General features: G+C 48.6%; 1 protein-coding gene across 2 annotated transcripts; it reads left to right on the plus strand.

Moving 5' to 3' along the window:
• The first annotated feature begins 44082 nt into the window (after positions 1–44082).
• LOC126531486 (uncharacterized) lies at positions 44083–197069 on the plus strand. 2 transcript variants are annotated; one of them, XM_055071195.1, is made up of 9 exons: positions 44083–44657; positions 108117–108166; positions 174301–174416; positions 182738–182989; positions 185683–185766; positions 185896–186072; positions 186711–186983; positions 187499–187622; positions 187904–197069. In XM_055071195.1, exons 2-9 carry the CDS (start codon positions 108124–108126, stop codon positions 188533–188535), a joined length of 1701 nt encoding a protein of 566 aa, XP_054927170.1. In that variant the 5' UTR covers positions 44083–44657; positions 108117–108123; the 3' UTR covers positions 188536–197069. The 2 variants fall into 2 exon arrangements, with proteins under 2 accessions (XP_054927170.1, XP_050034977.1); XM_050179020.2 differs by lacking the exon at positions 44083–44657 and having other exon boundaries at positions 107956–108166.
• Positions 197070–233247: the final 36178 nt, after the last annotated feature.

Consider the following 233247-nt stretch of genomic DNA (forward strand, 5'->3'; position numbering starts at 1 on the left):
ATGACTTGCTGCCCATGGTCTCAGTAATTTTTGTTCTGAGGATATATAAACCAATGCTTTGTTTCCCTATGCACCCCCCCCCCCCCCCAAACCCCTACCCTTCACACACAAACCCGCCTCTCCTCTGCTCCCTTATAGATTTCAGTATGTGCGTCGGATGACCATAATTTTATTTCTCTACAAAATGTTGAGCCTGCATTTCACGTATCACCGCCTTGATGTTTTGGAGGCGTCCCGATAGGACACGATTTGTCATTCTGTGTGGAGTTCAATATATAGTTTCCGTCGTCTTTACACAATCATTAGCGCATAAGATGGCGCGCTATTCCGACCTCATGTTCATAGCGCCTGCGCTACTTGGATTATTGCGCCTTGCCACTCGGTTCGCGCATTTCCTCTATGTTGTACAAATGCAGATAGCAGTTCCTTGGACCAAGCGATCGTATACGTCGTCACAAGGGGGTGCGTCGTGTCTGCCTAACCTTAGCGTGAGCAGCGCTGCGTTTTGAGTGGCGGGGAAAATCGCCCGCCTCTACCGAAACATCGACTGCGTCGCGCGCGTTCCGTTGTTTGTGTTTCGTCCGGACCTGCGCTCAGCTTCACATGGTCCCCCGTTAACCTCGCCTTCCTGTCCGCTTGGACAAATAACAGAGGGCCGAATGAAATATGGCGCGCGGCACGCGATTGGCGGTCGGTCCGCCGTCAGCACGTGTGTGCGCGCTTGTGCACGCTCGGCGGCTGTCAAGGGACCCCCCCCCCCCCCCCCTCCCGCACTCCCTCCCATCTTGTTTCTCTCTGCGTCCGCTGTTGCTGCGCTTTCGGCGTTTCCCGCGCCCTTGCTTCTTCCTGCAGCACGCGTGTGTGTTACCTGCTGCGTGCACCTTTGGCTTGCGAAGCATCGGGCCTGCGCGGCTTCGGTAAACGACGTCCGACCAGCGGTCCAGTGAAGTCAGGAGAGCGCGCCACCGCCTCTGCAACGATCGCCGCCTCCCTCTCGTATACGCCGCTGAAAAGCCCCCTCTATGCACAGACAGCGACGCAGTAGCGTTACTGTGCATCTCTCTCTCCGCGAACGATGTGCTCATTATCGGTTGTCTTCCCAGAATGACATGCGACTACGCGGAAAAGCTAAATTTGATTCTTCGTTCAGGCATATTCGGATTCGTCACGATGCTTGAGTAGAGCAGAGCGCGAAGCTTTTCTGTGACTGAAACTAGGAAACACGGTACGAATTCGCAATGCTTTTCGCTCGTGTAATTGTTCTTGGTCGTTCCTTGGTCGCCTTCGCTAACAATGTTATAAGCATCAAGATTGGCTGAAGTGTTTTTCTTACGAAAGATTTAACGTAAGAGCATTTTTGTGAATATGGGTTCGAGAACCGAATTCTGAAATGTCTTCGTTCTTTAGTGCTGCTTGCATCTGGTCCGGTGACTTCGCTCATAGTAATTTTCGCGTCAGGATTGTGTATAGCAACAACTCTAGCGTGTGAACTATAGAAATAGAAATGGAACTGGTAAGGAGAAAGGCAGGGAGATTAACCCGGATAAGGCCGGCTGGCTACCCTGCACTCTGTAATGGTGCAATGGGACTGAAAGATGAAACGGAGAGAAGTTCAAATTACGTATACGTGCACACACTTCGGCATGCATTTAACTGTCACCAAAGTAGACAACGAGAACAATTGTGGATATATGACATTCTTTATGGAGTGAAATATTCGTTGCAAGTCCTTGTCTACGACTGAGGCATGTGTCTTGATTGCTGCCGCCTGTATCGTTGGATGTAAGGAGCAGTTCTACGACGCTCTATCTCTAAAGTCGCGCGTATGACTGCGCACGTGCAATAGCCCTATTGCTCACAACGTGATTGTTAGGACTAGAACATACACCATTGTTGATAGTGGTCGAAACAAAAATAGCTGTAAAGGCGGAAGGGGCTGTGAGACTTGCGCCGCCTCGGGCGAGTGCACCGCGAATAGACCGGTCAAAGCGCGCGCACGGAGCATGGGAAAGCGCCCACTTGTCGTTGCGGGCCGCGGATACAAAGCGCGCAGCTGATTGGTGCTTGCCGGACGGCGTCCGAGGGACCGCAGTGCGTGTACGTGGACGTATCTTAATGGTCGCGAATTTGCGTTGCGTGATTCGCGGTCGAGCGGCGCGTTATAGGCTCTCGCGTCGTGCATGTCTCCTTTTCATTTGCCTGCCCCGTTTTCTGCCGCGGGGCCCTCGATCGCGCTCGCTTTGTGGGTCCTCTACGCCAGCCTGTGCGCTACACACACGTGCGCGCCTCTTGTTCAAACGCAGTCATCGGGCGGAACGGTTGCGTGGCACGCGCGTCCTTCCAGGCCTCCCGCCGAGGCACCCACCCGCGTGTACGTCACGTGACTTTGACGCGACTTACGTGGGCAGGCCGAAAGTTCGTGCGCGTAGGAGCAGCTCGCTCGCTAACGCCGTCTTTCGGCTTCCTTCTCAAGCCATCTTCCCATGCTCTTCCAGTGTCAACGAGCAGAGTTTGCGTTCTGCTACCGCGCCGTGTTTAAATACCTGTATACGCGTTCGGCCAGTCATGCCGACCCGTTTGTGTCTTTGTGTCGCTCGCGTAATATTGCTCACCCAGGCATGGCTACTCGGCACTGTTTGCGAGTGCTGCCTGTGCAGTGATGGCATGGTATTATGCAACCATGCGCCGCGGCTCTTTTGAGTCGTTGGTCTACTGTAAGAGACGGCCCTTGCGAAATTACTTCGAGGAAGAGGGTAGAAGTGAAGGGGGGAGGGGAGATGTGTGTACTCTTTTTCGCTATGTACATACCGAGTGGCGATAAAGGGTGTAGGGATGTTGACACCACGTCGGATGCCTGACTACTAGCTGCAGAGGCTGCGTGCTTGCACTTTGCCAATGTTACTGCACCACCTGTCTCTCATAGCTTTTTAACAATATCCGTGGAGACTCGGTTGACCTCTGAGTGAAGGTTACAGTACATTTTTTTTTTATCAAGACGATCTTACTGCAAAAAAAGAAGGAAGTCAAAGAAGCGATAATGGAAGCCCTGCGCCTAACGAAAGGAAAAAAAAAAAGAATAAGCTTTCTTTTCCTGAACTCCGGTTTTTTGCCTTAACCTGCGTGGGTGCGGTCACGAATATTCTCTTTGGTGTTGGTACCGTATATTTCTTTAGTTTGTCCGGTCAATTCTTATCTGCTCCCGAACATTTTGCATCTCTTCGTGCTTTGTATGTTGAGCATAAGAACAGACAAAACATTCGAGTACGTTCTTTTAAAAAAAAACTTTCTCTCATTCAATTTTTTTACCTTCTTTTTTTTTTTCGCTTTCTGTAGTGCCTTCACAGAACATATCTGTGTTTCCGCCGAACTGCCCGTCCGCATAAATTCGCACTTAGCGCCTATAGTTTGGAACTTTGCTGGGCGGCGGAGGTGTTTAAAAATCGTCCGAGGTCCCCTTCTTGTGCTGCGAGCGAGTAACGAAAAGTTCAGCATGCATAAAGCGGGTCCCTCCCAGCAGCATACATTTGTGGTCAACTTTTATCGATTTAGACTTCACCTCAGAGAACGGTTGGTGAAGTTTTCTTGTTTATGGCGAAAAAAAGAAGTGGGGGGGGGGGGGGGGGCAGGAACGACATGTCAAGAGCTTTATAGAATTTAGATTCCCCATAACAGGTCAGTACTTCCACGTTCTTGATACTGGCTTCCTCCCACGTTTTTCATCCTCAAACTGAGATTTGCATCTTGAAGCGTAGGCTTTGGCATTTTCGCAGTAGTAGAAGTGTGCTTTCTCTTTACTGATGTGGATAAAACGTATATATGTACATGCCAGGTCGCGTTAAATATTTTTTCGGGTAAAGAAAGAATTATTCAGGTGCTCACTTATGCAAGCGACGAGCGCTGGACGGCTTTTTACTTATTCTCTGCTTTTATTTTTTATTTTTTTGCTGTTCAGCTGACTTCACTGAACTCTTACTCAGCAGCGAGAAGACATGCTGCGCACCTTCGTAGTTTCGTGAGTGTTTCTCTGAATGCATTTTACTTGTGGTTTTCGCTGGTGAGGACTTCCGAATTTGCTCCGGCGATCCAGCCAGCCTTCTTTTTTAGTTCACAGGCGCATTTCACCCGTCATACTCGCATCAGACTTACGTGTCCGTTCTCCCTGTCTGTTTATTTATTTACTTTTTTTGCGCTTTCTCAAGCTGCCGCTGGCTGCTGTTCGATAAAGGCTTCATTCACGCATGTTTCGTTATTATGCAGTCGGTATGTTGACTCCTGGCATACGCATTAACAAATTTCACAAGGTGATACGTCCATTGGAAACTTAGCCTAAAGTTAATGTAGTGATATCGCGAAGAACTGGTATTTTTTTTGTTTATTGTTGTCGCAGTGCGAGAGTCGTGCTCTCCATGCGAGTCTCACTCGGTTGTGTTATGCTTGCAAGCAACGCTCGCATTGTACCTGTCGCCATTATGCTAATGTTGTGCACTTAGTTACTTAAGTGTGGAGGCGCCGCGTGCGTTTGTAAGGTTTAATGATATGTATACGCCTAAAACACGCAGAAGTTTCTTATTTCTTGAAATATGAATGTGCTGCTTTCTCCGAAGCAAATAGGAAATGTTCGCCGAGGAGTAATTTGTCTGCTGTGAGTCTGCTGTGTTATCTGCAAAACAGTAGTGATTGCAGGGTTGGCTTGCCGGGAAAGCCCTGCGTAAGAATTTGCCATGAAGACCTGGATGTTCTCAATTTTCTAGGCCGAAAAATTGCGCCGAGTGTGAAATTTTATGAGCACATTCCATCTGATTAATTTCTATAAGTTCATCTGACTATATTATGCGCCGTGGCGTTGAACAATAAAACGTTCATCTTTACGTTGTTCAGTTCAAGGTTCAGTTCCTACCAAAGCTGGCTTTCCTGCTGACCTAACCGTGATGCGGCGAAGCTTGCCTCTGAGGATACAGGGCAAGGAAGTAGCAGGGTGGTGCTTCCTCGGGTATGGTACAATTCCTTAAAAATACGTGAGCAGTGTGACACTTTGGAAATTGAAATGAGTGCTCAAGACGGAAAAGGAAATTAATTACTTTCCACTATATCAGAGATAGCATGGAGTATTACCGAAATAGCGGAAGTAATTTATCACGTCTAGTGTTGCTGTTTTTTGTTCGGAAACTTATGTCGTCGTGACGCTGAACGAGTAGTAGAAATAGCAGTCTTTCCGTCTGCTTCTAATACGGATGAAATGGCATGTCTACTTGCGATAAATGAGCAATATTTCTCTTTTACATTTTGTCGGGACCGCCTTCTATTTACTTGCTTACTTGGCCAACTGGCTTCGTTGGGTCTTCGGTCGATGGCTGAGCTGTTCGCCCCCTACCCACAGCTAAGTTCTACGCTTAGCCACACACTTTTAAGGGAGGCGCGCTTGTGCGCTTGGCAGCGCTAGTGGACAAAGTTGAAACGGAAGGAAGTACTTAAGAGAGGGAAAAGTAACAAGAAGAAAAATTGTAGAAAAGCAACCGCTCTTTTGCCGGGGCTCAGTTACTTTCCATTATTTTTTTCTTGTTATTTTTTTTTTTCTGCAGCGCGAGCCGGGCCGACCTCCTAGCGTGCAGCCTCCGTGTCGCGCATTTAATCATCCGCCATTTGTTTAAGCTCGCCGAGAGCGTTGCTTCAGATCTCTGTGACGTATGCGCGCGTGGGGCAGCTGCGCGCGACGAGATGTATATGCGCGTCCATTTTTGATCGTCCACCACGGGGGCAATGCTGGCTGCGAGGCGGCACGTGAAGGTCGGGGGGAGGGGGTGGTCGGGAGGAGGTGGGGCGAGGGAGGGAAAGGAGGGGGAAGGAGCAGATGCAGTGGTATTCAACCTCCGCAGGCCGCAGAAAGGAAATAAAAGCCGGGAAATAACCAAATGCAAAATTATTATCGAGTGGGAGCGAAAGACTGCCTCATTTCGACACGGAGATGGACCACACGATTCGGGCATAAATCAAAACCGTAAACTGCCGCGTGGGTCCGCACTGTATACGGCCCGCACGCGCGCGCGCTGGCGCGCGTTTGGGAGTAATATCTAATTAAAGTACCCCAGCGAAAAATGTTCGAGGAAAAAACAAGCAGAAGCGAGTAGCGGGGCGATCGAACTGTGAAGGAGAGAGCGGGCGACGGCTTCAGGCCGTGGGAGGCAGGAAACGAATGCTGCAGGACATTCGGGCAGCGGGCTCGGAATGAAATAAAGAAAGGAAAACGGGAGAAGACAGGACTGTCAGAAACGAGATGCGAGGCTATAGCGCCATGCACGCACACATAAAAGTGTGCCGAAGACGTATCACTCACTCAAAGTGCCGCCCGTGCGCGCATGTGCGCGGCTCCGTGTGCGCCTGCGTTTGCGTCTGGACCGGTCCGCGCGAAACTCTGTTATTGAACGTTTCCTTTATTCTCCTTCTTCCTTTCTCTCCATTTTTTTTAATTTCGTCGTATGCTGTATGGGTTTTATTTCCTGCATCTGAAAAACGTCTCTGAACTGTCGAATAGTTTGGTTTCTTTGTTTTATTTCCTTTAGTATATTCTTTGATATCTTTTTTTCGCCTCGGTTATTGTTATCGCCGGTTCCGTACCGCGAGCGGTCATTATTAGATTTGCAACGCGAGAGCAGTGCGGGGGCGCTTGTGGGCGCTGTCGTGCTCGCCGCCTCTGGTCGTGAAGGTCTTTTTATCGCTTTGGCGCCCGGGACATCTGAATCTCTCGGATGTGTGTGTTCGATGCCTCGATCTATCGTTTTCTTTATATTTTTTTTGTGCGTTATTTGCCCGCACGTTTCTGTGCCCGAGGCTCTGCCGGCCGACTGGCGCGTTCGTGCGCTCTTTCTCGTCCCTATATACCATATCCACCAAATCATGTCAGCTTGAACGTCGTCGGGACGCGTTTAATCTCCGCTTTTCATACTGAGACCCACTTTTGGATTTTTTGGGAAGTTCTACATATCTTCCGGTAATAAGTAGCTAGGAGACTCGTGCTTGCGCTCTGGGTGCGTCGCAAACAGTGTCTATACTCCGCCTAAGTTTCCTTTCTTTTTTTTTTTTATGCTTGCTGAATGACAGCATCATGGACCGCATTACGAGACTCGAGAAAACACGCTCACCTTCGATAACTGATGTCATTGAGCGAGTGCTCCTGAGTATCCATGTTTATCGAAAGTTTCAAAGAATACTCATTTGACCGAAGGGATCGCGCAACGTTAGAAGATGACATGTTGAGAAGAAGAGGCAGGTATAAGGTGCATGCTAATCTACGACCTGAAACTAAAGTAAACTCAAGGATTGTGCCGCGTACACTGATTGTATTTAGTTTGATCCACTCTGTAGGCCCGCGCAATGGCGCGGCTCTCGATCAGTACAAATATCAGGTGGTCGTTGCTTCGAGGTGGCACGGCAAATTGCGTGTTGGGATAGAGGCTTAAGCAATGCCCAAGTGTGATCCGATTCGCTAACGTGGTCACTGTAACTCGTTACGGCGTTAAACATGTTCTGTGCAGTTTAGCGATCATAGACAAGCTGTGTTGGGCAGGCTGATTATAGATGAGAGTGGCGCGGTTTCCTGGGTTGGCGTTTTCGTCGGCTTTAATGCTGCGGTCCTCCTATACCGCGAATAGTTCGCCGTAAATAAGAGAAAAAGAGTAAGAGTAACACTGTCACTACCATTGCTTTTATCTTTGCCCATCTATGTAGTTTTGTTGCGGTGCGTTAATGCTGTGCGATGTGCTCCATTCTCGTTTTCATGACCTGGTCAATCAATGCGTTTCATTATATACGCATTCTTGACCTAGTGACGTTGCATGCATCTTAGGTATGTTAAGCTTTCAGTTCAATTTATTTCCTTAAATTATAAAGCCCTCCCCTCCCCCCATTTCAGGGGGCGTTACATAAGAGAGGGCGGTTGCATTATGAATAAGAAAAACAAACAGCGAAGATTATTTAACATTGAAGATGATCAGTTACGCGTTCTTGAAAAGCAGATGATGTTGCGATGGAGACGATGTCATAGGGTAGGCCGTTCCAGTCTGTAGCTGCTCCAGAAAATAACGAAGCAGAAAGCGCATTAGTGTGCGATGGCGGACGGGTAACTTGAAATGGATGACTGGTGCGGTTGGATATGCGTGCTGCAACTGTAATATACGGTGCTTAATTTAAAGAAGAATTAAAAAAAAAACTTGAAAAGGGGCAAGGCTAGAAATGCGGCGATAATAGGAGAGGGGCGGTAGTCTGGATTGGGGGGGGGAGGGGGTGCTTTTAAAGACAAAATACTGACGTCGTGTGAATATGAGGAATGAATGAATCGGGCGGCACGATTTTGAACGGCTTCCGGTGCTGTGATTCGATACGCTTGATACGGGCTCCAGGTGGCAGATTTTCTATTTGCGGTCTTACAAGGGATTTATACGCAAGCAATTTAACGTGTGGTGGGGCAAGGCGCAGGTGGGGCTTAAGAAAACCTAGTGTGTTGTCTAATATGAGCGCGCCATGATAAATAGGAAGAGAGGGTGACTCCTAGATATCTATATGATTCTACTAGCTTAGTCAACGTGTCAGGAATTCAATATTCAAAGCGAGAGAGATTGTGACGACGAGAGAAAGACATGAGTTTACATTTGGTAGGATTGAGGGACATTAGCCAATCATTGCACCAATGCTGTACGCTGTTAAGCTCTGTCTGAGTAATACGTTGGTCATGACAATTAGTAATTGTGCGGTAAATGACACAATCATCAGAAAACATTCAAATACTACAGGAAACATGCAGGGGTAAGTCGTTAATATATATTAAGTATATGAGGGGACCCAGGAAAGACCCTTGTGGAACGCCTGAGGTAACTGGGAGGGGTTTGGACAGGTGGCCGTTGAGATAGACCGACTGAGAATGATTAGTTGGGAATTCTTCAATACATTTAAGAACACTGGGATGTAGGTTCAGCTTAGAAAGCTTTAATATCAGACGGCGGTGAGGAACTTTGTCAAAAGCTTTCGCAAAATCAAGAAAGATGGATTGCATGTTACAGTCAAGATTAGTGCTCAAGTCATGAAGGAATAGTGTTAGTTGGGCTTCGCAGGAGTAGCCGTTACGAAACCCGTGCTGTGAAGAATGAAAAATTCGTTGGAGTTCAAGAACTTAATAATTTATGAGTAGATGACGTGTTCCATGATTTTACAAGGCGAACTAGTTCATTAAATGGGGCGGTAATTCAAGGGTAAGTCTCTGTTACCGGATTTGTAGACTGGAACGACCTTGTCCGTCTTCCAATCAACTGGCATAATTCCTGAGGAGAGGGACTGTGAAAAAATGAGACATAAATATGCTGTACAAATCGATTCTGCTTTTCCAGGAATTGCGAATTAATAAGGTCCATACCAGCTGACGATGAAAGCTTCATATTGTGAGTTGTGGATGAAATGTCTTCTTCGAAGAAGCTGACGGCCGGCATGGAAGTTGCTAAGTTAATGGAGGGTCAGTATGACTTCGTCAGTATGTGCGCTACTCTCTGTAGCAGAAAAGTACCACAAACTGTAATAGTCAATACATCATCCCTCTTTGTGCGCACAACCTCTCCCTTTGTCTTCGGAGAGGGCCGTCTCTACGCAGAGCTTTGAAGTGGCACTAACGCTGTTGTAAATTCTACTCGTCAAATAGACCGCGGAGTGACTTGCGCTTACGTGGCATCTCTCGCTTGCTAGAAACCTGTGAGCATCGCTTGTCGCTCAACAGCGCGCTTGCGCTCTTGCCTGCAGTGGAGTGCAGCGCCGTGGGCTGAGACTCTTGCTCCTGTGGATTCTGGGGCGGATCTTTCTTTGCATAGGGACGATGGCATCGGAGAGCTTGCACTGCATGCGAAAAGGCTGTGCCATGGACGGTGTAGATGCAGAATCGGCATTGCGGCCAGGTTATGGACAATGGAAGGAACGCGGGGATTGCTCAGGGGAAGCTGCGAAAGGAGAAGAGGGAGGCAAGATGGCCGAAACGGTACACTCCGAACGCGCTGCGGGCGAGTCGATGTTTTCCATCTGCCACTTGTGTATGCACCGTTAATGGACCAGAGGGGGAAAGCCGACCGGCCGCTCGGCGGCCTCGGTGGGGGACCACGGGCACGGCGAGAGGCCAGCGCTCGAGCTGACCGGGCTGCTGGACCCCGGCGGTTCTCTTCGCGCCGTCCCTTCCGACTCCCCCCTCCCCTCCCCCCCCCTTAATCCTCCGGGCTGAGTCATCGCCCAGAGATTTGTCTTCGGGGGTAGCTGGGCGGCGGGAGGCCTTCGCGTCTATGCGTGCAATGTGGACGCCGAATACGAGAGACGCGCCGCGTACGGCTGTGCTTGGACAGCCGTGCGGATCTCCAGGTTACTGGTGTTTTTGTCCAGGCTAGCACGCTGTTATCGGCGAGAGCGTAGAGGTACAGAATATACTGCCTGCCTGGTGGGTGTTCAGTATTCGGCAGATTGTATGTCAAGGAAACACAACCGGGAAATGGTTAATACGCGCGAATATATTACGGTTGCGTTAATACAGCAAATGCGAGGCGAACTGCTGAGAACGAAGTACGTGCTTCTTTTTTTTTTTTTTTACCTTGTTATAATTTTTTGGCATGTCGTTGCTGTTATTCCATGGTGCTCCTTTATTGCTGCTTAACTTGACTGCTCTGATGTGTGTACTCGGTACTGAAGTAACGACACCTGGAAGCGTTTCAACACCACAGAATGGTGGAAATTTGTGTAGAAGTATTGTATAGTGTTGATCTTTGGCTCATCTACCAGGTGAACATTTTTGCTGTCAGCTCTAATGCATCGGTCAACAGTGAACAGGGCAATTATCCTCAAAACGTTCTTGCCGTAGATTTGCTGATAAGATAACATTCCAACCAATTCCAGTGCTTGGCGTATTATTAGTGAAGGTGGCCGGCCAATGGCAAAGACCGATTTGTGATTGCGGCCTAAGAAGCGAGCGCAAATGTCTGGTGCGTTATCATTGTTTAGCTCCAAATGGCATCCACATGTGGGAAGACCGTTCGAAAGCTCGCGCGACGACAAACAGCTTTGGCGCGGCTTATAGCTCTCGGCAGTAAAATTCCAGACGCTAAGTCATTCTCATAGAATTCGTCGTCGTTAATTTGCCTCCAAGTGTGCAGGATCTTTCTTTTTTCTCAACGCATGGCATAGATGGTGATGATGATGAGCATCCCCTTTGAATCGGGGTGGTGACACATGCCACCAGGTTAGTTACTTAAATCTTTCTGTTTCGGCATCTTACAACACGTCGCGCGCATCGAAAACGTGACACGGAATGCGCATTTCGAGAAGAATGCAATTAGTATAGTATTCGTGCTAACGCATCTCAATCGCTCTCCGCCGCTTGTCAAAGCCGCTTTTGGCTCTCTTGGCGGTAGAACCGTTCGGCAGCAAGCCATTGTCGGAAGGCAGCCAGTGGTGACGTCACGGGGGCGCGGTCCCCATCTAAAAAGACGACGTGTAAATGTATATTTTAAAAAAATTTACAAAAGCGTGGCATTGCACAGAGGGTAAAGGTAGGGGAACTCCCCTCTTCTTCTGCCGGCGGCGTCAGGTTTGCATTCGAAGTGCCTGCTGCAGATTTCCTTGATGCATGGATGCCCTGCACGGGACTTGGTCGCCTCGGGCCCCGGATTATACTGCGCACGCCGCGGGCAACGCTCGGGCCGGCGCGACCTATGCTCGAGGTTCTGTCGCTTCGGCGAAACTCTGCAAGCTTCCCTTCGTGTTCGACGAGCCCGGTTCAGAACGCGTTATTTACGTCCCTCTACATGCGAAGTATTAGGAGTGTCTTATTTCATTTCCGAATTTGCCTCGTATAGTTCCGCATTGGCATGTTGTTGAGTAAACAAACCTGTCTAGTTTATGAGATGTAACATTGAAGATGGGCTCCGTCAAGATGTCATCTGTGCCAGCCGTTTCTGTCGTCCCTCCCGCACCATGTGACGTGCTACTTGATGAGATCAAAGTTCAAAGGTGACTCGGTTTAATCTGGAAGGTGCTCCTAAAACAGCGTTAGCTTGTCCGACGACTATACTGTACAAGACGGTGGGGTCCCTCGAACTACCCGCGTGCCATCTTCGCGTCGGTTTCACGTTTTGCTGCGGCGTCAGCTGAGAGCTCGAAACTGCGTCTGCTGTGACGGTCTTTTCTGTTACGACGGCCGTCGTCGTCAAGTCGCTAATGTTACCGTGTCCTTGTCGTCGTCGTCAGAGCTCATCCTCATTTTATCTTTGCTGTGTGGCAAAAATATATCTTTTTTCGCCACCACCGCCGCTAGAATTCGAACTTCGGCATTGTGCATCTAGGAGAGAGAGAGAGAGAGAGAGCTTAACCAAACGCACCTTCGGTTTGCTACCCTTCTCTGGTGGAAGGGGATATAGGGATGGGTAAGTAAACGATAACCAGTGCACTTCATATATTGCAGCATTAGTGGTTAATAATTTTTGCAAGCTTTTAGTTTTCATCGCTCACATGCGCTTAGAACGGTGATGCTTGTAAACACGTATTGCGGAAGACACGACGGGCGCTATATGCTAACAAATGAGGACGACGTTGTGCGCATCGCAATGAGGAAGCTGTCATTGAGAAGATTGAGCTGTCTGCATATATGACAGTTCGCTGCTGTCGAAGCAAATGATATAAAAGCCGGAGAAATCGCGAAAGCCTTATTTATTTATTTATTTATCGGTGCATCAAGACATGAGGCCAATAAAGATGGTAGGCATCACCTTTGAATTTCGTTAGTCAGTTAACTTTCCTCTTTTGTTTTCCATGACGCGTTGACGTACTCCTCTGAGCAAAATTATGGGTGTCAGGGATTACTCACTCAAACCGATTTTCTTCTCCGTCTATTCGTGTAACTTGCAGTTGATGACTGCAGCCCAAACTTGCTGAGTTTCCTTATTCACGTGCCGATTTCAGTTTGTGTGCCTGAATCACGTATCAATGCAATTTGTTCGTCGAGCCTGTGGTCCGTACACTTTTCCTCACGGGTATGCACATGCGAATTTCTGAAAGGTCGCATATGTCTTTAACTCAGAAAAGACCGACACGTAGGAGAGACTGCGCATTCGACTTGCTTCTTGCGATCTGTGGGGACAGCGACGTTGCGAGAACGGGCCGAGCGAGTTAACGTCGGCGGTGGCGCCTCGTATGTATAGCGCGCTTACGGGAGGCCTCACCGGTTGTAACATGCAGAGCGCCGCCGTCGTCCGCGGGACGCGCAGCACGGAGGGGGGGTCGCCGCAGGCGACCGAGACCGTGGTGGTCATCCGTCTTCCTCGTGTGGCGCCAGGACGCGCGCGTGGGCTCGTGATGGACGCCGGCGCCGATTTATCAGGCAGCGAGCGAGGCTGGCCGGCCGTCCGGGACACCACGCTGGCGGCCGGCCGCGTGCAGTCCCCATCTTACCCCGTTGCTGCCTCGGGTTTATTCAGCAGCCCAGTCGGCTCGCTGGGGCATGCAGCGGTCGTTTTCATAATTAAACCGGGCCCGCGCGGAAGCGTATTCCGCGCCGACCATTGCTGCGCCCGTGCGGTGATGGATGCGCCGGTTGCGCAGATATGCGCGACCGTGCCGGTGCCGACGTGCACTGCTGTTAGCGCGCCTGCGTGGGCGCGCGTCAGTGCGTGGTAGGGTGTCGGGGAGGTTGGCTCGTATGCGTGCGTTCGTGATAAGCTGCACTATTATAGTCGGGTCCTGAGGTGTCTTCGCTTTGTGCAGTGCAGTGTAGGACTCGCCGCTTGCCCCGGACAGACTCTCTGTGCGAAGCGTTGGGTATACAAAGCGAGGCCCCGCGTATTTTCTTTACTGCGCGACACCACATACCGTCGTCGGAGAGTATACATATACCATTTGATTCGTGCACATCTGCTTATAGTGAATACCTGTGTATAAGGGCGAGAAAAACCGAAGTATGGGTCAGATAGTATATCGTATAGCTAGTATAGCTAGATAGTATCGTATACCACGCATCGTGGGCACAGTAAATGCGTCATTTCGATTTTTTTTTTCTGCAGTGAACTGTAGAGCTCAAGTTGTTTGCTGAATGCTTTCACGTTGTGGCCAGCCGCTATAGACTTGACATAAACTGCACCAGCGTGGTTGTGCTAGCGCGGTGCATTTTTTTTCCCCCTTAGTCGCTCCTTTATGCTTTGGTGTTGGCGCATACGCATCTAGAACGGAGCTGCAACTGGAAATTGCGGAGTGCCCCGAAGGAAAGGTTGGTTTCCATTTGTGCGGGCCCTTCGCCCTCTCCGCTGGCGGCGCCTCGCTTTCGTCGGGGTGCCCCAACCCCCCTCTCCTGACCCCGAGCGACCGATTACCGCGCGGCTGCCGCCGAGGAGCTGTATACGAATGCGCCGGGCACCGAACCGGGCGCGCGCGCTCGCGTTCGCCCGCCCGTTCGCGTGTTTTTTGTGTCCCTGTATCCGCGTTTCGCGGCGGCGCCCGCAGTATTTCTGAATCGCAAAAGGCGCGCCGCCACGCTAGCGCTCCCGTTCTGCAGCTTCGCCGACACAACCGGGCCGCTTGGCTTTCTTGCCCCGCCAGCAGCAACACAGTAGCGCGCCAACAACAGCGCCTGCCGTGTGCCGTATTTGCCGCCGTACAACGGGCGACGATGGCCCCGTTGCTGTCGGACTTGGGATTTCGGTTCCAGAATGTATTTGTATCGTAGTGCTGCCATCTATCGCTTTGGTGCGCGTGCCGCGTCTGCCAGCGTACAGCTTCTTATTATAGCTGCCATTGATTGCGAGCTGCGCATGAATCGGAAACTATGAACATGGCGAGGGAAAACAGTTTTGGAGGAGTTTTTTTTTTTTTTTTCACCGCATAGAAGGCGCATATGCAGACCACGGTTATCAGTCCGCAGGCAGTGGTGGGTCTTCGGTTGTGCTCTCTTGTCTCGTTTGGTGCGTCCGTGGTTCTTTAAGAAAAGGTTTCCATCGTCATCGCAGTCGACCATCTTAGAACCCTTTGGGTGACATTCTGAATAACACGCTGATATTTTGCTCCAGGCATCTAAACGTGTCTTTATTTTCAAAAATAGTTAAAAAAGTTACTCAAAAGTTACTCGTTGCTTAAACCGATTGAGTAGTCTGCGAATTTCTCGCCCCTGTGCTGTGTATATGGGGTTGACGCACTGAAAGTAATAGCTAGTTACAGTTATCGCATTTGAGCTCACAGCGATCGCGGCATCGTCCGCATGCCGAGGCTGTCTTCGGCGCACAGATATGCAACGTGGCCTTTTCCACACACTTGTGTGCCTGACATGGAGGCACCGTCACTAAATAGTGCTCCGTTTGCCCAGTAATTCCCGCGAGTGTTACTCACGCGAGACTGCGGCAGCACCTGAGCCGCGGGGCGCGAGAGGAATTTACACCTCGGCACGAAGAAAGGCAAAAATATCGGCTGCGCCAACGAGCCGTAACGTTTTTGGCGGAGCTCTCCGAGATTTGACTGCCTCAGCGCGGTATACGCGCCAGGCGTCAAATTCAAGCCGGCGCATTTTTTCGCCCGTCTAGCCCCGAGGTGCGGATGTTAAGAGTGGCTGGATGGGAACGCGGGTGGCGTTTCCTAGCGCTGTACTTGTTGTGTTACTTGTTTGCTTGTTTGTTTTCTCCCCGTTGCTTCAGTAATCTCGATAGCGCGGGCGCCGGCTGTCTGCTCGCCCGGAGGCTGTCTTGAGAGTAACATGTTTTGCGGTCTCCTCGGGCTGGCGTTGTCTGCGGCGCGGCTACGACTTGCCTGAAAAACCGCGCATTCTGCTTCTACACGCATGCGCGCGTGCTCGTATACGTGTCTGGATGTTGTGCGTGGAAGCTTGGATGCTTCTCGAAAACCATCTAGTCGGCATGACAACAAGGCCTTATTTATGTTTGTTTCTTGTAGTGCGCGGGGCCCGTTCTGAATGCACACGGGAAACTGGTTCCTGCATCGAATTTAGTCAGCAGAAACCAGTAAAATCGTTCTATATGCGTGCCCGTAACCTACGCGAGAAAAGATACCTAGCGCGATTCTGGAAAACAATCTCGGCAATGATTCACGAAATCGTTCGTGCAGCGACTCGTACATACTGACTCCAACCATTTGTGAGAAGGGGTGGAATAAAAAACGATCTTTCGGGACCACCGCAATGCAGTTCATACGAACGAAAAGTACTCTGTGGCCGAATTCGCAAAGGTTTTAGTTCGCAAGGGCTGTTTTCAATTGGCCGGCCGCATTTGCTAATATTTGCAACATTACGGTTGACCGGGTCTGCTTTTACGAACCACTCTAGCGTGAGAACTCTAGTTTTCTAATGAATACGAACCCTGAATTCTGTCATAGCTTCCAAATGTGAATCGTCTCTACTTAATCCCGCGCGAGGCTTCTCGGTAGATCATTATAACAGACAGCTCGAGTGAGAGAGGAAGTTCTTTAATGCAGTGCTGAGGCAGAAGGGCCGTGCGGTGTTTCTGGTGGTTAGCCTAGATTAAGTATGTTCTTTTACCCCTTAGCAGGTGTATGACATTCAGCTGTTGTAGGTAGCTTTTCGGCGGGCAGAAGTCCCTCTCGGGAAGTCCCAGGTCGAATCGTGGCGGGTGCGAGCTCCGGCTGATGCAATAACCTATAGCCACTGGCGCTTCGCTTCAGAGCCACGATGCTAGTGGCTGCAAGAGCCGACCAACCCTCTCCGCCCGCGCGCCTTCATCGCCTGCGGCGGCGGCGGCGGCTATGGCGTGTGCGCGCAAGAGCTCGCCTCATTTGCATCCGCGCCGGGTCTGAGCTCAATGGGTTCGCGTGGCGGCCTCGCCATTAGCATACGCGGGCGGCACGTCGCGCGCCGAATGGAGCGGCGCCGGCGCAACCCCTTCGGGGCGCCGCTGCGTGCTGCGCCATTCTGCAAACGCCGAAGCCTCGCTCGTGCTCGCTGTTCGCGCAGCTCGAAAAAGGCACCGCCTTTTCACACTTCCGCGCAGCCGCCGTTGCTGATGGCGTTTACGGTTACAACCCTTGCCTTGGGCTCTCTCCGCCTTCCCCTTTCTCTCTTTCCTCGCTTTAGTGCACGTGTGTTTTTTTTTTTTTTTCGAACCTCGCTCTACTTGCACGGCAGTGCTTGGCCGCAAGATGGTCGCGGACAAAAACAAGCGAAAGTTACGAACGAAATGTTTTGTGAACTGAGCCCCCTGCTTGGCCCGTATTTATTAAAGTTTCTCACATACGTTAATAAATACGGGCCAAGCAGGGGGCTCAGTTCACAAAACATTTCGTTCGTAACTTTTGCTTGTTTTTGTCACATACGTTTGCTGGAACACCGCCCCCATCGCCCGTCGGCCCATAAAGCGGTGAAGGCGCTTTTGTGTTTCTTAAGGACGACGGGTTTGTGCGACCACCTGTGACTATTAAGGCAATTACTGTAAAACCACACGCGTCAGCGAACTTGCCCCAATTTCCTTCTTTCCTTCCCTCCTCTCTCTCCCTGTGATCTTTGCTTTCCCCTTTCCCATTCCCCCGGTGTAGGGTAGCCAACCGAACGTTATTCTGGTTAACCTCCCTGCCTTCTTCTTTTCTCTTTCCTCCTCCCTTCCTCCTCCACATACGTTTGTTACACACATTTTATTTGCTTGACATAAGCTGAATGATATACTTTCTCGTGCATTGCTAATGCTCTTTCGCCGTGCTGAAGCATCGATGATGGCTCCGGCCTTCGCTATTCTAAGCACGCTTTTGTGTAAGGCAAAGTGGTGTTAATGTCACGCCAAGCGCTTGTGCAGTGTATGTAAATTGATTGTGCTAAAACGGTTGCAATCACTCTATTGCAGTGGTGGCAGACAGTTATATCAACCGTTTGCAATTACCTGTGTGCTCAGCGAGCGTTTCTGTTCTTTCTTTTTTCCCAATTTTGTTATGCTGCGCATTTTGTCGTTAGTGTAGTTGAGTCTATAGCAGCAATGCCAACATCATGTTCTAGCATGTTGCAACAAACGCAAGTCACATTATTTTTTTTTACGCGAAAGCCTGGACGTCCATGTTGGCAGTGCCCTCGGCGTAAGTGCGCCGTGACGAGAAATGGCCGACGCCGCAAAGAATAAGACCGCGTCAAAAAATGCTCGGATGAACGTCACATTTCTCAGATAGGTTCCTGTAAACAAAGTAAACTAGTGGCTTTAAAAAGTAAATTCGGTGCACTTCGGTCTGGATGGGAATCGAGCCCTGGCCTCCGGGTTGCCAGGCGAGCACGCTTCCCTGAAGCCACGGCTGCTCCGCGGTTCTGGCTCACTAAAGGTGCGCCTAGTTCGTGCCTGATTGCACACGTCACGTTGCAGCCTACTCGCTGAGCAGTGCGTGCGTCATTGGTGTGGCGCGCGTGACGGCCCGGAGGAGGTGGCGCCACGTCATGAGTATATGAAATGAGCGCGTCGATGACGTCCGGAGGTCTACAAATGGCGTAATGCATTCGCGTTCCCACACCTAAGCGGTCTTCAGTGCCTTCCGAGCTTTAAATTTAGTAATTCATGTCGCGCCAAGTGTTGTTGCGCAGAAAAGCGGCCGCGCACGCTCTGCGCATTGACGTCACAGTCGGAGCGGCGCCGGTTGTCGGTGGCTCGCGAGGCGGCCGCGCAAGTACGCCACCGTGGAAGAAACACGAGCCGCTGCGCCCTATAGTGAGGTCGCCGTGGTGCCTCACGTGTACTTACCATTGAGGCTCGTTATGTCTTCCAAGAAGTCTAGCCCCGATTGTATAACCTAATGAATTACCGGTATGTCGTACAAAGAAGTCTAAGCCCGATTGTGTAACTTCATGTATTACCATATGCGCGGCAGGCTTTCGCCTTCTTGTATTACAGGGGTGTAAAACATGCCGATCTTTTATAAGCTGTGTTTCATTCATTCACATATATATACCCTCCAAGCCCACGGGGCGTTACACATGGGGTTAGTTACAGAGCATTGTAAAGGTAAACAACATATGAAGGACAAAAAACAACTACAATTGCAGCTACTTCAGCAAGTGGTCAGTGATTACATACTTGAACGCGTGCTTGAGTACCCGTCTGTTGCAGCAATGGAGGCTGGAAGGTGATTCTACTCTCAACTTGTCTTCGAAAGAGAGAGAGAGAGAGAGAGAGAGCAAATTACTTCTGGCTAGTTTATTGAGGTGGTCACCATAAAATGAAAAGTAAGTAGGGTTCGCCTCAGCGCCCGTCCTGTCCTATGTGTTCCTGTCGTCTTCGTCTTTAGCGCGTCCTATGAACGCTGGCATTAAACTCCTTACGAGGTGTTTGATTACGAAAAAAATATATATATTATGAAAGAGTAAAAGACGCGAAATTCTTCTTCTTACCGAGTGTGGGGATCAATAGCCGATTTCATCAATTTGTCTCTAGCATTGCGAGCATAGGTATCAGTGATAAAAACGAACTGATAATTTATGAACGTATGCTCAAATACTAGTTGACGTAGTTTGAGCCGTGCCATATGGCAGAAGCAGCCGGCCCGTGTAGGCGTCGCTGGCTGCCGCTATTCTCGGACACATTAATTATGCACAAGAATGCTGCGAATGCTCAGAGCGAAACAGTCGGTGAAATTATTCATGTTAACATATTCAACCAGTTCCGCGCCAAAGGTCGCTAAATACAATATGTCACTGAAAGAAACAGCGAGAGAGTCAGACCTTTAATCGTGAGGTGGAGATATTAGGAAAAGCTATACTTGCGTTGTTGAAAGTTCCCGAGGTCAATGGGCCCACACAACAGACTTTGATAACGCTGTCTATTACCGTTGCTACCGCATGATTGCGTTCGCTATTTATTTCATTTGTTATCCTCTCTCTTCCTCATTCAGTCCCCTTACACCCTCTCCCAATTTAGGTTAGCCAAACCGAACAACATCTGGTTACTATCCCTGCCTTTCGGTGCATCCTTTTATTCACCCCGTATGCTTCTACGTGTGCTGGGCGTTAATTGTGGCAAGTAAGGCGACCACATTACCTAACCAGCACACACGCTCACAGATGCACTGCATATGCAAACACTTGGTAGCGGCGACGTCACGAGCATACCACTGCGAACGCGGAAATATCTTCAAGAGTGCCGTGCCATGTACATATAGGTAACGTATGCGCATAAACAAATAATACATTGAATATGCTCTGTTGGCCCACCAAACATGAGATCATATACGCTCTGTTGGCCCACCAATGCAGCAGAAAACCACCGTGTTTGGGAAAGGGAATTTTTTCCCCACTTTTTCTTTGCTTAATATGAATTGCAATACTGTCAAGCGAACGTCACGGAAAACCGACCCGTTCAAATTCCGCCTCCGTTGTCGCTTCAACGGTATAGCGTGAGCCTTTCCATGGAAAAAGCTTGCGCCAGAAAATACGTGTTGCTTTAATCGAATCACCCAGTTGCAAACACAGCTGTAGTTAACACTCACTTCATAATAACCCGAAGCTGTTTTTGTCACTAGAATTAGCATTCATAACCGTTATAATGAGGAGCCTCCGTTGCGTGTGAAACGCCGACAATCGCGAGCGATAAGTCCCTCGCGCCTAAATATCGGCACTTACGCCGCAAATTTCGTTTTGGAACTTTTCGAAATGTCGCACATAACGTGGATGTCAAAAAGGAAGCTTCAGTTCGGGACCAAATACGATGCCGCCCTTTTCAAGTATATGTAAACAACGAAAATGCTTTCCTTAGAAAACTGCTGACCGATTTGGATAAAGTTTGTTACAGTTGCAAAAGAAAGTTACATTCTAGCAACTACGAATTAGAACTTTTATGTAGGATATGGGAATTTCTTACCAATATTGGCGGGAATTGATGAATATAAGAATATACGCGTAAAAGCACGGAGTTTATTATAAGTACGCGACTCTGCACGACATTTCTCTGCGCAACATTTATATATATAGAGAGAGAGAATAAACATTTTTATTGGGTGAATGAAGCTTTGGAGAGGCGTCCTCATTCCAGAATGCCTTGAGCTCGGGCCGCGTCCTGGGCCCTCGCAATCAGCCGTTGCTGATCCTCGAGGTCGGAGCTGGCCAAGGCTCTCTCCCAAAGCTCGTTAGTGGGGTAAGGGTTCGGAGGATTTAATGGTGCCGCTCTGCAACCCCCTACATCTATAGCATGTCTGTAAGCTGCATCTTTTATAGTACATAATGGTGACGCATGTGACGTATGAGTTTACAGCATGTATGACATTGTTTGAATGTCAGCGAGGTTTTTGCAAGAGTCTTCCTCACAAATTAGATGTATATTCTAGAGGGAAGTATAACGCATCAATTTTGTCCGCTTTACGTTTATTATTAGGTGTTGTTTACGTGATTGGGATATCGTTTTTCTTACTGTTGAATTTCAGAGTTGTAAACTTGATGCATGATTTATTTTTAATTTTTCAATCATTAAAAGCTCGTCTAAACATATTGAAGGCATAATTCAAAATCCACTAGCTACAGTTACTCGATTTTGACTTCCTTTGGATGCAAAAGAAATCATCAAGACTGCTGCAGTGGTACGTTGCCGAGAAAAAAAAAGAATTATCCCTTCCCATGTATGTGAGCTCGATCCCGAGCTAAAGCTTCCTCTTGAGCCTTTGTATCCCCCTACTGAATCCCCCCGTGCAGGGTAGCCAACCGGAACTCCCTCGGCTTAACCTTCCTGCCTTACTATGCATCCTTTTCTCTCTCCTGAGCCTTCTTTCCGTTACGCTAACCCACTCCTTGGTAAAAAACTGGAATGGTATAGGAAAACGCTGAATAAACTAAATTATAACAAATTAACCACCACTGACGTAATCACTAAAGGCACGACGTGTACGCGCAGCTCCAGCTGCTAAGTCGTTCAACTCGCCGGAAGATCCGAGGAGTATCGCAGAATTGTTATCTTTTCATTTTAATTTATTTATATTCTTCTTGCGAATATGCGTATACGGGTGTCGATTTTCGCGTTTCTTAATACCACTTTGCATCGAGCTCTAGCTTGCTGGCATTTCTATGCCGCCCACACGTATCGCAATTCGGGGGCTTTTGTATAATCTCACATTTAGCGTCCATACTAGCCCAATAAGTTCGATGATAAGTAACAAAGAAAACGAACTGACCTGTCAGCCGAGCGGTGCTCATTGCCTGTCGTAAGAAGTGGCATTTAAACGCGGAATTTCCCCCCCCTCTTTCTTTAAGTGGTCAGCTCATAACTGTCAGCGAGAATAAGAACGTTAAGATGCAGACTTGTATTTAGCGACCAAACACCGAGCGCTGGCCGAATTTGGCGTCAGATTGTTTGTTGCGCTTCCGCAAACGCCCCGGCCATTGACGTATACAGTGTCCTGTCCTGCATGTTTTTTTTTTTTTCGTCTACTTTTCTTGTGTTCCATTTTTCTTTCGTCATTGGTTTATTATCGTTGCCAGAATCTGTATTCGCTAAACTTTCTTGCGCTAGGGTTGTTCGTACAATAAAATTATAGCAAACCCTAACGCTAGACATATCATCACCGAAGGCGGACGACTAACGACAAAATAGCACTTACAAACGAAACGTTTTGCGAATGCGGGCCCTGAAGTTTTGAAGCCATGCAGTTTTCTTACGTTATCATCTTTTTAATGTACAGAAGTAGCCGGAACACATGACATTCTTCTAATTGTTATAAAAAGTGTGATACTTCCTTAAAATTTTCTAAGCCGTGTTCTTTAATTTGTAAAATGATAATGCCTCTTTTTCTAATATTTTACTTGCGGTGTGCTGTTTATGCATTTATTCTCAGGGTAACAGGGCTAGCCATTCTTCTGCCGCTCCCCAATCTCGCGCCATTTTGTCTTTCTTCAATACGCAACACGGCTAGAACTGTCCTCCTACTCAAGAATTGCGTTTCTAGATGTTTGCAATCCACAGAGACATTATCGTGTCGGCATCATCAGCGTAAGTTCAAACACCAACAGGAAATTACACGGAACTACATGAAAGTGCGACTTGTTGAGAGAGGTGACGTCACTGCGTTTTCAATCTTCTTCTAACTACCGTAACAGCACCGTAGTAATCTCTTGCACAAGACTGAGTAAGTGAAGAAGACGGATAACAATGCTCAGGACGGCTACTTTAACGAATCCTCTTGTGTCACATCAATCAAATTTAACTCGAGGATAATGAATGTCCGATCACGTTCTTCATTCGCTACATGCGTGAAGCCTGCATTGACGGCTGTAGTCTTAGTGTGAATACTAGTTGCGCGAAACAAAGGTACAGACGAAGATGAGCGCTGACTTCCAACTGAGGTTTATTGTGGCAAAACACGAGGGTAAATATAAGCATATTCTTGCAAAACAAAAGTAAGCTAACTTGTTAGGTTAAAAAAACAAGCTATATACCAGTAGCTATCGCCTTATGCGGGCACCTGTACTTCCCAGGAAGTTCATTTCCTTGTCTGATAAGGTCAGTGACGAAACACTATAGCGCATAAGCCGTTCTCATGTGTCATCTGCGCATTGTTATGATTGGGGGTTCAATCCCATCGCTCGTGATCCGTTGTCAAGATTGGAGTCGGGCATGAATTAGAAGGTAGCTGGCTCATGCCGTCGTCCAACTTATCCACGCTGATGACGTTGATGAAGGGAAGGACGGCTTCTCATCGAGAACGAGGAATATGGGTTTATTTACAGTATTTATATCAGTCTAACATGACTGTTTGAGAAAGTACATCAGTCTAACATGACTGCTTGAGAGAGAGTGACCTGAGCAGCCGCACAACAGCGGTTTTTATACACTCGGTCCTCTCCCGATACAAGGTGACGTGAACGTTCGTTCAGTCATTTTAAACAGGCCGCCTCTCTCCGGGACGGGTTACACACACACACGCACACACGCATACACACAGGTGCGATGGTCCGGAGCCGACGTCATAGGGGCTTCGTAGAACTCGGAGCCGTTCCGGGTAGCGCGTTGTCTTGCGTCTTGGTCGGTTCGCGGGAAGGAGCCTGCGTCGGCGTTCCCGCGTCAACTCCCCCACCCGTAGTAGATCAGGTCGGCGTTGTGCTGTTGCGCACAAAGCCTGCTTCGTCGAACTCCTTCAGTCACAACGGCGACGAGGCTAGAGCGTAACGGTGACGGTTTCAGCACAAAGCCTGCCTCGTCGAACGCATCCTAGCTGAAGCGACGGAGAGTGGAGGATGCGCGTATTGTTCATGACAGTCGACTTAGTCACGCCGTGGCTAGAGGTTGGCGGCGACGCTCCCGGAATGTTGCCTCCACAGTCGCAACTGGGTGGCAAAACTTGCACTGCAGTTGGCTGTTCTTAACAGCATGCAACTTCTACGATAATGCGGGTACAGATTCCTTCGCGCTATCAGTCTCTACTGTCAACTGACGCACCAACTAGCCCAATCCGCTACGATGTTTTCTTTCTTCTTTTTCTTTTTTTAAGCTGTCACGAGGTTTCTCACTGTTACTTAAGGTAATCTCCAAATCGCAGCACCACTTGGGGCTTGACGTTGCGGGCGTAGACATTGTTCGACTGATTACGGCAATCCTCCGTTCTCGTACGCCATCAAATGATTGCGTTCTAGCGAATCTAGCTTATTTTCTTGACTGCTTTACTTCTGCTGTCAATGACATTTCTCAGGAAGGCTAAAGCTACCCGCATTCCGTCTAATCTTGGGTACAACGCCGTAAATCGCGCTGCTGTGAAATTTGCAGCGCTTGTGTGCAAGTAAACATCATCCCGATGTGTACATATATGACCTGAAGGCGCGATTTGACTGTGACGCAGGACGTTCCTAATTTGTCGAAACGAGTGCGTAGCCGAACGCATCAGAACTTATAGTGTGACGTTGGTTCCAGTGTGCCGTTCAGTTACAGACCTGAACCACCTCGTGTTTTTTTTTTTCTTTTTTTTTTCTTTTTTTTGCCGCTGACATGGTAGAGACGGGCAAGCGAGTGCGTCATATTTTGCCCCCCCTCCCGTGTACGTGTCTCGGTTCCGTTATGCGGCGTCTCCGCTTCTCTCATGGTCGACGACGCGTTTGTCTCCGCGTCTCTGGACTGGGCGGCGTATATGGGATTTCGTTATGCAGCGCCAAACCACTTGCGCTGCATCGTCGTTCGGCAAGCGTAAAAAAAAAAAATAATACCACTATAACGCGAAACTCCATAGCGCGCATAAACGGCCACGCTTCCTCCTTTTCGAGGCCTTTATCTTCTTGACCGCGGCGGCCACTTTCGAATTTGCAGCTAGCCGTCGCGCGCCGCGGGGCCCTCGGAGTCCGGCGCTTTTCTCTTGTATTTCTTATTGCGGCCGGTTTGCCGCATACACTTGCGAGCTCGATGAATACGTTAAGAAGAGGCGCGCATCGCGGCCGACCGACGCAGACTTTTAAATATGGGCGCCGCGCGCTTTGTTTCGCGTTTGCTTTCGGGATGCGCGCCGTGGCATTTCGCTCCTGCTTTCCGATGCCGCTCCGCGTGTACAAAGAAAACCCATCATTCCTCTCTCTCTTATCCCTCCCCTGCACCCGGGCATTTCATTTTCGTTATCATATTCAGCGTTCGCGCTCGCACGAGGCCGCGGTCTGGAATAGATATATCGGCCGCTCTTTGTCCGTGGCAGCCGCGGCCCAGACGGCCATCTCTTCCACGTTCTTTATTTTTTTGTGCCGGCGCCGCAAAAATTGCGTGCGCGCTGGGCGCGGGCTGCTGGTGCGGCCAGCCACGATGCATCTCCGAGTGGCCGATGCGACGCAGCGCAGCCGCCGCGGAATTGACGATTCCGCGCGATGTATATGCGCTATCGTGGCCGTGGTGTTTACGCAGATGACTCTATATGCGCGTGACTGGCCGGCTGGCCCGACGCAGCCGGCGGTTTCCCTCGCGTCCGTCCTTTCCTTATGGCATGCCGTTTGTGCCTCTGTTCGTATTCCGATATGCTGATGGCGAGCCGGGGCCACAATTGACGCAAGGAACAATAGAGATTGAGGTCCACTCACTCCCTTCTGGCTTTTCTCTCGATGTCTTCATATACGGAGCGTTTCTCATCTTTTCGTATTTACACGCGGGTATCCTTTTCCTTCCTTCTTGCCAGTTTTGTTTTAGTACTTGTTTTCTCCTGCCTTTGGTGTATAGTTTTTTATAGCGGCGAAAAAGCCCGCACCGAGGGGCCCCGTTCTCATCCACGTTCCGGCGCGAATATTCGGCGTTCAGCTGTCTAGAATGCCTGCTTATAAGAAGCAACTTGCGCTTCCTTTTCTTCTGCGTTTTCGATCCTGTTCTCCTTTCCACCCGGCTCTCACCGTACCCAAGTGTCCCGCACAAATAGGCCACTTTGTCTCCCCATTTTTTTTGTTTGCTTGTTTTCTTGTTTTTGATCGATGTCTATGTTATACTTCGTTTGCTCTGAGGAAAAGGCGCACGGTCGCGCTTGCAGGCTTCTGTTGCATCGAGCCTATTCCCTGCGCTCATCATGCATCGCATTCCGTACCAGTAAAAGGCGAAACAGCTGCGCCTCATAGCATCGTTCATTGCATCGAAAGAGCGCGAGGCGCTCGGTGCTTGTGCGTTCTGCTGTGTGCGCGGAGTGAGGGTGCCTGTACTATATTGCGTTAACCGGGAGGTACGTGCATTCGCATCTCGTTTCCCTCTTATCATACTCTGTTAAGGATTATCCCAATATGTACTGTTTATTTCCGTCGATGTATGCGTGCGTAAGCGGGAGAGAGAGAGAGAGAGAGAGAGAGAGACTGTGTGCCTGCTTACGTGCCTGCGTGCGTGTGCGCGTGCATCACCCGAGCCCAATTTATCTGAATTTGAAAGCACCTGAGATTTCGGGACTCTTCTAGAAGCTAGTGCAAGTGTCACCTGTAACCGTGCGATAAACCGTGTTACAGGCCATACTGCAACCTCTAAATATTCAGACAAGCGTGGAAATTCTAGACCTCCTTATGAAACGCTTGAACTGGATATATAACAAATTGCTGCAGAACTCATGTTCGGACGATTGTCGACGGTAATGCGATTAGTATTCGAGCAATACAGCCAGACATCGTATTCCTGAATTCGTTTTATTTAACATCTGCAGTGGTCATTGTGCAGTGGTAATGACGAAGTTAAAACGACGACGATGGAACGGGCACGACGGCTTCACGACGAGTGTCCGACAACGACTTAGTGACGACGATGGGATAACAACGTTATGAGGACAATGCGATGACGACGCCTGGATCACGAAGTCTGTATGACAGCAATGTAACGACGATGCCGTGAAGAGAGTCGGACGACGAAAGTGAACTGACGCCGATGGCACGAGCACCACGGCGCATGACGCGGACGGTATGACAACAGATGCATGATAGCGACTGTCTGACGGCGACGCAATGACTACGACGGCATGAGTGCGGTGGCTTATTAATATTAGAAGGACGATGAAGGATTGACATCGGTGGAAAGACGAGGACGGCATGACGACAATGGTATGACGACGACTGTGTGACGACGACAGCATGGCGAGAGGTGGAGGATGAAGTTAGAGTCATGGCAATGGAGCGACCGTATAACGGTATCACGACGACTGTATGACAACAAATGCGGGACGACGACGCAGTGATGAAGATGACATGACAACGGTTTGAGGACAATGGGATGAACACGATTGCTTGACAACACTGGCGTGACGACGACCGCATGACGACAGTCGGTTGACGAAGCTGAACACGAAGCTCGGATGAAGAGCTGAAGACGAGAGAACGACTAAGACTTCATCACGACGGTGGTGTGACGACAACAGCGGGACGAGAGTCGAATGACAAAGCTGGAATGACGACGATACAGCGGCCACTACGGCATCACGAGCACATACGTAGTGGCCCAAGCTATAAGAGAACTTCGGCCACTAGGTCGACGTAAGATGCGTGACGACGACAGCATGGCGAGATTCAGATTGCGAAGCTAGATTGTCGACGACGGAATGACCTCGAAGGCATCACGACCGCGTGTACATACATATTGGCCCAAGCTGGTAGACAACTTGGGCCACCGGGTCGGTACAGACAGACAGGCAGACACAGACAGACGGACCGACACTAACTATAATAAGGTCCGTATACTGAAAGCCTTCTTCTGGTTAACCTCCCTGCCTTTCCTGTGCTTGCTCTCTCACTCACACGTAGAAGCGTATCAGCTGGGACCTGTGTTCGTTCGTGCACGGCACAGTCGCGGATGTCATATAAGAAAATTTTGGGAATACTGGCCTTGGCGAGCAATACTTCAAAAAATATGGGCAGGTTCCAGACCAGTGTTTACAAAAATTCCCATGCACGAGAGACGTTCCTGATTGGATTGCATTTGGGTGCCCGCCACGGAGGATAGCGATCGGCGTGGTAACAAGCTACTGCACGATCGCTGCGACAATGGCAAATTGCAGATGGCGCTTACACGTAAGAGAAGTTTTGTGAATGCAGTAGCAATAGTTTGAATTGATAAATCAACTACTTAGCGGTAGCAGCTGCGTTCCTAATGTTTATTGCTCGTTTTTTCGTGTGTGTGTGTGTGTGTGTGTGTGTGTGTGTGTGTGTGTGTGTGTGTGTGTGTGTGTGTGTGTGTGTGTGTGTGTGTGTGTGTGTGTGTGTGTGTGTGCGCGTGTGTGTGTGAGAGAGAGAGAGAGAGAGAATTTCGGGTGTCGTAAATGCAAGTGCCTAGCCAGCGTGCGCTTAAAGGACTGTTGAGCCCACGGGAACATCCATTGCAGGATACAACTTATTAATACGATGTGGCGGCTGGCTGAGCGAACGTATATTGTCTGTTGCTGGCATTCCAGCAGTCGCGAAGGGTCGCTAAATAACAAAATAGACGGCCGAGCGCTGTTCTTGCCTAGGCAAAAATTTTGTTTTCGCAATGTGCTTTGCGTTTCTTTGCATTTCTTCTGCGCCGTCACCTTTCACATCTGTTGCAACTTGCAAACATAGACATATGAGCGCCCGCGTCAGCGTCGTTTATCAGTTCTATATGTCGCCTGCCCGTTCGCGCGTGCGTGCAGCTGCATGTTCGTGATCAGCGCTTCTATCTCCTTCGCTCGAATGACAGAATGGCTGACGTGCTTGCTTGAGGCGGGTGCTGACCGATATTCATTGTCCCTTTGTACGTTATGCACGCGTTTCTTACGTTTTCACAAGACTCTTGCTTATGCTGTGAGGCCTGTCTCTCCATTCCGCGCACACGTTTTGCCATTCACCCGTGTATATATAGGACATCACTGATACATTTGCTTGTCTTTCTCTCGTGCAGGTAAGCGTCACAGGCCGTTGCGTCTGCGCGCTAGGACAGAAAGGGCCGGGAAATGACGTTAAAGAGCCTGGGCGGCTGCCGTCGCTTGAGCGTTGCTGTCAACGACGACTTTGCCGAGCGGAGGTTCTACAAAGGTAAACGGCGGTTAACAGGCGTCTGCCGCCTTATGTTTATCCCGTCGCGTACGGCGATTTGGCATTGTCGACCCCCTACTGCCTCTTTTGTCGGTAGCTCCATCACGTGATCTTCATTAGAGCAACAAATGTGCGGCTCTCCGTCAGCGGCACGTTGACTTCCGGAGTATTTGCGATATCGGTTTGTACAAGCGTATAGAACTGCTGGTGTAGGTGCCCGCTGACTTTTGGTGTTCGCCTTCTGCAGCGAGGTTGGACGACAGGCGGACTTTCAGTCGTGATGGAAAATGAATCTGATTCCAATGAAATAATCCTACTACTAGCTTTCTTAACTGTCTATTATTTTGCTATGTTCCCGAGCCGAAGCTGCTTCCGTGCTCGCTTCGCGTTAAACCTGTAAACGCAGCGCGTACAGAAAGCGCGGATACCGAAGCCGTCGACCTACGTCAGCGAACGGGAAATTGCCCTCGCCTTCGGCTGGGCTTAGCATCGCGCGCGCCGTGACGACATCGTTTGTTCGCGCGGCGCACCGCGGGGGGTGCTTCTCTCCTCCGCGGAGGCGGCGCGCGCGCGCTGCGTCGACGTGTGCCCCCCTCTCCCCCGCGCTTCTGCGCCGCCGGCGCTTCCGCGGCGTCGAGCGGCGGCGTCAGGAGCGCGTGCGCGCTCCCGCCCTCATTTGCATATCAGGCAGTGGCGGCGTCGGCGCCGAGATGTTGTCCTGCGCGCGGGCAAATATTCTCAAAGGCACCGCCCCGCGCGCCGGCTCGATGGAGCGCCCCTGGCGCGACTGCATTTGCATATGAATCAGCGCCCGCGCGCGCCGAGCACCGGAAAATTCTCCCGGTGCACCGGTGCACTTCTCCCCGTACCGGGTGCTTGCTTCTCGCTCCCTCCCTCTTTATTCATTTGACGCCGTGCGTCTTCGCTGGCGAGGCCACTCTCTCTCTTTCCTTCCGTTCATTTATTTCGTTCCCTCTGGAACGGGATCTTAGCCTTTGCAGCGGTTGTCTGTCAACAGCCTGTCCGCGTTCGCTGCCATCATCCTCTCGATTGCGTGTATACTCGTATGTGCGCGTGTTCTTCCCGTACAGACGGCGGGGAAGGGAAGGAGGGAGTACGTTCATCTCGAGGAATCGCGAGCCAAGTGCGCTCGCAGCAGGCGGCGACCCTTCCATGAATGGGGATGGAAGCGGCTCCCCTTTCTTGAATGGTGGCTGCACGATTCCTCTTTTCATCACCTTGCTTGGTGATACGGCGGAATGCTTCTCGCCTTCTTCATTTTTGTTTGATGGCTTGTTTTTCTGTGTCTTTCCTTTTTTTTGTTCTCTTCGTTTTTTGCATTAGGTAGGCGAGTGGCACATGTATACAAGTTAAGCCGCTTGCATGCGACTTTTTATTGTTGGGATGGAAATTTGTTTGTTGGGAAGGCTGGTCTACTTTAGTCTCTCGAGGCAACATTCGCCCAAACGGAGCAGCTTGAATCCTCTTTTGTTTATTTTTATTTTTTATATTATTTTTTATTTACAGGTACTGTTGGCCGATTGGGCCGTTACAGGGGTGGGGTACAAATCTGGCACAAAACCCATCATTGCTTACATAAAGCAGCAATGTATAGCCGAAAAATGCATCACGGTGCTACATTCTAGAACTTACGTCATATATGCTACATCACATACATCACAACATTATACATCATAGTACTACATTCTACAACTTACACGAGATATGTTAGATCATGAGGATTCACTTGGAAAATATTTTGTAACGTTGGTTTCAAAATGTTCTACAGTTCGAGAATCACATATAGCATGCAGTAAATCATTCCAGTCTTTTATGGTTTTAGGGAAAAGGAGTATGCATATGCGTTCACACGAGATAGAGAGACTAGAAAGCTTCTGCGGTGGTCACTTCGTAGGCTCCGGACTTGTCGCGGAATTAGGTACTGCGCTGCATCAAAGTTAAATATATTTCGAGAAAGCAAAAACAAGAATTTTAGTCTGGCTATGCGACAGCGTTCCAAAAAGGGAGGGGGGGGGGGGGTAAATTTAGTTCTTGCCGCATCTCTCTTACAGAATCAGTGCGGGAGTACCTTGAGAGAATAAACCTACCCGCCCTTCTTTGCACCCGCTCAATTTTATTAATTAATTTTTTTCCGTAAGGGTCCCCCATATCATGCCTGCACATTCCATTGGTGGCTGTCCTCAGGCCGTAGTCTGAAGAAATATTAGTTTGCTCGTAGCCGTTTATGTCCGTTTATTAAATAGGCTGTTAACTTTACGAGGGCTGGAGCGAGTTTCAATTTACGACATAACAACCACAACTGCTTTACGGCAGTAGAGCAAATATTAGTGATATGTTGAGTCCGGTTGAGGTCTTCAGATATCGTTACTTCAATATCGTTACGGTGTAGGGTAGCCAACCGGACGTGATTCTAGTTAACCTCCCTGCCTTCTGCTTTTCTCTTTCCCTCCTCCTCCGTTAATCCTAAGTATTTAGATTTGTTAACTGTAGGTAGTACAGTGGAACTTAGCTGATAATCAAAATTTAATACGTGCTTAACCTTGTTTGCAACACGTAAAACAACAGTTCTTTTTTCTTTATTTACTCTATTTACACCATTTTCTCAATAGGCGCCAGTGCATCGCTGAGCATGTTTTGGTCATTGTGTTTACATATTTCTCGATAATTTAAAAAGTCGTCGGCGAACAGTCGTACAGTAAGGTTTTCATTAATATCTGAACAAATATCGTTAATATAAACCAGGAATAATGCCGGCCCAAGGACAGACCCTAGAGAGAGGCCTAAAGTTACAAATAAACGATCGGACTCGTAGCCGTTTATGTCCACGTACTCCGTTATACGTGATATACATATGACCTGATCCATTCCACTATATTGTTATTTAGTCCAAGCTGTTTCAATTTCATAATTAATTCGTTATGAAGAACCCTATAAAAAGCTTTTGAGAAATCAAGGCATAGTGCATCAACCTGTTTTTCGTTATCTATTGCTTTTGAAAAGTCGTGGATGGTTTCGGCGAGCTGCGTGACAGTTGGCAGTTCTTGCCGGAAGCCACGTTGGTTCGAATTTATTGCCTTCTTATTTTCTGTAGACTTATATATTGCTTTCGATATTATATGTTCGAGGAGTTTGCAGCAGGCGCAGGTTAAAGAAATTGGTCGATAATTTTCAATTTCCTGCTTGTCTCCGGTTTTGTGTATCGGTATAACTTTTGCAACAGGCCACTCGTCTGGGACCCTTTTTCGTTGCAAGGATGCATTAAATATAATTTCTAAGTATCGATTTTCGTTATCGCGATCTTCATTCTTTCCTTTTCTTGTCCGCTGAAGATATTGCTTATCTACGTAACGCCTCTTTATTTATAATTTTGTGGCACAGTGCTTTTGTCTCTTTCGTGCTTTTTTTATTTTTGTTATTTTTTATTGTTGTAGCAGGAAAGCAAGTTTTTCCCTCGTAAGGGTAAGAGGCCGTAATGGTAGGGAATCACAGGTCAGTCAAGTCCGCAATTTCTTGTGCAGACAGAGATAATAATATATTTTAACTATGGCTCGACGCCTATTTGCAAGCGTAAGAAACCTGTTACCAGCGCAAGACAAGCTTCGCTCCGGGGCTGCATGTCACTTCCGGCAGGTATAGAGCGTACGTGCTTAAGGGGGCGTTAACGCGAAGCATTCTTCTTCGAGTGGAGCTACTTTTTTTCGGGGCCGAACGCGCTGGGTATCTCGCCGTTTTGACATGCCGATCCCGGTGATAGAGCAACCTGTCTGGCCGTTTTGATGAGCCAATCCTGGTGGAAGTGCAGTCTAAAATTATGTGCCTCCGAGAGGACTGTGTATGTGCATGTGGGGCCCACTGGGTGTGTGTCACTGCATATTAGTTTGCTTTCAATCTTATATCTTGCCATTACAAACATTCTTTCTTAGTTATCATAAATATAAATACTACTGCATATGCTCTCTACATAACCGTTCGCTACGCAGCAGTTACATTAGTTATATATATCTAACCGTTCTCTGCAAATCACGAGCGCTTTGAATTACGTAGATGTCAGCTACAGTTAAGTCCGTCGTCTTTTTTTTTTAAAGGATACTTCCGGACTATGTGCCCATCTCTAGAGTGCGTCATTTGTTAATCGTAGAACACTGCCTTCCTACCTTTGGTTTTCATCAGTTCCCAAATGCGACAATAAATACAGATGTTCTATAGTAGCAAATCGGAGAGGTTGCGCCATAACATCCTACACTGTGCACAATAAGTCTTATGATTTTATTATGGACAACGTTGGTGAGAGCGAAATCTCGTAAGCATCTATTTTAGTACAATTCAGCGACGACGAGCGTACAGTACGATTATTTCCCCTCAAATCTTCGTGGATCGTAACTGCTTGCCCCTAAATATTAATAATGTTGCAAGTAGTGCGCTTCTTTGCAGTTTGAGCTTTTATTGTTGATTTGCGTCCAGTTCTGAATTGCCTGTCGTCAGGCCGTAGTCTGAAGAAATAAAAAAAAAGACAGTGAGGGTAGCAAACCAAGTGCAGCTTGGTTTGCTACCCTTCATTGAGGAAGGGAATGGCGGGCAGAAAAGGAAAGGAAGAACAAGTGATGCGCGCGGGCACACCTAACAGCACCCACTATACGCAATCAGGGCATCGTAGAGTTCAGTCGTCTTCAAAAAGTGCAGCGGCCTCAATATTTGCTTTTTTCCGCTCTGAAGACTCCGTCGTCCATTAGGCTTGCAGCGGCACGCAATGTCTGTCTTTCCCAATCGCAAACGCTGCACAAGTCGTTGCCAACATCATGCCGGTGCGGAAACAATATGCGTTCGTAAAGGCGACGCTGAACCCCAAGCGACGCTAAAGTTGTGTCGCATCGAGATGGACCAGGTGGTAGTCGAAACTGCAATAAAAAGGTCAAGAGAGCGCAGTCGTTAGTTGACACATCCCGGTGGAGTCCTATGTCCCAGAGTACTGCGACTAGCAAGTAGACGAAGTTGCCACGCGACATCGGGTCTTGACAATGGCACGGTCGCACGCTGGACTTGTTCGTTGTCGGAACGCGCTGCTACGTCGATTCGTTCCTTGCTGATGATGTCGTGATGACCTGGTGGCCATCTGAATTTGATTAAGCGTCCCCTTTCGACAGATCAGTGATGAGATTCTCTGATCTCGAATACCAGGCAGATGTTCATGTTTGTTTAAACCGAAGGTTTCTTTGCGTACCACTCCCACACTCTCCTGACCGTGGCTTCTATCATACCTACCCACGAAGTAGCTCAAATGAACCTTGCATGCTGACCACGTATGTTTAGCTCTGTTCTGCGTCACGAAAAAAATATGAAATAAAAAGGACTCGTGTATGTCAACCTGGTTCAATGAAAATACAAAGGGATCGAATTTTTGCGAAGTGGACCCTCAACTAAAATACCGGCTGGATGTAGAACTTTCGGAAAGTGCCGAGACAGTAATTCATCTACTGCGCCTTGGGAGAGCATATACCAAACATATTCTATATGGGATAAACTGGCTTATTCCCCGGCTTAATCATGTTGCGACGACGATGAGGATGTTCGCCATCTCCTCCTCGAATGCTCCAGACACGCCACGCGAAGACGGCAGCTTGAACAAGCGCTACACTCCATTCATCCTCACCGACCTTTCTTACTCGCAAAATTGCTGGGCCCATGGCCATCAAAATTTATAACACAACGAAAAGCATTGAACGCACTCGAGCATTTTTACGAAGATACAGGCATCCTTAACAGGTACTAGATATCGCGCATTGCAACCACAACTTGCTTTCATTATTTGTAATTATTGGCGCTTGTATATTAAGTGTGATACTCTTACGTATTCTGTGCTGAAACCCACTCTTGACTGTCATATTCTGTGCCTGACTGGACCCCACGCTACGGCTACAACTACCATCTAGCCTTTCCCGCGGCGAAACAACCTTGCTGTGCCGCTTGTAGCTGGGAGTGGCGTTCACGAACGCATACTCCTACCGTATGGGAATGGCCGAGGGCCCGATGTGCGACTCCTGTGGGTGCGAGGAGACCATCGAGCACCTATTGTGTACCTGCCCTCGCTACGATGTCCAACGCCTCTCTCTTAGGGCAACTTTAGACCGACTAGACTCGAGACCGTTCACCGAGTCAAAGATACTCGGACCGTGGCCACACCCGTCACTGGCTCAAAAAGCGATTCGTGCACTAGTGCAGTACTTGAAGTGCACCGGTTTAAGAGACCGTTTATAGTGTCCTTGTGTATGGTGTCCCTCCTACACCGTACTCAGTGCTTACTCTCTCAGTTTCTTCCTCTTTCTATTCCCCTTTCCCCCACCCCCAGTGCAGGGTAGCAAACCGGATGCTGTTCTGGTTGACCTCCCTCCCTTCTTTTATTTTCATTTCAGTGAAGAATAAAAAAATAAGTAAAATAAAACTTCCTGCATAAAACCTGCACATAGACTGTCATCTATCAGGCATCTCCTAAGGCGCGCCGATCTGTTAATGGAATGGCAAAAATTTTATTTACTTTGCGTGATTTGGCTTATATAGCGATTCGGTATGTGCCGCAGGGGATGTGCACGCGTTCTTCGCCAATCCTCTAGGATGATTATGTCCCGCTATGACATAAGATGTGTACAGGGTTGCTAAATGTTGGTTGATACCTGTCGTACCTTTCTATCCGTACGTCTGTCATCACCAAATTGTTCGCATCGCTAAGGGTCTAATTAACCGCTTTACTTAAGCTTCCGCTTCCCATAGATTCCAGTATGTGGGTTGAGATATGCATTAGCTTTTCTTTTTAATTTTGTTATAGATCGACTCTGTTTGATTATTTCCTTCATTGTTGTCTGTTCTTGTATAAAACGCACACGCATCTTGCTTTCTATACGGTTGCATTTATTATAAATGTGACAATGACCGTTTGACATTTGTTTTTTGTTTTTTTTTTTTTTTTTCGAGTAAATTTGCACTGGAAGTGCGCTTCTAAATCCTCAAGCGACCTCAGCGCGAAATTCTCGGAGCATCGGATCTGCCGCCAGAAGATATTCGTGCGGGCCACCTTTCATCGAGGTTGTCACGTATGGTGTGCTAGATTAGATCGAGAAGGGAGAAACAGTAGTCGAAAACGTGCTTTATTGGACACAGAAGGGCGAGAACAAATACTGGGGCGATTGCGGAAGTCGTTCCCATTGTGGCGAAACGCCCTTCCAAGTCGCGTAGTAGGCTGTACTTTAAAGATCGCTGATCAAAGCTTTATTTACAGTGTGAGCTGTCCAGAGCTTATCCACGATTTGCCGCATCCGCATCCGTCGTGTTCAGTCAGGGGATAATAACCGTCGGTGGCCTCCTTTTTTTTTTTTTTTTACGTCACCGATAGTTACGTTTGTAAATGCATTTACAAATGCATGCAAAAGTACAGAAAGTTGGGCGAGTTAATGCGGTAACATATTTTTAGTTTATAACGCGAAGGGACACAAAGATTAGAAGCAGACAGGACGAGAGTTAGCACTCGTCCTGCTTGCAAAGAATCCTTGCATGCTGGGCGGTACAGTTATCATGGGCGAACTTTTCAAGTAGGGTGCACACCCGCTGGTATAGCTGCGAGCGAGACCCTTAGGGGTACACTAAAGAGAAACGCCAGTGAGTCTAAACTAGTAGTGTTTCCAAACCACATTTTCTTTTTGTTAATTTCGTGAAATAGATCCATAATCGCAAAATATAATTGGTCAAAGTTTGATTTCCTGGACTTCGCATCGAAAGTGGTATGCTGGTGCATCAGTGTGACCTCATAGATTTAAAAGTTTTTATCGTTTTTATTTGGGTCCTCATGGTTCAGTAAATGCAATGTAGTCCATCTATATTGTTAAACAGTCCACTAGTTCTAAGCAGGCGCCCTCAGTAAAGCCTCCTCTCGCGGTAAGAGCGGCTTTATTTAGTCTTGTATATGCATAATCTGGCAACAGTGCTCGACTTAATTGTACTTGTAGGGCTCCTTTGATGACTGTTTCAGAAAACTTTAAAGCTCATAACTAAAGTTGCTACGAAACTTGGCAAAGCGGGCGGACGGCTAGGCACTCCAGTAACCTCAATGTTTCCAGCATTCTTTAGGTAAATGTCTGCAGACTACAGTTATTCGTATCTTCGATGACTCCGCTTATGAGGCGGAGATTTCGTAGGAAATTCTTGGCACGCTACACGAGTTTTGTTGTGCTTAGATGCTTAGTGCTTAGATGATCACCCTGTCTTTATTTTAACATTCGAGTTTGAGTGGTTACGCTGACGGTTACAATTTCAACGACTGTCTGAGTAGGGGCGACCCAAAACAGAGGACTGTCCGCATAGAGTTATAGTCTAGGAAGGAAATAAAGAAATTTGATCATTGTTGTGGAAGATGCTGAGATTAAATAAGCTGGAGGCGTTAGCCTTGCTGACAGACTCGGTCGCTTGTTCCTCGCAGTGTCCGGAAATATTTATAGAATATATTTTTCTGCAACTTCTGCCACATCCGCTGGTGGCTGTCGAATGATGAGCTTGCTCGCCGACGTGCCTCCGCGCTAGCTTGTCTTCGCTCCAAGGTGCCCCTCATCGGCTGCCGAGTGCGAATCATCCCGCGCAAGCGCTTTTATTGGACCTCTTCCAAAGGCAAAGAGGGTTTGCCTGCATCAAGAGAGTGCAGCTGTGCTTTTCGGCTGCTCTTCACCGGGATGTGGACTACTCGTTGACGCGATTGTGCCATTCCTCACTCACATTCGCTGTTTGTGTCGCTATATCCGGGAATTCGTGTAGTGTTTTGAAAATGGGCAGTTGGGGTAGCGCTGGCGAAAAAAAAAAAAAGAAGAAAAAAAGAAATCGGCCCTCTACTTTGGTTCACAAGATCGCCGTAGGCGACGGCGGTTTTATTTAGGAGCGTAGACATCGTTGGCCTTCAGCATATAGTCCGTATGTCCTTCCCCGCGTACAGTTTATCAGGCGACATATATATCCGGTCTGCGTGCTGGCATGTAATTATTAGTAGAGTTTGATCATCTGAACCAGCACTGACCATGTGTGAGCGGCGATGTCGACGTGAGTTGAGCTAGAAATGACAAATGGCGATACTCGATTACTCTTTGCAATAAATATCGGCGTCCGTACGTAGTGTGATTGTCCCCGACATCCATCCTTCGTGGCCTCCGCCACGGGCCAAAGACAAGAGTGCAGCTCTCTAACGTCCAGTAATTGACCTTAGGAAGTGGCTGTACATGGCAAATTTTGTTCTACCAAGTGCCGGAACAACAAGAAAACGAGCTCAAGGAAATGAATTGGTGGTTACTACATATGATGCCATCGGCCGCCAATGGGGGCACCTTGGAGCGAAGCCAAACCAGCGTGCAAGCACGTCGGCGAGAAAACTCTCAATTGAATCGCCATGAAAAACGCGGCGGTGGGTCAGTGGATGGGGCAGAAATTGCAGCAAATACAGTCTGTAGATATTACTTAAGACTGCGAGGAACAAGCAACTGAGTGTGTCAGTCAGGCTAGCGTAGCCTGACTGACGAACTGACTGACTTACTGACGTATTGCAGTGCATATTGCACTGCAATACGTCTGCCGTGTGCTTGTTGTAAATTGTCGCAAGCTGGAGAACCGACAAAAGGGTGCAACATCGGGCGCATGACCGTAGCCAGCAGCAAGTATGTTTTTTTCGCACGTGTCACGTCAAGCATTCGTTTTCTGGGTGTTCGCACGCTGCGTCCATGCGCATAACCAGAGGCGTGGCCTGAGCGTGTCCCAAAGAAAGGCGACGTCTGCACCGTATATTTTCTCGTGTGATGCCAGAGCCCTCACACTCATGAGCCAGTAGCCGCCAGCGCCAGGAGGGTTTGAGCGGGCTCCCGCGCTCGGCCGCTGCTGCCACTGACCCCTTGGCTGTGACCTGCGGAGGCAGCGTTGCATGGCTGTTGCCACGATAAACGGTTTAGTTGCTGGGCGACCTCCCTCCGCCCGGCATCTCCTGCGCCCAAACCTCCTAATTCCGCGATAATTAATCGCAGAGGATTATCTCCGCCTCCGTAATCCCGCTTCTCTCCCCTCGGCCCGAGTCTGATTTGTGGAGCCAGAGAGACGAGCTGTTTTCCTTCGCGTTCTCGCGCCTTTCTCCTCACCCTGCGCGGATCCCCGCATTCGGCTCGTTCGTTCTCCTCTCCCCTTTCGATTCTCTCTCTTCCGTGGTTGTTTGTGGGCCCCGCTTCTTTCGGTGCTTTGCTCGTTGCTCCTTCACGATCTCAGGTCGGGCGACCGGTCGTCGTGTACGTATACGTGTTTACGGCGATCGGCGAAATGTGTCAGCCAAACGTGGCCGCTTACGCGTCGAGCCTGTACCCCGTAGGGGCGACAAAAACAACCGGATTACTCTGGCTGGCCACGCTGTGCACCCAAGCACGCGCGGCCGTTGCCCCTGGCTCTCGGTCTGGCATGGTGCGTGTGCATGCACGTGCGCCTTTGTACTTTTCTTCACTGAGGGCGCCGTTGTCCTGAACAGGAAAAGAGTCGCTTGCTGTCAATATGTGGGTGTTGACGCTGCGGTTTCCTGTGGTAAATTTCCTTACGGAGGCCTCAGGTTTGCATGCATGCACTGGACTGAAGAAGCTGACGATTGTTTGCATTGCTCAACATAGGAAAGTGTGCCCAATGATAGTTTCTCGTCGTTGTCGCGGCGAGGACATACGTATTCCTGTACGTTTGTTTGTTTGTTTGTTTGTTTGTTTGTTTGTTTGTTTGTTTGTAGCGCACCATGCCTCCGCTAAGGGTTCGACAGCAGTGTGCTGTTCCCCCTGAGTGTCTTTACATGCAGGCGAAAGGGAGCCTTTTTCCTAGATCACTCCTCATTCCTTGAAATGTACACATGTGATAGAGCCGACATAGAAGAGCATTCCCCTGCTAAACAATGCGAAGCTGTCGGCATTCGCCGACCAAGTGAATACTGTATTGCTCCTAGCAAAGCGGCCGTTTCTGCTCTGTCGTATATCTTCCAAACATTCCTTTTCATCGACTCGGGAAAGCGAGCCATCAAAGCGAGTATTTGGTATCTGGCTTCGTGGTAGCATGCCTTTCTATAACCGCGTATCATGTGTGGGTTCTTCTAAACGAAACAAACCGAATTCGCGTTGCCTATGCCTGCCTTGTAACTGCAGCGTGTATGTGTTCTCGCCTACTCTAGCTCGGCTTTCACTGCTTTACTTGCGGTTTCAATGGTTTTCCTCGGCTGGAAATCGCGGAGAGAGGCTGCGTCATTTCCCTCTCTGAAATCGCTGCGCCTCCGCTGCAAACGTTATGACAGGCGTGTGTATGGGTGTGGTATACGTATATAGGCTTGTAAAAGTACTCGAATACGTTCGTGCACGCGCACACACTCACGCACTGCGCGTGCACACCGATGTACGATCTTGTTACATACCCCCGAACTCGCGTATACCCCGACATAGGTATACGAACTCGTGCGGGCACAGGTCGCTGCTTCACGCTTGGTCGCCGCGGTCAGAAAAGGCTCGATACCGCGTGCGAGTTTGTGCCTTTTGTTCGCCTCTCAACAGTGGTGCTCGTCTCGAATTGAATCCTCCCCCAGTGCCCTATTCAGTTCGCTGGCAAACGTCGCTTCGCCGCTGCGCAGCTTTGTGTCGTTGTAGGCGTTCCTTTCTTTTTTTCTGTCTTGTTTTTCTTGCGGTTCGCGCCCGCTATTCGTCGGCGTTCGAAGCTCTCAGCGCACGTGCCGTTCGTGCGTTCGTTCGGTTTAGGCCTCTCAGTTTGGCCTCATTGTGTGTCTCCCTCGCAGTGAGGACTTTCTTTACCGTCGCGCCACCGACACGTGCCGCGACCTTTGCTGTTGCGAATGAAACGGAAGCCACGCTGTCCGCCTGTGATCCGGTCGAACTGCCTGAAAGAGCTATGTCTCGGCGCGTCGCCTTGCTGTTGAGCGGAGCGAGGTTGAGCACGCAGCTAGAAAAGGAATAAGAATAATTACTACGAGAGTGTGACTGGCCTATCTCTACGGTCTCCGTGCAAAATATGCCGCGTTATAGTTCTGCAGCTTTTGAGCTAAACACCGAATGTTGTGAAGCACGCGGCCGCATGTATCGGTAAGAGAAACGAACTAATTTTGGCTCCTCTATGAGTAACTCGAGAATATTTGCCCGATTTCTGACAAAACATAGCCCCCTTCCTTCTCTCTTTTCTTTTCTTTTTTTTTTTTCTCCCTCTGTCTCATCCCCCCCCCCCTCGTGTTTTCGAATCACCGTATACTAACGGAATTCAGGAGAGAAGGTGGATAACGACTCTCGTATCGCACAATTACTAGCTGTTCTCTTGAATTTTCTTCCATGTTCTTTTTTTTCTTTTTTATTGTCTGCGACTTTCCTCTATCTAGATATTGACGTTTGACTCCATATTAACAGCTGTGGTTTTGCATGAATAGATTCGTGCACTGATCTCCTTAATTGTGAGCGCTGTTGCATTGCGCGGGTTGTCCCATCGCGAACCGAAGTCAGTGGTATAACGACATATTCGGTTTATGTAGTCCCCTCCGCCTCACATCGCGCTTCGCGCAAATCATTGCCCTCAGCACCAGCTTCTTAATCTTACGCGCTTACGCAAACTTTTGGCTATGGTGTTAGGCTGCTGAGCACGAGGTCGGGGGATCGAATCCCGGCCACGGCGGCCGCATTTCGATGGGGGCAAAATGCGAAAACACCCGTGTACTTAGATATAGGTGCACGTTAAAGAAACCCAGGTGGTCGAAATTTCCGGAGTCCTCCACTACGGCGTGCCTCATAATCAGAAAGTGGTTTTGGCACGTATAAAACCCCATAATTTTTTTACGCAAACTTTGCGCCGTAAGCTACATCCATCATGGTCTACTCTCTAGCAAAACAACGTATTGTTAGTATTTCGTTAAACGTGATATATGGCATGAATGCCTGCAGGCAGCTTCCTTTTTTTTTCTACAGCGATGTCTGACCTAACGCAGGTCTGAACAACGTCCAATATTTTTTGTTTTTTCAGAAGAAGTGTTACAATTATGATCACAGCTCCTAAAGTGTTCCCTTTGGCCGCACTGGGCCATAGTGTACACGCGGGCAAGGAAAACACACGACGCGCACCTTAGAGCTAACGATGGACCAAAAAATTCTGAGGCCAAGTCACACCATTGTGCGATGTTTCGAAGTGCGCGCGTCGCCTCTTGGCAGCGCACAGGTCGGCGAGTTTGCCCTCGTGCTTCCGAGCGCAGTTGCTGCAGATCCGGCAGCTGAGCGGCGGCGCGCGCGCTCGCACCGGGGTCTCGTCGAGCAGCCGAGGTTGGGGAGAAGCGGGCCCGCTGCTTTCCCTGCCCACTGCTATATTGGGACCAGCCTGGGAGAAAGCGTGCCAGCCGCCCTTTGTCCCCCGCTCCTAGCCCGGAGCCAAATTTGTGGAACAAAGGCACCGCCGACTGCAGAGGCGTATGCAGACGCGAGAAGCGGCTGAATCGACAGGCTTCGCTGGTTCCCGCCCCGCCTGCTTTTCCATTCTTCGCCTGGGCGGTATTTCTACCCCCCACCCCCGCTCGACCGATATCCGCGCATCGAGAAGCAGAATGCACCGCGAGTTCCGGACGTCTCGTTTGTTCGCGGTGTCGTCTCCGTTCTTCGCTGCCATGGTGGTGGTGCGGTTTGCCCTCAGAGATTGCCTGTGGAGATGCTGGTCTGATTTCGCGAAGTAGCTGCGTTTACGCGTGCATCAGTGTCGTGTGCACCGAATTCGAACATCTTTCGGCGACACGGTTTAAATTAGAGTGTTTTACGCTAGGGGACGCGAGCCGCACTGAAACGTTGGGAGACGCAAACCGTCGTGCGTACAACAGAACCTGAAGTGGGCACAAAAGAGCGCGAAGGGCACACTATAGAGTTTACATCCCCCAGCACTTGGGTGCGGCTTCCGTCCGCTAATCTAAAACTCTCTATTAACTTTCCATTTCGTCGTTGGAGATATTTGTGGGTGTCGCGTTATAGACACTGCCACGTGGTAGCAGTTCTCCATTGTTGTCATGCTAATACGTAATCTGGAATCTTATCTAAGTTTGAGGATTCAAACTTTCTTTTTATGTAATGCGCTGTTCGAAATATATGCATCTATTTATCTTTTTTTTTTCTTTTTTTTTCGAGCTTCACAAAAGTTCGTGCGGCCAGGACGCGGATTATTGTTCCGTTGCTATAATTCCCTTGGTCTGCGGCATATATGTTAACTTTTCTCGTACTATGAAACGAAAAAAAAAAAGTTGCTCATAATATAGCGCGTCGTGTCGTCCTTAATGAACTGTATCCCTAATTATAGAAATAGCAGCCGTTCGGCGTACTCCAGCGTAACGTGCGAGTGCAGAACTTTGGGGGCACACGCGCGCGCGCCTTTTTACCTGCAAAGCCACGAAGCGCGCACCCTGGCGCTTCGGTGGGCGACGTGGAGCGGATGCGGAGCGACGACGCACCTCTCCCTCCACGCCGCGGCGTCGTTGTGGTGGCGCGGACGCCAGCATCTTCCGACAAGGTCGCTCTCCATCCTCCGTCTCCCCCCCTACCTTGACGACGAGGGAGAGGCGTATGGAAAGAGCGCGCCCTTCCCCGGGCGGCGGGGGGTGCGCTATTTTGCGCGTCGCGATTTGCGTGGTGGGCGCCCGGCGCGTGCGCACTATGCGCTCGCGGCGTCCTCCTCCTCGCCCGCGCCTCCTGTGCGCGTGCGTGGTGGGCAGCGCGAGGGCGCATGCTAGCGCCGGCCGCCGGCAGCGCGCGCGCGCCACGGGATTGAAGCGAGAGCGGGCTGCTCGTGCGCGCGCCCCCCAGAGCCGAGCGGCAGCGCGAGAAGGAAGGCGCGACTCGCCAGAGGGCGGCCGAGCACCGAGCGCCAGAGCCAGCAGCCGAGAACCCCCCCTTGGAACCGATGGGCCACGCGGCCGGCGGCGCGCCTCGCGGGCTGCGTCGTCCCGTTGCCGACCGGCGTGAGTGTACTGTGCTGTGAGCTGTGTCCGGTGGCGTCGAAGAAGAAGCGGGAACGGCGGCGGGCGCCGACGCCGGCCTGGACGCGCGGCCCGTGGACCTGCGCGCCTTGCGGCGCCAACGCGTCCCGGGCCCCCCGGGGGAACGCCGGGCCGCCGCACCACCACCCATGCTGCGCCTGCAGCTCTTCCGGCCAGGTACTTGCCAGCTGCTACCCTAACGCAACCACCCTCCCCCACCACGCTCGTGTTCCCTCTCGCCCTCGTCATTGCGTGGCCGGCGGCGGCGTTGATTGGCGTCGCGTCCACATGGCTTTCTTTGCAGCTGAGAAAGTTGCGCGCGAAGCAGAGCACGCTGACGCTGCTGTCGAGCGCGAGTTTTCCCAGCTGGGACTTATACCGGCGGTGAACCCGAAGAAATCGCTTCTGCCAGTTTATCGTAAAGTGTTGCACGCGCACGAGTGTTTCATCTTTCTGCGCAACGGTGTTTGTCGCATCGTTTCGGAGACACAAAGCCGGTACATCCGTTTGAATCGGTAACTGTGATTTTCTTTGGGAAGAACTTTGGTTCGTTCGTCACTTTCAGGTGTTAGCGAAGTGATGAATTCACAGTCGTGTATGTCCAACTTTCCAATGAGCTGGCTCCGTTCTGTCATTTAGTACGCTGGCTCTAGCGAAAAATTAAGGACGCAAGAACACTTGCATCTTGCCGGGGTAACTGAAAAATTTCGATGGCCTTTGTAGAGGGTATTTTATACATTTCTGATTATACTGTATCCAATATTTGTGATGGTTCTGCTCAAAAGGTTATCGCGCATTTGCACACTTTAGCTTATTATCCCTTGTGCCAACGCCTAAAGAGTGAACTGCATCTTTAAAAAAAAAGAAGGCAAATAAATAAGCAGCTTGACAGTAAATGTTCTCGTTTCCAACGGTGTCATTGTAGTCTTTTCATGAGGCAGCACTCCTTTCTCGATAGTCGTAGGAATGGGTAGCGATGGCAACTTTCATCAACATTCAGCAACTTTCAGGCGGTGTAAAACAATGACGGCCGCGTCCTTACACAAGCACATTATGCAGAATGGCGACACAAAGACAGATGCCTGCCGCTTGCATTCTATTTGTCGTTGACAGAAAGGCTCTTGTTCCTGACTTCTATGGACGCGCTTATGCTGTAATCGCATCGTCAACCAAAACGTGTAGAAACGCACTTGCAGATGCGGTTTATTTGTCTTGTTGCGCGCTTTTGCTTTCCCGTTATGGCCTAGAATCTTCCAGAACAAGAATGTAATGCGTTTATTATAATGCCAGGACAACGTATTTTGTAAACAGCATCAACCTTTCAAAGTGCTCGTGCTATATGGGGTGACGTGGTGCGTTTATATAGCGCCGAGTTTCTACTCTCCCAGGATAATCTGGCACGTTCGTCAAGCGAAGCTGACTGCACTTATCCGGAAGCTAACTTACCGTGCTGCACCTAGCGCGTATAGTTTCTGGAACTGCATTTTTTTTTTTTTTTAGTCGCGCTTCCGTTTCGTAACGGTGGTAGATCAGTCGTCTCCAGTGCTGTACGCACGACCTCAAAACGCGAGCGCAACTAAACAGCGGCCGATTCCCGCGAGCACAGTTTCTTTCTCGTCCACCGTCGACGCACACGCTGCACGAGCGGTCCACGACGCGAGCGTTTCCGTCGCGCACGCCACGCGAGACCCTCGGCCTTTCGGGCCTCCGGCGGCGTCCGGCACGGATCGCGGCGCGCGGTCGTCTGGCCGCCGGCGTGGTAGCGCGTGGTGCGCGCGGCGTGTAGCGCGGAGGCCAGCGTCGCCTCGCGGGAGCCGCCGGGGTCGTCGCTCGGGGGGTCGCGCGCGTGCGGTCCGGACCGGCAGTGCAAGCGGTGACGCCGCGAGACTCGGTCGATGGAGGCGCGCGCTGTCCGCCGGCGCGAGCTGCCCTGCCCGGAGGACGGCCCCGCTGCGCCATGCAGCAACACCAGGTGCGCGCCGCCGGCGCGACAACGCCGTACCGCCGGTGTGACCCGCTGCCGCTCGACCTCAGCCTACTGGTGGCCCAGCTCAGCCCCCCCGAAACGCCAGGTACGGTGGCCTGTAGTGCGTCGGCTTTGTCCTCCGCATGGTCGGCGACGGCTGGCGCACTCCCGCGCGTGCTGGGTGCCGTAGTTTTCGCGCACCTCTGTGCTGCCCGGGTGCAGACCGAACCGCGTGCGAGGTGTACTTTTCGCGTGGGCTGTTCTTTTTCGGTCGGGCAAATGACCTCGCTCGCCTGCAGTACATTTTTCTTTCTTTTCTTTTCTTTCTTTTCTGCTGCGTAGACAAGCAACAGCGTGACAGTATATGCGCCGGTGATCTTAGTTGTTCTTGCTGCCCCCGTCGTCCGAGCTTCTGTGGTCTTGTTGCCAGCGCTGTTTTTTTCGGCATGTCGATTCTTTGCAAGTATTCCGTGATGAGAAGTCAACAGGAATGGACATTGCCGTGCACGATGGGCCAAAGTAGCCCTTCGTATATTTTGGGGCTGTTTCCCTCACAAGTTTAATTTCTAGCTTTGTCGCCGGTATAGGCTTTCGTAGATCCGTCTCCAATAGGCGCTTGGCGATGCGTTGGCGCGATGCCTGAGGCAGTCTCTCTTACCGGTCGGTACCGGCAACCGCGCATTTGGTGCTGAGCTTCACTCGGGAAAAAAAAAATTAACGACAATATTTTTGAGAGCCTTGTTTACACGCAGCCACCATAGCTTTCACAGCAAACATTCCTTAGACTGAATAGTAAAATAACTCGAGAGTGAGTGCTTGCTGTCAGCGAATGGTGGAACTGCGTATTAAGTTATTTCTTGCGTCACTGCAGTTTTCCTGTCTTACAGCGTGAGTGACGATATGTGTATTAACGCCTTCTCGGCTCTTACGTCCGTTTGGTGCTTAAACAGCCAGGTTTCCGCGTTTACAGCTTTTGAACTCCATAATTTGTGCCGTCTCTTTGTCAGAAGCACGATACTGTACAACCGTGCTTCACCAAATTGTGTGAACTTTCCTTTTGCACCGATGCATAATTGCTTCCTGCTTAATAAATCGTACTTTGAGAGATGGAACTTCAATCCCCATGTCTTTAGCGATGATAGCACCAAGGCTTGTTGAAGAAAGCAGGGCCTGTAGCCACAAAGGCTATTGAGCCAGAATTGTAGCAGGCGCTAGCGAATCATTACGCTGAACAATAGCACTAGCAAAGGCTGTGCGTCACTGGTAGGCAGCATTTACGAACGATGGCCCGTATTCACCGAAACGTTCTTACGCTAGAAATGTACGTAAAAACAAACGCTACCCAATCTTAATGTCGGATTAGCGAAAGTGACCGGCAAATGGAAAAGTCCACTTACGAAAAAAAAAACAATATTGTGTATATCGGCTCCGTATCACCGAAGGGGCACAGGTCTTCTAGAAAGCCACTTGCTGTAGGGTTATTTCATTAGAAGATCGTGCCATCAGAAAAGTTGTCTTAGAAAACTTGAAAGGCTCCGAGAGCTTAGTTTCTCTCAATGGCCCCATCGCCCGATCTCATCACATGGATTCTGGTCACGTTATTGTAGCTGCGGGTGCATTGCGTGTTTAACTGCTAATCACAGTTGCGCTTTATTCGTGTAATTTTCGGTGGGACGACGGCGCTGTCCTTTACTACGATGTCAACTGGCGCTTTACAGCCCACTTCTTCTTACACTTTCGCTTCAGTTTATCAGGAACTAGATGCTCAAATACGACTTGCGAAGCATTGAGTTGAAATTACATGAGAACGAGTTAGAATGCTTGCAGTGCGAATTTGCTTTGGAAAGCGTTTCCTGCGCAACGTCCCTGGTAATTTATTTTATGCGTTTCATTCGCCCGCACCATTCCGAGATAAAATAGTTGTTCTTCGAAGCTTAAACTGTTATAATACGTTTGCTGAGATTTCGCTGCTTTCTTTTGAACGGCATCGCTGTGGTACAACCTCGGTCAAGTTCTTGAAGCAACTCGCCGATTCATGAGAACTTACTTTCTTCTCTATATTATGTTTATTTCGTTTTTATTCTATTTGTGTGTCTCGTTGATATGTATACGAGTGATAAGAAACGAGGTATCCGCACATGTAGCTTTCAGATACATGGCTTTACGGGTCATCAGAAAAAGAATATTCCTGAATATAACGAGGAAGAGCATGTCCGCGCTGTCCTGGAATTTGGTTACGCTGCCGCACACGGAGCCTGCCGACCTCGACGGCAGCCACGTAATGAAGGCTGATCTGCTGCACAAAGGGCAGCAGATCGTTTGGGTGCAGATCGTTTCGTTTGGGTGCAGGTCGAAGCTTCAGGGAGACAGGCAGTTGGGAGTTGCAGCTCGCGTATGCGGTCGTATTTTTTCCTCCGCAGATGCTGAACGATGTCTTTGATGCGTGCGGGAAGCATGAACTCCTGCAGATGCGTGTTAGTTCCTGTAATGTGATTTTCATCGCGACGGTCGCGTTTCGCCATGAGCAGGCACTCGTGTGCTCTATTTCTTCATAGGGGCACGTTCATTGACAAATTCCGTTCTCTGTTCCTGCCCTCTTAATGGCACAGAAAGATGCATTTCCAGGCTTATAAACATCACAGTTGAGAAGTGTCTTTTTATCCCTCAGGTTTTTGTTTGGAAACGACATTCAGATCAGCGATGTCGTCAGGATCAACGCATGTGGTTTCGCTGACCTATGGTGCTCCGTTTCATGCTATTGTGGCAGCTGAGTGCGTGTTATGGAGGCGTGCGCAGCAGGCCAAGGCGTCGTCATTTGTTAACTATATATCTGAAGCGAAGGAACTCGCCGCGATGGGACTATAGTGCATTGGTAGGATCTCGCTCCTCATTGGCTGACGCAGCTGCAGCTTAACCTAGTGTCACGTTTTTGTGAAAGCCACTGTAGTTGATGACGCTGCGTTCCCGTGGCGAGATTTGGGGATTATAATTTAACTGACAGCGGTAAATTAAAGCACGCTTTACTTCTGTTATCTGCAAGATACGTTATATTTCAACCACATTCACGAGCACACGGCGCACAAACCGATCTTATTTCACCCGATATACAAGCAGAGCATGGTAGTTTTTTAGCTGTCCTTGAAAGCGAGTTCGCATTATTCCAGACTCGCATTTGCGCTTTGTTTATCCGTGTGTGCGTTTGAAGGAGGTACTCGAACTCACATCCACTGTGCATTAATGTCTCACTCTGTGGAAGACCGGCCAGCTCCCGATCCCAGCTCGCGTGCGCGATCACGCGCGATGATCTTGCCTGCGAAAGTCCCATATAGGCCTGCAGGCTTCTTCGTCGTCCTCTCGCAGCTTCGCATCCGCCGCAAATTCCGGCAATTGACAGCGTCGTTCCGCGTCGCTCCACGCGTCCATCTCCTCTTGCCGTCCTGACCGCACACCGCGCTCATCTTTATTTTCTTTGGGCGCCTTTCCTTGCACCCACATTCCTGCATAGGCCATTTCTTTATTCTTCTTCTTTGTGTGTGCCATTCTGGGAAAGTCGAATCATCGCAAGATTGCCGCGATTATGGAAATGCGCGAATATGGGCGCGGGCAGACAGGCGTGTCGCGCACGTATACGCGGTGCGTACGCAAGCCGTGAGAATGCGAGAGGGAGGCGAGGGAGAGGGAGATGGCGTTTCGGGCGGCGCGCACGAGCTTCGCATTTCCAAGTGATATTCCCCGCGTGCTTTGTATGGATATGCGCGCCCGGGCCATAACGCGGATGCGTTCGCCCTTGAAAGCCGTCAAAGGAATACGTCAAGGCGATCGCTTTGCCCCGCAACTGGCGCCGTTGCTGGCGTCCCGCCGGTGCTGCAGCCGCGGCTGTGGCCACGGGAGGATGCCTTTCTCCCGAATGCGCTATACCGTTCATCTTGTTATTTTTCGTTTCTCGCGGACGTTCCTGTGTCCGAGACGTTCACTCCTTGCGACGTGTTTGCGCAGCCTCCTCCCGCTCCGGCGGCGGCCCTCCTCAATCGCTCGGCGCAGTCGCTCGTGCTTGCGCGCGCGTGCGCGATCGAGAATGCTTATTTGAAGCCCTGCCACGTCTCTATTCGGCGAGGGTCTCGGAGTTGGTGACGTTGCCGAGACCGACAGCTTCTCTGCAAAACCAGCCCCCTGCCGCGGATGGCTTTTTATCGCTCTCGAGGTCGTGCGTTTGTTTGAGCCGAGATCGCTTGCGCAAAGACTTTGGTCGGTACGACGCAGTGCGCAGATGGGCTATAGGGTCTCGGCTCCTCTGTTGCCCATCAGCTAGGCTGGGTGCCACCAGCGTTCTATTTTATATTTGTTTCGCGGAAAGTCGAACATTCTTCCTCAACGCTATGGCAGCAAAGCAGATCCTTTCGTCGCCATTGTGCATTGGCTACGGCGTTTTAATACTCGAAAAAAAGGTTGTGTGGTGGACCACTGGCTGTGACGCTTTGGTGCTAAACACAGTTTCGTGGGTGCCATTCCAATCGGGGTAGAATGCAAGTTCGGCATGTACTTGATGCGTCTGTAGGCGAACATTTGATGACATAAAGAGCGGATCGTTTTTTCTTGCAGTAGTTCGAATCATTTCGCTAGTCCAAGCTTATGAAAATTCCTACAATGTTCTTATACTCTGACGTGCAATTTGTTTGACGTGCAATTGAATATTCGATGTCCTTAATGCGAATCGAGTAGTTATTTAATTCATAATCCAAGGAAGAATGTCATATTGATATAATAATTTATTCCGAATACTATGCGACAACTAAAATTACCTGAAATACCATGGAGAAACTCCCTGTGAAAGGCGTGGCTATTATATTGGTCGCTCCGAATAGCCTCTGCTATGAGGCGGAACTCGAATAATTTTGCTACAGGAAGCATTCTTGCTACGAGGGGGCACTGCTTACAAAGAAAGTTCTTCGAAGCAACTAAGCTTGCACATTAACATCATGTCATCTAGTTGATTGCACCTCAAGTAAAGAACAAAAACACGCTTTGTAGGGTTCCCGCACACACTAGTAGCAGTTCAAGTTTATAATCGAAAGATAGGCGCGCCTCTGCCTTAATTTTCTTTTTTTTTTGTCTATTGTTCAGCGTGGTTTGATACCTTGGCTTGCTTTATCTGCTTTCTGTCTTTTTGAGTTGATAGCATCTCTGAACAATTTGCTTGTATGCATTTTGTGGCTTTGAGCACTCTTATGAATGCATACAACGCTTAATTACTTTAATTCGGTACGCTGTGTGCGCGAACATTCCACTCCACATTTCTCTTTGCTATGCATAGCCATAACTAGCCCGAATCACGAGGTCTAATGAGGTTTCTCTCTCTCTTCCTCTCATGTAGTTTCTCAACGGCCTGGAGATATCCTATGTATTTCAAAGCTGGCTTTTTTTTTTCTTGGTGCATCTCGATGCCTCTTTATTGAGACGCTTGGCATCTCTGGTACCAAAGTTAGCACATTATTAGCGCGAGTCATTCGAAGACTTGAAACAGAAAATAAAGAAACAAACTTTCTATGCCCATATTTTGTTGTGCATAGCTCCTTTGTTTCGGTATTCTCATTGTCGTAGACACAATGGTTTATATAGAAGAAGAAGAAGAAAAAGAAAGTTTATTAAATAATTGTCCAACATTTTTTTTTTTACCCTACGGCTGTCCGTAAGGCTTGGTGCCAGCCAATCCTGATTTTGTATATATTATTAGCGAAGGCTGCCAGTTAGTGGCAGATGGCTCTTATAATTGAAAAGCTTTGTAAATTCAACCACAGATGTGGTTGCCTTGCTCTTGCTTCCGCTTTATGAACTGCCAATTTTTTCGGTGGTGGGCGCACAAGTATTGAAAACCACCATACATATGCACTCGATTGCGTTTGAAAAATTCTGTATTAGACCACTTCCTTTTGAGCTGATTAATCGGCCTTGAATGCTTGGCTGTTCGACACATCGCCTGCCGAGTTCTGGCACTGTTAAAGCTTTACCAAGTTCAAGCTTTGCCGAATCAAAAAGGGCCACGGTTGCATGGCGGCCGTTCACGTTATGCCTGGATATACGACTCACTAATTTTCGAGCCACGCGGAGTAGAGCCGGCTTTGGCAGTGAAGGAAAGTGCTTCAGCTGCGTACATTTCAATCTCTTCGCGGTGTGTCGCGCCGATCGTGCGTGGCCGGAGACGCTGTTTGCATTTGGGCTGTGGGAAAATTCCTTCTGCAAGCTTTATTGGCGACTCCAGCCCGTGGTGGGTCCAGAAGAGGTGTCGAACTGCGGTAACACCTGACGGTGGTTCTGATGAATACATCCATTCATACCAGACTAGTACTGATCAGTTCGAATGTGGGGTCGTGTTCTCGGACGATCAGTTTCGGCGATACTGTCGCGTTCGCGTGACGTAGCGCTTCAACCGGCGAATCACCTAATCCGGTTTGGCTCAACCGGCGAATCAGCGCGCGCCTGATAGCCGAGGCGATAGTATCGCCGTAAGTGGTCGTCCCAGGATACGTCCCTTAGTGAGCATCGTTGTCCTAGCCTCGACTGCGAACCACGCGCCCACCGACTTTCCTCTTCGTCCCTGCGCTGCACTGTGATTTCCAACAGGGCGCTTTGTGTGGAACGTTGTTGTAATTGGCGTGTTCAAGGAGCAGCGCGTGAAGAACATACACCGTAATCAATTGTGGCTTAGGTACATGGCCACCCGGTTCCCAGTAAATAATTGACAGCGTATTCTTGAAGTGCATTGCTTCAGAATGCCTGTTTATTTTTTCTATCGGAGCACATGGCTCCATTAGTGCGCTTTAGAATTTTCCGAAGTCATCATTTACGGCGCTGCTTAATTCTTGAAGCAACAGCTGTTAAAAGCACTTCTGCAGTATTCAGGGCTTTTTACTTGCGGATTTTTCCCACTCTAAATGCCACTCGATAATTGTCTGGCTTGAGATATCACTCGATATCAAACCCTACATATACGAGGTCTCTGAATGAAGCGGGTATTTGAGACATAATATGCAATATTAGTGGCGAAGGGATGCTGAAACGAAAAAAGAATTCTCGTTTAGTCTTCGGAAGTCAGGCTTCACGCGTGTGAATCCTAGCCCCTCGTACGGGGCTTCGCGTCGTTCGTGCCTGACTTTCGTTTGCGGCTGACGGTCGCTGAAGGGCCGGCCTTCTGGCAGCGTTGGTCGTAAGTGAAGACACATGATGTTTGTATTTGTTTGGCCAGATATTAGCATTGTGGTTCGTGTTGTCTTTCACGTCGATCCTGCTCCCGGCTCAGTGACGTACTTTATATCGCTCTGGCATGGGTAGCATAAGTATCGGTATTCTTGTATGCGAGACATTTATATTGAGTCCCATACGGTAAGTTGTACTCTCAGGACGAGTCTGATCGCATATTCAGTCCCTAAAAACGTGGCATGGCAGAGTTGCAACGAATAGCGTCGCCAACGTGTTGACTGCGACATCTTTGTGTGTGGCACGATTCAGGGCACTGAGCCACCACGTTATACTCGGCGGCGGAAAACAGTTCGTCGCATGAATCGAGCCTTAGCATTGACTTGTGGAAACAAATGATAGATGGTGGGTCTGTCTATCGTAGGCGGTGCTTCCTCATATTAAAAAAAGATATTATCAAAACGCGTTCATTAAGTTGCCCGCAGATAGACTAAGGTAGGGAGCAGAACAAATGGTTTTGCGCGAAAATAGGGAACTGTGATGAACGTGTGTTTAGTTTGTTTAGTTGGTTATGTCGCTAGGTGTCAACGGCACATAAAGGGGCGTAAGGAGAAGCGTCATTAACAACAAGCGCGTGCGTGCTGGGTAAGAAAGCCTGGCTGCTTATATGCTCGTTGTTTTGTGCTGCGCTGGCATCGACGATGACCACTTTCCGAGTGTGCTTTATGCCGATAGTTTTTGTTTGTTGTGCAGTCCGCCGTCTGTTGCACAGAGAGAGAGAGAGAGAGAGAGAGAGAAGAGACATTAGGGAAGGGGGAAAGGCAAGCAAGTTGAGCTTAAGTCTTAGGGCGGGAAATTGCAGGTAGAGGTAGAAAAAAGAGAGAGAGAGAATGGAGTCAGTGAGCATACGTCACTTAATGTTAGTGCATGCCTGACGTCTGCGGAAGTCGGCAGAACATATCGTTCTGGGAATACGGGGAGTAAGTACCCTGCGTGCCGAGTCCATCGCGAGAACGTTCACGACGCGCGTGCCTGCAGCTGGCGGACGTCTCATCGTCATCAAAGAAGGGAGTCAAAGGAGCACGCCCTTCCCTCATCATCGGGACCCCGTGGCAGGCATCCTCCGTCTGTCCGTCTCGCAAGGTCCCGCGGCTGCAGGCCGGTCCGTACTCCGCATTTACCGCGCACCACCGAGGCCGCTCGTTTGCTTATTACTGTGCTGCCGCGTCGGCGGCACAAACAGAGCCGCTCTCTCTTTAATGAAGGCCGTCGCGCGGACGTGCTCGCGAGGCGTCACGTGCGCGCGCGAGCAGCGAGAGCCGCTTGTTTCCGAGCCGCGCGCTTTTTTTCCAGCCCCGGCCGCCCGCGCCTCGCGTCCCGGCGCGTTCGTGGCCGCGTGCGTGCGTTTGTATGCTAATGCCCGGCGTCGAGTGCGTGCATTCATCGCGCAAATGGACTCCGCGTCGCGCCGCCGGCTCAGCCTTAATTACGGTGGCCGACCGTGTCCGGCGCCGGAGCATCGGTCGTCGCTCTTCGCTTCTCTCGTCTCGGTTACGCGAACCCCTCGCTTCGCCCCCCCCCCTTTTTTTTTTTTTTTAATTCTTACTCTTTTACTTCGTCTTTCCTCGGTGCATAGAAACGGCTGGGCATGCACGCGCGGGCACGTACGCACGCGCAAAAAGAAAACGTAAACAACGGCGTTTCCACAAACGGCCAGAAAAGCCCTGTCGTGCTCCTTTTTCTTTCTTTTTTTTTCCTAGCAGTTTTGAACTGCTGTTTTTAGCTCGGGTCGGTCGTGTTCGGTCGCGCGTTGTTTGTAGCCGCAACGAAAGGGCAGGAGTGAGGCAGGCCTATACGTCGCGCCGGTACACGAATTATTCGCCCGAACCGTTGGCTTCACACGGCGGGTGGTTCACAAGCGTGCGGTCAATTTCGTCTGTTTCGTTAATGTTTATATCAGCTGATGGCGTGCGTTTTACTTTTGTACGTTAATTCTAACCGCTTAGCTGCCTGTGTCCGCTTAGACATCGGTTCGAAGCTTTTCCACGAGTGGCACCTTCCTAAATTTGGCAGTGTTCTTTCCGTCTGCCTTAACACTGCCGCTGTGAGTGACTGAGTAGGTGATACGCCTTGTTACCGTGTGCGTACGTAAGCGCTTGCGCGTGTGTGTTCAGGACGAAAACGGCGTTCCGTAAACGTGTGAGCACTAATGCGCATCACCGCAGCGCAGAGTGTGCTGAATTCACGCGTTCGCACCTCTGCTCTACTATGTATTGTCAAGCTATGCATTATGAGCGTTCGTGCTCAAACACATCAATGGCGCGTTTGCAACATATAATATGTACCGCTGAATAGTAACTTCCGTGATATAACCCATATTCATTGTTGACCGGAACGGGGCGTTTCGTTCTATACGGTAGCTTTTAGGACATTTCGTGACTGTGCGCCTCTCTCGAACCTGTACTCTCTATGGGTGCTTTCACATCAACCGTGTATTTTCTTCATGCTTATGTATCACTTACATTGTGCAATTAGCTGCACATTCGTTTCCTTCCAACCTGTCGCAGCTAAAGAACCCGCTTATAGGAAATGTACCGCGAGTGACTTTCAGTTTTGGGGCGTTAAGTTCGTGTTGGTGAAGCGCGGGTGTTGTATTGTGACGCATGTGGCTTGAAACCGTTTTTTTCGGGCCTGATCCTGGTCGGTACAGACAAACGAAGCGGCTGCTTTCAGCAAGATTTTTCGAAATCTTTTGAGGTGGAGTGGAAATCCGTCACTCCCCTAGAAAGTGTATCTCTGTGTACATAGCGCCAATCAGGAAACGCGTACAATGACGTACGTGTTGGCGACATATTCTGTTTATAAGTTTTGTTTAATGAATTTGGGCTCGCCCGCTGTTTGCAACGGATTTTTCGATATCGAACTTAACAAGCAGCTGCATCTAGATTTCTACATCATTTTTATATGTAATTTCATAGCCACGCGCTTTTCCTTCTGTATGGCACACCTATATAGGAGACTTCTGAGACTATCAGTGACATGGGTATTTGCAAGGCAAATGTAAAACAAACAAAAAGAAAGAAATTATGAGGTTTTACGTGCCAAAACCACTTTCTGATTATGAGGCACGCCGTAATGGAAGACTCCGGAAATTTCGACCACCTGGGGTTCCTTAACGTGCACCTAAATCTACGTACACAGGTGTTTTCGCATTTCGCCCCCATCGAAATGCGGCCGCCGTGGCCGGGATTCGATCCCGCGACCTTGTGCTCAGCAGCCTAACACCATAGCCACTGAGCAACCACGGCGGGTAAACAAAAAGAAAGAGAACCTGTGGGGGACTGGCATGAAACGCACTTGCACACATACATACACGCACAAAAAGTAGGACCGAGCACGATGGAAATGACGCTCTATGCAGACCACGTGGAGGGATCGCTCGCATTTACTCAGCTTCGCGGCAGCATCGTATTCACGACATATTTTCAGAGGCACGAGAGAAAGGGCGACTAGCTAACGACCTGCAGTCAGGCTCGGGTGACAGCGCCGGCCCACTGGCCACGCCAGTGTGTGCGGTACGTGCTCTGTTGGCGCAGCTGCGGCTGTGCGGATGAATGCCTGCCGAAATGTTGAGAGGGCGCTGTTAAAAGGGAACGCAATGAATGGCTGAGGAGCGTTATGAAGCAGCGCATTCTTCTTGAGTGCGGTGTTTACCGGAGGCATCGCGTACACGTCCTATTCTACACTAAATATCGGCGCTGGTCGACCATCGCGAACTGTTCCTGGCGGCCTGCTTGCGGCCATTTAGAACCAGTACACCTTTGCGTGACGGGTATACGCTAGTGCGTTTTGTGTCGAACATGCTGCGTTTCGGTTGTACGCGGCTATACTAAATAAATTGAGCGGTGAATGGAGCAAAGATAACCGCGTGGCGGCACTTAGTTCTTCTCGTTCTTTAACTGCTATTTAATGGCACCGACGCAAGGCACCCGTCTGTCGCTTCCTGAAGTCAACAATTCTTTCAACGAACTACGATGGCGAACACTGTTCATTACGCGCGGCGCTCGTCTCCGCGTGACGCCCTCAAAAGTACGTTTAAAGTGACACCTTTATTTGAAGTTGATTACGCTATGCGTTTCATATCGTATAATCGTAGAGGTGAACATAAAAGATAAATCACTGCTTCAGTATGCAGTGATTATAATCTTGGGGTTGTCACGTTGGGACAATACGAAACTATAAGAGCGCCTGAATAACACCCTCGCCAACATGTTAGCTATGTACATGGGATGCCAACCTTCCCTACGTAACCTTCGCTTACAACACGGCGATGCAAGAAACAACGCAGATCACGCCGTTCAAGCTGGTTTACGGAAGGAATCCGACGACGACTCTTGAAGCCATGCGGTTGCACGTTACCGACGAATAGAATCTCTACGTCGCCGCCTACCTGCAGAAGAAGCAGGACAACTTGCCCACTTGCATGCGCACCAAGAGCCGGCAAAGAACGGACCGCCGACAGTACAGTCTTCGACAATGCTACGTGGAATACCAACCCGGGGACCGTGTTTGGGTCTGCATGGTCCCCGACACGCCCACGAAGACTTAGGAAATTTTGCCACGCTATTTTGGACCCTACAAAATCATGCGACGTATTGACGCTCTGGACTATATGAGGTCCTGCGAGACGGCATTTGCTAATCACAGCGGCACGGTGCACGACCTGAAATCGTCCACGTGGAGAGTCTTATTTAAGCCTTTCTTTGCCCGCTGACGAACTTCTGGACTTCGTTTCTTTGTTGCTGTGTCGTTGTTTTTTTCTTTACTACAGTTACTTTTGTTTTTCGCTCTTGCGTTTGCAGCATCATGACGATGCCCTTTAAGAGGGGGCCATTGACGCGTGTACTTGTTTTTCTTTCTGCGGTGACCGCTTTTCACCGGATAACAAATGTTGAACGTTATCGCTCGGCGCAGGACGCGCCTGTATGTATCGGAAGTTTCTCGAATGTTTTCGATGACTGCATCCGTTGTCTGTTGTTACCGAACTTGGTGTAACCTGGGGACGTATTCTGCGACGATCACTTTTCGGTGATAGTAACGCTTCAGCGTATTGGCTCGTTGAGCACTATACGTCACGCGAAGGCGATAGTATCGCCGAAGTGATCGTTGCAGAATAAGTCCCCTGATTGTATGCACGGCGCGAATTGTGTGGTAGAAAAACGTTTATTCACAAAAGAGAAAATAAATACCGAGAAGGATGTAAAGCGAGTGGAGTCTTCATTTCAGAAACCCAGTGACTTTGGCTGCTGCTCTCGCCTGGATTACCAATCAGCGCTGGGTCGCTAGGTCTGGGCGGGACAGGGTGGTACTTTCTTAATGGAACGCGGGCACTTGCGATTATGCTGGAACCTACGACAAGCCATGTATATAACAGCCGACGTGCTTGACTCGCTGGTCAGATTTTCAACAATCGCGACTTAGCTCGCCGCTCTCGTTGTGCTTCGAACGAGTGACTTGTTTTTGTATGCTCACGTTCGCCCAGCAAAAAGCTAGTTTCGGCATTCACAGTTTTTTCTACTTTGTTCTTTCACCGTCACTACAACGTGACAGTATGCAGAAATTACTGGGCAATATCCTGATCGCTGCAAAGGGAAAAACAGCCACCGTGTTGTTTTTCTTACTTTGTTTCTCTCACGTGGTTATGTGTGTGATTTCGTCGGCAAGGGCAAAGTGCATATGCACTAAATATAGGTGATATACATTCTCATAATCAGCGGCAATTACACCACCAAAGACAGTTTTGTTGTCTGTTGGACGCAACGAAAATTATTAATTCGTGAGTCCTAATATTTGCCGCATTCACGGAAAGTGTGGAGGCTCCTGTGGGCACATATGTAGCCAGATGATTCGATGACAGATCGCTCAGTTAAATCACGCTGGGTACTTAGTGCGACAATATGAAAGGGAACACCAAATATTGTTTAAAGGCGACAGCTTTTCATGTTCCTGCGCTGAAATATAAAAAAAATAGAAGAAGGAAGCATACGTGCCGTCAGTGGTGTTCTTCGAAACGAGAACAAGATAACGAATAGCGCAGCATCAGGTTCTCGTCTAGGCGTTTCCTCCAATCGCTGTTTGAAGCACGGATTAAGGGTTTCTTTTGGTGGTACCACTGTATATGTTCGTACATGTGTGCGCGTTCACGTTCTCTTTAAGTATATAAAGTTGCATGACATGGTTGGAAGGGAGTGTCTTACAGTCTCTACTTTTTTATCTATCATGCAATTTGCCTGTACTCGATGATGCTAACCTGGTTACACCGGGTTACTACCCTATACACTGGGATAGGGGAATGAAAAGGAAGAAGTGATGCGCGCGCGGTAACAGTAGCATGCTATAGCATTCACCGCGCATTCGAAAACAGTTGAGCACCCCGGCGTGTTAAAGTGCAGCAGGATTCCGCATCCATTCGTAGCGTTATTTACCTGCTGAAAAGTTAACGCCTCTGTAGACGTAATTGAAATTGACACCTCGGTCTTGCTTCGCTATTGCTCCATTTACTTGCTCGTCATTTATTCGCGGCAAAGTTGCAGGTGCTGTGAACCAGCCCGGGAATATGCAGTCCGTTGCATTCCTACTAGGTCTTACGATTATATCGTAAGGTGGCCGATTTTCTGCACATTTTTACGAGTGCCGTATATACACCTAAATTTTTACAATTTTCCATGTTCTGTGTTCAAAACTCACTGCTGCATCTCGCCTATGCGCGGTGCTATGTTGGCAACACTGAATTTGTTGGCTTGTATCCAATTCCAAAGCGAACGATCGTTTCCGAAAGCTTAGGTGCTCGCCTTTGCTGGCCTTGTCGTTCCTGTAACCCGTGCGTTTTGCCGCCAGAGCTGTGGCACACATGACCCCGTGCAAGCAGCTTAAGCGATGTCTGGGGGAAGAACTTTCAAGAATTTATCCTGTGCTATTCGGCCGACTTTCCAGACATCAAAAATCGCACAAAGGCTGAAGGTAGGCATTCTGTAGTTTGTGCGGCTCCAATGTCAACGCCGGGACATTCTGTTGCGTCTGCATAGGTGCGAAAAAACACAAGGTCTCGGCGAAAATAGTGGACTCAAACGAGAAGCTTCGAGGGTTCTGCTGCCGATCAGCGGATCTCGATATTACTCGAGCTAAATACGTTTTGCAGCTAGCTTGAGCCAAGCATTATAACCCCTGTCTTCGAAGTTCCCCCTCCTTTCTGTGTGTTCAGCGAAACAAAGGTGCGGGAGTGAGTGTGTAAACCCTCGCCCTCAAAACGGGTCCTTCGACGACTTTGGACGCTCCGATTGGACGAAGGTTGGATGGCAGTTTCCCTGGCCTAGGCAGGACAGAGTGGTTTTAAGCAGCCGTTTTCGGTTCCTCGGTGTGCTTCATTTCAGTCATGCTAGACTGATGAGATGTAACGTTCTCCACTTTTCATGTAGATCTCGTAAATAAACGCAGTGCTTCTCGTTCTCGATGAGAACATGTTCCTCCCTTCGACAGCGTCCTTAGCGTGGATGAGTCGGACGATGGCATGGGCCAGCTGCCCCCTTCGACAAGCTCTACCCCAACTCTTGCACCGTTTACGGCTGCTGATCGCGCCGGAGAACTCTTTCAGAAAAGCTGCCCTGACTATTGGGACCTGTTCTTTGTGCATTTCACCTAAGCAAAAGCTTCCGGGCAGGAAAACTGTATTTTAGTTTTTTCTTTAGGCAATTGTAGTATTTTCTGGCATCTCGTGTAGTATCTTAAGCGGTGCGGGGTTGGTAGGCATGCTGTTGTATGTGAGCTTATTGCCTCCTCTCTTCGATAGCCAGTCCGGCCTTCGAATTTCCGGCTTCTCTTTCCTAAAGATAATCCTTACTGTCCAGTACATTATTTTCATTCACACCATTAATCAGTGGAGAGCGCCTGTAGGTGGTTCTGCCGACCTGATTGAGCCCCCCCGGTGGAAGCGAGACCACGTCCCTATACAGCGACGAGATAAAGACAACCCCGGCTCTCGCTTAAATATCTGAGCAGCCTCGTTCCCACTCCCCTTCGCTTTCTTTGCACCCTTGAGTCGCGTGACGCAATCCCATGCTCATCGCTCGTTGTCGCCGACGCGCTTGCCCCCCCTACCCCCCTCGTTTTCCCGGCGGGCCTGCTCCAGTGTTTCCGCAAATATTACCGTCACTCCAGTCGGTGTATTCCTCGAGGAACGACCCGTGCCAGGATGAAACGAGGGGGCCGCGGCTCCTCGTAGATCTCGTGCCGAGTCTTCCGAGCCGGCTTTCCTCTCCGGCCCCTTGCCGCGTCGCCCCGGGCCCGAGAGGGGGAACGCGTCTCGCGAGGAAAGGAAAGCGAGGGGTGGCCGCGACGGGCGGCGCCGCCCGCCCGCTCGCTCGCATATGCGCGCATCGCCGCCGCCGCGTCCTTCTGCCGTGCTGCTCGGCAGGCACGCGAAGGCGCGTGCATGATAATGCCGCCGCTTCGCTATTCGGCCCGACGTCGCCGCTCCACCCTCGCGTATCGACCGGCCACCGCGGCGAGCAATCAAAGCGGCCGTATGCAAAGGAGCGCGTGCCGACGCCACCGCCGCCACCACCGCCGGCGGCCTTGTTCTCCGCTCGCCGCCTTGCGCCGGCCTCGCTTCGGTCCCAGGCGTTGCGCTGCGCGAAGCTCGCGACAGCGGACGCCCCCTTTCCTCTCTTTCCCCCGCTGCTCTGTTCCCCCGCTGCGCCCCTTCTTACGGACTTGTTTGGTTTCTTCAAACTTTTGCCAGTCTGTCGTCTTGTCGAACGGAAGAAAGCGCGTGCGTGCACTCGAGTTTGCTTGCATGGTCGGTAAGGCGGGCGCTCTCGAATCGCGTTCCTCCTTTGTTTGGTTTTATATTCTGTATTTTATTTTTTCGGAATCTCTCTGGCGCTGGCTCTTTCGCCTTTCTGCAAATCTCCGGCAGCTTGCCTTAGCGCCAGTGCCCTGCCGCCTCTCTTTATATGTATATATATGTTTTCATTTCATCTTCTTCCACCCACGCAGATGTAATCTTATCGATCTCGGCTTCCTGCGTGCGTTCCTCGTGCGTGCGTCGCTGCGTATTGGAAGAACCAGGGCGCGGCATACGCAGCAGCAGAGCGGACTCGCTCGCACGCGCGCGCGCGCTCCCGCCGCGAGGGCCGCTTTGTATATTCTTGCTGCTCCTTTGCATCTGCTCCCGGCTCTCTGGCGGCGGCGTGCCGTTTCAATATCGGCTCCACTCGACCCCCCGCCTCCGTCCCTCCCTCCAGGCCCACTTCACCTTTCCTTCTCGCGTTTCCTTGGGGCTGCCTTTTGTTGGTCAGCGTTTCGTGCTTTCCTTCGGCTTGGATTAGACCTTGCTCTGGTGCTTTGTACCAGGCCGCTGTTCGATACCAAACTACGTTTCTTCCCTTTTTGCCTTTTAAAACTGCCTTTGCCCCCCTCCCACTTCCCGCCTTCATGTCTGTCTTTTCGTCATTCTTTGTACTAGTGACTTTCGTATCGTATGTAGCACGCCGCCGCTTGTTTTTGATGTCGACTTCAGCTATTCCAGCTCCCTTTTTGCTGGTCGAAATTTCTTTTTCTCTCTCTCTCGTTCATCGCGTTGCGCTGCTTTTTCGAGTGGGCCGGACTGCCGAGGCATGCAAGAACGTCCGGGATGCCGAATAGAGAAAGAATGGATGCCAGAATGACAAATACTACGAAATATAAAGAAAAGGAGTAACAAAGAAAAGCATTCTGCGAGCGGGAAAACAGCGGAGCTGAAAGACTGAGAACGAGAACGTGCTTGCCGAGGCATATCAGGGCGAGCAACAAGGGGAGAGGAGGCGAGATCGCCAGTAAACGTGGAGGGAGCCAAAATCATGAAAACACATCCGCACATTGTGCGCTGGGGAAATAGTATGGGAACTTCAACGAAACGCCTCTCGCCGCGCTGTATGCAGGAAAGGGTTGCGCGGAGGAAAAGAGACAAGAAAAATAATAAATAGGAAGGCGACAAAAGCGGCACCAGGTTGTGAAAAATATAGGCAGGTAGAACGAGCGGCGTCTAGAGAAGCAGCTCCTGGCAAGCTCGTTCTTGGCCCCTCTAGACCGGGAGGGAAGGCGGCTCTGGGATGACCGAGGTTGAGGAGGGTCCTGTGGCGAGGGAAGCGCGCAGGACGACGTGCTCGCGAGACGGTTAGGGAGATGGGAGGGGAGAGGAGGAGGCTGGAGGTCTAGGGAAGCTGATGCTGCGAGAGGAAAGAGAAAGAGTGTGAGTGAAAGGGAGAGACAAATCAGAATGGCCGCTAGGCAGCGCGGCCCAAACGCGCGCGTGATAGAAAATGTAAACGCGCGCCCGAGTTTGGCAACGGGAGGAAACAGGCCGGACAAATAGGCAAAAGACGAAGAGGCGGGCATCGGAGGAACGGGCAGAAGAGGGGCGAATACGAAAAGGAAATCTCGGAATTTCGCCGAGGAGAAATAAGACGAGAGAAAAAATAAAGAAATGACAGAACTGAAGAAAATATAGGCGCGCGCGGCACGCGCGCGCGCGTTCGCATTGGTATTGAGTTTCCGTCTCCTCCATTCTTTATAAGTTCCCCTCCGGCTGCGGGCGGCAGCATTGCCCGCCCGGCCGCCTGCTGCCACCCCCCTCCCCCCTTTTCGTGTTTCGAGAGCGGCGCTGCTGCTGGTCTTGCGTGGCAACGGCGCGGCCCGTGCTCTGCATCCGAGGACGAGACTCGCGCTGCGTCCGACTCGGCCATGGCGGCCTCGGCTCGTTTTCTCGCTCACGACTCGGCTGCCCGCGGGCATCGAGTTGTTCGGCAGGCATCCGCGTATGTACGGGCGCGTTCGTGTGCGTTGCCGCACGCACCCGCATAGGTTGTGCTTTTGTCGTCGCTTCTCTAGGCTCCGCACCTTGTCGTGTACCACGGCGGATCATTGATAACGTTTATGTGAACCCGAATACACGAACCGAATATGGTCCATCTTGCTTATCAGTGGCAGAGCTAGCGTGTAGTCATCTGGCCTGTGATTGTTAGGTTGACTCAACCACACTCTCTTAGCAAGGAGCATAAAAGCGGATGGGTCGGTTCTATTTTTCGCAACCAGTGATGAAGAAACAGTCGTCGTGTTCTCATGCTAAGTTCGTTAAGCCTCGACGCAAGCTTCCTCTGAACTTTCAGCCAGTGGGAATCTTGTTTGTGCAAACGCTGTTGGGACGGGCTGTCTCAACTCAACATAGGAATCGAGCAAGTATACATTTCATGTAAAAAAGTTCACTGAGGCGCACACGCATGCAAGCCAGTTTGCAGCGGTCGTCGCTGTTGAATGCGAGTTAGCGGACGTCGTTATGCAGAAGCTTACGGACCGATGAGCTTACGTGTGCCATGTTCGCGCGTGCATATATACTGTTCCCCTTAATTGTTCCTGTGAACCCTTTTCACGGCCATCTCCTGGGCGCCGCCATGTTTGGTCACTTGGTGGTGCGCCCATTGCTTGCCTCATTTACCTGACGTCAGTTCGGCTCGAAAACGCTCTGTTCCGACGTGTGTCGTAGACGGTCACTGGGTGGACGACACGAAGCTTTGGTCACAGCTTCAAAGGACATGTAAGCGCTTTCGGAGCTCATTGCGCCTTGTCCAAACGGCGCAAACAGAGCATACAGTACTTGTGCTAAAAGAGGGGCTACATATGTATTCCAAGCTGTCTAAGCTTTCCGCTTCTTAATTAAATCAGGATTAGTGCTTTTTTTTTCGCCTTCGTTCTTTATTTGGGCAAGCGCTTTGAAGCAACGGTTTGTGATTTTTCTTACTCGGTAAAGTTCCTCGGGGCGGTCACTATCTGTTGTCTGCTTTCTGCCTAATCGCTCGCGGGTGCATTAAGTTGCGATATATTTGTTCTTGCTGCGCGCAAGGCTTAGACGTAGATGTTCTGTACTTTGTAATAGTTTGTAGCAAAGACGTATATTATCGCTAGTCACTCGCTTACTGTGGCAACCATCACGCAACGTTCAGCTTCGAACATTAGTGTGCTGTCGGTGCAGTCGCCGCCACCATGCTTTGGCGCATTGATTCAAGTGTGGACCCATTACTTGTGATACGTAGATGATACAACAGGCGTTAGTTTGCGTGTGAGTTGTGGTGGATGTGTGTAGATAACGTAGGAGACACTTACTATGCCAGGAAGCGGCACTACTTTCTTTTTCACTGTAACGAGCGGTACTCACTCTTGCCGACGTTCCCTCCTCTCTCTTCCTGTGATCTTTGTTTTCCCCTTTCCCATTCCCCCGGTGTAGGGTAGCCAACCGGACGTTATTCTGGTTAACCTCCCTGCCTTCTACTTTTCTCTTTCCTCCTTCCTTCCAAGTATGGAAGTCCTTCCTTCGGAGGTTATGTATACGATGCTGGCGGACGAGTGAATTTTTTTATCCTCGAGAAAAGTCGTGTATGAGGAAGGATGGCCGGCAATTAACCAGGCAAACCTTATGTATAGCAGCGGTCCATGAACTTGGTCACACGTGTTCATACCATTCTTTAAATATGCCAGTCAGTATTTTTTCAGCCAATTAATGCACACGTCTTCCCTCTTCCGCTCAACATTTTGAAGACTCAGTAAAGCACAGTACATTGGTGAACACCCAGTGGCATTCGCGACACCTGATCGAACATTAGCAAGGCAGAAATGGTAAAGGTTCGTATTCGTTCGCTTTATCTGAGGCAGCGCCCCGCCGAGAGCGCCATCTTATTTCTCTATAGAGCAAAAAGCTCCGTTAACATGGTCAATAGATCCTGCGCCACCTCGCATTGACGTCGTCATAGGCTGCATATAATTAGCCACTGAAGTAAAAAACATAATAAGAGGCCAGTTCAAGTACAGCACCAAAGTGGCCTCATGGTTAGAAAGTACAAAGCATAAATAGGGTCGGCTGTGAAAAGAACACATTTTAAGCGGGATAAAGAGATCGAGCGAGGACGAGGCGATAGAACAGACCAGACGCCCGTGGCGCCTACGGCGAAATGGAAAGCGCACGCAAGCCGGGCAAGCATCTCGAGCGACGGCGTCATCAGGGGGCTAGCCGCAGGGGCGAGGCCAGACTTTTCCTGGAAGAGCCCCGGGTTTATGCATAGGACCGCAGCGCGGGCCTGGTGGTGGTGCAGGCAGGCCCGTTTCTGCCGTCCCCTCCTCCGGGCCTCCTCGCTTCTCGCGATGACCCCTCGTCTCCGCCGGAAGAGGAAAGCCCCCGGGGCACTGGACAAGGGAGCCGCCGTCCAAATCCCACGGCTCCCTCCTCGTCCGCCTTCTATTTTCCCTCTGCTCCGGCTGCCGCCGCCACGCGGCCCTGTACGTAGCGCGGGGAGGACGCTGTAAAGAATAATAACCTTCCTCCTCACCGCCCTGTCCTCTTCACAACCTGCGGCTCCCTTACGCTTAGTTGGCCGCTGCCACGTAAGAGCGGCCACCGAGTGAAATAGGGAGCCAAGTTGCCGGGAGTTTGGGGAGTTCTGATGAAAACACAGAACAGGGCCATATAGGTGGACAGGGATGGAGGAAGGAGAGGAGGCAGAATGTTCCTGTGCGCCAAGCAAAATAAAAAAAGGTGAAGCCACTCCAGCAATCGATAGCCTGTCGGAGTAGGGAAACAGTTTTGAGTCTCTGTTCCTGCGAAAATATATGTGGACCTTCGCGAAGCGAATATACACGCGTCCAGCAGGGATCGCCGTCAGCTATGTGCGCGTGCGTTTATACATATTCCTGCTTTATCGCTGACGTGTCTCTCTGGCTGTCCCTTTTTCCTTCTGCGTTCCTTTCTTTTTCTGTTCTTCCGGCGCAGATTTTTGCGTCGGCCTCTCTGCTTTGCAGCTCGGCTTTGCAGACCTCTCGTGACAGACCGTGCTTCTCGGGCAGCAAGGCGGCGGCTCCTCCGTGCCGAGCAGCAGGCCGATGCTTATGGAGGACGTAGATATATATACGCGCGTGTCGGAGAGCCGGCACGTCTCTGCAGGCTGCAATCTTGGGAGACGTGCGTGACAGGTTCGGCCCGAAGAGGGATGGCGTAGCTTAGCATAGTATGACGTAGGTGTCGCGGTGTAGGAGCCGCCTTCTGGGGCCGGCGTGCGCGACTCGCGTGCGTATGCCCTCCCGTTAGGTTATATATCGGCGCGGTTGCTCGGACGCCTTTAACGTGCGCCGCGGGATATTCAATTTCGCGTATCAACACCCCCACCGCCCCAACATTTTTCTTTTTTTTTTTTTCACTCCGCCTCAAGACACTTGCGGACGGCGGTTATTGACGGCAATGTTCAATATATGTTGCGTTGTCCAGGTAAGCAGGCTTACACGATGCTGGTACAGCTTGAAGGCGTTGATGACTGTATGGTGCGTGAGATTGGTCACTCAACTACGGCCACTGCAGTATACTGACATTGTCGTGTTACCGTGCTTGGCATTGCAGAGGCGTCTCGCTTAATAATATTTACGTAGCGCGGTCTGGAGTAGCGGGCTACTCCAAAACTCGGGTGCTCCAAAATGAGCTCGCCTTCTCATCCGGCCCTGTACCCGCTGATTTAGCAGGCTCCTGGCTGTCCCGCGGTTATTTCTGGCGGTCTTTTTATTAGTTCATTTCGTTAAGGCAGCAATAATGTGCAAATAGTGAGAATTTATGCCTCGATGAGGCGACGGATGATCCAAGGAACCTCCGAAAGGGCGTGGCGTTGTCTCTTGGCTCGCCAACAAACGATGCCTAAGGTCTCTCGCCGGTTCTGCCTTTCTCGCCGACTTTGCACGCCGTCAGGCTGTCTCGCTTCGCTGGCTGGTATAAATCCGCCGCCTTTTCTTTTTTCACTTCCGGAGGAAGCCAGGAAGTTTAGCGGGGCAGAGACAGGCAGCGGGCGCACGCCCATGCAGGGAACGGCCGAGTGTAGAGCAGTGCGCGCTCCACGCCGCTCTTTGTGGTGTAACGCGCCTCCCGTATGACCATCGATTTAGCAATCCATCTTCCAGGCCGGGCCTATCGGGCCGGCCCAGGTATCCTTCGAACGGCGCCGTCGCTTCTTCGGCTCGCGTGGGCTCGCGCACGCGTGCACCGCGCGCGTTGCAGGATTCCTGCTCGCCCTTCCCGCAGGCCTCGCACGCGTGCGTACATGCGCGCGTGTGTGTATGTGTATACCTGTGCTCGGCCGGAATGCGTCGTCGCGGTTCCGTTGGCTCGCCGCCAGTATATAGCGATCGCACTGTGCGCCGCGTAACGGCCCGCTTGTCTCGCTCCCCGCTGCCGTGTTGGGACGAGCGCCTCGTAACGCGCTTGACGGATGCCCCGCCGGCAACGGCTTCTGCATGCTACGCCCCCCCCCCCCCCTCTCTATCTCTCTCTCTCTCTCTCTTCTTTCCATACTTTTTGGCTCCTTCCTTCACTGCGGTGTTGTTTTCCCAGAGATGGCGACAACCCTTGAAGCGTTTGAAAGCAGAGGCGCCTGTTGTTTCGCTTGACGAGGTATATTGCTGCGAGTAGTATTTGGGGTACACTTCCCACTCCAGTTCTTGCGAGCATGTCCGGTTGGGTCAGGCGTGCCTCAGGGCGCGGTTCCGGGTTCCTTACGTTTTCTCAATTGTATAAATTGTCTTCCCAATAGTATGTCTTCTAACATTCGTCTATTCGCCGGCGACTGTGTCATTTACCGCAGTATCAATGACATCCTTGACTCTGGCAAACTCCAAAATGATCTTCGCATCGAAAAATGGTGCGACATGTGGTTGGTGTCCCCCAACACAAACAAAACTGCACTAATTTCCATCCACCGTCGGTCATAGTGTTCCACAGCATGTTACACAATTAACGGTTCTCAAATGTCTTCCTTACACTGATATAAATATCTTGGTGTCTGCCTATCTCGCAATCTTATATGGTCGTCTCACATAAGTAACATCACGAATGATGCTAACCGCAGCCTCGCTTATTTACGTCGTAACTTGCATCACACCCCGTCCTCTGTAAAAATACTTCCTTACCAAACACTGGTACGACCGAAAATCGAGTACGCCAGCACCATTTGGGACCTCGGCCGGGCCCATCAGATTAAGCTTTCAATCATGTTGGAATCACTCCAAAATCTTACTGCAAGGTTCATTTATTAAGAACGCTCTTATCTAACAAGCGTTACAGCGCTAAAATCCCGAGCTAACCTTCTCAGCCTTGAATGCCGCCGCAAAATTTCGAGCTTTCCACTTTTCACAAATTTTATCACTCGTTGATCATTCATTGAGCGTCACTCCCGCTCACCGACTACCGCTTCGCACAAGTAACCAAAAAGCCGTTCATTCGTCACATGCCCACACTTCCGCGCATATGACTTGATTTCGTCCAGACGACAAAAGATTGGAACAAGTTACCCGTAGATGTTGTAAACAACACCGACCCTCATAAAGCTAAAGTGACTCTGGCCGACATTATTAAATATTTTTATGTATACATCAAGTGAACTAAGCTTTTTTCTATGCGCTAAATATTATACATGTCCATATTTATTTATTGTACTGCTATATGCGTTGTATTTGCTGCTGTATATTTGTTATTCATAGTTATTTTGCATTCTTGTTATTAGCGTTTCTTTCCTGTTGTTGAATCGTTTCTATGTACGCTTAACCATTCCGCGTGTAAAACCCCGGAACAAGGGTATATTGAGGTGCTTAAATAAAATGAATAAATAACAACCGGTCCAAGGCTCTCAAAACCTCTAAAACACTCTCTGAATTCAAGGGCCGTGTTTTGTAAATATTTTCTTCTGATTCTATTCACTTGTTATCATCTGTTCCGCCGATTAGCCGAAACCGCCAATAGGACGGTCTTGGTTTCGTGCTGTAAGATTAATAATAATAATAATATAATACGGTATTTTCTTTCGGGCTGCGATCGCAATTATGATCATGAAAATGCTCGTATACAGCCTAAGAAGTGGTATTTGAAAGCATGCAAAATTTGTTTTCGTACAGGAAACAATATAGGATATGCATTAATTGTAAATATTAATACGCGTTTTTATAGCTCGATCAACAAGCTGTCGAAGTAAATTGCCTCGAGTGCTTTGCACGATGTTAGGCTTTGCAGTCACTGTAGTCCTGTGTCACTCATAGCTTTCAGCAGCCAGTCGGCAAGCGTGTGCGGTTGCAGCCGTTGTTTCCTGCATTCCACATTTATTTCGCTGAGGTCACTCTTCAAAGTTGAATTCCCTTATGGCATGCGAATGGAAATAGTGGCGAGGGAAAGGGGTCCCAACGTGTACTATGGGAACTGCAGAAACTTTTTGAACTCTTGTTTAAGGAGGACACTTCATATATCGAGTAACTAATGTGAAGCAAGGTACCATTTGAAGGTTACGTTAATAAGTTCTTTTGTCGCATTAAAGATGATAAACGGCATGTTTGCGGCATCTGGTGCACCAATAGCTATATTGGAAATACTAAGAAATGTTTGATTTCTTAGTATTCTTAAGCGCTGGGGATCCTGTCAATCTTTCACCGTAACACTGGATTATTGCAAACAAGTTCCGAGCGGAGCGTGACCCGTCGGTCTTTGACCATGGATGTACTCGGTTGGTGAAAGCACAACAGAGGGACCTGCTTCGAGCAAGCTCACTTAGTCAAGTTCCTGAAGCAGGCCAAATCGGCTACAGCAAATTCGCTGAACAAGTTAGTGGCGTCCAAAAGCAATGAGCCGCTCGTCAGTGTCTGCGATTCCAAGATTGCTGCTGCATATGGGCAGCATCTCGTCTAAATCATTGTTAATGAAGTGCGTATGTGTCCCATAAAAGGTGTGCGCTTAAGGCAAATGTTTCTTTGTTTTTTTAAAGCCTGGAATCTCCGCCTGCATTCAAACTTGACCTAAACTTTGATTCACGGTGCTTAGATGAAGTGTTCTTCACATTATTGTAAAAGTCAAAGACCACGCATATTGGATGGGTTTAGAACAAATGGCGGTCTAATAAACGCTTATGACGAAGTTGATTATCGTTTTTGTGAAGAAAGGGATGAAGTGTTAAAGTAGTTACCTAATGCTATGGCTTCTGCAAATTAATTTCATTCAAATAAATAACGAAAGATGTCATATTTGTCGGAGGAAGTGTCAGGTTTTGTAGAGAATGAGAAAATTTCTGACGAACTGTACTAGAAGTGCACCTCGCTTCCAGCGCGATCGCCAGTGTTAGAACCTCGCTTGCCGTTTGCCCCGCTTAATTCCTGCAGCGGTTTCTCTTCTCTTCAGCGGTATACGTGCCTACATGCTCGACCTGCTTGTAGCACTACGGCCTTACAAGGGCGGCTGGGCAAGGTACGCGGGTCTAGCCGCCGTGATTCTCACCGTTTTCGCCTCTCTCTCTGTCTTTTTTTTTTTTCCGTTCTTCTTTTCCTGTCCTTCCCCACCAAGCACGTGTTCTCTCCGCTGCCTTTAGGTGACCGTGCTTCGCCGATTCGCCGGGAGAAACAGCTCCCGGTGTGATAAACACCGCTGCAAACACCGTGCTGCCAGACTCGACTCGCCGTATACCGCGTTCTCCCGTGTACTTCTGGCGCGGGCTTGGTTGGTGGTGGTGCACTGATGATGATTCCTCAGAGTATTGCGAGAGATTGTGTGAAAACAGGCGAAAGTAAGTCTCCTAGAGAGGAGCATGACGTTGTTAGAAAGGATGTTAGAAAATATTGAATGAATGAATTGGTGAACGAATTAATGGAGAGGGTGGGACAAGATGTAAACCAGAGTGCTGCATCATGTAGGCGAAAAGGGGGGGGGGGGGGGGTATAACCCAATAGTGATCAAAAAGTGTAAGATGGGCTTTACTGGTTGTGCGTTAGCATATTCGGATATGTCACATTAACGTGACCATAACTTGTCGAACACTGCCCAATCCCGAATCCAGAGTTTCAAATCAATATATATTTATCGTCTATATTTCGTTATATAGTGGATTGTGCTGGTTATTCTAATTCGGGCCCTTGTCTGTCGTCGGCAGCCTCCGCGATATCAAGTTTCATGTCAAGTTCGATCATCGCCACATCGTTGGTTGCCCATGAGGGAGGGATGCAGTCTCGTCTGGTGGATTCGTGGTCGAATTGTGTTTCTTTCATACTTTCATTTATTTTGCCTTTGGTCTATTGGCAAACCCACAACGTATAGAAAATATTACACACTTGCGCATCTTCCCTTCACACAAGCTTGGAAGCATCGTAGAACCACACGATTTGGTTTCTTTCGCGAGTTTTGTGGCTTGAACTATCATGCTAGCCCGTAGGGGATGAGTCCTTCTTTCGAGACGGTGAATTTGTGTTACTGCGACTTATATTACGTCGCGGCTGGAGCTGTCTGCCTCGGTCTGAAAAACGCCCCGCGCACGCGAGCTGTACCCCGCTATGCTATGCCCTTGGCATCGCTTCACGTAGTATTGGGAATCGAATAACAAAGAAATAATCGAGCAATACCTTCAAACGCAAAACTCGCAAGGGCAGAGAAAGCTGCGTGAGCTCTCCTCACACGCCGCCGGCTTCTGTCGCCATTGGTGAGCCCTCCGAGAAGGTGTATTCCCCCGAGTACTGAAACTTGGGTGTTCGTCGCCGGAGGCCTTTTTGCGCACGCATCGCTTCTCCGAGAACCCTGCGACGAGCGATAGCTGTAGGTATACGCGCACTTTCGAGGCGCGCGGCCAGCACTGAGACGCCAGCGCACGCTCTGCGAAAAACCGAGAAGCGCAGAACAGCAGCAGCAGCAAACAAGGGAGAAAAGCGGCAGCGCGGCAAGTGACATCGCACAAAACTTGAAGGCCAGGGAGATTTGGCTGAACAGGAGGAGAAGAGGGCAGAAGGAAACTGTGGGTGCGCGTTGCGCGCGCAGTACGAGGAGGCGGGTATAGCGGAAAGGGAGAGCTGGCAGGGGACAGAGACCGCGCCGCCACTGTGGAAGCACAAAATGCAAAACACCTATAGGGAAGGAATGGATGCGTGAGCTCGCTCGCTCGCGCCGTAAGCGTGCTGCTGCTCTGCACTCGATAACTACAGGAAGCGAAGAAATAATAAAAAGGTGCCGGCTCAATTTCGCCAGGGAAGACCCCTCGTCTCGGCCGGCTTCAGAGCGTCGAGACCAGCGAGAGAAAAAAAAAAGTTCGGGGGGAGAGGTGGGACGGGGGACGCGGAACGATGTGCCTTGTGTTTGGCGTTGTGTCGCCGGTGCTTTGCCCGGTGCTCCTGCTGTTGCTGCTTGCGCGCCCGGCGCCTTTTTTGTCTTCGGCGTCTTTTGTTTCTGCGTTGTCCGGATGCCGGGGCGCATCGCGAGGGGGCAGACCTCTCAGGGCTGCCCCTTCGAGATTCTAACAAGCGTTCCCTACGCAAGCGCGAGCGCACTTGACGCATTAGCATTTTTACGCGAAAAATGGTGGGGAGCTGGCCGGAAAGGTCTTGTGGCACGGTGCAGTGAAAAATTGAAAGCTTGTCCGTGAAGTGGGAGGGGGGAGGACGGTTGTCCAGGGAGGCTTTAAACAAGGACGGGGGGTTGGGGGGCAGTTTGAGGCATTTGTGAGACGCTGACTGCCGTCTGCATCCCTGTGCGTTTTCTTCGGGTTTGTATCGTTAGCTTGTTTCGGCATATTTACCTTTCTCTATTGCTTGGGAAACGTAACCTTTTTTCTGCGCCTTTCTTTATTCTGTCGCTTGCTTAGTAGAGGTGAAACCTCCGATTCACTGACATCATATTTGCTGTAAACTTAAGATCGTTGTTTCTGGAGCACGCGACAACCGCTCGTGCTATAACTTATAAGTGATGTCACCTTAAACAAAATGTCTAGGATTTTATTTTCTCGCCTCTTTGAAACGAACGAGTTAAATTTGTTGATGAAGCAACTCATCCGAAAGTGTAAGGATGTGTACTTAATCCAGTGTACACGACGACGGCGGACTCCGTCTGTTGTAGTAAAAAGGAATGTTTTTCTTTTTTCACGCTATAGAAACTGTGCCAAATATTTTTTTTTTCGCCTGTCGTAAGACATTTGATGAGACAAGGTTGTTCCCGTGAAACAGAATTGGCTCATTCCTGACAGAACGTAGCGCACAATATGGCGACGCGTCACACGAACAGCAGGGAACTCTAGCAGCAGAGGTAAGGGGGGAGGCAACACTCGTTGCAGCGGTCCCCACCCCGGCTGCAGTGACGGCGTGGCCGGTGTTCGATTAACCTGTTTTCCCCCGCGGCGCCTCGAGGGACACCGAAATCCTTTGGCGGCTGCGGGCCACGGCGAGGCAGCTCTGACGCGGCCGCCGCCACTTGAGCTGCGCCGGCCTTTCGGCGACCGCAGCTCGTGCCGCCCGCTGTGGCCGCTGCTGCGAAGAGTGGCGGGGAGCGCTCGACTCGGCGGAACGCGGCAGCGTAGCACCGCCTGTTCCGTTCAGCGTTGCCGAAGCTGAATTCCTGACTGCACCGTCCCCGCACGGCGTTCCAATCCGGGCGTTCAGGCCACTGCGCCGCCGGCAGTGGCCTTCGAAAGCGCGTCTTCCCGTACCAATGCGTACGGTCAACGTGAATCGGCATGCGAACAGGAGAGGACTGATCAGAACACCTGCTACGCGTAATGAGACAAGTACAATAGCTCTGTAGCATGTTCCTAAGCGTGCAGTATAGTCCCAAGTGAACGTTTCGGAATCTGAATTTAGATACCGTTACAAATGCAGGTCAACCTGGAAACGCCACAACGCACTGGATTATTTTTCACATTTGAATTTACGTTGTTAGTATATGGGAAAAGGTTAGGCGGCCATCCGCTCACAGAAAACCTGGGTGTTGCTTGCCATGGTCCCAGCATTCAGCTTTTACCGCGTCTGCTTGCGCTGTGCGGAACTAGTGAGTGGAATGCGCTGTTTAGGCGTGTGCGCCAGACATGCCCTTTGTCCCTCTTCTTTGTTCTCCACTGCCGCCACCCTTTCCCACACCTAGGCACCCCCTTGCCCACTTGTTTCCCTTTTTTTCCCCTAGGGTTGGCGTGTGGATTTGACGACCTCTGGGGACGCAAAATAGGCAAACACTTTAGGAAGGGGAAGATTTGCGTGTTAGAGGCGGGGATCGTGACCCATTTTTCGCTAAGTGCTGCGGCTGTGCGGTGCCTACGGGGGGAAAAAAAAGAAAAAGAAAATTGCTGGGATCGCGAAGAGCATGCACGAGCTCGCTTGAAGTGTGTCCCCTTGTCGATTACGCGGAACCTTCGGTGGAAGCGGTGAAAGGATGCGATGATTAACAGCATATGTTTCCAGTACTTCTATTTCTTATGTCAGAACGGCAAAGGAATTTCTCTGCGCAACGGTATTCTAGAGTTCTGAATTCAAGAAGCCCGTTTCACTCTATTCGTGTAGCGAGCAAAAGCGGGTACACGAATCAGTGTCGTATAGCGCCATAAAAATGCGGCATGAAGGAGGCGCGCTAGCTGCACGATTTTCAAATAGTTACTGTCACTACCGTAGTGGTGCTTGAACCATAAGCTGACACTGCGGTAAACACGAGGCATTGTTGTGCACGAAGCCCACAGGTCTAACAATTTCTCGTGGGTAACGCGCTTTCCTGTGAGTATAAGGTTGAATGCGGCACGCGTCTGGCACCTACGTCGGAGCGAAGTACAGGCCGGCTTTTCTTTTGATTCGATAAGCAAGCGTTCTTTGCTAATCATGTTAATAGCGAAGGCGACTGATGCCATTGTCTCGTTCTCTTTTATTGTATAACTTTTATAGAATTATCCGGAATAGGTAATAGCTACGCGCTACGTTCCTTTCTGCTGTGTGTTTCCTTGAGCAGAAACAAAAATTATTTATTTATTTATTTATTTATTTATTTATTTATTTATTTATTTATTTATTTATTTATTTTGCAAGGACACACAGTGAATAAAGCAAATTTGCTGCGCTAAAGAATTGACAGTATAGTGCGCGAGAACTCGATGTGACTGCCAACCTTTTTCATACGGCGTCACTTGTGCGATGTACCGTTATACTTTCGTTTCATATTTTGCCTCGGTTTGTGTGTGTGTGTGCGCGCTTCGTTCTTCGACGCTTGTTTCTAATCAGTCATCAGGGCAGCGTGCGTTGCGCTTGTTTCGCAGCTGATGACCTCTCGGCTCGAGATGACAAGATACGCGCAGTCAGCGGTGGCCCATGCAGGCTGTCCCCCGCCTATCCTGCTTCATTGCGCTAAAAACCGGTCGCCTCGACGCGGTGTGAAAAGGCCAAAGTGAGCGTGAGACGCGGCGGCAGCCGCTGATGCGATCCATCAGCCGTGTCAGCTGGCAGAATGGATGGGCGAGACTTGTCGCCCTCGCCGCACGTGCGTCTTCTTAGAGGCACACGCGCTTCGCTCCGCATCCTTTATTTTTTTCTCCACTCTTTTCTCTGTTGTCCGACCTTGCTCTTTGTCGCTTTGTCGCACAGCCTCCGCTGCCAAGAGCAGAACTTCGCACTCGAAGGCCTCTCCTCTTGATTGCGGAGAGCTTGCTTTTTTTTTTTTTTTTCTGCGCGAGAACACCTCATTCGTCCGCGCCGTCTTAATTTTGGGAACTCGTGGCGACTTGAGGTCACCTGACTCTGCTTCTCACCCATCGACATACGGACCAGAACCCCGACTGCTTGTTGCTTTTTCTCGTTTTTCTCTTTTGCAAGATTGCGTTACGGCCTCATAAATGTCTTCTCTTTTTCTTTTTAGACGTGATTAGAGTGTCGCACTATCCATTTTCGTGCTGCAAATCTCTGGACGTCTGTCGCTGGTACAAGATCAAACATGTAGGGGAATGTCCTTGGCCTGTAGAAGGCGGCGTGCGCGCGCACGCACGCACGCACACATGACGAACCTGATTAGCTGATGAAGGTTTTCAGGTATGGACACGTCATGTCAGGTGGAGAATGGCTTCTGTATACTGCAGAGGAGCGTCGGGAGTCGCTCGCGAGGAGCGGGAGCGATTGGTCTATACTGCTGTTGCCGAAGTTGCTCGGCCGCAAACCTGCTTCCTTTGCATGCGCTCGGCCGGTCCCGCATGGTGGCGCAGGCACCGAGCCATGTCTCCCGCTTGTTTGCGGCGGGCGCTCCTGCATAGAGACGCCCGCACAACAGCGAGTGGGCGGCATTCCTAATTCTCATTGCGGGCTGAGCAAGGCAGCAGAGTTCCCGCGTTCCTTTGCCGCGAGAGCCAAAAGGGACGGAGGGGCTGCTGCAGAAGGAAGACGCACACGTGGATACCGTGTAGCTGAATGGAGGGAGCGCTCATTGCTCCCGGGTTCCGTTCTCTTGCTTGCCTCTTTCTGTCCTTACTTCTCTTTCCCGGCATTCGTCCAATCTTGCCCGGCAACGCGGTGCGGTGCATGCACTGACCCTGGCTACCTAATGAGGAGCGCTCCCGTCCCAATTCATCCTGGACTTTCCCTCCTTCTCTCCTCCTTCGGACGTTCGGCGCACCCTCCCCCCTCTGCTCCCCACAGCCGCACAGCCGAGCTGTGGGAAAACTCTGAAACCGGGGTGCAGAGAAAAACAAGGCATCGGGGAACCTCGGGCACTTTCCCCTGCCTGCTTCTCTACTCTGTAAGGCTAGTGGCCGAGGGCATGCGCGCGAGCTGCTGGCTCGGAGCGTGCGCTAGGCTATTGAAAATGCACGTTTTATACCAATCGATATTGATTACCGATCGCGCCGAGGCGAAACCCGCCGTTGACGAGGAGGGGTGTGCCTGCCAGAGGAGGTTGAGGGGATGGCCAAGAGAGAACTGAGTGTGAGGGAGGGAGGAAGTGTGTGTGTGTGGGGGGGGGGGGGGGGGCTCGTTGGTTTTCTTGCCTGCGCGACAGGCAGTGTCGGTCCTGTCGCACTGCTGTCCCCTTCGTGGAGCCGGATGGTTCACGCGGAGCTCGCAAATGCGAGGGGGGCGCGGGAGCGACATGCACAGCTGTAATAGCGACCGCGCTGGCAGGAAGCCGCCGTCGCGCCCGTAGACGATCTGTTTTTGCATCCCCGCTCCCCTGCCCTCCCCCCCCCCTTGCTGGTTCAGGGAGAAACCGAGGGAGGGTGGAGGTGCTACCTCTGTTGTGTGCGAAGACAGAGAGAAAGAATAGAATATCCAAGATGACTGGACAGGCCGCACATAAGCGGCACGCGTCCCTGACGCTCTGGAGAGGCGTACGCAAGCATTCCTAGTCCTGCTACTGGTGAGGAATGTGCTTCTAGCATTGAGAGCCTGTGCCTGCGTCGGTGAAACGATCAAAGCTTAGCCTTTCCCCTCGCAGCCGCCTATTGTTGCCAGTCGTTGCAGAACACTCCCGCCCCTCTATCTATATTATTTTTATTTTCATTCTGCCTCATTTCAACTCACTGTGACTGGCGTTCCACTCGTGAAGCTGCCCTTCGGTATATGTTGCTTCCGAATTGTTTTCAAGGGGACCATCAGACATACAAACAGGGTGGGCTGCCTGCTGACAGCGGTTCGAAATTTTGATGTATACACCCGGCCTGAACTGTCGGCTTCGGCTGTTGCGAGAGATGCTCGGAGACGTGTATTAGCGGGAAAACGACGGCATTATTCACGCGTTCTCGGAATCGGCACTCTCCGGGCGGACTCGAATGGTTCGCGCGTGGTGAGGCTGCCTATTTACTGGGGAGAGATGAAGCGTCGTTTTCGACAAACGCGTTCGCTTCTTTTCTTTTGGTAATTTGGTGATTTCGCGTACTTGGTAGTTCCTCCTTGTGCACTGCCTTTTTGTTAGATGCCTGCATATGCGTCTGCGTTTTATTCGTTTTGTGTCGGTTCCCTCTGTACTGTGGGGTGCGCTTGTCGCAACGTCATCCTTGGCAGCTGCAACGTCTCGATGACCGTCTTTATGATGCTTTCCATTCTAGCTTGAGCTGAGTATTTGGGAACGATCGTTTTAACATTTTGTCTCATTTAAATGGCGACAAATTACGAAATGCTGCATGCAGCGAGCTGCGTTCCTACGTACGGGATCCTTACTGGCAAATGGTGCGCGTCATTCGGTGCTACGAGGTCCTTTAAAAATTATTATTCTTGAGAGCGCGTGACATAAGTTAGCTATATCACAAAAACTAAAGCTGGTGTGCAATCGCCTCCTACGTGGCTGTGCGTAATAAATTTCGTTCTTTTTTTTATTATTGCTGCTCGAAACTTTGGCTCAAGAATAGCTTCCAATTATTCAACAATTTTTCTTTTTCTTTCTGCTATCTTTGCAGCACCGCCTTCAAACAACATTTCTGCCCCCTTCAGCCAAGCGCCGGACACAATTCTCTGCCGTGTTCCCATCAATTCCCAAGCTTGTGCTATTGCGCTTACACAAAATTTGACCTTGCCTGCGGCGAGTGTGCTTCGCTTCTCTTCACTGCTTGCGTTGCCGCAGCCCAGCCCCGCCCGCTCGTTAAACTTGAAAATCTCCGGGGTGGTCACGTCGACGGCTGCGGCCGCCCTGCATGGCCAAAAGCGTTATTCACCGCTGCTGCGCATGGGTTCGTCGCCGGCTTGAGTAATCCGGTGAAGCCGGACGCCGCATAGGTCGCTTTGTGTACGCCGCGGTCCCCTCCGCCGACTAAACCTGAATGGCGGGGCGCAACTTTTCCCCGTAACGACGTCTCCCCTTCGCGATGGAGCGCGATTGTGTGGCGCACGTTCCGGTGCCTCGTCCTCCCGGTGTATCGTCTGCCCTCTGCTGAGCTGTCTGGCTCGCTCTCCCTGCCGCAATCGCGCGCACTTGGATGCGCGGAGGCCGCGGCTTCTGCCGTTCCAGAGCCCTGTCGAGAGATCGCTGACTTGCGGCGTTTTTTTCCTTCTGCGTAGAGCAAGTCGTCCACTATGTCTCTCCCCTCTTTGGCGCATGGTTCGCTGGCTTCCCGTATTTCCCGTGAGCGCGCGTATTTAGAATCCAACTTTGTGTAAGAGTAAGAACATGATGTGTGTCTTGCAAAGCTACAGCTAAACGGGGCTGTCAGGAGAGGCTTTATACAGGCACCCGCGCCTACTAATGGTCTCCACTGTTAGAGAATGCTGCTGCTGCAGCAAATGATTTAAAGGCAGGCGGAAATCTAAAGACATAAGTTAGGGAGATATTGGGAATAGGTATATTCGTTACCTGCGCCGCAGCAGTGCGCTGAGCAAATTATTAACGTCTCCGGAGGGGGGGACTTCTTTCCTTGCAGTTCCATTCAGGGCTTAAATACTGAGCTTTATCAGAAACCGAAATATTGTTTTCTATTTTCCCTCTTTGTTGCGTACAGTGTCTTCCTTTTTTTTTCGCTTTTGTCTTATGACAAAATTTGTAAACGTCTCATCGTATCTCGAAGTCTGTAGCCAGATGTACAACAAAAGGCGCTCAAAGAGAACTGTGTTGAGCGCCAACGCAGAAATTAGCGGCTTTATTTAATATCATCTTTGACTGGGCAGCTGCTGCAGTGCACCTGTCAAGCAGCCGCGCTTTTCAGCGTCAAGCGGTTGCGTTGTCGGGAATACGCTCATAGATACTCACTAAGCTAATTGGTTGACTTACATGCGGTTGTGATAGCTGTTTCGTTTAAGGGCGAATTACATTGCTTTCTTTTCTTTCTGATATCTGTCGTCCTGTTCCGTAACATCATTTTGCTACCTCTTGAAAAATAATGCGTTCCAACCGCTGTAGCCGTCTCCTTTTTTAGCACCTGTAAAGCGTGCTTCACGCACTACACTTCTGCTACAGGAGAAGCAGCCTTAGTGACCGAAGCAAAGTAATAGTTTACGTCATTCGTGCGCTGAAATGCCGGTCGTTCCTACCACTACTAATTTTAATTAAATTTGTTGAATTACCTAATATATCTAATTGAAAAATATCTATATAGTGTGCCGTCTTTGGCATTCCTATAATATTTACAAATTCTGTAGAAGTTGGCCGGGGTGTCTCAGCATCGAGCATTATTATTTATCAGTATCATAGCGAAATATCTTGGTGGCCCTGACAGTTTTATGTCATTCTTGTTGTTACGTGCTGCTTATCAGCGAACCAAATTATTTCGCGTATTTTACTTTGTACATTGTGGTTTACGCTTGTCAGCGTCTTCCTTTGAATTGCCCACTTCTATAAGAGTGCTTTGAAGGCTCTCTGTCGGATGGGTACTATGCAGCCGTGTTATGGACCTGTCACGGCGGGATTGTTTGCGCGCTGAGTGCGCGTGGATGGCCTCTTGTCCGAGGCGACGGGTGCTTTTCACCAAGGTCCGAGGCCCCTCTTAAAAGCTCTCCTCTAGTTGAAGAGCTCCGTTGGTGCTTGCGTACACACGCAAACTTGATATATCTGCGTGTGTAGCCCAGCTCTGGGAGCATGCCCATTTTAACACTATGCCCCATGGGTTGTCAGCGTCTCCACATGGACCGTGCTGGAAAGAAATGAACGCTAGCTGATAACTGCGAAGGCGACGCACTCAGCACAATCGTTATTTCTTATTTCTGCCCTGTTTCATTTATGTTCGATCCTTTTTTTCTTCTTTTTCTTGCTGTTTTGCTTTTGCATGGGAATCTTCAAGCTTCGTTTCGTCCAACGTCCCCGTCGCTAGATCGTTTTGGATGACGGAGTTGGTTTCGAATGACGCGCAGACGGGTGCGCCGCTGTTTTCTCTCCGACGGAAATGATTCAGGCACGTTGTGTAATTTTTGCCTGCCAAACTTACAAGGACAGCAGAAGTTACTTCGAGGCGGTCCCACTGTTTTCCCCGTTTCGGTTGCCGTACTAGGGTGTCGCCCTTGTTCGGAACGTATCTCTCGCTTTCTTGGAGTTAGTAGGAACCTCTTTTGTGGCAATTCACTTTTGTACTGCGTTGGACGCATTTCGATACTTTGTGACAGTTTCATCTCTTTCCGAACATACGTGGACAAACCGTAGTGCTCAGCAAAGGCTCTCGCTATATCACCTTTCCTGTAATGCACTCTAAAAAGGAGAATGTCTTGACACACGGGAGAACTGTGCTTAATGTTACATCTGCCACGCTGCGTGAAGCACCTAAGCACATGGAGTTGAAGGGGCAAAATAGATCGTAAAATACAAACGACATTCGAAATTGCACGAAACACAGCAACAGTGGCAGGCTTCGCTTAAACTTGCAGCACACGCACTGTCTGTCGAGCCGTTGAGAAGCTTCTGCTGGTCGGTGGACTAAAGAGCTTCCACGCGATATCCTGGCTGCTTGTATTCACACAGACACACACGTACACACACGCGGTGCGTTCGCTGAGCGTCTTTAGCCAGCGTTGTTGGCGGCGGCGGTGGTGGTGGTGGTCGATCGACAGCAACTGCGCTCGGAATTCTCTCCGGGCTCGGGCCATTGTTTTGGGCTCTTGTCTCTTTAAGAAAGACGAATAGACCCTGCCGTGTTCCTCTGATACGTGTCCCGCTTCCAACACGTGTTCTCCGTGCCGCTTAGAGAACGAAAAAAAAAAAAGCGAAAAAAAGCCATGGGCAGAAAGAAGGAGGGGGGGGGGGGGGGGGAGGGGGCCCTCACGTCCTTGTTTGCCACCAGCGCTCGCTGTCTGCTTTGCCCTCGAACGGCGCAAGAATACCGCGTTCCTCCTTCTCCCAAGTAGGCAAAACACGGCCGCCGACGCCGTCGTCTCCTTGCGAGCAGGCTTAAAACGGTCATTTATTTCGGGCCCGACAGGACCGAGAGGCTTTGAGCGCGCGTGCGGAGGAGGAAGGAGTGTCCCGGGTAGCTCAAGCATTCTTAGAGAGCAGACTCTCCCGTCCTCGCTGCTCCTGTTTGCTCAATGCCTCCGACGAGACTGGCGGCGGCGGCGGCGGGCGCGCGCGCGAGCACCCCTTGCGTATGCCCGGTGTGCGTGTGTGTACAATGCGGGATGGCAAGAGCTGGCTGCTTGGTGCCGAGGATTTACGCGCCTGTCGTCGCCGCCCGCTCGCTCGGCTCCTCTCGAGGGCCGCCGCCGCTTCTGCGCTGAGGGAAGGGGGTGCGCGGACGCTCTCTTGCTTTCGCGCCCGATTCTTGCATCCTGCAAATCCAGGCGAGATTTGCTCGGCGCGCAGCGACAGTTTCGCGTGGTCGTGTGCGCCAGGATGCTTGCTGCTGCGTGAGCCCCCCCCCCCCCCCCCCCCCCCCGAATATACCGCGGCGACCGAGAGCAGCATCGTCTGCCTTCGGAGATTTCGTAGGCGGGACGCGTCTTTCGTGCAGAGTTCTCGGTGCGGCTTGACTGTGGAATATCCAGCGTGCCCTGTGTGGCTATTGTGGGGTTACGAGTGTCCCTCTCATGCTTCTCCCGTCCTCTTCCCGTCGTGGCAATTAGGGTTTCTTGGTAGGGCATTAGTAAGAAGATGTTCGTAGCACATGTAGGAGGGGGGGGGGGGGAAGAAGAAAGAATAGTCGAGACAGAGCGCTAACTCACAACGATGCGTGCATTGCAACACGTGCACGTAGTCATAAACCGTCTTTCAAATTTCAGTGCACGTACGACTATTCTTTATTGTTCTCCATGTACTTGCGCTACGAACATATTCTTAGCAAGCTCTTCCCGTGATTTCGAATAAAACGTTTAGTTCACGCTCTTGTGCGTAGCTTTACCAAACTGTGCAGCTCACGGAAGACTACATACCTCTGCCGCTGTGCAGCCTTCTTATGTAAAAAAATATTTTATATTCTGAAAGTGATTGGCCGTATTAGTGTAAATCGATTCGTTCCATCTTCGCTTTTGTTTTGGAAATAGCTCTCTCCCGCCCTATATTCGAAAGCAAACCGCGCGGTTATCAGCAAGTGATTGCCTCTCTGGTAGGCCCGTTCTTTTAGCGAACTGGTGTTCCATCTCTGAATACCCGAAACCAATCTCTGCCGGATAGGTTTGTTTTCTTATGTGTGTTTCGTTTTGTGTGACTATATAGATACGCTGGAGTCCTACACTGAAGCGGTTTCCCGGACCGGTAAGGTGGGCACAGCATCTTCCTGCACACCACACCGTTTGCACGAGTGCAAGGCTCTAGCCCGCCCGCTTCCTTCGGTCGTCGCTTAGCTTGCCTTTAGCGTATACCCTCCGTGACAAATTCGACGCCGCGTCGCAGGTGGGTCGACGCCTGCTCAGTCTCTGTTAAATTAATAGGACGCGGCCCGGCCAGCCGAGAGGTGAGCGAGTGGCCGTTGCTGTCCACCTTTGGTCATTCCTCCGTGTATATAATACACTCGGAGAGGCCCCGGCTCCGCGCCTCCTTTTTCTCTCTCCGGCCGAATCAGGCCTGTAGGTGCGCTTGTCATCTGTGTGTATGCTTCGCCGCACCTGATCTCGGCGGTGTACGGTTTCGGAGCCAGCGAGCAAGCACGGCGCTCTGTCTGCCCGCTGAATAGAAGAAAGATCTCAGCCATCCAGAATGGCTATACACGGGCAGCAGACACAAACTGGCCTTCGCGACAACAGCCGCGGTGTGTTCGCGGGAGCTATGGCCTTCTTTTCTTTTTTTTTCTCCTATCTTTTTTTCTTTCTCCCCGTCACTTCCTCGCTTCCTTCCTCGCCTGGGGCAGCGATGACCAGGGCCGGTCGATGCGCCCGCTCGCTGCCTCCTCCCGGCGTCTTCTTGGTAACCCCGGGGGTCAGGGCAGCGGGGCCAGACGCGCGCGCTCTCGGCGAGAGAGGGACATTAGGGATGTAAGTGCGGCCCCAATTTATACATGTATGGATCCGACGCTGCTCGTGTGTCCGCGCCGCGTGTCCAGCGGAGTGGCCGTCGGGCGCATGCCGCCAGCCCTTGTTGATACTGTGCCGATCGACTGCACGGACCCCGCGCAGATGCTGCTGCTTCTGTTTCTTCTTCGCACCACGGCTGCTGTATCTGCAGCCTCTCTTGTGGGCCTCTTTTGTCTTCATTTTCTCTGCTCACGATGTTCTTGTACCGGTGGCTGCGGTCTGGCCCTTCGTTTTGGAAGATTATATATATATATATATATATATATATATATATATATATATATATATATATATATATATATATATATATATATATATATATATATATATATATATATATATATATATATATATATATTTACGCGTTCTGGTGCGGCTTTAAGTGGTCGCTGCTTCCTCGCAAGCTTTGGTGTTTGTTGGTCGAACGGCAATTGGGAGTAGCTGTGGTGGGTTTAGCAAGCTTCTGATACGCTCGTTGCGAGTTAAGTGGAAAGGTTAGTTTAGTTGCACTTGTACAAAAACTGTTAATGTAGGTTAGGCGTGTGATGTTATTACTGCGTAGACGCGAATTACGTGTCTGAACCAATGTGCGTTTCTCTCGCGTGGTTTATTGTTTTAGCCAGAGACGTGCTGGAAGCGCTCGCGCAAGCCGATAACTGGCTGGCATCGTTGATTAGATGCGCTCGTGGTTTCTCGCTTTTATTGTTCCATTAAGTACCGAAAATGAGCCTCGCTTTCACTAGAAAAAGCTTGGGATGGCATCGTACTGCGGCCCTGGCCGCATCCCTCTTTCTACATTTTTTAAATTTCCTTTGTGTTTATATTTCGTTTGCTCTATCCTTTATTTATTTGTTTATTGGCATGACTTGATCACATGAAGAGTTCCCCGCATTTTTTTTTCTGCAGTTCACTTTAACGACGGAGGTATGAGGGAAAGAAGGAAACTGGGCGAGTGAGCGTAATTATCGTCGGGAGAAAAAAAAAAAAAGTGCCTACATCTTCCACACAGGATATATGGCACTTGGACATCGATTTTATTTCTATCCTGACCCGGCCTATATCCTTATTTTTCGATTAGTTAGACGCTTTTGCTAAATATGCGAAGGGAGACATGTGCACTATCGTCCTGTTGTGAGCTCGCTTTTTTCACGGCTGTCTATATTTTAGCAAAAAGAAATAAAAGAAGTCTTTTTTTTCTATTTTACATCAGCACGATAAGTGTTCCCTACGTACGTGGTTGTTCTAATGTGCACACACTACATCTGAGCATGTATTTACTCTAAATCATATCTATGTTCAAAAGAGGTCTTGGTCCCCCAATTTTCATCAAGATGTTGTATATTGGCTTTCACTCTCTGTGTCTCCCTCTCGTTAGAGACAGAACAATTAAATGTAATAAGACAGCGTGTGCCATTCGGTGGTGTCTCACTTAGGAAGTTCCAGCATCAGTAACGTTGATCAGAGCAGTTTCCAACCAAACAAAATACAGCAAAGAATATGCGAAACTTTGCCAACATTGCCGTTATATATATATATATATATATATATATATATATATATATATATATATTAGAGAGAGAGAGAGAGAGAGAGAGAGAGAGCCTTTATTGATGCCAGCAATCAACAGGGCGGACGCAGCCTCCCTCCGCATAACAGACGGCCGAGATCCCCTGTGTCTCAGCGGCTGCTTGTGCTAGTTGTGCTAGCTGGATGGTCTCGCGCTGGTCTTAGCTGAGCAGCAGGGTCTCCCGCTGCTGCCGCTTTTTAATTTGGCGTCCTTCGAAAGGAGCCACCTTCGAGCATGTCCATAGAATATGTCGCAGATCTGCCCTACCCATACATAATTTACATTGTTCATTGTATTGCCCCGGATAGAATCTGCTGCAGGCCACTGGGTTAGGATGCATGTCTGTTTGCAGGAGGCGCTAGTTTCTTGGTTAGCTCGGGATGAGCTTGTGGGTACCGGGCCCTTCCCAGTCGATAGTAATCGGTGATTTCTTTGTCGCTGACCATGCGGCCTCCTCTCGTTCCCGGCTGGACGGGCTCACTTGTTCGGCGAGTAAGTCCTCGAGCTACGTTGTCAGCGGCCTCGTTGCCGGGAAGAGAGGAGTGCGCGGGCGTCCAAATAATTTGGATCGTCCTGCGATGATGGTCGCTGTTAATATTTACAATTTGCGAATTTAAGAGATGCGTCTTTTTGCGAATTTGTTAACTGTGATCTTTGAGTCGCTTATGGTAATTCTAGTAAATAGCAATAGCGATGGCCTCCACAAAGTTAGTTATCACTACTTCTTTAACGTTCTTAGGATGAAAGGTTACGTGCAAGCAGTTTGATTGTTTATGTCTGGGCACTATCCCTCTCTAAGTATGTGGCTGCGATGTTAGCATTATATATCGGCTACTCATTTTAACTGTGCGATACAGGCAGTTTTCTCCTTCTATAAGCGTCTCCTCGAAACGTCGCCTTGACCCTTCTGATGGGAAAGCGGGAGGAGATTCTGTGCGGCCGTGAGGAAGGCACCTTGGAGCGTCCGCCCGCTCACTTTGCGGCCCGTATACTCGAGTGCATCCCTCGGATGCGCCCATCGGTCAGGTGCCGCGTCACTGGCGCCCCCTATACACCGCGCTACTCTCCAGCCTCCGGCGCGCAGGAACGGGCTCGCGTTTTGCGAAACCTTCGCGGCGTCCCCCCCCTCCCCCCCCCCCCCCCCCAGCCGAGCTACTTGACTGAGACGCGCGAACGGGGCGCGTCTCAATTTGTCTGGTAATGATGGAGCACCCGCGTTGGCCGCGACGCGTCCCAGAGCCCATTCGGGCCCCGGGTGCTCATTTTCGAGCCCGCCTGAATGCCGCGACGTGTATAATGCGGGCGAGAGATGGAGCGTGCGCGCGCGTGCGCGTGCGTTTCGCAAACGCCGCTTGCGCAGTGCTTTCTCCTCGTTCCGCAGACGCCGGTGATCCTGAGGATCTCTCTCTCTCTCTCTCTCTCTCTCTCTCTCTCTCGTTTCTTCCTCGGCGCATCCGTCGCTTTCCGAGGCTGATGTGGGCGTCCCGGAGGTGTTGTCTTCTTCACTCCTCCGCGCGAACGCATTTCCTTTCTGCCGCGAGCGCTCCCTAGTGGCGGAGATGGAGAGCTCAGTGTGCTCATATATGCGGAATACATGTGCAAATATGTTTTTCTCCCCTTCGTCTCCCGGCCGCTGCTGCATGATCGCGAGTCCTGCGTTGGCGCCTCCCTCCTCGACGAACGGAGAGATCGCCCTGTTTGCGAAGCGCGGAGGCCGCCTTTATTCCTGCCATGTCGGCGGGCTGCACCTACCGGAGATGCCGCCACTTCATCCGTCTATGCTCCGCTTTGAGCTAGCTAGCCGAGGAGTTTATTCTGTTCGCCTAAGTCTCGCTGCCGTGCCTGCCAGTAAGACTTCTATACTTTCAAATTTTTTTGTACAACGGCTTGTACGGATACACGACAGGATGCCGTGTATCCATTTCGTCGATCAGGGAATAACGTGCTGCGGAACGTCGTGCGGTCGTGCAAATTTCGGCGGTCGTGCGAATTTCAATTTCGCTAGATTAAATGAAAAGGAACCTGGTAACGTCTGCATAAGGGTGTCTCTCATCGGAGTTTCGATTTACTTTCTTCCTTCGCTAGGCCATGATTAGTAGGCCTTCCTTGCCTTCCTTGAGTGGGGGCTGCTACCCAAACTATATATATATATATATATATATATATATATATATATATATATATATATCCCCAGCACGCTTTACTTCTCAGGAGACATGTGTCTGTTTCTCGGCAGGTCGATAAGCCATCGGACGTGAAATTAAGAAAACTGCTCATTAATGGCAGTGCCTGCAGTGGAGCGCGCGCCTCTCTGTGGTATCATGGGATCACCATGCGCTGATAATACGGCTCTTGTCACAGTATAGAAGTCACAAAGACGTATACTATCCAGATGCACCTTAACGCCTCTGTTTAAACTGGTTACAAAAGCATGTGTTCGTTTAAAGACGCATTCTGTTTTGTTGCCGATTTATGCTTGTTCAAACTCTCAGCGGGTTGCTCAGGGAGTTTAATTAGCATTCGGGGCGATGACCGTATGTGTTTGCATATTCAAACCGGACAACAGTCTTGCCATAGAAAAGGCGAATTGTCGAAGACAGGCCTATTTTCGACATCCCGCCCGCGGCCATCATTATCTGGCAGAGCCCTCGAACCGCGTCTTTACCGGTCCCCACTCGGAGACCGCGTAAAAGATCGTGCTCGGGGAATGACGCGGCTCGTGCAGAGTGCGGAAGTCGTCCTCCCCGCCTTCCGCCTGTCTCCTCGCGTCCGAAATCCCCCACGGACCCATAGCGTGCTTATCCAGTGAAGGCCCAACGTCCCGTAACGCCCCGCGTATAACCGCCCGTAGGTCGCTTCCGCTCGCGGAGAGCAAAAGCGCCGTTGCGGCGGCCGGAGAGAGGAGATGGGGCGAGCACCCGCCAAACCACCACCACCACCGCCAGCAGCAGCAGCGAAGGCGTGCGCCCCACCAGCGCTCGTCGTCGGGTCTTTTAGCCGACGGAAGGAGGCTGTGAGGATATGCGTCCTCTCGCGTCGATAAATAATAATAACGCGGACAATAAAGCTCGCACGTGTAGCCGTTATACGAGGTCCAGCCGCCGCCGCCGCCGCTCGCATACAAGAGAGAGCTACAGGGAGCTGTGGGCGCTTCGCTGCCGGCTGTGTCGCTCGCACTACTTGGGCCTCGCCCTATAGCCTAATCCCCTCTCCTTCATTCTCCCGCATGTGCCTTCCCCGTTCGTGGCCTTTCCTACCCGCCGCCGGCTGCTTCTCTGCGAGCCCTCGTCGTCGGCCCCTGATGCGTTTACGACTCCCATGAGGTGTTCCAGTATGGCTCGTGTTAGATAACGGGCCGCCGCTTCTTTCCCGGTGCCCTCCAAGCGGCAGCCGCCGCCGCGCGCTCGCCTCTGGCGTGAATATCGCGACGCCCTATCTGCCGCGAGACCCCGGTGACGGCGGGGCAACCCCCCTCCTGACATCCCCTCTCCAGTCGGCTCTCCTCGGCGCCGCTTTCTAGTGCGTGGCAGCGCCAACGCGAGAGTAGCGCGAGCATGAACACAAGGTGGGCGCTTTTCCCGCTCAGTATGCACGCAACGTGGAGCCGTGTACGATCGTGCTTCGACCGGCTGGCCGTCCGGCCCCGTACGCTGCAGTGTGTAACATCTCCACGTCTGGCTCGTTTCTTGTTTCTACGGTCGTTCGTTGTGTCCACAGCCCGCGTTCCCCTTCCGGCCAATGATGTCCAAGCCCGACTTGTCTTTGCCCCTCGGAGAAAGAAAAGCAGAGGGGCTTGTCATGTAACGGGGAAAAACGAGGACCATAAAGATGCTCCGGTGAGATGCGAGTGGGGGATGTCGGCGCTCGCGAACCTCAGATACGGGGGGAGGGGGGGGGGGAAGCTTGCCAATACCGAGGTGGGAGCAACGGACGGGCGCTGCTAGTGTCCAAGCAATTGACCGATGACGACTGGAACGGGGTCGAGTGCCCTTCCTCAACGCCGGCTTTGCCCGGCAGGGGTCATGGCGCTGTTGTTTTACGTCGGATCCTTGCCCATCACTGATGTGGTCTTCGTATATGCACGTTATAGCTCGTCACACGCTGTGCCGTGTCGCCTACCTGCATTCACGTATGAAGCAAACGGAACATATATATCACTGTGCTTTTGCTGCTGGTTCTGCCATAACTATCCAGCTTGTCCTTGGTTTACCTTAGATATAGGTGCTAAAGCTGTCGCTTTTCGATTCTCTGACTGGCACCTTTATTTTTGTACTTTCTGTGCGCATACCCTCCGCCGGACTTGTTTACTGCATTGCTTCGTTTTGTTTTGTTTGCTTCCTTTTTGTTAACTTATGCTCCATAACTTGCGGCGATTGGGTGTAAATATCGTCTAGGTGAAGTAGAGCAGGACTACCAGACTAGACACGAGACGACAATGTTGCGTGCATTGCTGCTAGTGGCTTTGGGTGCCGTGTTTTAACGTGTCACTCTCAGCCTTTAGAACTGTTCGTGCTGCACGCATTCGTGAAAATTTGCGCCTGATTCCGCTTCGAAACAATATCCACATATTTAGGGCCGTTATCGCCCTTCGTGTGCCATGATCGAGATAGAAGAAGATGAAAAACATAGCCAAAAACTTCAAACTATACAAAAAAACTATTAAAAAATGTGCGCTTTTAGTGCAGACATGTTCGTCGGCGTCCTTTTGTGTAGAGCAAACTCGCAGTGATTGCAGTGCGGTCTAGCACTGCAACCGCTAGTTTTGTTTCCCGAACCATTAGCAACTGCTTTGAATTACTCTCGAGATTTCATAACTGTCTTTCTACTCCTTCCGAAGTTGCACGATTCAAAGAATTGATCGCATTAACTGTAAATTGCGCGTACAGCTCTAGGTTGGTTCTCCTGACGTTTGTGCTCCGTTACATTCGTACTATTAGTTTGCCTTGTTTGACTGGAGTTACCTTTTTATGTATTTATTTTTTATTCAGACAAGTGTGGAAAAATACACTTGTCGACGGGAGTGTCAAGAGTCGTTGCTTCAATTTCGGTAGAAGGCGTAATTTAGCGAGATGGCGTAAGACTTCTATCGTATGCGCGCATTCGAACGATTAAGTTGTGCATCCGCCTTTACCAAACGACGAAGAAGCCCCAAGGAGGTACTCGCGCTCCTCTTTCGTTTATTTCGTATTCAAGCGCAATTTTACCGTGGTCAATGTAATTACGCTATGTCTCGATACTTTAACATTGCGTTTCTTTGTGTCCCGCCTAATAGCACGGGAGTAGAGCGCACTCTCGTTTCGAGGCAAGTACAAGGGGCCCAACCGTGCGTCCTATAAACGTAAACGTCCATCAGGGCGCGTTCCCGTCGCACTACAGGCGCGGCAGCCCAACGACATCAGTGATGCAGTGCCTCTGTCAGGCCATCACATTTTGCGCTAGGAGAACTCCCTGTGGCGCTTGCTGAGTGTGGCGCTGCTTGGGTGAAAATGAAGAGGACAGGCTTGGCAGCCGCGCGACGGTGCCGATGCAAGGCCCGGGGATGGAAAGAGACACTGTTTTTTGAATCGAACGCCAGAGAACAGGAGCCTGCGGAGAGGCCGCTCGAAAGAGGCAGCTGTTTCGAATGCCGTTCAGCGCTTAGGTTTCCAGAGAGAGGGAGAGGGGAACTGAGAAAGGGAAATGAAGAGCTTCGGTATACCGAGGCTAGCTCCGTCCGTGCTCTTCGGACGTGAGCGCTACAGCGTCGCCCAGGAATAGCAGCATTAGCGTGCGAGACCTTGTTAGCTGGGCGGAGGGGAGGTGGTGAGAAGGAAAAAGTAAAGTAAGAAGAACAGGGAAACAGGAATCCCTGTCGCTGACCTTCCCTCGGTGGACCCCCCTCCCTCCCCCTCTTTCTCGCGAGTCGCACGCTCCCGCGCTTCCAAAATAACGGACCGTTAAAATCCCCTCTCCCGCAGCGAACGCTGGCTGCGCGGGAGCAGTGCGTGAAAGAGGGAGGTGCCGGTGAGAGGGAGGAGGAGGTGGAAACGGCGGCCGCTGCGACCGACTGGACGCGTGACTCATCATCTGGCAACAATGATTAGGCTTGTCCACGTCAACGTTTGTACAGACCTGAGTGGCAGGGAGGAGGGCAGTCTGAAATATTAAGTAACGCGAAGAAAAAGGAAGCCGCCGAGAGGAAAGAGGCGTGTGCGCGACGCGCTCTCTTTAGTGGCCGTATTTCCCTTCGCTTTTGCTCTTTACTACGAAGCGACGTGGCAGCTTCTCCCCTCGCTCTGCAGGGCTATGGGCTCGAGTGTATACTTTTATTACCGCTTGCGAATGGTATATTGAAATCTTTTTTTGTATATAGCTTGTCTTATGGCGCCTTGCTGCCGTGCGCCTCAGTTGTCTTGTTCGCTTTCTTATATTTTTTTCTCTCTGGAATTCTTTTCTTGATGGCCTTCTAGCTGCGCCGTAACATCCGAACTCCGTCATTCGCGCTCCAATTTTTCGAACGTTGACCCTCTTAGCTTATATTGCTTTCTTAATTGCAGCCACTGTGCAAGACGTGACAGGTTATGACCCAAAGTACATTTGTTCATCAACAACATAAGCTTACAGTACAGCTTGCTCTTTGTCTATGGTGTATTTGGTTGGTGTTAATGGCGAACGTGTCGAAAATGCGAAGGATGTGTCGTCTTCTTGTCAAAGTTGTCATTTCTCTTTTCGCGCTGCAGGACGTTCTCCAACAGGCTTACACATCTGACGTATGTTGTAAGAACCATGTTTTCCCTCGATTTTATTCATTCCTTATCATCCGTAGAGCCGAGCTTGCTGTTCATGCTTTCTTTTTTTAGACTGTAGTCGTCGTGCAATATACTTTGGTTGCTTGCTCTGACTGTCGAGCACTGTGTCGACATTTTAACTTCGCTGCACCGACTTCACACACGGCCTTACGTTACATAAGTGTAATTCTCCGTGTAGCCACGGCTGATAATGTGGACCTTGCAAACGGTATGGCGCGTATAAGAAGCAGATGTGCACTGGAGTTCTTTCTTGTTAGTTTGCATCAATTTATGTTCATAATCAGAAAGTGGTTTTGGCACGTAAAACCCCATAATTAATGCATCAATTTATGTGTAACAGCCGTTTAGTGGCTAAAACTACCAAAAGAAGCTGTCTGGTGGCTAATAAAGAGCTGCTTGTATGAATAGATAGTTTACGCATTTAACTCTCTTTGTCACTCAGGTTGGTTTTGTCATGCTGCAACCTGCGTTGCTCGTTTATTTGCCGATGTCTCCTCTCGCGCGGTACAGCTCCTTCCGGAAATGCCTCCTGCTCGCTCCTTTCCGCGCCATACGATAACTGGGCGCGATTTTCTCGCAACCAGCGAACGGTTTGACAATGTGTCAAAGAGGGCCTGCACAACAAGCCGATCGCGTGTACGCGGCGTGGTCCGCGTCCTTCTTGATAGCTCGCCCCGTGTTCGCTCGTCGGCGACGCCTCGAGCGGAAGACCGTCTCTGTTCGTAGTGCCACACTTGCACGCGCTGGCCATGCGGCCACCGCGCAGTGGCTCGTAAAAGCGGAAGATCCTCGCGGCCGTTTAGCGGGCCACTGCTCCATTGCGGTCTCTCGGAGCGATCGTAAAGAAAACGGGAGAGGCGGCAAGAAGGGAGACTTCCGCCACCTCCCTCCGGCGCGTCCTCCTTTCCCGCCCAGTGTTCCCGACGTCATCGCGGCCGCCGCTGGCGGGCGTCTTCCTCTCCCGCCAGGAAGGACCTGATGAAGAGGCTGCGGAGAGGGCCGAGGATTCCCATTGTTGAAAAGTGCGAGGCCCGTGTTCTTCCTTTGACGGGTTCCGATCTTAGTTCTTGTTGCTTACATTCGCGCGTTTAATATTTTTTTGTTTCGCCTTGCTGTTGCGGAAGATGGTACTTAAATGTGCAAGCCCTGCGACAGAGAAAAAGAAATGGCTGAAGAAAGAAAGATACGGAAAGGCGATAGTCGTAGGCCAGAGCACGGTCGCCACTTAACGGCCAGTCAAGTTGGTGGCACTAAAGTGAGCCTGTCCCTTTTGTCCGACAGAGGATAAAGAGGGTGGAACGCGATGGCTCTCGCTCAAGGGTTTCTTTCTTCGTTATTTTACGAACGAGTTTCTTCCATGGAGCGCAGGGGCGTTTTTCACTTTTGTGCGCGAAGCGTAGAAAACAGAATCGAGAAGGTTGTTTCACCGTCCTCATTGCGTAAAATGCTGCACCCACATGAAGCACTGCACTTGGGTGGATTTTACGTTTAAGGACACTTCGTATTTAGAGTATGTAAATAATATCATATGCTTGCTCAAAGCAAACCTTTCTTATAGGTATGGAGCATGAGGACACATGATAGTAACTGCGTCCTCCTGGCGTTCCTCCATTTTTCCTTATCCTAATGCGATCTATGCCGAGGTCAGGCGACCGAACTTCTTATCTATCGTTGTATTTCTTTGCTTATATTTTCTTTCTCCTGGGAAACAACATGGCACGCGCCCTTTGGGAACGAAAAGGGAGCGAGTGAATTGTTTCCCATTTGGCAGAGAGAAGTGGAAGGAGTGAAGGAATTGGCTGCAGCGTCAGGCGAGGCTGTCTGAAAGCGCGGCGGAGCCTGCTCCGGACCGCGCGCCTCGTTCGTTTCGGCGCACCCGGCTTGATTAACAGCGTCTGGACACCTCACTCCCACGCCTCCATTCATTCCGGCCCCCCAAGTTGGCGTCCCTTTCTCCTCTGCCGGTTCCCCGAGCGAACTACACCGCTGTCCATCGCGCGTGGCCCGCATTGCGCTGCCCCTGTAGGCGTCCGCGTGCTTGCGTGTCTATAGCCAGACCCCGGACGGGCATTCGAGAGCGCAGAACGGGGAGCAGCGGCGACACGGTGGGCCGTTGCCGTCACTCTCTCCCTGTCGGCTTGCGCGATAGAGGAGGAGGGAGAGAGCCTCAACAGTGGCCGGTCATTCCATGACTCACGGCGAGCGTGTCTCCCAGCGGCCGCCCGTGTCTCTGGAGCGAACACGACAATGGCGCTGATGGCTGATGCTGCTGCTGCTGGCGCCCCCTTTTGCATGCGCGATGCGAATAGAACGCGCCGTTGAACGCGTGTCAGCCGCCCGGCTCTCTCCGCTCCCGCCCTCCTCGTCTCTGTGGAGTAGTGGTCGTCTTGCTCGGATGGCTCTGGTCCGGCTCTCGAGAACGATTTCTCTCGATGTTTCTCGTTTTCCGCGTGTTGTGACCAAGTGCGATTTGTATTTCGCTAAATTCACCTTTTTGCGTAAAGGACGGGTCCCACACATTTTTTGCAAGAAACTGCATTGTTAAGGGTAGCTGCGCGGTCAATGACCACTATTTTCACCTCTCTCACAAAACTAGGCACTCACGGTGCTGGTCGTACACAAGATGAGTATCGCAGTACCAGCTGTCTTCTTTTTCGCATCCTCCCTCAGTCGCCACTCCGGCAACGAACGACCAAGTTTTTCATGAACCTAACTACTACATTGACTCGTCCAGAACAGGCACTATCCCAGTCATTTGGACTGCGGGCATTCAGTGCGGCAGAAAGCCTCCTTGAACCTGATAGCAGAACGCAAGAACATTCAGCACGGTCGTACCGCAATGTTCGCACCATAAACTGGAAGTGTAAGCGCACCGCTGCCATGCCTCTTTGTGCACCCACTGCACGAAATTAGCGGCGTGATAACTCAATTCTTCGCTTCCACTCGGCGTCAGCAAACATGGAAGCCACAAGAGTAAGTGGGTGCCGCTCTTGACCTGCAAATTCTCGTCTGCTCCTTAGCAGACGCGCTTACGGCATTTCATTTGGGTTTTCTTTTGTTTACCAAATGGCTGCGGCGTGGTTCCTTGCACAACGCACCTGCTGCGCACGTAAGGGGGTGGGAGATAAGGAGAAGAGGGAGGTGTATGTGTATCGCTATGCTTTGCAGCCTTGTGTTTATTTATCATTATTTCGTCATTTGTTTCGCTCACTGTCCCTCGGCAGGCTTTTCAGCCCATTCTTTGGTTTCGCTGCTCTGTATTGCCGTGGTTGGTCGTGACTGTAGGGGATGGATGGGGCGACAGTTTTCCCGCGGATACTGCGAAGTTTCCAACAGCAGCAGGCACGGAGACCGGGGGACGTTGTGGAGTAAGGTGGATGGCGAGCAGAGAGCTGCCGTCTCATGCATCCCGCTTGTGAGGATGCGGCGGGACGAAATAAAAGCGGGGATAGAAAGCAACGACGACAAAAAGAAGACGGTGGGAGTTTCGAGACGCAAGAGTAATGCGCGGGGTGAGGAACCCGTAGTATACCGGAGGAAAGGGCGAATTGCGGGGAGAGGGGGGGGGTTGACACGGTGCGCCGCTCTGGCGGGCAGGGCGACGCAAATTGGTGAAAAATTGATGGCTCGCATGGCTCGCGGATGACACGGCGAGCAGTAAATAGCGCTAGTGGCGCAGCTCTCCGCCTGGTCGCGGGTGCCGACCCTGTTTCACTCCCCGTGCTCCTTAAAGTGCAAGGCCCGAAAGGGAAGCCGCCGGTAGTCCGTGCGGGCAAGCTCCCCCGAAGGTCGCGTAGTCGCTATCATCGGCCGGGGCCGTGTTCGTGTAGCCGCGAAGCGCCGAGTGAGGTAACAACTCTTGGAGTCCCGCTGTCCTCCCTTTTTTGATTACGTCTTAGTACTGTGTGTTCTTTTTTCGCTTTTTTAAATGTACTTTTCTCGCTTAAGGAAAAAAATTGCTCTTGGCGAGGGGCTTTCCCGCCCGACAGGACTGCGCTGCCGTAAAGCAAACGCTCAGCGCGTGCTGCCGGCAGTATGCATGCATCCCGGCCGGCTGAGTAGCACCCGCAGTGCTATTGCGCATGAAGCGTATATATCTCCAGTTTTCTGAACACTTCCTCGTCGCTCTCCGAGGCTTGGTCTCCGGTTCTTCTTCGTCTCCTAGTTTTCTTTTCTCTCTTTCTTTATTTTTTCCCTTCTGACCCACCCCCATCACTTTAATCGGGAGATATCTCCCGCTCGTTGCGAGGACTCACTCACATATGCGAGAGAAGATGCTTCGAATATGCGTCTAACGCTGCGCGGACCCTCCGTATGCGCGTGTGCCACGCGACCGTCAAAGCCTGCTGCTGAAGCTGCGCTGCTGCGAGCCTGTACTTTCCTTCTTCCCCCCAACCCACCCTTTTTTCTGCCCAGCTCCGCTTGCTTCTTGCTTGTTGTCAAGCTTCTCCCTTTTTCGCTTCGTTTATATCGGCGCCGGGTTGTTTGTTGCACTCCCGTATACCGTCGTCATTCCCCTAGCGGCCCCTGGGCAGCGGTAGCATCCACGGTCGTTTGCCTACTTGTGCGTGTTATGCATATGCGCGTCCTTATTTTCTTCTCTTTTTGGTATTTTTCGTCCGTTTGTATGTATTCACCTTTGCCACTCGCTGGGAAAGCTCCTGCGCAGAGGCACAGCGCGCTCGCGTGCAGACCGATGTGTTCGTGTTGCATTCTTTTCGCTCCTTTTTTTTATGGAGGTCTCCACTCCCCAGAGCAACGCGTGCCCAAAGGAGCGCGTCGTCTTGGTCCCTCGCCGCCTTCTCCTTTTTACGGCGGTCTCTCCCTTTGATTCCGGGGACGCCTATATATGCGGGGATGGGAGGGGGGGGGGGGAGGGGCACATGCCGCTAGCTGTCTTTCTTTTTGTTTCTCTCTCTGTTTCCATCCTGCGCTCGGCTGCCGGTGATAAAGCAGCCGGATTACGCCGTCCTAAAGCGCTCGTTTTTTATTCATCCAAGGGCCGTTATTTACGTGCGCGTCCGCCGCCGCGCTGTTTGCATGCGGGCGCGTGTGCCTGCTGTACACGCGTGCACAAACACGGGGCCAAGTGCGCGCGCGCTTCGGAGACCGCGAGATATACGAGCGCGGCTTCGGTGCGCGGTGTTTCTTTCCCGCCGGACGGACCGAGCGCGGGGCAACAGATTGCGTGAAGCACGGCGACCCATCTATACGAGACTCCGTGTGCAACGAGTTCGGATGCATACTTGCATGTGGTGGCAGCGACTCCGCTCGATCATGCACTCTATGAATAACTCAAGCCGGTATCTCCGCGTAACGCCCTTCTTTCGGTAATATCTTGGTTTTCTCGTTTTTTTTTTTTTTGCATATACGAGAATTGGCACGTGGCAGGATGAGTGACGTGATGTGTGGGCTTCCGGCGGCCGACCTGCAGGCGATGGTTGATCGCACGCTTCAATGTTTGAGAACGCACCTACATACTTGGAGAACAAGTTGCGTTCTCGGACCTGCCGCCTGTTCGGATTTTCTGTCGCCATCGCCAACTTCCTTAGGAGAGGGTTGTTTTCGCAGTCTTCGATGAATGTTGCCGCAGCGCGCGTGAGCGAGCTGTATGCATTTTTTAGACCTTCTGCGCAGTGTTCGTTTCGGCGCTCACCGAAATTGAAACGAATGCTTGCACATTTCCGAATACATCGTGTATATAGCTAATGAAACAGAACGAGCAAGCTTTGTCACGTGTATGTGGCGGCTAAATCAATCAAAAGGTGCAATACTGTCATGCTTATTTTTTTTTTCTCTCAGAACGCAGACCTTGAGGTAGGGACGCTGCCTTGGAAAAAGCGAACCTTGACAAAATTTGTACTAAGAGTTGTCATACTCGCCGTGAAGCTAATAATACATAGGTGCGTGTACAGTATTGGCATGCTTGTTCAGATAGCTCAATGGAGTTGCTTAGGATAGTAAAATTTAGTCATCGTTGCTTTTCCACACGGCGTTGAAGGTCCACGAAACGGTTTTCGTGTTCCTAACACTCGCACGCAGAATTGCCCGTACATAGGTGGAGGCCTCCACATGTGCGTACGTGTATTCAGTAGCGACCCCTGTGCGCTCGCGCCGCGGCTACGCCCTTTTCATTCACCATAGGCTTACTACGCGCTGAATAGCTTATTACACGATGCATCGGCCGGTAATTGATGCGTGCGCCCGTGTACGCAACGACATTGCGTCATGCGTACAGCAAGTTCTCTCGTTTCAGTTCTTCCCAAACGAAGTCCTTCGATGTTAGCTGCAATTTACACATGTCAAAACGGACCCGTTACATATATTAGAGAGTGCTGTTTTATTCTTTTAAAGTTTTTTTTTTCTTTACCGATAGGACATTAATGCGGCGCAGTAACGAGTTCTTGTAGCCGGTGACCGTGGACTGATTTTGCAAACATTTTAGTTTGAAAGAGCTGCCTCTCGTTGCCTTTCTCTAACATGCTCGCTGGTACGATTCGCCGGTACTTGTTCGCGCTGACTGCAGCATCGTACGAACTGCCTTGCAAATACGGATTCAGGCTTTGAATTATGATCCTTATAGCGGGCTGCCCTCAGCGACATTATGATGAGCGTTTTCAACCTGCAGTGCGCTCATTACGAGCGCATGACGTCTCTAGCGCCAAAGGGTCACGTAATCTCGTGTGTTCTGTGAGGCTTTTGCTCTGCAGTACGTGCAAGTCTCTCCACTGCACGTTTCGCACGGCGACTTTCCCTCTCACCTGTTCAGAAAGACTTCATTTTCGGCCCTCTAATTAGAGAGTATGGATCAAGCATTCGGCTCATCAGTTGAAGGGCACGGTCTGGGCCAGGGCGCGTGTACGAGGGGACCCTTTTCGCTCCTAATTATGACAAATTGCAATCGCCGGTTTGCAGCGCTCCGGGCGGCGCTAAACGTTTCCGAATGCGGTTGTCCCGTTTCGGCGCGCACGTACGGCGACACTCTTCAGTCGCGTCGGAACTCAATTACAGCTGACCGCCACCGTGGAGAAAAGGGAAACGAGACCCGTCTGCCGAGAGTATTCACGAAAAGAGGAGAGAAAACGGCGCCGCCAGAAATACCAATCGCTCACCGCGCTGCACGTTGCAGCTCCCGTACGATCACGAACGGCTCTCCCGTACCACCACCTATCAGAGTAGCTGGCGCTACACGTCGCAGCTGTCGCCCCTCTCGTGTGTTCTCTCTCCCCCTCAGTGTCGGCGGCGTGTCGAACGTGAGCGCGCCCGTGCCCGGTTGGTGCCGTTCTAATTCCATCATGCCCCCTTTCTGCCCCGCGCCGAATGTTAAGCAGGAGGCGCCTCACCTGGTTCGCGCTGCGCATGTATTCATGTCCGCGCGCCGCCGCTTTGGACCGGCGGACATGCGTCGGCCACCGAATCGCGCCTCGTCTTCCCTAATGCCCGCCGCCTGCTGCCTGCAAAGCCTCGTGCTTGCGACGTCCATTAATATTTATGGCGGCGGAGCGTCGCAATTTGTGTTGCCCGATATCGGAACATGAAAGGCCGCTTGCTGCCTGCGAATTGAGCGCTCACGCGCCGCCGCTGCGTGTATGGAGAGCGGCGGCGTGCTTCGCAACTGGCGCCTCGCGCCCGCCCCCCCTCCTCGCTGTTAACCGGGGATCGTATTTGTCCGCCCTGCCCCCCCTTGTTTCCTGCGGGCCTGTTTTCATTTCTGTCGCGAGTCTAGAAACAAGCGCGGCTCTATTACGTGATTACCGCCGCCGTACACAGCAGCTCTCTCTCGAGGCGTGCGCGTGGTGGGAGCGATGCCTCTGCTGCCGCTCGCGCCGAAGAGAGGAGGAGTGCGGCGACGGCGGGAAGCGCGGCGTTAACAACCCCGGCGGATGCCGGTCCCTTGCCCGCGCACTGGTAGCGGCGGCGGCGGCGCTCTTTTCGCGATGAATTTACCAGCTCGTGTTCTCCTCCATTTCTCTCACGCCGCCACCTCGCCTGCGAGCCCCATCGCGCTGATATCGCTGTGAGCTGTGTGCACCCTCATCGCCTCTTCGTTCTTTTTGTCCCGTTTTGCGCGACGATGCATTTATCCCTTTTATTTCGCGGCACGTGTTATACGATCAGTGCCTCTTCTTGGCTGCTCGAGACCGCATTCGGGCACTCACCGGAAACTGCCGTCATGATTATGACTTATTCCGCTCGGAACTGCGCCCTTAAATTCGTTGCTCTCCAACTGAAGCAGTGCTGTATTCCTGTCACTGAATAACTGTCCTTCTTTGTATCTCTTTGTGGCTCTCGCGAGGGGAGTGCTTGCGGCGGGAACGAACTCTGGCCGTCTTGTTCGCTTTCCAAGCGGCATATTAGCTCGATTTTAGTCGGCTATTTGTTCGGCAGACGCCGGTGGTTATGACGTGCCGGATATTGAACTACCATTCTTTATTCTCTCTATGAACGTTTACGCGTTAAGTACGTAATCCAAACGACGAAACGATTGTGCCCTGTCTTAAAGAGCTTCCCTTTGATACTTTTTAGTGAAAGTCTCCTTTTTTTTCATAATCCTTGTCATATAATGAGTACAATATCAGTCACGTAATCTATAATTCATGATGTATCGTCTCTGGCGGTCCTCGCTAGCTCCTGCCTTCGCTGGGCCGCAGTTTAGATGGCTTGCGTTGACGCACTTGTATCCGCCATCTTGGGGTGCTAGCATGTGGAGAAGCTGCGTAAACAAGAAGCGCGGCAATATGACATGCACCGAGCCACGTATCAATAAGTGATAATCCGGTGAAAAACTGTCACCGTCAAAAAAGCAACACTAGGTGCGCGTGATAATATGGTGCATCGATGTCGTCGCACGGAACTATCACGGCGACAAGCTGCGTCCGTGACGTCACGCGAAAACAATCTACGTGTAGCTTCGGTGAGCCAGCTGTCTAAAATTGAGCCTCCTTGCGCAGGACCGCGTACTATCCTGACCGTGAATAACAAGGAGAGAAAGACGTCGTATGCACCTCTTTGGACTCCTTGTGTTTCCTTCCGAACGTTCCCAAGCGTTGTCTGACGCCAGCGCTTGAGTCGAGACAGGCCGTCCGTGCACGTTACGGCGCCAAATGGCCGTGGTGGTTTGGTCGCACTTGCATGAGTTGCCTTCCGCAACCGTGGAGGGCCTCGCCGCAGTGCGCTTCGGGCATAGGCGCTCAGAAATGGAAACAGACAAGTGAGGCGTGTCCCTTGCGACGATGGCTTGTCGAGGCTGTTGTTGTTTACCCGCTGGCGGGTGCGCAAGTAACGGCCGGTCCGCGGGGCCAGCGTGACGGATTTACGCGCGGGAGGCAGTCCAACTTCGGCATGGAAAATCTGGGCGGGACCTACGCTCTCTCTGCTGGCTGGCGACTGTCGCTGGGCTGACTCGGCGCCAGTCTTGGCAGCGCGGGCTGCCAGTATTTATACACATTGTGTCGGTTCTCTCAGCGCTCGCTCCGCCAACGGTTGCCGAGTTGGCAGAGGAAACGAGAAAGCCTTTGCATGCCTCTATCTTCATCCGTCCCGCCGTGTGGAGGCGCGCGACATACGTGTTTGCGCTGATCGTGTAAGTTGATTTCGCGGCAATTTCGCGCTCATATATTGTTGTGTCTTACAGCTGCGGTCGAAGACAGTGGAAAACAACGAAACGAGCAACAATGAGAAACTCATCGCCCTTCGGGTGAAAACAGAGTTGGCACATTCACTCTTCAATGATGCTCTGACTGAATGATAATGACTGGTCTTTATCGCGCCATGATCTCGTTTCCAGTTTTATCGCGTTGTGGCAGTATCTGTGTGTCGGGCTAGCTTGCTGCAGACATGCACTAGACCGTGGCGTAAGCTTTGGAAGTGGCGCTTTCCGTGTTAATGACGGTTAGGTTCTATTGGCTCATTAAGGGGCCTTCGCTTCATTGCTGCTCTATAGTCATTTGTTGCTTGTTAGAGAAAGAAGGAGAAATCAATGCTTATCGCCTACATTCAGGTAGCAGTTATCCAGGTCATTATTAATTTTTGTTAGTGCCGTTTGTTTTGTATATGAGCTTTTGTTGTCATGTGATCTACTTTATGATTTCACTATTCCCCTGGGTCTCGCGTTCACTCTCGAAGGAATGTGCCCTTGAGTAAGGCTCACGAACTACCCTCGAGCGACATACGCAGACATACGCAAGTTATATATACAAATGTATAGACAGGCGTGGTATTGTCGGCTTAGGCTATTTTGGCTAAGTTTCGCGGATTGTGCTGCACAAGACACAATGGTCGGCTCTGGACATACGCTCAACGAACCTCACCATTTCTCGACTCCCTGTTGGTGGCGGCGGCGCGTGTTTCCCACTCTCTCGCCAGGCAAACAGGCAGCAGCGGCACGCTTTCCTTCATTAGGCCCCGGGCATAGCTGCTCCTGCTGTTCGCATATGCACCAGCGCCAGCCAGAGGCATGGGGGTTGGGGTGGGAGGGGGGGGGGGAATTCCTCGTGAACCTTTAAAAATAGCACGTGCCTGAAGCGCCCGCACGCGCCCGCTGGTCCTGGTAGTGCCCGTCTGGCTGTCCTCCCCTCAAGTCCTTTCCCGCTCTTCTCCGCTCAGTCCCCGTGCGTCGAGCTCAGCCAGCAGATCTCGCTGTCTCCCCTCGCTCCTTCTACCGGCTGTCGCGGTGCTTCGCGAATTCTCCTGCTTCCCCCGGTGAACGCTGCATATATATTCGGCGGGATTCCAAACGGCGGGATCCGCGTCTCGCATCATTCTCGGCTGAAAGCCAAGCCCACGAGGGTCCCCTGTCCCTGCCAGCGTGTCTCCTTTAGCAAACCGCTGCTACGATGTCACAGCGCTGTGCGAGAAGCCGTAATGCATGCTGCTCGTCGCAACGCAAAATCTACTGCGTCTGCTTTGGTATGGTGCCGTTAGGTTCAATGGAGCAGACAACAATTCCGGTTTCTCTGTACGAACTGCTACTCCGAGAGTCTGAGCACCTTTTGTTGCTAATATAAGGGCAATTGAGAAGCAAATAGCAAATGTAACCGCTGCGGCCGCTTTGTTATGGTGGCAAAGACGATAACTTTTGGGGAAGGCTAGACAACGCCAGTTTGGCGTATTCATTACAAAATTTGACCCTGGATCGTAGTTTGAGCATCTTTCAATTCTAATTCAATCGCGAATGAAGCGAGCCTCCAAATAAAACGCTGGTGTTAGGGTGCTGGAAGGGAAAGATAGTTCGGAGGCCTTGGCGTGCTTTGCACGTGAAGTGCGATTGTCGACGTGCTTATATATTCCTAGCTATACTTCCAACAGTTACTTGTTAGATTTTAGTCCGGTATAGGCTAAATTATCGAAATTAGCTCGTGCCGTATACTGATCAGGAAGCTTTCCTTTTTCGCGTTCATCTGCGTGCTTCTCAGATACATCGCAGTCTTTTCCGCAAGCGATAATGGTTCTTCGTGCCTTTCATCTGCGCAAGTTTGCACGCGATCGTGGACGTGGCTCAGAAACGGCTAGGGCATTTTGCCATCAAATGCCTCGAAATTGCCTTGATGTCTCCTTGCTTCTCCTTCGTGTTCTGTGGTGCTGTTTGCAAGCCATGACAAACGGTAACCGACTAGCCCTACAATACGTTTTCGGGAGTCATCAAATATTTATTTATTTATTTATTTATTTATTTATTTATTTATTTATTTATTTTTTATTTATTTATTTATTGTGTCCATAAACAGCCAGTTGCCTAAAGAAAGTTGTACATATATCTAAAAAAAGGCTAACAAAGGAATACATAAAGAAAGAGCAAGACAATGTCGTAGCACACTTAAAGGAGAAATTATGTCAGCCAGGTGCGCCACGTGTATATACATAACTACTGAACAGGAAGAAACCGAGTCCTGCTAAAGGGGAAGCAATTATGTAAGATATGTCGAGCAAATCGGCATATTATTCGAAAGCTGAAGAAAAGACGGAGGCGTGCGTGCTCGTGCGCTGAGCCGAGTATCGCCAGCGGCTCGCTCATTGTTTTCCCGTCCGGAGAGTGGCGGCTGGGGTTCTCTATGCAAAGCGAGGAGCTGCGCTGAGCGCCGAGCGGCCAGCCTGCCTGCTCGTGGAAACGATGGCAGGCAAGCCGTGACGATTGGGGAAAAATGAAGATTAAGGGTCTGCTCCAGGAGCTCCATCCGGCGCCGGCCGACTTGGCACCATCGATCGACGAAGACCGAACGGGGACCACTGAGGATCAGGCGGGGTCACGACAGGACTGGTGCCGCGAGCACGCGGTGTAGCTGCCATAGGAGCGCGCTTCGCGTGAAACGACGGTGGGGTCTGCACGCGGCGCCGTGGAGACAATGGCTGCCACCTTTTCTGAACGCGGGGGTTAAATGTTTAGAACTGAAGTGAAACAGCGCGAAAAAGACGAGCGCTTGTCTGTGGTATTTGTTTCCTTATGTGCTCGTCTTTTTCGCGCTGTTTCACCTCAGTTCTAAGCATGAATCAACTAGCCCTCATCAAGATCTTACTAATGCAAATTTCTTCTACAATGAGCTCCTTCCTCTCATCACCGGCCTTGCAAGAGCCAGCATACGTATGTGTCAACCTCATCGCCATAACTACTTGCCAGTCACCTCGTCTTTTTCGCGCTGTTTCACCTCAGTTCTAAGTATGAACCAACTAGCCCTCATCAATATCTTACTGAAGTTAAATGTTGTGCATGTATTTTATTGACGGCAGAAGACTTTGCGAAGGAACGCGAGACCAGTCGTTGTAGATGATAGCGGTAAGTTTAGGGAACTGGCTGGCTAGGAAAGATGCGAGGTCACAATTACTGTCTGCGCCCCATATATCCAGGGCAACCGCGTCCGCCAGTCTACCTGAGTCGTGGCAGAGAAATGCAGCTGGTGGGGTTCTCCAAACCTTCGCACCTGCGAGTTAATCAATCTTACGTGATTTAGGGCCGATAACTCCTGTAGTTTTGAATAACCCGGGATGTTCTGACTATACCGAAAGTGTTGCGAGATTGTCTCCCTGCGGCGCACAGAACAGGTCTAGTTGGACACCCTCTCCACCTTCCTCCAGCCAGCCCCCTCATCAGACCTTTAATGAGCCAACTCCATCTTTCTTACCTTATATGCGCGCTTTGAATTTGTGAGTAGGGTTGGAGGGGCATAGGAACCAGGATGTGGTGCATTTCACTTTTTCCTCTCGTCGTCATTTGTTTCGTGCATCCTAATAGGCTGTCGTGTGCAGCGCATTATCTGTGTACCCTCTTGATCGAACTGACAGCACGCTCACGGGTATTTGCTGCAGCTCTCCAAATTGGCTGCGCTACTCGCAAGTCCACCTCCGGCTACTGTTTCCTTGCTCCCTTTACGCATGGCTGCTTCAGTGTGCGTTTTCGCCGCTCGCATTGCTTTATCGAACGCTACTACTGAGTTCCGATGCCGGTCCTGTTTCGCGCCCACCTTCCCCGAGCATAGGCAGCGTGTTCGGAGCACCAAGGAAGGCCGCAACGAACGGGTCCATGCGGTATGCTCTCGGACCGAAGCGGGCCCCGATGCACTCTGCGTGTGTCGGCGGAGATATCGGTGTGCTTATATGTGTGTTTGTGTGCGCGGACGGCCAGCAACCGGGGTGCGACGGCAGGCAGGAGAAAGCGGCGGCACCCAGGTCTGCGACCAGAGGGGGGGCGTGCCTTTATGACGGCATCTGTCAGGGGCGAACACGCGTCGTCCGTCGCTGCGCGACCTGCGAAAATGATGAGGCGCCCGTGTCCTCCCTTTCACTTGCCCCTCCGGCTGCGCAAGTTCCGGACCTCTCTCTCTCTCTCTGCTACCCTTCCTCCACCTTTCATACTCTCTCACTCTCTTCGTGTGTCGGGGCTACCGAGAGCCGTTTGTTTTCCATACGGGGGAGGCCGACGCCGGCCGCTGTTGTGGCGGTAGCATCGGCGACGACGCGGCCTGTTCGCGTTGACAGCGCGGCGTTTGTCGCGCGGCTTTTCCGTGCCGCTCTCCGTTGAAAGGGAGGTGAAAACTTTCGTCTCAAGGCGCCGCCAAGTGTTTTTCCCGTCTTGTCGTTCTCTTCCATTCCCTCTGGAGTTCTCTCACTGCGTTTCGCTGTCCAAAAAGGAGAGCACGGTTGTCAGCGGATATCTACAGATAACACGTCGGCATAATTCAGAGCGCTGTAACAATTCAGGAAAAGGTGGCGTGACAGAAAGACGCGATTGGCGATTGTGGATAGCAAGAACAATGAGAGGCACTGATTACGTGAACAAGCGTCGATACGCGCCGTGTTGTCGCCGTAATGTGCATAGGTGTGATCTCACGTGCAGACGTGGAATGATTTGTCGCGAAGCAGTGTTCTGTGCATTTAGGGTGCGTTGTTAATTAACGATAACTTTTTTCTTGCTCTTGCAGGTAAGCCATGAATGGTTCCTGGATGATGTTTGACCGGCTTCACGCAAGTAGTACGGCTTCCTTTTTTTCTCAACAAAAAAGAAAGAAAAGGGAAAAAAAGACGCAGCTGTGTCATACATTGCCTGCTGAGAAATATACTATTCTTTTTTTCCTGTGCTCTGCACTTGACTCAGCAGCTCACTCAAAAGAGATCGCAGTTATGTTTACTGCAGCTAAAGCAGAATCTCGTGGTAGTTGTGGCGAAAGTTCGTCAGACAATTTGCTCAAATGGCGTACGAGTTGCCGTGAAACCACTTACGGCGTCCTCCAAGTGTTTCTGGAACAAACCACGCTTAGAAGAAGCGGCAGCCTGTTATTTCTGGCAGAAAGCAAGCAAACAAACAAACAAAAAATAAATAAATAAACTGCCGTGTTAATACTTGAAACATCACCGCATACAAGTGCTTCGCGCTGTAGAAATCCAATCATGCAAGTAGAACAGCAAGTAGAAACGAAGCTACTGTAAGCGTGAGTGTGGAGATTAGCCTTGTTCTCGTTGTGTGGCGCCGTGGTGGAGATTCCGTCGCAAGAATGATCCCAGAGCATAAGAGTTCGCCTTCTTTACAATGCTATCGAGCACTGCTGGCGCAGATGCACACCAACTAGGCGGGGCGTGTAAATGCGGGCGTGCGCTCAACAGCTATTTCTTTTTTTTTTTTTTGCTTTCTTGTCAAAGCCAATAGACGTTAGAAACCCCCTTATTCTGCAAGCACAGGTTGTGTCTGTGCTGAACATGAGCGTCCAAACCGCTGTCCACCTCAAAGCCGTCCTTTTAAAGCGCAATGACATCCCAGGGCTACGCACCGCAACCTTTCCTCGTGGCTGTGTGCAAAGCTTTCTAGGAACACCTTATGCACTGCCAGAAGAGAACTCGGCGGACTTCAGCGAATCCCCCGGCTTCCCTGAAATAATTTAGTGGTACAGCAGCTACTTCCCCGATGCTTCTACAACGGTTGTAACTTTGCGCCAAAATCGTGCAACCCTGCGAAGTAAGTGGAACCGGTTTTATTGGCACAAAGGTGACGTTGGCTATGCAGCGCCGACCACTAGTCTTGTTACAACATCAGCAGTAAAAGCAGACTAGAGTATTTCCTTGTTCTAAAACTTGTTCAAACATCCGATTTCGTGTAAAAGCTTCAGGACTTCAGTCATGGGCACGAGCGAATTATCTCGTAAAACTAAAGTGGAGCGCAAATGTACGTGCAATTTGTATAACTCGCGGAAGTATTTTTCTGTGCGAGTTGCAATACGTGGACATGTGAATAAAATGTGTGGTAACCGGTGAATATACTCGCCAAATTATGCGCAGCGATTACAAAGAAGACAACAGCACGCTAACGACGACACGCCACGACGTGAAGTGACGGACGGGGGAAGCCGGAGCAAACTCTGTAACGACCTCTTAACAGCTGCTGTCGCACTGTTTAGAAAAAAAAAAAGAAAGAAAGAAAGGAAAAGGAAATAATGAAAGTGCAGCGTGGGAATAACGATTGCCATCGGAAGGGGTGGTTTCTAACGCGGCTACACACACTCTCTATTTAAGCGGCCGGCATTTAGCGGTGCGGCGGGTGCGCTGTTCAGAAGTCGCAGCGGTTCAGTCCATTATATTATAAACGGTGGCAAAATAAAAGACGATCGCCTTGTCGCCCCTCGCTTTTCTTTCATCAAACCCCGCTCCACTTTAGCCGATTACGTATTCACCCCGGCGCCCTGAAGAGCTCAGTGCGCCCGATTCAACCCACTCGACACGCAAGGCGAGGGGCCAAGCGGCGACTCTCCACAGGAGCCCGACCACTCACAACACCGAGAACAAGGAACTGGGGGAAGAGAGGGGTGGTGACAAAAAAAAAAAAAAAAAATAAACACGCGTGTTGAACTGCAACGCGACCCCTCGACCCCTGCCTCTATAGCGGGGCCAACCGCTTTAACCCCTTCGGTCGCACGTCACGCTATAGCGACCGCAGTCTTGCGTGTTCGAACACTTGTAGAAGGCTTGCCTGCCGCTCGATCCTCTGTTCCCTGCTCGTTCCCCTTTCCCCCTCCGCTCTGTATACCGGGGCCGAACTGCGAGCTCGTAGTCTATCGTGTCGAGAGCGCTTAAAAAAGAGGCAAACCGGAAAGTGCGAGAAAGAAGAAAAACGAATGAACGGCGCGACCACAGACCGGGCGAACCGCCGCCTGCATGCTTGCTTTCCTGTCGCCTGCGCGCCGTGCGTGTGACGACCTCCCCGCACCGCGCGCCACCCACGACCGACGTAGCTCGGTGAGGAGTTATTCAATCTGTAGCGCGACTCCTTTGACGGTTCTCGCGTGTTAAATGGCGAACACGGAACCTCTTTGCTTCCCCGCGTTATCGATCCTTCCCTCATTCTGCTGCCTTTTCTTTTATTATTTCTTTCTTTATGCCGCTCTCCGCGGAGGATTTAAATCTTTACCGTATTCTGGCGGCTCCCGCTCTCCTGTCTATTTTTGATTGTTCATGTTTTTCGCGCGTCTCCCCTTTCGTGGTGCGTACCCCTAACCAAGCATCGAAGGAATCTGAAGTGCTATTTAAAACTTATTCCCGTCCTTGCTCCGATGGCACATTTCAGCCATGTCTGCGTTTTCTTTTTGTTTGAATTTATTTACAATACGGCCTTGGTGGGGGCCTTTGTTTGGGTTACTTTGACTACAAATCGCGCGTCGGTCGCGTCTGTCGTGTACTGGGGGTTTTATCTGCGTTGTTCTCTCGTCTCTAGTTCCTTTATCTCTTATTTGTATCCTTTTCTTTGGTAAATATTCAGCTAAAAGTTAATTTTGTCCACTATTCCCTTTCACTGGTACAGCTTTCTTAAAACATAGTTTCATGTCTAATTACTAATAGGGAATAGCGGTTATAGTAATATTATATATATTTACAAGATTTGATTTTTCATTATATTATAGGGTTGATTTTTTATGCTAAGGCGTTTTTGCCTTAGACCAGGCGCGCTATGTGTCCGACGGCTGAGTCGCCCAGCAGGAAAGCCCTGCGATCTGCCCATTATGCCATATAGACGCATGCATACTTCGCTCCTGCCAACGCCAACAAGCATTTTGAGGCGATTGGCGCGCACGACACAGACTCAGCAATGGAACTCGCAACAACTTGTCAACATTACGGCTGTCGTTCGTGTGAGTCACTTTGCAGGGCAACTGTTTATGAAAACGGGGGCGCGCCCGCATATTGTACGACCTTCGGGATCCGCCCACGTCGTAACGTAGCAGGTTGTAGCGTTCCTTCGCCGCAATACAATAGACCAGCGCTCATGCCGTCGCTGTGATACTGTCGCAGTCGACTAGCTGCTATCGTCACACGTACGCTCGCATCGCAGACACACAATGGCACGTCTTGCGCAAACTCGTTGGTCCATATCTGGCAACGCTTTACAGAAACCAAAGCGATGCTGGATAGCCAGCTATCAGCAAAATTCCTCGCATGACGTCGATTGTCAAAGCATGTGGCATCTGCGTTTCTCTCTCTCTCTCTCTTTCTCTCTCTCTCTCTCTCTCTCTCTCTCTCTCTGTGCGTGTGGGTGTGTGTGTGTTTAACTTATTCTATATTTATCCTTCATAAGCTTTCAGTCCCTGTTGCCGTGAACATTGCAATCGTTGCGGCGGGGGTAACAGTCGGGCGCGCGCATTTTCCGTGTCCGAGTCTACTCGTCCTGCAGGTTACATATATAGAGTCACGATGTAAAGGAAGAACTCGGAAGGAAACAACCGGTCCGCCGCTGCAGCGACCACATTTGCCTTGCGCACTGCGTGTCTCGATTTTCCCTCTGCAGGAGCGGGCCAGCGAGCAAGCGCTAATTGGCTAGCCGGGGCGCCTCGGCTAATGAATTGGGCCGTTCGGTCGGCCCGCAGACGCTTGTTACGCAAGTGCTCTTCTGGGAAACATATTCCCTTTCCCCCTCCGCGGCGGAATCGCTCACTTTCTTTCTCTCTGTCTCTCTCGACCAGCCCTTTCCGATGGTCTTTCTTGCGCTGGTTTCGACTTTCCCTCGCAGCACGCGGATGTTGCGGAGAAGCTCCTCGCCGTTTGTTTGTCTCTCACTGTTGCGCTCGCTCCCTGCGCGCCAATTTCCGCGTTAATTCCCCGGGGCTCGTCTGCGCGCATCGAAGGTTCGCATGTGTCGGACGCGCTCGGTCACCCTCGATCAGCTTCACTGTGCGGGCGTTTGCTCGCGTGTCGCGCTTGTGCAACACGGAATCTGTGGCTTACGCCGTCGTACATATGGATGTGTTTGTCCGATTTAGAGAAGTCGATAGGCATTTTGTCCGCGTACTTGTTTCCGATTACAAGCTCGTATGTATTTTCCAGCAGCGTTACTTGAAGAACACAAAGAAAGCGTAGGTTGGGTGCTTCGTGATGTAAGCTTCTTTGTGATGTCTGTAATGTCACTGGTTCTGCAAAAAGCGATGTTGAGAGTCGGTATCGGAGGTTGTATAAAGATGCAAAGTTTGGATGGTTCGAGTTGATACTTATTTGGTGTTCTGGCGTTAAATCACTCCATGCTTGCGAGTATTATACTAGGTCTTGACGTGCATCCGCTCGTGCCTTGATAGAAGTTGCAGGCATGTTTTACTTAAACAACAGCCTACAGACGCAGATACCAAGAAGCACTGAGGCCGCCTACGCGGATATCGCGATCGCATGGCCCTGCTGAAAGCTTCTTCCGACAACATCAGATTCAATGATCTCGCTTCTCTGGCAGCTGCTACGCATTTATAACTTAACGAGTTCGTCAGAACTTCAACAAGTAACAGGTACGCGAAGGTGTGTAGTAGTTAGGGGATCATGTTCATTATCGATGGTAGTAGTAGTAGTAGTAGTAGTAGTAGTAGTAGTAGTAATAACAACAACAACAACACGAAGAGAAAGAAGAAGATATCCACAAGGCAGTCAAAAGAATGACTGGGTCCCTCTCACGACAATAACGCCGTAACGGCTGACGCTCATTCGACCCCCAAAAGGCGAGCCCCGCGATTGTAGCAAGTCGGGACGATTCACGATAGGGAGGCCAACGGAAAGCAAGAGACAGCGCTCGCACGTGACGACAACTCCCTACAGCGCGTCGGGGCCGCAAACCCAAGTGGGTGCGCGCGCCTCGCACCCACAGTAAACAGACAAACGCGAGCTGGCGCTGCAGCGAGTTGTGCGACGCGGCAGAAAACAGCGTGAAGAGATGCCGCGGTCCGCTCCGGTCTTGGCTCACAGCTCGCACAACAGCGTCAGCGGAGACGTCGGGCACTGCACCACCGAGCGTTTCCTCGAGTCACTCGAACACCCGCACACGCGCTCTCGGTGGCGCGCATGCACAAAGGCCTCCCAGCCGTGCAGCCCAGCATTGGCACGAATTTCCGCACTTAAGAGGGGCAAATCAGCAATTACGCGTCAACCACGGCCGGGGCTGGGGCCGGCCGGGGAGCGCGGGGCTGCGGGTCTTTGTCGAGCGCGCGCATGACGCGCCCGCTCCCGCGGCGCCTCTGTCGTCGGCTGTCCTGACAAGGGAGGAGGGCTTGAGAAGAGAGGAAGTTGCGCTGATGCTGATGCCTTCCTCTCGTGTTTGGCGGCGTGCGACTGTTATTGTTGTCGTCGTCGGCTTGCTGAGAGCCAGCCGCTCTCTTCCCCCTCGCTGCCCGAGTTCGGTCAATTGGTCGCCACAGGACGTCGTCAGCGCTGCTGCATAGAAGGCGGCGGCTCTCGATGCTGATGCTGTCCGCGCACTTGCTCGCCCCCCCCCCCCCCCCCCGTTTCACGCCGCGCGATGACTCGTTGTTGGTGGCGACTTGACGAGCGAGCACGAGCAAACGAGCAGGGGAAACGCGCTTCCCGCCACTGGCCGGATGTTTCGGCTGCGATGGTAATGGGACGACGCCTCGGCACGCGTGAGCTTTAATTACGCTCCTCTAGCCGCGAGCGGGCGCGCATGACGGCTGGTGGTCGCTGACCTTGCATTCTGTGGTGCGCTGCCGCCCCAGTTCCTATCTTTTTTCGAGTGTGGTTGGTGTACGCGTATGACGGCGGCGAGGCTCTGCTTACCTGGCACAGCTGTCGAGCGCCTTTCGGTCCATACTGCTCATTCTTTTCTGTTTTCTTTCTTCGCTTTCTGTTCGTGAATAATTTATGTAGTACATTTGCCCGCAATCATTTTTCGATACTACCCCCCTCGACCCTCCCCCGACGCTTTCTGCCTGAGTGAGCGCGTTAAATGAATCGAAACGCACGGAGAACTGCCGTCACGTGGAAGTTAACGAATTTTGTGCTTGGTTTGCGAATATTCGAAAAACAAGATGGGTGGAGATAGAAAATACGTCTGGTGTGGTAATAGCTTTGCCTAATGCTTACATCCTAGTGCTAAACACCTCATATATACCCAAGCAGGCGTTCCCTACGTACATGCAGTGCTTTACTGCTCGTTCACTATGGCCTGTTTCGTTTAATGCCATAAGCATTGCAGTACTTGTTATCGCGTTCTTTAGATTACTGCAGCCGCGGGTACGCTTCCTTTATCAGTGGGGCACGACGAAACAGCAAGGCAAAGTCTCTGACATGGCTTTTCTTATTTCGTTCGTCTTTCTATTTATCCGTTTCTATCGCTTTCATTTTCCTGGCTATTCAGATCACGCAGACGGCCGTTTAGGAGAAGGTCACTAAGGTGCAGATTCTGGCATCAGGACCGAAAAGGGGGTCACCCTAACTCGGGGTTTCCCCGGCCAGCTCGGCTTCTCAAGTGGACCTCCGCCTGAGCCAATCAGGTCGGCAGGTTATGGCCAGTGTCAAGATCGCCAGCGGCGCTGACGGCCCAAAATGAAGTGATGGATGGCACCGAGAGAGGAGCAGGCGCCCGCCGCCGTTCGCTCCATGGGCCTCGGGTGGAGATCGGAGGAGAGAGAGGGGCGGAACAGGGAGCGAGGCCCTGCGAGCAGAGCTTTCGCTGCGAGGAGTCTTGGGGCTTCGGGGGAGGAGGGGACGGCTCTGCTGCTGGCGTGGAATTCCCTGGGTTGCGCGCGGCGGCTGACCGCGAGCAGCGGTTCTTCTGTTTGTCTCGGAATGCACGTTGATCCATCATGCGATCAGCGCAGCCGCGTATTGCCGCGATCAGTGCATGGCAGATTACGAGATGGATGTCCCTTTTTTTCACCCTGGACCTCTCTTCTTGACTCTATATTGCTGTTCGAGTAGTTGAATGTATTGCCGCACTTGGCTTTCTCTCTCTCTTTTCTCGTACGCCGCTCCTTTTGCGTGCGTGTGCATGCGTATGCGTGTTTGTGTGTGTAACTGTTAAGTGCAAAACAACCAAGCGTGTTGTTTGTGTCCCCGTTTCATTTAAGTGTCTGTGATGGTCGCAGCTAACATTGAGACATGCTGACTGTTGTTGTTCCTCCTGACTGGCATTCGCGAGGCGCAGTGTAGGCAATATTGATTACGGCAATGAGAAGCAGGTGATATCCTGTATTTGGTGATGCATTCATTAGCCTTGAATTGTGTAAAGAGCAAGACATCTGCCACTATCATCATATGCCACGCAACGGGCACTTGTCTCCTGAACACCACAATGTAGGCCGTTTTGAACGGTGCCTAATGCTCGGCGTACGCGAGTGGTACACGTTGTCATCAACAGTTGTCGAACAAGGTATGTCCCTGGAGCCGATGTGTTAACAAGGGGCCGAAGACCCTTGTCCAAACATTCCGTCGTCCTGCGTACCTCTGCCTTGTTTGGACTTTAATGAAAAATATTTCAACGAGACTTCAGTACACTCTTTTATGTGGTGAAAAATGTGTTCATCTTGGTCGTATGCTCTACACCTGCAAATGATCGCCAAAACAAAAAATAGCGTTCATCGCAAACACCAATGGAAGCTTTGCTTAAACCGATTCCTACAGCGCGTGAAACCTGCAATTCTTTTTTTCTCCTGCCTTTCTTGTTCCGTTGAACATTCTTGAACTTGTTGACATAGCCCGTAATTTACGCACTTGATTTCCTATCTCGTCTTCATTTAGGAAGCAGCATCAACTGCCTCGTAATGCGGTTGACCGTGTTGACTCGTAAAACTGTCCGGGGCTCACCCGTCGCATGTGGCGACGCCGTCCCAGCTTGCAACGTGGTGCGCAGGGTTTTGAGCGAGTCGAGGTGAAAGCGGATTCAGAAAGAAATGCCGAAAAGTGCAAAGATTCGCACTGGGGCATAAAGGAAAATACCCTGAAAAATTGGCACGAAGGGTGGCGCTGCGCAGAAATGCGGCGCGTCGGCAACAGCGCGCGTGTATCGCCGGCAGCCGTCGGTGCTTGCCGCGCACGAGGTTGTTTAGGGGCACGCGCGTGAAAGGGATTTTGAATACGGGTTCTTTTCGGGTCGGCTTGGTGCGAGGATTGGCACCCCTCTCGGCGATGCGGTCCGGGTTGCGTCCGTAATCATATATCTGGATCTGGATCCGGTTTCAATGTGCTCGACGCGTCAGCATTCGCCCCCCTATCGGCGGCATAATAATCGAATGAAAGGGGGCCGCGGTATACGACGGGCGGTGGGAGCCACTCGCTCTCTTCCGCCCGCCGTCTCTCTTCGACGCGGGAAGCGCTTCGGCGTTGCCGTACCGCCGCGCTGTTGAGCCTTTCGTGCGCGCGAGCCTGATACACTGCTGCGAGACGGGCACGCGCACGCGTGCCCCGTACACCTCTCTGGCAATTTATTTTGCGAAGCCGGCAATTTTCCCTTTCGAGTTTTACGTTGCGCAGCGTGGTGTGGCCCACTTTGGGTGTATGAGTGAAAGGGGATTAGATGGCATCGCCGGAACTTCTCAGTTGACTTTCCTTAGGAATGCGACGGCTGGACGTGAATGGTCTGTGCTGTTGAGCCCGCGCGCCCGTAGAGATATCCTCGTATAGACAGAATCGTAGGTGGGTGTTTCTTTCATAAAGCGCGTGCGCATTCTCGAAGGTGCCAAACAATGGAAGGATGAGCGTGCAACCGTAACAGCGAGAGATCTGCACTTGAGGACAATCGGAAGTGGGCCTCTGTTCTCAATCACCGAATAGTATAAGTACAAAAGAAATATAACAGTAACCAAACATTGAATTCATGCTCGGGAGGTGATGCTCGAACAAGCAAGGACAGCGGTGATACGAGTCGCTGCCAATTGTGTGTGTGTGTGTGTTTTCCCCAATGAATCTAAACAACAAATATTGCCGGAGTGAAAGGGGTTGGTGAAGAAATACTCTTGTAAACAAGTGCAACAACGCAGTGCGGGTAACCATGAGCGAGTTTTCGACGCCTTACGTTTATGTTTGATGTTTCTTTTTTTAGAGTAGCAGGTTGTGTGCTACACGAGGAAACGCAGCAATGTCAAAAAAAAAAAAAAAAAAAAAAGACGCCTACCGTTTCTATCGCACCTGTGAATCGTTTCTGGAATACTGGTGACTATATTCGCTTTATTCACCCCGTTTCATTGTTTTATCCAAATACATCTTTCTGCAGCGCCCTGCCCACGTGGTTTCTTGTTCGACCCTCTGGGATAGGGTGCTGCACTAAAGCCTTCGACACGTGTCACGCACGCGCAGGCAGGAAGCGAAGGGAAATGTTCGGCGCGGAAGGCGTTAACTAGGTCACAGTACGAGCCCGAACGGAATAGCGGGCTTACGTGGTTCTTTTTCACAATTTCTTATTTATTCACTTATTTTGAAGCGCGCCGTCAAGGCGGGGGAGCTGGAGGGTTTGGGTGCATGCAGCTAGATAGATATATAGAGAGAGCTGTCAGCGTTCAGATCGGGGTCGCCCTGCGGCGCGGGTTTCCGTCATCGCTTGCTTGGCTGTAAGCAACCCGCTCAAGTTCGACGCGACGGCGGCGACACCGGGAGGGGGTGGCGGCATGCTGATGGCTGGGCGCTCGAGCTAAAGGCGTGCGCGCTCGCGCGAGCTATATGAAGTATCGCTCGTGCTTGTGTACAGCAGTGCATTGAATTTGCCTCAACGGCGGGCCCTTCTGCAACCCCCTCTGCCATCCCCCCATCCCAGTACCGCACTCCCCCTTTCCTGCTGCCAGTGTGGCACTCCAGGCCCTTTGCCGCCGCCGCGGTTCAGAGAGGTGGCGACGGGGACCGCATGATTTATCGCGCTTCATCATTTCGCTCGAAAATGCGCGTAAAAATGCCGGCTCTCCGTTGAAGTGCGTCCTTTTACTTTATTTGGTTTAATATGTTGCGCGTGCTTTCTTTTTTCTTTCGGCTTTCTCTTCCTGCACGTCGTGGTTTACTTGTCCGCGCATTTCTGTTGGCGCAGTTATTTTTGTTGTCGGCTGGTTCTGTATTTCGAACTTTTGAACGTTGTGGGGGTTGTCGGTCCTCTGTGCCTACGCAGCCGTCGGGCATTTTCTAGGCCGTGTCGTTTCTTTTTGCCTTTCTTCCTTCCTTTAATTATTGCTATTTATTTTCCCGGCTCTGTTCATTTTGCCTTTGAAGTAGCGCCCGTGTTCAAGTACATCGGGGACTTGACTCGCCTTACAAGGGGTCTCTGCAGTGATATATTTCTCTTTTTTAAGCTTTTTCAGAAGGACGCATACATATGGCCTCGCGCGCGCATAAAATACAGAAAGAAAGAAAGTAACAAAGTGTATTATACACACAACGCGCACCCCGTTCACCGCGGCTGAAGAAAAGACAACAAGCGAATCACCATGCAAACCAAACGCTCCCTTTGCTTTCCCCCTGTTGCCCCCCCCCCCCCCCCCCCCCCCCTGCCTTCAAGACAGGCAGTCAATAGTGTGTGTTTGAACGGGGTGTACTCGAGCGGGAGTGCGGCGCGCGCCATACATTTTTTGCGTTGTTCGCGCGCTCGCTCTGTTAGCGTTCCTTGCGTGGGCTGTCGGGAACGGATCGGACTTGCAAGCGCGTGATTGAGCTCTTTTCCTTGTCGCATGTAATCTCTATGGATGCCGGTATCGCGTTGCCGACAGTGCTGCGCTTGCATTTTTTTTTCTTCTTTCTTTTCTGGGTTTTCTACATGGGCTTGAAGTGGATCGGGTCGAGTGGGTTGCGGAACTAGGGAAAGAGGTGGAAAGGAGGGGAGGGGAGGTCTATAAGCCGGCGACCCCCAATGAACCGCGCTGTGGAGAGCGCCCGTGGAACTGAAATCGCGCGCATTCTCCCCGTTCGGAATGCATGTGTGCACGCAAGCATGCGGCATACACTATGCGCTGCCCTTTCTCTGCCTCTTCGTGCACAGATGTACTACACCGCTTGGCGAACACTTGTGTGGCCGGCGCGCGCGCGGGGCTCGGAGGCGCTGCCGCCTTTTCGGCCGTCGTCGTTCGCAAACGGCAGCGTGTCATGCATTGACAAATGCGGCGTAATTGTGACGTATCGTTTCGCTCCCCGCGACGCCGGATATGCGGCCCTTCGGAGAACTCATGTTTCCCGGTTTTTGTTTGTTTTTTTTGACGTTTGCCCCGTCGGAAACTTGCTGCCTTTGAGCCCTCTCGGCCACATTTTCTCTGTGGTTTTTTTAATTCACTCGCGACCATGTCGGGCCCGTCGTTCTGGTGGCTGCGAGCTTTCTTTCCGATCGGGTCTCGGCGGTTGATGCGGCGTTTCTTTTGAGCGAACAGATCCTGTGGAACAGAGCGCATGAAAGCGAAGGCTTTCCCTAACTGCCCTATAGCTGATCTGGAGTGACGTTTTCCGAACGCCTGTGCCGACCTTTTCGTATAGCTATATAGCTGCTGTCTGGAGCTTGTTTTGCATCTGGATGCGCCTTTTCCTCAAAAGCTTGATTTATGAAGCCCGAGTGGTGCTGTAAAACGTCTGAGGCAAAATTTCATACGGGTGCATTTAATATCAAATTATGCGCAGTAAATCACCCGGCACAATTCATGCTCGCGATGTCGTCAAATGACTCTGTGGGTTTAACTGGGCTGTGTTCGTGTTGGGATGTGCAGTTTGTTGTTTAGTCTACCCGGCGGGTTTTGCTCTTAGAAGAAGACGATATTTCGCTTTCATGCCGAATTTCGTTTTCGATCTGTGTGCCCATTCTTTTCTTGTTACACGTCGATATGTAGCAGAAGAGTCCAAGATGCGCGGAAAAAAAAAATTTCTTCCCTGCTCTGCGCGTGGTCTCCTATAAGTACGGAGAGAAGGCTGCTTCTCACAGAAGCCGTTACCTGATACCCTTTCTGCAGGCGGGCTTGTGCAATGCTCTCCACCGAGCACCACACACATACACACACGTACGCGGCCTGTCGTGAGGAGTCGGCATTCCCCGATATCCCACTGCTTGTTACCCTCATTTCCTACGGCCGGACTTTTGTTAGCGCCGGCGCATCTTCTTCGCGAGGGTCCCTGAGCTGCGGTAATAGCAGCGTCTCGGAGCTGGACGTCGCGGCTTGCTGGTCCCCTTCCCTTACGCGTAAGTCCCCCCCGGGAGATTTCCAAGAGGACCTTGTCTCCTCCAGCGGGCTCTGCCATTATGACGAGCCACCACCACCCAATGGCCGTGGCGGCGGCGGCGGCGAACTCCACATAACGCGTCCGAGGACACCCTCCCAGCTTAGGCGTTCCGCGGGTATCTCAGTTAGGCCCCGGCGAGTTGGCCGCCGCCGCTCGCTCAAAGGACAGTTCCCGTGATTAACCTGAAAAGACCTGCCTCGGAGCGCTTCGGCGAGAGGCTTCCGCTCTAATCTCTGCGAATGAGAAGACGCGTTCGAAAAGTCGCCTTCGCGTAAAGCTTCCGGTGCGTGTACGGCCTAACGGGAACGACGCCGCTCTTTTCTTTGTGGAGGCTCCGCGCGCGCGGAGCGAACGGCTCGCCTCTCCGAAAGGCCCCATTTTCGGAGGCTCGAATAGAAAGAGCATAGCTCGAACTCGCGCGGGTGTCTCGCACGTAGGTGTTGTTATCTTTACGCGGAGAGCGGCTGGCGGCCTTGCATCGACATTTTTCTTTTTTTTCGTCTCTCCATCTTATTGCTCTTCTATGGGGGCTTAGCGAGCTCCTCTTTCGCCGTCCTTGCGGCGATCGGCCGTGGAAGGCTTAATGGGAGCGCGAGTTTTGCCGAGGCGTTCTTCTTTCGCCCTGCTCGTTTTTATCGCGTCCCTGCTATAGTGCGCGGCCGAATCGCGCCCACCCGTCGCGCTCTTTGCCCAGTATATCGCCCGTGCGAATACTGGGCAAATACTTTGCCCGTGCGAATATCGGTACGCGCTTGTTTAGTGCTTCTCTATTTGTTACGGGCGATGCTGTGTTGGTTACTGCCGCCTCACCCCGCGTATAACCCTATTGCAGGCCAACTGCACAATTCGGTCGGGTTTTCCATATGGGGAGCAACTACCGAATTTGGTGCCGGTGGCGCATATAAAGGACATATAGTGTTGCTGCTATATGTGGCTGCTGCCGAGTACTTTACCCCACTGTAAACAGTTCTCGGCAGAAACAGCAGCGCCCCCCCCCCCCTTTTTTTTTTTGTATTAGTGAATATTGGCTTCCTTGAACTGGTGAAACAAGTGTCAAAAGCGTGACATACATTTTTCGGGATTGCGCTGTCCGCCTTTTCTGGGAGGCATGGGAAATAGGACGGGTATATACTTTTCTGCAATCGACGCTACAGTGGAAGGCGAATGCCTAGAGAAAGGAAATACACGGAGATTGACCAGGCGCACGTCCGGTTTCCTGTTCTGCGCCGGGATTCAGGGGCTAAACGGGCGAGTATCGAAGCGTTCAGTTATTATCAGGTGAGCACATGTTAATAGCATTATTCAAATATATTTCGTTTTTCTTGTTTTGTCCTGCCGTCCAGAAAAACCGTAAGCCCATCCCGAATAGAGATTTCCATTTGTGTTCTCTCTCTCTCTCTCTCTCTCACTGCTCTGTTATTCTGCTGGGTTTATTTGGTTTTTGAATTATTTCGTTTACTGACAAAATGTGTTAGCGTTTAGAAACATAAGCCATAGAAGAGCAGTAGATAAGGAGCAAAATAAATAAACACAGAGCCGAAATCACGAAACTTCTTGTTCTCAAGGGCTTTTTTGTCATTGGCCAACAGCGCCTGCGTTAAAACATATCAACCATCAGGATTCGCTGGAATTTGCCCTTACAAAGAACAATTCTAGCCTAAAGGTTTTGTTGTTGTTTGTTTTGTAAATGTGGGTCATGAAGTGGTCAGACACGAATGTGTCACAATTAACCGGTTATGGAGCAACGCAAAGCGGGACGCTGATTCTTCTGTGCTTCGCTTCAGCGCGCTGAGCAGGAAGGACTTAAGCAACGTTTTATTTCCTAAACCGCGCGCTGTCTGTACTGCGTGTGTGCGTGCGGAGCAGCACGCGGCGCGGACCGTTTTGCGTATATACCACGCGCAGCGCCCGGTATACAGTGAACCGACGCCACCTCCTGCATCTCGTCCGGGCGGTTTGACACCGCCTCCGAGAGCGAGAGAGCGCATTCGCTCGTCTTGTGTGCGCAAGAATCAGGGTCGGCTGGCCGTATTCATAGCGAATAAGCCAAGGCGGACGTCGCCCTGCGGTCTTCAGCCACGAACGCCTCGCCATCTTCCATCATGGGCTCAGATTGAGACGGATCACCCGCCTGGCAAGTTCTGTGGGAGCGCGGTCGAGGCTCGCCCACTGCTGGACATGGACCATATAGCACGCCTTACCCTCCTCCCCACTTCTTTGCCTACGTAGTTTTCTTTAATTCTTTTTTTTTTTCGCCTCCGTGTGCAGCTCAGACAAAACCAGCTTAGAGGTGGGTCTAGCAAGGCGTTGCCTCATAGAAACTGCAGAATAATGCGATGTATATTGAGAAAGCGATAAAAGGCAGACAATACAGGGCTGTTCGAACTCCACGTAGCACGTGATGTTAACGGGCCCATATTTGGTCAATTATGCTTGATGTCTGCTTTCTTTTTTTTTCTTCTTCTTACTGTCAGCGCATGAAGAGACTGTCAGTAAATCGGTCGTCGTCATTGTTGTCGTTGTTCATTAACTGATAACACATTCATTGAACATGTGTGCGCGTGCGTTGCGTATGATAAGGTTGAGAAGACTTGCTTCTGTCGAAAGTGTGCGCTAATGTTGTACCGAAAGTGCACGCAGAAGGGCTTCGGCATACTAGCGCACGGTGTGTGCATGCCACCGTGTTTTTGCACCAGGGTGCTCTGCTGAGACGAATAGACGTAGTTATACAACAAGGGACAGTCGTCGCGTAAACATTATTCCAGACAACGTTCGCCCTTCGGGTAAAGCGATTTGCTTCGGTTAGCAGCAGTCGAGTCCAACTGTCTTCATCGTTCGTCCACATGGCCGGCGACGTCAAACATTCATGGAACAGCGGCAACATCTCGCAGTTAACATGTTTCGTTTGCGAGGCTCACTTTTTACCCGCGTGTTTTCTTTGAACAAGAGAAAGTTTCGGGGTTGTACTTCCTTTCTGTTGTTTACCCTGTTGTAGAAGGTGCACATTGTCGAAACGAAAATTCACCAACACGTACACGGTAGCCGGGGCCTAGACGGACCTTGTCGGCAGCCTAAATACAACTCCTGCGCCGCTCGTCGCGCGCCTCTTTTCTAACGAGTCGTTGCGGACTTTCGGGGAGAGAAGCCATTAAGCGAGATATGAAAGGGACCGCAACGGTGCGCAGTCAGTCAGGTCTTTCTGAATAAACGATCCCGAGTCGAGCGAGCGCAGTACCCGCGTGTACTGCAAATAATCTTTCAGCCTTCAGCGCTGTTTCGAATTTTTTTGCCGAAACGAGTTGCGTTTCTCCGCTAATGACTGCAGGGCACGAACGTTTGCCTTTCGCGACGCTGTGTCTTTCGCGATATTTACAAGTTTAATTGCGGCCGCACTTACTTTTATGCCTGCTTATTTTGAATCTCGTACGAGTTGCCCTCTGTGAGCGTGCGCGCTAGTAACGTGTAGGCACTGGGACGCGGCCTTGCCGTTGGAGCTCCTGACGAATCTTGCGTCGTTGACTCCCCTGTTGGAAACAGCAGGTTCCGCATTTTATCGCGTGTAGCTTGATTGGGGTTTCTATACCACGTAGAGAAGGCAATTTGCTAGTGACAGATTCGATAGCCTTTCAGGGTATCGGATCCATGCGTGAGAGCGTCGATAGGCCAGAGACGGTTTATTGCGAGCAGATTGTTATTAACTAGGCACTATAGTAAGACTGTAATCATAATAAATCTTACCACCAGTAATCCTAACCAAAATCAACACTACTAGAGAGGCCGAAGTGAGGTGAGGGCCTCAGAGTTTCGCAAATATCTTCGCGCTCTCTAACTGTTAGGCCAATTGGTCTTACATGTTTACCGGAAAACTGAGCGCAAATGGATTAGGCAAGGACACGTAGAACTGACTAGGACAAGCGCTTGTCCTCGTCATTTCCATGCGTCTTTGTCTGGTTTATTCGCGCTCCGTTTTCCAGTTCACGTTCCCTGCTAGTACAATGCAAAACCAGGTGCATGTCGCCTGTTCTCAAAGAGCGCTGACTCTCAAAAGGAGAGGGAATTCTAGAAAGGAACAAATGTGGCTTACAGCGGAGCAAAGACGGGTGCCGCGACAAATCCCACTCAATATTCTGGACGTAATGACGGGAGCTCTGGCAACCGAGACCTTTAAGAGATGCGCATCAGAACGAGCCAACTATATGAATTCCTCATCTGATGATGCAATTGGCTACACCGCAGCGCCCGCTTTGACTGATTTTGATTAGGCAGATTAGGAACGGGTCGTTTTCCCCGCGAATAGCCTTATGCTTATGCGCCCTAGAGTCGGGCTTACCGTTTCCTCGTGTTGCGTTACTTTCCATCTGATCGTTGCATTCTCCGAGAACAGGTTCGTGGGAACGAGCCCAGACGTGTTCGACGTTGCCGCTGTAGCCGTGACGTTGCCTTTTCTCCGTGCCGAGTGGCGCCCCCCGTCTGTAGACCGCTCACCGAGATAGCATATTCGTTTCGCATTTGCGTGCAGTCGGACACTCCGGAGCCTGCGTAGTTGCTTGCAAATTCTTACGAGCACGGCATGCCCGCTGCTTCTTATTGTATATCATACCGATATCATCATATCCACGCGCGTTAATCGCTGTGCTGCTCTGTTACGCCTTTTGACCGTGTGTGCGTACTGCTGCGTTCGGCTTGATCGGCATTAGCGCTTGCGTGCACCTCCGCGTGTCCTTTAACGTCGAGGTTGTTGGCATTGATACCGGAGAAGTTGCCTGATCGATTTCACTTCTCTTCTAAGCGGCACATTTGACCCATGTGACATCTGAAAGAAAGAAAGAAAGAAGGAAAGTGCTTGACCATTCGAGAGGAGGCTGGCCCTAGCTTCGTCGAATATTGTAAACAACTTTGGACCCGCCGTTCCTCGGTTGTCAGCATATCTTTTGAAGTGAAATAGACACTAAACAATAGGAAACGGCACAATAATTACTTTTTTGGCGGGAAACTTTGTTCATACTGGATTCTGTAGTGTACTACGTGAAATATACACTTTTTTGCACTTTGCGGTGTATGTTTCTCTCAGCACACTCTACAGAATTCATGAAGCAATAATATAATTTCCCGACACTGTACAATGTTGACTTGCATAAATGTTGCGGTTGTGTACGTTGTTAATGCTGGGCTACAGCCGCCGATACGCGCGCGCGCTGCAGCCGTTATTCTCATGCACCATTTCTGAGGCAACGCCTCCCAGTATTATTTTGAGAGGATATGCCTTTTGCTTAAAAGTTGTGTCGTATGATCCCTTTCCTGCGCATGCCATGTAATTACCACGTTCGCGTCCTATAATGCACGTACCGTGGCTGGTATTTATCTGGACGCCGTGGTATTGTTAAATTAAGCCAGTCTTGAAGAAAATCATGGTTTGCGATTTTTGGAACGGAAAAACAGAATTCACTATGCCTGCCAGAAAGCTTTATGGCTGGCATCGGGCGAGCTATTCACAGACGTTTTGACGAGAGCGAATGTCGCTAAGGGTGAAACGTGATGTTTTTATGGTAAGGTTGTCGGGTATATATATTCCGTACAAAGCTGAATTAGACTGGACGTGATTATGGTAAGAATAATTGTGATGACGTTAGAGATTTCAGAGTTTAAATTTCGCTACTGCGCTGTGTTATGTCGCCAGTGCATGTGACACTTCTTTTGCAACGTTGTGGCGCAATCCCGAAAAACTTGTGTCATACTGTATTGAAGACACTTTAAGGGAAGGCGTGTGACAGGTCAACCAAACTGTAACCGCAAACAAGTGGATCTGTTATGATTGTTAGCAAAAATTAGAAGAAAGGAGAAGCTAACGTAAGCCATGACACCAATTGAAATATCGCCTACGACCTCAATTAATAAATAAAGACGTTTAAGGAAGGCGGGGGGGGGGGGGGGGGGAGGCTTCTCATAAGCGAAAGGTACGCGTAAAAAAAAAAGCTTGCGCAGTGACTGAGTAGCCAAAAAGAGAGGGAATATTACAGCTGCGATAGCGACGAGTTGAGTACGTGGAGTATGGAGGGCGCCACTTGCTCGATGCTCGCCGCGTTGCTGGTATCTTTATGAACGGTACAGGGATATACGCTTCCAATAACGGATCTGCTCTTCCGGTGTACAGAACCAGTGCTCTGGCTGCTATCTTTGCACGTGGCGTTCACTGCACTGCCGACGTTCTGTTTCTTACACTGGAGCAGTGTGCTTCACACTGACATCAATGGCGCAGTTTCCTTATCGTGTCGTTTTGTTCACTCCCTCCTCTGTCACTGTCGCAAGAAAAACACTTTCAGTGGCGATGCTGCATTACACCTTCTCGTTGGCGGCTCTTGCCCCCTTTTATTCTGCATACGATGGTGCATGGCTGCCTAAGCTTGTAGAGAGAGAAGGGAAGAAGGAAAGGTGGGGAGGTTAACCAGACTGAGTCCAGTTTGCTACCCTACACGTGGGGAGGGGAATGGGGAGTGAAAGAGAGAGAAAACACGAGTCTATACCGCACTTTCACATGCACTAAGTTAGGTGCAGGATGTCTATAGTCGGGCACTCAAGTCTGTTGCCTTAGTTCAGGTAGTGAAGAAGCGCTCGAACTGCCTTCTGGGCTAATGAACTGAGGCCAGGCTCCCAAGATCCTTGCTTCCCAAAGCTTGTAGTTCGCACCGCAACTATATTACATCATGCCGCATCAACCGAAGCGTTCAGCCCTAAACGGCAGCGCGCAAGTCACTCATATGCGGCCAAGTGTAGATTTAGAACACTTTCCGATTTCTTAGAGAGTAGCACAAAATTCGAATGAACTTCGTGTCGAATGCAACGGGGAAAGGATTTGGTCTTCTGTGTAAATTTCTGCTCGTAGTCATCGCATACATTAATAGCCGCTCATCCATGCCGACAGTTCACATGCAATCCTTCGCGTCGCCGTTCGAGCTGTTGCTATGCAAGAATTCATAAAAAAATTCGAAGAATTTTATCTGAATCCAGTCGAGCTTGCTTATACGATGTTGTGATTATGTCTTCGCCACGAAATCATTCTGAAGAACGTCAGTTTATATATTTAAGAACAAGGGAGGCTCTTACGTTTGCGCGAATCTTTTATTTCTTTCTCTCTTTTTTCTTTTTTTTTTCTTTATTTATTGCTCCACAGTCGTGCGAGGTGCTTAGATCTGAGAAAACATGTGATTTCCTCGCTCGCAGCTCAAGATAACTGGCTCCTTTTCTCATTAATAGCACTTCACCGCTTTGTGCCACGTCTGACGTACCACAGTATACTTTTCCTTGTATTGCCAAACGTTTTTCGGTGGTCCCAGTTGCGCGATTTCATTTAGTGTCTTATCTGCGTCCATGGCTCCCTGTCGCCGAGAGATGGGTGGTGTGTACCGCGCTTTGTGCAGTGCCCAGCGTAAAAAAGTCCAAACTGGCAATGTGAACCCGTGTCTTCGTCAGATGCGATGGTCGCATGCAGCTGTTCGACCCCGGGGGTCTTTTGACTATACGAAATATTATGCTGGTTCATATCCGATCGCGCCGCGCCTTTGTGCTCGTTATGCGTTGCTCCATCGCCACGGGCCCTGGAACGGCGATGATGAGGAATTGCCGCACACTTGGCAGGTTTGTCATTTCGGTATGAAATTGCCAAATGGAACATCTGTGCTCCCCGTTACCTGCCATGTGGTGCACAGCTGTGCGCTGTGCGGGTATACGTTTTGCGGAGCGCATATGTACACTTGCCTCCCCACGGCACTCGTTCGCATGCATTCATGAGCTCGTGCACGCTGTGGGGTTCCTATAGAACCGATCGTGTTCTTCATGTATAGCGCCTCCTTCGTTTACAACCGACTAGTGCATATGACTAGTTAACCAGTTCGCGACAACATTCAGGGTGTGATTCAGCGCCCAAAATATCGCCTTACGCATGTGCTTAACGTTATTTTAAGCGCGAGTATATTAACCAGTAGTGTTGTTCTTGAAGTTTTTTTTTATGCCTTTTTATCTATACAATACAGAATTTCGCAGGAAGATGGCGTCTTGAAGCGATTAACAGTGGTCGAACAACAAATATTTCGAGCAAGAGCCAGCGTTTGGACAAGGCGTCTTGCCATGACCACGTCCCCTTGTCGAAACATTGGCTCAAGCCTGAGACATTCACTCGCAGTGGTGGCTTAGAGGCTATGGTGTTACGCTTGTTGGAGTCTCGGTGCTGGCGCCCGTTATTGCGAATGGGTCGCAAGCCCCAAGGGTAGCGTTGGCCTGGCGGCCTGGGGCACTGGAAGCATCCGAAGGTCCCGGCAAAGCAAGAGAAGACTGGTAACAGAACAACTTGTTTATTCTAACATAGCAAAAGAGCGGCCGGTCAGGTCGACCGAAGTGGAGAGACGGGAGAGCACGTAACTCAACAGTACAAATCGGAGCCTCTCTCCTGGCGTCCGGGGGCAGCTGCTCTTATACTCTCGGCGTCGCGGGCCAGAAGGAAGGTCACGGGATGAGCCCACGACACGGCGGAGCATGAGCCCACGACGGCGCGCACGGTCGAGCCGAGAGATCTGCTGAACCGAGTGTAGTGACGCATCGCCAACCCGCCGACGGACAGACCTGCTGGCTCCTCACTTGGGGAGCTCCGCTCCCCGGCTGCCGCGCTTTGACAAGCGTGGGCACACACACACACACGCACGCAGACACGTGGCACTGAAACACGCCTGGACACGCTTGGCGGGGAGGCGTTGCGGCGGCGTCGAACGGCCCAAAATGTCCGCCGCTTTGAACGAAGCCCCGGCGTTCGTTGCATCCGCGCCGGCATTACCGCGCGTTGTAGGCGAAACGTAACAGACCGCCCCGCCGGGGGAAGGAGATCCCGATGGTCAGGGGACTGCATCCGCTGTCCGGAGGGATGTCGCTCGATGATGCTCATAACCGAAGTCGGGCGTCCTTTGGCGTTTCTTGAGCGCAGCGCACAGAGAAGCCCTCGTTCTCACGTTCAGGTGCACACAGGACACTGCAAAGTGACTTCGGGAGAGTTGACATTTTTGTTCTCGTTTCCGGCAAGCGTTAGAACTACGCCGAAAGTCAACCGCTCAGTCAGCAAGCACGGCACAACCCTCACTAAGCCCTGCCAGGCTCTTTCCCCTTTTATACTGCTGCCTAGTTCCTTACAGTAGTTTAGCAGCACTCAGAACGCGTCCACAAATCGGAAAATTGCACTAGAAAGCACATCATCACTTTGAAACACTACACAAAAGCAATAGGTTAAAAATCCTGCCTCAGGAAGAAAAACATCAGTAACAAGCAATTTTGAGGCTGATTCCCACGTTAGGGGCTTCGACTTAAGCCATCGGCGTTACCGTTGAGACTCCCCTTTTTGTAACGCACCTCAAAGGAATATTGTTGCAAAGCGAGGCTCCAGCGCAGGAGGCGGCCATTTTTGGGAGAGATGGTCTGCAGCCATTGGAGAGGGCAGTGATCCGTTTCAATGATAAACCTCGAGCCGGCTAGGTAACATGACAATTTCTGAACGGCCCACACGATACACGCACACTCTTTCTCGGTGGCGCTATACGCCTGCTCACGACTCGTCAGCTTACGACTAGCATACAGGACGGGGTGTTCTACTTCTCCATTTTCCCGTTGGCACAGTACAACGCCCATGCCTCGCTCACTAGCATCACACTGAACAACGAACCCTTTTGTGTAGTCGGGCGATCGTAGCACAGGCTGGCTTGTTAGGGCGCTCTTTAGGGCGCTAAAAGCTCTTTCCTTTGTCTCATCCCAGACGACTGTTTGCGGCTCTGTCTTTCTTAGAGCATCCGTCAAGGGAGCCGCGATATCAGAGTACCTGGGGATGTACCTCTGATAGTAGCCGGCGACACCTAAGAACGACCGAATATCGGTCTTCGTGCGCGGTTGCGGAAAGTCTCGCACAGCGGCCACCTTTATTTCAGAGGGGCGGCGACGACCCCGACCAATCACGTGTCCGAGGTAGACAACCTCGGCCTGTGCTAACTGGCACTTGGGAGCCTTGACTGTCAAGCCCGCATCGCGCAGGCGGGTTAGCACAGCCCGCAAGTGCGCCATATGCTCAGGCCAGGATGCGGAGAATATCGCTACGTCGTCTAGATACGGTAAAGCGAAGTCTTGCTGTCCCCGCAACACTTTATCCATGAGGCTTGAAAAGCAGTATGGCGCGTTCTTCAAACCAAAACTCAAAACTTTAGGACGGAATGTCCCCATTGGTGAAATGAACGCCGCATACCTACTAGCCTCTTCTGTAAGTGGAACCTGCCAATAACCCCTGACAAGATCTAGGGTGGAAATAAACTGAGCGCTACTCACTCTCTCAAGGCGCTCCTCGATGTTAGGGATCGGATAAATTTGATCCTTAGTGATGGAATTAAGCCTGCGGTAGTCGACGCAAGGACGAGGTTCCTTGCCCGGTACCTCAACTAAAATCAAAGGGGAGGTATAATCACTCTCACCCGCTTCAATAACACCGAGCTGTAGCATTTTCGTTACCTCAGCCTCCATAATATCGCTCTGGCGGGGTGACACCCGGTACGCCTTGGATCGTACTGGCTCTGGGGAGGTAAGTTCTATGTCATGAGTAAGGACAGAAGTCCTACCAGGCCTCTCAGAGAACAGACCTTGAAACTCTTGTAAGAGCTGGTGTAGTTCGGTTTTCTGCTCAGGCGACAGCGATGCTTTACTTATTAAGTCACTAATGACTTGATCGGTGTCTTTCCTGTTCGTCACTGAGCCTAGTCCCGGAAGCTCGACCGGAAGCTCTTCGGGAACGTTTACCATCATGCACACCACTGCTTCCCGTTGCTTATAGGGTTTGAGCAGATTACAGTGGTAAACTTGCTGTGCTTTCCGCTTTCCTGGCAGACTCACCACGTAGTTAACGTCCGACAGTTTTTGAACAATCCGTGCTGGGCCCTCCCACTGCACGTCGAGTTTGTTCTTTAGCGATGTGCGCAATATCATGACCTCATCGCCCACCTCAAAACGACGGGCCCTGGCTGTCCGATCATAATAAACCTTAGCCCTCTGCTGGGCCTTTGCCATTGCTTCACCTGACAACTCCTGTGCCCTTCTTAAGCGTTCGAGGAGCTTAAGCACGTACTCTACCACGACTGGGTCGTCGCCCCTGCCTTCCCATGATTCTCGAAGCATGCGAAGCGGAGATCGCAGCGAGCGACCGTACACCAGCTCAGCTGGCGAAAACCCCGTAGCCGCATGCGGCGCGGTCCTTAATGCAAACATCACTCCCGGCAGACACAGCTCCCAGTCAGTTTGATGTTCAAAACACAATGCTCTCAACACGCGCTTCATGACGGAGTGGAGCTTCTCAACGGAATTCGACTGGGGGTGGTGCACTGAGCTGTGTAACAGCCTTACCCCGCACCTTTCGAGAAAGGCTGTCGTCAAAGCGCTAGTAAACACTGTGCCCTGATCTGACTGGATTTCTGCAGGAAAACCAACTCGCGCAAATATGGACAGTAGTGCATTGACTATCTCAACTGAGCTGAGTTCTTTAAGCGGCACTGCTTCAGGGAACTTTGTCGCTGGGCAGATCACAGTCAAAATGTGTCGGTACCCCGTGGCTTTTACCGGCAGAGGTCCCACTGTATCAATAACGAGCCGTCTAAAAGGCTCCGTAATGATAGGTACCAACTTCAACGGCGCCCTCGATTTGTCCCCTGGCTTGCCCACCCGCTGACAGGTGTCGCATGTCTTCACAAAGTGGTCTGCGTCCCGAAAACACCCTGGCCAATAGTACTCTTGCAAGAGACGGTCCTTAGTTTTCTTAACTCCTAGGTGTCCGGACCACGAACCCCCATGCGACAAGCGCAACAGATCCTGACGATAGCATTGAGGCACGATCAGCTGATCGAACTCCACTCCCCTGCGGTCTAGATACTTCCGGTACAGGACCCCACCTCTTTCCACAAAGCGAGCATTTTTCTTGGCGATACCTTCCTTGATAATGCAGCGTATGTTTTCTAGGCTGCCATCCTTCTTTTGCTCGGTTATCAAAGCCGACCGGCTGACTTTTAGCAACCTGTTTAGTCCGTCTGACGTAGGCGCGATGAGCAAATCTGGAGACAGCTCTTCTAACTTTCCCGTGTCGGGATTTTCCTCTCCAGTATCTGGTGCCTTTAACGCTACAGGCTCAATTTTATTCAGTTCGGGCGTGCTCTGAATACCAGCTTGCTGCGCCTCTGACCCTTTTTCATCGTTCAACAACGTCGGCCCCGCAACTACCGCCTTTGCAGCGAGCTCCCGAACCTTCGATCTGGTTAAGGCCTGAACGCTAGCCTCACCAAACAAAAGCCCCTTCTCGCGCAGGAGGTGATCGGACCTGTTCGAAAATAAGTACGGATACTGGGGGGGCAGCATAGATGACACTGCGGCCTCCGTCTCAAGTGCTCCGAAAGGTCCTTCAATAAGCACTTTTGCTACCGGCAGACACACGCTATGAGCTTCCACTGCTTGCTTGATCCATGCGCACTCGCCCGTGAACATATCGGGTTCTACGTAAGAGGGGTGAACTACATCCATTGTAGCTGCGGAATCGCGAAGCACTCGGCACTCTTTCCCGTTCACGAGGAGGTCTCGCATGTAAGGCTCGAGAAGCTTCATGTTCTCGTCAGTGCTGCATAAAGACAAAAACACGACTTTTGTTTTTGTTTCTGGACACTGCGCCGAAAAGTGACCCGGCTTCTGGCACGTATAACAAACGCGCGCTTGCCTCGTCTCGAACCGCTTTCTGCGTTCGGCTTCGGTTGCCGCCGTCTCCGTACGTTCGGTCGGACTGCTTTCACTCGCATCCGCACTACGTGTATCCCCCTTTGCTCTCATGGGTGTGAACTTCGGCCTCTCAAACTTGGAGCCAAATTCACCCTTTTGACCGTCCTTAGCTCCGCGAGCCCGACGCGTCACAAACTCCTCGGCTAGCTCAGCGGCTCGAGCCACCGTACTAACGTCTGGCCTATCCAAGACCCAGTACCGCACGTTCTCAGGTAACCGACTATAAAACTGTTCTAGCCCGAAACACTGCAGAACTTTCTCGTGGTCACCAAACGCTTTCTCTTCTTTGAGCCACTCCTGCATGTTTGACATAAGCCTGTACGCAAACTCTGTATATGACTCACTTTTGCCTTTCTCATTTTCCCGAAACTTCCGACGGAACGCCTCCGCTGACAGCCGGTACTTTTTTAGCAGACTCGATTTCACTTTGTCGAAATCCTCTGCCTCCTCTCTCTCCAAGCGAGCGACTACGTCGGCCGCCTCGCCGGGTAGCAAAGTGAGCAAGCGCTGAGGCCACGTTTCCCGAGAGAACCCCTGCTTCTCGCACGTTCGCTCAAAGTTAACCAGGAACAAACCAATGTCCTCTCCAAGCTTAAACGGCCGCATCAGGTCAGTCATTTTGAACAATACTCGTTCTCCTGCACCGTGTGCCTGACTTCCATTACGAGCGCGTTCCATCTCTAACTCGAGACGCTTCATTTCCAAAGCGTGTTGACGGTCGCGCTCTTCTTTTTCTTTCTCTTTTTGTTCTTTAAGTTCGCGCTCCTGTCTTTTTGCCCGCTCCTCAATGGTCTCAAGGCAATCCGACAGCTCGTCATCCTCAGCTTCTAACTCAAGAATAGCCCTTAGCAGTTCTGGTTTTCTGAGTTTGTCTGAGACATCCAGACCCAACTCTCTTGCAAGCTCCAGCAATATCGGTTTGCGCAACGACTTCAAATCCATGGCTGCTCTGAATGCTGCTTTCTCTACTGTCTACTATTGTCTTGCCGCAAACTAACCCGGCAGCAACGACAACCACAATTACCAGCTCTGTTTCTGACACTAACAAAAGCCTGGCAAAACTCAGAAGAAGAAAGTCCCGCACTCACCAAACCTCGCAGCCAAGAATTCCGCGCAGTCGTTCCGCTGCAGGCAACCAGTCATCACACAGGGCTCGTTGCACTGCTCCCGGATGGTCGTTGAGCTGCTCAGCATACAGTCAACCGCATCTCTTCGCTGCTGGCCTCCGTTGTCGCGATCTCACCGCTGGCAACCAGTTGTTGGAGTCTCGGTGCTGGCGCCCGTTATTGCGAATGGGTCGCAAGCCCCAAGGGTAGCGTTGGCCTGGCGGCCTGGGGCACTGGAAGCATCCGAAGGTCCCGGCAAAGCAAGAGAAGACTGGTAACAGAACAACTTGTTTATTCTAACATAGCAAAAGAGCGGCCGGTCAGGTCGACCGAAGTGGAGAGACGGGAGAGCACGTAACTCAACAGTACAAATCGGAGCCTCTCTCCTGGCGTCCGGGGGCAGCTGCTCTTATACTCTCGGCGTCGCGGGCCAGAAGGAAGGTCACGGGATGAGCCCACGACACGGCGGAGCATGAGCCCACGACGGCGCGCACGGTCGAGCCGAGAGACCTGCTGAACCGAGTGTAGTGACGCATCGCCAACCCGCCGACGGACAGACCTGCTGGCTCCTCACTTGGGGAGCTCCGCTCCCCGGCTGCCGCGCTTTGACAAGCGTGGGCACACACACACACACGCACGCAGACACGTGGCACTGAAACACGCCTGGACACGCTTGGCGGGGAGGCGTTGCGGCGGCGTCGAACGGCCCAAAATGTCCGCCGCTTTGAACGAAGCCCCGGCGTTCGTTGCATCCGCGCCGGCATTACCGCGCGTTGTAGGCGAAACGTAACACGCTGCTGAGCACGAGGTCGCGGGACCGAATCCCTGCCGCAGCTGGATGGGGCCGAAACTTAAAAACGCCCGTGTCCTGTTCATTGGGGGCACGTTAAAGATCCCTTGTTGGTCAAAATTAATTCGGAGTCCCCCACTCCGGCGTGCGTCATGATCAAATCGTGGTTTTGGCACATAAAACTCCAGAATTAATTCAAAGCCCGAGACAATAAGTGTGCGACCATTTTTTTTTTTTCAATTCTGATAAACAAACCTTGGCGGCATTCTCTACGCAGAGAAAATAAATGTAAAATCTGAACAAAACGATGTATGGCATATGCCACATCTGTTTGTGTGTGTAAGCAGCATCGCCCGCACCGTTAAACCCGTCTCGTTTCATTGCTTGCAGTCTGGTTGCGCATTTACAAGTCTTCCGTGGTCAAATTCGCTGTGCTTTTCGTTCTTAAAACCTGTCTTACAAAATACTGCAGGCCGTGTACTTGGCCCTAGCAGGAGGGGCACCTAACACTTTTGAACAGCGAATATAAAGTATACATAGTAAAACCAAGCCGGAAAACAACAAACTTAGTTCGAGAACAATTGAGGATTGCGAAATGTTAACCAATAAAGTACAACAAGTCATTGTCAATTAGACATTCGCCAATAGAAAAAGAAACGTTTGGACAATTGTAGTGCGAAAAAGAAAAAGGAAAGTGATTCACCGACGATTACGATACTCCCTGATGCGAATTTTAAGTGCAGATGTTTAGGTGTATTTAATTTACGATGTAGTGTGGCAAATAATCTGATTCCGAATTTCAGGGTTCTCTTGCCGACGGCGCTGAGCCTCTTCTCGGGCAGCTCCTTTAGCAACAGCGGTAGACGAAGCATTTACACCCGTTGCGTCGCTCACTGTTCAGAAAGAAAGAGTGAACACGGGAACGCGTGGCTCGCGCGCATGCGCAGTGAGTCTGAAGCCCACGCCAGCGCTTTATATGGTATCGGTGGAGTCGCTAGCCGCATGCTTGGTCCCCGCCGTGAAGCACGTCTCGTCCGCTTTGCTCCTCACCCTTCATCGATAACCTCTTCCTGCGCGTTCCTCCTCGCTATCTTTGATGTCGCCGTCTTTCATGCCCCGCTCCGCTCCACATTCGCTCTTTCATCTTTCGCTGCGCTCATTCGCTCGGTTACGCCGAAGGACGACGCTCTACGCAGGAACGGGCGCCTGAGAGCTGTGCTCTGAAAGAAAGAAACGATTCGGAAGATAAGATAACATAATTCGAGGACAAGGGCTAACCAACGACAGAGTGCAACACAACATTGTCAATTCCGGTTATTCAAATGAGCACAGGCATGCCCCAAACTAATCGGCTTTCTTCAAGGGTCAATTGACCTGGGGAAGAAGCCCGTGCCGTGCAAATCCCGTCGAACCCGGTGATATACATATGTCAAGAGAGTATCTAAGGTGCTCCTAAATATCTAAATCGGTGCATTAACGGGCCTATGTGTAGCACAGGACGCGTCCTATGCCTGAGTTCACGTTCTGCATTCTCGTTTTACGTTCCTTCCTGTCCCATTTCCTTGAACTCCGTCGAAGCAAAAGACAGTACTGATCGACAAGAACTTGCCATACCGTATTCACGGGAAGTGTTTGGTCCTACCTTGAACTTTGTCCTGTGCCCCCTTCGGGATCGTTATGAACTGAACTTTTACCGCCGACACCCATACCCACTGAAAATGCATTTATGTTCTTCGAACTGCAGGAAATATTGGTCACGTTTCACAAATCGTTGATTCTGAGTACTGCACTGAATTGTTATACGTAAAAATTGCGTTGTCCTTGCAGAAATTAAGCGTTGTGAAAAAGTAGCCACGTTAATGGCCGTTCACTCAACTTTGCACTCGTGGGGCTTGTCGACCCTTCAGCACCGCAGCGTTTCTGACCACCCACCGGCTTTCCGCTCGTTCAACTCCGTACGGGTGACTAGATGAAGTGTGGTTCACGTGCACACTTTTCACGCTATAGTCCGTCAGCTTCGTGCCTCTAAAAGCGATAACATCACTATTGAAGACACGGATCGTTTTTTACTCGCCTACATGTCGGAAATAAATACGCCACTGGCGTGCCTGAAGCCGGCACTAACGAATTACAGCCACCTAATGCGCTATGCGGTCGCTTCAGCGCGCGTATCCATCACGACGCGGAAAAGAGGGAAAAAACGCATCGTAAAGTGTATACTTTTGCTCTGGCGTCTACGTACGGCGCAGTCTTCCGCAGGCGACCCCTTCCTACGCGTTCCCGGTCGTTCCATTTCAAGCAGTCCGGGAACAAAACAACGCATCTACAGAAAAGAAAAAGAAATAGAAGGAATAAAAGAAGGGACGCAACGTGAGAAGAGGACCGGACAGGGCGGGCGGCAGGGTCGGGCGGCGCCTGTCGCCGGCCTGTATGCCGTAATAAAGGAAGTAGCGGATGCGCATTGACGCCGCTGTCAGCGCAGCGTCTATTTGTTTACGTCGCACCGCATTCACGTCCGCGCGGATAGGGACACAAGTACACGCGTCCCCGATCTCTGCCTTTTTCTTATATTTTGGGGGGGAAGCGCGGGAAAAGGGGAGGCGAAAGTGGCGGTGGTCTGGCGGGTAAGCGGGAGCTATGGGGAGGAGGAGGGGGGGGGGGGGGGGGGAAGGGTGCGCCTCTCGGAGCCTGCCGACTGCACTTCCCGAGGGGCTCCTGACCGATTCGACGACTGTCCGTAGCGCACGGCCCAGGCGAGACAAGCTCGCTGCACGCTACAAGGTGACCGATGAAAAATGGTCTTCTCAGTCCTCAGAACGGTCGCTCGCGCTTGCATGCGCCATGGTGGCGACGTCGTCTCGATCGGCCGATGCTGGCTCGCGCCCTCCTTGTTTCGGCGCCGTCCCTTCGGTCCTTATGATTCTTTCCCGGTTCGGGCACGTGCGGGATTACGCGCCTTTTGTCTCCGTCCCGCGAGGGAAACGGGCTCCTGCATGTAGGCGGGCCTCTGCAGGAAGGATGAGGCATATCTGGCCTGTGCTGAGCGGATACGGGAAGCTCGTTTCCATAACCATGTAAAGTGTCGATAATTGTTTGCAATGCACGGGCGAGCTGCTTTCTGTAACGTTTAGGTAGAGCGCTTGCTTTGTTTCTGTTTTCTTTTTCTGGTTTTGGTGTTTATTGTTTGCTGCAGGGTTTCCCGCAACTCCGCTGTCCGCCAATTCCCAAGTTTCTGTCCTTCGTGATAAATCTTGAATATATGCACATTTGCTTCACTGTGTACGCAGGCGCATCGTTGAATGTTAATGGTGTACTTTGCCGAGAAAACAGAGCCAAGAAGATGTCCAGAAAGGCACAGCACGCTATTTCAGTTTCAAATTTCTTTTTTTCATTTGAGGTTTGGTTGTTTTAAAATTTACGACGCTTGGAAGTTTCGCACCATTAACAGCAACAACATGACTGTCCAAGTTTGTAGGATTTTGCAGTTGACTGTTAAAAAAAGAAAAATGAAGAAGAAAAGAGAGAGAGAGCTAATTTTGTCTGCCGATGCAGTACGAACTGTAAACCGTCTTCATATCTGTATTTCTTTTGTTACGCGTCTCCGAGTAGTTTCGTAAGTGCGGAATCTTATTGCGAGCACGACCGTGGAACGTCCCGACGAAGTTCGAATATTTCACCTCAGGCGAGGCAACTCAACTTTCTATAGCGAATGGACGGCGAAGGCTTTTCTCAGTTTTCGGGGAGTTGTCTTTCTACTAGTTAGGAAACCGACAAGGAAACAGACGGCAAACGATACTGCACTGGTTTTTGAACCGTTTTCTTTTTGTGGTTGCTACTTTAAGAACAGATACAGCAGTCACCACCCAGACGCCTAACGGTCGTAGCCTTTGGAAACAATTTCGCACTTTCCCAAGCCGAGCCGCGGCTGCTGCTTTGAGCATAGCATTTTATTAATTTTTTTCAAGAGTGTTTCTTTATTTCCTTTTCTTTTTTTTTCGCTCATGCACGTAACAATTCGCGTCCTTTGTATCGAAGAGGGCGTTGCAGACGGTTTTCGATATCGCGACGTGGGCGCCCGTCAGAGCGAGTGTGTCCGTTCCAGATTGCCCACCTCGTCTTGGTAACCCGGCTGTCGAGATGGCCACGGCTTCTGCATGCACCATAGACGCTGTATATATGCGTGCGTCCAGGTGGTCCGCATTTTGATGACTCTGTCTGCTCGCCCGTCTGTATGGTTTTCCATTCCGTTTTCATTTCAGGGGAAGCTTTGGCGCCTACCTGCGGTGTCTTCTCTCGTAACCGTGGCGTAGCGGGAGGCGAGGTGTGCGGCGTGCGTGTGTGTGCAACGTGCGTGTGTGTGCGGCGTGCGTGTGTGTGCGGCGTGCGTGTGTGTGCGGCGTGTGTGTGTGTGTGTGTGTGTGTGTGTGTGTGTGTGTGTGAGAGAGAGAGAGAGAGAGAGAGAGAGAGAGAGAGAGAGAAATGGGGGATCAGTTTTGGAGACGCGCGAGGGTGCGAATGCTCCACTTGCAGCACTCATCGCAGAGACCTTCAGCGATGCGCCAGGGTATTTAGGCTGTGTTGACTGCTGCGTGCAGTACCGTCGCCCCCATATATACAAAATGCAAAGGGCGGTGCACAACACGCCGCACTTATATATGCTGTTTGTGTGCCATTTGTCTTAGGCGGCACAACAGCTGTCTAGCAGAAACATGACACCTGACGCAAGGTATAACAAAGTTTTGATACAAAGTGTTTTGCGCCGTGAATGACCTGTCATTCCGCCGACTTAGCCTATCGAACGGGTAGGGTCTTCAGTCCTCGAATCAAGCACATTTACAGAATACGCAGTGTAGTGATTGTGGTAACTTCAGTTGTTTCAAGTTAGTTTGCTATCCAGCAAACCGTCTGGCTTCGCTTATTAACCTCTGATGATGATGATGATGATGATGATGATTTCACATTCCTCTGACATAATTTGCAGACTACTGACCGTGGTCCGCTAATGTATTTGTGTACTCGATCGTGTAAGTATACCTAACGCTGCCCTTTCGCGCTAGTATTTTGAGTAACACAATAATAAATGTTTCTGTCAAGCGAGACTACAAAAGTTCTCTTGCTTCACACTTATATATCTTTGCGCCTGCATTCAAAAGCTTTCTGTTCATACGCGCTATTTGCGATTCGCTGACACGTATATGCGGCTACGAAAAGTACTAGAATATTTACTGTTTTCTGTGGATACCGACCCTGTGTAGTAATGATAACAGCGTATAGGTAGCTCATACGTTTGTGAGGGCAGTCTCATAAAATACTGCGCGAACCTGAGTTTTGCGGAGCTTGCAGCAGTTAGGTGCGTTCAAAGTAAGAAACAGTGGGCTCTAAGAAAAAAGAAAAGATGAAGTAGGAATAATCTCATTCGTTTCTTAGCTATTTCGCTCTATGTGCACTATGTGTTTGCGTATAAGGCTAATGCTTAATTGGCTTGGTTTACGCTTACCAACAGCATGCGCATCACGCGAGCATATTGCCTACGGTTGCCGTCGTGCGATTTAATTAGGCGCTGAATTGATTGAAATTTTTTGTGCGCCACGCTGTCGATCACTCTTTTTTTTTTTTTTCCTGTCCACCTTTCCTTATCCTGCTTAATAGCTGCGAAACGGATGCACGAAAGTTCGGTGACTGCAGTAATAAAGCGTACACTCTGTTTCAAATTTGTGATCGCCTCATAACCTGCAAGCTTCAAAACAGGATGGCAACGGGATGCATTGAGTTAAATATCACCTTTGCCTCTTTATCGTTACTTTTTTTTTTCTCGCTACGCATGCTTTGACTTTCCCGTTATTCACGTATATGGAGTTCTCATTTTGCCAGAGCATATTGGTTAATGTACTCTTCTCTCTGAGCGGCTGTCCCCCTCCCCTCCCTCTTCCTCTCTCTCTCGCTCACTCACTCGCCCACTCACTTTAGGGGTTTTAATCTTTCAGTTCTTTTTCTGTATTCCAGCCGCACTGCGATCTGGGAATTTACGATCGACTCGCACAAAGCCGCTCAACCCCGCGTGCGAGCGCAGCTGCCGTTCTCCTGTCGGAGCAGATCTGCCTATAGCGCGCCGGCGCGAGCTAACGCACACGCTCGGCTCTCTGCATCGCTTCTGGCACCGGACGCAATGTTTCAGCGCGGCTCATCGTCGCGCCGCGTCGTGCCGCGCTAAGGGCGCGTGCTTGCGGTTCGGCGTTGGCTAATACATGGACGCCCTGTACACTCGACCTGCTGCGGCCGTGGTCGCGCGTTCTGGCCTGACTGTGCCGTTACCGCTGTGTGAGTGTCGTGACGACGCGTGCGGCGCCGACGAAATGCGCCGCAAGCCGGAAGGAGGTAAGCGGAGTGCAGTATTTGGTCGCGACTTTCGAAGTCGCTATTTGCATAGCCCTGTGAAGTTTACGTTGCTCCAAGGATGTCTCGAACTCGCGCCATTCGTCGAGCCGCACACTCTGAACCCGTTTTGGTGCACGCAGAGACATGTCCACGCTTGGTCCGCGTGTCTGGTGAACGTGCCGCCTAAGGTGTAGGTAACGTGAGGAATGTGTAGTTGAACGCTCTGGAATGCCATGCGGGACACGCATACGTTGTCTCCGCTTCTCACGTGAATAAGCTGCCTGAAGTGGACAGCTCCTTTCACTGCACGGTGATTCGAAGCGCGTGTCGTGGTATAAGAGCCTCGAAACTTTTCACAAGAAGTGTCCGTTCACATGATCTCCTACGCGGGTCGTCCGCTCTGTTCTATGCCCAGATTTCGTGACGTCTCCGCGAAGTGAACATCTCGGACGACACGCCTTTGTATTGGTCCGAAATTCAGAAGAATATACTTATGCTAGAGTTCTTCGAGATGCCAGCCAATTGTTATGGTGTATACATACTGTTAGCGAAAGCGGCCGGCCAATGGCAAACCACTTACGAACGAAAAGCCTTCTGAATTGAGGCCCTGAACATCATGTAGAACGTTTTTCACAAAACGTTTCTTGCGCAAAAGCGTTTCCTTATTGGCCGGCATTTAGGCGCCCGCCATTTACGCCACTGATCAGCATGGTAACGAGACGGTGACCGTATCGACCGCTGGCCAGTCGTCGACGGCAGTTACGAAAGAGGACCCATATTCGCGAAAATGTTCTGATGCTGTTGGTAAGAATTAGCAATGCCAGCCAGTCGGGATATCGAGCTTCTTTATTAGCTCTAGGTGACACGAACGAAAAGCTTCGTGAATTCGGCCCTGGAAGTTGTGCGAACACGCAAACGCCCTCGTCACCCTTCCTCCTCTCTCTCTGCTTGTGCCGGTCTCTCTGCCATTTTCTCTCCTTGTCCTGTGTTTATCATAAGGTCTAACAATTCCTCGGTGTAACCCGGTTAGCCTTACTTACTTCCTTCTTTCCTCGCTCACCGCACCACGCTGCCTCCCCTATCACCTCCCACCCCCTTCCGATCAATCAAGTCCTTGTCGACGCCCTGGTTGAATCAAGCGTCGAATTCGCAAAGCTTTCCTTTTTGCCGCTTTTCATCATTGCCCGGTCACCTTCGCAAATCTCGTTAGCTTTGTCACGGTATAGCGAACGTCTGTTCTTACGAACCACTCTAATGAAATATTCTTTGCGTATATTGGCCCTTGGGTCGAATCCACACAGGGTCTGTATAACGCAAGGATTCCTTTTGCTTGATTCTATTCCGGTCTTGTCATCCATTGTTAACGACCAGCCGATCCAGGTGATATAGCGTCTGCAGGGCGCCGCTCGGTCTGCAGCGACGAAACGGAAAAAGTATGAGAGAATTTGAATGGCGTCCTTGCGTTATCCCGGCCGATGCACTTATTCGTACGAGCTGTTTTGCGATTGGTCGTTATCGCCATCGACCTGCGCTTGTTCTTACGAACGGCTATGACATGCGTACGAATGCCAGCGTCCCTTCCTCGCTGCTACATTCCATCGACGGGGGGAGGGCGGGGGCAAGCGTGACGCTCTCCGAAGCGCTGCGCGGCGCATTGCGGGCGCCCGCACACACTCTGGCTGACTGTATCGAAGCCTCCATCGGCACTCACTCGCGCCAGCTGCGTCGATGCGTAGCTGGGGGGTCACGTGAGTGGATTGGCCGTGACCCTGAATACTTCACAGTGGGACGCGCGCAGAGCGAGACTGTTTAATTAACAGCGCTGTACAGTCGCGACAGCCTATAGTGGCCGCGATCGGCTATTACCCCCTCCAACGACCGGTAACTTGGTTAATGGCTTGACCACCAACATTCGGCTATTAGCGACCCACACCTCTCAGGCGAAGCACGCCTGGAGCGATATTGGCGCTTGGTTGCATGCACGTCGCTCTGATTAGCCAATACCCATGCGCGTGCTCCTGGAGTGACACGGTAAACCGGGAGCGAACGCTAGCTCTTCGGTAATCAATATTACCTTGCGAAACCGTCTGACCTGACGTAATTGTGGTTATGTTCTGGGGGTGCTCTTCGCACGTCGCAGCCAATAAGCTCCTGTGTATTTGGGGCACGTTAAAGATCCCCTGGTAGTAAAAAATAAATAAATAAATTTGGAGTCCCCCCAGTACGGCGTGCTTCATTATGAAATCGTGGTTTTGGCACGCAAGACCCTAGAATTAATTCATTCATTCAGTGAAAAAGCGGCACATTTGTTTTGCGCTTCATTTCGCGTACATAATAGTGTTCAGTATGAACGACAGAAAAAAACAAAAGATCGTCACACATGATACAATCATCGGACTGAAGGTGCGTTAATGGCTGTCACCTCTTGAAAAGCGTGAGCCATTGGAAACTTGAGTAAAGGAAAAGTACTGTCAACTGTTGGGGCTGCTGGATGGCGCTACAGATTTGTTAGAACCTGATTTTTCAGACCCGCTCGATCACTCGGACCTACCGGAAGCGGCGCCATAACTAAGTGAATTGGTGTAAACGGCAGCTGAAATATGGTCTGCCGATATATGAATATTTTACAATTAACATTTATATGAACATCTCAATTTTTCGGTGATATGGTTGGCGCATTGGAGAGCGCGAATTGGAGATCGGAGGAAGAGGCTTTCGTCCTGCAGTGGACACAAATAGGTTGATGATGATTATGATGATGATGATGATGATGACGACGACGACGACATATGATTCTGTCTTCAATAAATGAGTGTGCATTTTGACAGCGCCTCGGACAGAACCAGGTCGGCGAATTTTTTTATAAGAAATAGGCAACGTGTCTTGAGAAATAAAACAATTTTTAGCATTTCTAACCAAATTATAGTTATTTCTTTTTTCCTGCGGTAGTATTTTTCGCATTTAAACGTTAACACGTCTGCGTATGTAGCTCATCAACGATGCTTTAGGATAGGACCCTCCCGTGCGTCACGCCTCCCGTTTTTCATCATTATTATTATTATTACTATTATTATTATTATTATTATTATTATTATAATTATTATTATTATTATTATTATTATTATTCCTATTACCACGTGTTCGCACTGCACGAGCGGCCCCGAAGGCACACGCAATAAGCACGTGTCTGCGCGATGCCAGATGCGCGAAACGGAATTCGCTCTTACATCGAACTTGCACAAGGAACATATAGGCTTGCGTTAGCACTACGTCATCGGCATCGCTCTAAATATATATATATCTAAAGCGGCGGCGCATCTATCTACATGCATCAGGAAGTGCTCGCCAGATATATATATATATATATATATATATAGCCTGTGGGATTACGGAGCACGTACATGAGCTACCTTTGCCCTATGCCTCTCCTCACGTGTATACTTACTTCTTGTTTCCCAGAGTAGGGCTGTATTATAAATCTCTATATCGGTTTAATGTTCAGCTATACGAAAACTTCAGCCACTTTCCCGCCGCTCCCTTCGTCGCATTAGCGTTATTTTCCCGTATAAATTGCGACCATATTTCTGCCGTCAAAACCCGTATATACGCAAGCCGACATATGTTCTGCGTCGAGCTGAACTAATGCGCGCAGCGAAAAGTAAAATCAAACGTTGCGTTGCCGCAAAACGAAAGGAAACGCCGATGGCGGCAGCGGTGGCTCACGAAGCGAGAAGGACGGAACTGACGTCGGGGGCCGCGAGAAGCTCTGTTTGAGCGATTGCATCTGGAGGGGACGACGGGTGGCGACATACTTGAATTTCGTGCGTCGTCCCAGCCGCTGTATATCAGGGGCTCCGAGATAACGATGGGGGTACGTGTCGCGGGTATACGCTAATTTATACGTGCATATCTGCACGAATTCATGTGTATGCAGCAGGATGGAGTTACTTATTCTTACTCTCTCCCTCTCTGTCGGGAAGTGCATCTTTTCTTTTTTATCTCTCCTTACCACATGTAGTAATACTACTTGCGTTGCGTCGCTAGATAGGGCGGCTCGCTATCGTTGCAGCGTGCTTGCGTACTTGTGCATACCTGATCGGCTCGAGATAACATGCTCAACCAGATGGGAAGACTGAACTCTGCCCCTCTGTGGTCTTACCAGCCGTAAATAGAGGGGGGGAGGGGGCGCACTTACTGGACTCGCGTAGTCTTACAGCGACAAAGGTTTCGTGTGAACAAGTTGATCGATGATTACTATACATAGCGCACAGCCCGAAATTTACTTACAGCACTCGAAGAAAGCAACATACACGACTGACACAGCATCACGACAGCCGTGCATGTCGTACTGCCTCCTTCGTGCATCCCGTTTTCTGGAAGGTGTTCGCTGCGGTAATCTTCTTGCAGTTTCTCTTGCCACAATACTGACTCACGTTTACTTTTTTTTTAATCGTAATTTTGACCTTCCTGGGAAGAACGTGCCGTCCGCGTGAGTGGCCGCAGTGTACGACGTTCCCAAGAGCAGTGCATAAATGAACGAATTTTGGGTCACTACACAGCCTCCTGAAAGCTTCATGCGACTGCTGTCGGCAATGATGTATACGCTATATGTACGGTGCGCTGATGTTTATGGCCCGTTTGTGTAGTGTGTTCGTAAACTTTACATGGAGGATCAGCAGTGCATGTATCTCCGCAGTTCTCATTGCAACGAGTAACTGAAGATTCACGAGGTACCTTCGGCAAGCAATGTGGACATGCGCCGTGACACCTAGTAGTGCTATAGCAAAAAGTAGGCTTTACTTTTCCGTACGCGTCCGAAGTTTCAGACCGCAACGAGTAAAATTTTGTGGCTTCCCCATTAAGGCTGCTAGGCTGCAGTTGCAAATAATAATAATAATAATAATAATAATAATAATAATATCTTTATTGTCATAACAGGCGTGCAGAGTTATCATTAGGCCTGTCTAAGCCAACAAGGGCTTGTGGGATATGGCCCTGCAGATATGGCGAGGCAATACATTAAAATAGGAAAAAATTCAGATGTCGACGAAAAAAAAAAAACGCTCTTAAGTAAAGTGCACGCGACAATACATTTGGCTGCGCAAATTTATTATAACAGTACACGAGGTCCAAGCCTGTACCAAAGCCTAAAATGAACAAACAGACACACAAATGCAAGATTCAAATCTTTGAAACGATTGCCACATAAATGTTACATTAAATAAGAAGACAGCTAACGTGAACATGGAACAGGTTTAACCTACAGGGCGCGGATCATCTTGTTTAGTAATCTTGTAGAAGTTGCTGAGAAAATATCCTCTGGCAGATTGTTAAACAGGTCGGGAACGTACACACATCGTCGCGCCTCACCGTATCTTGTTGAGGAACGTGGCACACTAAACGCACACGAGAACGGAGCATGCGCGCAGGTTTATACTCAACTTTGAAATACGAGTCACGAAACTGACGTATAACACCATTGTTTGAACAAACAATGAGCGGAATGAAGGAAAACCTACGACGGCAAATATATTTCGAGATGAAAGTAGAGGCGAGTTATACGCTACACTTTGGAGCATGTTTTTTTTTTTGAAAGAGCGTCAACCCGGCTCTCCCAACGCGCAGAACAGAAAGCGAAAATCGGAATACCGTATACCTTAATATTCCATACGCTACGCAATTGCTTTTTTGACCGAAAAGGGAACTATACTTTTACAGTGATAAATTCTCCGGGCAACACTTCGGAGTTTAGTATATACATACGCTAGATGTGTTTCCCACGACAGGTTTGAGTAAAAAAATACACCCACGTACTTTATTGACTGCACATGCTCCACTAGAGTACGCCTACATGGCGAACAAATCTTATTGTGCAAGTAGTTATGTTCATTTATCGACGTCATCTTCAAGGCATGACGTAATAATAATAATAATAATAATAATAATAATAATAATAATAATGTAGAGGAACGGCCGCTATCGAAACAACGGTAGACCCGACGATCGCGATGACGCTTACAACACCGAAGACATGACGGCTCGCATGTCACGGACCCGCGACTGAACTATATGTAATTCAAGTTGCTATTCCGTCAAATTTGAATATATTCAAAACAATGCATATGAGCAGTTACATACATATGCATATGTATTGAAAGGGGTTTCGTGAGTGGGGAAAGTTTACTGGATGCTGCCGAGGAAGTTGTTGATGATGACGATGAAGACGGTACTGCTGCCCACAAAACACCTCGAAAATTGCCCGAAACACTCATAACAACTATCTTTGTCAAGTAGTTTTAAAAAAGAGATAGAGAAACATTTTTGATAAGCCTTCAACGCAAAATGTGCTGCATGGTGACATGCGAGGAGTAAATTTTCGGCGGCGGTAACCTCATCACTCTCGAGCGTGAACTTACTCTCTGTGTGCACGAGGCAGGATCGGCCCGTAATGTTGAGACATACCGGATTAATAAACCACCAGCCATGTCGCCCGCAATTTCCTTCCCACGCCTCCGGCAAGGATTCCCTCCGGCAAAAGCAAACTAGGCAAAGCAAGCGCAGCCAACCGAGCGGACAGCGTGCCCGCTCGCTTTTCTTTTGATTTTTTTTTATCCTTTCGTCGGCTTGTCATCGCGCGCGGGAGCCCGTCTATTGCATAGCGATCCCCATACGGCTGACCGTTCGGCGGGCGGCACCGCGACGCCTGGCCATTTCATATGGACGTTGCCGCGCTGACTGCGAGTCTCTCGCGCTGCCCAGCCGCGGCCGCTTTTATATTCCTGCGTCTCGGAATTCCTTCGCGTTCATATGCGAAGGACGATGAGGAGGAGGGAGCAGGGATCCGGAACTGCGGCTTGTCTCTTCTGCTGCCACCGCTTCGCCTCTATGACCTCGGTCTAGGAATAGCGGAGGGATTGCAGGAAGAGGGGGCGCCGTTGGGATTTTCTGGCAAGAATTGGAAGAAAGGAGTGCGAGGGCTGAGCAAGAAGAGCGTGAGGGGAAAGCAAGGGAGAAAGTTTTCAGAAAACAAAGAAAATTATGCCAAGTGTTGTTCGCAGTGCGAAAGCGGCGACGAGAGGGGGAGGTGGGGTGTACGAGGGAAAGGAGGACAAGGTTTTGACGGCCGGACATTCCGGCCGGTTGCGCCCATCTCTGGCGCGGAGCGTTCGAGTCAGTATAGTCTCCATCCCGGTGGACGACGAGCCCAGCATATAGCGGATGAAGTGGATGAGGGGGAGGGAAGGCCCGTCATACAAGCTGCATTGGCCTCCCTCCGTGCATGTCTTCTTCCCAGTGGCCGGGCGAATCGCCTCGCGTAGGACTGGGCCTCTGGAATAGCGCGGAACGTCGCACGCGCCGTTCTCGACTCTGCCGGGGACTTTATTGAAGTTTTGCTGCGTTTTGTTCCGCGCTGCTTATATTCCCGACTCGTCCGCTCCTGCGCTCCCTTCTTCTCCTTCTCTGGCTTTCCCGCGTTTTGCTGCTTCTGCCTGCACTTCATTTTTTTGTCCTTAGCGTACGCGACTTCTTTTCGTCCACGTCCAACGGGCCGTTTTTCTGAGGTCTCTCTCTCTCTCTCGTTCTCTAACGTCCACTTGACGATTTTCTTTATGCGGCGGCCGCGATGATCGAGCCAGAAAAGCGTCTCTTTTTCTCCCTTCGTGACGGCCGAGCGCTCCTGCGGACTTTCGGGCGGTTTCTGCGTAAGCCCCCCCCCCCCCCCCCCACGCCGCTGTGCATCTCGTATTCCTTTGCTTTTTTGCATCCCTCGCTTATTATTCTTCCTATTCCTCTTTGCTCTTTCAAGCTGGGATGACGGGCGCCGTGCTGCGGTTTTATGATGGAGCGCGCGGCCGGTGGGCGATCTCTCGAAAAGGGCACGTTGGCATAGAGGGTTTTCGAGGAGCGTCGCGGCATCCGCTCGCGCTCGCGCGTTCTCTCCTTCTCTCTTCCTCGAGTCTGCCTGTGTTTGGCGGCTGTTTTACTGCTGCGTTTGTGTGCTTATACACGTGTGCATTGGCGTCGATGTCTACCGCCTCAAGCTTTCTGCCCTCCACTTTGCGCCCAGAATGACCTGCGCGGTCGTCAAAGCGCGTATTCTGCCACCGCCCAGCATGTGTTGTGCACTGTTCCACCGTGAAAGGCACGAGGGGGGGGGGGGGGGGGGGGGGAGAAAAAGAAATATGTATGGGCATGAATGCGGGGCTTCTGCCGGCGCTGCTGTACGTCGCTGGCACAGCAGTCAATGCTCGCTTGTCCAGCCCGTTTTCTGTGGCCGCAAGGTACGGGAAATAAGGCAGCGCCTTTGGCTGCCTGTCTTCTGGCTGCGTGCCGCATTCCCAGCTCCGCCGTTCGCTCGTATTGAGAGAGAGGCGCGTCCGCGGCGCCACCGATTTGCTCTGCTGCTTTTCACCGGCCGCGCCGCTCCTGTGAGAACGCCGAAACCGTCGGTCGTTCTGCGCCGCGTTTGGCATCTCGTTTCCTCGCTGTGAGAAGAACAAAACAGCAAGGAAAATAAAAAATAAACGAGATCGGTCAGCAGGCCGAGCAGGAACGCGGGCAAAAGAGAAATCTTCGTCACACTTCGCCAGGTTCTGCGAGCAGTCGGTGGAGTGTACGTATGTGTGTACGTGTCTGCGCAGACGCCCTGTATGTACGTACGCGTACTACACACTAACGTGCGAGATGCGCGCGTACGTTTTATTACCCGTCGAGACCCGCGAGGTGTTGGAATCGGGACTGTGTAATACGCCTGCGAATGGCTCTGCGAAATCGCCTTCGTGGGGGCCGTATGTGACGAGGCAGCGAAGGGAGCCGGTTTGTGTGCGCTTATGGAGGCCCGTTTGCACGCACCCGCGATTCGGCTTGCAGCGACGTTAGTGTAAACGCAGCTCGATTGGATCTGTCACACGAGCGCGCTCTGCAGCGGCCGCTTCTGCTTTTTCTCGGCGCGCCGCGAGGAATTTCGAATGGACGTTACGCGCGTACATATCTCGACTGTTGCGCGCCATTTCCGCCTTGACGTCTCCCCCCCCCCCCCCCCCCCCCGCTTTTGTCTGTAGAGCCACCGGCCTTCGCACCTCCACCCTTTTTTGTTTCCCGGAACGTGTAGCTACCGAGAACTGGGCCCCACTTATATGCCTTATTGCGATAAGGCAAGCCGCAGCGGCCGCTTCTGCTCTCTGAGGCCGTCTGGAACGAGAAGTGGATGCGACAACTGCGCTGCGCTGCTTGTACGGCACGAGCGAGAAGAGTGAGCGGAACTGGGCGCTCTTTCTCTTTCTTTCTTTCTTTCTTTCTTTTAGTCACATAAGCTCCAACAGAGAACGAAACCGCGAAAACCCAGGGGAAAATTAACTGTCTGCTTTTCTTAAAATTGAAATGTAGAAATAGTAAGGAAAAGGGAAATGAAAGTGGTGGGAGAGTCAAGTTGCGACGGGTGGCACTAGAACCCAGCATCTTCCGCATTACGACGTGCTAAGCTCTTTACTAGGCACTCTATACGACTATCGTGACGGCCGCGCCACCGTCCCGCTTCCTTCGGTCTTTCTGTATGCGTACTAGATGTAGCCGTTGGAGTGTTAGGCAACACCACTTACGGCCATGTATGTACCGGTGTACTGTACGGTATGCCGCGCTTCCACGCTGTTTCTGTCGAAATAAAAAGAATAATAATAATAATAGCTTCGTCAAAACTGCGAGGGTTCTATGTTGAGTGAGTAAGTGGAAACGCGCTCGCTTCTTTCGCTTTGGTGAAAGGGGTGCGGATTCCTTGATGATAACTGTGATTCGAGTTTCCGAGGCCGCACAGTGGGACGCCGTAATCGAGGGCCGAGGAATGGTCTTGAGCATCGGGAGTTCTTTGACATGTACCTGGAACGCAAGAGCGAGCGCTCGATGTTGCATTCCACCTCTGTGAGAATGCGGCTGCGGAAGCCAGGAATTGAACCCGCACTCTCGCGTTCAGCAGTATAGCAGAAAGTCTGAGAAGTTTTGCCGGGCCTTTGGCGCAGTGCATAAAATTCTGAAGCCGTGCCCAGTAGAATGTGTTACAGAAATGTCGTCGAGAAAAATTAGGGCGCATAAAGTGTGCCCTTCCGTGCGTGTTTGTTCTGTTATTGCCTTTCTACTAAACGCAAGGATGCACTTGATGCTTACTCGCAAGTTAAACACGAGACGATAACAGATATCTCCGCGCAGTATACGTATGTCATACGTCCGACTGACATGAAACAATCTACGTGGCGCTTATCACAAGAAATCTAGGTAATATCCCTCTGCAAGCTTGCGACCGCTGTGTCAGTTGTGGAAGCCTTTTGAAGTACTGCAACGCTGCCGCATTTTCTTTTCATTTTTTTAGCGCGTGAGTGTCAATGGAAAAAAGCGGTATGTGCGTGAAGTGTGGGAAGGCGGTCACTTGGTGATGGTCACAGAGAGGGAATGGGAGAGCTTAGAAAAGCTTGTATGTGCAGAAAAAAAAACCCACATATATATATATATATATATATATGGCGACTAATGTTGGCCTAGCTGCCCCGGAGCATAGTCAGTGGCACCTAGCTCCTCAATGAGGCCGGAGGTGTGTCGAGTGAGCTGCCGAACAACACTTTGCCATGTTGTTAACTCGGTTGAAATCATTGATCCGACACCGCAAGGAGGTGCGACGTAATGCTAACGCATTTCTTTCGCATTTACCGCTAAATCGCCAGCGATATTCTTTTTCTTTTTTTTTTTCGGCGATAACATATTGCGCTATAGTCTTGCACAGATGTACGTGCGGCTTACAAATCCAGTCGAAAACGAAAAATTTCGGCGTAATTTGCGAGCATTAGTGTTTCTTTTATAATGGATGGCTGAATGTCATTTTCCTCCTTCCTTTTCTGCCACTAGCCCACCATTGCCGCAACTTACGTAAGCGGTCGAGAAAAGGGGCCGTGCCCTCTGCTGCTGACGTGCGCCCTCTCCGTTTCGCACATTCTCTCCTCACGCGTGGTCGCGCTACACTCTTATCAAGCAAATCGAGGCCCGCGTTTCGCTTATCACGCGTCCTGCCGTTTTGCGCAACGGTTCTTTTCCTGTAGCTGCTCTTCTCCGCATGGCGTTCGCTTGCCTCTTCGCGAGAATACATTACGGCTGCGCGAGCTCGCTCGCGACCACTCACGCCTCTCGTCGGCGTCCTGCGCGCGCTCATTTGCGTGCCGCTTTGCATATCAGCGCTAGCGGATAAGCCCGTCGGGCCGCCACTGGTCGCGCCGTGGCGTCAGCCCGGGCCTTCGGCGCCTGCTTGCGCAAGCCTGCGACCAGCACGAGCAGCGTGGCCGGATATCGCGTGCGCCTATCGCCTGTTGTGCCTTGGGCATATATTTGCCTTATGCAAGACGAGCGTTGGAGGGCGCGCCCTTATCTGCTCTGGGGCTGGAATTGCCGTCCCCGCCGCCGCCGCCGCTGCGCGTCGCGTTTCATTGCCCTATCGGCAGCAGTCGCCTGCCGCCGCCGGCGCTCTGATAGGGAAATACAAATACAAAGTTGCGCGCACCCTCGGGCAGAGTGGCGATAAGGCGAAAAACTCGCTCGCAGCCGCAGCAGCAGCAAGCAACGCGCATCGCCGACATGCACGCGCCTTCCGGAGTACGATGTGCCGGCGCAGCAACGGTACGTATATGTCGACGCGCAGATCGGCGACAAACCCTCGCCGGCTTTCCGCTGCTTGCGCTTGCTGTGTGTGGCTCGCGTGCATGGCACGATTCGACACTGCCCTCCCGGGCGCCGACGCTGCCATGGCTGCCGCGTTGGCCTTCCGACCGCGGTGCGAGAAGCGCGGGGTACGTTTGCGCGCATGCGGCGCGGCTGCATGCAGCTCCGCGCTGCGAGCGGCCGGGCACGTTCCCGGCGCACGGGCCGAGATAACTGTTGCTTGTTCGGTGTCCGGGTGGTGACGCGGCACCGCCAGATTGATTGTCCTCGAGCTCGTTTGGATCTGCACACGGCCCCGCTTCGCGTCTGCGAATGTAGTACGACTTCGAATGCACCGCGGGAGATATGCCAGCAGCAGCCTGCGTTTATTCCTGCTACTTTTATGGTGTTTATAATGTTTACTTAGGCATTGACGCGATGGTTCCGCACGCGAGTGCGAGAGTACGCCTGCGCTATTTGCATACTCGTGACTGTGGAATCTGCATACAACCTGAGTTTTGGAGTGGCAGCAGTTCAAGGAAAAGGGATTGCTGCTTCTGCTGCCAGACAACGTGGGGAATCACCGGTTCGCAGCGGCACGTTGTTATTACGTGTTCAGCCGATAGGAGCTCTTGCGACGAATGTATTAGCCCACCTGTGCCATTCTCCTCGCACGTGACCACGTGTGCCAGCATGCTTGGCTTTTGAGCACTTGGCTTATTTGTTTAACAGTTTCGTGGGCGATTTTGTTAAGAAACGTGTTTAAAACGTGTTGCGACATCACTAGCCGTACTATGATGCTATACGAGCCAATTTACCATACTTGCAAAATGATGCTCTCGAGTCTTTGCCGGAGTGTCTCTGCATTTGCGTCCGTTCTTCTCGCCAGATAGTTGTATTTCTTAATTAATGCCCTGTTCATTTTGCTCTTTCATTCGTCTTCTCGGCGGACTCTGTGCAAGCTTATATATGGAGTGTCACTTTCGCGAGATTTTATTCTGAGGAATCCAGACTATATCAGTAATAGCAACTTCAGTATCGCTGAACAGGTATTCAGGCTGTACAACACGTTGAGAGTGTTGAGAGTCCACTCATGTGACTGTTGAACCTTTCAAATCTGAATTGCCTTTGCCTCACCGTTGTCGCAAAGCTATAGGGACCGCGCGTCAAAAGGAGGTATTCTTATCACAACTCGCCTCGTCTGCTTTAGATGGAGAGCTAGGAGGTGTAATCAGCGAGGCTAAACCAGGGCCGTCTTATGCCATGCTCCATCGCGTTTTCTTCAGCACCCCCATATATCTACAGCGCTGTTTCGTTATGCCTCCCGGCAAGGTTATAGCGTCTGTAAGCGGCGGCTAAACTTTTAATTACTGGTTCCCGCTTTTTCCTATTCCACTCTTCCATTCCCCCTGTGTAGAGTGGCCAATCGGATGCTGTCTGCGTCAGTGTCCCGAACTTCCCTATTTTATTTCCGCACTCTATTCTGCGCTCGAGTCGAATAAAGAAATAGGCTCCGTGTTGTGGTTTCTTCGTGCACACAATAACACGAAAGTATCTGCTTTGAGAGGTTTCACGCAGAAACAAGGAATTTTTTTTGTTTTCCGCATTATTGAGGCGAAGTAAGCTCTGACAGTGCATGTTCGCATCTCATCTGGTACGGTTCGCTAAACGTAAAGAGGGGCGCACAGCTATTATTGGTGTTAGCCTCGTCTGGCATCCAAACATCTACATATCTCGAAGTCCAATACAAACTTTAACCAAAAAAAAAAACGTAACAACTTCTGCGTGGCCTACGCGAAGTTGCTGCAAGGCTGCGTTTTTACTATATATTGTGAAACGTAAAGGAGGTAAAAGGCGCGCCGTGTCCCTGTAGCGCATAGCGCAGCTACCAGTTTGTTTGTTTGTTTGTTGAAAAAGCTGATGAAAGAGCAAATTTGGGTGAGGTGGTTGGCCAACGTAAATGCTTCCCGGATCGTATAGGGATGCAACGAGCACTCCCGTATATAGCGCTACTTGTATACGGTTTAAAGGGGGGGAAAATCAGACATCCACGGTTTCAGACATACGGTTTCAGCCGTTAGCGTGCGCTATCGGAGCGGCCATACATATAGTCATATATCGCCAAGATATGAGCGCCGCCGGTGGATACGCCGTTTGCGTCTCCTATCTCGCTCGACAAAACAGCCTAGAAAAAAGAAAAAAAAAGTATTCGCATGGCCCCGACATTGCGATTACGCGGTCTTTGAGGCTGGCACTAGCGAAATCGTCGTTCAAAACTACAGTAATAAAAAAAAAAGGAAAGTCGCGGACACAGCATGCAGCTCACTTAGGCTCGGCGAAATCAGCGCCCGTGTATCAGGCGCACGAAACGATGACCTGTAGCGGCGACGTTCCCTTGAGACTATTTTCCTCCCTCGCTTATCGTGAAGAGGCTGCAAGCTGCCTGGCACTGGAACATGTCCGTACGAAGAGCTAATGAGCAGGAGAAGCGCAGAAAAACAGTAACCGTTATCGGTTATATGCGCGCGATAGGGCAAAGCCGACAATTAAGGTTGCGGCGGTTCGCCTATTTAATGCGACGACTGATCATACATTCTTAAAGTGCGAAGTGGCGAGTGCGCTTAACGAGCTGTTGGGAGTTGCCTATACGGCGTCGCTTCTGTGCAGTGCATGGTCACTTGGTTTTACTTTTCTGGCTGCGCGCTGCGACGCCCGCATTGACAAATTATTTGTGCTTGCAACTCCACAAACGATTCTTGCAACAAGCATATCTAAACTGCGTGCGCGTGGTTCGTAAATGCGTGGCGGGCTCCCAACTGCGCAGATTCTTGTCGCGAGATGGGCGGGAGCCGATATAGCTTCTACTTTACGGCAGCATAATCGGGGCCCGTATTCGCAAAAAAGTGCTTACACTATAGGACGGTTCGTAAGAACAACTCCCGGCCAATCGTGATGTTGGACATATTAGCGAAGTCAGCCGGCCAATGTTAAACAACTCTTACGAGCAAGAACTTGTGCAAGAACAGACAAAAACGAAAAGCTTTGTGAATTCACAAAGTTTTTCGTTCGTCAGCTGCTTGCCATTGGCCGGCAGCCTTCGCTTATACATGCGACTATTTTAAGGTGCCAAAGAACAACACGCAGCAGACAAGAGAGGACAACGGGACAGAGCGCCTGGCGCTCTGTCCTTTCTTGTGTGCTGTGTGTTGTTCTTTGGCGCCTTAAAATTTTTATAATGAATCGATACCAACTTGCCCAACAAGTTCTCTTCAGCCATATGTTCGCTTATACATATGTCCGCCATCACAATTGTCTGGTACCTGTTATGTTCAAGCGTAATATATATATATATATATATATATATATATATATATATATATATATATATATATATATATATATATTTATATGTGTGTGTGTGTGTGTGCGTGTGTGTGTGTGTGTGTGTGTGTGTGTGTGTGTGTGTGTGTGTTTCTCATGCAAGCCTTGGAGCCGGATTCTAAAAACTGTTAGTTCGGGAAAGCTGTTGACTGACCGTCTTCGCTATATACGGGCTGTCCAGCATCACGATCTGCTGACACCTGCTCTCACGAAACAGCTTTAACGTAAGACTTTTTTGCCTACGCTGGCCATTGTTTCCACACCCAGAACAAGGAATCGGGCCTGTCTTAAATCTTATCAATATTTTTTTTTTCCCCGTGGACTGCAGGAACCCTCTGGCGCGCCTTTTCGGAATCCTGGCATCTTTCCCAGACACCGGTTTCCCTTTCGCTCTCGGACGGGCTCGCGCACGCGCGTCGCGGAAAGCGCCATTTCGATAAGGCGCGCTTCTCCTGCCTGTCCCTCGTCGTCCCCTTCCGTGGTTCCCGAGGAGCGCGTGATATGCATGCGCTAAAAGGAGGCGACAGATCGCGGGGCGCTTTCACGAGGTCTGCGTGATTGTGGGTCTGGGAGACCTTGAGTTATGCCTCGAGATAAGGCGGGTCATGCTAGCTTGCTCGTGCTGCGTCGCTGTTTTTTCCATTGGCAAGTCGTGGGCGTGTTATGGCTCCGTGTCGGCGACGTGATATGATTATGCAGCGAAAAGGGAGCCTTCTCTGGGTCTCTGGGCAACGGTGAAGTGTGCCCGCAGATAGGGCTCGCGCTGCGCCCCTGTTTTGCCTCCTTATCGGCTCACTTGCATCGTTGAAGAGGCAACTGCGTGTAGCGGACGTGCTTACGAGCTCGTCGTCGGAGCCGCGCTGGGCACGTGCTTCGAGATATATGCCTCGTGCGAGGCGTCGTCACGCCCATGTAGGCTTAGCCGGAGAGAGCGTGTTTGAAGGAAACTGGGAGAAGTTAGCCTCGGTATAGGGACACAAAGTATGAACAAACGGTAAATCTTCCGTGACTATTAAATTACTGTTCCAGAACCCGATAAAGATTCGCCGAGTATGAAGCGAAGGCCGAAAATTATTGTACTGAGCTTTGCGCCCCTACGGCGCGTATGTCTACATGATGTCGTCGCTAATTTCACAATATTTTCATATGTTCTATGGGCGTTATTTTTTCGGAACAATCCGAAAGAAAGATCAATCTACATAAAGTTTCTAGTATGTTTGTTGTCGAACACAACGTAGGGATTTATTATTATTATTATTATTATTATTATTATTATTATTATTATTATTATTAGTAGTAGTAGTAGTAGTAGTAGTAGTAGTAGTAGTAGTAGTAGTAGTAGTATTAAACGGACTATAGCTTCGGCGAAACACTGCCAAAACCTGTCACGTGAACCTCGTACAGGAATTTCTCGTCGGTTTCGCCACTTACATGACTTCTCCAATTACACTTTCGGAAGCGTAATCTTTCAATCCAACTTAACTATAGGGTTTATTCTTACTTAAGCACAATAAACGAGGACACAAGAAGGAAGGAAGGAAGGAAAAAGTGGAGAAGGAAGGCAGGGAGGTTAACCAGTTTTGCCTAACCGGTTTGCTACCCTACACATGGGAGGGGGATGGGGGGGATGAAAGATGGGGAGAAGAGATAGAGGGCACATAACACGGCACACACATCGTTGGTTACAGTCTGTCACTCTTGTGTGGTACGTGACATCACTGTCACAGTCGCTTGTCCAAGCCCGTATCCTTCATAAACCGAAGTAGTCCCTTCGTCGCCTTCAGCTGCGATGTCTTCAGTCGGCGATATGTGAAAATGGTTGCAACTGACAATGGTCTACTGTCAAGGTGCGCTAGAACGGACGCTAGAAGGACACAAGAAGGAAAGCCAGAAAGGACAGGCGCTCGTCGTGTCTGGTTTTCCTTCTTGTGTCCTCTTTTTTTGCGCATCAAGTCAAGTATATGGATTCTTAGAAACTTGCCCAAATTTTAGTTCTCGTAGTATTTATTGGTTGTCAACGATATTATGCGTAACGCTACGCAGGTCAGATTAGTGTACCGTTCTTCGTGCGCAGCAGCATCACTTTCACGATCGGTAAAATCTTTAACGACTCTCGATCAGCTTCCACCGTTCGCGTATACAAATGTGAAGTCAGCCAGCTTATCTTACCCAGAATAACTCACTGTCGGCCAAACGGAAGTGCCCCCGTAACAATAATCGTTGCCTACGATGGAGCTTGGACCGTACGTGCGATCAGCGGCGATATATACTGCGATATTTCTGTGGTTACATCGATCTCTGCCACCCTTAATATTTGCAGATGTGTATAGACAGCGTTATGGAACACTGCCCGATACGTTGCTAGACTTACCGTATCTCATGCCGCATGTTCAATGGTGGTGGCGCCTACGGCACTCGACCATATCGGGAATGAAAGCGCTTGGACGTCTCTCGCGACGAGTCGCTGCTGTGAACGGGACATACACGTGTCGAACGATACCTGCGTTTGCTGCAGGAAAAAAAGAAACAAAAGAGATCCGGAGACGACTCAGCAAATTGCAATAGAAAGCGAAGATATCAGTCCAGCCAGAACCGGAAGGAACGTCCACCTACTCGAAGCCCTGTGGTTCGAAGTTGGTGGGGACCGTTACGCGACCAGCGGTGGAGATAATCTAGGACACGATATGAGCCCTAGTTGGGAAAAAAAAAAAAAGCGGGGAAAAGATGGGGACGCGATCATCACACAGGCATTGGTAACTTTGCAAGAAAAGCTATAGAGATATGCAGAATGCTAGACTGCAGCGTACTTCGTCTCATCAACTCCATGCAGTACAGCGAAAGTTACGGGTCGCGTCAGCCAATTAGAAGAGAGAACCACAAGAAAAGCTACTCCGCTGTCCGCCACTGATCGCGCTCTGCGCAATGTCGATTGAATGGAAGCTTCACGGAAGGATTTGTCGCGCACAATGGGCGAGAGCCAAATCGGCTCTCGTTTCTGATTGACTTCCAGGGGCTGCAGCTTTCTGCGCACTGCACGGAGTTGATGAGGCGCAGTATAGTAAAGCCTAATTAAATTAGTTCGTGCTTGCATAGGTGGCTATTTGTCGCATCCAGATTCAAAGGAGATATCGTTAGCAATCGCAATGGTCATCGAGACACTTAGCGTTCATTTCTGTATCGAGCCGGACTCTGCAGTGAAACACCTCTCGTCTGCTCGGAATACGCGTGAGCGAGAAATACGCATCGTCGGTGGCGTGCCTCCCTCCGCCGCGGAGTGACTCAGCGAGCGAAGGCACGCCGCTCTCAAATTGGCACCCTTGGCACGGGGCGAGGCCCATTTGTATATATCTGGGTTGTGTACGCGACAGACCTCCGCGCCGCGGCTTTGTGACGCCAACTGCTGACGCGTGGCATCGGATGCATCTGGGAGGAGGATGCCTGCTCCCCGCTCCGGCGATCCTTTCATCCCGCGGGCGCCGGCCGTGCTTTTTCGCCACTCCTGGCTTTGACTCATCTCCCGAGCCCCGCTGGGCGGACCGAGCGCGCCGGCATTCGAGCCCCCCATCCCGGCGTGTGCACTTATTCTGCTCCGCTATGCATTGTTTTCGCAAACGTGTCCTTTCTTCCAAGCGGCAAAACAAAAGCACTTTGTCTCTCCGCCGGCTCTCCCATCGGCGGCAGCAAAGAAAGTGCACACGCCGACGTTCTTGGAAAAACAAAAAAAAGCGTTACGTTCGTGCGCCTCGTGCGTTCCCTGGTCCAGACGGCGGGTGAGAAAGGCGGAGTGAAAGAATGATAACCGCACAGGGGCGCGAATAGGGAAAACGTATTCATGGACGCCAGCGAAGGAGAATAAGACGACAGTCAAACAAGCAGGCAGGCAAACAAACAAACAAGCATTAACGCTCCAGAAAGGTACCCGTGTCACTGAGACCCTTTCGCCTCACTCTGGCGAACATTTGTTGTGCGTTGGCCTCGCTGACTTTGCTATACTGCGTGGGCAACGCGAGGAGGCTGGCTCCAGGGAGCTTCGTTCTCTCGGCGAGGGGGCAGGCGGGGGGCGGCAGGGGATGGGGGGGGGGCCTCTTCGCATAGCGCCGGCTTGTTTTCAGCTGTGTATGTGTATGCCTGAGAAAGAGAGAGAAAGGGGAGAGAGGGGAGTGCTCTTCGTCCTCTTGTTTCGCAAATTCGTGCGGCGCTTTTTCGAGAGACTGATGGCTCTGGCACCGCGGTCTCCGTGAGGAGGAGAGGGTGCCACCGGACAGACGCCGCGGCGCGAGCTGCTTCCGAGCGGCGACGGCGGTGGCGCACTCGTAAAAAAACAATTTCTGTCGACGCGTTGGCACTTTCGTTCGATTGATCTGCCATTGACACGGCGCCCCCCTCTCTCCCACCTCTACGTGGCGTCTTCTTTTGCTCCCGCGGTTCGGCTCACGTGCGTGCGTGCGTGCGTCTCGCGATAGGCGGGCTCCTCCGTGGGGCTCGGGGCGCGAGCACTTGCAGGGAAGCAAGAAAAAATAAAAACAAAAACAAAAAAGCTGCAGCAGCAGTAGCAGCCATCGCGCGCTCCCTTCGCTATGCATGCATCCCCATATATATACGGGCGGAATTTTGAGGAGGGTCGTAAGTCTTGTGGACGTAACAGAATTCAATTTCCAACGCGCCTCTGCCGCCGATCGGGCTCTGTTCTTTTGTCGCGCGCTACCCGGCTGCCCTTTTTGTTGTCGTCATCTTCGCTCGGACGCCGGCGACACCGAGTCGCCTCTTCTCTCCTCCACAGCCCGATGTTTGTTTCCTTTTTTTTTTCCTTTATTTAGCGGCCCTTCGCTTTCCATTTCGTTTTGCCGGGTTCGTTTCACTTCTTTTGCTCGTGTTGATCGCTTAAGTGCGCGTTTTCTGACATGTCTTCCTTACTTCTTTTGCTCGTGGCGAAAGTCTTATAGCGATCGTGCGTTTTTTTATTTATTTTTTTCAATGCTTCTTGGCACTGTGTCGTTCCCGATCGCCTCCTCCACCGTTCGGTGCCACTCGGTGCGTTGATCTCCCGGTCGTTGGTGCTGGCCCACGGACGAGGGCGCGAGCTCCTTTCCCCTTGTGACAACGCCACACAACGCCAGGAACCGAGCCACCACGCGCCTTCCTCTGCCTGTTTACAGTGGATGCATTCATTCGCACGTTGTCAGCTTGTTTCGACTGTCCTCTTCGTCTCGGTAATGTCTTTCTACGCGGCCGCTTTCTCCTCGCCTCGCGTATGCGCTCCAGAGAGATCCAGAGTACCGGACTCGGGAGGGGGAGGCTTCTCCTTGCTTTCGGCGCGCTTCCCTGGCGTTGCGCTTTTTGCCTTGCGACTTTCGCGATAAGGGCAGCGGCCGACATTCTTGCCTCGGTATGGCGCAAAACCTCTTTATTTTTTCTAGGAAAGCGTCAAAAGCTGTCGCATTTTCTTTTTTTCATGCACGCTATTGCTGCTTTCTACGAAATTGGTGACGCTAATACCAGGTCAAGGTCAGCAAACGAGAAAACAAGAATACTTCGGCGCCGCTGCAGCCTGTTATAACACGATAGCTGTAGCCTCATTGAATCTTGTGACATCGGTCCACAACCGTTGATGTATGTGGCTTGTACGGACAGCTGAGTGAATCTGTGTCCTTGCGTCGCGCTTGCATTTAGCTGCGTTTGTGTGTGTCTTTTAGTCACTGCTCTACAAGCATTTGTGCGCTTTGTGCAATCATGTACAAATATGTATTTCCCAGGCCTATATAATTTCGTGTCACCTGACTCCGACTGACACAAAAAAGGTAATCGTAAAGGTGTATCGCTAAAGCCAAGCAATGGGTCCATTCGAGGCACGCGACACTTGGTGAACCATGCCTCACGTCAGTTCGCTTGCCAGTTCCATGCTCGTGCGTGCTTGATATCAGTTTTTTTTAATTACCTCTTTGGGAGGCGGAAGAGGGGGGGGGGGGGCTATTGCAGCTGTTGGAAGGGCTCTGCTGATATCCTGCATGGGACCTTGCGCACTCTCCATGTGACAGGTGCAGTGATCTGTGTGATCTAGTTTAGCACGAAGGTTTCCGAGCTGGATAATGAATTCCACGTGAATAGAATGGAGCTAAAAAAAATCTTGCCTCCAGATCTCGGAGAACCAGTAACAGTTTCCACAATATGATTATCCGCGCCGTTTGTGTTGCGTGCAGTAGCAGTAGGCGGTTCCTCGGACCCTCAGTGGGTTTTCTAAGTGCTGCTGCAACTCTCTGAACGATTACTCTCGATCGTGAGACACCGCTATCTAATCATTACGTCATCAGGACCGTGTTAGAGTATGGCGCTGGGATAGCCTTGCGCGGTGATCGTCCATAATTCCTGCCTGATCAGCCAATTCATTTATCACATGGGCTGGCTAGACTGCACGCGAGCTTTTTTCGTGCAGGCTTCCTGCGAAACGATTTCTTAGGAGGCGTTCTTTGAGTTTCCCCTAAATAGCCCAGCTGTTCTTTTTTTTTTTCTCTTCAAGCGGGAAATTATGGAAGCCCTTTCGAGAATGCCTTTAACGATCACATTCGTGCGACCCTTGATACAGTTGCTGCTGTCTCGGATTCCGTGTTTGGATCTCATCAGCGATGAAATATTGCCAGACCGAGTTTATTATCGAGCTTCTTTATCTACCTAAAGCTTATTACAACGGGTGACTGCAGTGCCCTTAGTCGCGGAAACTGCCGGACCACCTCTCGCAGCAACAACGCTATCGTTGTGGCGTGAACTGTACCCCTTAACCGCTATCAAATTTGTCGCGTTGGTGAGCGTTCATACTGCTTCGCGATTTTTGTTTTTTTTTTCTTGGCAGGAGGAGCTCGCTTTCCATCGATTGATTATCGCATCGTGCGCCTGTAACGTGGCATCTAAAACAGTGCGGAACAGGACTCTTTGTAGCATTTACATTTTTCTTTAGGTTTGATTTGATGGATTCAAATGTTTAATTGACGAAGGCTTTCAAACTGATTTACATGTCGCGTGCAGTTGTATGTCACATGAACGTTCCTGCCGCGTCTTACGAGGTGTAGTATTTCGTGAACGTTTGTACCTCTAAGAAATTGGTGCCTAACAAATGCTTTCTTCAGATGTTTTCGGCGGTCTCCAGTACACCCTTCTTTGTACATTCGTTCCGCTTATGATTTTGTCTTTTTGAAATCATGACTTCGATACCCATATGGATCACATTTCACGTGCTCGTGAAGGCAACGTAGATAAATACTTATGCATATCAATGGAGTTCAGTCGCTCTCGCTACTCTCTCTTATTTTATTTGTTATTATTTTTTTTCTTATTTTTCCTGTACCCGCGGTGGTTGCTCAGTGGCTATGGTGCAGGGCTGCTGAGCACAAGGTCGCGGGATCGAATCCCGGCCACGGCGGCCGCATTTCGATGGGGGCGAAATGCGAAAACACCCGTGTACTTTGATTTAGGTGCACGTTTCCGGAGTCCCCCACTACGGCGTGCCTCATAATCAGCAAGTGATTTTGGCACGTAAAACCCCATAATTTACTTTTTCTTCCTGTGTGTGTGGGGCGGGGGAGGGAATGGGAAGACAATGAATCCTTTATTTTCTCTTTTCGGAGAGGCCAGTGAATGAATGGGGCCTAAATGTTCCTGTCGAGGGAACCGAAAGCCGCAGACAAATAACTTGCTTATCCGGTAAGAATATCGCCCCGCTTTCCGTTGAGCAAAGTATACACGTATCCGCGTAATGCTGACGATGCACGTAAGCTTCTGCGTTGCAGTTGAGTAACGGGTTCAGTGACCGCCCAGTCGTGTACAAATTGGTTTGGGAGTGAGCAAATCCCATGGAAATGAGCGGCCTTATACGCTGGCTTGTCGTTATGCGCGAGCTTGTCGCATCTCTGCAGCTTGCTTTGCAGACGACGCATTTATTCGTGTCCCCTTTGTGTTCCCCTACTTTGAGTATTCGAGGAGAACACCTGCGCCATGTCCACGCACAAAAAACAGCTCTGTGCATGCACAAAGTACAGCTTGTTTGGTGCGCCTTGATTGTTTTCTGGAAGCCGTAGTTTTTTCGCTTTCAAGCCCTGTCGTTGCTACGCATTGGAACGGCAGTTTGGTCAGGTGATTTATACAGTTACGATTGCCAAGCGCGGAGTTGAGGTGTTTATTTTTACGGGAACGCCATCTTGGCTGCGCCGTTGCCTATTCTGCTGCACTGCAACGTGTATCTGAAGAATACGCGCATCTCTGAAGGCCGGGACACGTAGAGCGTTTTTACGGCGGCAAGTCTGCGATTTTCGCCCGACGGCGCGTATTCGACGCCCGGCGTCGAGAAAAAACGCCCGCCGCCGCAGATCAGGAGCCGCCAGATATTTGACGCGCGTCGTCGGACGTTGCCGGAAGCAGCCAGCAAGGGCAGCCAATCATGGCTCACTGACCGACGCCTCCGTCACTTCCGTCTTCCTCGCCGGCACATGCTTTTCGCGCGCGCTCTTCTCGCGGGCTTGACACTTTGTGTTAGCGACACGGCCATGGCTTCAAAGGCAGCTCGCGTGGAATTTAATGATAAGCTTATCTGCGCGTTGCAGAAGCATCCCATACTATGGGATAGTGGAAGGGTCGAATATAAAGATTATAAAGACGGAGACTCGTCTGTACGTCAGTCTTTTACGATTGCGCACAGCGTCGTCATACCGCTTATTTCCAACGCAATCTCTCCGCTAAACAGGCACAAAATATACTGATACGTTATTAAAAGCAACTTACGGAGCGAGTTTTAGACAGTTTTATAGTTTTTCTTATGTATTTCGTTGTTGTAAAAGAAGAGCAAAAGTCTATAAAATTTATTTGTGCATTTCATGCTGAGTAAAGCAGTTTTGCCTTGTCTGGCCTCATTGAGGCGGCACCCGCCGCTGTTTCGCCCCATGTATCCCCAGCCGGCGGAAGTTGGGCGACACGCCGCCGCCGCGTTTTCTGCTGTGCGAAATTCGTCGAGAAAGACGCTCCATGTATCCCGGCCTTAATTCATTTCACTTTCCTGTCTCTTAAGATCTCCATCGCAGTTACGATGCTGAACGGATTACCAAGCCTTGTTGCCCGAGCTTCCTCACCACGTCGTGTCGTGCTCACAGGCGCACTTGGCAGATGACTCGCAATCGGCAGCAACGTCAGTTGGCAGCTCCCAGCGCGGAGCGCGGCTCAGCCGCTTGCATGCATGCGACCTCTCCCGACTGTTCCGAGCAAAGCGACGCGGCAAACACTTGCTGCCCTCTTCAGTTTGTCACGCGTGCCTATTTGTCACTCCTTTCACTCCGCTCGGGTTAAAGAAATCGAATTTTCGTCGGCTTTTTTTTTCCCGGGTAGTTCGGAGGACCGCAGAAGAGCAACCCGCGCATGTAAAGAAAGCTCGTATATGAGGCCCGAATGGAGAGGCGCTTTGGGGGTCCCCCAGTGAGCAAAAGGGGAGACGGGTAAACGATCCACTGGGACCAGAATAGAGGCCGATCAGAGAGCTCTCCGCGCAACCACAGCAGCGGCCAATCCGTACACACAGGCAAAGCTTTCTCTGTATTCACGCCTGCATCTGGAGCATGAACGGGGCACGCGTCAAAGGAGCTGTCGCCCTGTCTCGGCCTGTCTCTGCAGCCGGGGCTGTAATGCGCCGGCATGCAGCGGCGGCTGCAAGTATGCGTACACGCCAGCCATATACGCACACACGCGCCCGGCTCGTGCTAGGCCCAACGTCGTCGGAAGCCCCCACCGTACGTGGCGTAATCGGATTACGGCCCGCGACGTCTGGTCGTCGCATAATGGCAGCGAGTCGGCGCGTGGGGCGACGCGAGGATAAAAGCGACTCGAGCCCGGGCCCGTCCGCCGCCGCATCTTCCACTGCTGCGGCGACGGGCACGAACGTGCGGTCTCTCTCGTCCGATTGATGTGTATACGTATATAATAAGCTCTCCGTCGCTTCGCGGTTCCGGTAATCGGCCCTTTGCATACCGCTTTTGTCGTCTTTTCCGGCTAACGGTTTCTCGTTCAGACGGAGTCTTTGTTGGGTTTTTTTCCCGCTGTGACTGAACTGTCAACGTGACGCCCAGAGCTCCCCGATCAGCTCCGGTGCGATTGCCCGATGTGCACGCGTCATAAATATACGCGCATGCGTGGACGTTTCGTTGCGGACAAGGTACCCAAAATCTATAGCTTTGCCTTGCGAAATATTCCAGGACACTCGCAGGTCTTTCTTTAGCTATACGAAGTTTCTTTCTATTGTTTGGTTGGGGGATCGACGGGAATGTGGGTTGTCGGTTTAAAAATTATCGGGTTTTACATGGCAGAACTACCATATGATTATGAGGCACGCCGTAGTGATGGACTCAGGACTAATTTTGACCACCTGGGATTCCTTAACATACACCCAATCCACGGGGCGTGGGTGTTCTTACATTTCGCCTGGATTGACACACGGCCGCCGCGGCCGGGATTTCATCCCGCGCCCTCGGGCTTAGCAGACAAAACACCAAAGCCGTGGTACTACGCCACCACGGTGGGTGTGGCGTTAGATCGCGCAGTACGACATTGAGCGCCGATATAAAATACTTTTCTCTTATTGGTATCCCTTGCTCACATCGCTTAAGGTGATCGACCTGCCTTAAAGTTATTAATAATCATCTCGTGGTCTTCCACTTGCGCTTTTCTCTTTATCGAACTTGTCAGCATTTTTGTAAGCGAGGCACTGAGCATCGCTGGGCGTGTCGTGAGACAAGGCCAACTGATAGAAGGCTGTTCGACGCGAGATTCGCGGACGGAGCCGTAGCTTGAAAGGAAGCGAAGGTTCTGAAAACGTTTTGCAACGATCACGAAAAAGAAACTCCCTAAACTCCCTCAGAATCATTCAAGCTGGTTGGTATGCTTGATATCCGGTGAGTTCGACAAAAACACATCTCCCTTTTCGTGTAAATCTTTAAAGGCTCCGTGCCAAGAATCGATTTCAAGTGCACAAAGCACATTGCTGCCGCCTTCATGGCCGCGCTACGCGGTTTAGGAAACGCGCGAACCTGCATCCGGTGATCGAGCTACGCAAAAGTTGGAGCGTTTGCGAGAACGCGCGTCCACACGCACGCACACCACGGCGCGAATCGCCAGTCTGAACGCGCCCCGATGGCTCGAATCTCGCACCGTGCATCCGGTCATCTCTCTCTCTCTCTCTCTCTCTCTCTCTCATTTCTTAGTTCAACGTCTCGCTTCTTGAGGAACGCTCGAGAAGCCGATTGCAACGCCTGTCCTAGAATTTCGGCCGCTTATTCACTTCTGGCTCTGGGTCTTTCTTTCCTCATTCCCATTCACTCACCCTGTTTTCTGTATGTTGTAAAGCGTCGCGATTGCTGGCCCGCGTACCTTGTGAGCCCTGGAAAGGCACATGCGTGCGTGTTCGAATGCCTTCGCATAACGCTGTATATACGTGGTGCATATCTGTATTGGCGAGCTGCTCGCGGAGATTGGAGCAGCTCCTATAGACCTATATCGAGGGAACCAGCCAGTGGGGTGCGGGTGGGGGGACACGAGGCGAGATATCGGCCTTTAAAAAATTCATCCCGGCACTCCTAAGCGGCGGGCGCTACCTCGCGGGCAACGCGCGTAATAGCGCCGTAAAAGACGCAGCAACATGCCATAAAGCTGCCTCGACAGCTCTACTGCGCGGCGTGCGCGTATATAGATTCCGCGCGCGCGTGTGAGAGGTGGAGAGGGCGTGAGGAAACAATTTGTGTTCGGCCAACGTATGCGCCACATGCGCCGTGTACATAGTATATACATACATCTATAGGTGTATCGGTGGCTGGCCTTGCGTATGAGCCACGATATAAAAAGAGGGAGTGAAAGTAACGGCGAGGAAGAGACCAAGCCGGGCAGGCTCGCGTGCTCCTCGGCTTCCGTTATACGTCCTTATTCTTCCGGCGTTTGCAGGAGCGAGCTGAAGGAAATGGCGGAAAGGAAGCTGAGAGTGGAAACGGACGGGAGAGGGAGATAGCGCGCGTAGGCACCACGGGACTGAATGGAGGGAGCAGAAGAAAGGCCGTCCCGACGACGTTCATTGCGTCATTTGGTTGTGGGAATACGTGCTGCGGAGCGCGCGCTGCTGGCGTCGGCCGGGACGCTCTGTTGCCGACCAGAATAGCAGACGCAGCGGCTGCCATATTTTTTTTTCTTCTTCGTAGCTCACGCAGCTGGAGCTTTTTAGAGGAGGTTGAACGTGGCGGCGTGTCGTGCTGCGCTTGGAGTTACCGCCCCGCTGGTCGCGTCTCTCTCTTTCTTTTTTCTCTTGCTCCCCGTTAGCCGCCCCTGCCTTCGCTGGCTACTTCTTTGGTGGGCGAGCCTCTTGGACCCGCGGTTGTGCATGTCGGAGCAGGCGAGCGCTTTCGAACGAACCGAGACGCGTGTGAGGGGGCGAGGCACAAAACGCACGCGTGCGCGGCGGCACGCGTGCGCGGCGGCTCGCGCGGTGGATGCGCGTGAGGACAAGGAGCGGAAAATGATGCGGATGTCGCGGAAGAGGAGAAGCGAGATGGCAGCACAAGCGGTGCGCATGGGAGCAGGGCGCGCGTCCGCACAATGGCCTTTGCAAACGGCGGGACATCTTGGGCGAGAAATGAGACCGTCCTTTGGCCGAGTCGCCCACGCTTCCTCTTCGCTAAGCTTTATCCGCTGTTGCGTCGCCTTTTCTTGTTTCTTTCCTTCTTTTTTTATTTTACTGTGTTTCGTTATTTTTCTTTATTTCGTTTTTCACGTTTGTTTTCATGTTTGTTTTGCCGACAAGCCCGGTTGGCATTTCGGCGTCTTGGAAAACACGCGTTAGTGTTTGTCATATTCATCGACCGGTGCTCTTACCTGTCTGGCGAAGACTCCAGTCCTGAGGTTGTTGTTTTTCTCTGCATAAATGGCACATGCCCGCCGTCAGGGATCGGCCTAGAATTGGGCGTTTTGGAGAAAGTGGATAAAAAAGGTTTAAAAATGTAAAAATACTAGGGGCAGATGAACTCTGCTCTGAGGCTTTATACCGCGGGGTCAGTAACTTCTTGTTTCACTGCCCTTTTCTCTGTGCCTCTTCATCTTTGCATATATGATGATGATGATGATGATGATGATGATGATGATGATATATGCCTGTATGAAGTTGCGCAAATAAAACATGAAATCGTTTCAAACAACTAGTTCTTTATTTTTAATTATTTATTTATTTATTTTGTTCAGTATCTGTTCCAGCATCTGGGAGGAAATGTTTACCGTTGTCTAATGTTAGGGTAGGATACACGTTGTAAGGACAAAACTCGTCGCTTTAAGTGGTATCGTTTATTTTTTATTTAATTTTTCTTTGTGAGAATATTTGGGCCATATATCAAAGCAGTGTTTGGCGCAGTGCGCTAATTACGTACTCTTGCTTCTATGTCCATCCCGACTGGACACGCTCCGACAACCGCCTCAAATAATTAGGCAGCAAACTGTTTCGATAAAAAGCTGCTGGCAGCCCTGAGGCAACCTGGCTTCTAATAAATCTACAGGGTCAATGTCCTCTATGCGATTATGTATCGGGCGTCTCTTTGTTGCCGTATAAGGTCTTCGCGGTGGCGGTTGTAGCGATTTCGAGTGTGTCTTGTTTGGTATTTCGAATCTTGATAGACCCACGAGGTTGATTAAAAATTCGCGTGCATTTGAACTCTGATGACTTTGCATTCACGCAAACGAAGATATGGCAGTTTGAGGGCGCACCATCTGTTGCTGGCAGTCGGTTGGAGTTACATGCTTATCTTTTGCGCGTTCGGTACCCGTCACAAAAGAAAGAGAGAAAGCTAGAAAGCGTTTATAAATGTAGAAGGAAGGATTTCATTTAGTGCATGGCGATAAAAAGAGGAATTTATGGGAAGCAGCGTGTGACACAATTGGCTGCTTGCTTTCTCTTCTTTGGTGCGACCAGGTTGCTAACCTGTACCTGTGCATTCATTTGGCTCACGCGGCTAATAACGCCGCCATAAAGTTAGTACAAAGGAGGAGTATTTTGTTTTCATTAGTGCTTAGCTCGGAACGGAAACTAGCCGGCTTAGATTGTTGCATGGGCGTGCGGGCGGGATGACTGTATAAATAGTGCATGCGTACCGCTCCGCGCGTGCATCGAACTTATATGTGCATCCTGTTTTGCGGCCAATATTCATGTGCGCGATTATAGTGAGACAGAGCCAGGCAAATGTATACTACATGTATCGATTGCTCGGTGCGTTGTCCGAATGGCAGCGCTCTGCAGTGCCCGACGTTGGCGGCATGTTTGCCGTTTCCTGCCTGCTTTTGGTACACCCGACTCGCAGATGCGCGCATGTGCCACCATCGGCATGTTATAAAAATATATCTTTTAAAACTTGGCAATTTGTTCATTCGGATCGATGCGGGTTCACCGGCCCCGTTGCGTCGTGTATATTCTTTCAAAAATAATGAGCAGCCGCATAACTAGCTGCCCGCAGAGTGCGGTCTTCTGTACAGTTATTGGCCTTATTGCTCCGTATCTCCGGGGGGGTGGGGGGGGGAGGGAGGGAGGAGAAAGAAAAATGGCATTTCCCCTGAAACGAAAGAGCACCGAGAACGTCAAAATAATTTTAGCGTTGCTTCTAGCCTGTCGTCGATCGCTTCCAAGGCGGTGCCTGCGTCATGAAACGTGGCTATCGTTCTCTATGACTACATATATATACGATCCCTCTGTCAGCATGAAACCTCCGTATACAACTCTCTTAATTAGTGCGAGAACGCTTCTGCAGCGCTAACAGATGGATCGCACGCGTCTAGGGGCTTCACGTCAGGAATTATATGGCTGCAGCGCCGTTTTTTTGTCGGGGGGAGGATAATTTATTATATATATGACAGGCAGAGCGGTCGGCCTCAGCTAATACACTCGAGTTCGTCCGCTCCTATATGCGTATAATCCACATACATCTCTCGTAACTGATTTTTCCACCGTGTGGTGCACACTCTTCGGCCAAATATGTCACCTCATGCCTCGCAAAGCAGCATTCGGTGCCTTCCGCGGTGGTGCCATATTGAGGGCAGTCGCAAAACACGTGTTGCAGAGCCTCGAGCATTTGGCAGTTTTCACAGTTTGGTCGGAATGTGTGCACGTCACCGTCCTGTTATTGATTGCGCCATTGTGTGAACTTGTCGAAAGGCTGAACAGGTTTGTTTCTGTTCAGCCTTTCGTTCAGTAGCTTTCAAGCTTTTCCTGTCCTAGAATTGGGAACATTGAGAACACATGACCACGACCAAGACAGGAAACAACTGAACAGTACGAACACACTGCGGCCTGTACGCGTATGCGACGTATGGCGCTGCTCTCATTTCATAGGCGACTGAACTTGTTAATCAGCGACTTTTATCCAAACGGCTGAGTCGGATGTAGGATTTGAGTTTATGTTCGATTTTTGTGTTGAGTAAGCTTAAAAACTCTGTTGCTATGCCATTGTTTCTTGTCTGAAGTATGCGGGGCTTGTGAATTCTATTGAACAATAAAAGTACTACATTATTTGAAAAGGACGAGACCGATATGTTCAATTCGTATTCAGTTTAAGCGATGTGTGTGCTTAAACTGAATGCTGAAAAAGAAAAGGAAAAGAAAACGACCGCTGGGAGGTATTGTGTAAGAGTCCACCTAGTGGACTATCCATTTCGGCCGCTGCTCATTAGCTAGGGCCGCTCTTCTTCTCCTCTCTCGTACAGCTGCATCCAATCAGCAGCGGCAGAAATGGACAGTCCACTAGGTGAACTCTTACAGAATACCCCCCCCCCCCCCCCCTCCTGGTAATCGGGCCGTTTCGGCCAGCGACAAACCACACTCGCTAGTTTGAAGCCATCGGGACGCCCACGGCTGCATCGTTCGTAGCTGCAGCATGCATATGTTAGTCGCCGGCGCGTGCGCGTACGCGTGCCCCGTGCCATACGCATTGCGTTTTGTGGCGTGCATTCACGCACGCGTTACTGAACGGGCGATGCAGGCTGGCAAAGGCCACCACATCGAACGGGCACGCGCAGTCTACCCTGCAGCGGGCGCGCCACTTGTATGCGTACCGCTTCCTCTTCTTGCCTACATTTGAGGCCCAGGAAAGCTGAAGGGAAAAACAGAGGGAATTGCATAGTGTAGTGCGAAAGCCTGCATGCATAGTAGCAAGGAAAAAAAAAGCAGAAAGAAAAAGAGGAAAGTTGGCACGAGCTCTAATTTTAATGATACCCACTCCCCCCCTCTCTCGTGACGTTCATCTTCCGGGTGCGCTCTGGCCGTGGCTGTCGTCCCCTTCCCTCTCTCGCCTTAAGTCCTTTACGCATGTGCGGTTCGGGTACGTAGATGCGCAGCGTGAGACTCATCTCTCTACCCCCATCCCTCCTCCTGCCATCTTATATATATATAGTTCTTTCTCGCATGTGCGCTATTTGTTGATGACGCTCCCTGTGCGTCTGTTCTTTTGCATTTTCGTACTTATCGTGGCCGTCACGCTGTTTGAACGTTGCGGCAGCTGCATCACCGCGACGCGTTCGCTCGGGACGCTCTCCCTCTCCGAAGCTGGCGACCTTTTTTAGAGCCGTGCACCCCCCCCCCCCCCCCCCCCTCGTCAGCGTGCCGTGGCGTGCGCCAGGCTTACGGTCCACGGATGAGCATGTAAAACGCGCTCTCACCGCTGATGGAACTCATTGAGGCTTCCGAATCAGTTTCTTTCTCTCTCTCCCCTCACTTTATTTTTACTGTTTTTCTTCGAGGGACGATGGAAAAGACCTCACGTAAGCCTACCAGTTGCTGTTTATTCTCTTACGGTCTTGATGATGTTACCAGCAACGAGCGCGCTGCTTCACTAAAGCCGCCGGTGGCAACGACGCGTGCTTTTACACGGATTACATGTGCACACACACACACACACACCAAGTGGGGTTCGCTGGGATAAGTATGCACCTCAAAGGTGCAGCCTCCGTGGAGATCTATAACACCGTTCTGAGTGCATTTGGAAGAGGTTGATTGAGATCGAGATAATAATGTATTTAATGATGGCTCGATGCCTATTGCGGAGGTGAGTAAGGAAATGAAGGACTAGTTATAAGTGTGACTCGCCGTAAAAGCTTCGCGTAGGCGAAGCTCGATATTGAGTTAACTGTGTTAAGATGTCACTGCCTTAGGCCGCGGATAACTTCAGCCCTTTGCATTCTCACACGATTAGAGTTACCTGAAATATTAGCGCTGCGCCTTGTTTTGTGGGGAAATGTTCTCGGTACGAGGAGTTGGAAAGAGAAGTTTGCGTAGCAAGCTGTAATAAGGAATGCCAAACGGAGTCAAACATACCTCTAATTTCCTCGGCGAGTGTGTGCTGTAAATTTTGAGCACTTTGGTTGATGGAAGGTCGGCTGGGAAGTTTCTGTCATTTGTCCAAATGCTCTCGATTGGAAGCAATGACTGTTTCAGACGGTTAGGAGTTACCCAAAGAGTGTTCCTCTAACGTGCTCTTCCTCTTTTTTATTTTTTAGATCCAGGGATGAACGGTGACCTCTCGAACGACACACAAGACAGTGCAACTAGTCAAGACACGGGCGACCTGGGTCAGGATGAAGACAGTATGGACTCCGAGAAAGCCCTCAATCTCGTAAGTAAATTAGCTTGGCAGCTCTTCATTTATAACTATTTTTCCTTGTTGTTGTGCAGCTTTTTTTATCTAAAAGGCGTCCAAGCTGCATGGCCCTAGCTGTTAAATTTCTTTTAGTTATGTTTAATAGTGATTTGCCCGCAATCGCTTCATGCGTTGTGGCAGTAGTACATTTTCAATGAAATCTCGCTGTGAATTTGTTACGCCACATGGGAAGCGAGTCGGTACGCTAGCAGTGACATGTTCTGAATACGCTGAAATAACAAAACGGTGCTGCGTTTGACTCCATTCACCGGTCGTGTCTGCACTCTCAGCTTCAAGGGCAACTGGAAATATTTCACTGCAGCTGTGGAAGTGAGATAGTACCCTATGCGTAATCTCGTCGTTCCTTCTGACGTTATTGGTGGGGCTTGCTCATCGTACGCTTTTGGGCAGGAGACCGCCACTTCTAACCTTAAAGGTCACGCCGTCGGAATGCGAGAATGAGACATTTGCGTTTGGCTACGTTTCACGGATATCATTTTCCCTCCTTTACTTGTGGGCGTGTGTCTCGGTTCAGGAAAAATTAGGGGAACCGAGGGGATAGTTACAACCGCGTGAAAATAACAGGCGATGAAGTCAGGTGAATCATAGGGGAAATTATGTTTTGTTTTAATTAAAATGTACAAATATTATGGAAGAGAGCAATTACAATGGATGAGAAGAACTTGCTGCGGGTGGAAGCAGAACCCACATCTGCTGCATTACACGTGCAATGATCTGATATCGATTGAGTGTGCGTTTTTGTATGTTTTCTAACCCTGCGAGTGTTAGCCAGCGTCGTTCATAGCCATGGTGGCGAATGTGGAACATTCTTTCAACCCCAAACGTCGCGTCGAATGCGAACTTTAGCAGCAGGCAGCTGGCCAGTAAACCCTCTATGCTATAGCTCATGAGCCTGTGAAAATCCAGGGATAAAGGGAGCCGAGCGGCTCGTCCCCCCTCCTCCCCCCTTCTTTAGATGTACTAAAATGCTCCTATTATTACGGGGAAGAATCTTTATAGGGTCGCCTCGTGGTTGCTAAAAGCAGTACTTTTTCGAAATATTTACCTCCCGATACATCTAGAAATGAAGGAAATTACCTTCGTCTGGTTCTTGAAACATTATTTGTTCTTCTGCCACCTTTCACTAAGAGAGAGAGAAAACAAGGGTAGGAAAGGCAGGGAGGTAAACCAGAACAGCATCCGGTTTGCTACCCTACACTGGGGGTGGGGGAAAGGGGAATAGAAAGAGGATGAAAGGGAGAGAGTAACCACTGAGTACGTGTAGGAGGGACACTATACACAAGGACACTATAAACGGTCTGTTAAGTTCGTGCACTTCAAGTACCGCACTAGTGCACGAATCGCTTTTCGAGCCAGTGACGGGTGTGGCCACGGTCCGAGTATCTTTGACTCGGTGAAAGGCCTCGAGTCCAGTCTGCGTAAGGTTGCCCGCAGAGAGAGGCGTTGGACATCGTAGCGAGGGCAGGTACACAATAGGTGCTCGATGGTCTCCTCGCACCCACAGGAGTCGCACATCGGGCTCTCGGCCATTCCCATACGGTAGGAGTATGCGTTCGTGAACGCCACTCCCAGCCACAAGCGACACAACAAGGTTGCTTCGCCGCGGGAAAGGCTAGATGGCAGTTGTAGCCGTAGCGTGGGGTCCAGTTTACGTAATCTGCAATTGAAGCCACTTGAAATCCAGAGATCTTGGGACTTCTTGCGCGCAAGTTGGCGAAGTTCTCTGGCAGCGTCCGACCTCGCCAAAGGTGTTGGACGCGTCTTGGTATCTTCGTGGGCACACCGGGCAGCCTCGTCAGCTAGGTTGTTGCCGACGATACCACAGTGAGCAGGAATCCACTGAAATATAATGTGGTTTAAATTCATTGTTAGTTGAGCAGCCTGGCTCCAACCGAATTCAACTAGATGGCTCACGTTACCTCGTATTGAGAGTGAATGGCCGCTTTTTGGCAGGCCCTTCCCGCTCCGTTACTTTCAAGGCCGCGTAGGTGGCGCTTCGACCCTGGGGAACGTGAGAAGCAGAAACTTTATTCGCGATCACGCAGATATTCACGCGGATGCCTTTCTCTGAAAGCAAGAATAACGCCGCTTGATCGAACCAGTGCTCGCCACTTTACAGTTTTGTTCGCGCATGCGCAGCAACTTCCACCGCCAACCTTCTGAGAGCGGCGCTGGTTCACGCGATTTGCAGTGAGAGAAAAAAAAAAAGAGAGAAAATTTGTGGTGTTTTGGGGCTGCTGGTATACTGGGAAAGAACGACAAGAAGCTGCTCCCGCCAGGATTTTTGGCACTTCTTTGCGAAGAAAGCTGTTATAGCAGGGCAAAACACTTATCGAGCCGACAAGACGCGATATTATACACAGTGTTCCTGGAGAATGCTGTAACCGCAGTCAGGGACCCTATAGGTTACTTCCTGCTTATCGTGTGCGCTCCGAGGGCGATATATAGATGCCTCAATGGCGCCAGGGCGAATGTGCCCGTGTGCGGCACGCATCGCGCGCCGGCGCCGAAATGAGAGAGATAAGAGAGGAATAAGAGAGAACACATCCAAGGATGATATATACGCGAATCGAGCTGACCGTGCAGGAGACGCCGTGGGCGGGCGCGCTTCCGTCAACGGCGGTCGCGGTCTGCACGCCCGGGTCATTGCATGGAGCGAGGAGGGGACGCGAACTCCCTCGAGTACAGTAGTAGTATAGTAATATGCAATACTACTAGCATTTACTACCACTGGTATATATACGAACATCGTAGTGTTGCATGGTTGAAAAGTCAACGTTTTCTCTAGCGCATCGCATTCATGTGAACAGCGGTAATGCGCTAGGCGCATCACATTAATTGCGCCAGGTGAGGGTAGATTTGCGGGCGCGCGTCGACTCGCGCGTGTAGCGCTAGGTTCTCGCGAGAGTTGATGCTATACATGTAAACGGCGTCGCATCGCCTTTCCCGAATGCACTTGGAAATGCGATACGCTACTTTCACGTACGTTCGTGTAAACGCGGCTTATATATGTCTTCTCTGGCGTGTACCGAATTAACTCTCACGATATGAGATGGCTGTGTTGCTGTTGCGGAAGCGTGATTTACTAATAAACCTTAACGTTAGACTTTATCCTTAGTGCCCTTTCAATAATTATTTGCTTGGGAGTTAGGGGAAGAACGAGAGAGTCAACCGGCAATTGCCACAGTGGTAGTCTTAACGAAAAATCCGCACAGTTGTTAGGCGAGCGCTGTAGCACTTATCTGGTGTCATGGCTTAGCATCTTGCTTGTAGTCTAACCGACGTAGTGCTATCAGTTACTATGGACTTATACAGGATGTCCAAATTATCACGCACCAAGATTTAAAAATATGCAAACGCCACGTAGCTGGACAGAACCAAGGTAATGTTGTTTGCCGTCGCTTGGAGATACTCAGATTATTTTTTGCATTCCGCCTAATCGCATAACTAGTCTCGATTAATCAAATTCTCATATGTTATAATTAAATTAAAATTGTTAATGAAACAATTGTGGAGCAACATGAAAAACTCATGATAGAGCGTTCTGTTGCTCGATGCGTGTTACATAAAAGTGTTTTTCCGAGCGTGAAAGAAGCCCGCGAACGCATGCAAAGTGCCTCGAGCGGCAAGTCCGTGGTAATATTGCGTGTATTCGCGTGCGTCTTTCACACTCGGAAAAACACCTCTATGCAGCACGTATTAAGCAGCATAAAGTTGTATCGGGCGTTTTTCATGTTGCGCTACAATTTTATCATGGACACTTTTCATCCAATTATAATATTTGAGAAGTTGATTAATTAGTTAAGACTAATTATGTAATTAGGCGGAATGCAAAACATAATTTGAGTATCTCCAAGCGACGCAGGCAACATTACCTCGGTTTTGTTCAGGTACCTGGCATTTGCACATTTTAAAATTTTGGTGCATGATAGTTGGGACAGTGTAACTGTTCGATTCATGTACAGGTATATGTAGGAATCGTACTGGCACCTTTGATGCCTTGGATGCAGCATTTGCTTGCGATGACACAGTCGTCAGAAACGTTCGAGCGACTACAATCCTATACCATCCAGCGGTAAAAAAAAAAAAAAAAAAAAAAAAAAAATGAATCGCCATCCCAGTCCTGCGAAAGCGGATGTCCAGTGAAGCTGTTGCAATAAGGCCACTACTACAACTGCTAAGCGGGATATGCAATGCTTAATTTATGGTTCCGATGCTTCTTTTGAACTTGTTCTTTATTGAAACGTTGTGCTGCGTGTTCTATGGGTGGTTTCAATGAATGTATGCATTTGTTCGCTTCACTTTGCTGAGTGCTTGTTGCCTCTGCCTTACCGGGGTATGACCCATTGAATTTTATTACTTGATTACAGGGATATGAGCCATTGCATTCTTGCTTGCTTACTGGGTATATGAGCCATTGATGATGATGATATACGCTTGTCTTGAGCTTGTTCGTTATTGACACGTACGCTGTTCTGTACGTTGTACGCGTGATTCCAATGGATGTATACGCGCTGTTCGCTCCACTTTGCTGAGTGCTTGTAGTCTCTGCATTACGAGTGGGATGATTCGTTACATATATTTCTTGCTTGGAAGGGGGGGAGGGGGGGGGGGCTGAGCTATTGCAAATAATGATTTCTGCTCATGGACGGACACGAAAAATGCCGACCACCGAGTGGCAAGAGCTTTGTTGTAAAAACATAACCTTTCGTCTGGGCCTGTAGTTGGTTACGTTGCAGTTTTGAGGAAAGAATAACCATGTAAGTCGCCATGGGGCTCCAGATGAGCGCTGTTCCTCCTTGCTAATGCCAGCGGAAATGATTGCTTTTTTTTTCATTCTTTCTTTTTAGCTAATTTCTCTGTTTCGTAAAGGTTCAGCGCTCCGTTTTGAAGTGACAGACCAGAAATGGAAAGAAATGAACTGCGCAGGGAGCCTGCATATGCACATTATTTCAAACGAGCCAACTTGTAGCTAACGGTTTTGGAATTTTCCATTCCGGCAACGTCATTTGGCGTCGTCTGCATTCGAGCTCATTATCCGTCCGGTTAGCATATCGCAGGCCTTCCACGCTCCGGACCGCATGTGTGCGCGCCTGCTGTTGTGGGACAAATGAGCAAAACAATGCGCGCTCTACTTTACTGCGAACATGCCTCGGCTCTGGCCATAGGCAATATCTTCTACATCCGACTCCGTCATGTTGTGTTTTTCACTCGCTTTCGGAGTAATTCATCTTATTTTTCTTTCGTGACTGCGCCGCTCGCAAGCGAGTGTTTTCCCTTTCGCGGCGTTTCGAATCGCTGCGCCTCGTCTATAAACATTCCACGATATAATTACATGTCAGACCACGCCAGATTGAAATGTTTGAATTCAGGCCACATCATCTTCCCCCGAAATGATCTCACGCCGCGAGGGGCGAGCTCAGTTTCGAATGCGTCGGGCGACGCAAATCCAGTGTCACCGCTTTGACTTGGCCATCCCGGGAAAAAGAGAACTAAGCAAAACAAGAAAACACAATTACCGCTCTATTAAGCTCATCACTTGGTCGGGCTTGTATGCGCGGCCTGTGCCTCGGCGTTTGCGGCGAGTGAGCACGTTTACGGGCAACGATGATTCAGCGCGAGTTTGGCGTCTCGCGTCGTTTTTTCCTCCTGGGTTGCGCTTTGTTTGGAGTGCCGCTCCCGAGAGAGCCAGTGTGGTTTGTTTTGGGAAACGGTTGTTAACCCAAACTCGCTCTGTTCGCGCACCGCATCTGATCTGGCGCGAACCTTTGCGCCACTTGGAATGCTGTGATGCCGCACCGAAAGGTATGATTTGCTGTTGCGCGTGTAGCCGCGCGTACCATGGATACACGGGGCTTTTACGTGTTTCGACAAGCGCTGAGGCATAATGCAGTTTTCTTTCGATGGGGTGTTGTACCTTTCAGCGCGCGCACTTGCACCATGGCCTGGCTTCATGTTTCTGCTTTTAATGTTTGTGTCTACGAACAACATGCGCATGCAAAACAAAAGTGGGTTGCGTTTTCCGCGTAATGAACGCACACAGATGGGCGTTGTGTGCGTGTGGGCGTTAGTGTGTGTGTGTGGGTGGGGATGGGCGAGAGAAGCGTGCGTATGTGACCTATATAGCGAACGTGTTCGCGATAACGAAAGGATTGTATTACTTTTTTTTTCACAATAGGAGTCTATCGACGCTCCAGTTTCTTTCTCGATTCTATGGCGCCTTGCATTGCATATTTTGTCACTTGCGCGAAGCTTTTTACCCGTTGACAAATTTACCTATGCCTAGTGTGGAATATTTTAGCGTAGCATTAGCATATATAGTTACCGTTTCCCCTACCGATGCCTCTTGCGGCAGCAGCGTTGTCGCGGCTTTACTGCGCATGCGCGGTTGAGGGGGATGCGGTAACGGTAGAATGGTAATGTTATGGTAAAATGCTGCGCGCGCGCGCTAACGCTTCGTTCGGGTAGCCCAGGATTTTTGCACGACCTTTTGAGGAATAAATTTAATCCGCGCGTTTCTTTGGACGGTCGGTGCGATGGATTTCTGGCGCAGAGGTTGAATTGATGACGTCCGTAGCTCTTACACGTCTATTTGGAGCCTAGCGGGGAAATGATACAAACGATTAGAGTGCATTCCTTTCTCGATATCTGGAGCTCGTAAGACACCCCTGCGCGTCGCCGGCTTGTGCGCGCCGTTGCGCCTTCAGTGCTCGCTGTTGGCCCAGTGCCGAAAATTTAGTGTTTTCAAGGATTAGTCGGAAGACAGGATAAAACACTGCAACGAGCCTCTGTAGTGGTGGAACGCCCAGAGCCCAAACGCCATAGCGATTCTCCTATTAACCCTCCCTCCTTCGTTCGTTCGTTCGAAGTACTTCTGGTAAACGAAGGCGTTGTAGAAATGAGTGGGAAACGACGATTCATTGCGAACTAAAAAAAAAAAATATGTCAGTGAAGCAATACATAACATAACACTACTCACAAAAGGCATGGTAAATTGCAGTCTTAAAAGTTTTGCTGTCGGTGACAGCGGCAACGGAGGCGGGAAGGCGGTTTCATTCAAGGATTGTTTTACGGCACACTCACTTGATACTCCGGAAAAAAAAAGAAAATGTCGGGTGCACAGGGTGCCGCTTTTTCACAGTGTCGACCACATACCCATACTGAGAGATTAGCCAAAAATGGGAACACACCCGCTAGCACATATCGAATGGCTAAATCACAGAAAACAAACAAATCAAGGACGCCGTTGAATATAGTGCGCTATTTCGTTAAGAGCTAGGTGTGCTTTAGAGATGCCTATGTGCCGACATTGTTCGTGCAGGCTTTATGTAGGATTTTTTCTGTTATTATTATTATTACAACACAACAGAGTTTCGCTTACTCGCACTATACTTTGGTGGTCAGCATACATGGTTTATACGACGAGCCTTTTTTGGTGGTGCTAGCATTCGGAGCACGTGTAAGCTTCGTAAATTTATCCACAAATGTATCCGGCGAGGAAACGGCGACGAACGCCTAGAGGGCTAGAAGAGACGAAGAAAGATTCGCTTTAATGAGCTTATCGTATGCCGCAAACTCATGTACCCTCCGTACATCGAGCGCAGTATAGTGTCTCCATTGTTTTAAATAAATGCGAGACGTAGAAATTATGCCGCTAAGCATGCCTCCAAACCAACTTGAAATAAATCTGTTGCGCAAGCAAAATTCCATGTGACGTTCTGACGTTTCTGCTGCATGCAGCTGTCGCTTTGAATATCCTGCGGATTGCGCTGAACTGGCGCTGTCTTCTCTCATATTGGCATTCATGTAATAACGTTTCTGACGCATATTTTCCTCGCTGTTTAGTTTAATTTTTTTCCCGCTCCTACGCGAAATGCCGAAGCCGACATATCGTGTCGCTGCGAGCTTCCCCATTTGTTTCCCCAATCAAACCAACGTTGGTGGTGCGCCCACTGTCGAAGGACCCTAAATTCTTTGTTTTCTGGTAACGGATCTTGTAAAAAAAAAAAAAAGTCAAAACCTCAGGGCACACTATTTCATACTTGTGAACACTTAGGAATCATATAGGCCTGTGCTATCACGTGTTCTATACAACGTCATATGTACCCGCCGCAGTAGTCGCCAGTGTCCGCCCCTCTTTCCACTATGGCGTATTTTATAGCTGTATGTTTGATATTTTGCTTCAAGCGTAGGCAAGTTAGCTGCAACCGGGGGTGGGGAAAGGGGTAGTGTCTATCTGCACTAAACACATTCGTCCCCGCGCGCGTTTCCGCCAGATCAAGAAGTCGGCGCGGTCGGGCCTCTTCCACGAGATGGACGACGAGCAGCTGGAAGCGAAGGTGGCGCCGGGCAGCGGCGGCGGCAAGGCGTCGGCGGCGGCGGCCAACGGCCAGGCAGGACCCATGGCCGGCATGCTGGCGGCGGCCTCGACTCCGACGCCCGCCGTGCCCCCGTCCGCGCTCGTGACCACCACGGCGGCCGCGGCACTGGCCGCGGCAGCCGCCGCCGGACAGCTCTCGCTCAACCAGGTATGTTGCACGTCGCGCCAACCGAGTGCCAGTTTGGGCCGGTTGGTGCCTGTGCATGTGCTCGGGTGAAGAAACGGCGCTTATAAAATATGTCCACGTGCGAGACGACACACACCAGGTGGCGCTGAGACCTGCGGCAGCGAGATCGGGACGCCTTGGAACACGCACCTATAAAGCGAGATATAAGAAGGAAGAAGAAGTATGTGCTTGCTGCGGTAAAGCTAGGGAAACGATGGAGCATGTTTTATTAGAATGTGAAGACATCTGCCCAGCGGTCGATTTAGGCATCACTGGCCTCCTTGAAGCCCTTGGGTTCAGCGAGAGCAGGGGAAAAGTAAACATGTCCGCAATAGAGATTAGTAAGAGGCGATTGGAACATCGGTGGAAGAAAAGTAGGGAAATGAGAAAAAAACGGAGACTTACAGAAGCAAAGTTCACAATAGGGGGTCAGGGAATTTGGTTGTGGGAATTCATCATGTTTTTTTTTTTCCTTTTTCTTTTTTTAACCTAGGTAGGACATTAGGCAGTATAATAGCAAGAGCTTGGTGGCGCAACCCACCGCCACGTTCCAAAGGGGACGCTCATAACATCCATCCATCCAGCAAGCCTTAGATATTTTTGCTCAAAAAAGGAGTTCTCATACCTAAAGTGTGATATGTAAATTTTTTCTGCTCAGCTGCACCTGGTGATGCCCGCATATACAAGGGGATCATCTTTAAGTTTTACGGAATGCTTAAGATACCCTGTTGCGGATAACATAAGTCTAATCCTTGAGGTGGATAGTTCGGAGAGGCGGACATTACTTGTACGCGAAATAAAAACACATATTCAACTAATTAACAAGACATTCACTAATTATCTTCTGAATGAATTAGTTTACGGCACATATTGCAATTTATGAATTGTAGCCGGTGAGTTTGCAAGGCGCACGTACCACTTGAGATGAATTTCTAGAATGACGCCAGCTTGGAGATTGTGTCGTTGCACTCGCCCTTCAAAATATACTGTTGTTCCACTTACTTTTATTTATTTATTTATTTATTTATTTATTTATTTATTTATTTATTTATTCATTCATTCATTCATTTATTTATTACATGTGAGAAAAAGAACGAATACAAAAGCAATGCAACTTACGCAATGATCAGAAAAAAATCAAAGCTACAACTAAATAAGATTGAAAATACACTGAAGGAATATAACTTGACATACATTAGAACAGTATTATATGGAGCTCAAGGCGTCAGAATAAAGGCAATACGCACATACGAGCACTTGCAACCGTTCTCGCGAGAAACAAAGGCAACAACTACCAGAGGTGTATTGATAAACGAGCGAACTTTGCAGAATACTGAAAATAGTAAATAAGGAAGATATGAAATGTATCAAACCAAATTCATGTGTAAAAAAAATAAAACAACGTAGTAACGAGGTTTGCTAACATAGCGATACGCTAACATTAAAGACACATGTGTTCAATGGAATCAGTGCTTATCAATTGCAACAATGGCAGGCTGTTCCAATCTGTTATAGTGCGCGGCAAGAAATAATACTTAAAAGAGGTTAGTTCAGGTGTTATAAGGCGTTAAACAATCAGCGTGACGATGCCGTGTTCGACGCACTGTAAGTGGTTTAACATAAGCCTGTGGTTGGAGGGATAAAAAGTTGTCATTAAGCAAAAAATAAATTTCAGTCTTTGTATTTTCCTGCATAGCTGTAGCATATGAATATTATGTCGATTCATTAGGCTAGTAAGAGAGTCACTTAGTCTATATTTAGAAAAAATAAACCTGACAGCCTTACGTTGGATCATCTCTAAAGTGTTAATATTAGTTTTCTTAAAGGGATCCCAAAAAAATGCGTGCATATTCTAATTTCAGTTGGATGAGTGAAGTGTAAGCCAGTAATCTAGTGCCAGAGGGAGTGTGCTTTAGTTTGTGCCTGAGGAGACAAAGCTTCTTGAAAGACGAGTTACATACGTTAGAAGTGTAGCTATTCCAGCTGTTTTAACAAAACACTCTTTATTTGGTTTGCCCATGTTGTTCGTCCCACACTTCGGGAAATAATATTTAGAAACTGGTGTCATGCAGGAAATTCATTTCAATCGTACACGTATTGCTAGCTCACCGGCAACAATTCGTAAATTGGAATATGTGCCGTAAGGCAATTAATTGAGAAGGTAATTAGTGACATTTCGTTAATTAACTGAATATGTGTTTAGATTTCTCGTGCTAGTAATGTCTGCCTCTTCGAACAATATAGCTCAAGGACAAGAATTATGCTATCTAGCACAGGCAATTTCCAAAAAAATTCATAAAGCTTAAGAATGATCATCTGCACGACGAATAAATGCTAAGGTTGCTAATCAGCGCTCACGCGTGTCGTCTCCTCCTGTTATGAGCCGCTGTTCCTTTCCCAAGATATGCCGGATCTCTAAGCGGTGCCTTCCACCTTCGTCGCTTCGGTCGATTAAACGCACGATCTTTGCTGGTCGCGCCCCTTCATTATTTAATTACTTCTATAAGGTAAACAACGCCGCATCATATAAGAGCACTCGAAGAAACAACGATGACACCTCAACAGTGCATGCTTGAGCATTGAGATTAGTGATTTGAATGCGAAATTTCCCTCTTAGTCTTTCTGTTTTTTAACCACAGGCTCACTATAGACCTCTGTTTCACTTACCTTTGCAGCTGATGGTAGCTGGAGCTCAGGGCCAACAGTCGAACCTTTTAATGCAGGCTGGATTGGCTCAGCAGTTGCAGCACGTAGGCAAGGTGAGGATGCTTGCTGAATTTTTGTTGTAGTGCATAAAAGCTAGAACACCTGCTGCCTGTGTCTGCTTTTGTTTGGAACTGGTGCCTGCCCTAAAGACTCAGCAATCCATTTTTGCTCCCCCATCGCAGTTGCCAACGGCTTCAGGTCTTCCTGGACTTCCTGTCAGTAGCCAGGACCTCCAGCAGCTACAACAGCAGCTCCAGCAGCATCAGCAAAATCTTCAGAATCAAATGGGCCAGTTTGTGTTTTTGCAGCCGGGACAGCTGCCACCCAATGTACAAGCGCAACTCTTTCTGCAGAACCAGGTATGAGTCCCGTATTGGCGCTTATCTTACGTGATACCTGCGGGCATGGCAAATATTAGAGTGCATGAACTGCAGTGACCGTCACGTGACAGTGACTACACTGGCATATTCTGGGTCTTACCTTCTCCCACCTATTACTTCGTGAGAGGGCACTCCAGGCAAAGTTTGCGTAAACTTCATAATTGTATTCTCATCTGATACATCGTAAGCTATCTATCTATCTATCTATCTATCTATCTATCTATCTATCTATCTATCTATCTATCTATCTATCTATCTATCTATCTATCTATCTATCTATCTATCTAGACACATAGATAGATAGATAATCTATCTATGTGTCTGTCTGTCCGTCCATCCGTCTGTCTGTCTGTCTGTCTGTCTGTCTGTCTGTCTGTCTGTCTGTCTGTCTGTCTGTCTGTCTGTCTGTCTGTCTGTCTGTCTGTCTGTCTGTCTGTCTGTCTGTCTGTCTGTCTGTCTGTCTGTCTGTCTGTCTGTATGTATGTCTGTCTGTCTGTCTGTCTGTCTGCGTTTCACCTGTAAGTAAACTAGAAACTGCAATTGGCCCCTGGCTAGAGCTTCCTTCAAGTTAGTCTGGCTTTGGACAAGGCTGATCTCCCAGGAACGCTGCTGTGCAGGGTCTCCTCCAGCAGGGCCTGATGCAGCAGAGCCTGCAGAACCTGCAGCTGCAGGCCAGCCAGGCGCTGCCCCCTGGGGTGCTTTCGTCGCAAGCGGCAGCCACCGTGGCGGCTGCCGCTGCCGCTGCCGCTCAGCAACAGCTGCACCAGCTCCAGCAGCAACACCACCACCAGCAACAACAGCGGCAGCAGCAGCAACAGCAACAGGAGCACCAGGGGCACAACCGGGCATTGCACCAGTCGCCACACAATATGGCTCACATTCAGCACAAGGTTGGTGGCGCCAGCCCTTTTGAACAGCGTGATCTAATTCGTTGTCCAAGCAACATTCCTCGAGAGCTGTAAACGCAAGTTACTGAAGCAGCGTCGTCAGGAACCTCGTGACTTTGTATGCAAAAAGAAAGGGTAATGAAAGCCTGCGTTACATATTTTTATGCATTTGCAATGCGAGGAAATGATGTCAAGTGGCCATTCTTCAGGTCTCAAGAGAACCACATACCCGCCTGTGAACCTCTGTCACTCTATCTGCTGATAGCGCGGCATTCCACTTTCTTAAATTGAGGACCATGATAGTAGTCACTTGATGAATTTGTGCTCTACTTAACGCAGTTATTATAAAGTGTCTGCATCAACCGATTTGTGTGCGCGCGTGATTGCACCACGGGAGTTGGCTTACCCTATAATGCCATTTACGCGCCTAGAGTCATACTGTTTCACTGTCAGATGCCGCACTGCTATCTCGAGAGATTTATCGTCAGATTCTGCATGCCCTTCTTTTTGTACCGCAGCAAGCGCCGACAGGTCCTCACCAAGTCAAATCGAGACCAGCGGAGCCAAGTCCAGAGGAAATGACGGACTTGGAAGAGCTCGAGCAGTTTGCCAAAACGTTCAAGCAAAGGCGGATCAAGCTCGGTACGTCATGTCTAAAACAAGAACATCATTATAGCAAGTTTTGAAGTGCTAGTTTTATGAGCTTCTGGTTACTACTGCAGCAGTTATACATTTTACAATCTCTCATTCTTATTTTGCTTTTGTTCGTCTCCGTTATTATCGCTAGTAATCTCTATGATGCTGCACAAAGCGCCGAGTAGCGAGGTCCGGCATTGCTAGCAACGGCCACTTTGGCCTAAAAGTTGTGTCCCTGCCCTGGCACGTGCTGAGGTTCTAGCCGTCGGTTCACTTGACCCGCGCAGGTTTCACACAGGGAGATGTGGGCCTGGCTATGGGAAAGCTGTACGGCAATGACTTCAGCCAGACCACCATCTCCCGGTTCGAGGCGCTCAACCTGAGCTTCAAGAACATGTGCAAGCTGAAGCCGCTGCTGCAGCGATGGCTCGAGGACGCGGACGCCTCGCTGAACAACCCGGCTGCCCTCGCCAACGCCCACACCACACCGGAGTCGATCGGCCGGCGCCGCAAGAAGCGCACCAGCATCGAGACGAGCGTGCGTGTGGCGCTCGAGAAGGCATTCGTGCAGAACCCCAAGCCCACATCGGAGGAGATTGCCGTGCTAGCCGAGGGCCTCTCCATGGAGAAGGAGGTGGTCCGCGTCTGGTTCTGCAACCGGCGCCAGAAGGAGAAGCGCATCAACCCGCCACCGGGGGGCGCCGCCGCGGGAGCCTCGCCGCCGCCGCCCGGCCTGCACCTGAGCAGCCCGCCACCGCTGCCGCCGCTGGGCGCCCTCCACTCGCCGGCGTCGCTCGCGAGCAACGCGTCCACGCCGTCGCCCCCTCACGCGCCCACCCCGACCGCCGCCCACCCCCCGCGGCCGCTCCCGCTGCCGCCGCACGCCCACTCTCCGCCGGCCCTGATCAAGACGGAGTGAGACGCCTTTTCCTTCCCCCGCCACCCCCTCCCTCACCAGTTCCTACCATATCAGAAGGCCCCCGCGCGCGTGGACGCGCGAACGGCCTCGTCTTTCCCCTCCCTACCTTCCCCAACCTCCCAGTGTCCCGACGCGTGTTCTTTTTTTTTTTTCTAGCTAATTTTACGCGAAAGCGTGCTCGCGTTGCGACCACAAGTGTTGGAGCTATGGACGCTGTTTGGAACGGCACTGTTGTCCACTGGCTAGACCCATCGTGGACCTTGCTGCCGGCCCCCCCTGCCTACCTCAAGAAACACTGCATTCAGGGGCGCGGGTCTGGTGCGGTCTCGACAACTTTTTTGTTCGTTTTCTTTTCACTTGCGAAAAGAAACCCACTCAAGTGATGAAGCCCTGAAACCTGCGTTTCGTGTAGGCGAGGGCTGAATGGACGCTGTGTACGATGCTGTAAATGCAGTGAGCAACTCAGGGAATATTGCAAAAGCAGAAGAGTTCACGACTTGTCTGTAAAATAGTGTAAACTGTGCTCAGGCTGTGGAATCCAATGAGATATCCATGTGTTCTACCTGTCTATGGCCTGTTGTACGTGCATCCTATCATTGTCCTTTTTACATAGTGGTGACATTGTTTTTTTTTTAGATTTTTTTTAAATGTTTGAGCAGCACTGCCGGTTTAAAAGGCATGATTATGCTACCTCAGATAAGGCTGGTAATTCCTGTTTTTTACCGCTCTACCTCAAAATTGCATTTTACCTATTGCAAGTATTCGGACCAAAAATCTCACCCATTTACTCTTTTAACTCACACTGTCCAGGCATTCATACCATTTGATGACTACTACTCTGTGAGCACTTAAGGCAGGCAAACTGAAATTCAGGTTTTTGAAAAGCACACATCTTTCGAAAGGAAAACGAATAGACAGGATAGCTGCCAGTGCCATTATACATAAAAAAATGTGTTTTATCCTTTCGACATATTATGTATACAATGTACATTTTTATACCAGTTTCTGATCACTGAGGCTGATGTTAGTTTCAGATATAGTTGTGTTGATCTTGGATAGAGATTTATCTGGTTTTTACGTGTATTTTGCCCCTGTCTACTTCATTTCTTGCTTGGGCTGCAACAGTTCTTTTCTCTGTGAAGGAAAATGAGAAAGCATCAAAGGAAGAATATGTCCGATTTTTGTATTACATTGTTGGCTCATATTTAGGAACGTTTTCCCACCTTTGCATTGTTGATTGTGTCCTGTACATAGGTCTTAGTGGGATGGCTGTCAAGACAAACCCCCAACGAAGGCTGTGGTACACCTACGGGCTTAACTGCATTTCCAATGGCACTCCCATTTCTTGTGCACACAGTGTCCAGAGTAGGTTCCCAGCTATTATGTTTAAGGTGCAGCAGAGACGGTATCATTCGCTCCTCAGGTGGAGAGCTTTGCAATGTAATCTTGCACATTCATTACCTTTCACTTTATAAGCATGTATAGTAGTTATTGGTAAACTGTTACTTTTTATTGAAAATGAATGTCGTTATACTGCTGCATCAGCTAAACGGCACCTGATTATTATTGCATTTGAGGTTCTTAAGATTGTGTAGAAGCCTGAAAGAAATATTTAAAATTTTTTCTATGCGAATCTTTAGCAAAATATGTAAATGTTCATATTAAGTTTGAAGCCATTCATAGAGCCAAGAGCACCTTCAAAAGTGTTTTATCACACATTTAAAGTGTAAATGTGCATTCTTTAATGTGTTAAATGTGGTACACTTTTCAGCGGTATGAAGGAACTAGTCTCTACCAGGCCGGTATTTTTGGACACTGTGAGCATAAGAAGAAAGCATGTAAATGGACGCAGTTCAAGTCGTTCTGTTGTACCCCTCTCGAAATCAAACACATGAAAGCAGAAAACTCAAAAGATGTTAACGTAATTGAAATATATATGTGTATACACAATGTGTGTGCAACTTTAGAAATGACGTCTGCTTGTCAAAATAACAGCTACTAGTATTATATTTACGAGTGTACGCGTGAGGAGTGGTGAGAATCGTTCTGAAGCACTTGTGTAACAAACCCTAAGACATACATTGGCGCGGGAATACTTTGGCATTTTTAGTGATGGCTATTTACCATGAAGACCATGTTCGTTCACACTGTTTTCATGTGTGAGAGTGTGACTACTTTGTACTTGATTGAACTTTAACTACTAGTCTGCTCATTGAGACAAGACAAACTTTAATCACTACAATCTGCCATATCTTCTTTCTTTCTGTTTTTCTTTCTCTCTCTTTTTTCTTTTTTTTTACGTTTTTACTGCGCACTGTGTAATCTACATGTGATCCGGTCTATTAAGCTGATTCTGTGCAAGATGCGTAGCGTAACGTGCATTTCTTCAAGTTTCTACAATGACAGTATATGGCGCAGGTGTGGCTTTCTTCATTTTCGTTGCTGCCACGTGTGCTGAAATTGGACAGTTTGTTCGTTCTTGGTGGTGAACAACTTTACATTTGCTACCTACGTTATTTGTCTGGTACACCAAAGTCGAGTACCAAATGTCTCATCACAGGGAACAAACTCTTGTACCCAGTAATTGCGGAGTGAAACCCAAATTATTGCTTCTCTGCCACGCACTGAGCTCTGCCTTGCCTTTTGATCTGGCGAATCGTTTAATGCGGGTTCTCATCTGGTGACACATGCGTCCCCCTACAAAGAATGTGTCAGTGTCTCTGCCTGGTGGCTACTTGTAATCAGCTTTCGAGAGGCCCCAATCGGTTGCCGACTGCGTGGCGTTACGGTGCTTATTATTTCCCCTTTTTCAGCTTTTTGCCCATGCATGTACCCTTAGCGAACACTGAAAGTTAACACAAGCTGTTTGTACCAATATTGGATTTGCAGCTCTCAGCTGACTCAAGAATTTTCCGGTTCGCTCAAAAATATAACGGCGATAAGTCCGAGAATTGACAATTCGGAATAAATTATTCTGTCGACTGGCGATCTTGATTGTTTTCCCTAAAATATTTTAACCTGATGAAAAACGCAAAAAAAGATGTGAAGACGTTTTTTACTCAAGACCTTGTTGAGAGTGTTCAGCTCAACGCTCCGTTAGAAAGGGAAATGTTGGAATGCTAAAACAAAGTTTTGTTTTCTATGTCTTAATTTCCTCTGAGTTGATCTCCCACGTTTTTATTTCTCTTATTCACCGCACATCACCGAACTCGTTACTAGAGAAGCTGCCACGGTGTTGGACCTTGGCATAGTATCGGTTAGGGGCTGAGTTAGTTCATCCGTTAGTTCATTTATATTCTGGAGTCGTTTCGAACCCAGGAACGCTGATCGCCTTACCTGTGGACGTCGTTGGGTTAGTCAGCCGGCGGGTTAGTCAGCCGGCTGGTCTGCCGGTCAGAGCGTCTGGGTGCGCTCATCTCGTGACGCGAATCGGTTAAGCCTGAGCTGGGTTGGCGGTGTCACTGCGTGCCGTAAAGTGGCGTGTCATACCCATTCCTTGCCCGACCGGTGTTGAATGTCTCGTTGCGTGCTTATACGCCCATCTTCGCAGTCGGCGCGCGTTTATACTTATTACATAGCCTGTGGAGCAATTCTTTCGAAAGGGGTTCGGGTATGCCGCCTTGCAAGAGCACACTGCTTCTTTCAGTGCCAATCGAGCCACTCATGTCACATCAGTCATCCTCCGCAATTCATGCACACACTGGACGCGCTTTTATTTAGCGGGGCACACACACCTCACACTCATACACTCACTCATGCACACCTACATTGTACACGGACAACCAGCATTTCGCAATATGCTCGACATCGTTGAAAGCGGGTATTTTTTCTGTTGTCTTAACGGAAGGACTGAACTGCAGGGAAGTGTGCAACGGTAACTTATGTTGTGTAATCGCCTGAGAGGAGAAGATCGCAAAGCAGAGGCTTATTTCTCCCTCTCTTTATACTTCTCTGTGTCTTCTCCTTCTTTTTGTTTTTCTTTTATGCAAGGAAAAGAGTATCCTTATCATATTTTTTGGCGTCTATATTGTCTTAATTCTCTCTCGCTTGTACTTTCCTCCCCCCCCCTTCTTATCTGTTATGTATGTGCAGTTTGTGGTGTCTCTCGTCGTCGGTGGACCTTATTTCTGTCGTGATTTTTTTTTTCTTTCGTGTTTCTTTTATTGCGGTTTTTGAAAATGAGCGTGAATACGCGTGTGTGACGAAGTTTTTGCAAGTCCAAATATATTGTGCATACATATACATGCTATGGTGTTGTGTGTCGGCGTTCCGCTGCGTTTTCCCGTCAACATTCAGGGATTTCTACACATGCTGATGCATACTATACAGTTATAGGGGGAATGCAGCGGAGCCATTGGCACACTGTTAGCTTCATTTTCTTTTTTCTTTTCTCTCTCTAGCGCTCTCTCGCTCTCTGATTTTTAATTTTATTTGCCGCGTTGCTGATTTACGTTTTTTGTTGCTTTCTCTATTCATCTTTATGCTGTACTTCTCTTTTTGTCTCTCTCTCTGTTTTTTTCTTCTGTATGGTCGTGACTAAGCGAGTGACTGTGAGTAAAGCCATATGCAGGAAAAAGGGAAAGGGAACGCACTTCGTGATTCTGTGGTCGGGCTCTGCAAGAAGACTTTCGTACTCGTTTTGCTCGAACGGTATTGGCTTGCACTACAAGAAAGAAAAATCCAGGCTTGTTTTCAATGTCAATTTCAAAAGCGTAGATTGGGATGCATTTTTCCCGCTCATTTACGGCCTGCCCGGTACACCGTTGTAAACAATTGTGCTACAACTTAATGTTTCTCGCTCTCCGAATCGCTGCGCATATGCTAAAACTTCGAGCATTGTAACCTGATCGCAGATGTGGGACATCTTAAAATTTAGCTGCTTTCAACGTGACATGCTTTCTGCTGAAAGCAGAAATAACGGACGAACAACTTTAACGTCCTTCACTGACCCGAAGGTAAAGTCAGGACTACATGAGCATTCCTGAGCGAAATGCTCAGTCATCTGGATAGAGAAATTGACATTTATTCAGCATGATATTCACTGCAGTGCACTGTCAACTTAATATAGCGGGAAGAATATCGAAGAACACTCTTGCAGAGCACGATATTGGTACATATCGTCCGGGGTGGTTGAGGAGAAGGCAGCACGCGTCAGATGTGTTGGCACATTTAGAACTTCTGCTAGGTCAGTGATGCACGAGAATTTCTCCAACACTAACTGCAGCTCCCGACTTATTGTCAGTCATAGAATCAGTTGCGATAAGAAATGAGTTGCCTTGAAATATGGCTGAAATGTGGCCGTGTGCAATGGCTGTTACATGTGCTACAAATAGGTATTCGTGCATTACTTTATCTGCATTTTTGTTTTCGCGAAAATTCTGCCTTTTAGCCTAAATTCATCGCGCGGAGTTTAGTATTTCGAGTGTCGCTCATGAGTTCGCCGGGTCGTGCTAGATATTGCTTAAAACGAAACATGTTTGGTCCTAAAGGGCTATCCACGACCAAACTGTCCACGTAACTGCCTTGTTCGAATTTCGCGCTGTTGGGACAAACAGCAGGACCATAGCGCCACCTTATGACTGGTGAACGCATTGTAAGGATGGAAGTGACACAAGCCACCGCTTCACAGAGCCTTGGTGCTTTCGAGAAAACAATGTCGCGGCGCTTGGTTCAACATGACCGCACGTAACTGTGCTGTTCACTGTTGTATTTAAAACCTCTTCCTAACTAGCTACCAATTACATAACCAGCGCGGTCAACACGTCTTCTAGCCATGTCTTCCTTGTTTGGTTGCTACGTAGACCAGCTACCTTCTTCATATCACCCCGGTAGGAGTGTGCCAGACCACCGCAGTGATGTGTAAGGGAAAAGAAATAGATATGAAAGGTGCGAGAACGCGAAAGAGAATCAAACTTTAAAAAAAAAAGACATTTAAAAAAACAAAGCGAAGTGCGCGCAACCTTTTTTGCCGTGGTGCTGTGACTAGAGTTCCTCTTAGATCTTTAGCGGGAAGGCCGTCGGGGACTGGAGATATATTGCGGGTATTTCTAAATCATATTTTGGATTGAAGTGTATTCAACTCCTTCCGGGCCCCGACGTGCTTTCCACCTAAAGAACACTCTGAAAGAAAGACGAAACGAAGTAACATTTAGAACGCGTCGAGAGAAAATGAAGCTCGCAGTGCTCTGTGTTTGTATACGGAAGTATGCCTCGCACACACATACACCTCCCCTTTTGTCGCGTATGGAAAAACTTACTTTGCTTATAGACGGAGAGATCTGCCTACATCGTTTACACCTTTTTAACTGCGGGCATCATTACGCCTCCCTTCCTGCATTCGTATTGCGGGGATTGCACTTACCGAAAATCTGACAGATGTGCTCAACCTGCGACGCACGATTACTTTATTTTAAAATTATTTTCTTTCCTTCATAGCCATGAATGAGGTAGCCACACCATTACCCGCGTATACGTCTATCTGTCTGAGGCTGGAGTTGGCGGACTTTCGCTTCGAGAAAGTTGCAACGTAGTTATAATGTCGCCAGGAAATGATACGTCCATGTGCTTGATACGTACTACGTCTGCCTGTACTTTCGCCTGTTTTGCGTTCGCTGCGGTCCCCTCGCTGCCGGGAGGCGTTCCAGGTGTGAGTTGTGCTAGCCGCTGTCCAGCGCGTAGTTGCAGGCGCCGCTCCTCGGACTTATGTAGCATTTGCGTGAGTGCCTAATTTCGTATTCCTTTTTTTTTTTTGCCTGAATTGCTCGGGGAATCTGCTGACTCGGACGACAGTGTTGTGTACCTTGTCAGCTCAATAGTTTTTACCGTGCACTATATACAGCGGGCCGGAATGAAAACACATACTGTAAGGAGAGAAGTGCTTATATCCTCTTTTATTTTATCATTCCAGTCGGTGTAAAAGCGAAAGAAGGTAGTATCGTTTCGAATGCAGTAACTTTGCTGTGGAAAGCAAAAAAGGGAGAAAGAACTGGTACCATTCGTAATTGAAATTACGCATGTCGTTTCATCTTTTCCGGAAATCACGAACTTAGTCATTCACACTTGCAAACTTTGAAAAATTTTTGTGATTTGTGAGCAGCGGACGGTTTCTTATCTTTGTCTATGTGCGGTAGCCTTCGCCAAAGCGGACATTCGACTAAAGCGCCTTGCCGATGTTTCAAAGCTCGATCGTCCGATTTTTTAAGGACGAATTCGTCGAACTATCGACTGAGCATAGAACTTTCTTTTTTTTTTTTTTTTTTGCTGATCGTGCATGATGTAGCAGTTTCACCTCTCTCCTTATTTCGTTGCTTAGAGATGACAAACGGGAGTGTTCTGTCTTGTTGGCATATTTCCCCAGCTAGTCAATGTTTTGCGTGTGCATGCGTCCGGCATACATATTACATGCCGTCTGTTTTATTTCTCATTCTCTCTCATCCGGTTAACAGGGCGAGGGAAAAGACATAGATGGCTGATGTCGCTTGTGAAGCGCTTACGAAGAAAACATTTAATATTGCTTTTTTTTAAATTCATTTGTGTTTTATTGGTGCTAAGCAGTATGGAGACAACTTTTTTTTATTTCTCACTTTCCAATTGCGTCGTTGTGTTTGTATTGTTGCCGTCTTCGTTGCGTTGCCATGACAAATGTGTTTTAGAGCTTCTTGGACGTCCACTGAGGAGGAGTGTAACCACGCTCGTTCTCGGTTACAGCTGTCTTGCTTCCCGTACCTTTCATCCCTTTTTTCCCATCTTCTCTCTTCGCGACGCTGTGGCCTGCGCACATTCTGCTTGATCGCTACGCGTCTGGAAGGTCCGTTCGATTCGCCTGCGTTCCCTGAACTGGTGCTGCACTTTGGTACTCGTTTGACCAGTCCAACATGGCGACGGCTGCACGCGGTCATTCGTTTGACGCGGTGCAGACGTTGGCGGGGGGAGACACAGAACAAGGTCCGCGGTTGTAGAAGTGGTAGTGCAGGCTTCATGCACGAGGTTGCGGTTTCGTGCGCCAGCACGGAGATGACACACCGAACGCTCGTGGAGCGCAGCGCGAATCGAACGGACCTCGCGAGGGGAGACGGCAGGCTGTGCGCAGGTCATAAAATGCAGCCTCCTGGCCTTCGCCGGGTCTTCTTCCGAGTTCGCCGCTGCAAGAGAGTGTCCAGAGGCTTCCCTGCGTATATTTGCATTGCCATGCTTGGACCGCAGCTTATTCCTTGCTCGCGCCAGTGTTCCGGTTTTCTGTGAGGGACGATCGCTGCAATGTCTTCTTTTCCTTTTTTTTTTTGCCTCGTACAAGGTCATCAGCGAGAGTGTTGTTGTCCTGAGAGATGATAGTTTCTTGTGAAAGAATGCTGTTGAGTTTATTAGTTTTTTTTCTTTTCCTTCTTTTTTTCTTGTGTGTCACTTGTGCGTGAAGAAAGATAAGAAGAAAGATGTGTTAAGGCTGTTCGCGGTCTTGGTTCATTTTCTTTTTTCTGTTATACGAAGGGAGACAGTCATCAAGTGCGCAATAAAATAAGGCAGATTCCCAAAAAGACTGTGAAGCCTCATCCTTATCATATGTTGTGTGCGTGCTCTGCTGGACCCGCACAGCCGCGTGTACACGTTCGTGTACCACGACACTTCTTACCGAGCTTGACGGGCGTCAACTGACGTTTCCTGCCTGTCACGTCATTTGATTTTCAATTACATTACAGAGGTAACATCAAGAGGTATTGCAGGAGTAATACAGATGGTAATATCAAGCCAGGCTGGTCGATTACCCTTCGGGAATATTAAATTGCTAGCCCTTATACCCTCAGTAGAAACATGATAAGCGGGAAAGTACGCTCGAATGAAAAATGAGGTGGCGATGTCACCTTTACGTTCACGCGTCACATACTCGTGACGTCACAGATTATAGCATCTGCTCGTATAACTAATGTTTCAGTAAACGAAGAATTGCACTACATGGCTTTTGAAGTAAGCAGAAACTCAATGCTGTAAGTCTTCTCAAGTTTTCCTCCGTAGAAGCGACTCGGATTCCTCAAGGGCGCCAAATTACCGCGAAATTCGCGACGACATTGCACTCGCTCGAGAAATTGAAATTAAAAAAAATGTTGCCTTCATTCTTTTAAATGCCAATAGCGTTGTAAAAGAGACTCTGTAAAATCAAATTTAGCGCTTGTCGTTAGCGCCTCATTTAATGATACTTTTTCAGTCCGGGGCCAACTCAGATTCTGGCATTTACTACACGTGAAACGCAAAAAAAAAGAAAATGATTTTCTTATGTAACCGCCGATATAGTTAAAGATAAAATTGTAACTTTTTAAAAGGAGTATAATGACGTGCATTTTCTTGCAAGAACTCTATCCACACGTTTCTCGCGCGTAAAAGTTTGACGCTTGGCAAATATGAATGTTTCGAAATACGACATGTTAAATTGATTCTAAAGTTGGCCGCCAAATCCTTTGCCAGGCGTCATCGGCATTATTACGACGCCATGACACAGCAAATTTTTCCGATTTGGCATAGAGGTAAGGCTAGATATGGCATTCATAAAAAAATAAACAAGAGTGGTGTGGGCTTCTTCATCTGGCTTCACTCGTTTGTTGTAACCGCAGCAATCACACAAATGGTGTGAGCCACTGCATATGGTAATGTCAGGAGCAGGGCTGGGCAAATATACTCTGAAAATGTATCATGATACAAACTCAAGATACGGAGGCGATAAGTATTTGAGATTAGATACAAGATAATAGTTGATCGACTGTATCCGATACGATACTTGCCACATGTAAATATGTTTTGATACATTAGTTATTTGATCACACCTTCACTACAAGAACTCCTGCAAGTATGCAATAGTTGCAAATTTCTCATGTGCCATCAATCACTCCATCTTTCTCTTCGAATTTCTCTATTACTAGTGATGTTTGTTTTTTTTCTTCTTTATTTATTCTAACAAAATACTGTATTTGCCATTCACAACATCGTGTTGGTATCCGAACAACGCGTGCACACATTGCATTAAGCCATTTTTGGGGTAGTTCCAATGCATTGCACGATCACTGCTCCGCAGTACTATGATAAAGCAGGTCAGTGGCTTATTTTGCAACGTGATTGTTCGCGTTGTTTCATATTCGTCTCTCAATGAACGTGAACTCATAATCTACAGATTGGGCACTTCTTAGTTTGACACATATTCCAGAGACATAATGTTTATAAACAACACATTGCACTACATACTTTTTGCTTACAGACGGCTGTAAATGTAGCTTAGGGTATATTGCCAAATTGGCATGCCCGAAAATATGGAAGAAAGATAAGCCTAGAACACATTGCAATGTCAGCACAGCCTGGCCTAATCACTTCATTCGAATGCGCTGGTTTACCGCATCCGTCACTACCCATGGATGATCTCTCGCCGAATTAGGCGATGAATAAACGAATACGCGCAGATTGGCTTGCCCCAAAAAAGTGAAAAATATGGTAAGTCTAAAGCTCAGTAAAATGTTGGCCGAGCCAGGGCCAATCATTTCGCTCGAATACGCTGGTTCTTTACATACATCATTCCCCATGCACGCACTGACGCCTACTAACGCAATAAATAACGCATACCCGCAGATTGCCTTACCAGAAAAAAATGAATAATGGTAAGCCTATATAGCTAAGTAAAACATTTGCCTAGTCAGGTCCCATAACTTCTCACGAATACAGTTTTTGGGTCAGTCCATCAGTCTATTAACGCGATAAATAAACGGATACGCGCAGATTAGCTTACCCGAAAGAATAAAAAATTGTAAGCCTATATAACTAGTTAAATGTTTGCCTAGCTATGCCCCATAACTTCTCTCGAATGCAGTTTTTGATTGAGTACATCGCTTCCCATGTACGCACTGACTTCTATTAACGCGATAAATAGACGGATGCGCGCAGCTTAGTTTACCCGACAGAATGAAAAATGGTAAGCCTATATATAGCTAAGTAAGAGCTTGGCCGAGCCAGGTTCAATCACTTGATTGTGCTGGTTCAGTACATACATCACTCCCCATGCGCACATCCCATTAACGCGTTAAATAAACGGATACACGGAGATTACGCTTACCCCTAATAATTGAAAAAATGTTAATCGTACAGCCCAGTAAAATGTTCGCCGAGCCAGGTACAATCACTTTTCTCGAATGCAATTTCCCATGTGCCCATTAACACATATATGCGAAGAACCAACGCTTTACAGAGAACTTATTGGACCTGGCTCAAACAAAATTTTCTTGGTCTATAGGCTTACCGTATTTTCATTTTTCCGAGAAAATTAGTCCGAGCTTATTCGTTTGTTTATCACGTAAATCGGCATAAAAACATACCTGGGGAGTGATGTATGCGAAGAAACACCGCATTCGAGAAAAGTGATTGTACTTGCTTCGGCGAACATTTTACTGGGCTGTAGGATTAAATTTTTTTTTCATTGTTCTGTGTAAGACAATCTACGCATATCCGTTTGTTTAGCGCGTTGATAGATATTCACCACTCCCAACGCACGTGCTGATGCCGATTTACGCGATAAACAACCGAATAAGCTCCGATTAGTTTTCTCGGAAAAAGGGGAAGAAAAAATGGTAAGCCCATGTATAGCCCAAGCAATTATCGTTTAGAGCAAGCTCCAATACGTTCTCTGTAAAGCGTTGATTCTTCGCATGCATCACTCCCCGGGTATCTTCTGACGCCGATTTACGCGATAAACAAACGAATAAGCTCAGATTAATTTTCTCGGAAAATGAGAAATACGGTAAGCCCAAGAAAATATTGTTTGAGCCAGATCCAATAAATTCTCTGTAAAGCATTGGTTCTTCGCACCCATCACTCTACACGCACGTGCTGACGCCGATTTACGCGGTGAACAAATGAATAAGCTGAAATTAATTTTCTCAGGAAAATGAAAAAAAAAATTGGAGGACGCTGAAGCTTCGCCTTCAAGAGTGGAACGCGATAGCGTTATCGCACCCCGTTCGCACCGCCCACTCAAAACGACCTACGCGAGCCAAACGTCGTGATCGGCACGGACAGCCGAGCCGCGACGCGCCATGAAGGTGGACGTGATCATGGGGTGAGTGGCGCGCCACGTGTCGGGGTAGCGCCGTACATTGCGAGGAGGGAGTCTTCTGTGTTTGCCGCAAGATGGCTCTGCGTGTGCGCAGAAGAAATGTTGCGGAAACGTACTTCGCTTCTCGTGTAACTGCGACTTCTGTAATTTACGTGCTCATAATTACCGATATACACCGCAGTGTAACTTTCTACGGCACGTTCTAAGGCAACACCGCATTCACTAGAGGCACGTTTCTCGCGCTTGGAACTATCGAACTCGTGGCTTGGTGGTAGTGTCTCCGTCTCACACTCCGGAGGCCCAGGTTCGATTCCCACCCAGCCCATCACGCAAGTTGTTTTTGATTTATGAATTGCCTACCAGAATTTATCGCTCACGGCCACCGCCGCCGACGCCGACACCGGCTTTTCTGCGACACCGGCTTTTCTAACGCTGTCGCGTTAAAAAAGGTAAGTCTATACCCAAGAATATCTTGTTTCGGCCAGGTCCAATAAGTTCTCAGTAAGGCGTTGGTTCTTCGCATACATCACTGCCCACGCACTTGCTGACGGCGATTTACGAAATAAACAACCGAATAAGCATAGATTAATTTTCTTGGGAAAATAAAAAACGGTAACTTTATGTAGCCAAAGAAAATATTGTTTCAGCCAGGTCCAATAAATTCTCTTTCAAGCGTTGGTTCTTAGCATACATCACTCGCCAAGTATGTTCTCATGCCGATTTACGCGATAAACAAGCGAATAAGCACAGTATAATTTTTCCTGAGAAATGAAAAAACGGTAAGCCTATAGCCCAAGGAAATATTGTTTCAGCCAGGTCCAATAAGTTCTCTTTAAAGCTTTGGTTCTTTGCATACATCACTCCCCAAGTATGTTCTAATGCCGATTTACGCGATAAACAAGCGAATAAGCGCAGTATAATTTTTCCTGAGAAATGAAAAAACGGTAAGCCTATAGCCCAAGGAAATATTGTTTCAGCCAGGTCCAATAAGTTCTCTTTAAAGCGTTGGTTCTTCGCATACATCACTCCCCAAGTATGTTCTAATGCCGATTTACGCGATAAACAAGCGAATAAGCGCAGTATAATTTTCCCGGAAAAATGAAAAAACGGTAAGCCTATAGCCCAAAGAAATATTGTTTCAGCCAGGTCCAATAAATTCTCTTTCAAGCGTTGGTTCTTCGCATACATCACTCGCCAAGTATGTTCTAATGCCAATTTACGCGATAAACAAGCGAATAAGCTCAGTATAATTTTGCCGGAAAAATGAAAAAACGGTAAGCCTATAGCCCAAGGAAATATTGTTTCAGCCAGGTCCAATAAATTCTCTTGAAAGCGTTGGTTCTTCGCATACATCACTCGCCAAATATGTTCTAATGCCGATTTACGCGATAAACAAGCGAATAAGCGCAGTATAATTTTCCCGGAAAAATGAAAAAACGGTAAGCCTATAGCCCAAGGAAATATTGTTTCAGCCAGGTCCAATAAGTTCTCTTTAAAGCGTTGTTTCTTCGCATACATCACTCCCCAAGTATGTTGTAATGCCGATTTACGCGATAAACAAGCGAATAAGCGCAGTATAATTTTCCCGGAAAAATGAAAAAACGGTAAGCCCATAGCCCAAGGAAATATTCTTTCAGCCAGGTCCAATAAATTCTCTTCCAAGCGTTGGTTCTTCGCATACATCACTCCCCAAGCATGTTCTAATGCCGATTTACGCGATAAACAAGCGAATAAGCGCAGTATAATTTTCCCGGAAAAATGAAAAAACGGTAAGCCTATAGCCCAAGGAAATATTGTTTCAGCCAGGTCCAATAAATTCTTCTTAAAGCGTTGGTTCTTCGCATACATCACTCCCCAAGTATGTTGTAATGCCGATTTACGCGATAAACAAGCGAATAAGCGCAGTATAATTTTCCCGGAAAAATGAAAAAACGGTAAGCTAATGCCAATTTACGCGATAAACAAGCGAATAAGCGCAGTATAATTTTCCCGGAAAAATGAAAAAACGGTAAGCTATAGCCCAAGGAAATATTGTTTCAGCCAGGTCCAATAAGTTCTCTTTAAAGCGTTGTTTCTTCGCATACATCACTCCCCAAGTATGTTGTAATGCCGATTTACGCGATAAACAAGCGAATAAGCGCAGTATAATTTTCCCGGAAAAATGAAAAAACGGTAAGCCCATAGCCCAAGGAAATATTCTTTCAGCCAGGTCCAATAAATTCTCTTCCAAGCGTTGGTTCTTCGCATACATCACTCCCCAAGCATGTTCTAATGCCGATTTACGCGATAAACAAGCGAATAAGCGCAGTATAATTTTCCCGGAAAAATGAAAAAACGGTAAGCCTATAGCCCAAGGAAATATTGTTTCAGCCAGGTCCAATAAATTCTTCTTAAAGCGTTGGTTCTTCGCATACATCACTCCCCAAGTATGTTGTAATGCCGATTTACGCGATAAACAAGCGAATAAGCGCAGTATAATTTTCCCGGAAAAATGAAAAAACGGTAAGCTAATGCCAATTTACGCGATAAACAAGCGAATAAGCGCAGTATAATTTTCCCGGAAAAATGAAAAAACGGTAAGCTATAGCCCAAGGAAATATTGTTTCAGCCAGGTCCAATAAATTCTCTTTAAAGCGTTGGTTCTTCGCATACATCATTCGCCAAATATGTTCTAATGCCGATTTACGCGATAAACAAGCGAATAAGCGCAGTATAATTTTCCCGGAAAAATGAAAAAACGGTAAGCCCATAGCCCAAGGAAATATTCTTTCAGCCAGGTCCAATAAATTCTCTTCCAAGCGTTGGTTCTTCGCATACATCACTCCCCAAGCATGTTCTAATGCCGATTTACGCGATAAACAAGCGAATAAGCGCAGTATAATTTTCCCGGAAAAATGAAAAAACGGTAAGCCTATAGCCCAAGGAAATATTGTTTCAGCCAGGTCCAATAAATTCTTCTTAAAGCGTTGGTTCTTCGCATACATCACTCCCCAAGTATGTTGTAATGCCGATTTACGCGATAAACGAGCGAATAAGCGCAGTATAATTTTCCCGGAAAAATGAAAAAACGGTAAGCTAATGCCAATTTACGCGATAAACAAGCGAATAAGCGCAGTATAATTTTTCCGGAAAAATGAAAAAACGGTAAGCTATAGCCCAAGGAAATCTTGTTTCAGCCAGGTCCAATAAATTCTCTTTAAAGCGTTGGTTCTTCGCATACATCATTCGCCAAATATGTTCTAATGCCGATTTACGCGATAAACAAGCGAATAAGCGCAGTATAATTTTCCCGGAAAAATGAAAAAACGGTAAGCCTATAGCCCAAGGAAATATTGTTTCAGCCAGGTCCAATAAGTTCTCTTTAAAGCGTTGGTTCTTTGCATACATCACTCCCCAAGTATGTTCTCATGCCGATTTACGCGATAAACAAGCGAATAAGCGCAGTATAATTTTCCCGGAAAAATGAAAAAATGGTAAGCCTATAGCCCAAGGAAATATTGTTTCAGCCAGGTCCAATAAATTCTTTTTAAAGCGTTGGTTCTTCGCATACATCACTCCCCAAGTATGTTGTAATGCCGATTTACGCGATAAACAAGCGAATAAGCGCAGTATAATTTTCCCGGAAAAATGAAAAAACGGTAAGCCTATAGCCCAAGGAAATATTGTTTCAGCCAGGTCCAATAAATTCTCTTTAAAGCGTTGGTTCTTCGCATACATCACTCCCCAAGTATGTTCTAATGCCGATTTACGCGATAAACAAGCGAATAAGCGCAGTATAATTTTCCCGGAAAAATGAAAAAACGGTAAGCCTATAGCCCAAGGAAATATTGTTTCAGCCAGGTCCAATAAGTTCTCTTTAAAGCGTTGTTTCTTCGCATACATCACTCCCCAAGTATGTTGTAATGCCGATTTACGCGATAAACAAGCGAATAAGCGCAGTATAATTTTCACGGAAAAATGAAAAAACGGTAAGCCCATAGCCCAAGGAAATATTCTTTCAGCCAGGTCCAATAAATTCTCTTCCAAGCGTTGGTTCTTCGCATACATCACTCCCCAAGCATGTTCTAATGCCGATTTACGCGATAAACAAGCGAATAAGCGCAGTATAATTTTCCCGGAAAAATAAAAAACGGTAAGCCTATAGCCCAAGGAAATATTGTTTCAGCCAGGTCCAATAAATTCTTCTTAAAGCGTTGGTTCTTCGCATACATCACTCCCCAAGTATGTTGTAATGCCGATTTACGCGATAAACAAGCGAATAAGCGCAGTATAATTTTCCCGGAAAAATGAAAAAACGGTAAGCCTATAGCGCAAGGAAATATTCTTTCAGCCAGGTCCAATAAATTCTCTTCCAAGCGTTGGTTCTTCGCATACATCACTCCCCAAGCATGTTCTAATGCCGATTTACGCGATAAACAAGCGAATAAGCGCAGTATAATTTTCCCGGAAAAATGAAAAAAACGGTAAGCCTATAGCCCAAGGAAATATTGTTTCAGCCAGGTCCAATAAATTCTCTTTCAAGCGTTGGTTCTTCGCATACATCGCTCCCCAAGTATGTTCTAATGCCAATTTACGCGATAAACAAGCGAATAAGCGCAGTATAATTTTCCCGGAAAAATGAAAAAACGGTAAGCTATAGCCCAAGGAAATATTGTTTCAGCCAGGTCCAATAAGTTCTCTTTAGAGCTTTGGTTCTTTGCATTCATCACTCCCCAAGTATGTTGTAATGCCGATTTACGCGATAAACAAGCGAATAAGCGCAGTATAATTTTCCCGGAAAAATAAAAACGGTAAGCCTATAGCCCAAGGAAATATTGTTTCAGCCAGGTCCAATAAGTTCTCTTTAAAGCGTTGGTTCTTCGCATACATCACTCCCCAAGTATGTTGTAATGCTGATTTACGCGATAAACAAGCGAATAAGTGCAGTATAATTTTCCCGGAAAAATGAAAAAAACGGTAAGCCTATAGCCCAAGGAAATATTCTTTCAGCCAGGTCCAATAAATTCTCTTCCAAGCGTTGGTTCTTCGCATACATCACTCCCCAAGCATGTTCTAATGCCGATTTACGCGATAAACAAGCGAATAAGCGCAGTATAATTTTCCCGGAAAAATGAAAAAACGGTAAGCCTATAGCCCAAAGAAATATTGTTTCAGCCAGGTCCAATAAATTCTCTTTCAAGCGTTGGTTCTTCGCATACATCACTCGCCAAGTATGTTCTAATGCCAATTTACGCGATAAACAAGCGAATAAGCTCAGTATAATTTTCCCGGAAAAATGAAAAAACGGTAAGCCTATAGCCCAAGGAAATATTGTTTCAGCCAGGTCCAATAAGTTCTCTTTAAAGCGTTGGTTCTTCGCATACATCACTCCCCAAGTATGTTCTAATGCCGATTTACGCGATAAACAAGCGAATAAGCGCAGTATAATTTTCCCGGAAAAATGAAAAAACGGTAAGCCTATAGCCCAAAGAAATATTGTTTCAGCCAGGTCCAATAAATTCTCTTTCAAGCGTTGGTTCTTCGCATACATCACTCGCCAAGTATGTTCTAATGCCAATTTACGCGATAAACAAGCGAATAAGCTCAGTATAATTTTCCCGGAAAAATGAAAAAACGGTAAGCCTATAGCCCAAGGAAATATTGTTTCAGCCAGGTCCAATAAATTCTCTTTAAAGCGTTGGTTCTTCGCATACATCACTCGCCAAATATGTTCTAATGCCGATTTACGCGATAAACAAGCGAATAAGCGCAGTATAATTTTCCCGGAAAAATGAAAAAACGGTAAGCCTATAGCCCAAGGAAATATTGTTTCAGCCAGGTCCAATAAGTTCTCTTTAAAGCGTTGTTTCTTCGCATACATCACTCCCCAAGTATGTTGTAATGCCGATTTACGCGATAAACAAGCGAATAAGCGCAGTATAATTTTCCCGCAAAAATGAAAAAACGGTAAGCCCATAGCCCAAGGAAATATTCTTTCAGCCAGGTCCAATAAATTCTCTTCCAAGCGTTGGTTCTTCGCATACATCACTCCCCAAGCATGTTCTAATGCCGATTTACGCGATAAACAAGCGAATAAGCGCAGTATAATTTTCCCGGAAAAATGAAAAAACGGTAAGCTATAGCCCAAGGAAATATTGTTTCAGCCAGGTCCAATAAATTCTCTTTAAAGCGTTGGTTCTTCGCATACATCATTCGCCAAATATGTTCTAATGCCGATTTACGCGATAAACAAGCGAATAAGCGCAGTATAATTTTCCCGGAAAAATGAAAAAACGGTAAGCCCATAGCCCAAGGAAATATTCTTTCAGCCAGGTCCAATAAATTCTCTTCCAAGCGTTGGTTCTTCGCATACATCACTCCCCAAGCATGTTCTAATGCCGATTTACGCGATAAACAAGCGAATAAGCGCAGTATAATTTTCCCGGAAAAATGAAAAAACGGTAAGCCTATAGCCCAAGGAAATATTGTTTCAGCCAGGTCCAATAAATTCTTCTTAAAGCGTTGGTTCTTCGCATACATCACTCCCCAAGTATGTTGTAATGCCGATTTACGCGATAAACGAGCGAATAAGCGCAGTATAATTTTCCCGGAAAAATGAAAAAACGGTAAGCTAATGCCAATTTACGCGATAAACAAGCGAATAAGCGCAGTATAATTTTTCCGGAAAAATGAAAAAACGGTAAGCTATAGCCCAAGGAAATCTTGTTTCAGCCAGGTCCAATAAATTCTCTTTAAAGCGTTGGTTCTTCGCATACATCATTCGCCAAATATGTTCTAATGCCGATTTACGCGATAAACAAGCGAATAAGCGCAGTATAATTTTCCCGGAAAAATGAAAAAACGGTAAGCCTATAGCCCAAGGAAATATTGTTTCAGCCAGGTCCAATAAGTTCTCTTTAAAGCGTTGGTTCTTTGCATACATCACTCCCCAAGTATGTTCTCATGCCGATTTACGCGATAAACAAGCGAATAAGCGCAGTATAATTTTCCCGGAAAAATGAAAAAATGGTAAGCCTATAGCCCAAGGAAATATTGTTTCAGCCAGGTCCAATAAATTCTCTTTAAAGCGTTGGTTCTTCGCATACATCACTCCCCAAGTATGTTCTAATGCCGATTTACGCGATAAACAAGCGAATAAGCGCAGTATAATTTTCCCGGAAAAATGAAAAAACGGTAAGCCTATAGCCCAAGGAAATATTGTTTCAGCCAGGTCCAATAAGTTCTCTTTAAAGCGTTGTTTCTTCGCATACATCACTCCCCAAGTATGTTGTAATGCCGATTTACGCGATAAACAAGCGAATAAGCGCAGTATAATTTTCACGGAAAAATGAAAAAACGGTAAGCCCATAGCCCAAGGAAATATTCTTTCAGCCAGGTCCAATAAATTCTCTTCCAAGCGTTGGTTCTTCGCATACATCACTCCCCAAGCATGTTCTAATGCCGATTTACGCGATAAACAAGCGAATAAGCGCAGTATAATTTTCCCGGAAAAATAAAAAACGGTAAGCCTATAGCCCAAGGAAATATTGTTTCAGCCAGGTCCAATAAATTCTTCTTAAAGCGTTGGTTCTTCGCATACATCACTCCCCAAGTATGTTGTAATGCCGATTTACGCGATAAACAAGCGAATAAGCGCAGTATAATTTTCCCGGAAAAATGAAAAAACGGTAAGCCTATAGCGCAAGGAAATATTCTTTCAGCCAGGTCCAATAAATTCTCTTCCAAGCGTTGGTTCTTCGCATACATCACTCCCCAAGCATGTTCTAATGCCGATTTACGCGATAAACAAGCGAATAAGCGCAGTATAATTTTCCCGGAAAAATGAAAAAAACGGTAAGCCTATAGCCCAAGGAAATATTGTTTCAGCCAGGTCCAATAAATTCTCTTTCAAGCGTTGGTTCTTCGCATACATCGCTCCCCAAGTATGTTCTAATGCCAATTTACGCGATAAACAAGCGAATAAGCGCAGTATAATTTTCCCGGAAAAATGAAAAAACGGTAAGCTATAGCCCAAGGAAATATTGTTTCAGCCAGGTCCAATAAGTTCTCTTTAGAGCTTTGGTTCTTTGCATTCATCACTCCCCAAGTATGTTGTAATGCCGATTTACGCGATAAACAAGCGAATAAGCGCAGTATAATTTTCCCGGAAAAATAAAAACGGTAAGCCTATAGCCCAAGGAAATATTGTTTCAGCCAGGTCCAATAAGTTCTCTTTAAAGCGTTGGTTCTTCGCATACATCACTCCCCAAGTATGTTGTAATGCTGATTTACGCGATAAACAAGCGAATAAGTGCAGTATAATTTTCCCGGAAAAATGAAAAAAACGGTAAGCCTATAGCCCAAGGAAATATTCTTTCAGCCAGGTCCAATAAATTCTCTTCCAAGCGTTGGTTCTTCGCATACATCACTCCCCAAGCATGTTCTAATGCCGATTTACGCGATAAACAAGCGAATAAGCGCAGTATAATTTTCCCGGAAAAATGAAAAAACGGTAAGCCTATAGCCCAAAGAAATATTGTTTCAGCCAGGTCCAATAAATTCTCTTTCAAGCGTTGGTTCTTCGCATACATCACTCGCCAAGTATGTTCTAATGCCAATTTACGCGATAAACAAGCGAATAAGCTCAGTATAATTTTCCCGGAAAAATGAAAAAACGGTAAGCCTATAGCCCAAGGAAATATTGTTTCAGCCAGGTCCAATAAGTTCTCTTTAAAGCGTTGGTTCTTCGCATACATCACTCCCCAAGTATGTTCTAATGCCGATTTACGCGATAAACAAGCGAATAAGCGCAGTATAATTTTCCCGGAAAAATGAAAAAACGGTAAGCCTATAGCCCAAAGAAATATTGTTTCAGCCAGGTCCAATAAATTCTCTTTCAAGCGTTGGTTCTTCGCATACATCACTCGCCAAGTATGTTCTAATGCCAATTTACGCGATAAACAAGCGAATAAGCTCAGTATAATTTTCCCGGAAAAATGAAAAAACGGTAAGCCTATAGCCCAAGGAAATATTGTTTCAGCCAGGTCCAATAAATTCTCTTTAAAGCGTTGGTTCTTCGCATACATCACTCGCCAAATATGTTCTAATGCCGATTTACGCGATAAACAAGCGAATAAGCGCAGTATAATTTTCCCGGAAAAATGAAAAAACGGTAAGCCTATAGCCCAAGGAAATATTGTTTCAGCCAGGTCCAATAAGTTCTCTTTAAAGCGTTGTTTCTTCGCATACATCACTCCCCAAGTATGTTGTAATGCCGATTTACGCGATAAACAAGCGAATAAGCGCAGTATAATTTTCCCGCAAAAATGAAAAAACGGTAAGCCCATAGCCCAAGGAAATATTCTTTCAGCCAGGTCCAATAAATTCTCTTCCAAGCGTTGGTTCTTCGCATACATCACTCCCCAAGCATGTTCTAATGCCGATTTACGCGATAAACAAGCGAATAAGCGCAGTACAATTTTCCCGGAAAAATGAAAAAACGGTAAGCCTATAGCCCAAGGAAATATTGTTTCAGCCAGGTCCAATAAATTCTTCTTAAAGCGTTGGTTCTTCGCATACATCACTCCCCAAGTATGTTGTAATGCCGATTTACGCGATAAACAAGCGAATAAGCGCAGTATAATTTTCCCGGAAAAATGAAAAAACGGTAAGCCTATAGCCCAAGGAAATATTGTTTCAGCCAGGTCCAATAAGTTCTCTTTAAAGCGTTGGTTCTTTGCATACATCACTCCCCAAGAATGTTCTCATGCCGATTTACGCGATAAACAAGCGAATAAGCGCAGTATAATCTTCCCGGAAAAATGAAAAAATGGTAAGCCTATAGCCCAAGGAAATATTGTTTCAGCCAGGTCCAATAAATTCTTTTTAAGCGTTGGTTCTTCGCATACATCACTCCCCAAGTATGTTGTAATGCCGATTTACGCGATAAACAAGCGAATAAGCGCAGTATAATTTTCCCGGAAAAATGAAAAAACGGTAAGCCTATAGCCCAAGGAAATATTGTTTCAGCCAGGTCCAATAAATTCTCTTTAAAGCGTTGGTTCTTCGCATACATCACTCCCCAAGTATGTTCTCATGCCGATTTACGCGATAAACAAGCGAATAAGCGCAGTATAATTTTCCCGGAAAAATGAAAAAATGGTAAGCCTATAGCCCAAGGAAATATTGTTTCAGCCAGGTCCAATAAATTCTTTTTAAGCGTTGGTTCTTCGCATACATCACTCCCCAAGCATGTTCTAATGCCGATTTACGCGATAAACAAGCGAATAAGCGCAGTATAATTTTCCCGGAAAAATGAAAAAACGGTAAGCCTATAGCCCAAGGAAATATTGTTTCAGCCAGGTCCAATAAATTCTTCTTAAAGCGTTGGTTCTTCGCATACATCACTCCCCAAGTATGTTGTAATGCCGATTTACGCGATAAACAAGCGAATAAGCGCAGTATAATTTTCCCGGAAAAATGAAAAAACGGTAAGCTAATGCCAATTTACGCGATAAACAAGCGAATAAGCGCAGTATAATTTTCCCGGAAAAATGAAAAAACGGTAAGCTATAGCCCAAGGAAATATTGTTTCAGCCAGGTCCAATAAGTTCTCTTTAAAGCGTTGGTTCTTCGCATACATCACTCCCCAAGTATGTTGTAATGCTGATTTACGCGATAAACAAGCGAATAAGTGCAGTATAATTTTCCCGGAAAAATGAAAAAAACGGTAAGCCTATAGCCCAAGGAAATATTCTTTCAGCCAGGTCCAATAAATTCTCTTCCAAGCGTTGGTTCTTCGCATACATCACTCCCCAAGCATGTTCTAATGCCGATTTACGCGATAAACAAGCGAATAAGCGCAGTATAATTTTCCCGGAAAAATGAAAAAACGGTAAGCCTATAGCCCAAAGAAATATTGTTTCAGCCAGGTCCAATAAATTCTCTTTCAAGCGTTGGTTCTTCGCATACATCACTCGCCAAGTATGTTCTAATGCCAATTTACGCGATAAACAAGCGAATAAGCTCAGTATAATTTTCCCGGAAAAATGAAAAAACGGTAAGCCTATAGCCCAAGGAAATATTGTTTCAGCCAGGTCCAATAAGTTCTCTTTAAAGCGTTGTTTCTTCGCATACATCACTCCCCAAGTATGTTGTAATGCCGATTTACGCGATAAACAAGCGAATAAGCGCAGTATAATTTTCCCGCAAAAATGAAAAAACGGTAAGCCCATAGCCCAAGGAAATATTCTTTCAGCCAGGTCCAATAAATTCTCTTCCAAGCGTTGGTTCTTCGCATACATCACTCCCCAAGCATGTTCTAATGCCGATTTACGCGATAAACAAGCGAATAAGCGCAGTATAATTTTCCCGGAAAAATGAAAAAACGGTAAGCCTATAGCCCAAGGAAATATTGTTTCAGCCAGGTCCAATAAATTCTTCTTAAAGCGTTGGTTCTTCGCATACATCACTCCCCAAGTATGTTGTAATGCCGATTTACGCGATAAACAAGCGAATAAGCGCAGTATAATTTTCCCGGAAAAATGAAAAAACGGTAAGCCTATAGCCCAAGGAAATATTGTTTCAGCCAGGTCCAATAAGTTCTCTTTAAAGCGTTGGTTCTTTGCATACATCACTCCCCAAGAATGTTCTCATGCCGATTTACGCGATAAACAAGCGAATAAGCGCAGTATAATCTTCCCGGAAAAATGAAAAAATGGTAAGCCTATAGCCCAAGGAAATATTGTTTCAGCCAGGTCCAATAAATTCTTTTTAAGCGTTGGTTCTTCGCATACATCACTCCCCAAGTATGTTGTAATGCCGATTTACGCGATAAACAAGCGAATAAGCGCAGTATAATTTTCCCGGAAAAATGAAAAAACGGTAAGCCTATAGCCCAAGGAAATATTGTTTCAGCCAGGTCCAATAAATTCTCTTTAAAGCGTTGGTTCTTCGCATACATCACTCCCCAAGTATGTTCTCATGCCGATTTACGCGATAAACAAGCGAATAAGCGCAGTATAATTTTCCCGGAAAAATGAAAAAATGGTAAGCCTATAGCCCAAGGAAATATTGTTTCAGCCAGGTCCAATAAATTCTTTTTAAGCGTTGGTTCTTCGCATACATCACTCCCCAAGCATGTTCTAATGCCGATTTACGCGATAAACAAGCGAATAAGCGCAGTATAATTTTCCCGGAAAAATGAAAAAACGGTAAGCCTATAGCCCAAGGAAATATTGTTTCAGCCAGGTCCAATAAATTCTTCTTAAAGCGTTGGTTCTTCGCATACATCACTCCCCAAGTATGTTGTAATGCCGATTTACGCGATAAACAAGCGAATAAGCGCAGTATAATTTTCCCGGAAAAATGAAAAAACGGTAAGCTAATGCCAATTTACGCGATAAACAAGCGAATAAGCGCAGTATAATTTTCCCGGAAAAATGAAAAAACGGTAAGCTATAGCCCAAGGAAATATTGTTTCAGCCAGGTCCAATAAGTTCTCTTTAAAGCGTTGGTTCTTCGCATACATCACTCCCCAAGTATGTTGTAATGCTGATTTACGCGATAAACAAGCGAATAAGTGCAGTATAATTTTCCCGGAAAAATGAAAAAAACGGTAAGCCTATAGCCCAAGGAAATATTCTTTCAGCCAGGTCCAATAAATTCTCTTCCAAGCGTTGGTTCTTCGCATACATCACTCCCCAAGCATGTTCTAATGCCGATTTACGCGATAAACAAGCGAATAAGCGCAGTATAATTTTCCCGGAAAAATGAAAAAACGGTAAGCCTATAGCCCAAAGAAATATTGTTTCAGCCAGGTCCAATAAATTCTCTTTCAAGCGTTGGTTCTTCGCATACATCACTCGCCAAGTATGTTCTAATGCCAATTTACGCGATAAACAAGCGAATAAGCTCAGTATAATTTTCCCGGAAAAATGAAAAAACGGTAAGCCTATAGCCCAAGGAAATATTGTTTCAGCCAGGTCCAATAAGTTCTCTTTAAAGCGTTGGTTCTTCGCATACATCACTCCCCAAGTATGTTCTAATGCCGATTTACGCGATAAACAAGCGAATAAGCGCAGTATAATTTTCCCGGAAAAATGAAAAAACGGTAAGCCTATAGCCCAAAGAAATATTGTTTCAGCCAGGTCCAATAAATTCTCTTTCAAGCGTTGGTTCTTCGCATACATCACTCGCCAAGTATGTTCTAATGCCAATTTACGCGATAAACAAGCGAATAAGCTCAGTATAATTTTCCCGGAAAAATGAAAAAACGGTAAGCCTATAGCCCAAGGAAATATTGTTTCAGCCAGGTCCAATAAATTCTCTTTAAAGCGTTGGTTCTTCGCATACATCACTCGCCAAATATGTTCTAATGCCGATTTACGCGATAAACAAGCGAATAAGCGCAGTATAATTTTCCCGGAAAAATGAAAAAACGGTAAGCCTATAGCCCAAGGAAATATTGTTTCAGCCAGGTCCAATAAGTTCTCTTTAAAGCGTTGTTTCTTCGCATACATCACTCCCCAAGTATGTTGTAATGCCGATTTACGCGATAAACAAGCGAATAAGCGCAGTATAATTTTCCCGCAAAAATGAAAAAACGGTAAGCCCATAGCCCAAGGAAATATTCTTTCAGCCAGGTCCAATAAATTCTCTTCCAAGCGTTGGTTCTTCGCATACATCACTCCCCAAGCATGTTCTAATGCCGATTTACGCGATAAACAAGCGAATAAGCGCAGTATAATTTTCCCGGAAAAATGAAAAAACGGTAAGCCTATAGCCCAAGGAAATATTGTTTCAGCCAGGTCCAATAAATTCTTCTTAAAGCGTTGGTTCTTCGCATACATCACTCCCCAAGTATGTTGTAATGCCGATTTACGCGATAAACAAGCGAATAAGCGCAGTATAATTTTCCCGGAAAAATGAAAAAACGGTAAGCCTATAGCCCAAGGAAATATTGTTTCAGCCAGGTCCAATAAGTTCTCTTTAAAGCGTTGGTTCTTTGCATACATCACTCCCCAAGAATGTTCTCATGCCGATTTACGCGATAAACAAGCGAATAAGCGCAGTATAATCTTCCCGGAAAAATGAAAAAATGGTAAGCCTATAGCCCAAGGAAATATTGTTTCAGCCAGGTCCAATAAATTCTTTTTAAGCGTTGGTTCTTCGCATACATCACTCCCCAAGTATGTTGTAATGCCGATTTACGCGATAAACAAGCGAATAAGCGCAGTATAATTTTCCCGGAAAAATGAAAAAACGGTAAGCCTATAGCCCAAGGAAATATTGTTTCAGCCAGGTCCAATAAATTCTCTTTAAAGCGTTGGTTCTTCGCATACATCACTCCCCAAGTATGTTCTCATGCCGATTTACGCGATAAACAAGCGAATAAGCGCAGTATAATTTTCCCGGAAAAATGAAAAAATGGTAAGCCTATAGCCCAAGGAAATATTGTTTCAGCCAGGTCCAATAAATTCTTTTTAAGCGTTGGTTCTTCGCATACATCACTCCCCAAGTATGTTGTAATGCCGATTTACGCGATAAACAAGCGAATAAGCGCAGTATAATTTTCCCGGAAAAATGAAAAAACGGTAAGCCTATAGCCCAAGGAAATATTGTTTCAGCCAGGTCCAATAAATTCTCTTTAAAGCGTTGGTTCTTCGCATACATCACTCCCCAAGTATGTTCTAATGCCGATTTACGCGATAAACAAGCGAATAAGCGCAGTATAATTTTCCCGGAAAAATGAAAAAACGGTAAGCCTATAGCCCAAGGAAATATTGTTTCAGCCAGGTCCAATAAGTTCTCCTTAAAGCGTTGTTTCTTCGCATACATCACTCCCCAAGTATGTTGTAATGCCGATTTACGCGATAAACAAGCGAATAAGCGCAGTATAATTTTCCCGGAAAAATGAAAAAACGGTAAGCCCATAGCCCAAGGAAATATTCTTTCAGCCAGGTCCAATAAATTCTCTTCCAAGCGTTGGTTCTTCGCATACATCACTCCCCAAGCATGTTCTAATGCCGATTTACGCGATAAACAAGCGAATAAGCGCAGTATAATTTTCCCGGAAAAATGAAAAAACGGTAAGCTAATGCCAATTTACGCGATAAACAAGCGAATAAGCGCAGTATAATTTTCCCGGAAAAATGAAAAAACGGTAAGCCTATAGCCCAAGGAAATATTCTTTCAGCCAGGTCCAATAAATTCTCTTTAAAGCGTTGGTTCTTCGCATACATCACTCCCCAAGTATGTTCTAATGCCGATTTACGCGATAAACAAGCGAATAAGCGCAGTATAATTTTCCCGGAAAAATGAAAAAACGGTAAGCCTATAGCCCAAGGAAATATTGTTTCAGCCAGGTATAATAAGTTCTCTTAAAGCGTTGGTTCTTCGCATACATCACTCCCCAAGTATGTTCTAATGCCGATTTACGCGATAAACAAGCGAATAAGCGCAGTATAATTTTCCCGGAAAAATGAAAAAACGGTAAGCCTATAGCCCAAAGAAATATTGTTTCAGCCAGGTCCAATAAATTCTCTTCCAAGCGTTGGTTCTTCGCATACATCACTCGCCAAGTATGTTCTAATGCCAATTTACGCGATAAACGAGCGAATAAGCTCAGTATAATTTTCCCGGAAAAATGAAAAAAACGGTAAGCCTATAGCCCAAGTAAATATTGTTTCAGCCAGGTCCAATATATTCTCTTTAAAGCGTTGGTTCTTCGCATAAATCACTCGCCAAATATGTTGTAATGCCGATTTACGCGATAAACAAGCGAATAAGCGCAGTATAATTTTCCCGGAAAAATGAAAAAACGGTAAGCCTATAGCCCAAGGAAATATTGTTTCAGCCAGGTCCAATAAATTCTCTTTAAAGCGTTGGTTCTTCGCATACATCACTCCCCAAGTATGTTCTAATGCCGATTTACGCGATAAACAAGCGAATAAGCGCAGTATAATTTTCCCGGAAAAATGAAAAAACGGTAAGCCTATAGCCCAAGGAAATATTGTTTCAGCCAGGTCCAATAAGTTCTCTTTAAAGCGTTGTTTCTTCGCATACATCACTCCCCAAGTATGTTGTAATGCCGATTTACGCGATAAACAAGCGAATAAGCGCAGTATAATTTTCCCGGAAAAATGAAAAAATGGTAAGCCCATAGCCCAAGGAAATATTCTTTCAGCCAGGTCCAATAAATTCTCTTCCAAGCGTTGGTTCTTCGCATACATCACTCCCCAAGCATGTTCTAATGCCGATTTACGCGATAAACAAGCGAATAAGCGCAGTATAATTTTCCCGGAAAAATGAAAAAACGGTAAGCCTATAGCCCAAGGAAATATTGTTTCAGCCAGGTCCAATAAGTTCTCTTTAAAGCGTTGGTTCTTCGCATACATCACTCCCCAAGTATGTTCTAATGCCGATTTACGCGATAAACAAGCGAATAAGCGCAGTATAATTTTCCCGGAAAAATGAAAAAACGGTAAGCCTATAGCCCAAAGAAATATTGTTTCAGCCAGGTCCAATAAATTCTCTTTCAAGCGTTGGTTCTTCGCATACATCACTCGCCAAGTATGTTCTAATGCCAATTTACGCGATAAACGAGCGAATAAGCTCAGTATAATTTTCCCGGAAAAATGAAAAAACGGTAAGCCTATAGCCCAAGGAAATATTGTTTCAGCCAGGTCCAATATATTCTCTTTAAAGCGTTGGTTCTTCGCATAAATCACTCGCCAAATATGTTCTAATGCCGATTTACGCGATAAACAAGCGAATAAGCGCAGTATAATTTTCCCGGAAAAATGAAAAAACGGTAAGCCTATAGCCGAAGGAAATATTGTTTCAGCCAGGTCCAATAAATTCTCTTCCAAGCGTTGGTTCTTCGCATACATCACTCCCCAAGCATGTTCTAATGCCGATTTACGCGATAAACAAGCGAATAAGCGCAGTATAATTTTCCCGGAAAAATGAAAAAACGGTAAGCCTATAGCCCAAGGAAATATTGTTTCAGCCAGGTCCAATAAATTCTTCTTAAAGCGTTGGTTCTTCGCATACATCACTCCCCAAGTATGTTGTTATGCCGATTTACGCGATAAACAAGCGAATAAGCGCAGTATAATTTTCCCGGAAAAATGAAAAAACGGTAAGCTAATGCCAATTTACGCGATAAACAAGCGAATAAGCGCAGTATAATTTTCCCGGAAAAATGAAAAAACGGTAAGCTATAGCCCAAGGAAATATTGTTTCAGCCAGGTCCAATAAATTCTCTTTCAAGCGTTGGTTCTTCGCATACATCGCTCCCCAAGTATGTTCTAATGCCAATTTACGCGATAAACAAGCGAATAAGCGCAGTATAATATTCCCGGAAAAATGAAAAAACGGTAAGCTATAGCCCAAGGAAATATTGTTTCAGCCAGGTCCAATAAGTTCTCTTTAAAGCTTTGGTTCTTTGCATTCATCACTCCCCAAGTATGTTGTAATGCCGATTTACGCGATAAACAAGCGAATAAGCGCAGTATAATTTTCCCGGAAAAATAAAAACGGTAAGCCTATAGCCCAAGGAAATATTGTTTCAGCTAGGTCCAATAAGTTCTCTTTAAAGCGTTGGTTCTTCGCATACATCACTCCCCAAGTATGTTGTAATGCTGATTTACGCGATAAACAAGCGAATAAGCGCAGTATAATTTTCCCGGAAAAATGAAAAAACGGTAAGCCTATAGCCCAAGGAAATATTCTTTCAGCCAGGTCCAATAAATTCTCTTCCAAGCGTTGGTTCTTCGCATACATCACTCCCCAAGCATGTTCTAATGCCGATTTACGCGATAAACAAGCGAATAAGCGCAGTATAATTTTCCCGGAAAAATGAAAAAAACGGTAAGCCTATATAGCCCAAGGAAATATTGTTTCAGCCAGGTCCAATAAGTTCTCTTTAAAGCGTTGTTTCTTCGTATACATCACTCCCCAAGTATGTTGTAATACCGATTTACGCGATAAACAAGCGAATAAGCGCAGTATAATTTTCCGGAAAAATGAAAAAACGGTAAGCCTATAGCCCAAGGAAATATTGTTTCAGCCAGGTCCAATAAGTTCTCTTTAAAGCGTTGGTTCTTCGCATACATCACTCCCCAAGTATGTTCTAATGCCGATTTACGCGATAAACAAGCGAATAAGCGCAGTATAATTTTCCCGGAAAAATGAAAAAACTGTAAGCCTATAGCCCAAAGAAATATTGTTTCAGCCAGGTCCAATAAATTCTCTTTCAAGCGTTGGTTCTTCGCATACATCACTCGCCAAGTATGTTCTAATGCCAATTTACGCGATAAACAAGCGAATAAGCTCAGTATAATTTTTCCGGAAAAATGAAAAAACGGTAAGCCTATAGCCCAAGGAAATATTGTTTCAGCCAGGTCCAATAAATTCTCTTTAAAGCGTTGGTTCTTCGCATACATCACTCGCCAAATATGTTCTAATGCCGATTTACGCGATAAACAAGCGAATAAGCGCAGTATAATTTTCCCGGAAAAATGAAAAAACGGTAAGCCTATAGCCCAAGGAAATATTGTTTCAGCCAGGTCCAATAAGTTCTCTTTAAAGCGTTGTTTCTTCGCATACATCACTCCCCAAGTATGTTGTAATGCCGATTTACGCGATAAACAAGCGAATAAGCGCAGTATAATTTTCCCGGAAAAATGAAAAAACGGTAAGCCCATAGCCCAAGGAAATATTCTTTCAGCCAGGTCCAATAAATTCTCTTCCAAGCGTTGGTTCTTCGCATACATCACTCCCCAAGCATGTTCTAATGCCGATTTACGCGATAAACAAGCGAATAAGCGCAGTATAATTTTCCCGGAAAAATGAAAAAACGGTAAGCTTATAGCCCAAGGAAATATTGTTTCAGCCAGGTCCAATAAATTCTTCTTAAAGCGTTGGTTCTTCGCATACATCACTCCCCAAGTATGTTGTAATGCCGATTTACGCGATAAACAAGCGAATAAGCGCAGTATAATTTTCCCGCAAAAATGAAAAAACGGTAAGCCCATAGCCCAAGGAAATATTCTTTCAGCCAGGTCCAATAAATTCTCTTCCAAGCGTTGGTTCTTCGCATACATCACTCCCCAAGCATGTTCTAATGCCGATTTACGCGATAAACAAGCGAATAAGCGCAGTATAATTTTCCCGGAAAAATGAAAAAACGGTAAGCCTATAGCCCAAGGAAATATTGTTTCAGCCAGGTCCAATAAATTCTTCTTAAAGCGTTGGTTCTTCGCATACATCACTCCCCAAGTATGTTGTAATGCCGATTTACGCGATAAACAAGCGAATAAGCGCAGTATAATTTTCCCGGAAAAATGAAAAAACGGTAAGCCTATAGCCCAAGGAAATATTGTTTCAGCCAGGTCCAATAAGTTCTCTTTAAAGCGTTGGTTCTTTGCATACATCACTCCCCAAGAATGTTCTCATGCCGATTTACGCGATAAACAAGCGAATAAGCGCAGTATAATCTTCCCGGAAAAATGAAAAAATGGTAAGCCTATAGCCCAAGGAAATATTGTTTCAGCCAGGTCCAATAAATTCTTTTTAAGCGTTGGTTCTTCGCATACATCACTCCCCAAGTATGTTGTAATGCCGATTTACGCGATAAACAAGCGAATAAGCGCAGTATAATTTTCCCGGAAAAATGAAAAAACGGTAAGCCTATAGCCCAAGGAAATATTGTTTCAGCCAGGTCCAATAAATTCTCTTTAAAGCGTTGGTTCTTCGCATACATCACTCCCCAAGTATGTTCTCATGCCGATTTACGCGATAAACAAGCGAATAAGCGCAGTATAATTTTCCCGGAAAAATGAAAAAATGGCAAGCCTATAGCCCAAGGAAATATTGTTTCAGCCAGGTCCAATAAATTCTTTTTAAGCGTTGGTTCTTCGCATACATCACTCCCCAAGTATGTTGTAATGCCGATTTACGCGATAAACAAGCGAATAAGCGCAGTATAATTTTCCCGGAAAAATGAAAAAACGGTAAGCCTATAGCCCAAGGAAATATTGTTTCAGCCAGGTCCAATAAATTCTCTTTAAAGCGTTGGTTCTTCGCATACATCACTCCCCAAGTATGTTCTAATGCCGATTTACGCGATAAACAAGCGAATAAGCGCAGTATAATTTTCCCGGAAAAATGAAAAAACGGTAAGCCTATAGCCCAAGGAAATATTGTTTCAGCCAGGTCCAATAAGTTCTCCTTAAAGCGTTGTTTCTTCGCATACATCACTCCCCAAGTATGTTGTAATGCCGATTTACGCGATAAACAAGCGAATAAGCGCAGTATAATTTTCCCGGAAAAATGAAAAAACGGTAAGCCCATAGCCCAAGGAAATATTCTTTCAGCCAGGTCCAATAAATTCTCTTCCAAGCGTTGGTTCTTCGCATACATCACTCCCCAAGCATGTTCTAATGCCGATTTACGCGATAAACAAGCGAATAAGCGCAGTATAATTTTCCCGGAAAAATGAAAAAACGGTAAGCTAATGCCAATTTACGCGATAAACAAGCGAATAAGCGCAGTATAATTTTCCCGGAAAAATGAAAAAACGGTAAGCCTATAGCCCAAGGAAATATTCTTTCAGCCAGGTCCAATAAATTCTCTTTAAAGCGTTGGTTCTTCGCATACATCACTCCCCAAGTATGTTCTAATGCCGATTTACGCGATAAACAAGCGAATAAGCGCAGTATAATTTTCCCGGAAAAATGAAAAAACGGTAAGCCTATAGCCCAAGGAAATATTGTTTCAGCCAGGTATAATAAGTTCTCTTAAAGCGTTGGTTCTTCGCATACATCACTCCCCAAGTATGTTCTAATGCCGATTTACGCGATAAACAAGCGAATAAGCGCAGTATAATTTTCCCGGAAAAATGAAAAAACGGTAAGCCTATAGCCCAAAGAAATATTGTTTCAGCCAGGTCCAATAAATTCTCTTCCAAGCGTTGGTTCTTCGCATACATCACTCGCCAAGTATGTTCTAATGCCAATTTACGCGATAAACGAGCGAATAAGCTCAGTATAATTTTCCCGGAAAAATGAAAAAACGGTAAGCCTATAGCCCAAGTAAATATTGTTTCAGCCAGGTCCAATATATTCTCTTTAAAGCGTTGGTTCTTCGCATAAATCACTCGCCAAATATGTTGTAATGCCGATTTACGCGATAAACAAGCGAATAAGCGCAGTATAATTTTCCCGGAAAAATGAAAAAACGGTAAGCCTATAGCCCAAGGAAATATTGTTTCAGCCAGGTCCAATAAATTCTCTTTAAAGCGTTGGTTCTTCGCATACATCACTCCCCAAGTATGTTCTAATGCCGATTTACGCGATAAACAAGCGAATAAGCGCAGTATAATTTTCCCGGAAAAATGAAAAAACGGTAAGCCTATAGCCCAAGGAAATATTGTTTCAGCCAGGTCCAATAAGTTCTCTTTAAAGCGTTGTTTCTTCGCATACATCACTCCCCAAGTATGTTGTAATGCCGATTTACGCGATAAACAAGCGAATAAGCGCAGTATAATTTTCCCGGAAAAATGAAAAAATGGTAAGCCCATAGCCCAAGGAAATATTCTTTCAGCCAGGTCCAATAAATTCTCTTCCAAGCGTTGGTTCTTCGCATACATCACTCCCCAAGCATGTTCTAATGCCGATTTACGCGATAAACAAGCGAATAAGCGCAGTATAATTTTCCCGGAAAAATGAAAAAACGGTAAGCCTATAGCCCAAGGAAATATTGTTTCAGCCAGGTCCAATAAGTTCTCTTTAAAGCGTTGGTTCTTCGCATACATCACTCCCCAAGTATGTTCTAATGCCGATTTACGCGATAAACAAGCGAATAAGCGCAGTATAATTTTCCCGGAAAAATGAAAAAACGGTAAGCCTATAGCCCAAAGAAATATTGTTTCAGCCAGGTCCAATAAATTCTCTTTCAAGCGTTGGTTCTTCGCATACATCACTCGCCAAGTATGTTCTAATGCCAATTTACGCGATAAACGAGCGAATAAGCTCAGTATAATTTTCCCGGAAAAATGAAAAAACGGTAAGCCTATAGCCCAAGGAAATATTGTTTCAGCCAGGTCCAATATATTCTCTTTAAAGCGTTGGTTCTTCGCATAAATCACTCGCCAAATATGTTCTAATGCCGATTTACGCGATAAACAAGCGAATAAGCGCAGTATAATTTTCCCGGAAAAATGAAAAAACGGTAAGCCTATAGCCGAAGGAAATATTGTTTCAGCCAGGTCCAATAAATTCTCTTCCAAGCGTTGGTTCTTCGCATACATCACTCCCCAAGCATGTTCTAATGCCGATTTACGCGATAAACAAGCGAATAAGCGCAGTATAATTTTCCCGGAAAAATGAAAAAACGGTAAGCCTATAGCCCAAGGAAATATTGTTTCAGCCAGGTCCAATAAATTCTTCTTAAAGCGTTGGTTCTTCGCATACATCACTCCCCAAGTATGTTGTTATGCCGATTTACGCGATAAACAAGCGAATAAGCGCAGTATAATTTTCCCGGAAAAATGAAAAAACGGTAAGCTAATGCCAATTTACGCGATAAACAAGCGAATAAGCGCAGTATAATTTTCCCGGAAAAATGAAAAAACGGTAAGCTATAGCCCAAGGAAATATTGTTTCAGCCAGGTCCAATAAATTCTCTTTCAAGCGTTGGTTCTTCGCATACATCGCTCCCCAAGTATGTTCTAATGCCAATTTACGCGATAAACAAGCGAATAAGCGCAGTATAATATTCCCGGAAAAATGAAAAAACGGTAAGCTATAGCCCAAGGAAATATTGTTTCAGCCAGGTCCAATAAGTTCTCTTTAAAGCTTTGGTTCTTTGCATTCATCACTCCCCAAGTATGTTGTAATGCCGATTTACGCGATAAACAAGCGAATAAGCGCAGTATAATTTTCCCGGAAAAATAAAAACGGTAAGCCTATAGCCCAAGGAAATATTGTTTCAGCTAGGTCCAATAAGTTCTCTTTAAAGCGTTGGTTCTTCGCATACATCACTCCCCAAGTATGTTGTAATGCTGATTTACGCGATAAACAAGCGAATAAGCGCAGTATAATTTTCCCGGAAAAATGAAAAAACGGTAAGCCTATAGCCCAAGGAAATATTCTTTCAGCCAGGTCCAATAAATTCTCTTCCAAGCGTTGGTTCTTCGCATACATCACTCCCCAAGCATGTTCTAATGCCGATTTACGCGATAAACAAGCGAATAAGCGCAGTATAATTTTCCCGGAAAAATGAAAAAAACGGTAAGCCTATATAGCCCAAGGAAATATTGTTTCAGCCAGGTCCAATAAGTTCTCTTTAAAGCGTTGTTTCTTCGTATACATCACTCCCCAAGTATGTTGTAATACCGATTTACGCGATAAACAAGCGAATAAGCGCAGTATAATTTTCCGGAAAAATGAAAAAACGGTAAGCCTATAGCCCAAGGAAATATTGTTTCAGCCAGGTCCAATAAGTTCTCTTTAAAGCGTTGGTTCTTCGCATACATCACTCCCCAAGTATGTTCTAATGCCGATTTACGCGATAAACAAGCGAATAAGCGCAGTATAATTTTCCCGGAAAAATGAAAAAACTGTAAGCCTATAGCCCAAAGAAATATTGTTTCAGCCAGGTCCAATAAATTCTCTTTCAAGCGTTGGTTCTTCGCATACATCACTCGCCAAGTATGTTCTAATGCCAATTTACGCGATAAACAAGCGAATAAGCTCAGTATAATTTTTCCGGAAAAATGAAAAAACGGTAAGCCTATAGCCCAAGGAAATATTGTTTCAGCCAGGTCCAATAAATTCTCTTTAAAGCGTTGGTTCTTCGCATACATCACTCGCCAAATATGTTCTAATGCCGATTTACGCGATAAACAAGCGAATAAGCGCAGTATAATTTTCCCGGAAAAATGAAAAAACGGTAAGCCTATAGCCCAAGGAAATATTGTTTCAGCCAGGTCCAATAAGTTCTCTTTAAAGCGTTGTTTCTTCGCATACATCACTCCCCAAGTATGTTGTAATGCCGATTTACGCGATAAACAAGCGAATAAGCGCAGTATAATTTTCCCGGAAAAATGAAAAAACGGTAAGCCCATAGCCCAAGGAAATATTCTTTCAGCCAGGTCCAATAAATTCTCTTCCAAGCGTTGGTTCTTCGCATACATCACTCCCCAAGCATGTTCTAATGCCGATTTACGCGATAAACAAGCGAATAAGCGCAGTATAATTTTCCCGGAAAAATGAAAAAACGGTAAGCTTATAGCCCAAGGAAATATTGTTTCAGCCAGGTCCAATAAATTCTTCTTAAAGCGTTGGTTCTTCGCATACATCACTCCCCAAGTATGTTGTAATGCCGATTTACGCGATAAACAAGCGAATAAGCGCAGTATAATTTTCCCGGAAAAATGAAAAAACGGTAAGCTAATGCCAATTTACGCGATAAACAAGCGAATAAGCGCAGTATAATTTTCCCGGAAAAATGAAAAAACGGTAAGCCTATAGCCCAAGGAAATATTGTTTCAGCCAGGTCCAATAAGTTCTCTTTAAAGCGTTGGTTCTTCGCATACATCACTCCCCAAGTATGTTCTAATGGCGATTTACGCGATAAACAAGCGAATAAGCGCAGTATAATTTTCCCGGAAAAATGAAAAAACGGTAAGCCTATAGCCCAAAGAAATATTGTTTCAGCCAGGTCCAATAAATTCTCTTTCAAGCGTTGGTTCTTCGCATACATCACTCGCCAAGTATGTTCTAATGCCAATTTACGCGATAAACAAGCGAATAAGCTCAGTATAATTTTCCCGGAAAAATGAAAAAACGGTAAGCCTATAGCCCAAGGAAATATTGTTTCAGCCAGGTCCAATAAATTCTCTTTAAAGCGTTGGTTCTTCGCATACATCACTCGCCAAATATGTTCTAATGCCGATTTACGCGATAAACAAGCGAATAAGCGCAGTATAATTTTCCCGGAAAAATGAAAAAACGGTAAGCCTATAGCCCAAGGAAATATTGTTTCAGCCAGGTCCAATAAGTTCTCTTTAAAGCGTTGTTTCTTCGCATACATCACTCCCCAAGTATGTTGTAATGCCGATTTACGCGATAAACAAGCGAATAAGCGCAGTATAATTTTCCCGGAAAAATGAAAAAACGGTAAGCCCATAGCCCAAGGAAATATTCTTTCAGCCAGGTCCAATAAATTCTCTTCCAAGCGTTGGTTCTTCGCATACATCACTCCCCAAGCATGTTCTAATGCCGATTTACGCGATAAACAAGCGAATAAGCGCAGTATAATTTTCCCGGAAAAATGAAAAAACGGTAAGCCTATAGCCCAAGGAAATATTGTTTCAGCCAGGTCCAATAAATTCTTCTTAAAGCGTTGGTCCTTCGCATACATCACTCCCCAAGTATGTTGTAATGCCGATTTACGCGATAAACAAGCGAATAAGCGCAGTATAATTTTCCCGGAAAAATGAAAAAACGGTAAGCTAATTGCCAATTTACGCGATAAACAAGCGAATAAGCGCAGTATAATTTTCCCGGAAAAATGAAAAAACGGTAAGCTATAGCCCAAGGAAATATTGTTTCAGCCAGGTCCAATAAATTCTCTTTCAAGCGTTGGTTCTTCGCATACATCACTCGCCAAGTATGTTCTAATGCCAATTTACGCGATAAACAAGCGAATAAGCTCAGTATAATTTTCCCGGAAAAATGAAAAAACGGTAAGCCTATAGCCCAAGGAAATATTGTTTCAGCCAGGTCCAATAAATTCTCTTTAAAGCGTTGGTTCTTCGCATACATCACTCGCCAAATATGTTCTAATGCCGATTTACGCGATAAACCAGCGAATAAGCGCAGTATAATTTTCCCGGAAAAATGAAAAAACGGTAAGCCTATAGCCCAAGGAAATATTGTTTCAGCCAGGTCCAATAAGTTCTCTTTAAAGCGTTGTTTCTTCGCATACATCACTCCCCAAGTATGTTGTAATGCCGATTTACGCGATAAACAAGCGAATAAGCGCAGTATAATTTTCCCGGAAAAATGAAAAAACGGTAAGCCCATAGCCCAAGGAAATATTCTTTCAGCCAAGTCCAATAAGTTCTCTTCCAAGCGTTGGTTCTTCGCATACATCACTCCCCAAGCATGTTCTAATGCCGATTTACGCGATAAACATGCGAATAAGCGCAGTATAATTTTCCCGGAAAAATGAAAAAACGGTAAGCTTATAGCCCAAGGAAATATTGTTTCAGCCAGGTCCAATAAATTCTTCTTAAAGCGTTGGTTCTTCGCATACATCACTTCCCAAGTATGTTGTAATGCCGATTTACGCGATAAACAAGCGAATAAGCGCAGTATAATTTTCCCGGAAAAATGAAAAAACGGTAAGCTAATGCCAATTTACGCGATAAACAAGCGAATAAGCGCAGTATAATTTTCCCGGAAAAATGAAAAAACGGTAAGCCTATAGCCCAAGGAAATATTGTTTCAGCCAGGTCCAATAAGTTCTCTTTAAAGCGTTGGTTCTTCGCATACATCACTCCCCAAGTATGTTCTAATGGCGATTTACGCGATAAACAAGCGAATAAGCGCAGTATAATTTTCCCGGAAAAATGAAAAAACGGTAAGCCTATAGCCCAAGGAAATATTGTTTCAGCCAGGTCCAATAAATTCTCTTTAAAGCGATGGTTCTTCGCATACATCACTCGCCAAATATGTTCTAATGCCGATTTACGCGATAAACAAGCGAATAAGCTCAGTATAATTTTCCCGGAAAAATGAAAAAACGGTAAGCCTATAGCCCAAGGAAATATTGTTTCAGCCAGGTCCAATAAATTCTCTTTAAAGCGTTGGTTCTTCGCATACATCACTCGCCAAATATGTTCTAATGCCGATTTACGCGATAAACAAGCGAATAAGCGCAGTATAATTTTCCCGGAAAAATGAAAAAAACGGTAAGCCTATAGCCCAAGGAAATATTGTTTCAGCCAGGTCCAATAAGTTCTCTTTAAAGCGTTGTTTCTTCGTATACATCACTCCCCAAGTATGTTGTAATGCCGATTTACGCGATAAACAAGCGAATAAGCGCAGTATAATTTTCCCGGAAAAATGAAAAAACGGTAAGCCTATAGCCCAAAGAAATATTGTTTCAGCCAGGTCCAATAAATTCTCTTTCAAGCGTTGGTTCTTCGCATACATCACTCGCCAAGTATGTTCTAATGCCAATTTACGCGATAAACAAGCGAATAAGCTCAGTATAATTTTCCCGGAAAAATGAAAAAACGGTAAGCCTAAAGCCCAAGGAAATATTGTTTCAGCCAGGTCCAATAAATTCTCTTTAAAGCGATGGTTCTTCGCATACATCACTCGCCAAATATGTTCTAATGCCGATTTACGCGATAAACAAGCGAATAAGCGCAGTATAATTTTCCCGGAAAAATGAAAAAACGGTAAGCCCATAGCCCAAGGAAATATTCTTTCAGCCAGGTCCAATAAATTCTCTTCCAAGCGTTGGTTCTTCGCATACATCACTCCCCAAGCATGTTCTAATGCCGATTTACGCGATAAACAAGCGAATAAGCGCAGTATAATTTTCCCGGAAAAATGAAAAAACGGTAAGCCTATAGCCCAAGGAAATATTGTTTCAGCCAGGTCCAATAAATTCTTCTTAAAGCGTTGGTTCTTCGCATACATCACTCCCCAAGTATGTTGTAATGCCGATTTACGCGATAAACAAGCGAATAAGCGCAGTATAATTTTCCGGAAAAATGAAAAAACGGTAAGCTAATGCAAATTTACGCGATAAACAAGCGAATAAGCGCAGTATAATTTTCCCGGAAAAATGAAAAAACGGTAAGCTATAGCCCAAGGAAATATTGTTTCAGCCAGGTCCAATAAATTCTCTTTCAAGCGTTGGTTCTTCGCATACATCGCTCCCCAAGTATGTTCTAATGCCAATTTACGCGATAAACAAGCGAATAAGCGCAGTATAATTTTCCCGGAAAAATGAAAAAACGGTAAGCTATAGCCCAAGGAAATATTGTTTCAGCCAGGTCCAATAAGTTCTCTTTAAAGCTTTGGTTCTTTGCATTCATCACTCCCCAAGTATGTTGTAATGCCGATTTACGCGATAAACAAGCGAATAAGCGCAGTATAATTTTCCCGGAAAAATAAAAACGGTAAGCCTATAGCCCAAGGAAATATTGTTTCAGCTAGGTCCAATAAGTTCTCTTTAAAGCGTTGGTTCTTCGCATACATCACTCCCCAAGTATGTTGTAATGCTGATTTACGCGATAAACAAGCGAATAAGCGCAGTATAATTTTCCCGGAAAAATGAAAAAAACGGTAAGCCTATAGCCCAAGGAAATATTCTTTCAGCCAGGTCCAATAAATTCTCTTCCAAGCGTTGGTTCTTCGCATACATCACTCCCCAAGCATGTTCTAATGCCGATTTACGCGATAAACAAGCGAATAAGCGCAGTATAATTTTCCCGGAAAAATGAAAAAAACGGTAAGCCTATATAGCCCAAGGAAATATTGTTTCAGCCAGGTCCAATAAGTTCTCTTTAAAGCGTTGTTTCTTCGTATACATCACTCCCCAAGTATGTTGTAATACCGATTTACGCGATAAACAAGCGAATAAGCGCAGTATAATTTTCCGGAAAAATGAAAAAACGGTAAGCCTATAGCCCAAGGAAATATTGTTTCAGCCAGGTCCAATAAGTTCTCTTTAAAGCGTTGGTTCTTCGCATACATCACTCCCCAAGTATGTTCTAATGCCGATTTACGCGATAAACAAGCGAATAAGCGCAGTATAATTTTCCCGGAAAAATGAAAAAACTGTAAGCCTATAGCCCAAAGAAATATTGTTTCAGCCAGGTCCAATAAATTCTCTTTCAAGCGTTGGTTCTTCGCATACATCACTCGCCAAGTATGTTCTAATGCCAATTTACGCGATAAACAAGCGAATAAGCTCAGTATAATTTTCCCGGAAAAATGAAAAAACGGTAAGCCTATAGCCCAAGGAAATATTGTTTCAGCCAGGTCCAATAAATTCTCTTTAAAGCGTTGGTTCTTCGCATACATCACTCGCCAAATATGTTCTAATGCCGATTTACGCGATAAACAAGCGAATAAGCGCAGTATAATTTTCCCGGAAAAATGAAAAAACGGTAAGCCTATAGCCCAAGGAAATATTGTTTCAGCCAGGTCCAATAAGTTCTCTTTAAAGCGTTGTTTCTTCGCATACATCACTCCCCAAGTATGTTGTAATGCCGATTTACGCGATAAACAAGCGAATAAGCGCAGTATAATTTTCCCGGAAAAATGAAAAAACGGTAAGCCCATAGCCCAAGGAAATATTCTTTCAGCCAGGTCCAATAAATTCTCTTCCAAGCGTTGGTTCTTCGCATACATCACTCCCCAAGCATGTTCTAATGCCGATTTACGCGATAAACAAGCGAATAAGCGCAGTATAATTTTCCCGGAAAAATGAAAAAACGGTAAGCTTATAGCCCAAGGAAATATTGTTTCAGCCAGGTCCAATAAATTCTTCTTAAAGCGTTGGTTCTTCGCATACATCACTCCCCAAGTATGTTGTAATGCCGATTTACGCGATAAACAAGCGAATAAGCGCAGTATAATTTTCCCGGAAAAATGAAAAAACGGTAAGCCTATAGCCCAAGGAAATATTGTTTCAGCCAGGTCCAATAAGTTCTCTTTAAAGCGTTGGTTCTTCGCATACATCACTCCCCAAGTATGTTCTAATGGCGATTTACGCGATAAACAAGCGAATAAGCGCAGTATAATTTTCCCGGAAAAATGAAAAAACGGTAAGCCTATAGCCCAAAGAAATATTGTTTCAGCCAGGTCCAATAAATTCTCTTTCAAGCGTTGGTTCTTCGCATACATCACTCGCCAAGTATGTTCTAATGCCAATTTACGCGATAAACAAGCGAATAAGCTCAGTATAATTTTCCCGGAAAAATGAAAAAACGGTAAGCCTATAGCCCAAGGAAATATTGTTTCAGCCAGGTCCAATAAATTCTCTTTAAAGCGTTGGTTCTTCGCATACATCACTCGCCAAATATGTTCTAATGCCGATTTACGCGATAAACAAGCGAATAAGCGCAGTATAATTTTCCCGGAAAAATGAAAAAACGGTAAGCCTATAGCCCAAGGAAATATTGTTTCAGCCAGGTCCAATAAGTTCTCTTTAAAGCGTTGTTTCTTCGCATACATCACTCCCCAAGTATGTTGTAATGCCGATTTACGCGATAAACAAGCGAATAAGCGCAGTATAATTTTCCCGGAAAAATGAAAAAACGGTAAGCCCATAGCCCAAGGAAATATTCTTTCAGCCAGGTCCAATAAATTCTCTTCCAAGCGTTGGTTCTTCGCATACATCACTCCCCAAGCATGTTCTAATGCCGATTTACGCGATAAACAAGCGAATAAGCGCAGTATAATTTTCCCGGAAAAATGAAAAAACGGTAAGCCTATAGCCCAAGGAAATATTGTTTCAGCCAGGTCCAATAAATTCTTCTTAAAGCGTTGGTCCTTCGCATACATCAGTCCCCAAGTATGTTGTAATGCCGATTTACGCGATAAACAAGCGAATAAGCGCAGTATAATTTTCCCGGAAAAATGAAAAAACGGTAAGCTAATGCCAATTTACGCGATAAACAAGCGAATAAGCGCAGTATAATTTTCCCGGAAAAATGAAAAAACGGTAAGCTATAGCCCAAGGAAATATTGTTTCAGCCAGGTCCAATAAATTCTCTTTCAAGCGTTGGTTCTTCGCATACATCACTCGCCAAGTATGTTCTAATGCCAATTTACGCGATAAACAAGCGAATAAGCTCAGTATAATTTTCCCGGAAAAATGAAAAAACGGTAAGCCTATAGCCCAAGGAAATATTGTTTCAGCCAGGTCCAATAAATTCTCTTTAAAGCCTTGGTTCTTCGCATACATCACTCGCCAAATATGTTCTAATGCCGATTTACGCGATAAACAAGCGAATAAGCGCAGTATAATTTTCCCGGAAAAATGAAAAAAACGGTAAGCCTATAGCCCAAGGAAATATTGTTTCAGCCAGGTCCAATAAGTTCTCTTTAAAGCGTTGTTTCTTCGTATACATCACTCCCCAAGTATGTTGTAATGCCGATTTACGCGATAAACAAGCGAATAAGCGCAGTATAATTTTCCCGGAAAAATGAAAAAACGGTAAGCCTATAGCCCAAGGAAATATTGTTTCAGCCAGGTCCAATAAGTTCTCTTTAAAGCGTTGGTTCTTCGCATACATCACTCCCCAAGTATGTTCTAATGCCGATTTACGCGATAAACAAGCGAATAAGCGCAGTATAATTTTCCCGGAAAAATGAAAAAACGGTAAGCCTAATAGCCCAAAGAAATATTGTTTCAGCCAGGTCCAATAAATTCTCTTTCAAGCGTTGGTTCTTCGCATACATCACTCGCCAAGTATGTTCTAATGCCAATTTACGCGATAAACAAGCGAATAAGCTCAGTATAATTTTCCCGGAAAAATGAAAAAACGGTAAGCCTATAGCCCAAGGAAATTTTGTTTCAGCCAGGTCCAATAAATTCTCTTTAAAGCGATGGTTCTTCGCATACATCACTCGCCAAATATGTTCTAATGCCGATTTACGCGATAAACAAGCGAATAAGCGCAGTATAATTTTCCCGGAAAAATGAAAAAACGGTAAGCCCATAGCCCAAGGAAATATTCTTTCAGCCAGGTCCAATAAATTCTCTTCCAAGCGTTGGTTCTTCGCATACATCACTCCCCAAGCATGTTCTAATGCCGATTTACGCGATAAACAAGCGAATAAGCGCAGTATAATTTTCCCGGAAAAATGAAAAAACGGTAAGCCTATAGCCCAAGGAAATATTGTTTCAGCCAGGTCCAATAAATTCTTCTTAAAGCGTTGGTTCTTCGCATACATCACTCCCCAAGTATGTTGTAATGCCGATTTACGCGATAAACAAGCGAATAAGCGCAGTATAATTTTCCGGAAAAATGAAAAAACGGTAAGCTAATGCAAATTTACGCGATAAACAAGCGAATAAGCGCAGTATAATTTTCCCGGAAAAATGAAAAAACGGTAAGCTATAGCCCAAGGAAATATTGTTTCAGCCAGGTCCAATAAATTCTCTTTAAAGCGTTGGTTCTTCGCATACATCATTCGCCAAATATGTTCTAATGCCGATTTACGCGATAAACAAGCGAATAAGCGCAGTATAATTTTCCCGGAAAAATGAAAAAACGGTAAGCTATAGCCCAAGGAAATATTGTTTCAGCCAGGTCCAATAAGTTCTCTTTAAAGCGTTGGTTCTTTGCATACATCACTCCCCAAGTATGTTCTCATGCCGATTTACGCGATAAACAAGCGAATAAGCGCAGTATAATTTTCCCGGAAAAATGAAAAAATGGTAAGCCTATAGCCCAAGGAAATATTGTTTCAGCCAGGTCCAATAAATTCTTTTTAAAGCGTTGGTTCTTCGCATACATCACTCCCCAAGTATGTTGTAATGCCGATTTACGCGATAAACAAGCGAATAAGCGCAGTATAATTTTCCCGGAAAAATGAAAAAACGGTAAG

The sequence above is a fragment of the Dermacentor andersoni genome, chromosome 5 (genome assembly GCF_023375885.2).
Source record: "Dermacentor andersoni chromosome 5, qqDerAnde1_hic_scaffold, whole genome shotgun sequence".
Lineage (NCBI taxonomy): Eukaryota > Metazoa > Arthropoda > Arachnida > Ixodida > Ixodidae > Dermacentor > Dermacentor andersoni.

Excerpts from the sequence above, each read along its gene's own strand:
- LOC126531486 (XM_055071195.1), top strand. The coding sequence starts at position 108,124 with ATGAATGGTTCCTGGATGATGTTTGACCGGCTTCACGCAAGTA. Across the intron at positions 182,990-185,682 it reads GACAGCTCTCGCTCAACCAG|CTGATGGTAGCTGGAGCTCA; the intron begins GTATGTTGCACG and ends TTACCTTTGCAG. Across the intron at positions 186,984-187,498 it reads TGGCTCACATTCAGCACAAG|CAAGCGCCGACAGGTCCTCA; the intron begins GTTGGTGGCGCC and ends TTTGTACCGCAG.